This window comes from Punica granatum, chromosome 3, assembly GCF_007655135.1.
Source record: "Punica granatum isolate Tunisia-2019 chromosome 3, ASM765513v2, whole genome shotgun sequence".
NCBI classification, from domain to species: domain Eukaryota; kingdom Viridiplantae; phylum Streptophyta; class Magnoliopsida; order Myrtales; family Lythraceae; genus Punica; species Punica granatum.
This window is the reverse complement of record NC_045129.1, coordinates 36,933,409-37,173,256: the sequence shown is the minus strand read 5'-3', so window position 1 is coordinate 37,173,256 and position 239,848 is coordinate 36,933,409. Positions and strand designations below refer to the sequence as shown.

The 239,848-nt window shown below is 39.9% G+C and overlaps 40 protein-coding genes and 1 long non-coding RNA gene across 70 annotated transcripts; 26 read left to right on the top strand and 15 right to left on the bottom strand.

Moving 5' to 3' along the window:
- Nucleotides 1-10,775: 10,775 nt before the first annotated feature.
- On the bottom strand, nucleotides 10,776-16,823 carry LOC116200211 (alpha-1,4 glucan phosphorylase L-2 isozyme, chloroplastic/amyloplastic-like). Of its 3 annotated transcripts, none has more exons than XM_031530998.1 (15): nucleotides 16,384-16,818; nucleotides 15,850-16,079; nucleotides 15,646-15,747; nucleotides 15,283-15,459; nucleotides 14,865-15,140; nucleotides 14,437-14,708; nucleotides 14,225-14,342; nucleotides 13,477-13,947; nucleotides 13,160-13,312; nucleotides 12,614-12,742; nucleotides 12,270-12,506; nucleotides 12,061-12,137; nucleotides 11,780-11,966; nucleotides 11,495-11,695; nucleotides 10,776-11,389 (listed from the first exon to the last, which is right to left on the bottom strand). In XM_031530998.1, the coding sequence occupies exons 1-15, from the start codon at nucleotides 16,610-16,612 to the stop codon at nucleotides 11,273-11,275; spliced, it is 2,976 nt and encodes a 991-aa protein (XP_031386858.1). In that variant the 5' UTR covers nucleotides 16,613-16,818; the 3' UTR covers nucleotides 10,776-11,272. The 3 variants fall into 3 exon arrangements, 2 of the variants coding, with proteins under 2 accessions (XP_031386858.1, XP_031386859.1); XM_031530999.1 differs by having other exon boundaries at nucleotides 15,850-16,089; nucleotides 16,384-16,523; XR_004155691.1 differs by lacking the exon at nucleotides 10,776-11,389 and having other exon boundaries at nucleotides 11,504-11,695; nucleotides 12,061-12,100; nucleotides 16,384-16,823.
- A 3,571-nt stretch (nucleotides 16,824-20,394) lies between these two features.
- Nucleotides 20,395-22,820, top strand: LOC116198894 (putative SNAP25 homologous protein SNAP30). Of its 4 annotated transcripts, none has more exons than XM_031529162.1 (6): nucleotides 20,395-20,532; nucleotides 20,958-21,408; nucleotides 21,530-21,623; nucleotides 21,758-21,879; nucleotides 22,081-22,178; nucleotides 22,540-22,820. In XM_031529162.1, the coding sequence occupies exons 2-6, from the start codon at nucleotides 20,992-20,994 to the stop codon at nucleotides 22,637-22,639; spliced, it is 831 nt and encodes a 276-aa protein (XP_031385022.1). In that variant the 5' UTR covers nucleotides 20,395-20,532; nucleotides 20,958-20,991; the 3' UTR covers nucleotides 22,640-22,820. The 4 variants fall into 4 exon arrangements, with proteins under 4 accessions (XP_031385022.1, XP_031385019.1, XP_031385020.1 ...); XM_031529159.1 differs by having other exon boundaries at nucleotides 20,447-20,682; XM_031529160.1 differs by having other exon boundaries at nucleotides 20,447-20,682; nucleotides 20,913-21,408.
- Nucleotides 22,821-23,075: 255 nt separating this feature from the next.
- LOC116200019 (probable inactive purple acid phosphatase 2) lies at nucleotides 23,076-26,088 on the bottom strand. The gene is made up of 2 exons (XM_031530672.1): nucleotides 25,279-26,088; nucleotides 23,076-24,765 (listed from the first exon to the last, which is right to left on the bottom strand). Exons 1-2 carry the CDS (start codon nucleotides 25,981-25,983, stop codon nucleotides 23,515-23,517), a joined length of 1,956 nt encoding a protein of 651 aa, XP_031386532.1. The 5' UTR covers nucleotides 25,984-26,088; the 3' UTR covers nucleotides 23,076-23,514.
- An 8,717-nt stretch (nucleotides 26,089-34,805) lies between these two features.
- LOC116200604 (CLAVATA3/ESR (CLE)-related protein 10-like) lies at nucleotides 34,806-35,120 on the top strand. Its single transcript, XM_031531437.1, has one exon. The coding sequence runs from the start codon at nucleotides 34,806-34,808 to the stop codon at nucleotides 35,118-35,120; it is 315 nt and encodes a 104-aa protein (XP_031387297.1).
- Nucleotides 35,121-37,025: 1,905 nt separating this feature from the next.
- LOC116199895 (probable leucine-rich repeat receptor-like protein kinase At1g35710) lies at nucleotides 37,026-40,537 on the top strand. The gene is made up of 12 exons (XM_031530477.1): nucleotides 37,026-37,313; nucleotides 37,597-37,744; nucleotides 38,043-38,114; nucleotides 38,501-38,572; nucleotides 38,792-38,863; nucleotides 39,010-39,153; nucleotides 39,229-39,309; nucleotides 39,407-39,478; nucleotides 39,613-39,684; nucleotides 39,794-39,865; nucleotides 39,964-40,103; nucleotides 40,239-40,537. The coding sequence occupies exons 1-11, from the start codon at nucleotides 37,220-37,222 to the stop codon at nucleotides 40,052-40,054; spliced, it is 990 nt and encodes a 329-aa protein (XP_031386337.1). The 5' UTR covers nucleotides 37,026-37,219; the 3' UTR covers nucleotides 40,055-40,103; nucleotides 40,239-40,537.
- A 1,248-nt stretch (nucleotides 40,538-41,785) lies between these two features.
- LOC116199876 (heparanase-like protein 1) lies at nucleotides 41,786-43,878 on the top strand. Its single transcript, XM_031530446.1, has 6 exons — nucleotides 41,786-41,933; nucleotides 42,064-42,297; nucleotides 42,480-42,669; nucleotides 42,817-42,942; nucleotides 43,053-43,152; nucleotides 43,240-43,878. Exons 1-6 carry the CDS (start codon nucleotides 41,810-41,812, stop codon nucleotides 43,579-43,581), a joined length of 1,116 nt encoding a protein of 371 aa, XP_031386306.1. The 5' UTR covers nucleotides 41,786-41,809; the 3' UTR covers nucleotides 43,582-43,878.
- A 2,013-nt stretch (nucleotides 43,879-45,891) lies between these two features.
- LOC116199940 (nodulin-related protein 1-like) lies at nucleotides 45,892-46,646 on the bottom strand. The gene has a single exon (XM_031530531.1). It carries the CDS (start codon nucleotides 46,544-46,546, stop codon nucleotides 46,124-46,126), a length of 423 nt encoding a protein of 140 aa, XP_031386391.1. The 5' UTR covers nucleotides 46,547-46,646; the 3' UTR covers nucleotides 45,892-46,123.
- Nucleotides 46,647-48,682: 2,036 nt separating this feature from the next.
- On the top strand, nucleotides 48,683-50,800 carry LOC116199882 (remorin-like). Of its 3 annotated transcripts, none has more exons than XM_031530457.1 (6): nucleotides 48,683-48,842; nucleotides 49,198-49,295; nucleotides 49,465-49,740; nucleotides 49,880-50,252; nucleotides 50,334-50,415; nucleotides 50,493-50,800. In XM_031530457.1, the coding sequence occupies exons 1-6, from the start codon at nucleotides 48,817-48,819 to the stop codon at nucleotides 50,682-50,684; spliced, it is 1,047 nt and encodes a 348-aa protein (XP_031386317.1). In that variant the 5' UTR covers nucleotides 48,683-48,816; the 3' UTR covers nucleotides 50,685-50,800. The 3 variants fall into 3 exon arrangements, with proteins under 3 accessions (XP_031386317.1, XP_031386319.1, XP_031386318.1); XM_031530458.1 differs by lacking the exon at nucleotides 48,683-48,842 and adding an exon at nucleotides 48,963-49,066; XM_031530459.1 differs by lacking the exon at nucleotides 49,198-49,295 and having other exon boundaries at nucleotides 48,687-48,842.
- Nucleotides 50,713-52,719, bottom strand: LOC116199912. Of its 2 annotated transcripts, XR_004155614.1 has the most exons (3): nucleotides 52,566-52,719; nucleotides 50,990-52,135; nucleotides 50,713-50,867 (listed from the first exon to the last, which is right to left on the bottom strand). XR_004155614.1 is itself a non-coding variant. In XM_031530500.1 (2 exons), exon 2 carries the CDS (start codon nucleotides 51,968-51,970, stop codon nucleotides 51,179-51,181), a length of 792 nt encoding a protein of 263 aa, XP_031386360.1. In that variant the 5' UTR covers nucleotides 51,971-52,135; nucleotides 52,566-52,719; the 3' UTR covers nucleotides 50,846-51,178. The 2 variants fall into 2 exon arrangements, 1 of the variants encoding a protein (XP_031386360.1); XM_031530500.1 differs by having other exon boundaries at nucleotides 50,846-52,135.
- Nucleotides 52,720-55,484: 2,765 nt separating this feature from the next.
- LOC116199939 (nodulin-related protein 1-like) lies at nucleotides 55,485-56,245 on the bottom strand. Its single transcript, XM_031530530.1, has one exon. The coding sequence runs from the start codon at nucleotides 56,137-56,139 to the stop codon at nucleotides 55,717-55,719; it is 423 nt and encodes a 140-aa protein (XP_031386390.1). The 5' UTR covers nucleotides 56,140-56,245; the 3' UTR covers nucleotides 55,485-55,716.
- Nucleotides 56,246-59,372: 3,127 nt separating this feature from the next.
- On the top strand, nucleotides 59,373-61,181 carry LOC116200603 (polyadenylate-binding protein 8-like). Its single transcript, XM_031531436.1, has one exon. It carries the CDS (start codon nucleotides 59,373-59,375, stop codon nucleotides 61,179-61,181), a length of 1,809 nt encoding a protein of 602 aa, XP_031387296.1.
- A 724-nt stretch (nucleotides 61,182-61,905) lies between these two features.
- LOC116199934 (50S ribosomal protein L7/L12) lies at nucleotides 61,906-63,331 on the top strand. Its single transcript, XM_031530523.1, has 2 exons — nucleotides 61,906-62,071; nucleotides 62,309-63,331. The coding sequence occupies exon 2, from the start codon at nucleotides 62,406-62,408 to the stop codon at nucleotides 62,988-62,990; it is 585 nt and encodes a 194-aa protein (XP_031386383.1). The 5' UTR covers nucleotides 61,906-62,071; nucleotides 62,309-62,405; the 3' UTR covers nucleotides 62,991-63,331.
- Nucleotides 63,332-64,111: 780 nt separating this feature from the next.
- Nucleotides 64,112-70,732, top strand: LOC116199837 (protein GDAP2 homolog). Of its 2 annotated transcripts, XM_031530387.1 has the most exons (16): nucleotides 64,112-64,260; nucleotides 64,745-64,815; nucleotides 64,894-65,256; nucleotides 65,682-65,759; nucleotides 65,976-66,031; nucleotides 66,156-66,275; nucleotides 66,381-66,451; nucleotides 67,767-67,860; nucleotides 68,008-68,211; nucleotides 68,398-68,649; nucleotides 68,955-69,063; nucleotides 69,197-69,264; nucleotides 69,382-69,451; nucleotides 69,582-69,656; nucleotides 69,743-69,834; nucleotides 70,333-70,732. In XM_031530387.1, exons 3-16 carry the CDS (start codon nucleotides 64,939-64,941, stop codon nucleotides 70,406-70,408), a joined length of 1,683 nt encoding a protein of 560 aa, XP_031386247.1. In that variant the 5' UTR covers nucleotides 64,112-64,260; nucleotides 64,745-64,815; nucleotides 64,894-64,938; the 3' UTR covers nucleotides 70,409-70,732. The 2 variants fall into 2 exon arrangements, with proteins under 2 accessions (XP_031386247.1, XP_031386246.1); XM_031530386.1 differs by having other exon boundaries at nucleotides 64,745-65,256.
- A 373-nt stretch (nucleotides 70,733-71,105) lies between these two features.
- LOC116199813 (putative pentatricopeptide repeat-containing protein At1g69350, mitochondrial) lies at nucleotides 71,106-75,487 on the top strand. 11 transcript variants are annotated; one of them, XM_031530347.1, is made up of 4 exons: nucleotides 71,106-73,773; nucleotides 73,866-73,978; nucleotides 74,974-75,038; nucleotides 75,368-75,487. In XM_031530347.1, exons 1-2 carry the CDS (start codon nucleotides 72,007-72,009, stop codon nucleotides 73,959-73,961), a joined length of 1,863 nt encoding a protein of 620 aa, XP_031386207.1. In that variant the 5' UTR covers nucleotides 71,106-72,006; the 3' UTR covers nucleotides 73,962-73,978; nucleotides 74,974-75,038; nucleotides 75,368-75,487. The 11 variants fall into 11 exon arrangements, with proteins under 11 accessions (XP_031386207.1, XP_031386206.1, XP_031386204.1 ...); XM_031530346.1 differs by lacking the exon at nucleotides 75,368-75,487 and having other exon boundaries at nucleotides 74,974-75,155; XM_031530344.1 differs by having other exon boundaries at nucleotides 71,108-73,978.
- Nucleotides 74,669-78,141, bottom strand: LOC116199814 (pentatricopeptide repeat-containing protein At2g03380, mitochondrial). Its single transcript, XM_031530348.1, has 2 exons — nucleotides 75,119-78,141; nucleotides 74,669-74,845 (listed from the first exon to the last, which is right to left on the bottom strand). The coding sequence occupies exon 1, from the start codon at nucleotides 77,880-77,882 to the stop codon at nucleotides 75,639-75,641; it is 2,244 nt and encodes a 747-aa protein (XP_031386208.1). The 5' UTR covers nucleotides 77,883-78,141; the 3' UTR covers nucleotides 74,669-74,845; nucleotides 75,119-75,638.
- Nucleotides 78,142-88,733: 10,592 nt separating this feature from the next.
- LOC116199806 lies at nucleotides 88,734-94,013 on the bottom strand. Its single transcript, XM_031530328.1, has 4 exons — nucleotides 93,528-94,013; nucleotides 92,097-92,335; nucleotides 90,972-91,578; nucleotides 88,734-90,809 (listed from the first exon to the last, which is right to left on the bottom strand). The coding sequence occupies exons 2-4, from the start codon at nucleotides 92,331-92,333 to the stop codon at nucleotides 89,143-89,145; spliced, it is 2,511 nt and encodes an 836-aa protein (XP_031386188.1). The 5' UTR covers nucleotides 92,334-92,335; nucleotides 93,528-94,013; the 3' UTR covers nucleotides 88,734-89,142.
- A 9,963-nt stretch (nucleotides 94,014-103,976) lies between these two features.
- Nucleotides 103,977-107,579, top strand: LOC116199857 (alpha-1,3-arabinosyltransferase XAT3-like). Its single transcript, XM_031530416.1, has 3 exons — nucleotides 103,977-104,284; nucleotides 105,903-106,867; nucleotides 107,059-107,579. Exons 1-3 carry the CDS (start codon nucleotides 104,161-104,163, stop codon nucleotides 107,353-107,355), a joined length of 1,386 nt encoding a protein of 461 aa, XP_031386276.1. The 5' UTR covers nucleotides 103,977-104,160; the 3' UTR covers nucleotides 107,356-107,579.
- Nucleotides 107,580-108,172: 593 nt separating this feature from the next.
- On the top strand, nucleotides 108,173-113,783 carry LOC116199897 (chorismate mutase 3, chloroplastic). Its single transcript, XM_031530480.1, has 6 exons — nucleotides 108,173-108,434; nucleotides 111,764-111,986; nucleotides 112,076-112,162; nucleotides 112,636-112,779; nucleotides 113,114-113,206; nucleotides 113,308-113,783. The coding sequence occupies exons 1-6, from the start codon at nucleotides 108,265-108,267 to the stop codon at nucleotides 113,545-113,547; spliced, it is 957 nt and encodes a 318-aa protein (XP_031386340.1). The 5' UTR covers nucleotides 108,173-108,264; the 3' UTR covers nucleotides 113,548-113,783.
- A 3,218-nt stretch (nucleotides 113,784-117,001) lies between these two features.
- On the top strand, nucleotides 117,002-119,369 carry LOC116199938 (uncharacterized protein At5g01610). The gene is made up of 3 exons (XM_031530529.1): nucleotides 117,002-117,273; nucleotides 118,349-118,403; nucleotides 118,642-119,369. The coding sequence occupies exons 1-3, from the start codon at nucleotides 117,166-117,168 to the stop codon at nucleotides 119,019-119,021; spliced, it is 543 nt and encodes a 180-aa protein (XP_031386389.1). The 5' UTR covers nucleotides 117,002-117,165; the 3' UTR covers nucleotides 119,022-119,369.
- Nucleotides 119,370-119,656: 287 nt separating this feature from the next.
- On the bottom strand, nucleotides 119,657-121,836 carry LOC116199918 (cell division topological specificity factor homolog, chloroplastic). Its single transcript, XM_031530505.1, has 2 exons — nucleotides 121,621-121,836; nucleotides 119,657-120,518 (listed from the first exon to the last, which is right to left on the bottom strand). The coding sequence occupies exons 1-2, from the start codon at nucleotides 121,711-121,713 to the stop codon at nucleotides 119,907-119,909; spliced, it is 705 nt and encodes a 234-aa protein (XP_031386365.1). The 5' UTR covers nucleotides 121,714-121,836; the 3' UTR covers nucleotides 119,657-119,906.
- Nucleotides 121,837-122,559: 723 nt separating this feature from the next.
- On the top strand, nucleotides 122,560-125,834 carry LOC116199879. The gene is made up of 7 exons (XM_031530452.1): nucleotides 122,560-123,004; nucleotides 123,429-123,540; nucleotides 123,834-123,993; nucleotides 124,269-124,417; nucleotides 124,607-124,758; nucleotides 125,033-125,147; nucleotides 125,423-125,834. Exons 1-7 carry the CDS (start codon nucleotides 122,736-122,738, stop codon nucleotides 125,564-125,566), a joined length of 1,101 nt encoding a protein of 366 aa, XP_031386312.1. The 5' UTR covers nucleotides 122,560-122,735; the 3' UTR covers nucleotides 125,567-125,834.
- A 2,833-nt stretch (nucleotides 125,835-128,667) lies between these two features.
- LOC116199946 (eukaryotic translation initiation factor 5A) lies at nucleotides 128,668-131,048 on the top strand. Its single transcript, XM_031530541.1, has 5 exons — nucleotides 128,668-128,918; nucleotides 129,926-130,048; nucleotides 130,181-130,237; nucleotides 130,317-130,391; nucleotides 130,648-131,048. Exons 1-5 carry the CDS (start codon nucleotides 128,796-128,798, stop codon nucleotides 130,747-130,749), a joined length of 480 nt encoding a protein of 159 aa, XP_031386401.1. The 5' UTR covers nucleotides 128,668-128,795; the 3' UTR covers nucleotides 130,750-131,048.
- Nucleotides 131,049-131,253: 205 nt separating this feature from the next.
- LOC116199892 (isopentenyl phosphate kinase) lies at nucleotides 131,254-135,360 on the bottom strand. The gene is made up of 12 exons (XM_031530474.1): nucleotides 135,085-135,360; nucleotides 134,498-134,728; nucleotides 134,125-134,222; nucleotides 133,391-133,433; nucleotides 133,160-133,221; nucleotides 132,970-133,026; nucleotides 132,516-132,551; nucleotides 132,342-132,419; nucleotides 131,951-132,017; nucleotides 131,822-131,884; nucleotides 131,610-131,713; nucleotides 131,254-131,528 (listed from the first exon to the last, which is right to left on the bottom strand). The coding sequence occupies exons 1-12, from the start codon at nucleotides 135,146-135,148 to the stop codon at nucleotides 131,430-131,432; spliced, it is 1,002 nt and encodes a 333-aa protein (XP_031386334.1). The 5' UTR covers nucleotides 135,149-135,360; the 3' UTR covers nucleotides 131,254-131,429.
- Nucleotides 135,361-135,956: 596 nt separating this feature from the next.
- LOC116199849 lies at nucleotides 135,957-139,970 on the bottom strand. 4 transcript variants are annotated; one of them, XM_031530403.1, is made up of 11 exons: nucleotides 139,640-139,970; nucleotides 139,051-139,125; nucleotides 138,481-138,854; nucleotides 138,216-138,299; nucleotides 137,880-138,116; nucleotides 137,572-137,707; nucleotides 137,308-137,470; nucleotides 137,100-137,225; nucleotides 136,791-136,985; nucleotides 136,581-136,703; nucleotides 135,957-136,448 (listed from the first exon to the last, which is right to left on the bottom strand). In XM_031530403.1, exons 3-11 carry the CDS (start codon nucleotides 138,776-138,778, stop codon nucleotides 136,314-136,316), a joined length of 1,497 nt encoding a protein of 498 aa, XP_031386263.1. In that variant the 5' UTR covers nucleotides 138,779-138,854; nucleotides 139,051-139,125; nucleotides 139,640-139,970; the 3' UTR covers nucleotides 135,957-136,313. The 4 variants fall into 4 exon arrangements, with proteins under 4 accessions (XP_031386263.1, XP_031386262.1, XP_031386265.1 ...); XM_031530402.1 differs by having other exon boundaries at nucleotides 139,051-139,120; XM_031530405.1 differs by lacking the exon at nucleotides 139,640-139,970 and adding an exon at nucleotides 139,230-139,551.
- A 9,005-nt stretch (nucleotides 139,971-148,975) lies between these two features.
- LOC116199835 (probable protein S-acyltransferase 22) lies at nucleotides 148,976-152,934 on the top strand. Of its 2 annotated transcripts, none has more exons than XM_031530383.1 (9): nucleotides 148,976-149,356; nucleotides 149,455-149,568; nucleotides 149,957-150,337; nucleotides 150,669-150,737; nucleotides 150,809-150,880; nucleotides 151,090-151,218; nucleotides 151,359-151,439; nucleotides 151,660-151,854; nucleotides 152,018-152,861. In XM_031530383.1, exons 1-9 carry the CDS (start codon nucleotides 149,315-149,317, stop codon nucleotides 152,684-152,686), a joined length of 1,752 nt encoding a protein of 583 aa, XP_031386243.1. In that variant the 5' UTR covers nucleotides 148,976-149,314; the 3' UTR covers nucleotides 152,687-152,861. The 2 variants fall into 2 exon arrangements, with proteins under 2 accessions (XP_031386243.1, XP_031386245.1); XM_031530385.1 differs by lacking the exon at nucleotides 148,976-149,356 and having other exon boundaries at nucleotides 149,505-149,568; nucleotides 149,957-150,033; nucleotides 150,116-150,337; nucleotides 152,018-152,934.
- A 182-nt stretch (nucleotides 152,935-153,116) lies between these two features.
- Nucleotides 153,117-155,001, top strand: LOC116199884. The gene has a single exon (XM_031530465.1). It carries the CDS (start codon nucleotides 153,650-153,652, stop codon nucleotides 154,691-154,693), a length of 1,044 nt encoding a protein of 347 aa, XP_031386325.1. The 5' UTR covers nucleotides 153,117-153,649; the 3' UTR covers nucleotides 154,694-155,001.
- A 49-nt stretch (nucleotides 155,002-155,050) lies between these two features.
- On the bottom strand, nucleotides 155,051-160,076 carry LOC116199818 (CSC1-like protein At1g69450). Of its 2 annotated transcripts, XM_031530353.1 has the most exons (11): nucleotides 159,724-160,048; nucleotides 158,902-159,286; nucleotides 158,609-158,764; nucleotides 158,313-158,376; nucleotides 157,861-158,070; nucleotides 157,532-157,720; nucleotides 157,098-157,396; nucleotides 156,572-156,848; nucleotides 156,084-156,362; nucleotides 155,765-155,998; nucleotides 155,051-155,548 (listed from the first exon to the last, which is right to left on the bottom strand). In XM_031530353.1, exons 2-11 carry the CDS (start codon nucleotides 159,180-159,182, stop codon nucleotides 155,378-155,380), a joined length of 2,160 nt encoding a protein of 719 aa, XP_031386213.1. In that variant the 5' UTR covers nucleotides 159,183-159,286; nucleotides 159,724-160,048; the 3' UTR covers nucleotides 155,051-155,377. The 2 variants fall into 2 exon arrangements, with proteins under 2 accessions (XP_031386213.1, XP_031386215.1); XM_031530355.1 differs by lacking the exon at nucleotides 155,051-155,548 and having other exon boundaries at nucleotides 155,794-155,964; nucleotides 159,724-160,076.
- A 2,619-nt stretch (nucleotides 160,077-162,695) lies between these two features.
- On the top strand, nucleotides 162,696-163,893 carry LOC116199928. Its single transcript, XM_031530519.1, has 2 exons — nucleotides 162,696-163,333; nucleotides 163,615-163,893. Exons 1-2 carry the CDS (start codon nucleotides 162,779-162,781, stop codon nucleotides 163,699-163,701), a joined length of 642 nt encoding a protein of 213 aa, XP_031386379.1. The 5' UTR covers nucleotides 162,696-162,778; the 3' UTR covers nucleotides 163,702-163,893.
- Nucleotides 163,894-165,377: 1,484 nt separating this feature from the next.
- LOC116199866 (26S proteasome non-ATPase regulatory subunit 11 homolog) lies at nucleotides 165,378-168,267 on the top strand. The gene is made up of 2 exons (XM_031530431.1): nucleotides 165,378-165,562; nucleotides 166,709-168,267. The coding sequence occupies exon 2, from the start codon at nucleotides 166,734-166,736 to the stop codon at nucleotides 168,000-168,002; it is 1,269 nt and encodes a 422-aa protein (XP_031386291.1). The 5' UTR covers nucleotides 165,378-165,562; nucleotides 166,709-166,733; the 3' UTR covers nucleotides 168,003-168,267.
- A 900-nt stretch (nucleotides 168,268-169,167) lies between these two features.
- LOC116199793 (ARF guanine-nucleotide exchange factor GNOM) lies at nucleotides 169,168-175,543 on the top strand. Of its 4 annotated transcripts, none has more exons than XM_031530294.1 (4): nucleotides 169,168-169,457; nucleotides 169,721-169,834; nucleotides 170,469-171,275; nucleotides 171,432-175,543. In XM_031530294.1, exons 3-4 carry the CDS (start codon nucleotides 170,544-170,546, stop codon nucleotides 175,080-175,082), a joined length of 4,383 nt encoding a protein of 1,460 aa, XP_031386154.1. In that variant the 5' UTR covers nucleotides 169,168-169,457; nucleotides 169,721-169,834; nucleotides 170,469-170,543; the 3' UTR covers nucleotides 175,083-175,543. The 4 variants fall into 4 exon arrangements, with proteins under 4 accessions (XP_031386154.1, XP_031386155.1, XP_031386156.1 ...); XM_031530295.1 differs by having other exon boundaries at nucleotides 169,706-169,834; XM_031530296.1 differs by having other exon boundaries at nucleotides 169,168-169,461.
- Nucleotides 175,544-176,791: 1,248 nt separating this feature from the next.
- LOC116199923 (vesicle transport v-SNARE 12) lies at nucleotides 176,792-179,275 on the top strand. The gene is made up of 5 exons (XM_031530511.1): nucleotides 176,792-177,052; nucleotides 177,830-177,888; nucleotides 177,990-178,178; nucleotides 178,634-178,804; nucleotides 178,925-179,275. The coding sequence occupies exons 1-5, from the start codon at nucleotides 176,956-176,958 to the stop codon at nucleotides 179,075-179,077; spliced, it is 669 nt and encodes a 222-aa protein (XP_031386371.1). The 5' UTR covers nucleotides 176,792-176,955; the 3' UTR covers nucleotides 179,078-179,275.
- A 1,002-nt stretch (nucleotides 179,276-180,277) lies between these two features.
- LOC116199907 lies at nucleotides 180,278-183,064 on the top strand. The gene is made up of 5 exons (XM_031530491.1): nucleotides 180,278-180,854; nucleotides 181,349-181,448; nucleotides 181,537-181,672; nucleotides 182,579-182,674; nucleotides 182,756-183,064. The coding sequence occupies exons 1-5, from the start codon at nucleotides 180,458-180,460 to the stop codon at nucleotides 182,876-182,878; spliced, it is 852 nt and encodes a 283-aa protein (XP_031386351.1). The 5' UTR covers nucleotides 180,278-180,457; the 3' UTR covers nucleotides 182,879-183,064.
- Nucleotides 183,065-184,336: 1,272 nt separating this feature from the next.
- LOC116199862 (integrin-linked protein kinase 1) lies at nucleotides 184,337-189,772 on the top strand. Its single transcript, XM_031530425.1, has 11 exons — nucleotides 184,337-184,863; nucleotides 185,195-185,269; nucleotides 186,026-186,142; nucleotides 186,853-186,947; nucleotides 187,296-187,416; nucleotides 187,542-187,621; nucleotides 188,234-188,293; nucleotides 188,509-188,630; nucleotides 188,722-188,807; nucleotides 188,889-189,004; nucleotides 189,265-189,772. The coding sequence occupies exons 1-11, from the start codon at nucleotides 184,549-184,551 to the stop codon at nucleotides 189,389-189,391; spliced, it is 1,314 nt and encodes a 437-aa protein (XP_031386285.1). The 5' UTR covers nucleotides 184,337-184,548; the 3' UTR covers nucleotides 189,392-189,772.
- Nucleotides 189,773-189,925: 153 nt separating this feature from the next.
- LOC116199955 (transmembrane emp24 domain-containing protein p24delta9-like) lies at nucleotides 189,926-192,004 on the bottom strand. The gene is made up of 4 exons (XM_031530551.1): nucleotides 191,692-192,004; nucleotides 191,372-191,581; nucleotides 190,457-190,533; nucleotides 189,926-190,320 (listed from the first exon to the last, which is right to left on the bottom strand). The coding sequence occupies exons 1-4, from the start codon at nucleotides 191,893-191,895 to the stop codon at nucleotides 190,176-190,178; spliced, it is 636 nt and encodes a 211-aa protein (XP_031386411.1). The 5' UTR covers nucleotides 191,896-192,004; the 3' UTR covers nucleotides 189,926-190,175.
- A 936-nt stretch (nucleotides 192,005-192,940) lies between these two features.
- Nucleotides 192,941-197,214, bottom strand: LOC116200601 (phosphate transporter PHO1 homolog 10-like). Its single transcript, XM_031531435.1, has 13 exons — nucleotides 196,598-197,214; nucleotides 195,823-196,141; nucleotides 195,668-195,716; nucleotides 195,450-195,521; nucleotides 195,219-195,348; nucleotides 195,003-195,123; nucleotides 194,647-194,905; nucleotides 194,431-194,535; nucleotides 194,318-194,362; nucleotides 194,075-194,221; nucleotides 193,696-193,974; nucleotides 193,463-193,599; nucleotides 192,941-193,289 (listed from the first exon to the last, which is right to left on the bottom strand). Exons 1-13 carry the CDS (start codon nucleotides 197,151-197,153, stop codon nucleotides 193,145-193,147), a joined length of 2,364 nt encoding a protein of 787 aa, XP_031387295.1. The 5' UTR covers nucleotides 197,154-197,214; the 3' UTR covers nucleotides 192,941-193,144.
- A 2,053-nt stretch (nucleotides 197,215-199,267) lies between these two features.
- On the bottom strand, nucleotides 199,268-206,250 carry LOC116199808 (molybdenum cofactor sulfurase). The gene is made up of 22 exons (XM_031530330.1): nucleotides 205,933-206,250; nucleotides 205,735-205,833; nucleotides 205,383-205,441; nucleotides 204,975-205,135; nucleotides 204,619-204,752; nucleotides 204,178-204,304; nucleotides 203,876-203,978; nucleotides 203,747-203,792; nucleotides 203,574-203,612; nucleotides 203,340-203,496; nucleotides 203,040-203,142; nucleotides 202,853-202,957; nucleotides 202,676-202,753; nucleotides 202,464-202,565; nucleotides 202,255-202,315; nucleotides 201,894-202,004; nucleotides 201,401-201,465; nucleotides 200,840-200,991; nucleotides 200,414-200,646; nucleotides 200,157-200,296; nucleotides 199,826-199,936; nucleotides 199,268-199,710 (listed from the first exon to the last, which is right to left on the bottom strand). Exons 1-22 carry the CDS (start codon nucleotides 206,042-206,044, stop codon nucleotides 199,600-199,602), a joined length of 2,409 nt encoding a protein of 802 aa, XP_031386190.1. The 5' UTR covers nucleotides 206,045-206,250; the 3' UTR covers nucleotides 199,268-199,599.
- A 13,310-nt stretch (nucleotides 206,251-219,560) lies between these two features.
- Nucleotides 219,561-221,148, top strand: LOC116199848 (cytokinin dehydrogenase 7-like). Its single transcript, XM_031530401.1, has one exon. The coding sequence runs from the start codon at nucleotides 219,620-219,622 to the stop codon at nucleotides 221,120-221,122; it is 1,503 nt and encodes a 500-aa protein (XP_031386261.1). The 5' UTR covers nucleotides 219,561-219,619; the 3' UTR covers nucleotides 221,123-221,148.
- A 1,722-nt stretch (nucleotides 221,149-222,870) lies between these two features.
- Nucleotides 222,871-225,675, top strand: LOC116199834 (galactoside 2-alpha-L-fucosyltransferase-like). 2 transcript variants are annotated; one of them, XM_031530382.1, is made up of 3 exons: nucleotides 222,871-223,467; nucleotides 223,984-224,748; nucleotides 224,827-225,675. In XM_031530382.1, the coding sequence occupies exons 1-3, from the start codon at nucleotides 223,164-223,166 to the stop codon at nucleotides 225,447-225,449; spliced, it is 1,692 nt and encodes a 563-aa protein (XP_031386242.1). In that variant the 5' UTR covers nucleotides 222,871-223,163; the 3' UTR covers nucleotides 225,450-225,675. The 2 variants fall into 2 exon arrangements, with proteins under 2 accessions (XP_031386242.1, XP_031386241.1); XM_031530381.1 differs by having other exon boundaries at nucleotides 222,872-223,467; nucleotides 223,984-225,675.
- A 564-nt stretch (nucleotides 225,676-226,239) lies between these two features.
- On the top strand, nucleotides 226,240-228,282 carry LOC116199935. The gene is made up of 4 exons (XM_031530524.1): nucleotides 226,240-226,550; nucleotides 227,058-227,177; nucleotides 227,627-227,729; nucleotides 227,865-228,282. The coding sequence occupies exons 1-4, from the start codon at nucleotides 226,456-226,458 to the stop codon at nucleotides 228,108-228,110; spliced, it is 564 nt and encodes a 187-aa protein (XP_031386384.1). The 5' UTR covers nucleotides 226,240-226,455; the 3' UTR covers nucleotides 228,111-228,282.
- Nucleotides 228,283-231,451: 3,169 nt separating this feature from the next.
- LOC116199853 lies at nucleotides 231,452-233,610 on the top strand. The gene has a single exon (XM_031530409.1). It carries the CDS (start codon nucleotides 231,728-231,730, stop codon nucleotides 233,201-233,203), a length of 1,476 nt encoding a protein of 491 aa, XP_031386269.1. The 5' UTR covers nucleotides 231,452-231,727; the 3' UTR covers nucleotides 233,204-233,610.
- Nucleotides 233,611-238,216: 4,606 nt separating this feature from the next.
- On the bottom strand, nucleotides 238,217-239,224 carry LOC116199956. 2 transcript variants are annotated; one of them, XR_004155617.1, is made up of 3 exons: nucleotides 239,163-239,224; nucleotides 238,768-239,066; nucleotides 238,217-238,689 (listed from the first exon to the last, which is right to left on the bottom strand). It is a non-coding gene; the product is annotated as an uncharacterized LOC116199956 (long non-coding RNA). The 2 variants fall into 2 exon arrangements; XR_004155618.1 differs by having other exon boundaries at nucleotides 238,768-238,980.
- Between the last annotated feature and the right edge of the window lie 624 nt (nucleotides 239,225-239,848).

Below are 239,848 nucleotides of genomic sequence, written 5' to 3'. Positions count from 1 at the left end.
CGACGGGTTCGTGACACTTTTTGATAATAGAAAACTATCAAATATACCATGAAATATGGACTTTACATCAAGCGTGCCCTCCAATCACTTTTTACATCACATAAAATCTTAACCGTTGAAACGCATACCTCAAAAAACCTTTCGTTTGGCTTCCGACAAGAGTTTGACGGAATCGTCCAACTTGGCATTGTTTACTGTTTGTTCCTTTTTCTATCCTTTTTGTTTAAATTTTTTAGTTATAAAGTGAATCTCAAACTTTTTTTATTTTTAGAAAATGAATGTAATTCATCTCTCTTCTTCCTATACCATCTTTCTCATGCGTTTTTCCTTCCCTTCCGTTCCACTCCCTTCAACTCCACCCCACTGCCACCAATCCCAATTTCACCTCTTTAATTTTTTCTTTTTCAATTTCTGAGCAATGATGTTGTGAATCAAAGCACAAAGACTTCGATCGAAGACCGCCGCTCTTATTCGAGGCATAGAGGGCTTCGATCGAAGCTCGTGTGCTGCAAATTGTAGCAACAAACTCAGATCACAGGCTTCGCTCCCTAGGAGGGCTTCAATCGAACCAAATCCTCTTTGCCTCCTTCGCGCCCCTTCCCACATTCATCAGACCCTTACCTCCGTGCTATCCAGAAACCTGATGACTCTCAGTGTATTTGAACGTTTTTATTAGGGGTGATCGGTTCCGAGTACTCTGTATTTTTCACAATACCCGGACCCTACTATGTTGAACCCTAGAACCGAAACCTATCCGGAACCTGTATTATACCACAAGTTCCGAGTACCCTGTTGGAACCTATAAATTTTTTTCTCTGACTAAATAAAATAAAAAAATGTCACATATATAATCAGTAATCACGCCAAATATAATATTAATAAAGATTTATATTTATTCACAACAAAAAAAAATAATATGTCTCATCAATCCATCAATAAAATTAAATATCCATAATACGATCCCACACAATAAAGTGCTTATGTTTTGATTCATTAAAAGAGACAATGACTTTACTCTTTCCTTTTTTTTAATAAATAACCGGTTCCGAGTACCCTGTAGGCAGGAACCAGAGCTGGAACCGATTTTCACCGGTTTCTGATTTTAATACCCAGAACCTACCATATTTTCAATACGAGCTACTCAAACTTACCCTAACAGATAGAAATAAAAATTATAAAATAAAAGAATGAAATAAAAATTATAAATAGTTAATGATGGAGCACTGGTATCTCACCATAAATATTGAACTTGAAACTATTTTATTATCATATGAGAACGTACGTAACTGTATTGAAACTTTTTTAATATTATTAATTGATTATTAAATAATCAATTAATACTATATACTTTTTTTTTGGGGATTTCGAGGGTGTAACATTTCTTATCACCGGATGATGGATCGTGACACTTTTGATAATCGGACAATTCCGATTTCTTGATGAATCCCGCTCTTTTCAACTATGTTGCAATTAAAGTGGATATAAAACAAGTTCTGGAACTGTAACTACCACCGAATGCATTCATTTCCGATCACTAATTCACTGTGATTAGTTAACGAATGACAATTATTAATATTTTTATTGAGTCACGTCTAAGTCTTGCTTTTAGTTGCAGCTAGTTCTACTTTTGGGTTGCGTCTCTTCGATTGGGCGACGGATCCATCATCCATCCAGGAGCATACTAGCTAGCTAGGCCCATTGTGGAAAGATATATTACACGTTGCGTTTGAAATTCTCTTCAAGATATCACTTCCTCACATAAATGATTTCTGTGCAATCCTTTGCCCGATCGAAAGCTGAAATGCATACGTGACATTACGGATTTCTTATGTCTGTTATCTTCTGTAACTCATACTTCGTCTAATAATAGCATACTCTTATTCCAAATAGACAACTATTATGCAACGAAAACATGACAGCCAAAGGTTGCGATATAAAAAGGTATCATAGTGTAGTTCTAATATGTATGTATATGGAAAAGAGCTTCTAACGCTAACGTTATCCCATCAAAGCAATTTAACATTGCCAAAAAAAAAACAGAGAGAGAAAATCATATTCCCGATCATATAAATAAATCCGAAGAGTTCTTATACATGGCAGAAATTCAAATATGACTGGTTGACAAAAGTAGCCTGATTTCACTAGTATCTATACATTAACATCGTCCACAAGAACTATCTATACTATATTGACTCCTTTTTTTTTTTTTGGCAGTAAAATGGCGTCGGAAAATATTCTAGAACGAGTTTAATCCTTTGCTACATATTTTCATTTCTAGGTCTAATAGTGCATCACGCATGCGTAGAAGTACACGCGAGCCGTTGGATATATCTAATCCGTACGTACACGGGCAACTGGCTTATTTTTTGACATTATCTGTTTTTTATTATCATAAAACATCTGCGCGAATAAACTTCTTGTGTATATATATGTTCAAGCTATAATATTCTTAAAAAAATTGAAACATAATGCACTGATTAATTTATTACGCCAAATGAAGACCAGTAGTTATTTTGTCAATCCCAGATTTACTTTGGAGTAATGTAACAATCTTTTGGATATTGATATCTCTTCATAAACGATCCCGAGCTAAAGGATTGATTGACAATGGTGAAGTCACATGGCAGATCGGCAATTCAAAGATAGTTTTTTGGGGTAATAAGCCCTTTTTTTCCCCCCTTCTCATGTATACGGTGCTAACAAGTTGAAGAAATTTATAAAGTCATAGTAAATAATTCCTCGTCCCAACATTCAGAAATTAAGTGCAACAGATATTTCTTTTTCTGACATTACTTTTTATAGATTAAATGCATATTAATTTATATTTAAAAATTGTTCTATATTTTGTCCGAGCCTCAGTGGATTGGTCCATTGTCCATACTCCATAGGCAGTTCTTCAAGTACGTGGAAGTATTTGCACCCTTCATTTTATATTTAATCGCAGATTATTTTGGTATATGTTTCCCTAGAATACTATATGCCATTTATTTTTGTGAAAAATTAATATATACATATATATATATATATGCATATATTCATCCTTACTAATATTAGAGTGCGATTAATTAAATAAAAAAAGTTCTTCATTGACCCAAAGAAAAAACTCAAAAACTTCATTAATCTAATCCTCAAATATTTTAGAAAAAGGTCCTTTACATGCAGGAAATTTGCTTAATTAATAAGATCATGATAAATCTATTATTATAGATATTTAAAGTATACTCTCAAGTATTAAAATATGATGAGAGGCCTCCAATCATCGTACGAAAATATACCAGTTGAACAAGTTTAGGAACTTATGAATGATTTACTCTTCATTTCCTTGCATTAACCCATATATAAATATAAGCTGGAAAAAAAGTTTAGTCATAAATATATATAATTAATATAAATTAATTTTTATCAATAGTAAATTTATTAGTTTATAATATAATATATAACTTGTAAATATGGTCAATTACAACTATAAAATTTATATTAAAAATAACTATAGAAATAAAAATTAATTATGAGTCTGCGTGACGCGTTAGTATGTAGTGACTAATCCCTATATACAAAACCGTTTATGTTGATATGCACCATTAATTATTTGCTGAATAAAGAGGCTTTGGAATGACACCGGACACAAACTAGACGTAGTCGGTTTACCTAGAAAAATTGGCATCGTCGACCTTCCTTACCATGATGATGTCATTTGGATGATTGGATTGATAAAATTAATATAGAAATTGTAATAACAACTTTTTTTTTTCGATTATAAGGAAAAGTATATGAGTCAAATATAATGAAATAGAAATCGAATAGCTAATAAATGGACGCAAATAGTTCCACTATGAGGATCGACTTTGGAACCCCTTAGTTACAATGTGAAAGTGTGCGCTACTGCTCTATACTTTCTTTGATATCTTGACATCTACTTACGTATATCATGTAATTAGTGATTCATATAATTAATTGGCTAACGTTTGAAAATATATATCAGCTTTTTATACTTCGAAAAATTCGAATTCGTGGAATGTGATTGATAAAACTATGTTGAGGGAGAGGAGGGGAGGAAAAATAGAGTCACGAGAAGTAAGCAAAATATAGATTCTTTTTTTTTTTCTTGTAAGCAAAATATTTATCAATTAGTATAGTTGCTACATATCAAGCCATTTGATTTATTTATGTATTAAGTGTATATAGACATTGAAAATTTTGGTGTCGACCTGTCCTTGAATTTTTCTTTGCTATTCTCGTGCGCCCCGGCCCTTGGTCTAGATTTCTGTCTGACCGTCTGCACCTAGGATTATGACCCACGGCAAATGGTGGCTCCTTGTAACCCATCTCTTCCCGAGATGAGATTGCCGACACCGACCTCTCTGATACTTTCGACGATCTCGGTTAGGAATGGTGCTACTCGACCTTGATGAACTTATCGCATGATGTATGATATAAGACAACAAAGAGTTATTAATTAATAGAATCTATTCACATGATATATAATGATGTGTTTCAACTATTCGTGATCATTCATAGATCAAATAATATCTTACGTACACACAACCACACACACATCTTAATTAATTTTTTGAAATTCAAAATTATAGCATTTCGCTACATCAAACCTCTAGGACAAGAAAACAATGCATATATGATCGTTAGTTCATCCTTGTCATTGTCATGTCAAAATTATTATTATTTTTTTGGATGAACTCCAGTAGTCTCTTCATTGATAAATTAACTTCAGAGTACAAGCCCAAAATTAATCATTTATTTATTTCGAAAATAAAATAACAGCCCAACTGAAATATAACTTTTTAGTACTACTTTTGAACTCACCGCGTTTTAAACCAATCCCTAGAAAATCTCTCTATAAGCATTATTGGCGAGGCAAATAATACTACATAAAAACCAAATATAAAGATCGAATCCAAATATATATATATTATGGGCGATTATTCGGACATGTTAAGAAGTGTCTAAACTGTTACTTAGTTTAGGAATATCCTAAGTGCGTCAAATGATGCCGAGATTAACGCCATAACGTCCGACATGCATGAGACGAGTTCATGGTGAATTGAGAAAAAGATGGTATACATAAACCAACTTAGGTTGACCTCACAAACTAATCAAACCTAGCTATACATATAGGGCACTTATATATGTGTGTGTGTGTGTTAAAGCTTGACGAATATTGAGTGAAGTCGTGTTATGCAGTTAATTGATCATGATGAGACCATTGATGGAAGGATCAAGATCAACGGCCAAAATGGTCCGGCCGACACCAAAATATTATATAAATTACCGTTCATAGAGGTGAGAGTGACACTTTCATAGTGAAGGGGAGAGAGAGAGAGAGATGAATTTGGGGACCATAGGGTGAATAATACCTTAACAAGAAACATTGAACCTTGACATATATATAAAGATCATGTGCTTTATATCATAAATAGCATAGCACCAATATATATAGATTTCGTATGTTGTTAGTAAATCATCCATTATCATTACTGTCTAGGTAGGCGAATATCATGATTTTTTTTCTCTCTCTCTCTCTATTCTCTTTTAACAACCGCATCTCTTCGCATCTCCCGTATCATTTTTCTATTGATGTTAAAAAATCATGTTTCAACAATATACATGCATACGGGCAATGTTAAGATAATGTTTTCATTCATCTCACACGGTATTATGGTAATCTAAAATGCAGAAGTTACAATGAGCTTGTATGATTCGAAATTTAACTTTTGAGGCTCGTTTAAATTAGCTCTATAGGACCGGATTCCACACACACACACACACATATAATCAGATATATTCCTTTTTTTATCTTGAGGGATGTATGAAATAGGGGTGATCGGTTCCGGGTACCCTATATTTTTCATAATACCCGGACCCTACCCTGTAAGGGACAGGTTCCAAGATTTTGGAACCGGACCCTACCCTGTTGAATCATGGAACCGGACCCTACCCGGAACCTGTATTATACCACAGGTTCCGGGTACTCTGTTGGAACCTGTAAATTTTTTCCTTTCGCTAAATAAAATCGAAAATGTCACATACATAATCAGTATCATGCCAAATAGATTATCAACAAAATTTAGATTAATCCACAACAATGAAATAATAATATGTCTCATCAGTCCATCGACAAAATTGAACATCCATAATACGATCTCACATAACAAAGTGCCTATGTTTTGATTCATTAGAGGAGATAGTAATTTTACCCTTTCCTCTTTTTTTTTATTATAAATAATCGGTTTCGGGTACCCTGTAGGCAGGAACCGGAACCGGAACCGATTTTCACAGGTTCCTAATTTTAATATCCGGAACCTATCCGATTTTCAATACGAGCTACCCAGACCCTACCCGTTAGGGTAGGTTCCAACCGGTTCCGGGTATACCCGGTACCCGTGCACACCCCTAGTATGAAAGACGTATCCTTTAATTATATAGATTAATAATGTGGAAGGACATACAATATTGGCCCACCATTCAAAAAGTCTCGAGGACCTTTTCCGATGGGATAAGTTCCCATTGGCATTGGCAAATCCCACTTGTCCGAAAAGGGCACTGGGGACTTTTCGTAAAGAACCTGAAGATCATATCGATCATCTGTCGATATTCTAAGTACCCCACAAAGCTCTAATTATCTATTGCAGGCTTTGCTCGAACTTGCAAGCAATCGAAAAGGTGTTTCGTGGTTAAGATAATAATTACAAGAACTAGAATTTGGAATTGAAAGGGACCGACTTAGGCAAATTTTGATCGTGCAGCATACTATTAGTGATCGGCGATATATATCGTATAATTACTTTACCCCAGGAACTGACATTAAGTCGATTTCATCACCGAGAATTAATCATTTGCAATGTCCCTTTGCTCTAGCATACATACTTTCGAGCAGTTCTCCCGGCCACTCCTATAATTTTGTTAATGGATCAAGAATATATATGGTCGTGGGTGATGAAAGGCCTTGTTCAAGATGTTAAAAACTTAGTTAAGCGAAAAATATCCTCTGTTTTCTTTTTCTTGTTTTAATATGAACCACCTAATATCTGAAAATCCCATGAAATTCGACTAATTCGGGTTTAAATCGGGTCAACTTTGTAAGGAATTAATTTTTCTCAATAGTAATTTCTTTTTCATTCATAAAATTCGAGGACGACACCTTTACTTACCTAAACTACCTCGATTAATATTTAGATTCTCTCTCTCCTCCCACAATATTCATTTAAGAAATCATTATAATTTATTCCCAACAAAATCTAAAGCAAATTTAACTGACCAGCAATATCATTTTAGAAAGTCCGCAATCCGGATAATCAAGGAAGTCATTTATTAGAACCCGAGAACTCGATCTGGAACCAGAACCCTACCGTATTGGAGGCTGAAGGTAGCCGTCTGCGCTCTTGCGTGCTCCTCTTTCACTCCAGCCAGGTCGCAGAGATCAAGGCCGCCTTGTACCTAGCTTTGGATGACTCTGATACTACTTTTCTTCTCACATGTAATCCGGAAGATATGATAATAACCACAGTGCGCATTCTTGACGGGATCATCAGAGTTATCATCGCACGATCTCTATTGTTCATGTCGTCATCCAAGAGGGTTAATTACATTAGGGGCTGAGGAGGGAGACCAGCCGGTCACCGGCAGTACTGGAGAGAAGCTAGGCGGAGTTGAGGCGAGAGAGATATACAGATGGGAGAAGAGGGAGTGGGATGGGAATTATTTCAAATAGTAAACAAATTTCTCACAATAAAACATAATAATAAACAAAATTTGGGTCGTCTTTTTTGTACTATTTTAATAAAATTGAGAGCGAGCTGAGATATGTGAAATATCAGTGAGTAGGACCCCATACTCTAAATTATGAGCGAGTATTTTTTTTCCCTTTTTTTTGGGTAAAAGTACGGATTATTTAAAATTTTTTTTTTGAAACTCAATGCGTTCATACTTAAAGAAAAAGAAAATGATTATATAAGGTTTTGTTATTTTATTGCATCCCATTGGTCTCAGTCGCTATTGATCCCGTATATATTTTACATGTAATGAGTTTATCACGTGATATTGCATCACAAAACTCAATAAAATGCTTTATTTTCTTTTGAATAGTATTATGTCATAAATTCGCAATCACCTATGCTAAAGTATTGAATAATTATTAACTTATAACATAAGTCAGATGATATAACCGGTTACATAAAAAAACAATTTACAACCTTATAGCACCACTTCCTCCTGGAAACTACTAATTAACTAATCAATCTCAAAGCCTGGCTGGCTAAGCTAGCCAGGTGCAAGAGAGTTATGATGACTTCTTTCTTCGATAACTACATCAATTTAAAACATGTAATTCGTGAATTAATATAGGAAATACGTGTCTAGGAAATTCTTATTCGCATTACTATGGAAATGGTCATTAATGTCTTATGTGACGACTCTTTTATCTCAGACAAATTCTTCTATATTAATTGTTTGATAGGAATATATATATGTGTGTGTACATAGATCAAGTGTGCCTTGTTGGAAATTACAATCACATGATGTGTGTTATATGGGCAATAATATATATTGACTGCGCATGGGAGCTAATTAATATATATGTTGAAAGATGATACGAAATTATTATTCGCATTATATAAATAAACGTTTGTATAGAGCTAAACACTCATCAAAATGGTTAATATAGGTGGGATCGAACTAGTAAATATGGCTCCCCTAATGCACCAAAGCACTTAAATAGGCAGAACCCACGAGAAGACGTATGATGGCATGGAAACTGATTCATGACAGATCAAGGACCAGCAAGAAAATTAGCGAAACTGATCGATAACATGCCGGTTGTGAGTGAAACGGGAGTTGTTAAGAGCAGGATCCATTATGTATGGTGGCTCTAGATGGCAATCTAGTCGACCTGGTCTCCTCGCAGGCCAGACAGTGTCCATGCTCTTGGGAAGATTGTCATTCGAGAAGAGAGGGAGTAGCAAGTAGATCAAAAGCCTAGTTCAATGCATCCGCCTCCCGGTCCTCAACACCCCCCCCCCCCCCATGTGTACTTTTCGTTATCTTATAAACCCGAGTATGGTTGTTCTTCTGGTGCAGAGATGTGCATGAACGTCCTAGTACAGAGATGCTACTAATCCTAATCATAATCTCATCTGTCCTAGTGATCGACGTCGGCTTGGGCCAGAACTCCAACAAAGCGTCCAAGAGGAAATATGTGATGATCGGATTTGTCTGCAGATAGCTTCTTCAGCAGCGCACACTCACACGCACGCACATATATATATGGGTCGATTTTCAACAGGATGCAATTTTGCTTCCGGAAATTCCTTGAAGGCAAACATTAAAAGTGATCTTCGAACTGGTAATCACTTTTTCACTGTTCCGAGATAATTACTACATATATTGTACATGTTATTAATATTGCACATAATGCTGATAAAAGAAACATAATATACATTCTACGTGTTATCAATATGGTACACCCAAAAATGATCTCATTATATCACTTATCCAAAAAAAAAAAAGATCTCGTTATGTACTACTGTTTGTGATAAATATTTCTACCCTTTCTTATCATTTTAACAAATGCTTTATCTGGCTCTTCTAATTTCAACAGCAAATATGCAACTCAGCCGGGGCGAGTTGTCTATACATGGTGGGCTCTTTCAGGAGGGGGGACTCAAGGCATTTGCAAAAGGGAGAAGCGCCGGGGTTTGCATTAGGGGAGGTTTCATATATAGTGAACTTGGTCTGGACAGCTATAACTTGGCAACTCAGTGCGGTTGGCATGGCAGGGCTAATCATCGAGTCTACGGCAACGTGATCAGCATTAGGGGTGTGCACGGGTACCGGGTATACCCGGAACCGGTTGGAACCTACCCTAACGGGTAGGGTCTGGGTAGCTCGTATTGAAAATAGGATAGGTTCCGGGTATTAAAATTAGGAACCTGTGAAAATCGGTTCCGGTTCCGGTTCCTGCCTACAGGGTACCCGGAACCGGTTATTTATAAAAAAAAAAAAAAAAAGAGGAAAGGGTAAAGTTACTATCTCCTCTAATGAATCAAAACATAGGCACTTTGTTATGTGATATCGTATTATGGATGTTCAATTTTGTCGATGGATTGATGAGACATATTATTATTTCATTGTTGTGGATTAATCTAAATTTTGTTGATAATCTATTTGGCATGATTACTGATTATATATGTGACATTTTCGATTTTATTTAGCGAAAGGAAAAAATTTACAAGTTCCAACAGAGTACCCGGAACCTGTGGTATAATACAGGTTCCGGGTAGGGTCCGATTCCATGATTCAACAGGGTAGGGGTCCGGTTCCAAAATCTTGGAACCTGTCCCTTACAGGGTAGGGTCCGGGTATTATGAAAAATATAGGGTACCCGGAACCGATCACCCCTAATCAGCATGGTGGGCTTACTTATCGCTCCGATAATTGCTGTTTTTCTCTTCAACGAAAAGATGGATGCACTGAAGGCAATTGCTATTATGGGGGTTCATTTCCTATATATATCAGCACTGTCTAGATGATCAGAGTTTGAGGATGAAGATACAAGAAGAAGATACGAGCAGCAAGGAGCGAGAGTAATCCTGAAACCGAAAAACAAAGATCGAAGAAGCCAAAACTAGGATTTTTCAGACTACGAGCCTCCAAAATATACACCGCTCAAATAGTTCCCCTTTTGCTTATATAAATACCGTTCCCAAAACCAAAGGTTTGGTCCCTGCAGGCTTCAAGTTGAAGATCTTTCTTTTTCATTCCCATGGAAAATCTTCGTTTTAATATATAGCATATAGTTGCTCATACCGCAACTCTACCGGCTGTAAGAAAAATCTGTATTATTCGATCTCTGATCATTTAAAGATGATCAGCAAGAGACACAAAACTAAATTAAAATTGATATGAACATTATTTTCTGGGGCGCAGGACTCTGGTTTCAGTTTGGAGTTCGGAATTCCTCGAATCTTTCATCAGGAAGGAGAAAGCTACCAATCAAGCTAGACTTTTGATTCAGAGAGTCGAGCGCCACTTTTTCTCCTCCAAGAGTAACCTTTCCCAACGTAAACTCGCGCCTTACACGCATAACTTGAATACCTCTTTTATGGCCTGCCATGTTGTACGAATCAGATCCATCATTATGTAGCAACTGATCGCACTCTAGTAGGTGACATTGTCAGTGGATCAACTGAATTACATTAAGTTACAACTTGGTACACATTTAGTTGTTTTTCCCTTCCTCTGTCTCCTGGATCAGTACCCTTTATGGAAGTAACACGGGCTCAATTCCCCATATGTCTCTTGCATACTCGTGAATCGTTCGGTCACTGCTGAACTTATATGAGCCTGCCGTGTTCAGTATCGACATTGTCGTCCATCTCTGCCCCCACACAGTCAATGTTAATCAAAACATTAGTATGAAAAGGTACACACTTGAATATATAGAGAATCAATGTTAACCAAAGAAGTGATTATATGTACTCACTTTCTGGTCTCTGTATGCCTCATCGACCTTTTCTTGGCACTCAAGGTAACCCGGGAAATCTTTGCCTACGAGAAAATAGTCAGCACGACCGTACCCCTCATTCCCTTCCAAGGACCCCATCAATTCCTCATAGTTGTAAGGACCGAAAACACCACTCCGCACAAAAGCTTTCACTTCCTCAAACCTCGGATCTGCCACAAACTGTTAATTTGCAAACAGTAACACAAATCAGAGACCATAAATTGATGTTGTCCAAGCAACACCGTACATGGCATGTTATGTTACCTTTCCTTCAGCCCGCTCCTTCCTTAGACCGGCAACTTCATGGGCTTTCGCACCAAAGAGGAAAAAGTTATCTTCCCCAACCTCTTCTCTTATCTCGACGTTTGCACCATCCAAGGTTCCAATGAGGAGGCACCCATTCATCGCAAACTTCATATTGCTGGTTCCACTTGCCTCCATCCCAGCAGTACTGAGTACATTTTGTGTCGAGAATGTCAAAATGCAATGTCTGCAAAAGAGACCGGCAACAAGACGTCTAAAAATTGCAGAAATGCAGTTGATACCTGATGTGCTGCGACAGTTCACTTCCGGGAATAAGAAATTCTGCAACACTGACATTGTAATCAGGGACAAAGACAACCTGATGAACGTGGACGCATTAGACAATTTATGAAGTTTACCTCGAAGTAAAACAATATGGTATATCACAAACCATAGGTTATAAAAATTTCAGAAATCAACTAGTACTTATATGCAGCAAAATCATTTATACCTTCAGAAGATCGCCAATTTCGGAATCATTGTTCACGGTGGCCCCAACATCCGTGATGAACTTCACAATTCTCTTCGCTTGGACATACGTGGCAAATGCTTTTCCTCCAAATATACAGACCCGAGGGACAAAGCTCCTTTGCCTCTCCTCGGGACTCATTTCTTTCATTTTCTTGTAGCGGTATACAATCCCCAATATGTTCAGCAACTGCCGCTTGTACTCATGAATGCGCTTAATCTGAAAAGGCATCAAGCACAATACTCTCAATTTGGATCAAGAAGACTAATGATCGACTTTGGGGCGAAAAGAAAGAAGTGGAAAAAGATTATGGTGAAGCAAACAACCTGGACATCGAACATGGCATCAGGAATGACGCTGTAGCCAGTCTTTTCCTTCAGAAAGGCCGCGACTTTCATTTTGTTCTTTCTCTTTGCTTCCCTCCATTCCAATTGGAGATCGTCATTATAAGCAAACTGTGGACAATGCACATTAACCTTGTAACTGTTAAGTGATTTATTGTCCTATGAACATTGTACATCAAAAATGGTTTGTCATAATGCTCCCACTTATCTTTAAGCCTGACATGGCATTTTGAGGTGTAAGCAGGAACTACGTGGAAGGTGGGCAGATGCAACAGTCGACAGAAATAGGATATTATCTGGACTGATGAATCAAAACTATATTAAGTCTGTGATACCATGTTAGCTTACTGATAACGTCTAGAAGAGTGCAACAACAATGTATATCATGTAAGGCTTTTAGTAATGCCAAGCACGTATGTCCTTCAGAAATGATGTCGTGATGTGAATCAACATTCATTTTTCTCTTGCAGCGAAATCAACATCTGAAGTTTAAGTCATTGCATTAAGTGGGACAAATGACTCCTTTACCTTTCGAAGCAGGCTCAATTTCTCCATGTTAATGGTCCAGTCATCTGTCCCGATCCACTTGGTCAAGATTTTGCTGAGATCAGGATTGCAAAACCTGATCCATCTTCGTGGTGTCACACCATTCGTTTTGTTTTGGAACTTCTCAGGCCATAGCTGTTATCCGAACATGCCAAGGGAAAAAAGGAAAAGAAAAAAGAGAGAAAAAAAAAAAGGAACCGTGAATTTGTTAATGCTACTCTTACAGGAATTAAATGGGTACCAGTTCACATGGAAATCACAAACAGTACCGTAATGTTTCCAATTTACTGAATCCATACCTTGTAAAATTCATTAAAGACTTCCTCCTTTACGATCTCACTGTGTATCTCCGCGACCCCATTTACTGCGAACCCTCCAGCGACACATAAATTGGCCATTCTAACAAGCTTTGGTTGTTTCGGGTCGGGATCAAATGAGACCTTGTCTATCGCGGTAACTGCCTCTATAACCTGATCATTTTCTTCATCAGTCGGTTTATCTTCTCCTTCTCCTTCTCCTTCTTCTTCTCCCTCTTCTTGATCCTCCTCCTCCTCTTCTTCTTCTCCCTCTTCTTGATCCTCCTCCTCTTCTTCTTCTTCTTCTAGAGCAACGATAACTTCCTCGTCAGGACTGGTGTCTTCCTCTTTTACCACTAACTCCAAAACCGAAGCTGGCAATTCAACGTTGTCACATATCCTCATTTCCTTCAACTTCTGTTTCAACAAGCCAAGATCCTCTACACCGTATTCCGCAATAATCGTGTGAATCAGCTGGTTTATTGTCATTAATCAGAACAGAAAGAAGAAACAAGTCAGAATTAGGCCACAAGAAGACGTCTACTCGGTTATGCACTATGCACAATCCATGTTCTGTTCCAAGAAACAACTCTAGGATTCTATTTTCTTATGTTATAAGTAGTTCAAGTTCCTCTAAATCTTACGGTCTTTCAAAGGGTAATCCTACACTTGTGACCTATTTTTTGGTGTTTCCAAGAAAGAGCAAAGGAGAACTAGGACAATCTCCAGAGCCACGACTCTCTAGTGTTACCTCCTCATCTATCATTTTTATGATCTCCACATGTCGAGGAAGCAACTCTTGAATAAGATCCAGGCTCCATTTCTCAAGCGCCTCAGGCAGCACTGTATGGTTTGTGTATGCAACAGTTCTGGAAAAAAGTTCAACAGGACATGGAAAAGAAACTTAAGAGTTTGAATGGATTTTTGCTTGTTAAGCAAAGAGATGTAAATAAAAATAAGCACCTTTGTGTGATCTTCCAAGCTTCCTCCCAGCTCAGATTCTTCACATCAACTAGTATTCGTATCAGCTCGGGGATGCATAATGTTGGGTGAGTGTCATTCATCTGCACAGCAACCTTCTCAGGCAACTTCTCCCAGCCCACTTGATCGCCGGATCTCCTTTCAAATCGTGCAATGATATCTTGGAGGGAAGCAGAACACAGTGTGTACTGTTGCTTCAGTCGGAGAGTCTTTCCCTCAACTGATTCATCCCCGGGGTATAAAATGTAGCAAATCTGATCCAAGAAATGATCGATCATCATTCATCATGAAACATTGACTATTGTTAAATAATAAACATACCGACAAGCTTGACAATCTTGGATTAGTATGTAGTGGTCTTGACGATTTTCAGGATTACAAAGAATTAATGTCAGAGTATCCATATGAACCTTCTCGGCATTCTTTAAAGCTGAAGATGCTTTGGTGTGATCTCCAGCATTGAAGGCACGCAGATCGAATTCTTCTGCTGCAACTTTTGTGGACCACAATCTCAGGTTTATCGTGGTCTTAGTCTTATATCCTGGAATTGGGACGTCATATGCAACGGCCATTATATCTTCACCCCCGATCCATTGTTTTCTACCGTCAGGCCCTGTGACAACCTCGCCGAAGAACTTCACCGGATAAGAGACATCATTCCTCACTATTTCCCATGGATTTCCCATCTGCAAAGTGACTTCAGATCAATGAGCAAGTATTTCAAACTTTGACAGTAGAAAGAAAAAATTATCATTCTTAATTTATGTTATATGTGACCACAGACATTTTTAAGTTGATATAGGACAAATAAATTGAGCATGAGAATACCTCGAGCCAGTTCTCTGCAACCTCCTCCTGCCCATCCTCTGTGATCCGCTGTTTGAACAAACCGTACTTGTATCGGAGCCCATATCCCCAAGCCGGGTAGTTAAGTGTCGCGAGGGAGTCCAAGAAGCAAGAAGCCAGTCGGCCTAATCCCCCATTTCCCAGTGCAGCATCTGATTCCTGCTCGGGACGGCCAAATATGAACTTTCAGATCATGTAAGCTACAACATAAACAAAAGGTACTCTGACTGGAATCGTCATTGAAAATTGGAACATTTTCATAGTTAGAAGGCAATTGCATTCCAGTCCCTTTCGGCTCACTCATACCAAATGTGGCCTTGAGATGAAAGAAATCTGAAACCCGACCTGACTAGCCACATCCTCTAAGTTGTGTCCCAACTTCTTCAGAGCCTCTGCATATGCGCCCGTAAGCTCTAAATTACCGATCGCATTTAGCAGCGCCCTCCCCTGGAAACATTACAACATAACTTTGACATTTATAGCAAATACAGAACAGAGCTCAAGAAAAGTTATCGTTAGTCTATATCATATAGTTTCACCCTGATTGACCTGTAGATACTCCATGGATAGATAGTAAGCCTGCTTTACATCCATCTTCTCGTGAAAGTCATAAGTGGCATTCCACTTTATAATGAGAGCGTCACGGACGCTTTCAGCTGTCGCGTAATATGCCTTTGGCAGCTCAAACTTCTCTGGAGAGAAAGAAGGGGTGAACTCGGCGTGGTACTTGATGCTCGAGGCAATTGACACGGGGTCAGGAATGAACACATCAGGAGCATCTGATGCAAACTCCAAGGAAAAAAAGAAACCCACGGCAGTTAATTAGTCAATTTTCCGTTAAAGAACATTGCCAGAATGATAAATTTCCATTCAATGGAAACTCAATATATAATCTTTAACTATGCAGCATTAATCTATGACTATCCGATTTAAATTTTACATATGAGCTTAAACATGTGCCATATCGAGCCATTTCTTGAATACGAAGCACGCAAGTAAGCCAAAATTCCGGCACGCCCCGAGCAACTTTGAAGCCTAAACCAGTGAAAATTCAAAAACTGTAAACGGGAGATTTCGTTTTACCATCTTCTTGGTTGAAGGGTTCTTTCAGATCTTGCTTCTGGTTGCTGGCAACATTGGTGATGACACACAGGTTCCTGCTCCTCCTCGCCGAACATCCCAAACGCGGGGCCCTCAGAAACGCGAGCTTAGAGGTTCTGCCATCGTAGGGTGAGCGTGCAGAGCTCTTGGGACGAGACTGAGCGACCCACCTGGGCTCTGTGCATTTCGCTGAGAATGTAGAAGCTGCCATGGCCGTTCAGTTCCACAGCTCTCTCCCTTATCTCTCAGCCTCTTGAGCAATGAAATGAAGGGGGGAGAGAGAGAGAGAGAGCTGAAGGTGTGCTCTGTTCTTGCTCACTCTTTGAATGGATGACAGAGCCAGCAGCTTCTTCCTCCTTCAACTTCTCATCGCTCGCTCGCTCGCATGGCAAACGAACCCGCCCGCCCGACAAAGCAGATCGGTCGTTAACAGGACAACATGTACGGACAAGAAGGCTCTTCGATTTTACTAGAATGCCCCCCGACAGATATTTTCTTGTTCACCCATTGCTATTTTGGACCAGCCATAGTTTTCCTTGGTTGCCACCAACAAAACATAATCAAATGAATGATTTTCAATTGTTTTGACTGATAAATACACCAAACGCTTCATGCTTGCAATGGACACCAGAAATTAATTCCGGGGATGCGATTTTAGTTTGGCTGACCAGACCTATCCGATCCTCACCTTGAAGTTTACATTTTACATTCTTTTTTTTTCCCGATGTGAACGTTGATATTCGAAAGCTCAATTAAGTCCCAACTAATTAAGTTGAGCCGGATCGGCCTACTAAGGGATAAAGTTCTCCAAACGTGAATTTTTCACATTGACAAGAACTTGAATTCGAGATTTTATTTAAAGAAAATAAAGATCAAATCGCTTGAACCAATTCATGTTGATTTTTACTTTCACTTTTTACTGAGGGATTATTCTAATTTTAAGAATTATGAAAAAGTTGCCACAGTCGAAAGAGGAATAACTAAACTTGCTAACCCGAGGTGTTCGGGCGATTGAACCAATTCATGTTGATTTTTACTTTCACTTTTTACTGAGGGATTATTCTAATTTTAAGAATTATGAAAAAGTTGCCACGGTCGAAAGAGGAATAATTAAACTTGCTAACCCGGAGTGTCCGAGCTTAGCCCGACTAATTCTCGGGGTTCCGTAAACCCCCGGCGGCGCACTGAACGGTAATTACGTCAAAGGCATTCCGGTGGCCTCAAGAAGATTTGAATCCAGGTCTCAGTACAAACTTTGATGTACATTAATCACTAGGCAAAAAAAATGTTAAAGTATTATAAGATGATTTTTTTATATTTTATTTTTTGCAGAGATTTGTGGTATAGCAAATGAGTTGCAAGTAATGGGATTGGAGGGGAGAGGGGGACCAAATTGAGCCATAGAAATGGAAATGTGGCCTAAAGGAAGATATTTTTCCATGATGGAGAAGAGCTAAAGAGAAGACTCCAAATGGACAATTATTTGGGGCCCTCCAAGGACTTTGTCCGTTTCAGCCCACCATGACAGTTAGTAGGAAAAAACGTGCCAGATTAAGTGAAATGAAAAACCTCTAATTCATACATATATAGATAGATTTTTGTACAATTTTATAACACAAGATGCGTAGCTGTACTATTCATGGATTATCGTTTTTCTTTTTTCTTTTTGTATTTCTAAAATCTCCAAAAGAATTACAATTAATTTTTATAAATTATAATATATTTGTAGGTTGTTTGTAATGATTAATCAATGAAATTAATTTAAAAAAAAACGAAATCGCGAGATCGGGAAAGGGTAAAGGGAGAGTAGGAGTTTTTTTTTTTTGCTCCACAAGATTAGGAGCTTAAGAACACATTATTGAAAAATGTTCAATGTGAAAAAAATACCTTCACTCAGATGTGCGTCAATGAGAAAGAGTTATTAATATTTGTGTGCATGGGGAGAATGAAAATGGTGATGACCGAATAAAAGTGAATCGAAAATGATAAACAATATGTGTTTCAAAGATTATTAAAAATCAATGTGAGTTGATTCAAACTGTTCGGCGCTTGTTTGCTTTGAGTAATGTCTCGAATTCGAGTATTGTAAATGAAAAAAATCTATATTTGGAGAGTTTTACCCTTTAGTGGGCCGATTTGGCTCGACTGGATTAGTCGGAACCTAATTGGGTTTTCGGATGCCATAGTCCAAACCGAAAAACATATATTTAAAATCTTCCGAAAAAGAATACTTTTAAAAGATTTCATTACATACATGATTAAATAACTTAAAAACTCTTCGTATATTTAAAAAAAATTATCATTTCTCAAAAAAAACTTTAAATTTCTTTGATATTATACAAATAACCTGGACTCTTGAACGATTATACATCGAATGAACAATAAGAAAAATGAGGTATAATTCATGTAATAAAAATGAAAATTTCATTTGAATCAAGAGTTGAGGGTTCACCAAAAGTGAAAAATGCCATTTAGATGAGGAGCTGATAATTCTTATTTTCGATTGTGTGGAACCTCCACAATGTTAGCCATAGCTTTTATACATTATAATATAATATGAGGAGATAGAGAGACGGGGAAGTAAGCAAAAGATAAAATTGTGGAAATAATATTTAATTAGCTATCCCACCTGCGTGTTGCGCGGAATTATCATTCATTAAAAAAAACATATTTTATTATATAATCATACCTTTAAAAATATTTATTAGTTTTTGACGATTGGATGAAATGAATAAAATTACTTTTAATCAAAATTAAGTACTTTATTTACATAAATAAGTACTTTATTAACTCAAAAAAGAATCATTTATATATTTTTATTGATAATATTAACAAAATCAAATTAATAAAATTATTTTAATCAAAATTAAGTTAATTAGTTTATATTGCAATATAAATTTAAACTGACAAAACTGAAATATATATATCAAAAGTCATAGGGGTTAATATTGACCTGTTGCAAGAAGCTTGGACAAATCTAACCTTGGTCCCCTTAGATTCGATTTGCATGAGTATGAAAAAAAAGTTTTACATAAATAAGTAATAATTTTTTTTTAAGTATGAAAAAATATTTTACGTAAATAAGTACTTTACATAAATTTAAACTCTTCGTTGTATTAGCAATAAAGTATTTTTAAAAGTAATAAGCATAACATATTGCCATTCTATGCCCGATATATTTCTTGATGCTACTAGAGCTTCAGTTAACACAGTATAGTTAAAGAACCTTTAACTAATCTACATCTCTTTATATATGTATCTATATACTAAGTAATTCAAACTACTCTGATGAAACTTCCGTTCGTGCTATAAGCTGCCACGTAAGTATTATCGTGCAAGGATTAACCGTCACGTATACATTGACCATCTCTTATTATATATATTCTTACTTCCTTTTAATCATATTTGACTATCTTCTTCCTTATAGGTGAAGCAATGCAATAAAGAGTTAAAAGCTTGACACATGACACAGTCTAATTAATCTTGAGATGACACATGGCACAACCTCATTTAATATATTTTTTCGTTTCGCTATTATATATTATATATAGATTAGTGGTTAAAAAGTATATGAATTTGCTAATTTATCCTTAACGATATCCTAATCTAACAAATTTACTAATTAATCATGTTATTTTGATATGGGCAAATTAATTAAGAGAATTTTACGGCGAGTTCTATTCTTTTCTCATTTGTAATACGGATAGATACGGTAAATAATAAAAGTGAAAGATGTGAAAATGTTGTTTACAAATTGTATAGGACGACCCTCAATATCACGTTTTCATATACTTTTTCAATAATTTGTAGATATCGACATGGAATAATATTATTCGCGATAAAAGAAGGATCGACTCAATAATTTTTTAATAAAGTTATAAAAAAAATAACATAAGATTATTCGGATGTGGGGCCTCGTCACTTAGGCCCAAACACAACCAAGCCCAATTCGAAGCCCAGAATGTTCCCCTGCACCGGGAGCACGGAAGAGTCCATCCTCAAAATAGACCGTGCCAGCAGCTGCCATGGAAGATGGCGTCTCCGGAGATCCCTCCGCTGGTTGACGATTTGCTATTTCCCATCCTCTCGAACGGCCCCCATTTCTTCATCCTTTTTTTTTTTCCCCTTTTGGTAAATATTTCTTCCTTCACTTTCGCCCGTTACGAAATCTCTCCTCTTCCTCCCCGGACAGACCTATAAACGGTTTCTTGGTTTGTGTTTGGAGCTCTCTTCCTCCCTCTGAAGCTTCCTGTTTCTGAAGATTTCCTCAGGAATATTAAGGTCACACGCAGTTCTTGGTTTCTTGCTCTGTTTCTGGTGTGTTTCTCAGAAAACAGAGCATGGCAGTACTTGATTTCTTGCTCTGTTTCTGGTGCTCATCGGAAAAACAGGCATGAGCTTGTGCTGCCGGCCGCTGCTATAGATGTTTAATTTGAATGCATTTCCATTTACAGTGATTGTCTAGAGCAAATGATTGTGGCGTTTTTTTTTTTTTTGGGTTTGTTGGTCAGTCCGCTCTGCTTGCATCGATTTTGAGGAGGCGAAACTTTGTGCAGTTGACAAGAGCATTGTTGGGAGTCCATCTTCAAGATGTTCGGGTTTATGAAGGGCTTCAACAAGCCCTCTTCGGATTCTAATACTCAGCCTGCAAAAAGAGCTGCTTCGGAACCAAACCTCGTCGTACCGAACGACCTCGATAACGGACACAGGGGAGGAGGCTTGTCGTCGTCAGCTTCTTCATCGCCTTACAACTCTGCTGCAGCTAAAGACAGGTACAAGAATGACTTCAGGGACTCGGGCGGGCTCGAGAATCAAACCACGCAGGAGCTGGAGAATTATGCCGTCTACAAGTCCGAGGAAACCACGAGTACCGTGAACAACTGTCTGAGGATTGCCGAGGATATCAGAGACGACGCCACGAGGACGCTTGATATGCTGCACGTGCAGGGAGAGCAGATCAATAGGACCCATAATATGGTTGCTGATACCGAAAAGGATTTGAGCCGGGTAATGCTTTTAGTTGTTTGCCTGCCAAAGAATAGCTAGAAAATATTTGCTTCTCGTGCTAGCTTTTCGCTCCAATACTGAAGCTTTTCGTCATATCGGGTTCTGCTGCTGCTAATATCAGGGCGAGAAGATTCTTGGCAATCTCGGGGGCATGTTCTCGAAGACATGGAAGCCGAAGAAGGGAAAAGAAATCACAGGGCCTGAAGTGACCATAGGTTTTACCTTTCAATGCCGTGATTCTGTTTACACTTTTTCGACTGCGACTTTCTTGGGACTATGCAGATGATCAGAATGCAGTTTCCGGTGAAATGGATTCCCTTATCGGTCTTTTTTCTCATATGCGTTGCAGATACTTCGTCGAAGAAAGCCGATAAGCATCAGCGAGAGAAATTGGGCCTGGCTTCTCTTCCCAAAGGGCAGGCAGCTTCCAAGCATTCTCAGGATCAGACCACCGCTATGCAGAAAGTCGAGGTTTGTGCTCCTATAAAATCTCTTGTACTCGTAACGACAATCGAAGGATTGAAAGTTCCTATCCCATCAAGGGAAGAAAAAGTTTTACTTCTAGCCGAAGTCAATGCCCGAGAATGAGTGGCTGAACTCATCGATCCGTTCCCCAGACACATTTATTCAGTTTGGAAAAGCACTACTAATTCGAGTTTTTCTGCGGGGCAGATGGAGAAAGCAAAACAAGACGATGCTTTATCGGATCTGAGCAATATACTAGGGGACCTGAAGAACATGGCTGTCGACATGGGATCTGAACTCGAAAGGTCACTCCTTCTGTTCTTATCAAATCCGAATTCCGCTGTATTTGCAAATGAACTCACCAAATTTTCTGCATTTGTAGCTGAAGTTCGAAACAACATTTTGACTAGGTTCCCGCTTTGTTTCGCATTTTCCAGAAAACTACTTTGGGCTAATAACGAAGTCTTTTGCTTGTTCGATTGGATTGAAAACTAACACGGCATGTTCTTTTATCTGTCGACTTCTTGGCGTTCATCAAATAGTTGATATGATTACTTGAACGTTATAGGATTGAACGTTCCTTACCCTCTTTCTGGTTTTGCACCAAGAAAATCATGTTTCATGCTAAAAGTTCCGCAAGGATTCTAAAGCATACTTGTTCTGCAGGCAAAATAAATCCCTTGATCATCTCAATGACGATGTGGATGAGCTCAATTCTCGCGTGAAGGGAGCCAATCAACGCGCTCGTCGCCTCGTCGGCAAATAAAATGGCAGAATGGAGCTGTCTTCTTCACTTGTCGTCTCTGCTTGCGCTTGGCTTCTTACTCATAATCTTGTAATTGCTCGTGTCTAGGGCCATTGCTTCCATTTTTGTAATCTCATCCAATGAATAAACTGATGATCAATTTTCCTGCAATAACATTCCAGCTTGGCAGCTTTCTCTCTCACTTGCTTGAATCGACAGTCTGGTTACGGAAAACTGAAAAAAAATTAACAATAATGGCGATTTTCTCTCTCACGTGTTTAAATCGACGGTCCCGATACGAAAAACTGAAAAAAATTAACGATAATGAATCTGTGAGAACACTTCGATTCTTTTAGTATGAAGATTTTTTTATGGTATATGAAGTATGAAGATGCAATATCCATTAAGGGCAACAAACAAATTAGAACTAACTTAAGGAAGAAAAAATATCTTAATATACGAGAAACAATTGCTTGTTCTGAAATATAGCCAGTTCAACTGAACAAGAAGGTGTCAAATACTATGTTGATTGACTTAACAGTACAGGCAACATATGTTCTTTTATTTTGAAGCTATTAGTCCATAGCCGTCGAGAAGATTTGACGGGTACCATTCACAAGGCCGAACTAATTAACACACTATTGTTTAAACTTCTTAAGGGACATATTTACAAGAGACTGTCCTGTCCCAACAAGTCATTCTTCACCAAGTTCTCTGAACTTCCGGTCGTTGCACAAACTCTTAAGGGACCATCCGGATCATTGCCAGCTGCCTAAGAACATAATATCTCGACATCAGATTATATCGTAGTTTGTGTTCTGACTTAAGTGGAAGTCACAAGTCTTTCTTCTTCAATGAAACCCAGACAGCAACAGTTTCAAAGAATTCTGGGACTCTCACACATCTTCATTCTTCAAGGGGGACCACCTCCATTTCATTGCACCCTCCCTCTGGGCATGCGAGACGTAACCGAGAATGTACCCAATAAAAGCCCCGAGAATCAGCACACTGGCTACCTTCATAAACCATGAAAAGGATGACTCGACCACCCCGCCATTCTTCATCCCCTCAGCATCATCAATACCGCTGCTCACTACCAGCCCTGATGCCAGAATCTCCACCTTATCATGCACTTCGCCGTCATGATTCCCCACATAAGAAAGGGTCAGCTTCTCCCTCGTAGCAACTAATCTTGTGTACCCAAACTCCCCACCTCGGTACAAAGATCTTGCCGGCTGTGGATAGATTGGGTCTTTCAGATGGTCCGATCTCGGCTGCCAGACAGGTTGCCAGTCCTGACCTGCCATCCCGATCACAATGTGAATCGGGTATCCTTCGGTCGTCCTGCATGTAAAGTTCCTCAATGGGCAGAATCTTTCATATCGATGAACATGGCCCCACAGAGCAAGGGTCACCCCATTCTCCACAAATAAAGGCTCGATGTGCTCAAGCATTTGTGCCCTTATTGGAGCATCTCGGGCCTCATAGCTCGTCGTGTACATTGGTCTATGCCCCTGAACCACCACGAACGGGGTCTTCTCCCTGTCAACCGATTCCAGATCATTCCTCAAGAAGTCGTACTGGGCGCTCCCAGGGAGGAAATTTGTCTCCGTTGACATGTAGACAAAGTGGACTGGCCCCACATCAAATGAGTAGTAGAGGTTACGGGTTGCCGGGGCCCTTGTCCCTGTTGGCTCGGAAGAGTTGCCGGGCATTTTGAACCTTAGACTGTAGGGTACCCCACACTCACCTCCTCCGTCCTTCCCGTAAATCGTCTTTGCCCAATCAGGCTTCCAAGGCTGCGCGGGCCAGTCGTACTCATGGTTCCCGATGCAGACATGGTAAGGCACACGGGCAGCAACAGGCTCTATCTGGGTGAAGAAGTGGTCCCAAAGCCACAAGTAGCCCCTCGCATAGCTGATGTCTCCAATGTGGGACACAAAGCTGGGCTTGCTGGGCCCTAGCGCTTCAAGGTCTCGGAGGATCCATTTCATAGTTGATATGCTCTCGTCTTGGGTTCTGTAGAAAGTCGTGTAGGGAGTTGCAGTTCCCATGTCCCCGAAGAGGAAAGCATATGCCTCATCAGAGTGTGTGTCCCGTGATACAAAGCTGTACATTGGACTCCAACCCCCAGAATCGCTACCAACCTACCACCCGAAATGCCAGGAACTCGAGATAAGTTGCTATTTGTGATGAATATAACCAATATTGTAAGAAAGCTTTAGAAATGGAAGGATCACGCCCCGCCCTCCCCTCCTTTTCAATTTCAAATATCAACTTCCTGAACAAGAGTGAACTTTTCCTCAGAGAGGAACATTCATCAGCAAGTGACATTATATCGAGGACTGAATCTTTCCCCTTTAAACCAACAACTCCAGGACCCATATATTCGCTAGCCTCAAAGAAGAAAACGACGATTGATCTATCATTCACAAACGGTATATAGACAAATACAAACTAAAAATTCAATCTTCAGGCTCATCAAAGTAATCCCTATATAACAGCAAATGCACTAACATCTGAAGAGTGCCAACAATCAAGAATGAAACTTTTTAAGGTAATTGCCAAACAAATTTCCTTAACCCGAGACTTCGAATCTCACGTTAGAGCAATCGGCTGGAAAACAAGAAGGAAGAGCTGGGCATGAAATATTGATTTACCTGATAATAGTACCTCAAGCCCTTCTTCAAATCCTTCATGACTGCGCTGTGAATCCACCCGGGGTCCCTCCACCCGGCGGTCTCGTTCGCAGGCTCATCGCACATGTCCTCCCTCTCGTACCTCTCCACCAAAGCCGCCGCCGAGGACCCAAGCTCCCCCTCGCTCTCCCCGTACCTCACGAGCCTCTCCTCCTTGTCCCCCGTCATGAACATGACCCTCATCTCGTCCTCCCGGTCCGTGAACGCCAGGTGGACCTGCTCCGGCCGGCGGCCCGTCGAGAAGCCGACAGCATCCGAGGTCGCGAGCTGGTGGCGGGTTCCCGGCAGCGGGTTGTGGTCGTGGTCGAGCCGGGTCGGGTCGATCTCGGACTTGGACCATCGGAAGATCCGGAAGGTGTAGTTGGCCCGGAGGTTGGGGAGGGGGAGGGAGACGGAGCCAGACCCGGAGGTCAGGTGAGCCGGGTCGGTCGAGAGGAAGACGTAGCCGATGAAGAGGTCATCCGGGGAGTCCGGTGGGGAGTAGATCCCGAGCCAGTCGAGGTCGGAGGGAGAGTCAACGCCGGTCCATTGGATCCGGACCGTGTCGCCGGACTTGGAGAGGACGGTGGGGGATACGGAGATGGATACTTGGGAAGATTGAGAAGATGGATCGATGAGGGAAAGCAAAGTGAGGAGAAGGAGGAGGAGATGTGGAAGAAGATCCATGGTGGGCAAGCGGCCGGCTACGACGGATGAGGTGGTGGTGGTTGACCGGCGGTTGTGGATATAAAGAGAAGATGTGATGATGGAAATTGTGTATTATATATTACATTAGGAATATTCTTTTTCGTTCCCAAGGCATATATTATCATAAGAATTTTATATGTATACTTTCACCATATTAACCAATTTACCTTCGCACCGGTTCGGCCCGGTCGTTAAGTGGACAATTATTCATAGAAGTCATCGAAGTTTCGATCCTCTTCGACTAAGGTTGTCTTTGATAATTTAAATTAAGTATTGAATTTAATCATTCAACACTTAATTGAGTTAAATTTGTTCGGTAACACAATATGAAAATTAACTTAATTAATGAGTAAGTAATCCAAAACCTATTAAATCATTGAGCACTTTTTAACTAATTCGCTCGGCTATGACCATTTTCTCATTTATTGTACCGGTGCCCTCAAACTTTTTATTTTTGCAAACCAATCCACCTTTCCTCCCCATAGCCGAGAGAGAGAGAGAGAGAGAGAAGAGATAGAGAAGAGAGGCAAAGAGTTGCCCCCTATGCCGCCGTTGATTCTCGGTCCCGTGACCTTAGCTGAGGGGTGCGGCCAACGATGAGGTCATCGCCGCCATAAATTTTTCCCAACTTCTCTTTCTCTCAAGAGAGAAGGGAGGAGATTTGGGTTGCGATGGCTCGTCACAGGCCACTGTAGCTTAGGCGACATCATCACACGACCACTGATGATGCCGACGACATTGAATGGGCTGCAGTGGCCCACAACGAGCCACCGCAGCCCAAATCTCCTTCTTGCTCTTTCTCAAGACAGGAGGGAGAGGAGATCATGAAAAATTCCCTGCGGTGCTAGCCCCATCGCCGGTCATTACCCCTCCGGCGAGGTCGCTAGACCCAAGGGACCTCACTAGAAGGGTTGTGGCCGGCGACGGGGCCACCATTGCTGGGAATCAACAATAGTGAAGAGAGGGGCCACTAGTCGCCCCTCCCCTCTCTCTCTTGGGGTGTAGGGAGCAATGGTGGATTGATTTGCAAAAAGCAAAAAAAGTTTAAGGATACCGATGTAATAAATTAAAATCTACCCCAACTCAGTGAAATAAGTCAAAAATTCACCATTAACCAAACAAGATTGACTTATTCTATTAAGCACTTATTCCATTAATTACTTAAAATTTCAACACTTAATTTTAAGTCCAAACAAACACGCATTAAGCTTAAATGGTTTGCTTTAATTTACTCGACGAGATGGCAAAATGTTACAGATGTCGTACATTAGTTTTGACCTTGCTAGAATCTCTATTTGTGACGTGTAGAACACCGGCATTGTAAAATTCTCATTTGGACCTATACGGACTTGAACTCATCTGCAACTCAAAAATTTAAGCCAATAAGTTGTTGGATCCAAGCGTTATATAAGCCTGTGGTTTCTTTATCAATTTTTCCATATATGACAAGATATTTCAATACCTGCCTTCGTGTGATAGCGTGTGATCCAGCATGTACCACGTGTCCTTAAATACCTGTCCTCCACAACTAACCATGAGCCCAGCATCTTTTTCCGTGCTCGGGCTAGGAGGACAAATACAAAATTAGCCTCGAGCTCCACACTCGAGCCTCACTAGAGGTGCACCTTTAGTTACCTCATAACTAGAATAAGTCACTTTCGAGTCTAATTAATATGAAGCGCACTCTTGGCAACCTCGAAACCGAATCTAGCGTGGTGTGAGCCCACACATGCTCGCGAAAACGTAACCCGCTCTGATATCTTATAAAATTCTCACTTGAGCCACACAAACTTGAGCCATATGCAACCCCAAATTTTAAACTCATAGGTTGTTGGATACAAATCTCATATAAGTTTGTGGTTTCTTTCTTAATTTTTTCTCGTGGGACAAGATATTTCAACGAACATTACTCTGAAAGGGCGGGTTACAATAAGACTTATTTAACGACGATGTTTGGAAGTTAGATGTTCCATGCAATAACATGATCATATAAAGGTCCAGTAGCATAAGAACATGTCGAATTTACCCATATGTGGATACGACAGCTCACAGCAAAGCTACAATCCTTATATGAACAAATGATTCCGGTTATGATCGATCTAAATCGGTCCATATGTTATGTATACGATTCAACATGCCAACTATTAAACAACTTATTAGAAACACAAGACAACCAATCATAAATGTCACGAAATCCCTTGCTCTCCAGGGATGTCCTCAACGCCGAGGAACATGTACTAGGGTGTATGTGCAACTCGTTCAAATCCTCATTGGTACAAACTGAAAGAAACTAATTTTCCGGTATTAATGATAAGGACCAATGAATAGGATAAAATGTAAGGAAAAAGGCAATTCACTATCTAAAAAAAAAGATTCATTATATCATTTTATTGTGTTGAAATTTATGATTTCTACTTGTGCAAATCCAATCATTTCAATTTGAAATTGAAGACGAAAAAATTCGTCATTGGTAACAAATGGTTATCCATCAGTTGAGGGAAAATGACGTGAAGATGAAAATGAAATCAGTGCATCCACTACTCATGCATCTTCATTCATATACAAATTCTTACAGTCTTTAATGCATTGCCTTTGGGGCCTATGTAATTGCACTAGAAATGGGCCACTTTTCAACTTTGGCTGCAAAAGCCCAAACTTTCCCCCCAAGTTACAAGGCATATACACACCCAAAAAGATGTTCCTCGGGTCATTTTTATCCCATAATAATAATAATAATAATAATAATTTTATGTGCATTGTATCCTTTCTTTTAAAAACAAAATCATTATATCTGAAAACTTTCCCCTCATAATTTTTAAAAAATGCAGTGCATATTAGAAATTACATGATCATATCACGTAATATAGGGCCGGCAATATTTGACACGACACGATTACACAACACGGATACGACACGGAGTTAAACGGGTATGGGTTGGGGTTTTTTGATAATCGGTCTAAACGGGTTGACACGGTTAATAATCGTGTCTAAACGGCTTGAATCTGTATAACCCGATTATACACGATTAAACCTGTTTATTTAGACGTGTTCAATCGTGTTATTTAATCGTGTAACCTGTTAACCCGTTTATCTAACTGAATTTACCAAAATATCCTTACAATAACCCTAACCTAATTTCGAAATTTCCTCTTTCGGTCTTTCTCTTCCAAACTTCCAGTTGCAGACTTGCAGTCACTGCTTCAGCCAGCCGCGGCGTTCAGAACTAGGAGTCTTCAATTCGATCTTCCTAATCCTGCTTCAGAAGATCATATTCATCTTCAGTCTTCACCATCACCGGATTCAAAATTTCCAGATTCATCTTCAGTCTTCAATCTTCATCTTTCGGCTTCTTGCTTCCAGCTTCCACTCGATCTAGATCCAGCATCCACTTGAGTCGAAGACGACCTCGACTGTCCTCTCAGAGCAAGCCTCCACTTGAATCCTTCCGCCGTTCCGGTCGACAGTACCCAGACGAAACCTCGACCGCACGACCTCGACCTCGACTCGACCCCGCGACCTCGGCCCCGCAACCACAACCCCGCGACCGCGACTGCCATCCCACGACCCTCGAGCCCTCTACCGTTGAGCCCTTGACCTCGAGCCCTCTCTCCGACGAGTCCGACCTCAGACGAAGACGACGTTAGGTCGACCTCCACCCTGACTTGACCATGCGACCTCGACATTGGGTATCCCTTGCTCTGCAGACCGCAAGGCACTCCCCTTCCCCCGACTTTGATGCTTGTTCAGTTGTTCTGTCTATCTCTGTATGCTTAGGCACCTATTATGCTTTCTGTTGAAGATTGAAGATGAATATTGTGTTGGAATTTCTGCTGGCACCTCTAATATTGTGTTTCCTATATTTGTTGGTTTCCTGATTGTTGTTGGAGGCTATAAACATTACGTTGTTCTTAACTACTAACTCCAGTTTACTTATTTTGATAGTGTAAATGTGTACGGGTAAACGTGTCCGGATAAACGGATCGTGTAAACGTGTTCGAATAAACGGGTTGATCGGATAAACATGTCGTGTTAACGTGTCCAAGTACCGGTTATAATTGTGTCTTGTATACGTGTACCTATTATGACACGTTTCAATAAACGGGTTTAAACGTGTCGTGTACGGGTTGACATGGATATAACCGTGTCGTGTACATACCTGACCCGTTTATTAATCGTGTCGTGTACGGGTTATAACTTCGATTACACGAATTCGTTTAGACACGACACGTATAAATACGACACGATACGAATTGCCTCCCCTAACGTAATATGTAAGTTAAAAAATATGTTATATTAGACTCAGAAAATCCCTTTGTAATTGAAAAAAGAAAGTGCTTTACTGAGCGTATTGTAGGTAGGGTCGGCAATTCGTATCGTGTCGTGTTTATACGTGTCGTGTCTAAACGGGTTCGTGTTATCGAAGTCATAACCCTTACACAACACGATTATTAAACGGGTCAGGTTTTGGAAACCCGTACACGACACGGTTATATTTGTGTCAACCCGTACACGACACGTTTAAATCTGTTTATCGAAACGTGTCATAATAGATACACGAATACACAACACGATTATAATCGGTACCCGGACACGTTTACACGACCCGTTTATCCGATAAACCCGATTACCCGTATACGTTTACACGACCCGTTTATCCGATAAACCCATTTATCCGGACACGTTTACACGACCCATTTACCCGTTCAATCCGGTTACCCGGACACGTTATACGACCCGTTTATCCGTTTATTTCCTCCATGCATTGCACAGTTGCACTGCAGCTCAACAAAATTTCAAACACCATCCAAATTATACTGAAAGCCAAACACAAGTCTCATCCATCAAAGACAAGTCCCAGTTCTCAATTATACTCATCCAAATTATACTGAAAGCCAAACACAAATCTTCTCCATCAAAGACAAGTCTCAGTTCTCAATCAACAAAATTTCAAACATTCATCCAAATTATATTGAAAGCCAAACACAAGTCTTCTCCATCAAAGACAAGTCCCAGTTCTCAATTTCTGACTTGTAATCCTCCATCAAAGACACAAGTCTCCATATATCATAATGTTTTCCTACAGAACTGAGAAAAACACGATCCATCAGATACAGATTACATCAAATTATATCTAATAAGAAACTTTGATAACATAATCCAACCCAAGCCAAACAACTGCAAAGAGCTTGAACACCTCAAAAGACAGAAACTTCCATTGACAAATGGACCAACTGCTTCACGAGTGAAAAAGGAGAGCTGAAAGAGCCATGACTATTATATATATGCAAGACTATATATAGTAAGCCATCCTGCATATACTCAAAATAAGTCCACACTCAGATTCCTACCGAAGCCGTGTTCCTTAGTTCCTGAATTGAGCTCAATCCTATGACCTAAAGTACCTACTCTTACACAGTTCAGATAGAACTGAAAAGTTCCAGCGAGAATATCATACAGAGCATTGCTGCTGATTCAGTTAACTCAAGCACATTTTTTGATATCCAACCGTCCTCAAACAAGTTCGGACATTATCCCATTTCAAACCTCCAACTCCAACATCTGACAAAACATCCCTCTGTTTTCAAGTATCTTATGATGTTTCAAATCAGTAACAGCCAAATTACACAAAAAACCGATCACACAATTTTTCAAGTATGTGTGCCTGCCATAACAGATCGAGTGCGTTGATGATGATCAATTGTTGGAGAAGAAATGCAAAGGACGGTGATATCGAACCTGCTTCAGAGAGGGAGGTTGCGAAGTCGACTCGAGATCGAGGTGGCGTGGTGAGGTCTCCTTCATCTGGGTTCCGTCGACCGAACGACGGAAGGACTCAGGTGGAGGCTTCGTCTGAGCAGACGATCGAAGTCGTCCTTGACTCAGGTGGAGGCTGGATCTGCAAGAATTCAACTCAAGGATCCAAATTTCGAAGGAAATCGGGTGGAACCGTGGAAGCAGGAGGGAAATCGGATGAATGAATTGGGAGATTCGGGATGGAAACAGGACTCTTACTAAGTATTGGAGCAGAACAGTAGTGTCAACAGAGAGAAGCAGAGACCTCGAGGTCGACGGCTCGAGGATCGAGGGCTCGAGGGTCGCGAGGTCGAGTCGAGGTCGCAGTCGAGGGCCCGAGGGTCACAGCTCGCGGGTTCGTCTTTGTCTGGTCAGCTGGTCTGAGTAGAGAGCTTCGACTCGTGAAGATGAAGGATGAAGGGGGGCGTGTGAAAGTTGAAACCGGGTGGAAGCTCAAGCCTACTGCCTCCGAAATTTCAAAATTAGGGTTAATTTAAGGATATTTTCGTATATTCAGTTAGATAAACGGGTTAATGGGTTACACGATTACAGTAACACGATTAAATACGGTTAAATAAACAGGTTTAATCGTGTATAATCGGGTTACACGGGTTCAACCCGCTAAAACACTTTTATTAATCGTGTCTAAACGGGTTGGACCCGTTTAACCCGAATATCAAAAATACCCAACCCAAACCCGTTTAACTCCGTGTCGTGTCCGCGTCGTGTAATCGCGTCGTGTAATCGCGTCGTATCAAATATTGCCGGCCCTAATTGTAGGCAACAATTCTAATAGTTTTATATACTTAGACTCCATTTGTTACAATCAAATCACTTTTCAGGAAAATGATTTTAGCAATTTCTGGTGTTTGGAAACACAATAAAGTTTGGTCAATTGGAAAATATTTTCCATCAAGTACAAACAAAGAACAATTTTAAGAAAAATGAATTCATCTCAAAATTTTAGGAATTCTTTTTTTGCATAGGTAAAATGGTAGGCAGCAATAGTGATGATCTTGCCCTCCCTCACTACGCAATGTTTGAACTTTCATATTTAATCGCGAACATATCAGACGAACTAAACAATCAGTATAAGCACTGACTCCGTCTGTATAATACCACAAAGAACCTAATATAATTTACAAAAATCGGTGTCTTCCAAATCCAAGTTAAAGAGCACACAATTAGTAATTATTTTTTACAAATGCACTAAAAAAATTTAAACGTGGGAATTTAGAATTATCATACACTATGAAAGTAAACTTTTTAGAAATTCATTTTCCCCTCTTTCTTCTCTATACCCTTACGATCTCTCTCATCATCAGTTCACGCCTCCTCTTCTCTCTTTCCTACTTTTCACCAGAGGTAACATTTTTTTAATAAGATATCTTTCTTTCTAAGGTTAATTGTATTTTTTATTATTTTTGTAAAGATTAAAAATTTTTCGATATGAACTATGGTATTCGTAAGTCCAATTGGATTCCGACTAATGCAGTCGAACCGGATCGGCCCACTAAAAGGTAAGGTTTTTCCAACGTGAATTTTATCCATTTACAAAACTCGAATTCGAAATTTTATTTAAAAAGAACAAGTGTCGAATCATTTAAACTAACACATATTGGTTTAAAGGTTGAGAATTTATTTTCGGTGGTCTAATCAAACAGATGGAATTCATTTTCATAATATGATTTCAAACACTTGAAAGCAAATTATTTTCCCTGAAAATACTTTCCAAGTAAATGATTTTCTCACGAAAAATTATTTTCAAACACTTAAAAAAACTTTTTAGCTCTACTCCACCCTATTCCATTTACCTCCAATCACTATTATTACTTTTATATTTTTCTTCAATTTTTTTAACTATTAAATTCAATTTTTAATACTAAATTCTCTCAATTATTTATTATTTTTTCCACAATTCAACAACACAATCATTATTTTTTCTTAACTATGTATTACTTGTTCACACTTTTTTCATAATTCAACAACACAATCATTACAAGCCAATTAAAACTAAAATTCAACTCTACTTAACTTTAAAATCAAACGCTACCTTAATATTTATGGAGACAATCATAACCTCAAACATTTATTAAATCAGTGACAGAATATTATACTCTGTTTGGTTTCGCAGTTAAAATCACAAAAATTTTAACTTTAACTTTAACTCAATACACTACACAATAAAAATACACATTTCTCAAATCAAAAATTTTAACTTTAATTTTAACTCAACACGCTATACAATCATTTGTCCTTTTCCACAATCAAAATAAAAGTTATTTTAACTCTGAAACCAAACGCACCATTAAAAATACCGAGAGTGATTTGTAGAAACTCACCTTATGAGTACATTATTAATGAAATAAATTCATACTTGCTATATATATATATATATATATATATATATCATGGAGGTTCACAACCAACTATATGTTCTATTGTGATTCTGACTAGACGAGGTTGGTGAACAATCTTGAATTCTCGATGTGCCTCGCTAATATGGACAGTCATATGTAGCGATATATATCGAACCCGGCAAAGTCATCTACATCATCATCAGGAGAAGAACCCCAATGTATTTCGTCATCATTAATTCATATAACTTTTTATCGGAACGAAACAAGAAATTATTCACCACCCCATATAGATATATACAATGTTCTACGTATGATTGTGTACGAATACACAGTCGGGTGGCCTGAATATAATATATCTCTGAATCGATGGACATTCTAATTATCGACATAATTCAAACTTCGAACTCTTAATAAATATATCGTACTAGCAGTCCTCCATGCCCCACACAAACCTATGTACGTGACTAATATTATGGGATGCCTCAAGTGCCCATTGGGTCTTTGATACCTTTATTCATTCATGTGTCTCTCGCTCTGCGCATTTATAACCTCTCCCCAACCTTCTATCACTATCTTCCCCAATGTCTTTCCCTTTCTCCCCATCTTTTCAAACCTTCCCTCCCTGAGAGAAAACCCAAAGCACACACCATGAAGAAGAATAGGCCATCTCCCCCGCCGCCCCTCGCTGCAAGAAGGCCCTTCTTGATCTTGGCCGTCCTCCTCCTCCTCGTCTCTGCCTCTTCCTGCACCCGTCACGCCCTCCCCTATCGCCACTCCCACAGTTCTTGCGATTCTTTGGTCCAACAACAGCCCCGCTCTCTGTGCTTCCACATCCAGAGCATCCACCGCCACCGGCCTCTCCTGCCTTTGCCACCGCCTCCACCACCAGACAACGAGATCGATCCGAGGTACGGAGTCGAGAAGAGACTCGTCCCCTCAGGGCCCAACCCCCTTCACAACTGAAGAAGAAATATTGCATGTACATTTCCTCTCCTGCACACATGCCTGGGCACCAGTTATATAATCTCTATACTATTCAGTCGAGTCGACATTATCGTCTAACATTTAGAATCATATGTGTTTTCTCCGCTTAGCCCGATCAGTGTCCTATAGCTTTATATAGAAAACGTCATGGATGTGTTCCTGCTTCTGGATATATATATATAGATATATATATATATACACACTCGTTTACTGTAAGTTCATTAGTTGGAGTTGGAGAGATTATATACGTAAGTAGTACGGGCAAACACCATGATACTACATATGGGCTTTGATTGGATGCATTCGCAAAACCATCGGCAGCAGTATGATGACTTTTTGGGTGTCGGAAGGAAATTGAGAGGCTAAACAGCGCTCTCGAATGGAGACATTTTGCATTTGTTGCTGGAGGGGGGAAGAGCAAGAACTTAATTGCTAATTAGCTAGCTTAAGATAAGCTTTTGGTCTGTTTCATTGTTTTAGGGTTTTGGCCCTATGTATTTTTCTGGTCGAACTATGATGCTATTTCCATGCTTGTTTCTATATCTATAACCCAAACTTTTTTTTTAAAAAAAAAAGATAAAATAAATAAAATAAAAGAGGCCATGTCTAGTTTATTAATTGGTTGGCTAGAGATGGAAACAAGCATGGAAATGGATGGATTTTCAGGTGGGGGCCAATCATCAAGAGACGAGAGAGATATTGGTAGGGTTCAAGAGAAGCGCATGAGTGCCATTAATTTTTATAAAGAGATGTATGTAGCTATGGGGAATGATAACTTGTTAGGGTTTCTGTGGGGAAGAAGTACTCTTGTTTGGGTAGAAAGTTGAGTTTTCACTGTGGAATTTTCAATTTTGCAATTAATGTATCTCCTTTTCTCACGTATAGCACGGGATCGGTACTAGTGAATATGACTTGCAACTTTATTACCCACTCTAAAATAGTTTTTACGATCAAGTTCATCATGCTTCTTTAAATGCAGTATGCTTTTCGTTCATGCGGGCGGTTTACAGGTTGTTCGATGTATATATTTTGTTATGCAGATCGCTGCATTATTCGTGAAGCATGTGGTGGCCCTAATCTCTCATTTGCCCGTCTCGACCAATACCATGGCGAATGATCAACAAAGTAGTTGGGTCAAATAATTCAAAATTTTATTCGTCAGGTGTGTTATAATCAATGGCGCCAATGTTTATTCTTATCATGAGAATGAAATATATTTATAGCTTCATTGATGAATATTAACTAATAAATCGGGCTGGCTTTAGAGGCCAGGCCACGACTCCCGTGATCTCATGAAGCTGCACCGCTACTATTGAATGCCAAACAACATATACAGGAGGCCAAGCCAACTAACTCCATTGATTCAATTGTCTACTTTTCCTTTAGTTAGGAAAACCCGGTCTACGCAAACTGGTCGAGTTCCGTTGATTTGAAATTAGCTACTTTCAGCTGGCAAGCGGAGGAACTGAAACTAGTCATTGTAACGCATTTGTTATTCGCGAGTACCCATCGGATGGAACTAATTAGTGAAATTCACGCAATGTGAAGTAACTTAACCTTGAAAATATCCAAATTTAATGTACAACAATTTGTAACACAAATCTTGTTATTGAGCAAGCCGCTCCTGCGACTGATAAATGGAAAGGAGAATATGATAATGTGATAATCTTTCCATCTAAAAGATGAGTTGAAATCCCATATATCGTTCCATCGAACTTATTACGGTATAAAGTGCAATGGAAATCGAAACTGCCGGTTGTATTCCGTAGTGATATCAACCTCAGGGACTAAATACAAAATTTAAAAATTTCAGGGGGCAAAATGAAGTTTCCAAAAAAAGGATACATCAACGCGCCGGCTGGGACGGACGACGCGCTTGTTGAATCTCATTAGAGTGCGAGAGGGAGTGAGACAGAGCGACAAACGTCCCGCTGATTCCCAATCATCATTACACTCTGAAGAAGAAGAAGAGAAGAGGGGAGATCTCTTTGATAGCTTTCGTTCAGCGTTCGATCCAATTGAACTTTTTCTTCTTCATCTGCTGGTGAGATCTAAGCAGCTTCGAGCTATCTTCAGTGATGGGGCGGTTGCCGCTCTCGCTCTGGCTGATCCTCATCATCCTCCCCCTACTCTTCCCGGATGTCGCTCTCGGCAAGACCCTCAAGCGCGACGGTAATGGCCTCCCGCTAGTAGCTCGATTCCGTCTCTAGTTGGGTTCTCTGTTCTGTTTCCAAGTTCAGATTTTTGCCTGTGCTTGGGCTCGTTCCCAGGACCGGCCATTCTTGATTCAACTCATTGGTTGGAACATTGAAAGCAGGAGTCATAGTAAATCGAAAGATGTATGCTTTTTCGATTATGTCGTTTGGACTTTATCAGCTGGGGAAATGTGGTTTATTCAGCTAATGCCCATCAAATCTTTGTAGTGAATTTACTGGGAAAATTCTGTTGGATGCAGTTAAGGCGTTGAATGAGATCAAGGCGTCGCTTGGATGGAGGGTGGTTTACTCGTGGGTCGGGGACGACCCGTGCGGAGAGGGTGATCTGCCCCCTTGGTCTGGTGTTACTTGCTCCACGCAAGGAGATTATCGGGTCGTGACTGAATTGTAATCCATCATTTGCCCTCTCTACCTGTTGCGGTTCCTTCTCCAATTTCAGCTCACGTTGCTAAGTTTGCTTTGTTCTTTGCCAGTAAATGTAGAAACTTGATCTGAGATAGTTTCCATCATAGTTGTTTCAATGAAATTTGATCCCAAAATGGGAGCTAATTATCGGTGTGAGCATTGACATGATATCAAATTTAAATGTTGCCACTCGCCAGAACATCTAGACGCTCATAGAGATAGGTTTACGTGTTTGTTTTACTTATGTAGATTCTGAATCCTCTTTTTTTTTTTTGGGCAGGGAGGTTTATGCTGTCTCGATAGTTGGGCCTTTTCCCACTGCTGTTACTAATTTATTAGATCTGACAAGGCTGTAAGTCTTCATCCTGATGCTCAACGTTAATTCTATAGCTTATTCTTCTTGCCGTAATGTGACACCCTGAGCCCTCCGGCTAAGTAGATTATGCAATTTTTTGATTGCCTGTGAAAAACTAGAAATACAATGTAATTATACTATCTCAAAGACCTCTGGCTTCGTGAAAAGCAAATAAAGCTGAAGTGAGGCCAGAAAGGTTTGGCTTCTATTGCATAGTGTAAATGAAGGGAGGTTCCCCTATTCAGCTTTATTAGGCCAAAAAGTGATAGATTTGAGTCATACTTACCTTCAGTTACTTAAACCCATTTCTTAAGTCCAACAGCTGAATGAAGGTTGTTTCCACGATTTTTCTTAAGTTCTACCAACTGACGTCGTTTATGCAGGGATCTCCATAATAACAAGTTGACTGGGCCAATTCCTCCTCAGATTGGACGATTGAAGCGTCTTAAGATACTGTATGCCTCTTGCCTCCTTCACATATATTCCTCCGTTCTAAATTCTCTATAGTAGATATCTTTGATATACCTGGGATAAATATATTTGGTTGAGAACTCTCGCCAACTCTTTTAGAATATGGGATTCTACTGAGTATAATGATAGTTCCCCTTTGGAAGGTTATTTGCTTTTCATTACCTTGAAATTATTGTTTGATGGAAAGTCTGCTGTGTTACCAGTAACTTGAGATGGAATAAGCTACAAGATGTCATTCCTCCAGAGATTGGTGAGCTGAAGAGTCTTACGCATCTGTAAGTTGATTATCATTCTCTCTCTTTGCTTTAATTGATTAAACAGAATGACCAATGTTCAAATAAATCTTTACCTTTATTTTTCGCCGATCCTTTTTGCGTATCAGTCGAGTACTCTAATGGATCGTGTGCTAAAAATTCTGCAGATATCTGAGCTTCAATAACTTTAAAGGTGAAATTCCTGCGGAACTTGCTAATCTTCCAGAACTTCGCTATCTTTATCTACAAGAAAATCGTTTGACTGGGAGGATACCACCGGGACTGTGCTTCCTGCCAAATCTTCAGCATCTGTAATTTTCTGATCAACTGACAACATCTTGGATTACCTTGATTATGGTCCTAATCATTATTGGGTTTTCTTGTAGGGATGTAGGCAACAACCACTTAGTTGGTACTCTGAGGGAGCTGACACGGAATGAAGGCTGCTTTCCAGCTCTAAGGAACTTGTGAGTCACTTGTGCGGGAGAAGTCCTGCCCATTTGAAGTTTATTATAAAGTAAATGCTCACAGGGAATAATATTACCTCTGAAATTAAATATGCAGTTACCTGAACAATAATTACTTGACTGGAGGAATCCCCTCGCAACTTGCCAATATGACCAACTTGGAAATTCTGTGAGTTTCTTTTCCAAAAACCTTTGTTTATTTGTTAACTATCTTTATGTACATTACTGACATTTCTGGATTACATGCCTGTTTCTGTTTTGACATAATTATCCATGACGTTTGATACTGATTGTCTGTTTCAGGTACCTATCACACAACAAAATGTCTGGAGCAATACCTGCTGAGCTCGCTCGTATTCCCAAATTGACATTTCTGTGAGTCTTTTTTGAATTTTTTGTTTTTATGTTAGATTGACGAATAGATGCATTTGAAGTGTATTCTGTTTCTGTTGTTAATATCGCGATTTTGTGTGCTGCACCTCAGGTACTTGGATCACAATCAGTTTTCTGGAAGGATTCCTGATGCTTTCTACAAGCACCCTTTCTTGAAAGAAATGTGGGTCCTTTCTCGGCATTTATGGCTGAATATTGTCGGTTTCTGTAACTCTTTAATTCGTGATTTGCAACTTATAATTTGATGACATACGCTTATAGGTACATCGAGGGGAATTCATTCAGACCAGGCGTGAAACCGATAGGTTTCCACCGGGTCCTTGAACTTTCTGATTCGGAATTTATATTTTAGCCAGAGTCTGGGACACTATATGTGGTTTGTGACCTGTAGGGTAATTGAGGTAAATAGCACGATTCATGAATTCCCGCTTTCTCTCTGCAGTCTTCGTCTCTTCTTTCCATTTCATAATTTTTCACCTCTGGATTCAATACCCATGTCTTCATATTACTCATTGGATTTTTTTTTATATAATCAGGTAATCCGAGCTTTCTGGTCGCGTATGTTTGCAGCAGCAATGGAATGCCCGTTGGGGGAACCAGTATAATACTCCGAAGGAGTCCGTCAATCGATTCTTGCTTAATTTTGTCAGCAAAGCCTCTTATGAAGTAGCTGGTTCTGAGGTCCATGTAACTTATGTTAAAAGACCGATATGTACACAGTTTATACCCAAGCTGCTGAGTAAAACAGAAGAGTGTCAAAACACATAAAATATATTTTGTTCATTCTATTTTGTCGAACCAACAGTTGCAATTATTCATAGTGCCACGTTAATTATGCCTTGCAATTCCCGTCGTCATTTGGCCCTCTTTATATGTAAATCCGTAAACGGGATCGGTATTCATAAGATGAAAAATGATGATTCATTGTAAACAATAATGAAATGAAAATTATGAAGTCCGACCGCCGCGATCTTTTTCTGATAAAACACGTTTCTGATTAAACAAGTTCAACAACGATACCGAAATTTAAGGTATACATTAAAACAGAATCCCGTGACATTTCAGATTCTGTTTGAAAAACTTATCCCAACAGAAATTATTTACCTTCCATGCCCTTCACTTGAAAAGTTATTTAAGCGTTGGCCGAGAGATTTTCTTTATTAGGAAAACAGAAATGGCGACACTGACGGAGCAGCTGAGATCAGTTCTTCCACTGAGCTTCCTTCTTCTACTCTCCCTATGGACTTCGGTGAGCTGCTCCGGAGAAGCAGAAGAGGTGAAGGTGAGGGTGAGAGGGGTCACGTCCATCGCAACCACTGATGACAACTTCGTGTGCGCCACCCTCGACTGGTGGCCCGCCAACAAGTGCGACTACGGGCAGTGTCCCTGGGGCCAAGCAGGACTCTTCAATCTGGTATGTGAAAATGCCGCTTATGTGGGACATGACACGGTCTCACTAAACGAGTCATGTCTGTCGAGCCGTCTTTGGAGCATTGATCAGTAATGTTGTCCATGGAAGCTTGACTTATATACTTGGTTTCTGCGTCATTTTCAGGATTTGAACAATAAAATCCTGACAAATGCTATAAAGGGTAAGTCTTATATTTGTACTGAATGTTTGTATGCATATATATATATATATATATATATATTATTACAAAATTAATGTGGTGGAGATTGAAAATTTTTCGCAGCATTTAAGCCACTTAGAATAAGAGTTGGAGGGTCACTGCAAGACCTGCTGCTGTACAATGTGGGCAAGAACCCACCAAAGAAGTGCCCCCACTTCAAGAGGAGATCTTGGGGCATGTTTGGATTCAGCAAAGGCTGTCTTCACATGGACCGTTGGGATGAACTCAACCAATTCTTCAATCAAACAGGGTATAGTGAATTCTTTATCGGTAGTCTTCTCAACTATAAGTCATAAAAAAATATGACAGCGTGGGTTTTAAAGGTAAAAAGAATTATATATACTGATAGATCACTTTCTGTTTCTAAAAATCTTTTATAATTGCTTGAGAAATTGAGTTTGGAGATATTCTTTTCATAACAATCAACTCTTTTTTTTTTTTCTAGAGCGAAAATAACATTTGGGTTGAACGCCCTCATGGGGAGGAGAAGATCCAAGGACGATCGCGAGCATTTTGTAGGTAACTGGGACCCGCAGAATGCTCGTGATTTTATGAGCTACACCATCTCGAAAGGATACGAGATCGACTCCTATGAGCTCGGTAATTAATCAGATCAACATTAAAATAAACTAATCTAATTTTGTCAGCATGTACAGTTTTCTTAATTATATAAATATAAATGGTGTCATATTGATTATTGATATATTTTCATAAATATATTATGTATCAGGAAATGAGCTGTGTGGGTCCGGGGTTTCGGGAAGAATAGATGCGGACCAGTACGGAAAGGACATGATTACCCTCAATGAGCTGGTGAAGGAACTGTACCCAAATGGGTCCCAAAGGCCCAAGGTGCTGGGCCCAGCTGGGTTCTTCGATCGGAAGTGGTTCGAGACCTTCCTTCAGATCTCGGGCCCAAATGTTGTTCATGGGCTCACCCACCACATCTACAACCTTGGTGCAGGTCAAAAATCAAATTAAATCAAAATTAATTTTCTTATTTAATTAACTTTAGTATGTATGGGCTCGACTGGTCCTAGCTCAAAGATGCCGAGTTCGAGGATCTCATGGTATTGGCTTGTCCGAACAAGAAATCTTAGTCCATCTTGATAATATCTAATTATGGATATGTCGGTCGATTCTCAGGCGTTGACTTGGCTCTTATAGACAAAATCCAGGATCCGTATTTCCTGGACCAGGTAGCCCAAACATATAGGAACATATGGATGACGACGAAGACGTTTGGGCCATGGGCTGGGGCTTGGGTCGGAGAGTCTGGTGGAGCCTACAACAGCGGCGGCAAAGATGTTTCCCACACTTTTGTGGATGGCTTCTGGTAAGATTTTGAGGCTTATAGAATAATTATATAATTAGAGAAAACGAGACAAAAGGTTACTGCTTATGAGAATTGAATCTAGAACCATTTGGTTTAGGTCGTGGACATTTGTCGATCGTTTTCTAAGAAACAAAAGTGTGAAAACAGGTACTTGGATCAACTCGGCATGACCTCAACCTTCGATCATAAGGTTTTTTGTAGGCAGGCGCTGATCGGAGGCAACTACGGTCTCCTCAACACCACCACCTTCATTCCAAATCCCGATTACTATGGGTCTGCATCGAAATTTGATCACAATAAAATCGGTCACTTAAACGAGCGAATCGGTTTGATTATTCGACTAATGTACACATAATTAAACCTATTATTTCAATATGTGGTAGTGCACTCTTATGGCATCGGCTAATGGGAAAAGAAGTCCTCTCCACCACTCACGATGGCTCTCCATACTTGCGGGCCTATTCTCATTGCTCAAAGAATAAGGTTTGCTCCAACGATTAATAGTTTCCATATATCTTTATAATAAGTTGAGATGGTTTAATTATTTTTAATCTAATTTTTGTTTCGTAGGATGGCGGCGTCAGCATGATTCTGATCAACATGTCGAACTCAACTTCCTTCGATGTCTCGATCATCAATGACATGAACTTCTACCTAGACTCTCACAATAAGGAGGCTGATTCAGGCCCGGAGCCAAGGGAGGAGTACCACTTGACCCCAGAGGGCGGCAACATCCAGAGCGATGTGGTCCTCTTGAATGGAACTCCACTAAAGCTCACGGAATCCCAAGACATCCCCGAGATGAACCCGAAGCTCGCCAACCCTTCGTATCCGATCCACATCGCACCTGATTCCATTGTCTTCGTGACCCTGAAAGGCTTCAGGGCCCCCGCTTGTGTTGAAGACCAGTAATTCCAGTTGTGTCTTTGGCTGCTGTGTTTAGGAATTAGGGTAGGTGAATGCAAGTTTATGTGCAGTTGCAAATTGTTAATGAGTACTTTTAGTATGTTTTTTAGATTTACTAGAGAATAATGGAGGGCTAGCCCCACAATTCCATAAATTGAGTAGTGACCGAGCCACCAAAGGCATAAAAATGGTTAAGCGTGTTCTGGTTTTACAAATTCTGATGTATTTAGTCTTATTCTATAAGTCAACTATGCTTGGTTAGGCATGTACAGAGATGAACATAATGACAACAGTCATATAAGAATAATTCTAGGATAGTCCGCTGTATATATCTTGGCCTGACATTTCCCACAGGCCAAATGAATCATATAAAAATAATGTTTGTATAGTCCGACATATTCGGTCCAGTATATGTTTTGGTCATTATAATTTTGTCGAACCAACAATTAGAATTATTTATAGTGACATGTCAATTATGACTTGCAATTCCCATATTAGTGGTAAGATCAGAACATATGATTTGTTATAAGCAACAATGACATGAAAATTACCAAATCCAACGACTGTGATCCTTTCTAATAAAACACGTTTCTTTTTTTTTTTTCGTTACATTAGGAGGCTCATCGCCTAATACAAGAAAATGGAAAAAAATCTAAATAAAGGGTCACCAGTAGTCCCACTGATGAGAATTGAACCTGGAACCTCTAGGTTATCAAGCGAGGGTATTAGCCACTGTACTACACCCCTTTTCTCAATAAAACACGTTTCTGATCAAACAAATTGAACAACAATATCGAGTTCTAAGGTATATATTCCAACAAAATCCTCACTTGACATTTCAGATTCTGTTTTAAAAATCTTTTCCCCAACAGAAATTAGGTATCTTTTCATGCTTTTCACTTGAAAAGATACATAAGTTGGTAATCAGAGGACTAACGGTATTAAAAATAGGGTTAAGCATGTTCTGGTTCCACATATTCCAACATATTCAGAGTGCGTTTGAATTTAGAATTGAGTTGAGTTGAGTTTTAGTTTTAATTAGTTTGTAATGATTATATTGTTGAATTATGAGAAAAAGTGTGAAAAAATAATAAATAATTGAGAGAAAGTAAAGATTAAGTAATGATTGTATTGTTGAATTGTGAAAAAGTAATGAATAGTTGAGAGAATTTAATATTAAAAATTGAATTGAATTGTTAAAAAAAATTTAAAAATGAAAAAAGTAATGATTGTGATGTTGAATTGAAGGTAAGTGGAGTTGAGTTGAAAATTTTTTAAAAAACAAACGCAACCTCAGTCTTTATTCTATGAGCCGACTATGCTTGTTAGGCATGGATAGAGTCACAGACATGAACATAATGAAATCAGTCATACAAGAATAATGTTAGTATAGTCTGATATATATCCAAACAAGCCATAATAGATTTGAGTGGGCTACTGGCGGTGCATGTAGGCTTTAATGGGCATGTATTAGTTTATTATTTGAAGAAAGATGTAAAAATCTTATAATATTATTATTATTTAAGCGAGAGTCTTGTGCTGTAATCACTTTAATTTGATCTACAGTTTAACCCACTAGTATTTATTCTCCTTTTACTATGGAACAAAAAAAAATCTAAAAATTTGAATGTCTTCTTTCCATTAAAAAAAACTCCACTATTACTTAATTAGTTACAATACAATTATACAAATACCAAATCTCCACAAAAATAAATCATAATTCTCTTAAATTTAACAATTTTTTTCGTGAAAATCAAAGTCCGAGATTGGATAACAATACAAAAGCAATCGCGCACACGTATAAACAGTTAATAAGATTACATAATACCATCCTCAAATTTCATACAGATAAAAATTTGACAAATTAAAGTCATGTTTACTAATTTGTTCACCCTCTTCCCATTTTCTCATTAGCAACGCAGTCTTCTGGGTGATCTTTTGTGCAGAATCGCGACTCGGGGAGCTCCGGAAGAGAATGATCTAGCCAGCTCTACTATTATTCGACACTCAATATTGCAAAATCTGAAACTGCTCATGATTTTGGGGTAGACTTTCGGGACTTTTCAGTTTATTTGCATTGCATAGGTGTAAATGGCACTGGTTTCTTATGTAAATTCAGTATTATCATTTATCCAAAAAAAAAAAATCGCAAAATCCCTGCAAATGATATGGTGCAATCAGAAGTAGGATCGAGACGTGATTCAGGGAAGTGATATTCGAAATCGGCTGTCCGATTAGTCATCTGGCTGGCTGATTGCAAAACTCAAAGTCAACTCTCGAGTTCATCCAATCAATCAAACATTTGCTACCAAGATGTCAACAGAAACGGATCAAATGCTCAGTTCGATTCATCAGATCAGAAATTTGAAAACCCACCGACAAACTCGATTAATTAATTAATTACATCATAATTATTCGCAGACAGAGCCCGCAAATCACCAAACTTCATCAACCACAGTTCTGATGTACGAGGATCGAGCTAATACAAATAACCATACATATTATTCGATAGGTCGGACCGGCGCTCCGCCTATATAGATCTACGCTACTAGTGCTTCTTGAGGAAACCTTGAGCCATCTTCAAGTAATCCCCGTACCCGCCTTCGCTGCCGGATGACTCCGACGGCTTGTGGGAGGCCGCGGGGGCAGAGTGGCCGTGTTCTCCGGCAGCAGCGGGGGTGGACGAGTGGGAGGAGTGGGAAGAGTGGTACTGGTGGAGGTACGTCTCAGCCTTGTCAACGTACTTCCCGAAGCTCTTCTCCTCGAGCTTGCCGTAGTGAGAGGCGGCCCCGAGGAGGTCTGCGGCAGCGTCGGCGACCCTGGCCTTGTCGACCGCGTCGGACTTGTGGGCGAACGTGGACTGAGCCGCCCCCGCCACCAGCTTGGCGCTGGAGAGGAGCTCGCTGGAGGACTTGGGGGGGTGGTGCTGGTGCTTGCTGGGGTCGCCACCGTGGGGAAAGGAAGGCTCCATTGATTGCTTTAGAAGTTCAGACGAAGAAGATGAAGGAAGAAGAAAAGAAGCCAAGACATGCAATAATGAAATGGGTGGTGGTGGTGGGGGTGACGATGATGATGTGCGATTGGGCATTGGCTGAATGATTTATACTGTAGATCTCTTTTTTTTTTCTTTTTTTTTTTCAAGTGACATGGAAACTTCTCCATCGGTGTTTAACCGCGGTTGTTGGCCGTTGATCGGACGTGTGAGGACTGATGCGTTGGTCCCGTGTTAGGATAGTCCCCTGTATATATCTTGGCCTGACGTTTCCCACAGGCCAAATGAATCATATAAAAATAATGTTTGTATAGTCCGACATATTTGGTCCAGTAACAGATAGAATTATTTATAGTGACATGTCAATTATGCCTTGCAATTCCCATATTAGTGGTAAGATCAGAACAGAAATTACCAAATCCAACGACTGTGATCCTTACAAATAAAACACGTTTCTGATCAAACAAATTGAACAACAATATCGAGTTCTAAGGTATATATTCTGACAAAATCCTCACTTGACATTTCAGATTCTGTTTTAAAAATCTTTTCCCCAATGGAAATTAGGTATCTTTTCATGCTTTTCACTTGAAAAGATATATAAGTTGGTAATCAGAGGACTAACCGTATCAAAAATGGGGTTAAGCATGTTCTGGTTTCACATATTCCAACGTATTCAGTCTTTATTCTATAAGCCGACTATGCTTGGTTAGGCATGGATAGAGTCACAGACATGAACATAATGAAATCAGTCATACAAGAATAATGTTAGTATAGTCTGACATATTCTAGCCTGACATTTCCTACAAATAACTAAATGAATCATGTAAGAATAATGCTAGTATAATCGACATATTCGATCCAGTAGGTATGCTTGAAAAAGCTTCTGCCATATAAAATGCAACTATCTTTTGCATGGTGGATTTCAATTATTTTAATTTAAGCTGATCAAGTATGCACTAAGACAATATTGGTCCTTACATTTAGAATGGGAGAAATAATAATATAACATAAGCCCTATAAATTTTGAATTTTTTAAACTTCAATCCTATAAATTTTATTTTGAATTTTTCAGTTCTAAAACATATGTTCATCAGACATCCCGATCATTATAGATATGCGGGCATGCATTTCACACTGTCAAATTTGTCGTAACTGATCATTAATTGTTCACGTGATAATTTTTTAATTGTTGCAAATTAATAACATTAGAAAATTAAAAGATTTTTAAAGAGAGAGAGAGTAAGAGAGAGAAAATGGAGGATACTATTGGGATTGGACTCCCCTTTCCACTCTCCGTTGGTTAAGAAAAAGAAAAAAGAGTCGCGGATCTTATGCCTCATGACCTGGGGAGAGACGGTTGAAAGGGGAGCCCTCATCTGGGCTCCGACTCTCTTTGTTCCTTTTTTAGTTTTTAATGTTCAACCATAAAAAATTACCACATGAAAAATTAATAGTCAATTATGACAAATTTGACGGTATGAAATGACCGAGTAAAAATATGACCAAAAGTGTGATAGAACAAACGTTATAGAACTAAAAAATCTAAAGTAAAATTATTTATGGTACTAATTTTTTTTAAAAAAAATCCAAACTTATAAAATTCCATCGTACTTCTTCCAATTAAGAATGGAAAATGTAACATTTCCTTCCAACTTACACTTGATTAAGTTGGTTCGCCGCTCGTTTTCATCAAGTAATATTTTGAGTTCAATTCTTGTGAATAAAAAAAAATTCATAATTGAGATAACTTTATCTCTTTATTGAGCCGATCCTATTCAGACATAAATGAATTGAGTTCCATTGAGATTCCGAATATCACATATTGCACACATGAAATCAACATTCCTTACTTTCAAAATATAAAACTTTTAAGGATGTTTGGGAATCAAAATTCTCTGTAAGCCAAAAGACAAGTAAGGGAATGAGTATATGGAACACATGACCCGACAGAAAAGAAATACTTTTCTTGACTTGAGCAGCCTTTCCAAAGAATCCAACCATTCAAGAGCTTAATTTGCATGCAAATTAAAGCATAACCAAATTTAGCAAACACCTTTGCTTGCAGCAACACTCAAAACCTAATAATAAATTAATCTCTAATTAATTAATCAGATGCAGACTTTAGTTACAGTTATATCATCCTCTAGGGCTTCTTCCCCCTTCATATAAGACGTGCCATGAAAGCAGAATTCTTGCTCAGGAAGGGGAAACTTCAAGGTCCTGTCACAGTTGCTAGCTGACGGACAATGGAGGACCTGATTAATCAGATGAGGTAAATTACAATCATCGGAACCTTTTGGTATGTGTTTTTCTTCATTCAGGGTGGGACATAAATAATTTTTCGTATGAGAAAACATATAATCGGATAAGTTCTTGATATCATCGTGGGGGTCTATCGAGTACTCACCCTCCTCAAACATTTTGTCATAGACCCCTCGAACCGTTGGACTCATAAACCAGTCTGAGTTTCCCATTGGAGGTCTCATGTACCTCAAGGTTGCCATATATAGGATGTGTCTCGCAATTTAATGAGAGTCCGTGGGAGGTTCTTGCATGTAGGGTTATCAAAATGCATATTAGATGGCATGATTGAATATTAATGAAATATTTTATTGTTCCTATTTTAGGTTTAAGTTTTCTGGGGTAAGACAAGGAAAGGCAGAAGGGGGCAGCAGCCATAGAGAAAGAAGAATACCAATCCAAAGAACCCAATCCTCTAAAGGAGGTACATTTAATCCAATAGCTCGGACTAGGTGACATGATAAATCAAGCATCAAATGGCACCTGATATATAGTTCGATGCGGTCCAGTATTAGCCGTGTATATGGTAAATTCAATCTGGGATGCATTCTATGCGATGTAATGATCCATTTCATGTACGTGTGCTTTTGCAGAAAAGAGAGGCCAGAGCTGGTTTGAAAGACAGCTCTTGAGGCAAATGAGCAGAAGCAGTAGCCGGCCACAACGCCCAGTGGACGAATTAGAAGCAACTGCGGTAGCAGCAGCGGCTTTTGCTGTCAACGCCACCCTTGAGGACTCGATAGGCCCGACCAGTCAGAAATCATCAACAACCGTAAGCCCTGAGGCCTCATCCTTGGCTAAGGCAAAGTCCAGGAAGGATAAGGGGAGACCACCACCAGAACACGGTGCATCTCCGTCCCGATCATCAGGTATCAAATGTCGGTCATATACCACGGTACGAGGATATGCAATATAGTCTTTCCATAAAAAAACCATCGATGGCTGTCCAAAAATTTTAAAAGGGTCCTTATTGCTTCTACCAGTCGGTTAAAAATTTTGTGGGAACAGGTGAAGGGTCTAAACTAAGGAGTCAAGGGAGTCCAGAAACTAAGCCCCCATCGTCACACTTGCAGAGACGCCCGACTTTTGCCGATCATCTCGCTGACAGATCTGATAGCAGAAGCCCTAAAATCCCAACACCACCTTCTCCCCCTCCCCCTCCTCCTCCTCCTCCTCCAAGACCCTCACAATCCATTAAAAAAACTGCCACTCCTTCAGCTCCTGTAACTTCCAGGCCAATAAAACCAGAACCTTCATTCCCAAAACCCAGTAAACCTCCAACTTCTCAGGCCCAACCAAAGGCTGCCTCAAGGCCAGCTTCAAGAGGAGGAACGAAGGCAGACGTGTGGGAGGCAACAGAGATGGAGAAGATCAGAGAACGGTATGAAGTTTATTTTCAAGTTTATCGTATGAGTGCGTTGAACCTTAATAGTAGGGAATAACGCATTAGGGGTATTTTCAGGTACGAGAAGTTGAATGCAACCATAGCTTCCTGGGAGGAGGGCAAGAAAAAGAAAGCCAAGGCCAAGTTGGATAAAACAGAGGTTTGGTTGTTATTCATATATATGATTAACCTTCTAAGTTGTCATCAGTATAGTGAAATTCGCGAATGAAACTGCAGAGTGAGGTGGCACGAAGGAGAGCAAAAGCGATGGAGAAGTTCAGGGAAGAGATGGAGAGCATCAATCAGATCGCAGGCGGAGCACGAGCAGAGGCACAGAAGAGACAGAAGAACGAGGAGTTAAAGGCTAAAGAGAAGGCAAATAAGTACAGGAGAACCGGGAAATTTCCCAGGACTTGTTTCTGCTTCTAAGATGTCACTGGCTTCACAGGGAATGTAATTACTCGTCGAAGTTATGTTTCAGTGAGTTTAACCCAAGCGGTCTTTGTACAGTTTGCAAGATAATCAATATCACGAATTGCTCTATACATTTCACGTAAGTTCAACTGGAAACACTCTCTAAGGGGAGAACATGGTTAAAAACATTGCAGCAACCTGTTTGTCATGACGTAAGAAGCATGTGTCATAACAGATCAGAGCAGCATATTCAAGAAAGCAGTGGCATTATATCCAGCAAGATTCTTTAATGACAGACTTTCGAGCGTAGAGAAACTTACAGATGAATCCAAACACTGTCATCTGCAAAAAGCTAAATCCATTTCCCTTTTCTTCTGTACTTCATCATACGATCTAAGCAGAGAGGGAAAGAATGTCAAGAGAAATCCACCATGATCACTGGATCTTGATCATCCGAAATGTCGTCAGATTAAGCAGTTTCCCGGGCTTCCAGATCTGGCACTGACATCTTAAGAAGTTATCTCTTTCACCAGCCATCCTAACACAGGGTATGCAAAGTATAACACCAAGAATGACGGGATTGCAAATAGAACTGTCAGCAAAACATAGATGACCAGGATGAGAGCACATCCAGGAACTGCAAAGAATAGAATAAGGAGGAATATGATAACCATTGGGAACTTTGACATGAAATTAATGAATAAATCAATGGATTTCGTCAAAGAAGCTTGGCGGGCCACCACATTGCTGGGAACAAGTTCAATGTGCGGCCAGGGTTGTCCCGAACTTCGCGGGGTTGGAAGCCTCCTGGGGCTTCCCACGCCTGCCTGGCTTCCAAGAGCTAAATGATTTCTTGGAGACGAAACCAATTGAGTGTCCTGACATGAGGCAGAGAGAAACCTCTCCCTTTCTCCATTCAAGCTCTCGACCATCCAGAGAAGGAAGAAGTTCTTCCTGGGAAACCTCAGGTTGCCACCATAAACAAGTCGAAGTGACAATAAGTGGCACCACGGGCAGGAAATGAGGAAGGGGATCTTGATCTGCTTAGATGGGAAATTCAAGACGGCCATCTGAAGGCCGAGGACGCAGTTTTTACAGAGCGTGTGCCCACACCATAACACGTAAGGAACGTTCTCGACAATGTTGAAAGATTCCCAGCAGATTGGGCATTCCAAGCCTTCCTCCCGGCTAAGACTTGAGGAATTCTCATCATCTGAGCACTCCGAACACGCACGACTGGGTTTGCCGGAGTTTTTCTTCAGTCTGATGCTTGAGATGACATTGGAAGTGAACTTCCACATAGCCACAGCCGTAAGGTACTGATCAAGGGATGAAGGCTATAGAGGATATAACTGCAGATCTCGTGCCATGATTTTACAGGATGGTCTCTGCGGATATGTCAAGCTAATCCTGCTAAAAGTCCATCACTCCCTCACAGTACCGATCAGCAGATCATGTCGAACTACCTGAAGGAATCCACAGAAGCAAGTCATCAACTTTATCCCAAATAGCTAATCAAAATGCATTCCGATTCAATATATTATAAATGGCTCCATGAGGGAATCAGCAACAGGTACGGCTATTGCTCAGCAATGTCAATCCCTCTGAAAACAAACCATCAACCGGAACTACAGCAGAAATCACAATTGGAATATTCAAAGAAATCGATAAATTATGACTTTTGAAGCATGTAAAATGCTCCAGAACGATAATTTCAACCAAATTACAGCTGAATCTCTGCGAAGCACGCGAACGGCTATTGAAATTCATGAGCATTTGACATTACATTATTATCCCGTAAAAGAAACAGAATGATTGCACCAGCAGGCATTGCATGGGTGCGATTTTGGACGACCCAACCGACGATTCGATACGCAGAGATTGGAATGTATGTACCTTGAGAGTTGATCGGCGAGACGACGGAGAGGCGATGGAGCAGAGATCGAAGGAGACGGTCGAAAGGTGCGTCTATTCTCTCCCTTTCTCTGTGCCTCTCGACCGTATCTACTCATCCTCCCCTTTACAACGAATAACTGCAACTCGGGCGAATGCGTCCAAGCCGAAACGGCGTCGGTTTAAGCTGTTTAATGACGTCCCTCTGATTTGTCACCATGATAATGTGAGCGGAGCGGGAGGAATCATCGGGTGTGTCCGGACCCGCCACTTCTCAATAATTGGAGATATTTCATTATGTATTATGATATTCGAAAATTCAATAGATCCTGACTAAATAATTTGATCTGAGTCGATATACTAAGGCTATATTTGGTAGGCTGGATAAAAGGCCGAATGAGATTTCTAAAATCCAAATCCTACATTTGATGCCGAATGAATTATGATTGAAATTACGATATACAGGATAAAAGTATTAAGCCGCTAATCCCAACCAGGGTGAGTTAAGGGTAGATTGGGTCCAAAATAGGGTTTAATAGACATCCAATGGGGCCAAAATACCACTCACAAGCCAATCTGAGTTGGCATTAGTTAGGGCACTTGGGTGAGAGTGGGTCTTTAAGGAGCCTGATTGGGCCTACAATGGGCTGCTATCGCTCTGCTCACGAGTATGAGCAGGCAAAAAAGGACTAAGCAAGAAACCAAGGGACCGTTTGGATTCAGAGTTAAAGTTACTTTGATTTTGATTTTGATTTTGATCGTGGAAAAAGACAAATGAGATGTGATTATAAATTTGACTTGGAAAACGTGTTTTTTTGTTTTGTAGTGTGTTGAGTTAAAGTTAAAGTTAAAATTTTTGAATTGGGAAATGTATATATTTATTGTGTAGTGTGTTGAGCTAAAGTTAAAGTTAAAGTTAAAATCAATAAGTTATGAATCCAAACGAAGCCTAAGGGCTTTTGGATTCAGAGTTAAAGTAACTTTAATTGTGATTTTGATTTTGATTGTGGAAAATGACAAATGAGATGTGATTATAAATTTGACTTGGGAAACGTGTGTTTTTGTTGTGTAGTGTGTTGAGTTAAAGTTAAAGTTAAAATTTTTTACTTGGAAAATGTGTGTTTTTGTTGTATAGTGTATTGAGTTAAAGTTAAAGTTAAAATTAAAATTAAGTGTTTGGAAATCCAAACATGACATTATTGGCTTCAATAGGCCACTAACGAGACTGAATGAGACAATATTGAACATGATTGGGCCACTAGCACGGCTGAGTTATCCACTAATCTTATATAGGCTACTCATGAGCCTCGGCGGACCACCAAAGGGTCACTTGCAATCATGAGTAAGCCGGCGAAAGGCCTATTGTGGGTTTAAGTGAATTTATAGTAAGGCCTATAGCGGGATTGACTGGACACTAATGCTGTGTTTAGTTTCAAAATATTATTATAAAATCAGATTTTGATTTTGAAAAAGAGTAATATAAATGAGACTCACCATTTGACTTTGTGTGAATTATATTATTTTATTATGGAAAAAATGGTATAAATAGGATCCACCATTTGACTTTGTATAAATTATTTTATTTTGTTATGAGTAGAATTAAGTTAAAGTAGGATTTTAAAACTCTACTATAAAATCAAACAAGCCATAATAGATTTGAGTGGGCTACTGGCGGTGCATGTAGGCCATTAATGGGCATGTATTAGTTTATTATTTGAAGAAAGATGTAAAAATCTTATAATATTATTATTATTTAAGCGAGAATCTCGTGTTGTAATCAATTTAATTTGATCTACAGTTTGACCCACTAGTATTTATTCTACTTTTTCTATGGAACAAAAAAAAATCTAAAAATTTGTTTGTTTTCTTTCCATTAAAAAAAATTCAGTATTACTTAATTAGTTACAATACAAATACCAACAAATCTCCACAAAAATAAATCATAATTCTCTTAAATTTAACAATTTTTTTTCGTGAAAATCAAAGTCCGAGATTGGATAACAATATAAAAGCAATCGCGCACACGCAAAAACAGTTAATAAGATTACACAATACGATCCTTAAATTTCATACAAATAAAATTTTGATAAATTAAAGTCATGTTTGTTTCGTGCATAGTGAGGGGTCACATACTCTAGTAATATTAGAAGATTGAAGTACGTTTTAGAATTTCCATATTATATAACCCAATCAAGTATCAAGTAGTCCATATAAATTTTGCGCATTGCGATTGAAAAGCTTCCTATGGACGGTCTCCCCCTTATAAAAGCCGGTGCAACACCACTGCCTAGAGGAAGTATACAACCACCGGGGGGAGGCGATTAAGCTAACTCCGGTAACATAGGCACAACATCAGACGTGCCTCCTCGAAAGGACAAAATTTTAAAGTACATGTTTGATATGGGAAAATAGAAATAAAAGTGGAACAAAACTGCTATGCATGGAACTAATTTGTGCTAAAAATAGAATGAACTAGTTTGTTCACTCTCTTCCCATTTTCTCATTAGCAACGCAGCCTTCTGGTGATCTTTTGTGCAGAATCGCGACTCGGGGAGCTCCGGAAGAGAATGATCTAGCCAGCTCTACTATTATTCGACACTCAATATTTTAAAATCTGAAGCTGCTCATGATTTTGGGTAGACTTTTGGGACTTTTCAGTTTTTCGCATTGCACAAGTGTAAATGGTACTGATTCCTGATGTAAATTCATTTTGTTATCGAAGAAGTATTACCATTTATCCCAAAAAAAAAATATTGCAAAATCCCCGCAAATGATATGTTGCAATCAGAAGTAGGATCGAGACGTGATTCAGGGAAGTGATATTCGAATCGGCTGTCCGATTAGTCATGTGGCTGGCTGATTGCAAAACTCAAAGTCAACTCTCGAGTTCATCCAATCAATCAAACATTTGCTACCAAGATGTCAACAGAAACGGATCAAATGCTCAGTTCGATTCATCAGATCAGAAATTTGAAAACCCACCGACAAACTCGATTAATTAATTAATTACATCATAATTATTCGCAGACAGAGCCCGCAAATCACCAAACTTCATCAACCACAGTTCTGATGTACGAGGATCGAGCTAATACAAATAACCATACATATTATTCGATAGGTCGGACCGGCGCTCCGCCTATATAGATCTACGCTACTAGTGCTTCTTGAGGAAACCTTGAGCCATCTTCAAGTAATCCCCGTACCCGCCTTCGCTGCCGGATGACTCCGACGGCTTGTGGGAGGCCGCGGGGGCAGAGTGGCCGTGTTCTCCGGCAGCAGCGGGGGTGGACGAGTGGGAGGAGTGGGAAGAGTGGTACTGGTGGAGGTACGTCTCAGCCTTGTCAACGTACTTCCCGAAGCTCTTCTCCTCGAGCTTGCCGTAGTGAGAGGCGGCCCCGAGGAGGTCTGCGGCAGCGTCGGCGACCCTGGCCTTGTCGACCGCGTCGGACTTGTGGGCGAACGTGGACTGAGCCGCCCCCGCCACCAGCTTGGCGCTGGAGAGGAGCTCGCTGGAGGACTTGGGGGGGTGGTGCTGGTGCTTGCTGGGGTCGCCACCGTGGGGAAAGGAAGGCTCCATTGATTGCTTCAGAAGTTCAGACGAAGAAGATGAAGGAAGAAGAAAAGAAGCCAAGACATGCAATAATGAAATGGGTGGTGGGGGTGGGGGTGATGATGATGATGTGCGATTGGGCATTGGCTGAATGATTTATATTATAGATCTTTTTTTTTTTTTTTCAAGTGACATGGAAACTTCTCCATCGGTGTTTAACCGCGGTTGTTGGCCGTTGATCGGACGTGTGAGGACTGATGCGTTGGTCCCGTGTTAAAGTTTCCGTTGACTTTTCAAAGCGGCCACTAAAAAAAACAAAATCTTCGGATTGGTGGGTGGCTCAAATAAATTTCAATTCAAAATATATTTTGAGCAAATTTTACCAACATGATTGCTTCGGTGATTCACTGCATGTTCCGTTTAACAAAAATCTCATATTCGAATCTTGAAAATAAAAAAAATCCACAATTAAAATCAATAAAATGTTGATTGAGTGGTAAGTAATTTAAATTCTTATAATTCATAAAGAGAATAACATAAGTTCAAATCCCGACAAGTATGAGGAAGAATAACCTATAAAATATAAATACTAGATTTTTCGAAATTACGAGAGCAATATCTCTCATAATTTCAAACTCATCGAAAAAATTCACGAGTAAAGGAATTTTATTCTTTAGTTGATTAACTCGCCTCGAACTAACTTAGTCGAAGCCATAAACTATCAAATATCAAGTTACACCCTAAAAAAATAAAATAACTATCATTTAGAGCTCCCCATTGTGGGGATAATAGCGCCATATAGCCTAACGTTTGAAAGAATTCTTAGTTCTAGCCCAAACTTAATTTTTTACCTGAGATATCCCAACGTTGACGTGTTGGTTTCAAATCTATCTCGACGCTAATTTTCCGTCTAAAATTGACGGAATTGCACACGTGGCACGTTAAGTTTATAACAAGTGTCGGGATAGATGTGAAATTAACGTGCCACGTATGCAATTCCGTCAATTTTGGACGGAAAGTTAGCGTCGGGATAGATTTGAAACCAACACGTCAACGTTGGGATATTTCAGGTAAAAAATTAAGTTTTGGCTAAAATTAAGAATTTTTTCAAACGTTAGGCTATATGACGCTATTAATTCTCCATTGTGTGTGCTCTAATTGGTCCCTCTTGCTGCCACATCAACAGCCGGGACGACCACAATTTTCTAGGGAAAATGAGCCAGGCCGATCCTTGTGCGTGGCAGTGGTGACAGCCTTTATAGCCACAACTACCACATTAATTTTTTATTTTTCCTTTTAAGAGAAGGGATAAGAGCCCATGGGGCCTGCTCCTGCCAGCGACATTTTTGGTACGTTTAATTGAGAAGTTATAGTAATTTTAATTTTAATTGTGAAAAATGACAAATGAATATATAATGTGTTGAGTTAAAGTTAAAATTTTTGACATGAAAAATGTATATTTTTATTGTGTAGTATGTTGAGTTAAAATTAAAATTAAATTTTTTTATAATTTTAATTGCGAAATCAAATATAGCATATATATTTAATTTGTTTTTAAGGGGATGGGAGTCACCATCGTGGAGTGAGTCCCCCATTTAATCTGAGTCCCAATTTTTGCTTATATGGCTCATAGGTCGGTCCCAAAAATGGGAGTAGGGACTTGTCCATTGTGAATGCTCTTAACCTCTCACAGAAATCAGTCAAGATCTAGCCAAATGTTGGCAAGATCAGGTCGGATCTCGGCTAGATCTTGTTGGATCTGCCTTGTTCCCCTCCTTCGGCGCTCGACCCTAGCTCGAGCGATTTGAGGGATCAGCATCCCTTGGCCAGTCATCGAGCTAACTGGTGCACCCTCCATCAGCCTCACCACTTGCCTGTTATGTGGAAGACCTTTGCGATCAAGTTACGCTCAAGACCCCTCATATTTTGCTCTTCTCAGGAGATTTGACCAAAATTTCGGCACAGAATGAATTGAGATCTATGGATTTTGTCCGAGGACCCTCTTTCTCGATTTCGACTAAAGTCCATGTAAATTAATGGGCAGGTCGTGATCACAACTTTCAATGACTAGCGGGTTGACTACAATTTATATTGTTCTTATCTTATATAATAGTGTCACATGTATTATTATAGCGAAAAAACTATCTTTACAGTAAATACTTTCGCTAAATGCTCTAATTATACTTTAAATTTTCTGAATAATAAATAATCTAATTTAATAAACAAATATAATTATTATAATAATTTATGCTAAAATATTACTAGCTAAGCGCATATGTCGCAAGAATACTAACTAATGAATACGATCATTCTTTTTTAATGAATATGCTATTTTTAAATAATCAAATGACATCTATCTACAAAAAAAAAAAAAAACTAAGTCGGATCATGGTGTATGTCGCAAGAATACTAACTAATTTTGAAAGATTTGATTTTCTAATCATAAAATATCTCTTACACTGAAGACTAAAGAGGTGCATGCAATCCGCTTTTAACTTTTGAGACTCGAGTAGTTGCGAGGAAATTTTATGGTGTAATTAATTGCATCATCATACAATCAAGTATTTCACTGCAATTCAGATAAAAATCACTATATTATTAAAAAACTAAGTATACATTTTTTTAAATTTTTGTAATTTATTACGAAACTTGTATAATTTACTTCTAAATATACTATAAATCCAAGTAATACAGCAAATTAGATTAATTTACTTTCATCGTTTATACACCACATACTTTAAAAGTAATTACACCACATACTTTCCCTTTATTGCCGGATGAATCAGATTTTCTGCTCTTTATCTTTTACAATATCAGTTAATGAATCAATATTAGATATTTTCTAAATGGTTGATATAGATTTTTCTTTGGGAGGATATAGAATCCTTTTTCCAATTAGAGGATATAGAATCCTTTTAGTTTTCAAAATTTTCAACTGATAATCGTATACAATTCTTCAATCTTCAAATGATATTCTTATCATCATATATATATCTACATAATATATTTTTTTAAAAGAACTTCTAGTCACGCAAAAAAAAAAAAGGAATTTTTATAAATAGAAGATCATATATCACAGTATTCCTATTAGATATCGAACTTGTGACTTTCAAATTAACAGGCGAGAGCGTGCGCACTGCACTACACCCTCTTTTGTATTTTCTGCTACCATCTTCGATAGCCTAAGCAAAGCCCTCGCCTTCTTTTCCCTCTAATATCACGTTTCTATATCCCGGCTCCCTCCTGCCACCGGCGCACCTATGGCCCAAGTTCAGGTTCCAGCTCGGTCTCTGAATGGTGGAGCCAACCAGTTCGCTAAGACATCGCTCTACGTCGGTGACCTCAACTTCGACGTCACCGACACCCATCTGTTCCTTCTGTTCAATCGGGTCGGCCAGGTGGCCTCAGCTAGGGTCTGCATGGATTGGGCCAGTCGCAGTTCGCTTGGTTATGGATTTGTTAACTACAAATACCCGGGCGATGCTGCTAGGGCACTGAAGATGCTGAACTACACTCCTATCAATGGGAAGCCGATTAGGATTATGTACTCTCAGTGCGACCCGAGCATCCGCAAGAGTAGTGCTGGCAACATATTCATTAAGAATCTCGATGAGTCAATCGACAACAAATCATTGCATGAGATTTTTTCGACTTTCGGGACTATTCTGTCATGCAAAGTCGCCATGGATCCCTCTGGTCGGTCTAAGGGCCATGGTTTTGTCCGCTATGATAATGAAGAATCAGCACAGAAGGCCATAGAGAAGCTGAATGGAATGTTAATCAATGATGAGCAAGTCTTTGTGGGACCTTTCCTCCGCATCGAGGAAAGAGAATCTGCCTTGAACGAGACAACGTCATTCAACAAAGTCTATGTGAAGAATCTCTCCGAGGCAACAACAGAGGATGGCTTGAAAAAGATTTTTGGGCAGTTTGGGCCGACCACTAGTTTGGTCGTGATGAGAGATGCTAATGGGAAATCAAAATGCTTTGGATTTGTCAATTTTAAGCAAGCAGATGATGCTGCTAGAGCTGTGGAGGCTCTTAATGGGAAGAAGTTTGATGATAAGGAATGGTACGTAGGCAAAGCTCAGAAAAAATCAGAACGAGTGATCGAGCTGAGACGCAAATTTGAGCAGAGTCGGAAGGAGGCAGCCGACGAATTCCAAGGAGCTAACTTATATGTCAAGAATTTAGATGATAGTATAGATGATGAAAAGCTTAAGGAGCTGTTCTCTCCTTTTGGTACCATCAAAGCTTGCAAGGTTCTGCGACTGCCTGACGGGGTAAGCAGAGGATCAGGTTTTGTTGCATTCTCAACTCCTGAGGAGGCGTCGAAAGCTCTCTCGGAGATGCTGAATAAAATGGTGTTGAGCAAGCCAATATATGTTGCACATGCACAGAGTAAGGAAGATAGGAAAGCCAAATTATTAGAGGCTCAAATTTCTCAAATGAGGCCCGTTTCAATGGCTTCAGTTGGTCCTCGCGTTCCGATGTATCCTCCTAGGCTTGATTATCAGCGGCAACTTGTTGCCAGTATAAGGCCCAGTGCTGCTTTCATGCCGAACTTCAACGTGCCAATGGTCCAACAGGGGCGGCAAGGTGGAAGATGCGCTGGGATACCGCAGCAAACCCAGCAACCTATGCCAGTGATGCCGCAGATGATGTTTCCTAGGGACCTGGTATACCGACACCCACCACCGCGTGGAATGCCTCATCTTCCGGATGTAGGTGGCAGAATGATGTCCATGCCGATGCAGGAGCCATCTCTATCTCAGCCTGCTCCTGTTGGCACTCTGGGAAGTGCACTTGCGAATGCTTCTAGAGATAAGCAGCGGACGACGCTGGGTAACAGTCTCTACCCACTTGTCGAACAACTCCAGCCTAATGCGGCCGCCATGGTCACAGGAATGCTCCTTGAGATGGATCAGGTTGAGGTCCTGCACTCGCTCGAGTCTCTGGAAGCGCTCAAAGAAAAGGTTGCTGAGGCCATAGAGGTCCTGAGGATCGCCGCACAGCAGCAGGCTAGTGATGATGCTGCCGATCAGCTCGGCTCGCTGTCTCTAGAGTAATGACTTTCGCGCCATTTCTCCGAGTTTTTTTTTTATTAGCATTGATATATGTACATAGTGACAAGTTTTGATTAATCTTGTTAGATACAGTTTTAATATGTTTAAGTCTAACTGCTACTCCTATTATAGGGAGATTATTTGATTTACAATGATATCTGTAGGATGAGCAATGAATTTTTATTATTCCTCTAATTCTTATATTATCGTTCATTGTTCTAACTCGATCTTCGTTTATAGAATATATAAAGACCTGTTTTTAGATTTGCAATTTTGCATAATAAAAAAAAATCATATTCTTTACATGGTACTTACTTAAGTGAGTTATTTTTTCAATTTTTTTTTATGATTTTTCATATATACATATCATTTAATGTATTATCTCATACAATATCACTAATAAAAGTTTATGCGTAGATTTTCTATCTAGTTTAAGGTTACATAAATAACACCTAGTTAACGAAAAATGACAATCACTAATGACCATGAGTAAGAAAAGGCAAAGAAAGCCGGCTAAAAATTATGAGTATTCGATATGTCTTATACTTGTACAAGGTGATAAGCCTCTCTTATTATTTTTTTTAAAAAAAGTGGATTTTAAAAAATAGCAAATATAAATTATTTCCTGGGCCTGGGCCTGGCCCTGGGTGCAGGTCATTCTTCTCCCCAATTTAACATTTTCTAGGCCCATATTAGCCCATCTTCGTCTCCCCTAAACCCTCCCAGTCCCTCTCGTCTCCGCTGCCGTCGTCGTTCTGCCGGAAGTATCTCTCCCTTAGTCTTCCGCTGCCTATCTTCTGTCTCCTCTAAACCTCGGCGACACTCTCCGGTCACCTGCCAACTTCTTCCGTCTTCTCCAGCCACTCTGTCGCCGCCCAGCTAAAGCGAAACAGGTGACAGTCTTCTTCTCCTGTTCATGTAATATTTCGTATAATTTTATTTCATTGCCCTAATTAGCTACTGAATTACTCGATCGATTTGCGATTGATTGATTGTTCCTCTGGAATGGTGACTGTTCTCCTTCAACCTCGAGAAAGGAATTTGTATTGTGCTCGTCCTTGATTGAATTTGTCTGATGGATTTGGTGTGTCTGCTTTGACATGTGAGTTTTGATTCTCTTTTCATTTCAGATTTGTTGGGAAAGTTCAAAGACTCAACGCCGGTTGGGGTGTGATTTCATGATTTGAATTGGATGAATTCTCGTTCTCGATATTGTTCGGAAAGACGATGAAGTTTGGTCTCCTTGTGCGGTCAAACCGCGCTCTGCTAGGTCTCAGAGGCTTAACCGGACCTCTGCAGCTTCGTACATTCCAACCTGATTTCGTCCCACGAGATCCCAAGGCCACGCCCAAGAAGTACAAATACCCTGCCTTTTATGATCCCTACGGCCCCAGGCCGCCGCCATCCGAAAAAATCGTTCAGCTTGCGCAACGAATAGCTGCCTTGCCCACCGAGGAACGGGTCCAGATAGGGCCCGCACTGAGGGAACAGCTGAGGCACCCGAAGATGGAGTCCGTCTCAGGGGAAGGCATGGATCTGGGCCCACAGGGAGGAGGAGGAGCCGGAGCTGCAAAGACTGAGGAAAAGAAAGCGGAGAAAACAGCATTCGATGTGAAGCTGGAGAAGTTCGATGCAGCTGCGAAGATCAAGGTGTTTAAGGAAGTCAGGGCTTTCACTAATCTCGGGTTGAAGGAGGCCAAGGACCTCGTCGAGAAGGCGCCTGTCTTGCTCAAACAGGGTGTCACGAAGGAGGAGGCGAATGAGATAATTGAGAAGATAAAGGCCGCCGGTGGAGTTGCAGTTATGGAATGATTACTCCAATTTGGTTTTGCATTGACGGGTCTCTATCTTGCTTGTAGGAGATTGTAGGGCCACTTAACATGTAAGATCATGAGGAATAATGTAGCTTCTAAAGCCGCTGCCTCAATGCTCCGAGGTGCTGTAATGGATTTATCTCACTCTGTTAGGTCTGCGCAAACATATCAATTGAGTTGGTTTGTGTCGGTGTCTCGTCATTTTTGAGAGGAACATGATTGAGCTTTTTGGTTCTTGTTCTTGTTCTTGTGGCATTGTATGTATGTTACCATGTCGCTTGGCGTCGTTCAAACGGCAGTTAGCTGAAAGGAATTATCAGATTTGCCACTTGCTCCCCAGACTTGTGAGTATATTTTCATATCGGTCCAAAGCACAACCGAGACTGAGTTGGAAAAATTAATCCACATGTGGACTCCCACATGAAGTCTATTCTAACTTCTTTTCAAATATTATTTGCAATCAGGGTATGTATGAGTTACGAAATTGCAAATCGCACCTTGAGTTTATTTATAATTCCAATTAAGAAGTATCAAGCACATTTTTACTCTTCTTCCGTTTTGTTTGGATTGAGGGAAATTAAGGAAAGTGAAGGAAATGAGGAAGCCTGTATAGAATTTCGAGTATTGCATATTAAAGTATGTTTTGTCTATCAACTCGGTGGTTTTGTATAGACGAGCTCAAAGTGTGCTTATTCATGCCACGGCTATGCTCTAACCAAACATCTTCTAGCAGATAAACCCTCGTGAGCGGTGTCTCGGTATGCAGAATTGATAGAGTAAAAGAAGCGGGGCTTGAAAGGAATATGCAGAAATTTGAAGGACACAATTGGATGAACAAGAGTCAAACGAACAAAAAAGGACAAGAAACAAATAATGAGAATCGTTAATAACAAAAAAAAAACAATATATATATATATATGAACTTTTTACATTTCAATATAAACTTTTTTTTTCCTTTTAACTTTAAAATGTATAAACTTTTAATTTAATAATAATCTTAAAACCACGTCAATTTTTTAGGGTTAATTCGGGTTAAAATTGTTAAAATATGGAAAATTTATGCTTTTTTTAATAATAATTTCTCATTTTCTTTTGAAGATGATTATTATTATTTATTTATTTATTTTATTATTATTATTATTTTTCCGCCATAGCCGAAACTCAGGCTCTCTGTAAATTTGCAAAGGTGCAAGCTCATCTCCTCGCCAGAAATAGTTGGCCGATTCCATCTCCCTCCGCGCCCCCTCGAACCTCCGTAATTCCCACAGGTATGTCTACTATCCCTTTCTCTACCCCTGCTGGGTTTTGATTCCAATTCATCTTCTGTCTTTTTCCCAATTTTTGATCGAAAATGTCAGCACTTTAGGGCTCGAATCACGATGAATTGAAAAACAGGTTGGGATAGAACCCAGGAATGAACGTAATTTTTCATTGAATTTTCCCAGCCGTCCTAAATTTTGCTATCTGCTTGAGTTTTAATGCACTAAACCTTTTCTCCCCCCTGCAATTGAGCTGTGGTGGCTGTGGAAATGTTAGAATTGATTGAAATTCGATAGATTGTAGGGGGTTTGTTCCTGTATCTTTAATCAGGTTCTGAATTGGGATGGCTTGTAACTTTTCCTTGTTAGTGATCACTGAAGGGTAGTTTCTGCCTCGGTTGAATTTGATCTTATTATGATGAGAAGTTTGATCTTATTGGGTCCAACTGTTTTTTCTTTCCCGTGGTTGATATCTGCTTTTTATTCTGATCAGGCAGATAAAATTATCTTGCTGGGACTGTGGGTGGACGAGGAAGGATGGTGTTGGCCTGTTGAGCTTATGAGGAATGTCCTTGTTTACTATTTTGTCTTAATAAAAAGTTGAGAAAGCTTAAATAGTCATTCATAGTTATTCGAGTGCAGAATATCGGCTTTCAAGAGTAGGAACACACTCTTGGGCTTCTGGATATGTACCGTACTGTGGCTACGGCCGCATCTGTTGGCGGATTGCCAACTGAGAGTGGGGATTATGTCGTGAGTCTCGATCAAGTCCCGAGGTGGAGCGATGCAGAATATCGATCGTCTTTGCCGTATGAAAATGAAGATCCCTCATTTTCTAATGCATACTTTGCTGATCCTCTGATGTCGTACTCTGGAGCTGAAAGTTCTAGCAATGGGATGGTTTCAAGGTTTCCAGTTAACCGTGAAATTAACTCAAAGATATACCTCTGGAGGGGAAACCCATGGAACCTAGAGGTTGATGCAGTTGTCAATTCTACAAATGAGGTAATTTACATTTAATGTTCCATCCTCATGCATAACAATATAAAGTGACCAGAAAGATTTGGCTTCACTCTCGACAACTGAGGATGCAGTTTCAAGATTAATCATTTTCAATGAGATAAAAAGGAACTGCGAATTTAAACTCTGATGCAGGTCAGGAAGTTTAGATATAATAGTAGGCAGCTCTTAGCCTCTTACGATTGGAATGATGAAACTGACCTTCTTATAGTTTTTGCAAGAATTTGATGCCACTTTTTTATGTCGATACTGGCAAAACATGCCTTAAGACTGCCACTTATCTTTTTCTAACATTCTATGACAATTGTCAATAACTTATAACTGATATCTGGAATCTGGATCCGCTTCCTTTATTTTGTCAGTATGTTATAATAAGGAAGTCTAAAGTGTTGTTTACTGGGGATTGATAGAATCTGGATGAAGCGCATAGTAGTCCTGGTTTGCATGCAGCCACTGGACCTGGCCTTGCTGAAGAATGTGCTTCGCTGGTAAGCTGATAATTCACTCTCATAAGTCATAGCAGCTAAATATCTTGTAATGCCTCTTAAGTACAGTGGATTGCCTTACAATGCAATTTTAAAATTCTCCAACTTAATGGATATTATTGGTTACTGAAATATGACTATTGTTTAACTTTCTTATATAAAAACCTGTGTTGATTCAAGAATTATCCTGTTTATTAAATGGGTAATTGTTTTGGATAGGGTGGATGTCGGACAGGAATGGCAAAAGTTACAAATGCATATGATCTTCCTGCCAGGTTGGTATGATGCTACATATACTGTGTTCAAAGGGCATATACAAATCAGTTAGAACGTTTTCTATGCTTTTGTACTCATCTTGTCAATGGCTAAGAAACGCAACGTTTTCTTGAATCTCCTTAGGAGGGTGATTCATACTGTGGGTCCTAAGTATGCAGTGAAATACCATACAGCTGCAGAGAATGCATTGAGTCATTGCTACCGGTCTTGCCTTGAACTTCTTATTGAAAATGGGCTTCAGAGGTCAGCTCAAATCAATGCTAGTTGTTTTGTGTCCAAAACTTTCATTCTTTTTATTGAATTCACTTGAAACTGAATTTATTTTGCCTGAATACATTGAAATTGCAGCATTGCCATGGGTTGTATATACACAGAGGCGAAGAATTATCCACGTGAACCGGCTGCACATGTAGCAATCAGTAAGATACTTCTCCTGCATGTTATAATTTGGGTTATGCTAGTTGCTAGTTTTACTAGATCTTAAGGCTTGGTTTTGGTTTGAATAAAATGTGACTGCTTATATTAGCAAAATATTAATTAATCCTTGTATACTCGTGACAAAATTGGCATTTGACTGGCCGTGGAGCCCATGCATTGCATGGGATAGAACGTGATCCATTTTTTTCTTTTTATCAATTTTATTATATATTTTATGTGTAATTTTTTGGATCAGTGATGATTATGTGTGTGTTTTAAGCTATTATATTAGTTATAGATGACAGGTGATAATTGAATTAGACGAATAAACTAAGTAAAACAATATTAAAGATCATCTACGGGCCTACGGCAACAATATATTGTTAGAAGAAATATACATATATATATATATATTTATTTATTTTAATATATTTTTATTTCAATATTAATATTGATGGGATTAGATATTATTTTTATCTTAAATATAAAATTCAACATTATTAAATATTACATAGATAATAGAAACTTTTCAAAAAGTTTCACAAATATTCTATGATATCGATATCTTATACAAAAATATTCTTTAAAAGTTCAAAATTTTGTGATTTATTAAATATTATGTAACTAACAATATCTCGTCAGAAAATTAGCAAAATATTATGTTTTATTCAAATCCCATCATAAAATATCTATTAAAAATTTAAAAAATGTTAAACATTATTAAAAAATTTAAGAAAAACTCAAAAAATAAAGAAAATTTTAAATCAGCAATGGAGCGTTCTGAGACTATTAGACCCACCATGTTTCTGCTTTCATATATATAGATAGATATGCAAATATATGTTCTGTCACTAAGATATGGTTCTTTATTGCTCCACAACAATTTTGATTGTCAACTGATGGGTCTGTAATATCATTATAGTAGTGCTATTCAGTTGGAATGAAGTTCCATGCAGGATTATTTCTTTTGCCATTGGACTGTTGACATTGTCGATTGTGCTAGCAGAATATTATATATTGGTGCAGTGAAATTGAGAATCAGTAAATGTCAACCAACATCACTTGCCTTAGTTTGAATAATGGTGTCTTTCTCGTAATTTATTGCTCTTCACCAAGAAGCGACTTGTGTTGATGAGAGATGACATTTGATGGATTCTGTATTTATTTAAGATTACCTGTTTGCATGGACCTCAATAACTTTAAAGAGCTTATTGTATAGTCATATTTGTTTTCTTGGTGAGTAAATACTGATCAAGATTTTTATTGTTGTTTCTCTATTCACCACTTGTCACTTATATTTCTGTGTGTTTTCATTAGGGACTGTTCGTCGATTTCTTGAGAAGCAGAAGGATAAAATCAAAGCTGTTGTCTTTTGCACCACCACTGCAAATGACACAGAGATCTACAAGAGGTACTAATAGGCTGAACCATAATTAGATGGAGAAATAAAGAGGAGAGAGTCTATGTACAGCATGTTTTCGCTACTAAAAGAATCATCTTTCTTTTATATTGTAGATTCTCGCTTGTGATACTCAGTGTATATCTCATCCAACTGTAGGTTGCTTCCTCTTTACTTTCCTCGAGACAAGCATGAGGAGGAAATAGCCATTTCAAAGCTTCCTGCAGATGTGGGGGACGAAAATGGCGAGACTGTTATAGATGAACGTAAAATTCGAATAAAGCCTTTGCCAAAAAAATATATTCCTAAACCTCCTCAAGCCCCTGATGATCCTCCTGTTAGCGATGTTGGCTTGGTAAGAAGGTTAGTGAACTAAATGAGTAAGTAGGGGTAAGTTATGTTAAAACTGAGAAGACTGTTGCGTATGCCTGGTTTTGCTTGTCTCAATAAGACCTATGCATCGTTTTCTGAGATGGCGACAGTTACATGTTAGTAACTTGGAATATTAGTGAAGATGAGTCTGAACTTATCTTTGTCCTTTCTTGTCAGGAACTCATCGCACTTGGATTCATTATTGGATCCTGCTTTCATGTCACTGATCAAAGATCCTGATCAAAGACACAAGGAACAATGGGAAAAGACTGCCCAAGCTAAAAGTGGATTTAATTGTGCCAAATTGCTTGGATTTGGGGACCTTGGAGGGCCCCCATTATCCGCTGCAGAAGAATACACACTTCATTCTAGATACCTTGCCAAAGCAAACTCCCTTAGTCTCTCTGAAATTGCAGAGATGAAAATTGTGTAAGATCTATTCATCCTCAACCTTTCAGCCATTTATCTCCTTGTCTGCCCCCTTATTATTTTAGAAGTCAAGAAAGCTTGTTGTATATGGTCTGCAAAATCAGTGCTTTTCATGTGCTGAATTGGCAGGAAGACTTCATGAATTTCTTGCAGGAAGTTTAGTTGGATGGACAGTTCCTCCATTATGATTGTTTCAACAGTGATATTAATTAATATCTGCAATACCCCAAAAGAAATAGCATGTCTGGCGGCATGAAGTTGGATTTCGTTATTGACAAGAAAGTTCAATCTTCTCTTTGCTGCAGCTACCGAGGTGGTGTAGACAGCGAGGGTCGGCCCGTCATGGTTGTTGTTGGGGCACATTTTCTCTTGCGCTGCCTTGAGCTAGAGCGGTTTGTACTCTATGTTGTAAAGGTACTTCATCAGTATTTAGTTGCCTTCCCCCCCCCCCCCCCCCCCCCCCCCCCCCCCTTTCTTTTCTTTAAAAACACATTTACATACTAATTTGTGTGAGAACTATTGTAACTCCTCTGGTTTGTGATGACAGGAGTTTGAACCTTTGATAAAGAAACCTTACACCATCGTTTATTTTCACTCGGCAGCATCCCTGGAGCTGTAAGTACTGCACAAAGTTTTGTATTGCCTTTATCTCTGTATAATTTCTTTTTCCTTTTTCCCTGAGGAAACTAATCCAATTTTTCTCCCCATGTATCGTATTCCACCGATATGCAGACAACCAAATTTGGGATGGATGAGGAGATTACAACAAATCCTTGGTCGCAAACATCAGCGCAATTTGCATGTATGCAAAAATCGTTCTGTTTTGCTGAATGTGCTTGTATAAGTGTTATGTTATATGATCTCGCCTTCTCTCTTGTGTAGGCTTTTCATGTTATTTGACGTAATCCAATCTCTCTTCCTCCCTTGTGTAGGCAATATATGTTCTCCACCCGACTTTTCACCTAAAGGCCACAATTTTCACTCTCCAGTTGTTTGTAGACGACGTGGTACGCTTGTATGTTTTGTTTCGTCCTAGTTTGGCAATACTTCCTCTTCTTGGTAAACCTCAAATAGTTGACAATTTTGTGTATAGGTGTGGAAGAAAGTGGTCTATGTTGATCGACTTCTTCAATTGTTCAGATACGTTCCTCGTGAGCAGTTGACCATTCCCGACTTTGTGTTCCAGTTAAGTTTTCTGTTCCCTTCAGTAAACCTTCTAAATAAAGCCATTGCTGAGTGACTGATATGTTCCCATCAAAACTCCAAGGGGTTTGGCCTAGTAGTTAAGAAGGAGCTCATGTATCCACCCGATCTTGGGTTCGAAACCCCTTGGAGCCACCGGAGCACCTTTGGCGTGATTATCCGCTCCGTGCGTCGCCGGGGTTTCACGGAACCCTAGGGATTAGTCAGGCAAAGCCTAGACACCCCGGGCTAGCCAAAAAAAAAAAAAAGGAAAGAAATGTTCCCTTCAAAATCGGAATGAAAAAGGCTTGTTCCAGGATTCTCATAACCTCTTAAATTTTCGTGAAATTTTCTAATTACCAATCCGAGATATGCAATGTCTAGGAACATCCTCAGCTATTTGACCCTTTCTAGATTCATCCTCGGTCCATAGTCACTGCTTTTACGGACAGTAAGTGGGGATTAAAATTCCTAATGTTTTGATTCCCCTTAACTATACAGGCACGATTTAGAAGTGAATGGTGGGAAAGGTCTCATCGTGGATCCCCGAACGAAGTACGTATATCACCGACCGTAAGTTCGATGATGAGTGGTGCCCCGGGTCAAGATTCAAGATGGCCCTTTCATCTCCTTTTACGTGTTGTTTAGAGAATGCGACGTGATTTGATTTGTTTGGAAGAGGTGCTTTGTGTACAATAATCTTTTCTCCATTCTGCCTCTTTCTTTGATTCTTTCCTCCTCCTCCTCCTGCCCAGGTTATTTTTCTTTGGTTGTATTGCTTCTATTTTTTTTCAAAGAATTGTGTAATTGAAGATATATAATATGTAAAGATATATTGTCCTCTGGAAGTGATTGGGTCTTTAGGTAGCTCTCAATAAAAGTTAGCCCTTGGTTTGAACCATTGAATACATCTCCATTACTTTAACTTTACCAAAAACCCGGGCAAACCGAGTCCGGACTCGACCAATGAGCACATTTTGAGATCTCACCAAAAAGGATTTCAATCCAAAGAATCGATTTTTGTGTATGATAAACCAATGCAATTGTTGTCTTGGGTTGATCCTATCTCTTTGGGGAATTGTTCTTAAGTTGGCCCGCAATTGGTACGAGGAATAAATTTTCTGATTTGATTATATTTCCTTGATAAGGATAACACCACACGATACAAAAAAATATCAGAAATCACACTGTAGCATAAAACAAAATCATTTCATGAGATAACATAAAAAATTTTATTTTTATCACAGTGTAGCTCGCCGTTGGTATTCCGTTGAATGGAATTTTGATGGGATAATCTTTTTTAGGGTACTTTCCCACAAAATGAAACTTGAGGGACTAAATTACATTAAAAATATATATAACTAAAAAAATTTAAAAAGTGAGAAAATGTTGACTGGAATCAAGGTATCCCCATCGACCACTCAACTCCGATTGGAGTCGCCGACCTGCTTAGACAAGGCCAACGATCCCAATCAAGGGGTTGGTGGCCACGGGAGGAGCCCCCGTCACCTCTAATTTGGGGGATCCCAGCCACCGAGTCCCCCAAATTAGGGGGTCGAGGGCTCCAACCCCGACCACCCTACACCCTGACAAGGTTCGTTGGCTTGGTTTGTGTCGGTGACCTCAATCGGAGGATTGGTGGTCGGTGAAGAGCCTGTCCACCTCTCGATCGGCCATCACCTCTCTTCTTTTTTAATAATTTTATATTTTATTTAATGTAATTCAGTTCATCAAGTTTTTTTTTGCGCAAAAGTATTCTTAAAAAAAAGGTTGTCATCTCATAATTTCGTCCAATCTTGACGGAATACTAAGGGGTGCTGCATGACGATGGAAATAAAAATTTATGTATTATCTCATGGAATGATTTTATTTTGTGTTGCCCTGTGATTTTCGGAAAAATTTTCCCAATAATAATGATCACTAGAGACGGGAAGGGCAGGGAATCCAATTTTTGGTCGGAGAGTCTTCCGACGTCCGGCCACACGTTGCCTAGAGTGTAGCCGAGAGTCCGCCGGTTGACGGTAGAATCAACTCCAACGTTGTAGCAGATGACCGTTTACATGCCCTTCTTCAGGGCATGCACCACCGTCCGTTCTCTCACTCAGCTCCACGCCCACCTCCTGGTCACCGGCCTCCGCGGGGACCCACTCCCCTCCAACTCCAACGTTTTAGCAGATGACCCTTTACATGCCCTTCTTCAGGGCATGCACCACCCTCCGTTCTCTCACTCAGCTCCACGCCCACCTCCTGGTCACCGGCCACCACGGGGACCCACTCCCTTCCACGAAGCTCATCGAGTCCTACGCCCAGCTTGGCTGCCTCGGCTCCTCGAGGCTCGTCTTCGAGACCTTCCCCTCTCCCGCCGACTCCTTCATGTGGGGCGTCCTCATCAAGTGCCACGTCTGGAGCCGCTTCTTCGAGGACGCCGTTGAACTCTACCACAGGATGGTCTCCGGCGGAGGGGCTGAGGTCAGCAGGTTCATTTACCCTTCTGTTCTCAGGGCCTGCTCTTGCTGCCGGGCCCACCTCGGCACCGGCGAGAATGTCCACGGGAGGGTAATCAAATGTGGGTTGGACTGCGATGATGTTATCCGGACTTGCCTGCTCTCTTTGTACGGCGAAATGGGGTCCACCTCTAGTGCTAAGAAGGTGTTCGATGAAATGTCTGAAAGAGATGTGGTTTGTTGGAGTTCGATTATTTCGACGTATATTGACAATGGGGATGCGCTTGGCGGGTTGGGCATGTTCCGTTTGATGGTATCAGGAGGTGTGGCCCCAGACTCTGTCACCATGATTAGTTTGGCTGAGGCCTGTGCCCAGTTGGGGTCGTTGTGTCTAGCCCGATCGGTCCACGGCCAAGTACTGACCTGGAATATTGAGAGCAATGATGATGGGTCGTTGAACAACAGTCTCATCACAATGTATAGCAAATGTGGTGATCTGGCGAGTGCAGAGAGGCTCTTTTATAACTCATTTTACAGGAACACTGCTTCTTGGACTGCGATGATCTCGAGCTACAACCAAGGGGGTCGATTTCACGATGCAATCAGTGTGTTCCTTGAGATGCAGCGGTCAGGTGTGGGGCCCAATTCGGTGACCTTGATGGCTCTGCTGTTCTCTTGCAGTGGACTAGGGTGGGTCAGAGGAGGAAAGTCAGTCCACTGTTTTATCATTAGAAATTCGGCGGACCCTGAATATGATTTCCTGGGTCCACCATTGATTGAGTTTTACGCTGACTGTGGGAGACTTCGAGATAGCGAGAAGGTCTTTGGTATGATTCAAGGGAGAGATGTGGTCTCGTGGAATATGCTCATTTCGCTTTATGCAAGAAAAGGGTTGTTGGATCGTGCCTTATCAACTTTGGGGCAAATGCTGACAAATGGAGTAATGCCCGACTCATTTAGCTTAGCGACTTCACTTTCAGCGTGTGGAAATTTGGGCCTTCTTCAAGTGGGCCGTGAAATACACGGACATGTTGTCAGGACAGGCTTCTCGAATGAGTACGTTCAGAATGCCCTGATCGATATGTACTCCAAATGCAGTCGTGTCGACTGGGCCCACAATCTTTTCATCAATGCCCAGCAGAGAAGTGTCGTGACGTGGAACTCGATGATCTGTGGATTCTCTCAGAACGGTTATTCACAAGAAGCAATCAAACTTTTCACTCAGATGTACACAAGAAGATTATATATGGATGAAGTCACGTTCCTAGCGGCGATTCAAGCTTGTACCGACTTAGTTTACATAGAGAAGGGAAGATGGCTCCACCACAAGCTGATTACTTGCGGCATCAGCAACAGCATTTATGTTGATACGGCTTTACTCAACATGTACTCCAAATGCGGAGATCAAAGAACTGCCCAAATGATCTTCGACAGAATGACTGAAAAGAGCGTAGTTTCATGGAGTGCTATGATTGCTGGGTATGGAATTCACGGCCAGGTCACTTCAGCTCTCTCAGTTTTCAATCAAATGATTGAATCGGGAATAAAGCCAAACGAAATTACCTTCATGAATATCCTTTCTACGTGTAGCCACGCGGGATATTTGGAGGAAGGGAAGTTCTGTTTCAAGTTGATGAAGGAGTATGGGGTCGAACCACAAATGGAACACTTTGCTTGTTTGGTTGACCTTCTGAGCCGATCAGGTAATCTTGACGATGCATATTCAGTGATTCGTTCGATGTCATTGCCTGCTGATGCGGGCATATGGAGTTCTTTCCTCAGTGGTTGTAGGGTCCACAGGAGGTTTGATTTGATCTTGACAGTTAAGAGGAATCTTGTTAATGTCGAGACAAGGGATACGGGATATTTTTCATTATTATCCAATATTTATGCTGAAGAAGGGAACTGGGGTGAATCAGGCAAGTTGAGATCAGTGATGGAAAGCACGGGATTGAAGAAAGTCCGAGGATACAGTATGATCGAGCTAGGCTAAAACTTAATTTTCAGTTGGAGGACAATCATCTAATATCGCACTTTTCTCTACTTGGAGGGACACAAGGAGAAACATGGAGAAGAAGATTATTGGATTGCGCTCAAGAAGATACGGTTAGATGATTAACTCGTCTTCTGAGGTGCAATTCGGTATGTTATTCATTTGTTCTCCAAGAACCGAAAACTAGAAAGCTGGAAGATCTTTGCCAGGTATCCTGGAAAACTGAAAACTTTTGAAAGATTTGTCGAGTTCCGTCACCTGAACCGAAATTTTGTTGAAGATGGTTAGTCTCTGACCAATATACCTTGACACTGTTAAAAGCAAATTCTGGCCACGGAAGGAATGAAGTAAAAAGGAGTGTCCCCGGCATCATCTGGAATACGAGAAAAATGAGTACTTCTATGATGAATGGACCTTGTTGATCGAGGTTCAAATCGTTTCGGAGTCCATTACAGCTGAAGCGAAACAGAGGAGAGAAAAGCATGCTTGACCTGATTTTGACCTGTCTCGTGTCTCATGTCATGTACAGGCTGCTGTATACTCTCACTTCTGTAGATGATTTAGGATGAGATTCTAACTGCAAAAAATCAAATAAATAAAAAAATTCCTTGTCATCGCAATATCAATTCGATCGCATGATAGATATATTTCTTTTGTTGAGTGCACATAATAGATATACTGATCAAGTTCGTGGCATTGCTGCAGGTAATTGAGTCTGCACGAATGTAAGAGTTTACTGGATCGACATGGTATCCTTATTTCATCAACATGTAAGAGTTCATGTCTGCGATTTGTTTCTATACAAGGTTTACAATGAGAATTCGTCCCGAGAGAATGTATTATATCTTACATGGAACACCGGGAAATCATTTGAAATTTCGATCTTCTCCTCGACGATTAATTTCACCAATGAAAAACATCTGCTGCGACCTCTTCTTCCACAATTTACGGAAGAAGAGATGTGAAATCAGTTCATTCAGTACTGATCTGCTCCAATCCCAAGAGAGTTAAAAATGTGCATCTCTGCGAGTAAACCATTGCCTTTGTTCAATCAATGGAACTTCTCTTCATAAACTGAATCTTCAATTTTCGTTCTCAGCACCTACGTTCAGTTATTTTATATCTCCTGCTCAACGGTGCCACAAGAACCTGCTATCTCGAGAGTTTGCGGATCCGGGAATCGCACGGAGCCTGCTTCCGTGATGTTTATCTCAAGTCTATCCCGTGAAACAGCTCCGACGGTTTTTGTTTAGACGCTTCATTGGGATAAGATTGCTTGACCGTTGAAGACTCAGTCCTCCTCGATGAAGATTAAATCAACCGAAGATCTTCAAGCGAACCCAGTTGCCAGCTGCATATGGGACTAGTAACTAAACAACAGTTGCTGCTCTAGGAAGGGAAGAACAACTCCATGCATCGATCTCCACTGCACTGCAGCCTGGGAATTTTCTCAGCCCCCATCGCTCCATCAACTTCCTTATCTGGTTAGCCTGAGTCCACCTTCCGTCGGAAGCATACAAGTTTGACATGAGAACATAATAACAAGCTTCATCAGGGTGATGCAACTTTAGCATCTTCTCTATTGCTCTCTCCCCAAGATCAAACCTCGAGTAAAGCCCACACCCGTGAAGAAAAGCCCCGAACAGGCCAACATCGGGTTCTACAGGCATCTGCTCCATAAACTCCAAGGCATCCTCCAGCCTCCCAGCCCGCGACAACAGATCCACCATGGAAGCATAATGCTTCATTGAGGGCACAAACTTGTAGTCTTCGCACATTCGCCTGAAATATCTCAACCCTTCTTCGACCATTCCCGTGTGACGACAGGCAGATAAAATAGTCGTGAAGATAACCTCAGAAGGCTCCACTTCTTCCTTCAACATATCGCCAAAGAGAGCAAGGGACTCAGGTCCACTCCCTTGAATCCCATAGCCACCAATCATTGCACTCCATGTGATTGTGTTCTTGAAATTTATCCCATCGAAGATCATACGAGCAGATTTTGTATCCCCGCACTTGGCGTAGAAGTTCAAGAGTGCTGTCTCGACATAGACGTTATTAGACAAAAGTCCCTCTTTGATGCCATAGGCATGAATAGAGGACCCAACTTGAAAGGCACCAAGGGAAGCAGAGGCAGAAAGGACGATGACCAAAGTGACTGAATCGGGAGTGGTAGATTCATCTAATCTCAGGTGGTGAAACAATTCCAGGGCTTTGTCCGGGGAACCATTCTGCAAAAGCCCGGAAATCATAGAGTTCCAGGAAACTATATCATCTTTGTCAGATAGGGATTCGAAGATCAAACAAGCGTCCTCCATGATTCGGCACTTTGCATACATGCCAAGGAGAGCATTTTTCACCTCGGGCCCATCGATTCCGAGCTTAATTCCGAGTCCATGGACTGATTTGCCGATCTTCAGATCACCCAACTGAGCACAGGCAGAAAGACAGCTTGCAATGGTGACGGAGTTAGGCGAGAGAGAGGTCCATCTCTTGTCTCTGAACAGCTTCAGAGCCATGTCTGAAAAGCCGTTTTGAGCATACCCGACAATCATAGCAGTCCATGCGACGAGATCGACAGAAGGAAGCTCATCGAAAACATTCCTGGCATCTCTAACTTTCCCGCATTTCATGTACAAATCTAAAAGAGACGTGGCCAAGAAAGAATTGAGCCCGACCCCCTTCTTGATCAGATAGCCATGCACCCACTTCCCCTGATGCAGAGCTCCTAACTTTGTGCAACCCGACATTAAGCTTCCGAGAGTGAATTCGTTGCCCTCTATCAGCTCTTCCCTCATTCGGTTAAACAGAACCAACCCTTCCTCAGCATGATCATTCTGCACATACCCTGCAATCATCGAAGTCCATAAAACCACATTCCTCTCGGGAACTTTGTCGAACACATCCCGGGAGCTCTCTATCTCCCCGCATTTCGCGTACATATCAACAAGACCATTAAACACAAAACTATCAGGAGAGCTCTCCTTAAGGATATGGCAGTGGACTTTCCTCCCTTCATCAACATCACACATTTCACTGCACGCCTTCAACGCAATTGACAAAACAACATTGTCATGCCCCGTCCCGCGAGCTCTCATGAGTTTATAGAACCCGATGACTTCAGAGTAACGCTCCTCCAAGAAATAGAGCCTCAGCATCACTTTCCAAGAATACAAATCCGAGCTGGGCATTCGATCGAACACTTTGCGGGCAGAGGAAACGTGCCCGCCACCAATGGAGCCGTACAAGCTGACCAGTTTTGTGTCGAGCAGGAGATTGCCCGTCAGCCCGTTAACGATCAGCAAGCAATGGACTTTCTTGAGGGAATCGACGTCGTTGCAATAGCCAAGAAGGGAATAGCAAGACCTTGAGGAGGTGGGCTTCGCGGAGGGCAGGATGCCGGGACGGTCATCCTCCGCCGGGAAGGTACCGCGGGATCGTTGTTGGTGGGAGGTAAATGCGCGAGGAGCGGAGTTACAGTAGCGACGAAGAGATCGTTTGTTAGTGAAAAATTGGCGTCTCCGGATGAGAGAGAAGAGGAGTTTCATGTGTTTGCATTTGCTCGTCATTTCAGAGTTCTCTGAATTTTGCCGGCGAGTTACCGTCCCGACCATTGCCGTCGGCAACGCTTTCCCATGGACAGGAAGAGCTTTGTTTGGATTGGAAGAAAAAAGAAGGGGAAATAAACGCAAATTTAAAGAATTGATTTAATCATAATTGATAAAAAGACACGACAATGTCATGCATTGTCTTGTCTGAAAATAAAAGGTTCCTAATTCGATGTTCATCATCATTACATTAACGAAGAAAAGTAAATTGGGTCCCCCGTTAACTAGATGAACACCAAATCCCATCACACTTGACGACGTAGCAATTTCTGACGATGCCATAAAAGGGTGAAAATGGATCGAATGATTCTTGAGATTCATGTTAGAGTGAAACAAAAAATATTGCACATCAAAATTTGAGTTTCTTCTTCTTTTTTTTTTTTTTCAATTGGTAATTCTCACTAGATCAAAGCTTCAAACGTATTTATAAATATCCTTCTACCCAAGAACAACCCTAAAAACAAAGAGCACTAAAAATCAAAACTTTATGATATGTTAATGAAACAACCAATTTAGATTAAGCAATCTTAAAAGAGAGATTAGCCAATGTGATAATCCTCAACTTGACATCTTCAAATGTCCTCTTTATAATTCCTGCAACCGGTGAGACATCCCTATGGAAACTCCTTATATTCCTCTGAAGCCAAATGCGGTAGACATAGTTAGACCACATCAACTTGAGAATGGTGACATCCAAAGTTCCGCCTTTCAGATTTTCAAACCATCCAACTTCAAAGGACCAATCCACGTCTAATTTTTAAATACCAATCCTGTTGAGCAAGCTTAACCGGATGGCCCTTACAACAATACTTGTGAAAAGGAGATGATCCCTTGTCTTTGTTTCGTGACTGTAAAACTCACACTCCATCGAACTAGCATAGATTCCCTAACGAGCCAATCTATTCTTCGTATTCAACCTATCTCCTAGTGCCAGCCAGCAAATAAACGAGGCTCTCGGTACATATCTGACAAACCATATGGATTTACTCCATGATACCTTGGCACTTTTAGGTCTGATGTGCTCCCGAGTACTATAAGAGGTGAACTTACCATGCTTATGGGTCACCCGAACCACCTGATCCTGTTTAGAAAGCTGCAAAGGCTCGACCATGTTCTTTACTTCAATAGCTTAAGGGTCAAAGGTTCGAGGCCACACCCAACCCCCATTTCTCAACACATGGCTGGCTGTAGCATTCGATGGTATAGAGGGGAAACACCGAAAACCTTTTTCACTGTAACTTACCGGTGAACCCACAGGAACCTAAGGGTCAGCCCAAAATGAAGTCTTCTCTCCTAAGCCTATTTGATATTGGAGAAGAGACATCATTTGTTGTCTGAGTTGCAATATCTTCCTCCAGCTCCAAGAACTGTTGGGTATCCCTCCAATTTGGAGGAAGTTTGGCTCAAATTGTATTGGGCTTTTATCGGGCCTTAATAAGCCCAAGAACCCATTTTATTAGGGTTTTTGTTTCAGCAAATCAGCTGAGGTATAAAAGCAGCAGCAAACTGCAGTAGCAGCACAAGGTAGACAGCAGCGGCAGAGGAGCTGCAAGCAGCAGAACAGCACAGCAGAACAGAGGAAGAGCAGAGGAGAATTCTGCTCAACAGGGGCAGCGCGCAGCTGGAGATCAAACCTCGATCGGGACGTCAAACGAACTCCGATTGGGACGAAATTTTGACAGCAGCTTCACAACACGTGGGGCTAACTTCTGAACGGTCAGAATTTCTATTCGAGCTCTGTAGGTGCTGTTTCAGCTGATTTTGTGAACCACCCGGTGTGGGTGACGAATTTAGTATTTGGGTGATCCAAGAGAGTGTTTCTCTTGAGTTTGGTGATCCAAGGGTTTACCCTTGATGAAAGACATTCTATAACCTTCATAGTGGATCGTTGATTCGGAGTTGGTCCCGTGGTTTTTCCCCACATTGGGGTTTTCCACGTAAAATTCTTGGTGTTGTTTTACTTTACTGCTTGTTGGTTGATTTGATTAGTTCCTATCTCGATTACACCAGTAGGGGAGGAAGATTAATTGCTGCGTTATTGTTTGGTTGAGTACATTCCTAACCCCAACAAGTGGTATCAGAGCTTCGGGTTAGAGAAGTTTGAGTTTTTTCGGTGTTTTCGAGATGGAGGAGTCTACTGGATCTATGTTCAAGTTGAATGCAACCAACTACTCTATATGGAAGTCTCGGATGGAGGATCTTCTATTTTGCAGGGATTTGTACGATCCTATTGAAGGGGATTCCGCGAAACCCAAAGATAAGGATGACAAGGCTTGGGAACGCACAAATCGGAAGACTATTGGTTTGATTCGGCAGTGGATAGACAATAGTATTTATCATCATGTTGCTCAGGAGACAAATGCAAAAGCTTTGTGGGATAAATTGACAAATCTCTATGCGAGGAAGACACCGCAAAATAAAGCATTCCTCGTGAAGAAGCTGGTTCATCTTCGTTTTCAGGATGGAGGTGATATGGCTGCGCACATGAGTAATTTCCAGGATATTATTAATCAGTTGACGAACCTGGAGATAATATTACCCGATGAGTTGCAGGCTTGTCTACTTTTAGGGACTCTACCGGATAATTGGGACACACTTGTGGTTGCATTAAGCAATTCTGCGCCAAACGGGAAGCTATCGTTGGCTACGGTGACAGACAGTTTATTTAATGAGGAGACTAGAAGGAAAGGCACGGGAATTTCCATTCAGTCTGAAGCTTTGGTTACTGAACAACGGGGGAGAAGTCAAAGCAGAAATTTCTCTTCCAAGCATAGTAACTCACGTGGCAAATCGAGGGGCAGATCAAAGTCGAAGACGAGGAAAGTGGTCACTTGCTATCACTGTGGAAAAGAGGGACACTACAAAAGGGAGTGTAGAGCTCTGAAGAAAAATCAGAATGGCAACGGTGAGAGCAAGAAGGAAGAAGGCACTACAGCAGTGGCATGTGATGGAGAGACCTACATCATTTGTGATGAAGCTTATGTGAATTTCACATGTCAGGACGCTACCTGGGTTGCAGATACAGGTGCCTCGTTTCATGTCACTCCTCATCGGGATTTCTTTTCATCTTACACTACCGGGGACTATGGTTATGTGAGAATGGGGAATGGACAATCATGCAAGATTGTCGGTATTGGTGATGTCTGTCTAGAGACCGAGCTTGGCTGCAAGTTGTTTTTGAAGAAGGTGAGGCATGTTCCAGAAATTCGCCTTAACCTAATCTCGACGGGTCAACTTGATGATGAAGGCTACAGTAATGAATTCAGCAATGGGATATGGAAGCTCTCCAAGGGTTCGTTGATTGTGGCACGGGGTCAGAAGACCGACACTCTCTACAGGCTGCGTGCCAGACACAACTCCGGTCAGGTTAATGTTGTTGAGGATTATCCTATCGAGCTATGGCATAGGAGACTTGGGCATATCAGCGAGAAAGGTATTCAAATTCTTGCTAGAAAGCAGTCTTTGCCCGTTAAAGGTATGCACTTGAGCACTTGTGATCACTGTTTAGCTGGTAAGCAGAGGAGAGTTTCTTTTGTTAGAAGTCGTCCCTCTAGATGCCATCATATACTTGATCTTGTGCATACAGATGTTTGTTTTATGTCGGATAGATCTCTTGGTGGTGCTCTCTATTTTGTGACATTTATAGATGATCACACCAGGAAAGTTTGGGCTTACCCTATGAGAACTAAAGATCAGGTGACTGAGATTTTCAAGAACTTCCATGTAGCAGTGGAAAGAGAAACAGGCATGAAGCTGAAATGTGTCAGAGCTGATAATGGTGGTGAGTATAGAGGTCCTTTCGAGAACTATTGCAGGACTCACGGTATCAAACTTGAGAAGACGGTACCGAAGACACCACAACAGAACGGGCTTGCAGAGAGGATGAACCGCACAATTGTTGAGAGAGTTCGTTGTATGCTTTCTCAAGCGAAACTGTCTAAGCCTTTCTGGGGCGAGGCAATGAGGTCAGCGGTTGATCTTATTAATCTTACACCGTCAGTTGCACTTGATGGAGATGTACCCCAGCAGGTGTGGACCGGCAAGAAAGTATCATACAAGCATCTCAGAGTATTCGGGTGCAGGGCATCTGTTCACATTCCTCGAGATGAAAGATCAAAACTTGATGCCAAGGCAAAACAGTGCATCTTCTTGGGTTATGCACATGAAGAGTTCGGGTACAGGCTTTGGGACCCTGATAGCAAGAAGATCATCAGGAGCAGGGATGTTGTCTTCTTTGAGGACCAGACAATCGAGGATTTGCAAAAGTTAGAGAAGGCCAGTGTAGGCAATCCTCACGAGATCTCTATTCCTGTACCGGTTGATGTAGAGCATCCAGTGGAAGAGGTACCTGGTGAGTATGAAGAAACCACGACTGGGGGTGAGATTCCTCAGGTAGATGATGATGTGACTACGGATGATACAGGCTCGCAGTTACAGTTAGAGCCTGCAGATCTACCTAGACAATCTGATAGAATAAGACGATCATCTACAAGATATCCGCCTCATGAATATGTGCTACTGACTGACGGGGGAGAACCTGAGTGCTATGATGAAGCTGTGGCACATGAGTACAAGGAGCACTGGTTGAAGGCGATGAATGAGGAGATGAACTCCATGTCTGAAAATCACACGTATGACCTAGTGAAGCTACCGCAAGGTAAGAGAGCATTGAAGAACAAATGGGTCTACAGGTTGAAGACAGAGAACTCGCGACCTCGATACAAAGCTCGGCTGGTAGTGAAAGGTTTCAACCAGAAGAAAGGAGTTGACTTCGAGGAGATCTTCTCGCCTGTTGTCAAGATGTCATCGATCCGAGTTGTTCTCGCACTGGCAGCTAGTCTAAATTTGGAGATCGAGCAGCTCGATGTAAAAACAGCTTTCCTACATGGTGACTTGGAGGAAGAAATATATATGGAGCAGCCTGAAGGATTCCGAGTTAAAGGTAAGGAGCATTTGGTGTGCAGGCTGAGGAAGAGCTTGTATGGGCTTAAGCAAGCACCTCGGCAGTGGTACAAAAAGTTTGACTCTTTCATGTTGAGCCATGGCTACACACGGACAACTTCAGATCATTGTGTGTTCGTGAAACAATTCTCGAATGGTGATTTTATCATTTTACTGTTATATGTGGATGATATGCTACTTGTTGGTCATGATATGAGCAAGATTACAGAGTTGAAGAAGGAGCTCAACAAGTCCTTTGCCATGAAGGATTTGGGACCGGCAAAGCAGATCCTTGGGATGCATATTTCTCGTGACAGATCAAGTGGAAAACTTTGGCTTTCTCAAGAGAAGTACATCGAGAAGATTTTGGATCGGATCAACATGGGTAATGCTAAACCAGTTTCATCACCACTTGCTTCTCATTTCAAACTTAGCTCGAAGCAATGTCCTACAAGTGAGAAGGAGAAAGAAGAGATGAAGAAAGTTCCTTACTCATCAGCTGTAGGAAGTTTGATGTATGCCATGGTCTGTACAAGACCAGATATCGCTCATTCTGTTGGTGTGGTTAGTCGTTTTCTCTCCAATCCGGGGAAAGAGCATTGGAATGCAGTTAAGTGGATTCTGAGGTATCTCAGAGGAACATCCAAGGTGTGTTTACACTTTGGCACTGGTAAGTCGGAGTTAGTGGGCTACACGGATGCGGATATGGCAGGAGATATTGATTCCCGGAAATCCACTTCGGGATACTTGATGACTTTTGCAGGGGGAGCTATCTCATGGCAGTCAAGGCTTCAAAAGTGCATCGCTTTGTCTACAACGGAAGCCGAATACATTGCGGTGACCGAAGGTTGCAAGGAGATGTTGTGGTTGCAAAAGTTTTTGCAGGAGTTGAGCTTGAAGCAAGAAAGGTATGTTCTACACTGTGATAGTCAAAGCGCAATTCATCTTTGCAAGAATCCCACTTTCCATTCGAGGTCGAAGCATATCGATATCAAGTTTCATTGGATTAGAGATGTGTTGGAGTCCAAGCTGGTGAAGCTAGACAAAGTGCACACTGATGAGAATGGAGCTGATATGATGACAAAACCTCTCGCTAGGGAGAAACTTCATGTTTGCCGAAGTATAGCCGGTATGCTTGAAGCCTCCAAATAGTCGGGAGGGGGAGTTTGTTGGGTATCCCTCCAATTTGGAGGAAGTTGGGCTCAAATTGTATTGGGCTTTTATCGGGCCTTAATAAGCCCAAGAACCCATTTTATTAGGGTTTTTGTTTCAGCAAATCAGCTGAGGTATAAAAGCAGCAGCAGACTGCAGTAGCAGCACAAGGTAGACAGCAGCGGCAGAGGAGCTGCAAGCAGCAGAACAGCACAGCAGAACAGAGGAAGAGCAGAGGAGAATTCTGCTCAACAGGGGCAGCGCGCAGCTGGAGATCAAACCTCGATCGGGACGTCAAACGAACTCCGATTGGGACGAAATTTTGACAGCAGCTTCACAACACGTGGGGCTAACTTCTGAACGGTCAGAATTTCTATTCGAGCTCTGTAGGTGCTGTTTCAGCTGATTTTGTGAACCACCCGGTGTGGGTGACGAATTTAGTATTTGGGTGATCCAAGAGAGTGTTTCTCTTGAGTTTGGTGATCCAAGGGTTTACCCTTGATGAAAGACATTGTATAACCTTCATAGTGGATCGTTGATTCGGAGTTGGTCCCGTGGTTTTTCCCCACATTGGGGTTTTCCACGTAAAATTCTTGGTGTTGTTTTACTTTACTGCTTGTTGGTTGATTTGATTAGTTCCTATCTCGATTACACCAGTAGGGGAGGAAGATTAATTGCTGCGTTATTGTTTGGTTGAGTACATTCCTAACCCCAACAAGAACAATCTCTGGGAATCTTCAATGAGCAAAAACACCTCCCTTTTATTAAATATCTCCGGATCCATGCGACCATATAGATCTTGCATTTAGTAAGAGAAACCATAAATTTTTCATGATGCACACCTTGTTCCAGAGAGAAAGATCCCCAATACCGAAGCCACCCTCTCCTCTAGGTAAACAAACTTCAGCCCATCGAACTTTATTGCCTCCACTTTTCTGATAAGACCCCTTCCAAAGAAAGGACCTGCATTTCTGATAAACCAGCTTAATTACACTCTTGGGAAGGATAAAATGAGAGCATCAATAATTGGTCATACCGAAGATAACCGAATTAATTAGTTGAACTCTACCAGCATAAGTGAGATGGTTCGCTGTCCAGCCTTGAATTTTCTGGGCAATTTTATCGGATAGTGCAGTACACTCCTTATATGATAGTTTACCCAAGGTCAGAGGAAGGCCCAGATAACGAATAGGCAGTTTCCCTCTAAATCTCGTGCATTGCAACAGCTCCATAACCTTCCCATTAGGAATACCACCACAAGATAACTCTATTTTTTCTGCATTCATTCTCAGACCTGAGCCTTTATAAAGATATCCAATACCTCTTTTACGGAGAGAAAAGAATTAATAGACCCATTTGTGAAAATAAAGAGACCATCCAAAAAAAATAAATGTGTAATGCCCAATGCTTTGCATCTCCAATGATAACAAATAGTTGAGAGAGAACCTCGATCCCGATAACAAACAAATAAGGCGAGAGAGGATCTCCTTGCCTAATACCTCTCTTCCCTGGAAAATATCCGCTAAATCTGCATTAACATCAATAGAGAAATAGGGGGTCGTAATACACTCCCTAATCCAGCTAATCATGCGAGGAGGGAAACCCATAGCAATAATAACATTAAATTTTGGATGATATGTCCAATAATTGAAAATTTTAAATGGTTCTGCCCTTGAGGTTCTCACTCTTGCAAAATTTCAAAAGAGCACGACTATGGTCTGAAACACCTGGAGACAAGAACTCTACCTTAGAAGAAATTCCACTATGCAACCAATCTTCATTGACTAAAATTCCATCCAGCTTTCTGGCTTGAAAACCATCTAATCTTTTATTGCTCCAAGTAAAAAGACAACTAGCAAATGAGTTATCAAATACATTAAGTGAAGAAAGACATTCCTCAAACTCACACATGCTAGAATCTTTCGTGACAGTTTTCCCATCCCTTTTCACCTCCTCAAGAGAAAGAACTGCATTGAGATCCCCGAGTAAGAACCAAGCCCCTCCGACCCCAGTAGCATGGGACTTCAGATCATCCCAGAGCAGCTTCCTTTCAAGTTGAGAGTTGGAGGCATACACAAAGGTCAAGCTCAACTTTATTGAAGTACCCAACAAGATTACTTCACAATGTATTAACTGGTTAGATCTCTGCAATTCAGAGACCCTTCTCTCACTACTAGCCAACAACCATATTCTTCCATTATCAGAGAATTCATAATTATTCTCAAACTTCCAACCTTTCCAGCCCTTAACAACTTGCTTAACATTATTAAGCCTGACCCCAGTTTCAATAAAAAATAACAGCTTTATTTGATTTTCTTTAACCACTTTCATGACCTCCCTTTGTTTTAGGGGATCATTCAGCCCGCTAACATTCCAAGCAAGAGTATTCATGAGGAAGAAGAGGTAGATTATGAACCTCCCTTATCGTTCTTATTTCTTCAAGATCTTCTTGTCCCTTGCACCTTTAATACAACTTGTGCCACCCCAGATGTTGCTACACGAACTTTCCTTGAATCGACTTTTCCAGCATGCTCATCATCTTTATTACTTGCCTCGCTCTGAAAGCTCGGGTTCCCCTCTTCGCTTATATCGATTGAAGGGAGCACTTCAACCAGTGGACCTGACTCCTCCACAGGTTTAGGAGCTGACTCTTCCTTAATGTTTGTAGCTGATTCCTCCATAGGTTTAAGAGCTTTTATCACCCGATCAACCTCACTTTTCTCTGCATTTCCAATTCCATCGGGAGTCTTCTATGCAACCCTTATTTCCTCCACCCTTTCATCCACTCCTTCCTCACCTTTTTCCTCACAAATATGTCCAAATCTCTTACATCTTCCACACTTCTCAGGCACCTATGGGAAATCCACACTAATCTCAACCATGTAATCGTGCCCTAAATAGTTTAAGAACCTCAAGTAGCTCCTTCTCAGCCTCTACTTCAGCACAAACTTTTGCATAATCCAACCTTGATTTCAGAGCAGTATCTCTGTCCATGTAAAGTGATTTACCAACAATGCTGGCAATATAGCCCATACCCTTCTTATGAAAGAATTGCAATGGAATATTTCGCAGCTTCATCCACAAAGGCATCTTCCTAAGACTAAGCTGCTCCACAGAAAAATCTGAATTCCACTTTTGAAAAATTTAGAAACTCTTGTCGATGTGCCAAGGACCCGATTCTACAACCCAGTCCAAAGCTTCCATACAAGCAAACTGAAATACAAAGAGATTGCCCAATGTGTTGAATTGAACTCGTCCACCTTTACTCCACAAATTATTCACCATTCCAACTACTCGACCAAATTCTGGGTGCTTACCAACAAACAGACCCATCAAGCAATTTAGCAATCTCTGGAGGTGGCATGGCAACCTCTTCTCCATCGACCAGCTCCGTCTCAAAATACTCGAGCCCTGATCAACTCTGGGGAAAACCTTTTTTCAGTTCAATGGAGCCTTGCGAACTCCCACTTTGTCTTGAACCTCCTTCAGATAAGACTCGATACCATTTTCCTTCTACATCTGGGGCCTTGCCGATGAATTTCCAACCACTTTCAACAAGTTATCCCCCTTTCCGAGGTTGCCAGAGCCCTTGCTAGGCTGCATTCTACAGTTATCAAAAGTATAGCTAACTCTCCAACGAGGATCAATCTCAGCCACGGACGAAGCCACGTCTATCCCAAAAGGGGCATTTTATATTATTTTGCTCCCCTAAAGATGTTCTTTACGCATTATATACATCATGTCATTATTTTTGTTCCCACTGGAAAAATAAAATAAAAAATTTCATGGCTATGTCCCTGATCTCAGCCTATAGTATTTTACTTATAATAAATGATTTACGAATATTTATAAATAAAGAAATTGAGAAATTAAGTTTATTCGCTAAATTGATGAATAAAATAAAAAAAATAAAAATAAAATAGCTTGATGGCTTGTCCCTCAGGTAAGAACATCGAGTTTAAGGACGAAATTGGGAAAATACACAAAAGTCGAGGACCAAAAGTGGACTTGTTTCAAAAAAATAAATGTGAGAGGACCAAATTGGAAAGGAGATAAAATAGAGGAAAGCGGAAAAGGACAGAAAGTCGGCCATCTTCGCGATGATTGGCGGAGACAATATCTAAAAGTGGACTTCTTTTCTTTCCTATAAAACAAACAAACTGTCACCGTAGGAAACTGTCCCGATGCTCGGACGCATTCGGTAGTACCCAAAAGCAAAAGATTTCCTCATTCTCCTCCCCCACGCGCTCTCCCTCTCGCGTGCACTGCACTTCTCTTTCCTTTTCCTCTTAATACTCTCATCTCATCTTGTTTAAAACTAATAAAATTACAAATTTTCACGGTTATTTCCAAAAGGAAAAATAATTAGAATAAATAGAGAAATCAGTCGAATTAGTAACATATCTGAGCAATGGTTTTAGGAGAAATAAAAGGTCGGGGACGGAGCTCGATCGGACGCCCAATCTAATAAAGACTTCCGAGCTTTTAAATGGAGGTAGACATTTTCCATTATTTAGGTAAGTTATTGATAGGGATGGACCAAAAGTTATGGCTTTCTTAGGAAATTTCAATATTATTGTTTAATTTTTGATGAATTTTATTTAATTCACCTCCTAATTTGGAATTGCTTCGTCTTTCCCTGCACTGGACACCACCGGTAAGTCGTTTGATAACATATGGTGCAATATGTAACGAATGCTCGCATAATTACTCGACTGACTCGAACAGACATTTGAAAGGAAATACCCATAAAGAAACAGAGAAAGAAGGAAAGTGCATGACTGTATCTCCCTTCACATAGATGGAATCAAAGCTGTCGTTTACATTTGAGATCAGAGACAACATTGATCAGAAAGGAGGACTGGCATTCTACTGAGCGATTGCCAGATCAGAAACATGTCAAATTTGAAAAACCCAGAAGACAAGTGAATTGTTTGATTGCGTTTGGTGAATCCAAACCCGAAACTGAAGAAATGGCGGTATACTCTAAACAAATTCGAGCAGCTGCAAGAGCACTATTCACAGCTGAGGAGCCGACTTTTGCCCAGATTCAAATTTGACAAAGGTTGATCGGTCCCCATTTGCCTTGATAACCCTCCAAGCCATAGAAAATACTTCCTCCCCTGGCTCAAGTAATCAGAGACTAATTCATAAGCCTAAATGGTAATGTTACTCATGTTAATTGGATGACCGGTGCATTCCCTGCGGGCGCAGGGCACCTCTGCCTTCGAGGCCGCCTCGTCTTGCCCCACCCTGTCAGGTTCACCGGTGAAGTGTAAGCGGGGCTCGGGACTGGCGGAGAAGGACAGCTCGTTGTCTTCCTCTTCCTCCTTGGTCTTGCTGGCCTGTTACGAGCTGATCCTCGTCTCGTTGGCCCGCAGTTCCAAGCGTGGCCTGTGGCCCGCATAAGCCCACCAAATGTCTGCATATCCTCCATCACCTCGTGCCTTGAGAGTGATGTGAGCCCAGGGAGGATATCCCTCTGGAAGTCCCTCTTCTGCCTCCCTCTCCTCTGGGGCCTGACTGCTGATGTGGCAACAGCGGAGACTTCTCCTCCGACTTTCAGAATTTCCGGTGGGACCAGAGGCTGGGGAAGGTGCTCTTCGTCCTTCATCTCACTTAGTTTCAGAGTCATGGACTCAAAGTAATCGATCCCTTCAGAAGAAGAACTGAAATTCCGAACTTGTCTTTCTTGGAGAACTATGCTTGCAAACCACTGAAGGTTTTCTGCTGAAGAAGGTTCAGGCAAATCAGGAACAGCTGATGAAATCGCGACTATGGCTTCAGCTGCTATTTTGATGGTCTCATCAGGTACATGTTCAATTTTCCTGTGGATAGATTGAATGTGCTTTTCATCCTCAGTAGAAATCTCCTCCTCCATCTCCGGACATGCAGGGGCTTCCAAGTCTATTACGACCAAAGTCTTTCTCTCACTGGCTTCATGAGCAATTACTAGAGAAGTTTCGCCTTCATCTGCACAGGAATTCAAATCAATCTCACATTTCAAACCGGAAATTTTGATGCTCGGTTCTTTGTTCTCCACGACTGGGAGTTCTTCAGGAACCTGATCGCAAGGCAAGTTGATATCGAGCATTCTCCTCTTCTTTCCACCCTCTGCAGCTTCGCATTCAGATTTTCCAGTGAGGGAAGATGACTCTTTCTTTGGTGTAGCTGGCTCTCCGAAAATTGGAATTCCAAGAATTTTTGTATTTCTTGAACATTCATCCAATTCACTTCTGCCAGTCAACTGATTAGTCGGTGGCTGATACAGATTTTTCTCCTTAAAATCAAAAGCACTTTTTGCAGTCGCCTCATCCTTTCGGGACGTGTCAGCTCTAAGCCAAGGCAGAACAGCAACATGGTCTTCCTGCTTTTGTCCTCCATCTGAAAGAACTCTACTAAGATCCATAGCGGCTGAACGCTTTATATCAATGCTATTCTGCTCATTATGCCGACATGATATTCCTTTTGGTCCTGCTGAGGAAGCCATGGGGTAAAAGCCATTCCGATCATATAATGACTTGTTTCCCAAACGCGATTCAGGTCTTCCATTACTTTGATGCCACCTTTCACTGAACACTCCATGACCCAACGGTGGGGGCTCAAAGTTTGTATGGTGGATAGAGTACGAGTCCAGACTTGGTCCCACTTCGACTGATACTGCCTTCTGGGTCAGACTAGCACTGGGCCTCTGCCAAGGTGAAAGCAGGTGTGAGTGCGATTTAGCCCAATCAGTCGAAAGAGAAACTTTGTGCTGATTCACAGTATGAGCAGGGAGATGCATCGGTACTTCATGTATTCTGCTTTGCGGAGCATGTTCAGGAACACCATTGTCATGCCCTGATAAATGGTGAGAAGTGAAAACAAAACCTTTAAACAAAAACGAGAAAAGCGCGAACAATTTTCTCTCTTTTCCAGATAAGATGGGTATTATTGACCCTCTTAGGAACGTCAGCATTTCTCCTTCATGGATATATACAAAAATCAGACAAAGATACTTACCTGCATTGATAGCATAGGAAACCCAACCACTTCCACCTCCATTACTCTCTGTATGACGATTGCTAGAAGTCCCATTACTGCTCCCACACTGAGACTTACAGGACAGTTCCTTGCCCAGAATCTTCCCGTCAAACAACGCGCGGGATCGAGGATGAGCAGGCATGTTAGTATCCTCAATCTGAATAGGTTGGTTCAGGTCAGTTACAGCTCTACGAGCTGGATCGTAGGGATCATTCTTAAATGGCTCAGACTCTTCGGGATCGATGTAGTTGTCCGCGGGAAGGGTCAAATCAATCATTCTTCTCCTGACTTTTGAGGGCCTAGACTCCAACCACTCAGGCACCTTGGAAGTACAGCCATTTTGTGGTGGGAAAGGAGATGCTTGCGGACTATTGTTTCCCGTTAGAGACTTCATTGGAGAATAGCTGGCTTCAGACCCTGAAATAGATGGCCTCCTGCAATTCGAGAGGAAGCCTGGAGACTGCCATTTCTGAGCATCTTCGGGGAGGAAACTTGAAGAAGCTAAAGGGCTCGATGCTAGTTCCTTCCTTCTAATTTCATCCATAAGATCTTTCTGTATTCTGTACAAACGGTGAAGTTCATACACCTGCAAAGCAAAAGAAGAAAAACCATATATTTCTATCATTTCCTTTATGGGAAGAGTTCACGAGAAAATGATCAAACCAACCCCTGCAGGATGAAAAGCAGCAGTGTCGACCCCCTTTGAACCGAGAGTGGACCCACATGCCTTCATGAAATGTAACTTTGTGGGGTATTCAAAGACACAAAGTTGGCCGCAGAGAAAGTCACGTGTCAACAACAAAAGGGCAAGAGAAGAATTCACTACTACACCATATTCAACTGAAAATCAGATAATACAGATAACACCTTGCTCACATTTAAAGAAGGCCATACTCAACTTAAAATCATGGGTACACGGGGTATACGGTGCTTAGTATTAACACAACCAAATCAAGTACCTTCTTTTGCATTTAAAGAACAATTTTCTGCTTTACAGACCAGAATATTTACTATTGAGGCCAAGAAAAAATAAAAGATAATGTGAGCCTTAAACAAGCTGATTCAGTTCATTGGACTAGGCACGAAAAATGAATTAGTTTGTACCTGTTTCTTGAAAATGGCCTCATGCTCAAGCATTTTCTGCTTCACTGCATCTTTGTCATAGTCAACGTATGTATCTGCAGTAGCACTCGGACGGGAATAGTTGTAAAACTGTCCATTAGGCAATGGTCCATCTCTATAATGTAGAGGCCAATTATTGTAACTGTTTGCATCTTCATTTAGATCCCTCATGGAATAATATCCCGGCATGTGGCTCTTAAACTGCACTTCTGTTCCCATCCCTGGAAGTTCCCGAAACCGTAATATCAGAACAGACATCGGAAACATGAGAAAGCATCAGAAGTTCCACATTCAATATCTTCTCCTCATTTCTCCAGTTGTTATGAACAGACTATGTATACAAATTCCAGTGATTGGATGAACCGAACTCCAAATTTCTCACCCAAGGCAATTATTTCTCATGCTCAAATCTTTGAACAGTTTTGAGCTTCAGATAATTCACAGATAATCTCATTGATTTTTTCCAAGGTGTGTTAAGGAGTTTGCAATCTAAAGAAGCTAATAACTACAACCTTCTCCTAGTAATTCAAGCTGCTTAATTCATAGTTTCCTGAGAACAGCAGTTACATACTTTCTTAAAGGACAATTGACTAGCAATACGATACCAACCCAAAAACATCAACTACTAATCCAAAACCAAATTGAAAATACAAATCGTCGATTTTGCTAGAAGAACTTGTCCCAAATTAATCGTAAGAGACAAGACAAATTCCAGAGTCCAGACATTGGAATGTAGTGGCACTAATCTCAAACCGCTAATAAACCTCATTTCAAACTAAAGCATATGAATAATGAAATGACAGGGACGGGACATATTTCATCAAGCCAAAAAGTTATGCATACATTCTCAACCAAAATGCTGTTGAGCAGATTTATTGGATTTGATATGCAGTACCCTTCTTCTGAAGGACACCAGGAGATGCTGGGAACTCGGGTCCAAATTCGAGTGGTCGGTTGAACAGACAACCTGAATCTGATCAGCCCTTAAACACAACCGAAGGACGAAATGAAAACAATCCCCAGAACTAGAAGGGTCAAATTTTTGGACTTCTGGGAAGAATGCCAGCACATAGGAGTAGAAAGAAGCTCCATTGACAAAGAAATTCGCTCGAGAAAATGAGTACACCCAGAGAAATTCTCAGCAAAGAAAGGAACCAGATTGATGAGCTGAGCTATCCCAATTTAGTTACCACATCACATTCAGCACTATAACATCAAGGAAGAAAGCTCAAATTCCAAAATAATAGAAACCCACAGCTAAATAAGCTGGAAAAATAGTTCCCTGAGCACAAAGGAGAAATTTTTCTTTCTGGGTTAACCTAAGGAATGGTAAAAGACATCAGCAAACAACTGTTGGAACGATAAATTTTCCCAAACAACACAAAGATGAAAAGAAAAGAAAGGACTTTTTACCTCAACACAGAATCCTCGTCCTCTCAATTCTGAAACCCCTGTGCTCGAAACATCCCTCTCCAAGAACTAGAAACACCCAAAAGAACCTCTACATCTGGAAAAAGATTTTTCCAGTCTATGGTGGAAGGGAACCCAACAAACAAGACGGAGCAATAAGTGAATAAAGCAACAACAACAAAAAATCACAGAGGAGGAGCGCTGGAGTGGGTTTCACAGTGACGCCATTAATGAGCTTGAATCCTCATCAGAGTGCAGAAAAGCGGGCGATTTCGATCCCCTCAGAGCTAAGAAGACGGGGAGAGAGAGAGAGAGAGAGAGAGAGAAGTTTTAGAAAGAGAGAGACTTTAGATAGAGAGAGAGAGAGAGAGAGAGATCCCAGATAAGAAATCTTCACACAAACAAACGACCTTCTAAGAACAGTGACATGAAATTTGTCAACATCCGGTCTCTTTTTATTCTCTGCTTTTTCCTCACTTCTACCCACATAGACTCGCATCTCTGCAATCTCTTCTTCATCTCATCTCTCTCTCTCTCTCTCTCTCTCTCTCTCTCTCTCTCTCTCTCTCTTCTTGTGAACATCTTCCGGTGAATAATATTAATTTTCTGGGTCTTTTTTTTTAATTACCGGGAAAAAGGAACAGAAAAATCAGAGCTTTTTCTAGATTCTCTCCCCCACCATTGTTACTTGCCTTTATTTTTATTTTTCTTCTTCTTCTTTCTGTTCTCTCCCGTGATATATTATGCAGAGATTCGAATTATCACATTTATTACAGGAAAAAAATGTGTAAATTTGTGGGAATTATTTTATTTTCGATAACCGCAAGGTCGGCATGAGAGACAATAGGGCGTGAATTTAACGGGTTGAAAATAAGACGAGAGCGTTACACACATAAATGAAGTAAAATATTTATTATTCGGCTCACTCACTCGTTAAGTTCGTAATAAGTAATTGGATTCAGTTAGGTAATTCTGAAAAGTTTATTTTATATAGAGATAAGCGAAAAACTAAAAAAAAATTCGAAAATTGTATGGTCCCGCGAAAGTCCCGTACCAATTGGAAAAAACCAGATTAATTGATTCCGATAAAGTTTTGATTTGTAAAAATATTCGATTTTAGAATTGTTTGATGATTTTTTCTTTTATATAAGAAAAATTGTGTTCACTACCACCCATGTTTTTATATATATATATATTACTTTTATAGATCTCATCATTTGAAAAATTCCCAATTTGTTTAACGTAATGACAATGAGAGCTTAGTTGAATGTCAAACGTTGTCCCATTTGGATTTTATTTTCTCCTTGCTCCGTATTGAAATATGTTATAAAAAAGTTCTGAATACATAATGGAACGATTATCCAAACAGAAAAATGGGAATTTTTTGATCTATTTTTCTCATCTAATTAGATTTTGATTACAATTATGATTCATTAAATTTCGATTCCTGAAAATAGGTCAGGTTTAAGCTTTTTTTTTAAAAAAAAAACCTTGTTTTATATAGCAATAGTACAATCAGAAAGGTCTTTTAGAAAGGGCGCTGTAGGAAATAAATGTACTCCGGAGTCTAATGAAACTGTTGATTTGCTTCATCATCTTCTTATGAAAGTAATTTAAAATATATTTTAAAAATCTAAAAAATAGCATGAAAGGAATTTACGGTTTTTCCTCGCCTGAAGAAATATATATGTTTTGAAAATTAACTGTATTTTTCTGATCTTACAGCATTCCTATTAAGATAACAAAATTAATAAAGCCCTTGACTGGGGGCTCTACGAAATGAAGGATTCCTAACCAATTGAATTCTCAAAATTGAGAACTAACTAACAATATGCTTAACTGTGGGTAAAGGGACTTTGATTGCGATCATAATTTGAAAACCACAATGCAGCATGTCATAATTCAAGACACATCAAAATAAGCGGACATCATTTCCCATGCGATGCTACCACTAACGCACGTACCTTTTCTTAACCTTATAAATAACATTATCATAATGGGAGAATATGAAAATCAGAATAAGGCGAAAGAACATATTTCTTTATATCTCGTGAAGACTTTGTAATCTTCTTAAAACAATCGGGATGAGAGAACAGACCCAACAATATTTGTGACAGGACAGTCAGACAGGCAAAGCTTTCTAAGATAAGGTACTTCGATCTCCAAATAACAAAGCTGCATTACCACCAGTATGGTGATCTAGTGGTTAAGTATCAAGCGTTCCACTTGAATATCACGAATTCGAACCTCACTGAGGACGTAGAGTTCGTCATTATGTAGGTGTATTATGGAATGGCAGTGACCGGCCCATAATATTTTATCCGACAGGCCTTAAACTTAATTCACTTGTGTGTTTATGTGACTGCGGTAATCAAATTGGGCTAAAGTCTCGGCGAGCTATGGCGAAATAAATATTTCATGACGATTAGATTCCCTTAATTGGGATAACTAAAGCGAACTAATAACTGACCTAATCTTTCATTCATAAAAACAAAACAAAAAAAGCTGCATTAACAGAAACACAAATGACACTGTCTTTTTCTTTTTCTTTTTTTGATTTTTAATTTCCACTCTGAGAAGAATTTTTTTTTTGGGTAAGAAAATTTTGTTTGTTTTTTATATGCACCAAGCAAGTGGTTGGCCCCAGTGGAGGATAATTGAAGGCATTAAATTAAAGCGGCAGTTAAAGAAAAGCCCCTGGGGACGGGGTTATCTACAAAAATGGGATCGCAAGGCTTCTGCTGGAATCTGATTGGCTGGTACTCTGATTCTGCGAGTTTGACGGTCTTCCCGCTTTACTTACTTTTTTTTCTAATTTTTTTGCCCTTTTCTTAGACAAGTAATGAGAATTTTATTGACTATCATGAAATTGGGTATAGCTCAATAAAAAATTACAGGAAAAAAAAAGACATTAGAAATATCCCCCGAGGATAACTATGCCTTTACATAGAGGGGATAAAAACATCGAACAATAGATATACGATGATAGCTAAGTTTGCGTTTGGTTTTCGAGTTGAATTAGTAATTAAACTCGACTTGATTTTATATAAAGATTGCAAGTGTTGATAAATATATTAATATATGATGATATAGATGTGTATATATATATATATATAGTAAATGAAAATTTTATTATTAAAAGTTGATTATAGATAATTCATATGAAATTTATTATTAAAAAATTAATTATAAAAATGAATAAAAAAATATGAGTGATAAATTATTATTATTATTATTATTATATGATAAAAAATGTAAAATAATAATTATTATATTATTAAATTTGAAAAAGAATAGAGTTAAATTGAATCGGCTAAAATTTTGATTTGAAAAATAAACGGAACCTGAGCAGTTAATACCTCAATGGAACTCTCCTTAGTTACCTCGGTGGGAGCATATGGACATATATATATATATATATATATATATATATACATAAATAAATAAAATAATCAATCCAAAACCTTTCTGCAAGCCCAACCAGCATCTATCCCTGACCGTACATGGGGCGCGTGCTTCAAATTCTTAGGAGTTAGAATGTTTTATCAAGAAATTTTTGGTCTCGCTTGCACGGGGACTAACCCGATTATTTCTTTTGCGCGATGCTGATTCGAGATCAATAACATTATTACTGCAGTTCGACGTATGATGTTCTTAAAGTACCGATTGTGGATTAATGTCTGAAAAGCTTTACGGCCAATTAGAGGTTTGATCAGCACCACAGGCAGATTGAACTGAATGTGTCGGTAAAGCCTCGTGCTGCCTTTTATAAGGCCATAAAAACGGAAAAAGAAATCTAAGATGGTTCGGCTCAGGAAACGGATGGGTTGGTAAGTAGTAGTAATGCTAGTATTGCTGGAGGACTGGGATGACATCAATCTAGGTAGAGTGTCAAAATCCATAGATACACATCATACGGACTTTTATTTTTCATATAATAAAATCTTTCTTTTATTGATGAAATAATAAAATCTTTCTTAGTTATGATTATCAAGTACAGATACTGGAAAGTTGGAAACACGTGATTGGTTGATATTTCTATGGGCATATCGGGTTCTATATTTTCTAATAATAAGAAGAAGTTTCGAGTTTATTGACTTAATTCATACGGCCCACATAAATATCGCGTGAGTCCGTGGAACATATCAATTTGGACGGACCATGCATGTGGATGATTTTGAAATCAGAACTTTCTCAAAGAACTCACTTGCTTTGACTATTAAAGCAATTTTAATGAGTTTTCTATGAGTATATTGGTTATTTCATACGATGTAAAAATGCATTACGACATCGTTATATTACGATAAATTGAACATTTAACAAACCCAAAGGGGAAATTGTGACATTTCATGGAGAAACAATGCGATTTTTTGTGACCATAAGATGTTAATTAATCGAACTTTACAAAGCTAAATTAGACTCTCGACTTATCCGATTATATTTTATTTTCATTTTCAATAATATTTTTATGTGTACAAATATAGAGAGATTTTTCTAATATATAACAATTATATGATTGTGAAAGTGTAGACCCTACCAACTCCTAGATCTCCTTAAGTTCTAGATTTCCAATCTGTATCAAAGATATTATATCAAAAATAAATTCTAAATAATTAATTAAGCCATATGGGTCACAAATTTGCGGATCTGTCCTCGTTTTTCATTTGTTTCACCGTCGATAGTTTTATGTATGACTGTCATTCTATTTTTACGGCAAATAGAAGAAAATAGCCCATGTTTATTCAGCAATTCTTCGAACACGTAAAGTAGTATACGTCTTTTTTTTTTCTCCCTCTCTGAAACACGTCCGTCTAGTAATATATATAATATTATTATACATATGTGATATTAATGCTGGAATTTTAAATTATTAATATATAATTTGTCAACGTTGAGAAAATACATATAATATTAGGGGAGAAAACAATTGCAATACCCCAACATCGTAAAGAATATATTCATCCCACGCAAATCTAGATGTGATGTAAGCACTTGATATTCGTCCAACGGTCGTCTAGATAAGTCTCAATATCATAAAACTAAACCCTATGATTTTAGAAACTCGCCGCAATAGCAATGTGAAGACCACCTATGACTACATATTTTATGAGTCGTGACGACAAAAGTTTTAAGTGAATCTCTTATGCTTGATGGACAAACAATACTTCAAAGTCTGCTTTGTTAGATATATATCACGAGATATTTTCGTTCTTTCTTTTTATCAATTTGTAACTAAGTGAGGATAATACAAGTGAATAAGAACAAATCATTGGAACATTATTTATGATTAATTGCAAGAGAAGAATCTTACGTGAAACGTAAGACGTCAATGTGGTCCCCCATCGATCGGCTTTCTTCTTCTTGTTTTTTTTTATTGGAAAGGATATATTTTATTGAATTTCCATAGGCTCATACTAACTTAGTTTCATTTCCACTTAAAGGTTCAAACTAGTAAGTGGTAGTACTTCATCCTCATATAAACCCATATATATTTACTTATTTGATCGATGTGGGATTTCTCCATTCTTTTTATATCTCAACAACCACCTTCACGTGTAAGGTATGGCTTTTTCTCTTTCACTTGCATACACGTTGTCACGTGCCCTTATACACCCGTCCTTAATAACAGACCTCAAGCCGAGCTTATTTTCCATGCTTGGGTGAGGGGAACTAACATGAGACGCTTTTTCGGCTGCTTTCCGACATACTGGGCTTAGCGTGGTGTTGAGACGTATGCGCACGTAGACAAGCACACATGTAACGTGGGCTCTGATACCATATTGAATTTCAATGAGCTCATATAGGCTTAAGTCCATTTCCACTTAAAAACTCAAGCTAGTGAGTGGTAGTATCTCATTCTTGGTAGTATCTCATTCTCATAATAAACCTACCTATATTTGCTTATTTGATCGATGTGGGATTTCTCCCTTCTTTTTATATTTTACCAAATTGACCACATGATACTACTGTCACATAACCCAGCCACGATGCTGCCGAAGTCTATCCCGGCCAATAAGGAAAACTGACCGCATATCATACCGATCACAACCACATGATAACAAACAAATCAGACCCGATAACAGATCTTTCAAGATTAATCAAACACATACATAATCTGAACAAATCAGAAGCTCCTCTAAACGAACACCTAGGGGAAAATAGACTCAAACACAACTACGGTATCGGACTATGTCGGTAAATCGTCGACGGTGAACATCCGAGACGCCAAAGTTTTTAACATGGGGCAAGGAAGAGAAATTGGTGACCATCAAGGACTCCAAAAGAGTCTCGCTTGAGTTAGCCCGGTACGTTAAGGGGTGGATTGAATTGATACTGAGTTGCGAGGGAATCTTACGGCAGAAGATCGGGATGGGCTGCACTTCTGCGCGGTGGTGGAAGAGCGGCGGTGGAGGAGCAGTAGCGGAGATGTTGGTTGACGGATAAAGAAGAGGGGAAATGATATTTAAGAGCACGAGAGAGACGATCACCGTCGGACGCATCTAGCCGGAGCTGGACGCGCCAATGGTAGCTATTTGATGGGGCGGGGGTTATTGGGTTAGGGTTTGGAGAGAGAAAGCGAGAAGAGGAAAACAGGGTCCATCGATCGGCTTTCATTTGTCACAATCATGTGAGTAGAGAGATAAGTTAATAATAATTCAAGCTCATCTCACCTATTTCCCAACTGGTTCAAGATTTTGCCAACTATATTTTCTGGGTCCCCCTGTTCCACCAGGCTTTCGTTAATAAATTCTCATTATACCTTTGATCCTTAATTTACGTTAAAAAAATTGGGTCGATCCTGCTAATTATGACGATTGTTTTCGTTACTTGGATGGGTACCATATGAGTTTCAAATAAAGAATCGTAAGATCGAATCGCATATAGATTACGAATCACAAGAGGAAAATATAAGGTGAGTAAAAAATTGAGAACAAGCAAGTACAACAATCAACTGTCAGTAATTAAACTTAGAAAATATCAGCTTATACGCGAACCGTCACCGTCACTGATGCATAATTTCTCCGACCCTACCTATTTCGGGAACCCTACACCCGAATGGGACTGGTAAGTTAGTATTTGATATAAGTTTTATGCCCATTTTCTCTAATTTTTGTACATCTGGATTTGTTATCTGTTTACTTTGGTACTAATATATTTCCATTAGGAAAAAAAAAGGAAGAAGAAGAAGAAAGAGATGGCTCATTTTGATGCAGACTAATGATTTCCAAGTGCAGTCTATATCAGAAAAAGAAACATTTTGCCAAGGAAAAGAAAGAAAAGAAGAGAGGTAGGTCTGATGGTTTTATTGAACAGACACAAGTCTTCATCATCAATGGTGGCAATGTCAATTATTATTCCTCTTGACTCTCTCTCCCTCTCTCTCTCTCACCCCCTCACACTGATAATCAATCTGTCATACGTGGGAGCATTTGAAGCATGCTTGCTCTTTACATCTTTAATTTGGGGGCCCCTTTTTATGTTTCCTTCGGGCATTAAAGAAGTGTGTCCGTATATTTTACACGGTCGATCGATCTTACGTATCTGTCGGCATAGCATACGTGATAAGATCAGTGCGGCCCCCCCCCCATTCGAGAAAGTGGTATTGCATATATGTTGACATCTGACCGTCTCATTTTTTAGTCGAACTTGCTTCATAGTTTCCCATTAAAAGATAGATGACCTTATATATTTGGAAATTGAGAAATTCGTAGTATCGGGTAAGGATGGGTCGAATATGGCAAGAGAAGACATTGGAGTAGTTATTCACGCATATAGGGAAAATTTGTCACAATCTGATTAATGGAGGCTATGTGTGATTTTCCATTTATGAAACATGAACCATATGATAGAATTAGGTGCGTTATGCTTGAATTCTATGCAATGCCCATATAAAGTTGTCTCATCAAGAAAATGAATTTAATGTTACTTCATATGATACACCAAACACATCGACATCCTTAATTAATAATTGTCCCCTGTCAATTATGTACTTCAACAAAGTGGGGTTTCTGAAGATTTTCCCATCATAGGTATCACTCGGATCCCCTATACACATTTATATATATATTGTATCCATGTAGAGAAACTAACTTTATAAAAATTTCGGATTCTGATGGCTTCGGCGTGCAGAACACATTTTAAATGAGCGAATCCTTCAAGGCCTAGCAGCACGACACATAGAGACAGATCTAGAAATTTTGTTCAAGGGAGATAAAGTTCAAAGAAATTTTTTATCGTAAAGTCAAAGGGTACGAAAGAGGATAATTTCATTTAAAAATTGATAAACTCGACAATTTCAAATAGAGATTTCATAATTTTTCTCGAATCCAGGGCGGACAAGTGCCCCCCAAGTCCATCCCTGATGACACTTTCAAAGAGGCAATCTTTTCTCCGTACAAAAAGCCCATGTGCAATTTCTATGCGTTGATTTCGAGCTTTGGTTCCTTTGCTATTATTACTTCCAAGACGAATTTTACCAGATCGATGAGTAAGTGGGGACATGATCAGTCGAGACAGCGATCTCAAATACATGGTTTGACCTAATGTTTAAATGTACACACACTTGAGCCTCGTGTGATCGCCGCGCCTTCTTATAAGATGTCGAATTCGTGGTTATCCCTAGCAGGTTATGGAGAACGTGTTAAAGAGTTGTAATTGGGAACAGTTGTCTTCTCATGTTCCCTCCTGTACCCGGAGCCTTTGTGAAGGCATGCCAGTCCATGATTGATTGGGATGTTACCAGTAAGATGAGCCCAGGACCGTAGTTCTGGGCTCAGGCCCATACTTTTGGAAAATGGGCTTACCACCATGAGGCCCAAAAACTCTTGGGAGCAAATGAATGGGGCGCGTTGCATATGCATGATGCATCCCAAGAACTACCTCTAAGGTCGCGTTTGGTGCGGCAATAATCATGCTTGCCAGAAAATCCTACACGGCGACGGACCCACAAACATCAGTTTCCACGTTCATCAGCTGACACTAGAAATCACTGTCCCAACTAGTTCGGGTGGTGCAGACCGGAAAAAAATCACTGTCGCAATATTTCCTAGGATTACGCAAGCAGGGGCGGAGCCAATGTAATATCAGGGGGGTAATTGCCCCCCTGAACTTTGACTTTTTTATAATTTTATCCCAAAATTATGTTAATTTATGAAATTTTTTATGTAAAATTTGCACTTTGCCCCCCTGAAAAAAAATTTATGTACTATTTATATCAAGCAATATTTTTGCCCTCCCGAACGAAAATCCTGAATTCGTCCCTGTACGCAAGGAAGTGTCGCCTTGGGCATGTCGCCCTAGGCCTATGCTATTTAGATAGCCCTATGAAAGACGCCTACCAAGTATCAAGTGCAATAGGGAGCTTTTATAGTACTTGAGGAGTACGATACCCTGAAACCTCCATTTCCGATCCAATGATTAGGAGACCTAAGATACCGTACACAATGAGATAGTACAATTTTGCATAGTATCTGCGGCATCTTGTTTGTGCAATGTATATGCTTATATACGGATAATTATTGTAACTAACATTATTATAGTCCAATGACTAGCTGTTTTGAAAGTTGAAAGGAAATATTAGATCTGATTTTTTCAAAGCCAAAATCGACGGGAGCCAGACTCGACATCTTTTAGGTTACTTCAATTTGGACGGCTGGACTTTTCAAATATTCCGCCTGTTCTTTCCAAGTTACTTTCAAACAGATAGAATCACGACCTTATTGTTCGGTATTTTATTCGACTCTGCTGTGTGCTCTCGTGCGAAGCATAATGCCGAGTGATCGGAAACTTGATTCGCACACACACCATGCAACACCAACGATCGATAGAGAGCTAAAGTGAGACAGAATTGTCATAGTAGAGGTTCATCACGGAAACGCGCCCAGAATCAAAGTATATAGATGGCATGCATCGCCATCAAATAGTGCATACGTATTTAATATTTTCATGCACTAATTTCTTCCCAGAATTAAAGGTCCTCCAGATGAGTCATTCATACTTATTTTTGGGAAGATAATAGTGCATACATATAGGTTCGAGGGGTTTCTTTTTCGGTTATATACGAATAAGGTTTATATGAATAAAATATAAATATATAGAAAATCAAAAGATGGTGTAGCGCAGTGGCACACACACCCGTCTATTGATCTAGAGGTCGCAAATTCGATACCTAATGAAATTACCCGCGCCCATTTATTAATTATTTAGAATTTTTCTTTCATTGTACTAAGCATTTTGCCTCATTTGTAACAAAATAAATATATAAATATATAAAAACCTAATTAAAAAATAACGTGTAATTTACTAAATAAAAACGCATGACAGTGCACTATACTTCTTTTCTATATAAAATTGAGAGTTTAAGGCCATCATATGTTCAGTCATTAGGAATCGCCATCTGTGCCTATCTCTTTCCCTCATTTTAAACCGCAGACCGTACCGGACTGACCTGCCGCTTCCTCCGAGTCCGAGCCAACAAACAAACATGCCTTAACGTATAAGCCCCGTCTCTCTCTCTCCACACACTTTCCTTTGAGAAACCTGAGTGTAGGACGTACGTACGAAGAATAAATTGCCGAGCCAGAGTGATCGAGATCTTCTACTTGTGCATTCAAACTCTCTCTCAACACACACGACGATGAAGAAGAACTCGACGGCGTTGCTGTGGCTGTACGTGGTATTGGTTGTGGCACTGCTTGTGTTTCAGGTCAACATCTCCGCGACCTTGTGGAAGCTCGTACTGATTCAGCGTGACCCTCATGGTATGTTAATGTCTAGCTAATTGATGCCTTACCGCTGCTTTCATTATAATTGAAGAACATGAATAGAAAAAAGTCGAGCGTTACACTTTCACTGCTGAAAACGTTGATGAGAGTTTGAGATCCAACGGGCTTTGATCAGTTTCTCACTCAGGTGCCATTGGCTCGATAACATGAATTAGCAATCTGTGTTGTAAGGTCTGATCCGGCACCAGCCTTTATATATTATGTATGACTTGTCTGAACATAATGTTTCTTGGCCAGTCTTATAAAAGTTCGTACCTAGGATCTGCCAGTGTTATGAAAATGTGTTACCAGTAGCTGTCGATATAAAGAAATTTTATCGGAATGTTATATAAGCCTATGTAGATTTTTTTTTTCTCGATAATAACTAGGATCTTATCATCATTATCTAAACAATGATAGAGAATGCTCAGCGAATAATACGAGATCGAGAATATATTAATTAGAAGGATCTTTCAAGACAAACTATTAAAAAAAAAGGTTACAATATAAGTAAGCGATAACAACGTTGCAGTCAGCCACCATAATCTCGACCTCGATCTCCTGCCAATTGCAAAGATCCTAGTAAAAATCGGTTATTCTTCGAAATTCCTACATAGATATGTACGCGAGAACAGAACCAACCGATGGAGGTCGCTTAGATTGTCTTTTATTAGGACCTACTACTTCAAAATTTCAATACTCGAATGGTGATTTTTGAGCATGCCCCTTTAGGTAATTGATGGAAAGTGTATTATGGTAGAAAAAAATTGCCTATACACAGAAATGGGAAAAACTTACAGGCGATGACGAATGATTCCGAGCAACAGCTGAGTAGTCAGATGCCAAATGAAAAATGATTCAAAATGGTATATACAGCTCAGGTATTTATGTCTTGGAGTTGACTCATCACTTGAATTCCAAATTGAGAACCGTCTCTGCATTAAATACAATTAGGGAGTGACTTCAATTTGGGTAATTAATTAATTAATTAATAATATATATGCCATAAAAAATATTTATATGTACCAAACAAAAGTATTAATTAAACAGACTAATCATGTGTGAAATTTTCACCCATCTTATCCTGGTTCGAGTATAATTAAATCTGGAATGCTTTAACTCATAAGCGATATTAAACAAAATATCCAAAAATCTTGTTACGAAAAAAAAAATACAAAATATATTCCAGTTGACAAACTTCCAATCGATGGAATTTATTTTCAGGGTAGAGGTTTGAAATGAAACCCATTGGAAGCAGCATCCTCTAGTTAGGAGCAACTAGATAACCGAGTACGGATTAGTACTGATTAATTGGTTAATAACATTTCGGGAATTCATCAAGAACAAAAAGAGAAAAAATTTTAGATTAGGTTCTTCCTAGGAAGAAAAAATTTGGACGTCAAAAGCTATTTTGAGCCTGCGTCTGAAACATAATGCACGGTAAAACGTGAATGGAATGTTCAATTCCATGTGTAGGACCCCATGAGAAATATTAGTAAAGTTGATGGACTTAATTGGATATGAAAAAAACACATGGACCACTTTAAAAATCCAGATAAAGTCGAGGGCCAAATTATCAATCAATCATCAATCATGCTCTTGGTTCTGACAACAGGTACCAAAAGCGGGACCCAGAGACCGATCTTCAGGCGGGGCCCACTTATTCAGTTAAAGCCACGGCCCAATGCCACGTCATCCATTACCTGCGACCGGTCCCACCAATCCTACGACATCTGCTCCATCGACGCCCCGACCGTACTGGACCCCACAAACGCCACCTTCTTCCTCTTCCACCACTCCTCGGCCGCCGCCCCATATCCTCCGCCAGAGAAGATCCGACCTCACCCCCGGAAATGGGAAGACGCTCTCATGTCCCGGATCAGAGAATTCACCCTCACTGCCGCCAAGTCACCGGCGCCGTGCGACGTCGTCCACCCTGTCCCAGCCGTCGTGTTCAGTGCCGGTGGCTACGTTGGTAACGTGTTCCATGAATTCAATGACATTTTGATCCCCCTGTTCATCACCGTCCATACGATCTACTCGGGCAGCCGGGATTTCATCCCCGTCGTGGACGATGCAACCGATCGGTGGGCCCACAAGTATGCCGATCTGTTTCTGAGTCTTAGCAAATACCCCATCTTGATCATCAACAGAACCGCCGGCGCCAGCCGCCACTGCTTCCCCTCCGCCTCCGTGGGCCTCATCTCACATGGGTTCATGACCATAAACCCGGAACTGATCTCGACCTCCAGTAATCTCTCCCATTTTCGTGAACTCCTCGACAGGGCTTACACTGGAGGAGATATCCGTAATGCTGCCACGATGACTACGGGTGAAAGGCGGCCACGACTGGTCTTTGTCGTCAGAGGCCGTGGGGTGGGAAGGGTGTTGCTGAACCAGGAGAAGGTCAGGAAGGCTGCGGAGGCGGCGGGGTTTGAGGTGGTTATGTTCAAGCCGAGGGGTACGACGCCATTGAAGGAGGCGTACGTGCTGATCAACTCGAGCCACGCTTTGATCGGCGTGCATGGGGCGGCGCTCACCCACATGTTCTTCCTGCGTCCTGGAGCGGTGTTTGTGCAGGTGAGAGCCGCCGCACCCCACAAGGATTGCACCTTTGGATTTTCCTATTTTGGATAATTTGCAAAAATAGGTCTAAACTTTTGGGTAGGATTCAAATATATCCAAGAAAGGAAATTTTTTTTTTATGTTTTTATCAACAAAGTTTTATCGAATACGCATATCTAATTACTATATCGATTACATACGTATAGGTGGTGCCGCTAGGTGCAGACTGGGCTGCGGATATCTGCTACGGCAGAGCTGCAAAAGTTCTAGGGTTGAATTACTTGGAGTACACGATAGAAGCGGAGGAGAGTAGCTTGACGGAAAAATACGGAAGAGAAAGCAGGTTGATTAAGGACCCGACCGCATCCAGAGGAGAACAATGGGGTGAAGTCATGGCCATCTATTTGAAGGAGCAAAATGTGACGTTGGATTTGATTAGGTTTGGCGGGACCTTGAAGGAAGCGTATTTAAGGGCCAAGAAGTTCATGGAGGATGAAGGTTAATCGATAGAAGTAAATGGAAATCCAACTTTTTCGGTAGATAATGAAAATCCAACTTTTGGTTCTTTATATTTTTAAAAATCAAGTTCAAATGCGATTTTTTAATGAAATTTTGGAAACAATTTAGGATTTTGATTTATTTGCTGCATTTTTTTTGGGTGAATTAGCGGGTCCAAACCCAATTCATTAATAGAAAATATCAAGTAGTACTATAATGGGATACGACGGTTCTTACAACATCCCCAAACAAAAGAGAAGCAAAGCTCCGAAGGGATAGAGATTGATTTTCTGCAATTTGGTACGATAAGCAAGAATTATGATCAGTTTGCAAAACTCGTGATTGATAATAAGTTATCTGCTTACTGTAGGATAATCGAAAACTTATTTTTTCGGTGTGAATCTGATATCCGGAAATCCAATTGTGCCCCGACTAATCCAATCAAGTCTAGTCGGCTCACTAAGGGATAAAACTCTCACAGTATGGATTTTCTACATTTACAAGGATTTGAACTCGAGACTTTACTTAAGCGGAACAAGTACCGAATCGCTTGAACCAATGGTGGTAATCGAAAGGATAATCGAAAACTTCCTTATTAGACCTCAAAAAAATTCCTTATAAGACGCTTACAACTTGCAAAAGAGAGCCGTATTTAAAATAGAATCAATAATACCGCTTTAGATTCTTTTTACAGGTGTTTTTTAACAAATGAAAGAAGCTGATACATATTCTCAAAATTGGAAAGTGATTAACGATGCAAAATTCAAAAAACAATTTGAAAAAAAAATGAATCCATAAATTGAATAATTGTTAGCTTGTCGTTTTCGTCGAAAGTCCAGAGACATTTCTTGCATCTCCTTCTAGCTCCTGAGCTGACACTCTCTCCTGTCTTTGCTTTCACGCACACAGAAAAAATGGAGGCAAAGGTGATGGAGGGAGCTCTGTCCTCATCGACTACTTCCCTCTCGGCCTTCAAATCTTCAAGACCCGTTTCGCCTTTCGCTTCAAAAACAACTCTCAGGTCCGGTTTTGGAACAAAAGGGTGTCGTCCAATTCAAGCTTCTTCTTCAAATTCCCTCCTCAGGTATGTATGAGAATGACATTTCAGTATTGCTGGTTATCTCGTTGAATGCGTTTAGATTGTTGATTGATTAATTTGATGGGGTTTGCCTTCCTTAACGACGACCCTTCGCGGAGATAAGACTTCCCCTTTTTGAGTCAGTTCCAATCTAAAATACTGATTTCAATGTGAGTAATATTCTGCAACCGTGGACGCTAGATGGCAGAATGAATCCCTAGTCAAAGTATCAACACAAAGATGGTTGATTTGCTTATAGCTTGTGACTTGTCAGATATATTAGGTCAGGGAGGTGACTGTGATCAATTTGGATAGGCATCGGTGATCTTTAATTTATTGTCTTGAATATAACTTTATCACCGCAAAAATCAGTCTTATGTATGCATCTCGTGGTTATTCTTAGATGCTGTCAAGGTGTGATTAGATACCTTTTAGAAAGATGAATTCATTCTAGTCTTCGTAGTACAGATCCTCGAGGAAGAGCAGGGTGGATCAGAGTGATAACCTGACTCTAGAAAGCCTGCGAAAGTCATTAATCAGACAAGAGGACACCATAATATTCAGCTTACTAGCGAGGGCAAAATAGGATTAGTTTCGAATGAAAAAGGGAGAGCATTATCAGGGATGATGCACGATTTAGATGGGGGAGGTCTTTGGAGGATAACAAGAACATAAACTTTTCGATTTAGCGAAGAGAATGCAAGTAATCTTATAAGAAAAATTGAATGACGATATACAAATTTTTGTAGATTATTGAAAATTTAAGGAGCGACTGCCCCTACCCTCCTCTCAGTCCATCCCTGAGCATTGGTGACCTTGAAAAAAAATGAAAATGAAGATCGCATTTTCAACTTTCTTGCGATTTTGTCTTGAAAAAAATTGCATTTTTAATTTTTCATCAAGAGCACTAATGACCCAATCTATCTATCTATATCTATATATCTGTATATATGGTTAAAGAAGACTTGCAATCTATAACAATGATAGTAATAAATGCTCATGTTTAATTTTTAAAATGTCCATAATCAATACTTTCAAATTCGAGCGGAATATATTTAAGCCAACAAGATTGCAGCGAGGCCTACCAAGCAAAAGAACTCGCAAGCCCACCAAGCAAACAATCTAATACGTCATATTTAAGACTTCCCTTTCATATTATTATTGAACATAGAGTATATATGATATAATATATACATATATATTATCTAATCTAATCTATAAGTACATCAAACAGTCCGTGCAACACATGGATAATATCTTTGGTATCTTAATAACGAATAATATGGTCAATTATCTGATCAATTTACTAACAAGACATTTTCCTTATGTAAAACTCACTTGGTAGCATTAAATAGAAATAATCTTAATTATCTCCCTTGACAAAGTGAAAATAAATTAATTTAAATTTTTGGAATTAAAACAATTACTTAATATAGATCTATACATAAATTAAAATTCACTTGAAGACCATTAGTTGTGCTTAAATTCATGCATTGAAAAATAGAAAAAGAAAATTATTTTATTTTTTCAAATTAGAAAATTACTTAGGAGATAAAAACTATACCATATGTCCATCTATAAAAAATATACATAGGCATCTGACAAGGAAAAAGAAAATGTAAACTTAAAAGTAATTCTCGAAATTAAAAGTTATACAAAAACTTGAGTAGGATTAAATGAGCTCAAATTAATGCACTTAAAAAATTTTAAAAGTTATTTTAATTTTCCAAAATTAAGCTAGTGCACTTTTTTTGGTCAGAAGTTGATGCACTTCAAAATTTGAAAAAGAAGTTAACCTCAATTTTCAAAATAAAAAATTAGTTAAATTGATGCTCTTAAAAAATTAAAAATTATTTTAATTTTCCAAATAACTTCAATAGGATTAGATGAGCTCAAATTAATACATTTTAAAAAATTTAAAAATCATTTTAATTTCCCAAACTGAAGTTGATGCACTTTTCTTGGTCGGAAGTTGATGCACTTCAAAAATAGGAAAAGAAGTTTTACCTAAAATTTCCAAATTAATGATATTATTTTCAAAAAGATTGAAAATATTATGGAATTACAATGAAGTACGTGGGAACTGAAGAATTAAAAGTAAAAATCAACCTCACAAGATAATATATTTTCATAAAACTCAGGATTCAACAAAGTTTTTAATCTCTTCATATTACACGCATTTTTAATTTCAGAAAAAACGTTGCGATTCATAAAAATACTCTTAAGTATAAATTTTGAAAATCTTGAGGATCTTATAATTACCCTCTCATTTGGTGATAATTATTAATTTATTTTAACAAGATTATATTAATGAAACGATTTAAGTCAATTATCATAAGCAATAAAGTCACTCAATAATACTTGAAACAAAACTATGCCATCATTGATCGCACTAGTAGAATTGGTACCCGTGCATGTAAAGTAGAATTGGTACATTAATTATGTAAAGAATACATTTTTATCATTTAATCATATAATCTATATATAACTAAAATTTACTTGGGTGTATAATAAATAAGATTGAATGCATAATAAATGCTTTAAATAAAACTAAAAAATATGAAAAAAGAAAATTAAAAAAATTATATAATAATTAATATTTTTAGTAAATGCAATTAATGTATCTAAATCTCCTACTCACTAATTAAAAGAAAATTTAAAGAATATGAGAAAAAATTAAAAATAAAGAATAATAATTAAAAATATTTAATAAATGTAATTAGATGCACCTAAATATCTTACTAAATGCAATTAAGAGAAAAAAGTTATGGTAATTTCTTAATTATATATAAGTGATAAATGTATATAAACAATTAACTTAATGTGACATCATAAATATTGAGCCTAGCTTATAGAAATTGACATAAAAATTTTGATATTATTACGAAAATTAATTAAGCATATATATAATTTATCATAAAAACTAAACATATATATGTACAAGAATATTCAAAAGTAATATTTAACATGTTAAAAATAAGAATAAGGAATTATAAAAATGATTACCTTTAAATAAATTCTAAAATACCAATTTCAATGCGAGTAATTTTCTACAATCGTGGACACTAGATGGCAGAATGAATCCTAGTCAAAGTATCAACACAAAGATGATTGATTTGCTTATAGCTTGTGACTTGTCAGATATATTAGGTCAGGGAGGTGACTCTGATCAATTTGGATAGGCATCGGTGGTCTTTAATTTATTGTCTCGAATATAACTTTATTACTGCAAAAATCAGTGTTATGTATGCATCTCGTGGAACTTCTTAGATGCTGTCAAGGTGTGACTAGATACATTTTAGAAAGATGAATTGATTCTAGTCTTTGTATTACAGATACTCGAGGAAGAGCAGGATGGATCAGAGTGATACCCTGACTCTAGAAAGCCTGCGAAAGTCATTAATCAGACAAGAGGACAGCATAATATTCTGCTTACTCGGGAGGGCAAGATACTGTTACAATGCAGATACATATGACCACGATGCTTTTGCCATGGAAGGGTTTCATGGGTCATTGGTCGAGTTCATGGTCAGAGAAACAGAAAAGCTTCATGCACAGGTAACCTTGATTGTTTATTATAGCAAACAAGTAGAACTGTAGAACTTATTCAGAGTACTTAGATTGGTTCTTCTCGTTATGTTAATTAGGTGGGGAGGTACAAAAGCCCCGATGAGCATCCTTTCTTCCAAGAGCATCTGCCCGAGCCGAGGCTTCCATCCCTTCAATTCCCTCGGGTAAAATCCAATGGGTTTTCAACTCCCATAGAGTAACTGGCTCAATATTAGTCTACTTAGGATTGCTTTGTGATTACCATTGTACTTTTACTTTGTTCATTAATTACCCCTTTGGCTTATCAGTAGTCATGTTATAAGTAGAACAATTTGCAAATTTGTTTTACCGTTTTCTTGCTTTACAAGGAATAATATAGCTAAATACCTAGGAGACCTCTCTTAGAATTTGGGCTGGAGCTGACCTGTTGACTGTACGAGGAGAAGGTTTTTTCTGTTGTATTGATTAATTCCGGGTTAAATTCAACTCCGGGGATTGGGTAGGAGATTATAGATTCTTTTCTTCCACGGACCGTGAATTCTAAAGAAGTTTGAATTCGATCTTGAGATTGCTGAGGCTCGTATAGGCCAGAATTTCTCCTATTGATCATGTCTGACACCCCATTCTGATCTGGCCATTTCATATGATACTCGGATAGGTTTTGCATGCCAGTGCACATTTGATCAACATAAATAACAAGGTCTGGAATGTGTACTTCAGTAACCTCCTCCCTAGATTGGTCAAATCAGGTGATGATGGTAACTATGGTTCAGCTGCTATTTGCGACACAATTTGTCTGCAGGTATTCTGTGATCCTATCCCTCTCCATGAATCTCTCTGAATCCCTTCTGAAAATTTTACATGATTTCATGCTGAAGTATCTTGTTTGCCGACTTCAAATTCTTGCTAAGTTATGCAAATGGTACTCAAATTTTCTTCGGTTCTTTGGAATCTTCATTTCTTGATTGACACATAGTTGTTACTCTATAGGGGCCTCCGCTGAGACTTGCGGATGTATTGAGGCATTTTTGTCATAATTTTCTTTCTTTCCCTGTTATTACACACTATAGTATGCTTGAAGCATTGATTTCATTCGCAATCTTGAAGCTTGTACTGTGCCGATAACTTTCTTGCAGGCACTTTCAAAGAGAATACACTATGGTAAATTTGTCGCTGAAGCAAAGTTTCGCGATTCTCCATCTGTCTATGAGGCTGCAATTAAAGTTAAAGTATGTCCGTATCTTTCCTTTTATTTTCGTCTTTGATATGTGACACATATTGATTAAAAATTTGTTGTATTTAAACCATGTTCTGAAACTGGTTCTTGTAGGACTGGGCCAGGCTGATGGAGCTGCTCACGTATCCGGAGGTTGAAGAAGCCATTAAGAAAAGAGTCGAGACCAAGGCCAAAAAATTTGCTCAGGAGCTAAACATCGATGATGACGCAGAGGACCCAGCCGATCCTGTGTACAAAATAGAGCCGAGCTTAGTTGCGAATCTTTACAGTGATTGGATCATGCCCCTAACGAAGGAAATTCAAGTCCAGTACTTGCTGAGAAGGTTGGATTGATAAGTCAAAAAGTGCTCATATTGTTGCTCGACGATTTCTTTTCTGGTTTCCAATGGCTACGGACTGTGACAAAGTGGCCAGGTTTCAATTGATTTGATTTCAAATAAAACATGGGTAACCTCAAACTGTGAGGTGGGATAGGAAGTGACACAATTATGGTACCCACCTACATGTGACTATGGTATCCCCTTTTTCATCATCGGCCCATGATAGAATAAAAGCTTCACTTTCAAGCATTTTTGTCAAAGAAGGATTCTTCTTTTTCATTCTTTCTCGTCGAGAAATTGTCTTTTTCATTCCTTTTCCGCTTATCGAAAACTTTTCCATATCGATAATGATAAGTTTCAATCAATTAGAATTGAATGCAAATACGAGTCATCTTGAGTTTTTCATTACAAAAAAAGTAATGCAGTTGGCAAGTTGAAGATTTTTCCTTTTTTAAAACGAATGGGCAGATTTCATCTCAACTACACGGTTAAAAACCAATTAGAAGCACTTTGTGATCAGAATATCGTGGAAAGCGGAGAGCATTGGTGACCTTGAAAAAAAGAAAAAAAAAGAAAAGAAAAGGAAGGTCGCATTTTGCCAAAATAGGATTAGTTTTGAATGAAAAACGGAGAGCATTATCAGGGATGGATGCACGATTTAGATGGGGGAGGTCTTTGGAGGGACAGTAAGAACATAAACTTTTGGACTTAGCGAAGCCAATGCAACTAATCTTATAAAAATAATTGAATGACAATATAAAAATTTTCTTAGATCATCGAAAATTTAAGGAGCGATTGCCCCCTACCCTTCTCTCAGTCCATCCCTGAGCATTGGTGACCTTGAAAAAAGAAGATCGCATTTTCAACTTTCTTGCGATTTTGTTAGGAAAAAAATTGCATTTTTAATTTTTCATCTAGATCACTAATGACCCAATCTAGCTATCTATATCTATATATATAGTAAAAGAAGACTTGCAATCTACAATAATGATAGTAATAAATGCTCATGTTTAATTTTTAAAATCTCCATAATCAACGCTTTCAAACTCAAGCGAAACATATTTAAGCCCAACAAGATTGCAGCAAGGCCTTCCAAGCAGAAGAACTCGCAGGCCTACCAAGCAAACAATCTAATACTTCATATTTCAGAATTTCCTTTCTTATTATTATTGATCATAGAGTATATATGATGTAATATATACATGTATATTATCTAATGTAGTCTAATCTAATCTATAAGTACATCAAAGAGTCCGTGTAACACATGGATAATATCTTTGGTATCTTAATAACGAATAGTATGGTCAATTATCTGATCAATTTACTAACAAGACATTTTCCTTATATATTAATTTACAAATACCTATACATTATGTAAAACTCACTTGGTAGCATTAAATAATCTTAATTAACTCCCTTGACAAAGTGAAAATAAATTAATTTAAATTTTTTGAATTAAAAAATTACTTAATATAGATCTATACATAGATTAAAATTCACTTGAAGACCATTAGATGAGCTTAAATTGATGCATTCAACGATAGAAAAAGAAAATTATTTTATTTTTTCACGTTAGAGAATTACCTAAGAGTTAAAAACTATACTATATGTCCATCTATAAATATATATGGGCATCTGACAAGAAAAAAAAAATTAAATGTGAACTTAAAAGTAATCCTCAAAATTATAAGTAATACAAAAACTTGAGCAGGACTAAATGAGCTCAAATTAGTGCACTTTTCTTGGTCAAAAGTTGATGTACTTCAAAAATAGAAAAAGAAGTATACCTTAATTTTCCAAATTAAAAATTAGTTAATTTGATGCTCTTAAAAATTTAAAAATAATTTAATTTTCCAAATAACTTGAATAGGATTAGATGAGCTCAAATTAATACACTTAAAAAATTTTTAAAAATCATTTTAATTTTCCAAACTTAAGTTGATGCACTTTTCTTGGTCGGAAGTTGATGCACTTCAAAAATAGGAAAATAAGTTTTACCTCAAATTTCCAAATTAATGGTATTATTTTCAAAAAGATTGAAAATATTATGGACTTACAATGAAGTACATGGGAACCAAAGAATTCAAAGTAAAAATCAACCTCACAAGATGATGTACTTTCATAAAACTCAGGATTCAATAAAGTTTTTAATCTCTTCATATTATATGCATTTTTTATTTCAGAGAAAATGTTGCAATTCATAAAAATATTCTTAAGTATAAATTTTGAAAATCTTGAGGATCTTATAATCACCCTCTCATTTGGTGCTAATTATTAATTTATTTTAACAAGATTATATTAATGAAACAATTTAATTAAATTATCATAAGCAATAAAGTTACTCAATAATACTTAAAACAAAACCGTGCAGTCATTGATCACGGGAGTAGAATTGGTGACCGTGCTTGTAAAGTAGAATTGGTACATTAATTATGAAAAGTAGAATTGGTACATTAATTATGTAAATAATACAATATTATCATTTAATCGATAATCTATATATAACTAGAATTTACTTGGGTTATAATAAATGAGATTGTGTACATTATTACATGATGTAAAGTAGAATTGGTACATTAATTATGCATGCATTAAATGTGATAAAATATAAATATAATTTCTATATAAATTTAATCAATTTAAATTTATCATCTACAAAATATTTTGTAATAAAAGAATCTTGATATTTTATTCACCATATATATATATATATTTATAAAATTTGATGCTCTAAAATATTTTTGAGGGACTTTATATATAAGTTTTTGCTATTATTAATATTATATCAATTTAAGTATATGCAGATTTTATATCAATAATGAGATAATGAAGAAATTCATATATGAAATAATTTAGTTAATTTTTCTTTTAATTTTGTTATAGAAAATATAAAATTAATAATTTTAGTAGCTAATTTACGTGTGGAAGACTATTTCAATATCAATAATATTTTCGTTATAATTTCGTATAGGTATCTATGGTTTCATGACAATTACATACCTATAAACATTATTAAAATTTAAAAGTTGATAGAAAGAGGTTAATTTCGGAATAGTTTATTATGGATATCTATATTTATTTTATTTATTTGTGCTATATAATTAGAAAAATTAAACTAAATAATTTATATTATAATTGATTTAGTTATACCAACATGTTTGATTTTTAATTGAAAGTATTGGATGTACATTAGAAAAATCACTTGGTAACGTGATATTTTAATTTGTGTTCTTAACACGTTAATTTTATAGCTTTAAATAATTTAAAAATTTTATTAACATTACCGAATAATAAAAATTTATCAAAATGTAATGCTTCAATTATAATATCTTCATTTAAAGTATTTTAATATAAATTTTAATAATTTTTTCCACGGGTTACAAATTTGAATAAATCACGGGTAGTATTCTAGTTTGTAAATGAAATTTGGCAGTTTACATATGCATTTAATATTGATTTCTATTCTGGTTGGGTGGAGAGAGAGAGAGAGAGAGAGAGGACAGCAGCAGCAGCTGCATTTTTCTGTCTGCGCACACTGTCAGTCACTTACTCACTCCCCCATCCCCATATTTTCAGATTTGGTGAGTGACCCAGAGAGCGCGTCACGAGCTTCCGAGAGAGAGACGCAGCAATGGAGAAGGCTCTGACGAAAGTGAGCAGCTTGAAGGTGGGGATTGGGAGCTCCTGGATTTCCAAGAAGGCCAAGGAGGAGATCTCCAACATCACCGAAGACATCACCGTGAGTCCGCATTTCCCCTTTCCTAGTAAACTAGTGGGATTTTCGTCTTGGGCTGTATGGATTTCTGCGGTTTGTGTAATTGGTAAATGTGCCACATTGTTTCATTGCCGCTCTGCATTTCCTTGTTTCTCGGCTTCTTGAGTTGTTTTGATATGTCGGCTTGGTGTGTTTTGTTATGTTCTTCCTGGCTTGTCTGTCTTTTGGTTTGGACTGGCTCTGTGGGTTTTGTCTTGTGAATATATGGGTCTTCTGGAATCATTGGTAGGACTTGAGATCTGTACATTCAGATGAGATTTCTGCACAATTGTGTGAAGTTCATGTCGGACTAAGTAGCATTCTGTTAGGACACTTGCTGGGACTGTTTTCTTTCTCATTGTCTTGAAAGGTCCTCAAAGATGGATCTTTTATCAGGGAGAGTTTTTGGAGTAGAGTCTGATAATCGAAAGGGAGGAGGAAAACCAAGAAATCAGGAGACACTGGGGGTTTAACTTAGTATCTTCACAAATGGAATCCAAAGAGATGATAGATTGATAGTGACTATCCACGCAAACTCAATTTCGAAAAATTTCACTTCATTAGATGTGCGAGCAATCAAGCAATGTCATTGTGCAACGGACATAAGTGAGTTAATGAAACCCATGTAAACAGTTTCAGCTCTCTACATCATGCTAAGGTCTTATTGTTTCTTTCTGTGCATGGTATGACTCTCTCAAACGAAAATGGTGTAGGTTATGAACTTGAAGTTGCTTGGATTGCACGATGATTACAGAATCCATAACCATTATTGATAGCCCGCACTCTTGTGCACCGCTGTCCATCCTAAAGAATGAAATACAATTTCTATATCTAATGCCAATCCATCCAATTTCTGACTCTTTTCTCGTGTAAGTAATTACTAACCGCTGATAAAGAAAGTGATCGGCACTTAACTGGAGGCTTTTGGAACCATCCAAAGGAACATCTCTGTGTCCACTAATGCATTCCAATCAAGCGTTTTATCTAATCAAATAGTTCCATTGTTCCTTATGATGCTTGAGAAGTACTAAAAGTTAGTTGCCTTGTTTTACTGTTCCAGTATCTATCAAATACTGTCGAGGAAAAGGCGAAATGGATCTTCAACAAGCTAAAAGGTAAGCAACTTGTGTCCATGACCTCTTATTTGTAAAGTGAAAACATATGAACAGATAAATACGTGATGGGAGATATAGCCGGTAAGATGAGATGTTTTGTCTTCTGTCTTGAATTATCTTTATGGTGGTCTGCCATTAATGGGTTTATGAATTTTATACATCGGAATATTCCGCATCTGTGAATACTAATAGCTTATTCAAACTTTATATCTGTTTCGACGAATGTCTTCCCCCTCAGGGAAGCCGCTGAAGACCTTGTCTGAACTTCTTCGGGACTACAACTTACCCCCAGGACTCTTCCCCCAGAATATCACTTGCTACGAGTTCGATGAATCGAAGGGCAAGCTCATCGTATACATGCCTTCTGCCAGCGAGGTCAGCTTCAAGGACTCTTCCGTAATTCGCTATGCCCCTCGAGTGAAAGCGATTCTTCTCAGAGGGAAGCTCATGGGCATAGAGGGAATGAAGACTAAGGTCCTTGTCTGGGTTAAGGTGACGAGCGTGACAGTCGAGGGCTACAAGTCTGATAAAGTTTGGTTCATGGCGGGCGTGAAGAAGTCAAGACCTAAGGATGCCTACGAGACTCCTATAGATGGAATCAGAGTCGGAGAATTTTAAGACGGCTGTGTTGCCATGTTTGATGCTAAAGAGTGGAAGCAAAATCGAAGGAAATCAGCAATACCATATTGGAATATTTCTTACTGCAAATTCATCTTACTCGGCTCCCATTCCATTGTATCAGACCTGAACTGTGACTTGTTAAGTAGTGATGCTTCGGTCCAGGGTAGGTGTCGATATTTTATTACAATTCTTCAAAGATGAAAGCGCTCTCTTATGTGGGGTGACTATTATTATTCATTTTGCCATTTGATGCGGTATTGCTGTTAGTGATGTTATAGACAGACAGAACAGAAGGGCTTAATGCCAATTTCTTGAAACTCATTCTTCACCAATTTTCTGCACTTCCAGAAGTTTGGGATTGCATTTGTTTGATAGAAATAATATCCTAATTAACCGTCTAGGCTTCCAGATGATGCCACTTTATTTCAAGATCATGTCTGGGTTAGATAATATATGGTACGTACAAGTTACGTTTTGACAGGATGATGATACTCTATGATAGGCAATATTGACTCCCCAGAACTTGAGTCATAATATTTCTGATCGAGCACATGCCTGCTCATAGTTGCTTATTCGACGACAAGGGGACTATAACAGCTAATGATTGTGATAGATTTGATTTAGAAGAATAATTTCACCGGACGATCTTGTGGATCATAATCTTCTCATGTTAACCCGCATTGTCAAGGGACACAGTATGCATCCTTAGAACAAAATCTGTAATTGCCTTACACAATAATTCATTGGCATATATACAGAAGCTCAGAAGTGAAAAACCCTCTTACTGATCTAGAAAGGGGGGGAAAAGCGCAAATACTTTAGAGCAGCAGAAATAAATTGAAACCGTGCAGGGCACATTTTTCTACTATACCTCTACCGAACTTAGAAAGCTGGAGTGTTATCATCGGGGACGAAGAAATCGAATCTCACATCAACAGATCCTGAGCGCTCCCCATTGTCCAGGTACTCTATGTTTGTTATGGACCCGATCTCCTCGGAATCTAGATAGGCAGGCTTCACCCTTCTCACTGGAACCGTGACTGAGTAGATAGTCCCGAGGTCTGTGTCAGTGCAAACAGTCAACTGAACCTTATCCTGCGACTCGATCTCCACAAAATCCGATAGAGCATGGACTATATTGGTCACAATCTTCTGCTTCGCCTCATCGCTTACGGCGCACCTGTCGGAGAAGAGGATCATTTTGAGCCGCTGCTTTGCGATCCTTGCGTTTGAGTTCTTCCTCGTGGTGCGAGATGGGAAGATTATCTTCCACGCCAAGTTGAGACGCTCGAGGAAACTCATGTTGATTGCGTTCAGAAGGAAGGTCTCTGCTTCTTGGGTGACGGATTTAGGGGATAGGTTGAAGTCTGATGTGAGGCCCGAGTATAGTTTTGGTGGGCCCCGCGTATGGTGAATCTCAAGCGCCACAGAGGGCCATTTAGCTGCACAATCAGAAGGTTTAGGTCCTCCAATCTGGAAACTTGATAAGTTCACCTGGAAAGTGACAGAGTCAGAATCTATGAATTCAATGTCTCAACTCTCAAAAGGTTATTAATCTTTAAAACATTTCTTAATCAACACAAGGTCCATGCCACTCAAAGAGACTTTGACAATCAAATCATAGTAGTTGTGAGTACCAGATATGACCAACAAAAAAGAGCAGCGGATCCATCATCGCTCTTCTCAAATCTAATCTGTTGTGAGTTTCACTTGTCTATCCTCCGGGATTAAGATTGTCAATTTATATGATGACTTTCTTCAACCATCAAATCCTATGGTTTGTTGAAAAAATTTAGGTTAATGATATTGAGAAAAGAGAAGAGTAACTTGCAGGGTAAGGAAGGGGAAATGCAACTGAGCTCACTTTAAATCCCTCCGATAAGAAGAAAGATCAAAAGCGCATTTTAATAGGTTACAAAGCACACCCACAATATATTCACATGAAACATACTTCAAGAAAAATTATTCGTAGATAGATAGATATGAGGTGTACGGAAGGGACATAAAGCATGAATAGCTATGGTTGCCCATGAGAGACAATATGTCATTCCATCAGAATGCAACTCAAAGCATGCACCTCCTTTGACACAAAAACACCCTTCAAGAAAGGGAAAGCCAGAAAACAGGAGGGAGACATATCCATAGAGCAAGTATTCCCATTGTAACCCCGTACTAAAGCCTATTGGTTCAGCTCCCAATTGCCAGGTACAGAGCACCCACTAAGAATGGACAAATTCATACTGACAGAAAGAAGACCCTGAAGCCGCATAAACCCCATTTCTTAGCACAAACAGCTTATACAATCCCGCTGTGCTCGAACATCGTACTCGTCGACCACCAGTAGAAACAAGCACTCAATTCCATTCTCCAAGTAGTTGGATTCCTCGAATTCTCCGCCAAACCCTCCACTGATTCCCCCTTACCCGGCGCCCCATCACCTCAAAAGCATCATCCCACATCCTAAAGGGTAGCATTGAGTACTATAAAAGAATCTAGCAAAAACCCAGATCACAAAATGGAATTTTCTAACCAGATTAACAGTTCCAAATCAGTTTGCAATGTGTGGCAAATGGGTTACTTGGATACGCATACGGACCTTCGAGGAGGGCGAGGGCAGAGACCTCCGAAGAGGATGGGTGTGGTAAGGGCCGAGAGTCGCAGAGACCTTCAGATCCCCAGCAATCGCCATTTCTTGCTCTGCTTCTTCGTCTTCTTATTCGCTCGCACTGGGTCTGCCCCAATTGCTTTGCTTCCCACTTCACTCGAGTCCACTCTCACTTTGCTCGTTCTCGGCTCTGTGAATCAAGTGAGAGAGAAGGAGGAGGGGCCTTTGGTTGGCACAGCGGCGTTGGGCACAAACGACGTCGTCCGCCATCCAAAAGACTACTGGGCCTTGAGGATTTTCTAAAGGCCCATTATCCTTTTATGGGTTGGGTTCAAAGCACTCCACCAAAGATCAGGATTGGGGATGAATTCAGTGTTGATCTGACAGTTCAAAAAATTCAAGAAATCGTTTGAAGAAGGTATAGTACAATTTGTGTTTCGATGACAATGTGACATCGGGCATTGTGCAACAGACAAGGCTCGATTGAGTTATAAGTTCCCTGCAAAGGCGAGAATTGATTATGTTCATTTCATGCCAAGCAGATCTCAACACCGCAATAAAACAATAACCACAACTATAACACCTCGTTTACGCGATTTCATCCGTTTAATATATTAAACAACCCGGATGTCGTGATCTAAAAAATACCCATCGAGTAATAAGCCGGACAAACCTGACAATTGAAAGCACGACCTGCCGTCGAGCTGGAATGCCTTCATTTCTTTTTTGAGTATGTTCATTTCAAGAGCAGAACCCACCAAAAGATCCCGGTTTTTGAAGCTTTGGCCGCACCAAACATGCTCTAAGTATGAGTCATTTTTCCTTCATCAATGTCTTCATTTTTATTTTACCCAAAAAAATGTTTTTTTTTTTTTAAAAAAATTATTTTTATTCATTTTTCATGGCCATGGCTATGGCTTTCATTTCTAGCACGAGGGACAAACGCGTGGAAGCCGGAAAGCGGAGAGGGATAGAGGGAAGGCGAAACAGAAAAGACCACACCATCTGAGGTGCTCAACTCAAAGAGCAGGAGCTGCCTCCAGACAGGGCAGTCTTAAAAAACAGAGATTTCGATTGCAAAGAGGGGGGAGAGGTTGATTCCGTGAATGGGGAGATGGAGAGCTGCTTCCCTTCTCCTCAATCACATCATCTCCCATAAGCTCCGGCGCCGCCCACCAGTCTCCCCTCTCCCCTTCTTCAATCATTTACCCCGCCAGCCCATCTTTCCATGGTTCAGACCCTTCTCTGCAATCCCATCCCGGGTGCCTGAATTGGATCCCGAGTTCCATGACTTTGAGCTCGAGGACGTCTCACAGCTCGGGGAAGACCAAGAAACCGGGAACATACCCATCAAAGCCTTCTTCGTCTCGACCGGGTTCGTCCGTTTATGCTCCCTATGATTGTCGTTTGATGTTGGATTGTTTTTAAAGTTTGTGCTTTTGTTTTGTTCTACGAGTATTGTGTCTACTTGGGTTGAAGTCCGGCTAGAGACTTCAGGGTCTTGGTTGGGATCTTCACCTTTGCCCCAATTGAATTGCCTGCGGGGATGAATTAAAAGGGCTTAAATTTGCTTGTATAAGCTCATTTTGACCTACTAGTTCCTACTTTGGTCCCTTGGTATTCATGCCGAATTCGTAATTTACAGAGCTTCAGACGCCTCCGTAAAGAATGTTTCTTGTTCCATGACTATGTTGGTTTGCTTGTGTCTGATTTGTTCGACTATAGATGATGTTCTTTAGTATCTGTTTGGCGATCTCTTTGTTTCAGCTGGCATAGTCTGAGATTTATGGTTTTCGCAGTATTGATTTGAAGAGCTTGCAAGCCGAGAATTTAGGCAATGTTCTTCCTGCCACCTCTCGATCATCGAATTATATTGCCCTCAAATATTGCGATTTCCCTTCAGATAATACTGTAAGATGGCTCAAGAATCGTCTTTTCGGTCCTTTAGTTTGATTAATTGCTAGAACTTCGTTCCAAGGGCATGTGGTTTTTAAACAAATGTTTTCCGAAGTTTTCATGTAATTGAATCAGAATTACAGCTGGTTTTGCGAACAATACAGGCATTGTACTAGTACTTGGTTTCGACTTTATGAACCATTTTCAAATAGAACAGTGTTGTCAAAATTCATTGGAGCATTGAAAATTTTACTTCAACTTCGTCTATGTGGTCATAGTCCTTTTTATGAGGGAGTTTGGTTGTGTAGGAAATTGGAGCCAAGGCAAAAGTGAGCAGCTGCCGTTACATGGTTGTGTGCCAATATGGGTCTGCTGTTCTGTTTAATATTGAGGATCATGAAGTTGAGAGTTACCTTGGAACAGTTCGAAGGCATGCTACTGGGTTGCTTAGAGAGACAAAAAAAGATGGTAAAATTTTTTCTTCCGAGGATGAATATGCTTCAGTTCATCTTGATGATCTCAAATACTCATTTTCCCCCCCTCTTTCTTAAGTTGAATAGAGCTGAAATGCTACAGTACTTATTGCTTTGGCCTTTGTCATTAGTTCATGTCTGCCCTCTCAACAGAAATATGTTCAGAAACATATGCATTGCCACGTCTTAAAAGTAATGATGGTCCACGTCTTGTAGAGGTGCGATGGATTTGCAAGTTTAACTTTTTCTTTCAACATGTTTTCACATTAGATTATGCGGTTAAGGAGAAGTCCCAGTTGATTGAGGACATGCAAGGAGGCCCTGATTACATAGTTCTTAGAGCTTTGGATACTGATAGTATACGCCTTATCGGTAGCCTTCTTGGTCAAAGTATTGCATTGGATTACTTTGTTTCCCAGGTAAAATATTTCTTCCAAAAAGGGAAAGTAAGATAACCTACATTAGTGCAAGTAAAAGCGATTTTATTACTTTTTGTTCCCGTTCCTTTGTACCATAACTGAAAGCAATCCAAGTTTGACATTGACATTTTGTTTCTTATAAAGCTGATTGGTTCCTTAACTTTTGAGAACTGTGTTCGTCTCTCTTAGGTTGACGATATGGTCGAAGAGTTTGCTGACATTAACCGGATAATGGAAAAAACCGGAACTTTTACGATGGACCGGAGGAAGCTCCTTCAACTTGTCGGGAAGGCTAATTCTAGTCTAGCTGATGTAATTCTTAAAGTTGGCCTTTTTGAACGGTAAAAACAACCCACCTAGTCATACAATTTCTGTTTCCTAATACATTTCATATTTCTGGTAGATATGCTTTCTTACTATAAATTGTATCACTTTCTCGCTCTTTGCGATGTCCTGTGAAGATGCAAGAAATTCTATCAATTGAATGAGTGACATCGAATTGTGTTTGATGAATCAGATTCATAGTACAGTGATTTATGCCTCATACCCATGAATGTCAGGCAGTTTAGTTTGGTCTTCGCTAACAGTCGTAATTTTTGGTGTTTCTATATTCAGATCAGAAATTGCTTGGAGGGAGGCAAAATACGCCCAAATATATGAGTACCTGCGAGAGGAGTTCGAGGTTACTCAACGATTCGGCAATTTGAATTTCAAACTGAAATTCGTTGAGGTAATACTATTTCTACCCTTTCTCCAAAGTTAACCATTATTTCATTTAGGTCACCCATTGACAAGATAAACATTCACATAGTGCTCTATCTGCACAAGTCCCCTTGGAGGATATGTATATAACAATTAGAACTTTAAATGTCAGTTGCGGATCTAACCTAGTGGAAGTACAAAAAAGTTTCACATGATAGTGAACAAATAATGAGTATGTTCTTATTCAAATTTTCCTTAGGAATGCATCTAACATTCGATTGTTGGGACTTCTTCTGATTGCAGCACAACATTCATTTCCTTCAAGAAGTCCTACAGAACAAGAGGTCAAACCTTTTGGAATGGTGCATTATCTTCTTGCTGAGTATTGAGAACGTTATATCGGTCTGTGAGATCATTCGAGAATCGAACCAAGTCCCGCTGCCGTGATATTTACGACATGCAGCCAAGGAGTTCGTTTCAGGACAAGCTTGGACAGAGATCATTCTTTATTTTGTAGTGTTGGTGAAATAATACATTGAAGGTAGCCGACAATAGGATAAGGGTCTAACCATTTGCAATTCATCATTTTTCTATTCTTTTATAATCTAAGTTTTGTCATAAGGGGAAAAAAACATCGATACATTTTTCTGTAATTTGTAGTTTTCATAAATAAATAAATAAAAGAAGTAATAATCTTAGTTTGATTAATTTTGAATCTATTCTCCGAGTACATTATGTAAATTCTTGTGAATAAGAATCTCTTTCATGGGTCATGAACTATGTAAAATCTAATCTACACAATATATTATCAATAATTTATAAGTGTTTTCACTGAACAATCGACATTAATTTAATGAAAAACTTTTGCTTGAATAAAAGAAATCAAGTAAAAATATTAGTAAATGAAAATACAAAAAAATATATTGCAAAAGAATGTACGAATGAAAATATAATTTGAGCCCTCGAAACAAAATGCATTAATTAAAATGTTAGGTAAACTGCACGGTACATAGAATAAATTTATATTAAATTTTTAACCAAATGCCTTAATTTTATTTAAGATAATTTTATGCATTTAGTTTTATTAATTAATCTTATTAATAATATATATAAATTCATGCTTTTTTTGCGTGAATAAAAGTATTGTTTCTTATGTAAAAAATATTTAATGCAACAAACTCAATAGGGTTTGAAAATCCATAGTCATATCATATATGAAACTAGTCATAGAGCTTGTGTAATGCACGGGATCATGGGTGTTCAATTTTTATGCTTTTCTCAATTTTATTATATAGTATATGCATGGCTCGAAAGTTTTGTAAATTGTAATTTACCATCACTAAATATATATATATATATATTCATATATATATTTTAAGAACGTTTTCATTTTTATAGTTATAATAACAAATCATACATATTAATAAAAAAATGTGAGCTTTTAATTTATTTTTTTTGAAAACAAATGAGACAATAAACTTTTGGAAATACAAATATGATATATTTTATGAAAGGGTCTTACTCAATTTTAATATACATAATTGATAATCCTTTATGTGACCTTCGTGCTAATGAAAACATACAAAAAAAAAATATAACACCTCATATCTAGACGTTTTATATCTATATCTATATATATTTAAAAAAAATTGAAATTTGTTTTCTAAAAGTTGTTGAAAAATCGAGAAAATAACGAATGATCCACAAATTATGTTGTTTAAAAAAATGAAAAGATTATTTTTTAAAGAAAGTTAAAAAAAATGAAGAAAATAATGATCAATTATCCAAACTCATATCTGTTTATTTTAAAAATATTAAAAATTTTAAAAGAATCTTTTTTTAAAGAAATTTAAAATAATCAACAAAATAATAATGGATCCCACAAATTTATATCTATATATATTTTTAAAAAATTAAAAATCAAAAGTTCATTTTCAAAAATTACTGAAAAAATCAAGAAAATAATAATTAGATCTACAATTATATTGTTTTAAAATTTAAAAATTTAAAAATATTTTTTAAAAAGAAATTTAAAAAATCAAAAAAATAATGATTGGTCCCAAAAAATATATTTATATATTTTATAGAATTTTATTTTAATATATTATGTTTAAGAAAATTCAAAAAATCAAGAAACTCCACTCACCACCACATCCGCTTTATATTATATATAGCTAGGTATAGATATATAAAATTATAAATAGATATAGATATAGATAAAATTTATGGTAAATTATACTGGTGGTCCAAAAATTTTTAATAATGTATCAGGTTGGTCCAAAAAGTTTTTTTTGCTACTTGATGGTACAAAATGTTTTAAAGTTGTAACATGATAGTACAAACCGTTATCTCACCATTGACGCAGTCAAGCGAAGCTGACGTGGCCGAAACGTGGCTCTGATATGTTTTTAGGAGTTGGTGGAACATTACATGATGGTTCAAACTCTTTTGAAGTTGTCACTTAATGATCTAAAATGTTTTACAGATTTAACATAATAGTACAAAATATTTATTTAATTAACTTAAAGGTCCATCTATATCGATGGCGAGATGACGATGTCAATAACGAGATAACGGTTTGTACTATTATGTTACAACTTTGAAATATTTTGTACCATCAATTAGCAAAAAAAAAATCTTTGGACCAACCTAATACATTATTAAAATTTTTTGGACCACCAGTATAATTTACCCTAAATTTAAGTGAAAAGAAAAAAGCAAATGCATGTTTTTATTAAAAAAATTAGAGTAAATTGCACTGGTGGTCCAAAATGTTTTACAAATATTTCATTATGGTTCAAAATGTTTTTTTTTCGCTACATGATGGTACAAAATGTTTCAAAGTTGTTTCATGATAGTACAAACCGTGAATTGGCCCTAACACCGTTAACATTTTGCTGATGTGGCACGTCCTATGTGTCATTTTTATTACGTGGAACCAATTATAGTGCGCCACATCATTTAAGAGAAAATAAAATTTTAAAAAGTCCAAAAAAATACAAAAAATAATTAAAAAATACAAAAAAAGAGTAAAAATTTAGAAAAAAATATTTTAAAATTTTGAAAATTATTTTTAAAAATTTTTAAATTTGTAATTATTTTTTAAATTTTAAAAGATAATGTTAAAAAAATTTTATAAAAATTTTATATTTAATATTATATTTTTAAAATTTAATGTTAAAATTACTTTTAATTTAAAATAATAAAAATTATTTTAAATTTAAATTTAAATTTTAAATTAAAAGTTTAAAATTATTGTATAAGTTTTAAAAATTTAAAATTATTTTTAGAATTTTTTTTAAAAGTTTTAAAATTTTTAAATTTTTAGAATTATTTAAAATTTTTCGACCACGTCAGCGTTAACTTGACGGCGTCAAGCTCGAGTTGACGGTTTGTACCATCATAAAACAATTTTGAAACATTTTGTACTATCATGTAATAAAAAAAACTTTTTAAACCATAATAAAATATTTATAAAATATTTTGGATTACCAGTACAATTTATCTAAAAAATTAACCAGAAAAATCAGAAGATAACAATATTCTAGGGGGATCAAATTTACTCACCCCATCATCTCCTTCCAGTTTTTCCTCTGACTGTCTCTGTCTGTCTGTTGGGAGATATATCTCTGTGTGTTCTCGACGACTTCGATCAGTTCGAGCTTTCCCAGAAGCCATGTCGGACGAGGAGCACCACTTCGAGTCGAAGGCCGACGCCGGAGCCTCCAAGACCTACCCCCAGCAGGCCGGCACCATCCGCAAAAACGGTTACATTGTCATCAAAAACCGACCTTGCAAGGTCCATCTCTCTGTCTCTTACAACATTTGTCGTTCAGATTACTGGTCAATTTTGAGCGGCCTGGTCTCTATATATACTGTGCGTGCGATTGCTCTGCCGCCCGGTTTTGATTTCGGGGCGCTTGTTCGTGTTGTTTACATTATCTTCTAGCTTGGAATTGTTGACCCATGTTGTGAACTGCTGTCTTGTGTGGCCATTCAAGCAAACAAGATTCGTCTGTGATAGTTTTGCTTATAATGGACGGATTCAATGGATTCCGAATTCGAAACAATGGACTTTATTTTCCTACACTCTGCCAAAAAAAAAAAAACAAGAAGCTTTTTTCTTTTTTTCTTCTTCCGATCATCACGTCAATTGCTTTGCTTCTCGGCTTTTCTTCCGGGTGCTTGTTGATGGTGTTCCATCATCATCTAGCTTGGCACTGTAGACCCGTGTTGTGAACTGCTGCCTTGCGTAGCCATTTGAGCCAACAAGATTCGTTTTTGATGCTTTTGCTTATAATGCGCGGATTAAACTGATTTAAGAAACCGAAACAATAAACTTTATGCTCATCCACTCGGCAAATAAGGCTGTATCTTCTGGGGAGAAAATGATCCCATTGATCTATTGATTTGGTGGAAAGAATTACGTAAAGATGTGACTTTATCCGGCAATATGAATTAACTGTCAGTTCACAATAGCGAAAACTATTTTTTAAGATGTGTTTCACAATGTGTGCTACACGAGTATGTTCGGGCTGGTCAGTTGTTGTCGATTACGTGCTATTAGATAAATGAGTTCGTGGCGGTTGCATCTTTCAGAATTCATCATTTGCTCTGGTGGAACTGATCAGCTGACTTATCTCTTAATCTCCTACGGCTGTCTCACCAAGCTCTTGATAGTCCATGTTGAGTTTGTCTTTCAGTAATAGCTTATCAAGGAGCTTTCCTTGTATGCTTGAAGAAATTGACAAGATGTGCTTTATTCCTGTAAGGAAGTTTGTGAGGAGATCTCTCTGTTTCATACAGGTTGTAGAGGTTTCAACTTCCAAGACTGGCAAGCACGGCCACGCTAAGTGTCACTTTGTCGGGATTGATATTTTCAATGGCAAGAAGCTCGAAGATATTGTTCCATCATCTCACAACTGTGATGTAATATTTTGCACTTATAATCTCATGATTAAGTATTGTAATATGATTAAAGAAAAGAAGGGAAGAAACCCCTAATTTATGCAGAATTTGCTTGTGTGTTGGTTTTAACATAGTTCAATTGGATTGTTGTAGGTTCCACATGTTACCCGTACTGACTACCAGCTGATTGATATAGCTGAGGATGGATTTGTAAGACCATGGTTTCTTTCTCTTCCTATCTACATTTTGAAAATTTTGAATACTCTGGGTGATGCAATACTGTTTGCAGGTGAGTTTACTGACTGAGAATGGCAATACCAAGGATGACCTGAGGCTTCCAACCGATGAGAATCTGCTTGCACAGGTAATCCGAAGAGTAGCGTTCCATTCTATTGTCTTTACTGTCTCCCATTCCATTGTCCTGCCTAGTCATGTTCTCGCTGCTATTACATGCATTAACCTGTAACCATGAAGACAATTGGCAATCGGTTTCAATGTTATTTAATGCAGCCTTTTCTTTTCCTGGCAAATTTATGTGTTTTCCTATTATTTTGGTATTCTCTGTTGTATTCTACCGAACTTCTAGCATAATTTTGATAATGATTTGATGAACTGTGTAGATCAAGGATGGATTTGCTGAGGGTAAGGATCTCGTTGTCTCTGTGATGTCTTCAATGGGAGAGGAGCAGATTTGTGCTCTCAAGGACATCGGCCCCAAGTAATTCTCCTCTTTGTATTCAGGATCCATTTGCGATGATCCTCTTTGTTATGTTGCAACACTGTCAAAGATGGACAACAGTTGCTCATTTCTTTATCATGTTAAGAGAACCTAGAGGTCATCATCCTGGGTGTATGGATTACATGTTCTTTCCCAACATGAGATGAATTTCCAATGTTGGAATGTTTCTTTTAATTCTATTATGTGGTTCGGTTTCAATAGGCATCTTTTATGATTCTTGTGTTTGAAATTTGCATCATGCAGTTAATATAGCAATCGCTAAGTGAAGGGTTTTAGTTTTGGGAATTGTTGGCGGAACATTCTTTTTCCTAGTAACTGTTCTTGCTGCACTTTTTACATGGTATGGAATGTTCCTGAGTTCGACGTTGCCGAACCATCTGAATACGAGCAGAATATGTGCTTGCTCAAGTGTGCTGTTGGTGCTGATTATAATTGGAACAGATATACCAATGCACAACCAGAGTAGCTCTGAAGGAAGAAACCAATCTTTGAGCCAAAAGCGAGAATATTTGTTATTAAACTTGACCATCCCAAATCCTCTTGTATTACAACTCCACATTTTGATATGTTGTCTGTAAAATTGACACTCCTTAAGCATCTGTCAAGCTTGATTTCAAAATGAATTTGATTCACCGATTGTATTGAGTTGATCATCTCAAGGTGCTATCTGGAAAAACGAACGAGTGTACCAAGCCAGTCGTCGGGAATAACATCTCCTCTCAGCTCCCCTCTTAGGGCCCTTACAGAGTGGTTCGTTGTTGCCTGTAATAGCACGAGAGTCTCTAAGGGGAGAATTTCAAAGTAGCAAAGAGAGAGAGAGAGAAGGGATGTGAAATTTTTTGCCTTGACAATGTAAACATCAATTCCAAGTTTTGCGATCATTGCAGCTTCTGATATCTTAGTCATCATCCCCCCAGTTGTGTCATGGGCTGCCACTGTTATCTCAACTGTCCAATGAAAATTTGGATATTATCAACTAATTTCCTCGCCTATAAAAATTTGCATCTGTGGCATAGGTACGACTGTAGAGAAGCACAGAGTATGGATCTACTGACCTTGCCTGCTCGAGTCTTTGAGTCTAGGTTTCAGGACGGACCAGCTCCCATCTTCATTCACAGCTGTTGAAACCACAAAATGAATACTCCAATTCAAAAATATAAGCGGTAAATTATATGGATGCTCACCAATCTCTCTCAGGAGCACAGCACCAGGTTCGGTTGGCGGACGATCATATACCCCCAGAACATCTGTCTTGATGTTAATAGGATAACGTGGTATAGTTTGGTGAACTTAAACATCCGGCATATCCATTCAGATGATTCACAAAGAAACGAGAATGAACTAGCCCTATGCTAAAAACAAGAAACTAAATCCATTCAGTTGCATTTCCAGTTTCTACGAGATCGGGACCAGTCAGAGGTCCAGTTACTTGTGGGATTGGTCCATCCCGATGTATCGGCTCTTAGAGCTAGCTATGATCAGGGTGAGCTGCAAATAGTCGTGGAGTTCAATGTTAGGAATTATTTTAGCAGGTCAATGCAATGGTAATGCAAATCTTTTCACGCATAAGGATACGAGAAAAACCACATAATCGGGTTTCAAATGTTCTGCCAGGTAACGAATGATGACATCTCCGCTTAATATGGTACAGCCCTAATTTGGAAAAAAGGACAAGTAATGCAGTTAAATAATGAGAAGAGAGTTGAAAAATTAACTATCTTCTACTAAGAAAGTCACAAGGCTAGAAACCTGTGCCTCATCGAGCACAGCATCTCCATGCAGGACCTGGAAAGGAAATAACAACTTCGACAAATTAGATCAACTTTGAATCATAAGCAACTGCATATATGAACATGGAAATGCAAATAATTCAGATGAAAAACTTGAAAATTGCAGGAAGATGAAACTAGCAGAACTAATCATATAGGACCATTTTCTATTCTATACAAATGAAGGTGCTCTTGGCTCGACATCCTTTGTTCTGTTTATATATGGCCGTGCCTAAGGGCATATTGGTCAAAGGAAGGGCATTTCCCATTTTTATACAAAACATAAAATTCTCTTTTGATCCAATCAAGAAGGTAAAAAGGACAAAAATATTCCAAGAAGATAACCCGCATCCCATAATACAGAGAAAAAGGATAAGAGTAAGTTTTTACAGCATTATCACATCATATAGAAAATAATAAGAATTCATACTTACAGGCACAAAACCAGAATCAAGAGCCTTTGTAACAGTGGACAAATTTGCTGAGCCAAACTGGAAGAAAAAATATGCATAAGAATTAGAAGGGGAAAACACAACAATATCACTTATCCGAAAAAGGAAGGGAAAAAAAACACAATGATATCGAAGAAGCAAAGGGTGAGTTTCCAGGTGGATGGGATCAAACATTTCTTTGACAGGTTGACCATCCGCATGAAAAAGGAGACATTCCGATGGCAGGAAGGCTCTCTGCAGGAGAAGTGGACAAGAAAGCGGCATTGAAGTGTGCTCATTTAATGACAAATGGGGTGCAACATGTTAATAATCCAATAGATAGGGACAAGAAACATTATAAAACTGCTGCAACATAGAATCGTATGCTGGTGTAGCAATTATAGAGTAAACATAAGATGAGTACCTCTAGCGAGGGCTCTAACAATTTCAAGATTCAGTTTGGTTACCTGAAAATGAGTAAAACAGAACACAGTTCAGAAATTTGAAGGATTCACTTCCATAAAGAAAGAGGAGCTGACAACAATCTCAAAGCATGAGAAACAGGTGTACATGCAAGAAAAGGGGCAGAAAAAATCATGAATTATTATAAACGGTAAAGATGAGAACCATGAAGGGAATAATGGAATGAATAATATGAACAAATGGTTGCAGAGAAGACACCACAGAACTCGTCGAAACTGTAGTGCTATAAGTTGACAAACCACATAATGAGTCAACATTTTTCCGCAAGATATTCTCATAAGGTATATAGGATAGTATAAGTAACTCCAGCAATCAGAAAATAGAAAGGACACAAAATATTTTTATATTATATTATTTATTATACAGAAAAATTGCGCTTAGGATGTATAAGACATTTTCAGCTGTTCCTCTATGAGAACGAACACGCAACACGTAAACTGCAACTTGCAAGAACACACCAAAATGTCAGGTCCAAAAATACTAAATATGAAAATTAGAAGATAATCTGAGTGATAAGATAGTCACAGCATCAGTGAAATGGAGAAAGAAGGCCATTCGACTTTACATGGACCCATTACAGAAGATAAACACCAGAAAAAGCAAACTGCTTGACACGGACAATCAACATGAAAAGGAAACAGTAAGCAAATTAATCGAAGCTTCGTAGATTTTTACTGATATTCGTGTGGCAACAAAACCCGCTTTCACTAGGGGGCGCTCCAGTCCTCCTTTGTGAACCCCAGATTTGCTAGCCTGGAAATGCCCAAAAGAACCTGCAGCCACATTGATATATTCTCAGAATATAAGCTGGGAGAAGCCAAAGCCTCAGGCATCACCTTGAAGGATGTACTCTAAGAAGCAACTACAGGTGGATTTTCTCCATGAAAGGAGTCCAAAGATTATATCAGAACTCTAATTGACCTGGCTCGTTCATGTTAAAAGTTTCCAACGATAAATATCCAGATGAGAACATTTAATAAAAAGTGCAGCTTGACGAACATTAGGCAATAAAATGCCAGCAATGCAGATAGTCCACTGTCTCAATAACCTGCTCCATGCACCACAATGAAGTTGCTTAGCTCCATCAACTCTTGATCTCCAAAATCATCGACGTTGAGGGATATTTCTGAACATTCAGCTCTCTTACTCCAGTCCATTCCAACACCCTTTGGTAAAGATGAACCCGACACCATTGCCTCCCTCAGCTGTGAAGCAACTATCTCGAGACCTTCTTCATTAGTTTTCTCTATCTCATTTTTGCAGGTAATTGCTGCTCCTCCTGCATCATAAACATCACATACGAATCCATAGAATCAAACACGCTTGGCTAAAAAGACACTTCTCGGTTTAATGCCAGCACTTGTACACTACAACCAACTATGAAACTGCACGCAGTAATCGTTATTCAGAGTTGAATCCAACTTATTCCCTCGATTTGATTCACACTAGCTCTTATGCATATCAGTCAGTTCCGAGAAGCAGATTGCCAAGTCTGGTTCTCGGCTGAACATGCGGCCAATCTTTGATGGATTCTAGATGAAATTCCAGCTCACTTCAGTATACTAATGCATCCAACCCGCAACAGAACATGAAACAAAACCACTTGGGAAGATGAAAATGAAAGAAAACACAAACCCAGTTTCACGATGCAACGGATTGGTCTGCTGAGGCGGTGGTGGTTGGTTTCGCTGAAATCCATGCTGCCCTTTATTGGTCTTTCGAGCTATCGCTCGGTTGAGCAGAAAAGTTCCGATCTTTACTCGTCTGAGCTGCAGTCGAACAGAAATGATTCATGGGTCAATTTCTTGAGTCTTTGCTCTTTCCCTGAATGCCCCCAACCTTTTTGTTAATTGCGATTAGCACCCTGATTTTGCTGAAATTTCCTTCAATTAGTCATCGACAGAACCTCCCAGTATGTCTGTTCTATCTTGTTTCTCACGCACGTAGCAGGGGCGAGCTGAATTTCAGGTTCTGCTTGATTAATCCAATGCCTGGAGATGGACAGCCGACTTCCTCGGTCGTGAGTGCCCGCTGAGTAGTTTGTTATAGTACTAATGCTAGAAAAATGTAAGGATGACAGTTGTTTTTCCTAACGAACAATAGTAAGGAATTCAAGCTTACTGAGGGATCAGAAGGGTCGACAATCGGAATATTTCAAAATGTTCTTCTTCCTGAAAATCTGAACCTTCACCGTGTAGTGGCGAATGCAGGTTTTAAGGATGCTGCTAGTACATTGAGATGAGTTTCATGTCCACCACATTGATATTCACCTTATTATCAGAGCGCCGGCAGAGATCACTGCTCAGGCACTGGCCTCGCAAGCCTGCTCACGCTCTCAAAACTAACCGGGAAACACCATTAACAAGAACAGACCAGCTCTTTTTACAATGTCTTGCTGACAGAGGTAAGTCATCCCCAAGTCTTCAATTGCGATTACTTCTGTCACAAGTTCGTTGCGGTTTAAGTCCATCTAATAATTTTCATGTTTTAGATTTTAAAACAGGCAATTATCGAGAACATAAATATACCATTAGATGGATTCTTTCACACCAAGTGGAATGAATTAGAAGTTGCCGTGATTTCCTCAATGCAATAATCAACATTAAACTCATACTTGAGCATAATCTACAGTAAACAATGAATGGAATCGACTATCTGTAAAATGTGCTGAAGGCAACTCGATTGTGCTTGCAGGGTCTCAAATGCATTGTTTCGCAAATGCAGACCCCTCCATTTGTGCCTTCTACGCTGAAAATAGGCCAGAACAGTCTGTGCAGATAAAACACCGCGGGGGGGGGGGGGGGGGGGGGGGGGGGGTGGTGTGTTACTTCCTTTCTGGGGATCCGTCCACTGCTGCTTCATCGTCAGTCATGTCTTTCGAGGAATAAGTATTCATCAGCAGTTACAATTCTCGGTATCTGACCATGATTGATGAAATCGATCTTGTTCAGGCGTACACAGCAGAGGACTTGTTCAGGCAATTCCTCTGGCTTTTGGGCCTGTTGAAACCGAAAAAAAAAAAAAAAACACCCAGATTTCAGTTTCAACCAAACAGCTCGATTACACTATCAAATGATAAGCACAGCACCATGCCTTCATCTCACTAACTTTCTGATCGAGTGTTGGTTTACCTGGATAGTCAAACTAAGATGGATAATTCCATTTGTTAACCGTTCCCTGAAAGCCTCTAGGCCTTTTCTTGATATGAAGCTAAACCGATGTACATCAAGATCGATCTCGAAATAATTAGGTCCCTGCAGTAAACATCGACAGGGTGTTATGTTCACTCCAGAGTTGTCCAGAAGTTTGGTTATCATCATTAGCAGGATTTCTTTCGTTACCCGATAGAAACTGTGCTGGGGACGTGAAAGAACTGGTTTTTCGTTGTAAGCTTGCAAGAGCTTCCTCTCAGTTGAGCCCAGCTGAAGGTCCTCAGGATTTATGACGCCCGCCAAAATCTTAAGCCTCTCCCTGAATGGAACTAAGCTTTCCTTCGCAAATCCTTTGACCTTTTCCATATCATCCTTGACCAATCTCTGAGAAGTGCACTTTCAGTTACTACTTCAAAGCATATACCAGAGATGAAGGCCGGTTCGTGAAAATGTTCCTAGAACAGTAGAAGGTAAGCAGGAACGAATATTTGTGTATACCTTGATACTGTCCTGGAAACCAGGAGAAATCTCAGCATCAAAGTTCTCGTTTAATCTGAAATACAAAACGAGGCTCATTCCTTCCCCATCGTTCTCACCAAACATGGTGGCAGGGTAGGTCGGAACCTGCGACAATAAACGGCTTCAGCTAATTTCATAATCAAACAGGAAAAAGAAAATGAGGGTCATGAAGAGTGTTGAACAGGACCTGTATATTAACGATCAAAAGAGGAGGCACTTTCTCGTGTGGTTTTACAGAAGGAAGATCGAGTTTCTGTGCAATGTGATGCATTTTCTGCAGGCAGACAAATAAATCGACTCCTATCGGGATATAAGGGCTGCAACCTGGAGCCGGGTATTTCCTTTTATCCCTGCATCATAAATTTTAATAAGATCATTTAGCCATTTAACTGAACAAAACTTGAGTTGTGTTGGAAGACCAATTCAGATAATGTAAATATGCATGGCATGCCTGAAGTAGTTCTCGCCACGGAGTTTAAAAACCGAAGGTGAAACCTCGGACCAGCTCCCTGGTGTTGGCTTCTCCCCCTTAAAACGTGGTATTTGGAGCCCTCCTCGGGGCCGATACACAATTCTCTCTGATGTACCTGAATAACACCTTAACTGCAACATCAATGACTGCAGACATTTTCCTGGAATTGTAAGAACCAAACCGACCCTACAACATTGTGATCTGAACATTTGACACGCCTTATTTCTGTCATTCAAAGAAGTATAATTATAGATTTGGACAACGTATCCTGTTCGTTGAGGACTTACAATACTCAGTTGATTCCTCTCCGCCGTAGGATTTCCTCTTCACCGGTAATAAAATAACCGTAGATTTCTTCTTCTGAGCTGGATGCATGGGACTTGCGGTTCGATTTTTTTCCCGAGGTTCTTGAACAGGTTCGTCTATTGTTTTGCAACTCTCATGGTATCCATCACACTTATTACTTCCATTAATATCTACAGTGTGAGATGTGTTCTCAAATTGAGCGGCCTGGATAAAACTATCTGCAGGAATTTGAACAAGCTCCCAATTCAGAAAATTTCAAATTGATCAGTTTAACTGCATGGGTGATTAATAGCACAGGTACGAGGACTATCTGTTACCTCCATGTATGCTAATGAAGTCATCGTCAGACTCGGATTCCAGGATGCTGACTGAGTCGAACCATGCTTCATCTTGGCAAATTCCTTCACAAGTACCAACCGAAACCCAAATGTATATTGAGTCTTCATCCAAAATACAAGACTGCTTATTCAAAGGAAAACGACCAAAGCAAACCAGTACTCTCCATTGCTCGATTTAGATTCAAACACAAACAAAAAAGGCAAAACTGATTCGTGAGTTATGATTAACGCAGAGGGAAATTACCATTTTCATCAATTTGGTTTTGACTATGATTCCACTGTAGTTGGGTCAGATGAAACTTCCGGTTTGAGACCTCATGCCTCTTGCTGGCAGGATCTGCAGGGCGTGTATTAAAGTCAAGATGGACGAACTCACTAACGGAGAAGTCACTCACACGGTTCCCAGCACTAGTCCGACGCCTTATCGGCACAATGGAAGAGCATATCTTCCTACGCCATTTCTTGCCCGATGACAGTTTCTTCAATCGGTTCTTTCGTGTTACCAGAACGTGTTTACTTGTAGAAGAGACGCAGCCTCCCATTGTTATGACTTCTGGTCCCTACGAAATTCCATTGCACGTGGAAAAAGAAACTCGAACGACGAATGAAGCCCTGCAACTGCAGTATATTCCAGAAAACATAAACTGAAAATCATCAGTTTCGCAAAGTTCCTGATTAGCCTTAGACGAATCATCAGTCAGATGAAGTTTTTTTGGCAATCTTACACCTCGAGATAATCCTAACTAGGACGCCAAAGTAAACATAGATATATGACTGTCCCTTTGGAACAATCTGAATCAGTATAACCAATTACCCAGACTTGAGCTTTCTCCAGAGAGTCTGCAAATCCTAGCGAAATTGTTGTACCAATCTTCGATCAACCTCTTCTCTCCAAAAAGAAACAAAAAACAAGAGTATAAGAACACTGATCAAATATATGCAAAAGGGTACGCGAACGATGCCGAATCAAAAGAAACGATCGCCGACTCCTACCTGGAGAAAACGAATCAATAACGGGGAAGAAAGAAGGAATATTTGCACTTAGGAAAACGGTTTTAAAGCACAGCAGTGTCATGCAAGGGGCGGTCTCAATCATGGAGAGATTAGAAGGACAAAGAGAATGGAAATGAAGCTGAAAACCAAATTTAATACTAAATAAACCGAACGGTGAGGAGCCACTTTCACAGGTACAACAAAGACAAATGGGCACAGTTCCATGTCTCATGAGAACTCTTCCAATATCCAAACAGGAAGAGAAACAACAACAAAAGCCAAAAATCAAAGACAGAACAATTTCTTTGATGACAGGCAAAACTCTTGACTTCGCCTTCTGCTGCTGTTTGTATTGCTGCAGATGAAACGCGAAAACAAGGGAAGCATAAGCATGGGAAGGTGGAACATACCTCAGGTGCTTGCGCTTTCCTCTCTGAAACTGCAGCAACTCAACAGCTATAGCAGCAGAAGAGAGGAGACGGAGAGAGAATTAAATCTTCTGTCTCTTTCTGCTGCTTCTCCTATCCTTCTTCTTCTTCTTCCTCTTCTTCAGATGAATCTCTTCTTCCCTCCCATCCCACGTGTATTCATGTCTCCATGAACTCGAACATTACATTATATACATATATATGGCCATGTATTATGTATTGTTATAAAATAGGACACACACACACATATATATATGCTATATGTATATGTGAAAATAAACTTGTGCGTTTTCTTAAAGAGCAGAGCAGGTCCTGAGCTTTTGAATGCCTTCTGATTACGAGGACTCCGTAAATATCTTTTATTGGAGGAGAGACAGATAATTGCCATTTGAACTGTATTTTAATTCATCACGGTTAATGGTCCAAAAAATCATGAATTTTGATCACTTTTTTTTTAAAATTTTGACACGAATTTTATTTTTTGGTAGAACATGAACTATGATTTTCTTGTCAAGTTAGGCATCTATGTCATTTCTCATCCATTTTGCTGACACGATAGAAAATGATGCCTACATAGCAAACGGCGTTATCCCATATTAGCAAAAATAATAAAAATTTAAAGAAAAAGAAAAAAGAAAAAGAGAGATGTTTTAATTGGAGAAAAAGTGAGGGGCCCAACTAGGCACCATTACTTCGATTGGAGCCATCGGTGACCTCAGAGAGCATCAACTAGGGAGTGGTGATCAGGATCGATGCCCTACCTGCTGAAATCGGGATAATCCCCAAAGGTAGTGCTTGGGATCGAGACTCCACCCGTCAGAATCAAGAGAACTCCTATTTGATGATTCTCCCGATTCCGGTGGGTAGATCCTTGATTTCATCCACCACTCCCCTGACTAAGCTAGTCGGTGCCTTTGAGGGTCACCGGTGACTCCAATTGGGAGGAGGTGGCCTATCCTTTCTCCGATCAATGACTTTCTTTCTATTTTCCTTTAAGTTTTAAAATTTTTGCTGAGGTGATATAATACCATTTACCACGTAAACACCGTTCTATGCCAAATCCGCAAAATGAATAAAAAATAATACGGATGCCTAACGTGACCAGACAATCAAGTTCATGTCTTTTTTTGCCAAAAAATAAAGTTAGTGTCAAAATTAAAAATTGAGCTAAAATTCATGTTTTATTAGGTCATTAACTCGATAAATAAATAAATATAAATGAATATAGTTTTCTTTTCTCAGTTTCCACACGTAGTAATTAATGAGCCATAAATTTTTGGGACCATCCAGTACATGCAGGCCTCGTCGTGACGTGAATTCAGAATGTGAAGTATAATAAGTCAATTGGAAATTGGAGAAAATATTTCTTGTAGTTATCAAGTTTAATTTGATTTAGACCGAATTTCAGATCTAAGCTTGAATTATTGCAGCCGTTTTGTTTTAATTATTCTCGTTTATGCCAAAATTAGGTGAAGTTAACCAAAGAGTTTAGGTGAAGGGCACTCTTTCGTTTGATGCATTTTGACTGACCCCACACGCGTCGTAATAATAGCGCTAGCTTTCTTCGGTTGATCAATAAAATTTCTTCAAAAATTTTAAGGATTCATACAATCAATCGATTTTGTCAACTAATTGTTTACTGAAATTTATTATCATTCCTTGCTCAAGCATCGATCAATTTGATCTGCCTTGACAACATGACATTTATAAAAGATCTCGAACTCAATTTTATAATTATTTTAAAAATTTTGAAAAAAGATGTTTTTTGACACCAATATCTAGAGAAGAAGTAATTAAATGCTAATAATAGTAATAACATGGGGAAGACAGAGAAAGTGCTGACAACCATTAATTGGATAAGAGCAGTAGCTTTACTTCATGTCTCATCTCAAATACAAAAATAAAAATAAAAATAAAAAAGTAAAAAGATATTTCCTCTCATTTAATTATAATACAGTTAACCAAAAGGAAACCCAAAAAAAAAGAGAGAGAGAAAAAAAAAACAGACGGTCGATGAGGCTTTTGCTCACGTAATTTCCTAAAAGAAAAAAAAATAAAAAATTTCAACTATGATTAGTGTTATTCATTTTCTTGATAAATTGTATTGTTATTATTATTCTTCTTTTTACATGTGTTTTGTTATTATTATGAACTGTATGCATAAGGTAATAGGATCTTTAATAATTAATTAAGACTATAAAAAAATAGTTGTTTTTTCAAAGCGCAAAATGGCCAGAAAAGTCTGTATATGTTGCGCGTTCATCCGTGTTTGATAGTTGACTATGTCTTTTGACGATAGACTCTATTAAATTTTAATGATCTAATGATTAGTTTTTCTTATATTGGTTAGATATTACGGCACCTCATTGTGAACCCCTATTACACAATACATTAAGCTAAGGCAACGTATCGACGTACATAGTTACCGCGGTACGTGTCATCCGGTCGAGCCAAGTATTCTTCTTAATAAGTTTACGATCACCCATTACTCAATAGGTTGATACGTTGGGTTTACATATTATGGGCATTTTAGTTATTCAAACTAGTGTTTCGACTTACACAAAAAAATGAAAAGGAATTTTAAATTGAGTGAGTTGCCCAAGTCCATGTGAATAAAAACCTAAAATTCTCTTCATGTCAGCATATGTTATACTATAACGTTGACGATGAAATACTGATGGCAGATTTAATTCATTTGAACTTCGGTGTTGTTAGATGAGTTACCAAACAGAATTGACTTATTTCAGTTAACTCTCAAATTTCGTTCACAAAAAGTCTTCGTCAAAAAAAATTGCGAGCATCACGCATATATTATGGTAATGCAAAACACTTTCCATGCTTGGATATTTATTTTTCAAATGATTCAAAAAGTTGCCACATTATTGTTTGGTTAATGTTTGAATTTCGAACATCTCTGAGTTTCTCCATTTTAGGTAATTTCTATTTTTCTACATTCTTTTTACAATTATTTTTTAATTATAAAGGACGTCTAAAGCCTAATACAATAAAAGAGAAATCATAAATAACTAATAAAGGGGTACGGATAGTCCCACTAAATATCGAACATGTGACCTCTATGCACCATTACGTTATACTCTCTTTTGATTTTATTTTATTTTTTTACGGTTATTCCGTTCTCATCAATTTTCTCAAAAGTCCGAGTTAACCGGCTTTACGTTAGCTATAGAATTCTCGAGGTTGACTCCGAGGTGATTCGCGGTATAGTTGTCGAAATTAAAGCTTGATATTATTATATCCTTAAGGTTTTTTAGGGTTTTAAGGTACAGAGAGACCGGCATACTTTCGTCAAATACCTATTGTGCGATGGATGGAAACTCGTGTTCAAATTTGCTAGCGACAAGAGTTTTTCTCCTTCTCTTATGAGTCCATTTTATAGTGTCCCAATATTCGGTATTCCAAATGAATTGGACTTCACGTTGTTAAAAGACTTCTGCATTGCTATTAACTTCTTCATAATTGGATTTCGACCCATACCCTAGAACAAATCTAAGAAAAACGCCAACATGGGAGAACGAGTTTCTTTAATATATTTTTCAGTAATTTCTGTCACCTGATAAAATTCCAATGTTTAAAAGAAAATTAAAATGAAAAGGCGAAAAAGTATATCTTCCCATTTTTTTGGCAGGTACGTGTTCCCAATCAGAAACTAAATCGATTATTAGATTATTATATTAATTATCTAATTAAAAAATAATGATGTGCGTAGCCCACGGATGTGTTTTTCTTTTGTTTGTCAGGCTTTTCATATTAGTGCAGTTCCTTTGGCAGCTATATATATCTTGCAAACCTTTTTCCTCTTTATTTAGAAAAAGCAGAACCAACGAATTAATTAATGGGTACACTTGCACATCAATTTCATCGTCAACATACTTTCGATGAAAGCATATTATGATTCACGTGTAAGTGCATAGTCAGTATTTAAGATTATTCATTTTTATCTGATTCAACGTCCTTTTTTTTTTAAACGAGTGTCATATCATTTCAAGCCATAAATAAATATGTACAGTATCTAAAAAATTACAGCAACCGATCATCGGTGATAAACATAAATCAGTACTACTATTACGACTATAATAATATACGCATATATTAGTATCTATGCTTTAGCAGGTCCATAAATATCTTATCATTTCCGTATATATACGCATATATTAGTATCCATGTATAAGTGGCCTAACTTTCATTAATTGAAGCTATTATGGCCGCAAAGGGGGGAGATGTTGCGAGTCAAGGACTGTCAACATCACACCAAACCACTCGATGGAGGAAAAAGGAATCAAACCAAGAAACTCACTTTCATGTATATAATACATACATTCAAATAATAAAAATTTCTCTATGTAGACACAAAAACGATTGCTTTCAACCAATTTATACTCAACACGCTTCCCTTATCACTTTCGAAGTTGTTAGCCACAAAGCATAATGTATATTCATATCTAGTATCTAGGTGCGTGTACATATATATATATATATATATATATCTAACGTATGGGAGGAAAGTAGTCTCATTTAAGTAATTAATTGAATTTAGATATATGAGATTATTCAGACGTCGACATCTCCACTCTCGAAAAGACATGATGCATATATATATATATATATATCATGTGTATTTTCCGGTGTGCTAGCTCTATTCGTTTATCTGACACTTGTTTGCTCGTATGCATGGGATAGAGATTCTGGCGTGTTTGGTATTAGAGTTAAGTAGAGTTAAATTTTGATTTTAATTAGGTTGTAATAATTATGTTATTGAATAATGAGAAAAAGTAATGAATAGTTAAGAGAGAGTAATTATTATGTTGTTGAATTGAAGATAAGTGAAGTAGTGTTAAAACTAAAGTTAAAATCGATTTGTGAAATCAAACAAAGAACTCGCGCGAGAGAGAGAGCTTCTATATTATCGACTTAAGAAATGATGTATTAGGTATAATTAAGTAATATATAAGCTTAAATGATCGTTTGGGGTAACTTATATATAAAACAAAATTAGAAATTTTTTGAGTTCGTGAGAAGAATCTCGAATGATGCTTCATGGTATAGCTTTTCTTTCTAGGGTTTGGACAAAATCCAACAACTCTGATGGAAGTCTGTCCGTGAAAGGGTCACAAATATGAGTAAGTGGAGAGTCATCTAATTGAGAGCTAAGCCCATTAGTTTATTTGTCAATTATATTCAATTGAGGACACGAAATTGGACCTAACATAAATTAAGATATGCCCATAAAAAATAAAAAAAGTGCTTCCTTTTTTTAATTAATTAAAGGAAAAATTACACATTTAGTTCTCTAACTTTGGACGTTTTTCTATTTTAGTCCATTTTCTATTTTTTTATCATTTAGATTAGGGGTGATCGGTTCCGGGTACCCTTTACTTTTCACGATATTCGGACCCTACCCTATAAGGGACAAGTTCCAAAATTTTGGAACCGGACCCTATCCTGTTGAATCTTGAAACTGAAACTTACCCGGAACTTGTATTATATCACAGGTTATGAGTACCCTATCGGAATCTGTAAATTTTTTTCTTTCTCTAAATAAAACCGAAAATGTCACATATATAATTAGTAATCACGCCAAATGGAATATCAACAAAATTTAGATTAATCCACAAAAAAAATATGTCTCATCAATCCAATAACAAAATTAAACATCCATAATACGATCTCATACAACAAAGTGTCTCTATTCTGATTTATTAGAGGAGACAGTAACTTTCTCTATATTTTAATAAATAACCGGTTCCGGGTACCTTGTAGGCAGGAATTGGAATCGGAACTGGTTTTCACCGATTCCTGATTTTAATACCCAGAACCTACCATATTTTCAATACGAACTACCCGGATCCTATGCTAACGGGTAGGTTCTGACCGGTTCTGGGTATACCCGGTACCCATGCACACCCCTAAAATTTAGATCATATACCTTTAAATACTTTTATGTTTCAGTCCTTTTTCTTTTTTCTTTGTTCGTTTTCATCAAATACAGCTGATCACTTTTCTATTTTCATCCTTTTATCATATTTTTTATTAGAGAATATTTTAAATTTGATCATCGACCTTTTAAAGATATCCTAATTCTTTTTTTGGTTCAATCTTTTTTTAGTATTAAATATTTTGTTTCTTATACTTCTATAGTTCTACTCCTCAAATTCCTATAAAATACCCACACGACATTTTTTAAATTTATAAAAAATATTATTTTAATTTCAAAAATAAAATCAAAATCTATCATAATATATTTTGAGAGGGCAGATGATAAATTGAGAGGGAAAGAGTCAGTGATAGCCAGTAAGGGACAAAGTCAGACACCACCACCATAAGGGAGGTCACCTTAAGCTTATACCTTCATCTACGATTACACTTTGCAACATTATTCCTTGCATCAAGGTGTATCATGTCCTTACTTAGTATGTCACTACTAGTCTCATAGTTATAGGTGTGATTTGTGGCTATTGAACCACAATCGCCTTTAATTTTTTAATATTTTTTTCATTTCTTTACTAGCAAATTTGGATATCGATTCTCCTAACACAAATCGCTATTGCTTATGGCAACATTGCATGTGACCTAAACGCTCGCCCCAGCTCACTCTCTCGAGTAGGTTCACGATTTTTCTTTTATTATTTTAACATATATATATATATATTTTTATTTTGAAATTAAAATAATAATCTTTTTTAATTTAAAAATATTGTGTGGGCATTTATGGGAATTTGAGGGGTGGAGTATAAGAAAAAAAAACGTTTAATACTAAGTAAAATTTAACAAAATAAAAGAATCATGATAAAAATAATTTTTAAAAGTCGAGGACCAAAGTTAAAATTTTTTTAATAAGAAATTTGATGAAATGACCAAAATATAAAAGTAATCAAAGGTGTTGGATAAAAAAAGAATCAAGAAAAAGGAAAAGGACTGAAAGAGAAAAGTATTTGTAAGTATAGGATCTAAATGATAAAAAAATTAAAAAGGACGAAAATAAAAACGTATTCAAAACTAGATGATGAATTGTATAATTTTCCGTTGATTAAATTAACAAACCAATAATTATTGTGTATTGGGGAACAGCTACAAACACCCACTGCCACTACCAATTTTACTCCTTTGCAAGCCTAACCCCTTCTTCCCCCACCAACCCCACGATTAATTGCTTCTTTCCATACATTTTCTGCTAGCCACGGCTCATGATCAGTTCTCATGACCTCTCTCTCCTTTTCTTCGTATTTAATTATTAGATACTCATATAATTTAACGAGTAATGCCAATACTTTGTCTGAAAATGGAAACAACAAATTGAGCTGGTTGAACCTTATATATATATATATATATATATATTGAGAATTAATGCAACTTTATTCCACAAAGATAACCTGATAATTTTCGTCAGTACAACAACCAACTAATGCCAATACATATTGTGTTTAGATCCAAGAAGGGCCGGAGGGGTAATTCATCGAACTTTGAATTATTATTGAGGTTGATTGGGAGGTGGAGTTCAATTCTTAATTGGCATCATATTAGAATGATCCGAGCTGGAATTCTGCGATCTTGAGGGACATTAAAGATATCATCAACCAGTACTAGTCGATAACGTGGCGTCACACCTATCATGAACCTTCTTTAGCTCAATTCGGTTTTTCCTTTCCATTAGATCTCATAGGCTGGATCGCACCCTCCTAGGAATATGATGGATTTTTTTCCTTTGAATATGATAATTGAACATGGAATGAAGATTTAACAATTCCAAAATGGCTGCTGTAATGTAAAGTTAAGAAACTCTTTTTTTTTTTAACTCACAGGAAAAAAGAGACCTTATTTTATTGTATTTATTTGCATGATTTATTATTATTTATATATGTTTCACGGATATAAAGTAATTCCGAAACCCATTGGCCTGCAGCTTTATTTCTGCATCCGTTCTTCAAAGCCCACAAAAGCCTGGGGTAATTTTCGTATAAAATCACCAACTTTCAATTCGTTTTCAAATATATCGTGAACTTAAAACACCAATCTTAAATCCCGTCTCAAATCTACATAAGGTCAATTTTATTTTTTTTCCTAATTGGTTTTCCGGGCATTTGCTGACATGGTGGATGCGGGAATGGCCCCTTGGACAATCGGCCTAGAAGGGCCCAACAACAATGGAGTCCAAATTAATCTGATCGGTTCCGGCCCCTAAATAAATTAATACTATTTTCAATTGTCCTCTTTGGTTACTAATTTACCACCTTACGTTCAAATCAAAGGTTGGACACCATCAATATTCTATGTGAAGTAAGTTGTAATTAATTAAGAATTTAAATATATAGATCAATAAATTAAGAAAGGGAAAATTGAATATATTATATTTTGATAGATGGACTCAGTTTCAGAAGGCCCAGAGTTCAACAGCAGGCCCAGTTAGAGAAGGATGGGCGTGGTGGCTACAACAGGCCCATACTGCGGCAAATGAGCCTTCGAGGGAGGCCCATTGGGCTCGTTTTTTCATGCTCTGCTCCTGACCCGAGAGCGAAATGGACCCAATTGATCACGTGAGAGGATGAGTAATTCGTCCACGTAAGCAACTAGGGAACGACCACTAACGGTGGTTGTCAATTGATTCCCGACTTATTCCTACGTTATTTCTGTGTTTTTACAATCAAATTTTTCATATGTATTTGTGTCGACATATTTATTGGAAATATGCTTTTTAATTTGGACTTCTATGAATTATACTGCGGATTTGGTGGTGTACTACTGAACGAAGCTACTGTCCCTTAATTTTCTTTTTAGATTATAAAGGATGCTTATGAGTATAGTGCAATGAATTTCTCAATTTCTATTATGTTAAACAAATAAGCTAAATCCAATTAAATATTGAAAAATTAATCTAAGTATTTTTTTTTCGATTACAAGAGAGACATGTTGACCAGTATAATGGATTAGAAATGCTATTAGTTAATAAATGGATGCGAATAATCCCACTGGGTATCGAATCTGAAATCTTTTGGTTATTAAGCGAGAATGTGCGCTACTGCGCTGCACCTTTTCGATTAGTTTAATTTAAGCACTTAATTTGAGTAAATATACACTACATTAGATACCTTGATAAATTACCGCATGAAGCATAACCAACTTTTATTTCCTGATGAAATAACCAACTTTTTCTTTTTATATGGTGGAAACATAACAACCCCTTTAAACAGACTCCAAATGATTTACCATAATTAAAGTAAATTATATAAAATATATTACCAGAAAAAAGTAAATTATATAAAATAAATAAATATTTACCTAAAATTGTATCCGTTTCTTTCTCTCTCTGACTCTCAGCCCTCTCACACACTCTTGCCTTTACTCTTCACTCGTGAAATCCTTCCTGGTCTTCTTCACCAACCTCGACGAGACCCGCGACCAAATGGCAATGCAACCTCCTTGTTCGTCCTTTCCGGTTGTTTGTCGGGTCGTTCGGTTCCACAGTAATGTCTTCCTTCTCCCACCTAAGTGAGGGAATGCGAGGCGGAGCCAGCATAAAGGGACATAGCTAAACTAACATCGGGGTCGGTCAGATTTCAACATAAAGTTAGCTCCTTTCCTCATTCCTGGCCGCATTGCTCTGTTTCTCCTCTGGTTCGCAGCTTAAAGCTCACGATCTTGAAAATGAGGAAGCACGGGTGGCAACTTCCTTACCATCCCCTTCAGGTTATTCTCTCCTTTTCCCATTCTTCCTTCTTGTGGGCCAAATCTGTTAGCTTTGGAATCTGACAGTTTCCTTGGATTTTTGTTGTTTTCATTTTAAGGTGGTTGCTGTTTCTGTGTTTCTGGCTCTGGGGTTCGCTTTCTATGTGTTCTTTTTGCCGTTTGTGGGGAAGAAGCCGTTTCAGTATGCTGTGATGGGCATCTACACTCTTCTTGTAAGCCATCTCAGGTTCCCAATTACCGTGCATTGTCGTTTATGGAGTCGTTCTGATCGGTATGCATTGAGATCTACGATGTCTGCGCTAGTTATTCAGCTGAATGCATTTCGTGAATGTGTTTGATAAATTGCCGGGATGTACGGAACACATGACGAGATTTCAGTTTGGCATTGATACTATCTCTTAGTCTGACTCCTAAGATTTGTTTCTTAGTTTGAGTTTGCTAACTATGAGGCTGTCCAGAAATAAGTTTCGCAATTCTAAGTGCAAGTTCGTTTGACTTTCCGAGCATAAATTTCTGGAAGAGCTTTGTCTGCTTTATTCGTGATCCAAGCAAGCGCGTCTGTGATTGGTTGAAACTGAGGAGTTTATTTTCTCTTCCCAGATAACATGTGCCTTCAGCCTATACATATGGGCTGCCGGATCCGACCCTGCTGACCGAGGGGTGTTCAGGTCCAAAAGGTATCTCGAGATTCCAGACAGCGGGAAGCTTGCGCGACAAAAGGATTCTAAACTTGATGGGGAACCGATTTCGTCCATGCAGGAAGCATCTGAAAGCGAACCTGTGGATATGAAGTTAGAGGACTCAGAAGCTAAGCAGCCTGCTTCTCAAAGGACCGGTTCTCCTTCGAAGCGCGGGCATTGCTTCTCCTGGGCTTTCCTCCCTTGTGGTCTTCTCTTTGAGTGTTGTAGTTCAAGAGAAAAATCAAGTGCACGCCATTCAATTGAAGATGAGATGTTCTACTGCAGCTTGTGTGAAGTTGAGGTCCGTGGGTGTGTTAAAAGTTTTCTTTTTGGTCACATCTTGATCATTTTGCGCAATCATGGTGAGAAAATCCGAAGGTTTCACGACGAATGTTGAATTATCTGCAGAATATGTATTCTTCATAAAAGTATGAGAACTTGCCTTTTGTTTCCAATACTTTGGTATAGAAAAGGACTTTGAAATTTGAACGTATTTATTCAGAAGTGAAAAGAGAGAACTGGACATGTTTTCTACAATCAAACAAGTTCGACAAAGGGGAGGAAACATAGCAAGCCTACGTTTATCTTACGCATCTATTGTATCAAAGTTCTTATCATCACTCCTAATGCAGGTTTCCAAGTTCAGTAAGCACTGTAGAGTTTGTGACAAATGTGTCGACAACTTTGATCACCATTGCAGGGTAAAGTGCTCAGTGATTGCGAATGCTTTTGCACTTAATATTTTTCTGATAGAACTCTCCTGTTGTTTCAGTGGCTGAACAACTGTATAGGTAAGAAGAACTACCGGCAATTTTTCACTCTCATGGTCTCTGCTCTCCTCCTGGTAAGTATAAAACTAATAAAAATCTATGTAATAAGAGAACTCGAGTCTCCTCATTTTACCCGAATGGTTCTGCTAAACCAAATATGGACGGACTGGAGAATTGCTTTTACTGACCATAGGACTCTTAATTTTTGAATTATTATCTTCATAGAGAATAATTTTTATCAAGTTTATATTTGTTGACTTTGCACCTTGGATCTGAATTGCAGCTTATTCTACAATGGTGTATGGGTATTCTAGTGCTCATTCGCTGTTTTCTCGAGAGAAAACTGTTTTCTGTTAATATTGCTGTGAAGCTGGGAAGCAGTTTCTCTTTGGCACCATTCGCAGTTGTGGTGGTAAAATATCCTATTCTTGTCCAAATTTCAATTAGTATAAGTCTTCAAGCCCCAAGTACTTGAAATTTGATGAGGACTTCACCGAATATCAGTTGAATTCGTCCCACTATCGAACTAAGGAAAGTCAATCCTTGTCACAGGCAATGTGCACCGTTCTAGCAATGATTGCAACTTTGCCGCTTGCTCAGCTTTTCCTCTTTCACTTACTTCTCATTAAAAAGGTAAGCTTAAAGTGTGCCACTTCACAGACGATTAACATGGGCATACTTTTAGTTTTGGTCGTCAGCTCAATTCCACATCTCTAGTTTAACTTCACTTATAGTACATATGGAAACTCATATATGAACATTATTCCAATTGATATTTCTTGGTTTGAGACCGCTAACTGTTATCACTTGCGCATTGAAATCTTGATTTCACTGTCCTTATAATTCACAACAGGGGATCAGCACTTATGACTACATTGTAGCATTGAGGGATCAGGAACAAGACCAACAAGGAATTGGAGGACAGCAAAGTCAACAGATGTCTCCGATGAGCTCTCTTACTGGACTAAGCAGCACGAGCTCTTTCGCTGCATTCCATCGCGGCGGTGGTGCATGGTGTACTCCTCCACGCTTATTTGTAGAAGATCAAGTAAGTGATTAACTTTCTATTGCGGAGTCGCTGAGGTATTATAGGAGGAAAATATATTGCATTTTTGAAAAAAGGAACATTGTTTAAAAATATAAAATCAAATGAGATGTCTATCTGCTTGCTCATCTGTTTAAATACGGCTGATGTCTCTTCTTTGTTTCAGTACGATGTTGTCCCTCCTGAAAATGCATCAGTTAGCTCTTTCGGCAAAAAGACACTGCAAGAGGAGACGATGAAGAAAAAAAGCTCTGGAGCAGTGAGGATCAGTCCGTGGGCCCTGGCCCGACTGAATGCAGAAGAGGTGTCTAGGATGGCTGCAGAAGCTCGGAAGAGATCCAAAATCCTGCAACCCGTGGTGAGACGAGAAGCCCCATTAGAGCCCGAAAGGCCCGGGAGTAAAAGCAAGCAAACTGTTCCTATGGAGCCTTCAACGAACATTTCTTCTAGAGGCTTCGGCCAAGATTTAGTTGGGCTTCATCTCAACGCGAGGAGTGCTTTCCAAACAAGCCGAGCAACATATAATCCAACCGGGCCAATCGGTTCATCGCCAGAGAGCAGCTTGGACTCTCCCGATATCCGCCCCTTCCATCAACCCTTACCTTCTGTTATAACGGCTGCAAACAGAGGAATTCCAATTCCACTCCCTAGGAATTCAGCCAGTGACGGGTACGAAGCCTCGGGTGGGGAAGACAGCGACAGGGTTCCTTCTAGGTTTACCGAGAGACCGATGAACCGGAGCAGCCGGTTATTCTCCTCTTCGGGTCAGGATGAGAGAGTTGTGAGATTAAAAGGATCGTCTTCTTCCAGTCAGATCATCAGCAGAAAGTTCTAACACCGGCGACATTTCTGTTTCCTCGGGAAGAAACTTTCCTTCCTCTACTGATTGTCCACTACAACTAATTCGATATCTGAAAGAGTGATAACCTTCGAGTTGAAGTTTCAGGATTCGGTTTTCCAGCGAGGTGCCACTCGTTAGTGTTATGATCTTGGTTTAATTCGTAGTTTTATTCGTGTTTCCTAATTATAAATCGAGCGCTTAACACCCATTCGGTAAATCTTATATCTGAACAGCTTGTAATCGACCTTTAAGCACGTCACGATCGGTTAAATCTCGATCTAACTGTGGATAAAATGTGATAACTACCCGACTAATTTAGAAAAAAAGGAAACCTGAAAACTGTGAAAACTGTTTTCCAGGAATGAAATCAGAAGGGCCCCATGAAAACAGGAGCTTGTTTTCTTCGGCAAACAACAAACCAAATGCTGCCATGGCGGCAGATCAGCGCAAAAGCTTCTGCTCCTCTTCCTCCTCTGCAATGGCGGCTCCAGCACCGAGGCACTTCGGCGGTAGCCCCGTGGGAAAGTAACGGTAGCAACGAAACCGCGCGTCTGCCAACGGCAAGGGCTCTATCGGCGAGCAGGGAAGAAGCGCCATTGCGGATCACGAAGCAGCCTCACCCTCACATCTCGCGCAACGCAATCTCGCGTTATAAACCCTAGTTTGAAACTGATCCCCCTCGCATCCGCTCCAACCTCGTGAATCGCCCCATCTTCCAACCTCGATCTCCTCATGAATCGGGCTCTCAGCTCAGATGTAAGCGTATAACCCCAAATTGGTGCACCAGTCTCGTGTCACTCAGGCATTTCATCCTCGTGAGATCTGACGATACTTCGCTTGCCGTGATCCACACTGCTGCTATAAAGCTCGATTCTGGAGTTGTTTCAGATCCGAGGGATCAAAATTGAGCTGGGTTGAGCACTGTGGAACTCCTTGCAGCGTCGAATATTGCCGGAAATGGAGAAATCGGATGCTTCAGTGCAGAACTTCGAGGTCGAGTCGACGAATCACCACGAGTTCCATCGCATGAATGCCCTGGAGATTCTGAGAGAAACTGTTCGGATTCTTCGGTACAACCTCTCGAGTTTCATGGCGATTGCTGCATTCCTCATTTGTCCTGTTTGTGCTGTATTACTATCCAATTTGTTTGTCGATCAGACCTTACTGAAGAGATTGAGTGTTAGGCTGATGTTGCTTGCGAGGTCGAGCGGCCTCCCACTGAGGCCTTTCATCAAACAATCGTGCCAGAAATTCTCCGAAACGGCCATTTCTTCGGCCGTGTGCTTCCCTCTGTATGCCACCTTGTTGCTGTTGTCAAAGGCTGCTGTTGTTTACTCTGTAGACTGTACTTATTCGAGGAAGAAGGTCGACTCCTCGAAATTTTATGTGATAGCATTGAAGATATGGAGGCGGGTTCTATCGACTTATCTGTGGGTCTGTATGGTTATTGTCGGTTGCCTCACGTTGTTCCTGGTCTTTCTTGTTGCTGTCTCGAGTACATTCTCCATTCTCGGGTTCTCGGATGATTTCATCGTTTATATGGCGATCTTTGAGGGGTTGGTTTTCTCGGTTGTTTTTGCGAATGCCGTGATTATCTGCAACGTTGCTGTCGTAATATCTGTGTTGGAGGATGTCTCGGGACCGCAGGCTCTGCTTCGGTCGAGTGTCCTGATTAAGGGGCAGACCCAAGTGGGTCTGCTGATATTCCTCGGATCAACAATCGGGATGGCATTCATCGAGGGACTGTTCGAGCACAGGGTGAAGACCTTGAGCTATGGAGATGGGTCTTCAAGGATTTGGGAGGGCCCCCTCCTCGTGGTCATGTACTCGTTCGTCGTGCTCATCGATTTCATGATGAGTGCTGTGTTCTACTTCAGCTGCAAATCTTACAGTATGGAAGCCTCGGGCGGTGAGCTTCACTCGATTTTGGAAAACATGGTGGTCGCCGACGAAGCAATCCTGCTTCAATCACAGCCCGAGGAGTCGATGCACCAACAATAGATGTATCATCGTTTTTTCAGTGGCGACCCGAAGATGAGATTCGGCAGCACAGAGGAGGATTTGAAAGAACGTACATTCCTCTCCTCCTACAAATGTTGAAGTCCCTTTGCTGTGACATAAGAAGACGGGGGCCTTATAGTTGAGTTAAATTACTTGTAACTGATTCTTTGCAAGGGATTTTCATCAATTGATGGTGCAATAATTCTTCGAGTTGTTCAAAGGTTTTGGTTGTGTTGGAAGGACTTCCGATGATGTGCGATATCACTGTCTAAATATTGAATCTGAGATTCCGGAGAATGATTATCGAATGAAGAATGATGTAAAGGTTTGATCGCTGAAGTACATACTATCTTGTTCTCGGTGAATTACTACGTAATCGACTCAATTCAAAGTATGGAAATTTATGAGAAATCCCGTTGCATCCCCAAACACATACACTAATGATACAAAATGAAACAACCTGATGGGCAGAAAGGACCCAACCTATTACTATAGTCAGAAATGAAGTGATAAAAAAATCGGTATTTTAAAGAAAGAACATGATTTTCTGGTCTGAATTGTGCGGCGAGCACGCCGTAGTTACTAGATGGATCAAAGCAAAACGATTGAGCCGCACAAGGTAGAAAATGCAAGGAACCTGCAGCAACGGCAACGGGTATTTCTAAAGCCACCAACTAGCAGCTCCTAAACCTCAGCTCGAGAGGAGGAAGAGATGAGCGGACTGTTCAAGCTGTCAGAGTTTGTGGAGTATTGGATAGGCATCAGTGCCGGGTCCTGATATGCAGTCGCTAGTCTGTCAAAGAATTCGGACATGGAAGGGTCGTCCCGATCTTCCCGATCCTTTAATATCAAACTCTGGAAACACAGTGAGGCAAATAAAATTATCAGCTGGAAGAGGGAAATTGAATGGCTCAATAGGTAACCTGGTTTGTTAGGATCTCAGCTTTTCAAAGAAACCAGACGAGACATTGGATCAGCGTGAGCTATAGATCCAGCCAGGGATAAATCACAGTCTAAGAGATTATTTCATATGTGCATGAGTCACAACTCCGAAGAAATGTACAGAATTACCTCGGCAGAGTATGTGATGAACATGGGCAGGAAGCGTTTTCTGCAGTACTCGTTAAACAGAAGCGTAAGGATCGGTAGAGGGATCAGCAAACTGGATGCTAAGGAGAGCTTCTTCAGTGTGAAGATCCCGATAGCGATGGCGTGCATCAGCACGAGGGAGAAGATCATCGAGTTGTGCACGATGGGCCAAAATTTCCCACCTGTTTCATACTTTGGTGCATAAACATTCAAGAACTGCAGAGTGCAGAGTACTTGTGGTTAATCGGATATTGCTGCAGCTAAAGGTTTAATAGCAAGAATGAGCTAGAGTCTAACTCACCTGGTTCCGGAAGACAATGTATGCTAGGCAGAGGTAAATCAAAAGGAATGGAAGAATCAGAGGAGCGAGAAAGAAATACGTAATCCCGAGTAGACTGAAGAAGAGAATCCTTGGGATGTCCTGGTGGAAGGGCATGGATGGAACTTCAAGTTCATCGTCTGGGTTGGTTTTCACAAAAGGCCTCTTTACTAAACTACAGATGAAAGGAATTATTCGAAAGAGTTCCGATGAGGTGCTTGTCCACCCAGAAGTGACAACATAGGCTATGAAGAACGAGGACTGTATCCGAAAGAAAGAAAAAACGAACATCAGAAGACAGGAATTCATGAATGTCAACAGAAGTTAGGTAGCGAACAAAATTTTGATCGTGCATGATGTTATGTAGTTCACGATGGAAGGAAAATGAAAATATTATGTCTGCAACTTCTATTCCATGCTATAGAGAAAAATTTATGAAGTTTAAATGTCGGTATTGGAGAGACAATCACCTGTGCTGGAACGGAAACAGCAAGCTTGGAGGGGATGTTCTTTGGATCGAGGAATATGGAGACTTGATACAGAACGGACCCAGAAAACACAGTCGCGAAGAAAATGTTCCATATTGTGAACCAAAGCACTTTGTTGCAGGCGCTCTTCTGTATCGCACTCTGGGAGATGTACCCTTGAATAGATGAGAGGAACTCCATTATCGGAGGCACAATTTTCAGGAACAATTGAAGTATGAGACTGGGAAGGTAGCCTGTTACCACTTGACTGACAACTGTTCTGCAAAAGCCGGATAAAGAGAAAAGGTTGAGGACTAGGCAAGTGAGCAGCCGGGTTTAGCATGCACAGATACAGATTGTCATAACATAGAATTGAAATGTTTATCAAGATTGGAAACCAGATTTTCCGCCTTGGTGTCCTGTTGAGTTATGGATTTGCTCAGAAGCTTAAGCCGCCAGGAAAATGCATCAACAGGGTAAATGACGCATAGTTTGACACTAACAGCAATTGTGAAATCAAAGGACTTACATTGTTAGGACGCTCTTAAGGAAGGGGAACCAAACCTCCAACTGACTTAGGTTGGTGAGACCTTGTACGACCAGAACAGGAATGAGGAATAGAATCGTCAGGAGGATACAGGATACTATCACGACCAGCTTGGATATCCATCTCTTCATGAAGGATGAGGAAAAGAACGGCCAATAAACATCATGAGGTTCAGGAGCTTCCTCGGTGAGCCAGTGCGTGGGATTGATCGACTGTTGCATGTGGAAAGCAGTAGCAGTGGCGTAGCGAGAGTTGAAGGAAACAAAGGCTGCTCGAACTTCCTACACCGATAATGGACAAAAAGGAGTATGAAAGACCAAACAATAGTTTTCAGTATTATCAGAACTGGAACAAACATCTAATCATCCAAGCTATGGGCTCAACCAAGAGTTTAGAGTGAAAGAGATGGAACATACTTCGGTTGCCAATGAGACATCGGACTGCTGCAACCGCAAGTTTTCCTCCAAGTCTTCGAGCTTCTTTTCATAGTGATCCACAAGATCGACTTTGCGCCCAAACAGACCGAAACAATCGCATTGCCGGTGCGTCTGATCGGAATCTGACTGCAGATGGATGATCCTTCTATACAATTTATTTGCATTGTTCTAGAGAAAGATTTGAGATTGACAAGTTGAAGATTTGATCAGAATGAAGATATACCAGTGATCAGCATAATTTCGAATTGCACAAATATGAACAGAGAAAAAAAAGCGCAGTATACAAACAGGCAGCCAAAAGTACTTACAATAAGATTCCTTAACTTGTTTGTTCGACGAACAACCACATGTGACAGATACGTAGAGGGATGGTATTCTCGAAAGAACTTGTCCACGCTATCACTGACACTGCTCCCTCGGGACACAGGGATACTGCGAACTAAGATGGTGAACTGTTCCGGCTGAGGCTTCGACGCATAAAAGTAAGCAACCCTCTTCGACGAAATATAGTTATATTCCTGCAGATTTTTTTCAAACACCAGTTTTACTCCACTCGATCACAAAGAAAAGAATTTGGCTGATCAGTGAGAATTCATATACTTTGTTTTCCGACAGTATAGAAGGATTAAAAACAAGAACATAAAGCTTTCTCGGAATTGAGTATCAGAAAGATTAATCTCTCATCAATATAGGGAATGATAGTATTGAATACCAGATTCCAAAGGAAAAAAAAGAAGATGATAAAGCAAAAAGTACTCACATAATAAAGAAGGTAGCAGACGAATGCGGTGACAAGATACACAGCACCAAAGTGAACCCACAACCTACCGAAGAATTGCAAAGAAAGCATTTTCTTTCGTCATATCACGGACAGAATAGAACTACGAGAACCTCACTGCTTAAAGAACCTATGTTTGGTAATAAGATTACTTAAATTTGTTCGTTCGATCAATCAAAACACGGCGCTTTGCTCAGCTGACAAAGTAACCGCAGCTGAAGCATACAGGAGCCATGAATAGTGGTTATATGGCAATAAATCGAGAAGCAGCAACTCACTTGGATGAGCCGTTATTTACATTTGAGATGGTAAATACGTCCAATGAGTTGTTCGATAGATCAGAAAAGTCCACATTAGTCAGCTGATCCCCGCTGGTATTTACTGGAAGAAGAATAAAGAGTCCAATGATCCCCGCGAATCCAAATACTCTCAAGCTGCAAAATTTCATTTCGAAATGGAAGTTCGGAAAGGAGATTATATTATTCGATGAAATTTACACCCTTGATACCAAAGTAATTGGACAAGGATGATATTTAGGAAGACAGTTGTATAGAACGAGATCTTGAGTTACCTGAAAATTATAATTCGCATAAAAACTACAGCGTCCAAACCCGACATAGACAAGAGTTCATCTTCAGTGAGCTGCCATGCCTTCTTTACCCAACCAGGAGAAGGTATTAGCCTCTCAAGGTTAAAACGGCTTCTCCTCCTAGACTTGCCTTCAGCAAGCAAGCGGGGCACATAGACCTCATAGTTAATCGGCTGCTTCCTTAGTACCGAATATAACGTGAAGAATAAGCAACAGAGGCCTGTGTTTATCCCGACCGAGGTTAAGAGAGCAGATACGAGCATTTCTTTGGCAGAACTCCAATGACTTTCCCGAGATTAACCGCTAGCTTAATCCAACCTCCAAATAAAGCCCCCGAGATCGCCGAACACGTGAGAGGAATTCCAAACTACAGCCAAAAATAAAAGAAAGTTTGACAAAATGATAGGTTCCCTGGTAAATCTCCAAAACAGAGCCGAAAATCGAAAAACGCAAACAGGCAGAGCTGGAAACTTTTCCATGGCCGCGATACGTTTGGCGTGAATTTTCAATAGAATATGTGTTCGAGCACTAAGAAAAACAGTTCCCGTGATGACCTCTCGCAAGCAACAATCGAATATCAGTAAACACCGATCTCATGGTACCTGGTAAGAGTAGCAGAGCTAAGATATTGATCAGAAGATTACACGATCGACTCGGCCGCCTTTCCTATTGATTTTAGTCATCTACTATCCTCGAAGGGTCAAATATAAATCACCCAGGAACGAAATCACGAACCCAGATGGGGTCAAATCAACCCGTCAGTTGATCAAATGAGATCAAGAACCAAGGACAAGTGAATCAGACCTCGTACTTTGTCCGGTGCTGATAGCTCTAGCTGCTGCTGAATTGAATGCGACCTCCAGCTAGCTCACTGTGGAAGAGACTCGTCCCTCTGCTATCAAAGCTTCTTACTTCCCAGCAACCCAAACGCGAAACAGAGCCAAGACCAGAGAACAGAACACGGTACGGAAGAAATTGCTCAGTGAAGCGGGTACAGGGCGAAGTTTCCGGTTACGGCTTCCGGACCACTTTCCCCGTTTCTCGTCTGTCTTGTCGTTTTCTTTTACTGTTGTGGAACGAAAGAGATCTGTCATCATTTATAAGAAACATCCGGAATTCGCTGACATAAGAGATTTGTGCTGTGGGGCTGACTTTCCATATTAAAATGGGGCCGAATCAACGAGAGAACAAGATTCAAATGATTCGATATTTATTTAAAAATTTTTATCACGTTAAATTGATCTGGCTAGCTTGAACTAGATTGATCGTGCTTATTAAACTTTCGGATTTCAGCAGCATATCGAAAGCCAAAAAAAGAAAAAAATGGAGGATCGGGAGATGGGGAAATGGCAATCACAGATTGGTGGCGGCGGTGGGCAAAGTTTTTTATTCGAATTTCGAGGTGATTGATGAGGGAGAGGGGGGGATCTGCTTTTCGAGTCAAACGGCTGAGAGGTCGGTGGGCGGTCGGCCCGGCCAACTACTAGTCAAAAGGACTAAGCGAGCGTCCATGATCATGTGTGCGAGACAGAGGAGAAAACTGATTGCTGCTTATGATATGGAGTGAAGCATATATACACTTCCCTTTGATTCGACGTGATGCAGTTTCGAACCTATAAAAAAAAAAAAAGATGCAATTTCGTACTTTAGATTTCTGAAATCTCCACTCGGTAATATTCCATATAGTTTTTTCTCCCCTTTCATCCATTTTATCTTTCATTTTTCTCGTATTCGAGCAAATCATCAGTTTCATTCTCCATTTAGGTTTTCCAACGATCCCGGATTGAGAATCCCGGAATCAACAATACTATTGTAGAACTCGCTTCGCTATTCTGGTAATGCAATCCCACTATCTCGAAGAATCAATGGAGGCAGAAGGAAGGAAGGAGTGGTTGCCCGTCGACCTGACAAAACGACCCTTTAAACCAAAATATAAAGAGGCAAGGGAGAAAAAATACCTCGAAATTTAAGAAATATTGAATTCAAATCGAGTCATTAGAAAAAAAAAGGCCAAAAAGAATTGGCCCAGTGGATAATATGAGCCCATGGGCTTGGCCTGGATTAGTCTAGCCCGAGTACGTGCAGTGACCGACTGACAGCTCCCTTTAGATATTTTTTTGCTGTACAAATATCTCATTCTAATAACAACAAATAGATGATTGATATTTCTTTAAATTTCCAGAAAAAAATAATAATAAAAGGTTGATATTTCTTTCGATACCAGAAACGTCAAAACCATTATCCCCTTTACTAGGTTCGCCGCGCCCCGCCGTCCAACTAATCTTTACCCAGTCGATTTTCGATTTTCAATTTTCGATTCACTATATACGTAAATGATGACCGTTCTATAATATGAGCCGAGTAATCAGTCGCTCAAGTTACAACTTCACTTGTTTCCCCAATTAATTTAATATAACTCCCGTAAAGGAGGTACACTGTACAATTTTTCTCGCATCTATAGAATAGACTCATTCGTCGAACAAGTTTTAAGAGAAGTTATGAGCTATGATCACGATACCCAACTTATTGCGGAACAATGACATGATTCCGAGCAATAATATCACAGTTGGAGAATAAAAAGGCTACATTTTAACTATATTCGGATTTTAGTTTCAATTCAGAGCTCTTACAAAGTTCTTATTCACGAATTTATAATGGTTTGTTTGATTTCAAAGTAGAATTTTAAAATTCTATTTTAATTTAATTCTACCCACAACAGAACGAAATAACTTATACAAATTCAAAGGGTGGATCCCATTTATGCCACTCTTTTTCCACAAAAAAACAAAATAACCTATACAAAGTCAAAGGGTGGGCCACATTTATACCACTCTTTTTCAAAATCAAAATCTGATTTTAAAATCCTATTTTAAAACCAAACGCAGCATTAGACTTATAAATGCCATGTTACTTGTAATCAAACCGGTTCATTGACGTAACTTATTAATCAATTTGATAACTTATATAACAAAATTTTAAAAGAGGAACGGTAGTTTTAATCCTGTAAGTTTAAATATATATTTTTTTTCCGTTTTTTTTTGTTTTTGTCTAATACATTAACATGCTTTTCTATTTGCGCTTTTCCGTTACTAATACCATTAACTATCGTTGAATTGGAGCCGCATAACCGCCATGTAAGATACCTATGCCACATTAATAATGGAAAAGGGCAAGTCAATAGGGAAAAATAAAATTAGTGGTAAAAAAAGGATGAAAGAAAAAACAATCGGCTATCGAATATTTCGTTTGGCAATGACGAGTGAAGTGTCGAGAATGGACCTGAATGGGAGGACAATCAAGTCAACTACTATTTTTATGATCTGAGCAAGTGGGTGATTTGATTATGAGTCTTGCATTTTCTAGAACTTTCGGAGCTGGCTTGATGATTTTGCATCTTCATCTTCTGTTTTTCTCCTTTTCAATTCTTGAACACTTGATTTTTTTTAAATTTTTTCATCGGTAATTTTTTTTTCCGAGTTGACATTCCATTTTCTAATATTAATGTGGCACGGGTATTCTACGTGGCAGCTATGTGGCTCCAATTCAGGAATAGTTAACGGGATTAGTAATGAAATGACACAAACATAAAAGCATGTAAACGTATAAAACGAAAGTAGAAAAAAAAAAAGAAAAGGAAAATGGTAAAAATGTAAAAGTGTCCACACTTACAGGATTAAAATTATAATTTTTTTCAAAAAAAAAGAAAAATGGCTTAATTAATTATTACAATCGACAAGGTAATGATTTCATGTTTGACTTATACAAAACATGTTATCCATAACCAACAATATCTCCCGCCCGACCAAGAAAAGCAGCGGCTTAAGCCTCTTCTTCTACCTCTCTTCACAAAACCTCTCCAATGGCCGAACCAAAGGAAGCCATGAACGAATGGGAGCACGTTGAATCCCCGATCAATCACCACGACCCGCTGCCTCCCGCTGCCCAGCTAGCCCCCGCCGCTCCTGTCATCATCAGAGACAACTACCTCCGGGTGAGCGACGCCTCTGCTGTTTTCCCTCCCGCCGCCCATTATGGCCTGGATTTCAACGACCCCCCCAGCAACCTGATTCCCCCGCATCCCAGTTCCCCTTTATCATCCGATTCGTCCTCTTCCAATACAGTTCTTTCGGGAAATTGGCGGAGCAGCGAGTCTGCGGCGGCGTTGGTTTCTCCGGGGGACGGAACCGGCCGGTACAGTGGTGTCTGGGGCATTTTGTTGAGGGCTTGGGGTCGGGTGGGGTTCGGGGTCAGCGTGTGGAAGCTTGTGTCAGCGGCTGGATTTGTGGGAGTTTTGGCAGCAGCAGCTATTGTTTACGTAAAGATGGTGGCGCGGCGGCGCCGGCTGCAGAGGAGTGTGGCCATACGGGACGAGAACAAGAACCGTCTGATTCTCCTCATCAAGGAGAAAGACCGGGTAATCAACTATTACGATTCCTTCTCTGATCTCAGATTTAAAATTCTATCCACTGGCGTTGATTACTTACCTTAGACTTATATCTGGCACGAATAATCCGCATTATATTGCGATGATTGTCCCGAAAATGGTAATAATCACATCGAAAATGCATTCAGTTCGGTATGCACTGATCCTTTTTGTTTACAAGTGAAACTACAAGGGAATGTCACTCTTGGAGAACATGAATGTATGTGTATATCACACACAGCTTGCTAAGAATGAAATCTGATTCTTTGCAGAGAATTGATCAACTGCTGCTCCAAATTGCGCAAATGAATGAGGCGAGATTGGCACGTCGACAGGTTCCGGTGGTTCGGGTCAGTTAATCGTTCTCGCCCTCAATGTTATACACATTGCACCTAAGTGCATATATTTCTATATATACTTTTTCCTTCTAGCAGGTCTATTATGATTAGATAGCCACATACAAGATAGATATAGAAACCTTATATGTTGAGTGTTTGTGAATGACTGTCAAGGAAGATAGCCAGAGCAATGATATCTATTTTAGTAGCATATATCTGCTGTATACTAAGTTCATTTCTTATGTTACCGTTCCCGTTAGATATTTGTCCCATAGGCCGGAAGTGTACTTAACTCTCATGAGGGGCGACGACTTGAGTTCGGATAGGGACCCTAAAATAGCACACGACTTCTTCTACCGGTTCTGTGTACCGATCCAACGGCTCTCGACTCTTGCGGAATGATAGATTTTTTTTTAATCAAAATACTGCATTAGTCAGTGTTGAGATGGGAATAACCCCTATTGTTGCGATTGCAAGGAATACATCTATGCCCTCACGTCACTGCTACGACGACTAGAGCTCACTTCGCGCCGTTAATTGGCAATATCGGGTTACCGCTCCCAACTTGACAAGGGCAATAATGTCCCAATCCAACGTTTTCAAACAAAACGATGAGCCATTTCTGCGATAGGTGGCATGGCAAGGAGAGTAGGGGACTATGCTACGTGGACTAAGAGAATGGATTCGACGGGTTGATGCCTGCCGAAACGAGGTGATAGATATCTTAACTGGGCGGAATTGGGACAAAAAAAAATGAAATTAATTTAATTTTGGACTAAAAATTCGACAGAGAACTGAAAAGGAAATCTCTTAAAAAGAGTCAATGAACAACGAATTGATGAAAAGATCAGTTGTTCCCAGGATCAACAACTGTAATTGACAAATTAATTGGTAGTAGGAGAGTGTCGTCGATCAACAATTCAACACACAACAAATTCAAGATATGCTATACGAATATTGAGCCGCATGATCAATCAAATATTGAAATTTAACAACTAAAAACCCATATGCCATGGTGTGTGGATGCCCCTTTTTTTTTTTTTTTTTTTCACGATACTCGGATCATATCTTGTAATAGACGCGTTACAAGATTTTGGAACTGGATCTTACCATGTTAAGTCATGAAATCAAAACCTATTTGGAACATGTATTATACCACAAGTTTCAGGTACTATGTTGGAACCTGTAAATTTTTCAGTCCCGCGAAAAAACCGAAAATGTCTCATTTATAATCAGTAATTACGCATAATAGAATGTCGACATGGATTTATATTTTTTTTTTCAAATTAGTGACTATATTTTCTAAATATAGGAATACCTGACTATATACATATATATATATATATATATATATATAATGAGAGAAATTATTATCCGGGTTCGGGTATCGGTTCCGGTTCCGATTTTGGATACTCTATATGCAAGAACTAGAACCGGTTTTCACCAGTTTCATATTTTAATACCTGGACCCTACCATATTTTTAATACGAGTTACTCGGACTCAACCCTAATGGGTAGATTCCGACGGGTTCTGAGTATACCCGGTATCCGTGCATGCCCATTATGCATGACTTACCGGGCCTCTAGCAATTCTTTGGCCCATAGTTTTTTGGATGTCATCGGCCCATAATTTGTTTTGAAGGCCCAGCCCAATTTTGTCTCTCCTTCTCCTGTCTTCCCCCTCAAGTTAAGAATCTACTATAGTCCAAGCTTTGCTCCGACTCCCTTCCCCCACTGTTGTGTTGATCGGCGGATGAAGCTGAAGCTGATACCTTCCATCTCCAAGCCTTGATTGCTTCAGCTGCGACTCCTTCTGATCTTGGACTGCAGCTTCTTCCGCCTCTGCTGCCCCTCTGGTACTCCCCAGCTGCAGTGAAAAGAGGTGACCATACTCGTTCTAGGGTTTTGCGAATTTGTACATTCCTGTGACCTAATTAGCTTGTGGATTCGTCCGCGATTCGTGCCGAGGTGTTTCGGGCAGTAGAAAAAATGATTGGTGTAGTTCGAATTTAGCTCCAGGAATTGTGACGATGGATCTGGTTTCAGATAGCTCTCTGCCATTTGATTGTTGCACTTTCTTTGATTGTTGTGGTTTATATTAGCCAATCTTTGTTAGCGATTGGCTTTGAAATGGAGGAAAAAAGTTTTAGCTTTGGATCCTTAGTGATGTTGGGTGAGTGGTGTCTACTGGTTCAGTTTTAGTGGCTAAACTCATGAGCCTGTAAAAGCGATACGGAATTGAACATTTGTGTCATATGCATCTTTACCGACTTTCCAGTACTCCGGTGCTGCTGATTCTTTTCTTGGGTTATTGCGTTGATTGAGCGAATGGTTTCAGTATGATTTGGGTTTTTGATCAGATTCGGGATACCTGAGATGGTTATCTTGCTATATTGCTGTCTTTTAGCAGCAATGTTGGCATGATATGCTGATATCATCATACTGCCACCATATGAGTTGAGTTCTATATATAATGTCAGTCTTAGTATATATTGGAGGAAGTCGGTTGCTGGGACTAGGTGCCTATGCATATTCCTGGCGATGTTGCTCAGTTATTGGTGAAATTGCTTCTTGCGGATTTCGGCTTTGCCTTAGGAAAGAAGAGGAGGCATATGTGACATTTAGCAGGGCTTTTTCCATATTATCTGTGCATATGTTGCGTCTAGAGACAGCTATGCCTTTCTTACGTAACTTGACACATTTCTAGGAGTGTGAATTGCTTCTCTTATTGTAGTTTGAGTTGCATTTATGTATTTGTGCACTTAAAATAATAAGAGATGAAATGCTGCGCCCAGCTACCCGATTTATATAAGCAGCTAATGCATAGGATAAAAATTGTACATTCATTCTGACATTTTCCTAGGCTTTTACCTAGCTAATAATTTTAGTGTAGCAATTGAAAATATCTGTGCAGCTTGTAACAGTTCTTATAACTGCATTGTGAGCATGGTAGGCATATGTTGATATCTTCGCATGAGCCAATCTTATAATGTTCCTATTTTTAAATAATTTAATATTGGTTTTCCAGGATTTGGAATTTTCAAGTATCACAAATGTCGACATCTTATCTCCCAGCAACAACTGAATCGATTACCCAGGCTGCAGAAGCCAAAACTCCATCCGAGGCCATCTCTATCCTATATCGAGTTCTGGAAAACCCCTCTTCATCGCCTGAAGCCTTGAGGATAAAAGAGCAGGCCATCACTAATCTGTCAGATCTTCTAAGACAGGAGAACAGGGCAGAGGATCTCCGTACCCTCCTTACCCAGCTAAGGCCCTACTTTTCCTTGATTCCTAAAGCGAAAACTGCAAAGATCGTCCGAGGAATAATCGATGCTGTGGCTAAGATACCAGGGACATCCGATCTACAGATTTCTCTATGCAAGGAGATGGTTCAATGGACCCGAGCCGAGAAGCGGACTTTTCTCCGGCAGAGGGTGGAAGCAAGGCTTGCCGCTCTTCTGATGGAGAGCAAGGAGTATGCAGAAGCATTGAATCTTCTTTCAGGCCTGATCAAGGAAGTGAGAAGGCTGGACGATAAGCTTCTCCTTGTGGACATAAACTTGCTGGAGAGTAAGCTTCATTTCTCTCTGAGGAATCTCCCCAAAGCTAAGGCTGCTCTCACAGCAGCAAGAACTGCTGCCAATGCGATTTATGTGCCTCCTGCTCAGCAGGGCACCATAGATTTGCAGAGTGGGATCCTCCATGCTGAGGAGAAGGATTACAAGACAGCTTACAGTTACTTCTTTGAGGCATTTGAGGCTTTCAATGCCCTCGAAGATCCGAGGGCAGTGTTCAGCCTCAAGTACATGCTGCTGTGCAAGATTATGGTGAATCAGGCCGATGACGTGGCAAGTGTGATATCATCCAAGGCTGGGTTACAATATGTAGGGCCTGATCTTGATGCAATGAAAGCTGTAGCCGATGCTCACGCGAAACGCTCCCTGAAGCTCTTTGAGACCGCTCTTCGGGATTTCAAAGCCCAACTGGAGGATGACCCTATTGTCCATAGGCACCTCTCTGCCCTTTATGATACTTTACTGGAGCAGAACCTTTGCAGGTTGATTGAGCCTTTCTCTCGGGTTGAGATCTCTCATATTGCAGAGCTGATTGAGCTCCCGGTAGATCACGTCGAGAAGAAGCTCTCCCAGATGATTCTCGACAAGAAGTTTGCGGGGACTCTTGATCAGGGAGCTGGGTGCCTCATCATCTTCGATGATCCCAAGACCGACACTCTCTACCCGGCGACACTGGAAACGATCTCTAATATTGGTAAGGTGGTGGACAGCCTCTATGTGCGATCTGCCAAGATAATGGTATGAGGTCCTTAAGTGGAGGAGCAGGCTGGTCACCAGAGCATCAGGCCTTGTTTGTTCTCGGGCTAGTATTAAGTGCACATTTCGCAGTTTGTTGATGTGTTTCTGTTGAAGTTGCGATAATCACACACAGTTTGCTCTTCTTTTGTTGGCTTTTGACTTGGCTGAATACTAATTATTGGACCAGAGTAGGTCAGTCTTCGTCCGGGTTAAACTGTCATAGAACTTACATTTTCGTTCATTTTAAAAGAGTTGTCGTTTTATGAGTTTTGATGCGCTTGGCTTCTAAATTTCGTGTATTTATTGACCCCTCGACCACATGGAGGTCCCTAGCCCTCGAGCCGAGGGATGATGATAGAGATTCAAGGTTAAGGAGCTTTTAACTCGGAGTATGCCAAGATTTATGGCAATTTGGATTTCCGAGATAGAGGTTTAGGGGTTCGAATTAGGTTGCGAAGGGTGGTAACCTCGATCTAAGGTCACCTGCGATTTGATAACAATGCAGGCTATCTTGATGAAATCATGGTCCATTGTCGGGGCACGTGGACGTTAAAATGAGGTCTTAACGTTTCATGAGGCAGATAGACTGACCTTATTCAAAAACTCAAGCAAAAAAATCCAATTAAGTCTAGGCTAAGTTTTTGCTAGCTGCCAGAAAATTTATTTTCTGATGTATATGGGTTTTGAAGGTTTTCTAGGATAACTTGTACCTTCTCTCATAGTTGGTGAAATTCGTCACTAATTTTTTTTTTTTTTAAAAAGCTGGTTGGTCCAAAATGAATTACAATGGGCTTCTAGCCCATTTTAGCCCCACTTAATTAAGCTCCCAAAAGAAGAAAAGCAAAGGTCCGTATTATTCATTTATTTTTCGGCGAAATTATAAGGTGTTATATTTTAGATCTCAATAAGACTTTGTACTCGTATTAATAAAAGTTGAGATGAGATTACAAGATGGTATTAGTGTATTGGTTAAGAATAATATTACTCATGCTCGGCTTAGCCCTATCTCCTTGGTTTCGACTGGGACTTCAACTTGTTTACTTTAGAAAAAAGAGCACGGGTACGAGTTTATCAACTGCATCACATCTCATGTCATATGCCAATCAGTCTTTTTCTGGTTAAGTTCTCAATCAATTATTTTCGTTTATGGTTGCCTTATATCTTTGGAATTATTAGTAAAGAGAAAAAGGAAGAAAAACAAAAGGGGAAAAGCGAAAAGAAAGCTGGAAGAAATCAAGGGGAAATAACTAAAAATACAGTCTTGGAGTCATCTCCTCCGCCGTCGTCGTCGCGGACAATCTGAGGATTCTCAGTCGCATTGCCATGAAATGATATTTGGAATGTGGGTTTCTTCCCAGATTCTCGTCTGGGGAGTTGAAACTCGACCGGAATCTCACTGACCGGACGGAGCGCCAGCCACCCGCCTCTGGTTCTGACCTCCCGGAGGTTCGTCGTTACCCCGTGAGTACGCTTTCCTTCCCTCCCCCCTCTTCTCTCTTGCTTCTCTGTGCTGCTTCTGTTCAATTGGGGTTGGATCTCTGAACGTGGCGATCCGACGTGATGATCCGAAAGCTGAGGCCCCGGATCGGGACTTTAACGTCGCCGGTGGCCAATTTCGTTTGATCAGATTGTTTCCTGCCATTTCTCGTTTGGATAGAACGGTCTACGTGCACTTTTTGTCGTTGGTCTGCGTCGCTGATTCCGCTCAGCTTTTACATTTTCAGGGTTCAGTCGATTTTATTATTCGCTGTGTTCTTACTCGGCGATCTCTGATCTGTAACGCCGCCATTTCCGCCCCTGCTGAGCTGCTGGTGTTACTGCCTACTGAAGTGAAGGAGGTGAATATTCTCATTAGGGTTTCGTGACGTTTTGATTTCTGGCATAATCATTAAGTGGATTGATTTGCAATTCTCCCCTAGTCCGACTCGGTCCAGTTGTCCCTACTTTCTCTCATTCCCTTTGGGCTCAAGTAGTCAGATGGGCGACAGTACCTGCTGCTTCGAGATGAGTCCCCGTCTAATTATCTTGCAGGGTGTACTGCTTTGTATATCCGGAGTTCCTAGCAATTTTCAGGATATAATTTCAATTGTGCTGCTGGTTTAGTTACTTGGTGATCATTTTTAAGAAGTGGCTGCATTTAGTGATGGATTCTGTGGAATATCTTGATTCGTGATAGGAAAGGCTTTATAGAGATTGTTGCTGATGCTTGTGCTGCACTTGCTTCCGTGGGGCTGGTTTTTGCAGCTTACTGTTAATGACATTTCAGTGAATTGACTGATCTTGGTTAAATTGGAAGTTTGGGTGTTGGTGGGGAGACTGAGCATAGGGTGCTAGTGAACTTTTTAGGATGCCGGATTGGATATGTTTTCTGAAGTACCATTTTTTGCTTCTCATATTGTATTCTTAGTTTGATCATGTCCGTGTATTGGACTAGGGCCCATCTTTATTAATTACCCTTTTGTGATTGTGAAGGTGAAGTTTCTCTCTAGTTGCCGAGGCTTCCCTGCCATCACCCTGTGACTTGGTTCTTGCACAAACTCATTCAGCATGGGGCGTCTGAAGATGCCTCCTGGAATTAAAGCAATTGAGGAAGAACCCGAGGACTATGAATCCTGCTCTGAAAAAGCTACGTTAGCATGCATGATCAATTCGGAAGTTGCTGCTGTTTTAGCAGTCATGAGAAGAAATGTTAGGTGGGGTGGTCGTTACATGTCAGGTGATGATCAGCTAGAGCACTCACTAATTCAGTCTCTGAAGGCGCTGAGGAAGCAGATCTTTTCATGGCAGAACCAGTGGGAGACTGTTAACCCCACTTTGTATCTCCAGCCATTTTTGGATGTCATTCGATCAGATGAAACGGGTGCGCCAATCACCGGTGTTGCCCTGTCCTCTGTTTACAGGATTTTGACCCTTGACGTGATCGATCAGAACAATGCCAATGTTGAAGAAGCAATGCACTCTGTGGTTGATGCTGTAAATAGCTGTCGATTTGAGGTAACAGATCCTGCATCAGAGGAAGTGGTATTGATGAAAATACTCCAGGTTCTTCTGGCTTGTATGAAAAGTAAAGCATCGGTTATGTTGAGCAACCAGCATGTTTGCAATATAGTGAACACTTGCTTCCGCATCGTCCATCAAGCAGGTAGCAAAGGAGAGTTGCTACAGAGGATAGCTCGTCACACAATGCATGAATTGGTAAGGTGCATCTTTTCACACCTCCCAGAGGTTGACAACACAGAGCGTGCATTGGTTAATGGTGGAAATAAGGTTAAGCAAGAGGTATGGCTACAATTACCCTTTTCTTTTGTAAGTTGGCATATTTTCTCATTCAAATTATTGAGGTGTATAATTTCAATGGGATCAAAAAGAGTAGGTTGTGAAAACATCTTAGAAGTATCTTTGTAGCTATCCTAATAGCTTTGATTTCCTCTGCAGGTTACTGGACCAGACAATGAATATGCATTTAATAGTAGACAATTAGAGAATGGCAACAGCGGTTCAGAATATGACGGTCAACTTTCCTCAGGAAGTTTTGCCTCTAATGCATCTGGGGTTCCAATGGCAGGAATGATGGATGATAGTGCAATTGGAGCCGGTAAGGATGCAGTTCCACTTGATCTGCATCTTATGAACGAACCCTATGGAGTTCCCTGCATGGTGGAGATATTTCACTTTTTCTGTACCTTATTGAATGCTCTTGAGCATATTGGAGTGGGTCCTCGATCAAATACCATAGCATTTGATGAAGATGTGCCTCTTTTTGCCTTGGGTTTGATCAATTCAGCAATTGAATTGGGTGGGCCATCAATACGCAGTCACCCCAGGTTATTGGGTTTGATACAGGACGAATTGTTTCGAAACCTAATGCAGTTTGGCTTGTCAGCGAGTCCTCTTATTCTTTCGATGGTCTGCAGCATTGTTCTAAACCTGTATCAGCATCTACGAACTGAACTCAAACTGCAACTTGAGGCTTTTTTCTCCTGTGTGATTTTAAGACTTGCACAGAGCAAATACGGGGCTTCTTACCAGCAACAGGAGGTTGCAATGGAGGCCCTTGTTGACTTTTGCAGGCAGAAAACATTTATGGTGGAAATGTATGCCAACCTGGACTGCGACATAACTTGCAGCAATGTCTTTGAGGATCTTGCTAATTTGTTATCAAAAAGTGCTTTTCCGGTGAACTGTCCTCTGTCTTCAATGCACATTCTTGCTTTGGATGGTTTAATTGCTGTTATTCAGGGAATGGCTGAAAGGATAGGCAATGGATCTGGAAGTTCAGAGCAAGCTCCCGTTAAACTTGATGAGTACACCCCTTTTTGGATGGTCAAGTGCGATAATTACGGTGACCCTAATCATTGGGTACCCTTTGTCCGTCGGAGGAAGTATATTAAAAGGAGGTTGATGATTGGAGCTGATCACTTCAATCGCGATCCCAAGAAAGGGCTGGAATTTCTTCAAGGAACACACCTTTTGCCCGACAAACTTGACCCTCAAAGTGTTGCCTGCTTTTTTAGGTATACAGCAGGGTTGGACAAGAATCTTGTGGGGGATTTCCTGGGAAATCATGATGAATTTTGTGTTCAGGTTCTTCATGAATTTGCTGGGACCTTTGATTTTCAAGACATGAATCTGGATACTGCACTTCGCCTATTTCTGGAAACTTTTCGGCTGCCTGGGGAGTCGCAGAAAATACAAAGAGTGCTAGAGGCTTTCTCAGAGAGATACTACGAGCAGTCACCGCAGATATTGGCCAACAAAGACGCTGCTTTGCTGTTATCCTACTCACTTATAATGCTGAACACAGATCAGCACAATGTTCAGGTAAAAAAGAAGATGACCGAAGAGGATTTCATCCGAAACAATAGACATATCAATGGAGGCAATGACTTGCCTCGTGAGTTCCTCTCAGAGCTATACCACTCCATCTGTAAGAATGAAATCCGCACGACCCCAGAGCAAGGTGCTGGTTTTCCTGAGATGACACCCAGCCGATGGATTGATCTGATGCACAAATCGAAGAAAACTGCTCCATTCATCGTATCTGATTCGAGGGCCTACCTCGACCACGACATGTTTGCTATAATGTCTGGTCCTACCATTGCTGCGATCTCTGTGGTCTTCGATCACGCAGAACATGAAGATGTTTATCAGACATGTATCGACGGGTTCTTAGCTGTTGCAAAGATCTCGGCGTGCCATCACCTTGAAGATGTGCTCGATGATCTGGTCGTTTCTCTCTGCAAGTTCACTACTCTCTTGAACCCATCATCTGTTGAGGAACCAGTACTAGCATTTGGCGATGACTCAAAGGCAAGAATGGCTACTGTAACGGTTTTCACCATTGCAAATAGATATGGTGATTACATACGGACGGGTTGGAGGAACATTCTGGATTGCATATTGAGATTGCACAAGCTCGGTCTTCTTCCAGCTCGTGTGGCAAGTGATGCAGCTGATGAATCTGAGCTTTCACCTGCTGACCCAGGCCATGGGAAGCCCATTGCAAATCCTTCATCTGCTGCTCATATGCCCTCCATGGGAACACCTAGGAGGTCCTCGGGGTTGATGGGCCGGTTCAGTCAGCTCTTATCTCTTGACACAGAGGAGCCGAGATCACAGCCCACTGAACAGCAGCTTGCTGCTCACCAGCGGACCCTACAGACGATCCAAAAGTGCCACATTGACAGCATCTTCACGGAGAGTAAGTTCCTGCAGGCCGAGTCTCTGTTACAGCTGGCACGAGCACTTATTTGGGCTGGAGGGAGACCCCAGAAAGGAAGCAGCTCACCTGAGGACGAAGACACTGCAGTCTTCTGCCTTGAGTTGTTAATTGCAATCACCCTTAACAATAGGGACAGAATCGTGCTCCTTTGGCAGGGAGTTTATGAGCACATTGCTAATATCGTTCAGTCCACGGTCATGCCCTGTGCATTGGTAGAGAAGGCAGTGTTTGGACTCCTAAGAATCTGTCAAAGGCTGCTTCCATATAAGGAGAACCTTGCCGATGAACTCTTGAGATCTATGCAGCTGGTCTTGAAGCTTGATGCTCGTGTGGCTGATGCCTACTGCGAGCAGATCACTCAGGAAGTGAGCCGCCTTGTGAAGGCCAATGCAGCCCATATCAGGTCACAGATGGGGTGGAGAACAATCACTTCCCTTCTTTCTATCACTGCTCGCCACCCTGAAGCTTCAGAAGCAGGGTTTGATGCACTACTATTCATCATGTCTGATGGGGCCCACTTGCTGCCTGCAAACTATGTCCTGTGTGCGGAAGCATCAAGGCAGTTTGCTGAGTCTCGTGTAGGCCAGGCGGAACGATCAGTGCAGTCCCTTGATCTCATGGCAGGTTCAGTTGACTGCTTGGCTCGCTGGGCCCGCGAAGCCAAGGAAGCAATGGCAGAGGAAGATGTGGCAAAGATGTCTCTGGATATTGGGGAAATGTGGCTAAAGCTCGTGCAGGGACTGAGAAAAGTCTGCTTGGACCAGAGAGAAGAAGTTCGAAATCATGCTCTCTTATCATTGCAGAGGTGCTTGACAGGAGTAGATGAGATCCAGCAGTCCCACAGTCTATGTTTGCAGTGCTTCGATCCGGTCATCTTCACAATGCTCGATGACTTGCTCGAGATCTCCCAGGGGCAGTCGCAGAAGGACTACAGAAACATGGAGAGCACACTCATCCTTGCAATGAAGCTTCTCTCTAAAGTGTTCCTGCAACTGCTTCATGAACTCTCGCAGCTCACGAACTTCTGCAAGCTCTGGTTGGGGGTTCTGAGCCGAATGGAGAAGTACACGAAGGTGAAGGTTCGAGGGAAGAAGAGTGAGAAACTTCAGGAGCTCGTGCCAGAGCTACTAAAGAACACCCTGCTTGTGATGAAGACGAAGGGAGTCCTCATGCAGAGAAGTGCCCTCGGGGGAGACAGTCTCTGGGAGCTGACGTGGCTCCACGTGAACAACATCGCCCCATCTCTGCAGTCCGAGGTGTTCCCTGATCAGGAGCAAGAGCAGTTGAAGCAGGCAGATGAGAAGACCGGCACTTCCATTCCGAGCGAAGCAGTAGTTGCTAAAGTTGCAGGCACAGCGGGTTAGAAGGTACTTTCGCGATCTGTCTCGTTGGTTGGAAGGTGGAGGTGCTATATTGGGAGCAGGTCCTTAAAAAGAAACCTGAGATTATTCGTTCTGATTCTTGGATATCTGCCTAGCAGTCATTTTTGAAGAGAAGCCTGTTCGGTTCGGTTTTTCTCACTGATTTTCTCCATAAACTTTTGCCATACAGTAGCTCCACATGAAGTAGTGCCGTTAGTTTTGTGAGTAACATAGTTCTGCGAAGGGGTGGTTCAATCGCCCATCTATTTCTATTGTATCGAGAATCTAGTGGGAAGGAAAGGGCTTTCATTTTCAGTCCTGAAATATGTGTAAAGCTTATGTCTCTCTATAACCCTTTTATTGACTCTGCTGGAACGGGGATCCATTCTACAATGTCGAATCGATTCTTGAAACCGAGCAGGGGCTATGATATCTTCAGCGTGATTGAGAATTTTTTAGTTCAATTTCGTTCGTTTCCATTATGATTCACATCTATTTTTGTTACTGCATTTCACGGCGTGGATCGAACTGTTGTTAGCTTCATTATTGCTGCCAAGGCCATAGACCCGACCAGGATAGTTCGGGGTGGCCCCCGCCACCCCCTCCTCGGCTCCAGCGGATTTGGTGGTCCCCAACCGCACCCAAAAAACCCGTCCCTCTCTGTGATGGTAAGCATTTCATTTCCTACTAGGGGCAACTCACGTTATGCGTAGAAATCGTATATGAAAACTTAAAATTAAATAAGTATCAAACTATTATATTTTTTCAGCATTTTTTTCGTTATATATGCGTAGAAATCGTATATGAAAACTTAAAATTAAATAAGTATCAAATTATTATATTTTTTCAGCATTTTTTTCGTTATATATTTACAGTAGTCAAGAAAAGTATGGAAGAAGGAAAAAAAAAAAAAGGAACAAAAAAGGCTTCCATTAGTTTAGATGCGAGGAGACGTTTTAAGCGGAAGGGGAGAGTTTAGAGAAAAAATGGGGGACGAGAGAGTGGGTTAGGAGTTAGTGGGTAGTTATGCTCATGAAATTTGTCATTTTAACCTCAATTTTATGGCTATTATTAATGGAATTATATGCAATATGGGCAATTTGAAAAAATAAATGTTAGACCAAATGTGTCTTCTCCATTGAAAATAGAACAGCTACAACCAATTTTTCTTTTCTTCGTGACCGAAAAAAAGAAAAAAAAGAAAAAAAACCGATTGTTCTTTTCAAGATTCCGACTCCTTGTTGATATTAAACTGAAAATTACTAGTATTTAGTCAGAGTAAATAATTGACTTGTTTAGTTTTACGGTCGATTTTTAAAATTTTAACTCTACTCACTACACAATAAAAATCAACAATATAATTATTACTTTTTCATTCTTCTTCAATTTTTTTAACCATTCAATTCAATTTTTAATACCAAATTCTCTCAACTATTCATTACTTTTTTACACTTTTTTCTCATAATTCAACAATACAATCATTACAACCCAATTAAAATCAAAACTCAACTTTACTTAACTCCAAAACCAAACACACCAATAATTACTGAAAGATTCGGAAACCGGGTACCGGCCACTGAGCCAGATCGATTAGCCACCCCAACATAGATCCTCCACAAAATCCAAACAGGCCTGAAAAGTGAAAACTCTCAATCCAATTACCGGTTCAACCGGTTTCAAGTCACCAGCAGTCGTCTCTCTTCGCCATCGCAGATTCCTTGCAGTTGCAGGAGACCTCTCTCTCTCTCTCTCTCTCTCTCTCCCTTCCACCTCAACCAACAAGGACACCAACTGCTTGGCTGGCTGTGAATTACTAGGGTTCCGAGATCGAGTCCGAGAATTCTGATCGAGGGCGAATTGATCCAGCGGGAGAAAGATGAGTGAGGTGTTCGATGGGTACGAGCGCCGTTACTGCGAGCTCTCCGCCAATCTCACCAGAAAATGCAACTCTGCTTCTCTCCTTGCTGACGGAGGTTTTTCGATCCCCCCCCCCCCCTCTCCTTTCATCCACCTTCTCTTTTCCAGTTTCCTGCTGCTTATTCGTCCTTACAGCTTCTTTGCTCGAAGAAATTGGTTATATGCGAGCTTGGGATGATCGACGAATTCTAGTTTGATAGCTCACATATGCTTGATTGGATCATGTTATAGTAGATGGAAGTCAAACAAACAATGTCTGATTTCTGTACGATGTGGTCTTAACTGGAATCGTGATTGCACGAGGAATTTCCTATAATAATCTCTAAAGTCACTGCACTGATGTTCGCTGGACTATGGAGACTTTCGATGTTTGCTCTGTCACCACCTTGAACACGAGTTGGGAAGTATCGCCTGCTGCATTATGGCAGAGTGTGAGTCGATAATTTGCACTTTGTGATGAAGAAAAACTGAGATGATCAACTTTTTGAGTAAGCTTACGATGAAATATGAACTCTTCGAGAGTAGCTTCCAAGACTTACCTTCAGATTAATAACTTATCTGGCTTTTACAGCATTTTACGTGGTTGATTTTAGTAAAGGCATTCAGTTTTATGACCGTTTTGATAGAAATTGAGGCACGTTCGAGGAGCATCCATTTCCTCGCCTTTTCAATGAAACATAGATTATCTCCGGTTCATGAGGCTGCAACGCTTTGAAGCATTAGCTGTTGCACAATGGGTTTAGGCTTTCTACTTTCTTGTTTTTCAAAGTAGTTGGAACTTCTTGGACCCTACCTGATGTGAATATGCTCTGCGTTGCCAATATGAATTGCAGACAAAAAGACTGAACAGATCTCTGAGATCAAAGCAGCACTTGATGAAGCTGATGTTTTGGTAATACTTTATATGATTTTGGTTTTAGTTCGAGGTGCTCTTGCTCCATGCTGTAATGCAATTCTTTATTGAACTAATATAGGTCACCTTATGTCTCCCAGATACGAAAAATGGATCTTGAGGCTAGAAGTTTGCAGCCAAGCGTCAAAGCAATGCTTCTTGCTAAGCTTAGAGAATACAAATCCGATCTGAATAATTTGAAGAAGGAATTCAAAAGGGTTTCTTCACCTGATGCTAACCTGGCTTCACGCGAAGAGCTGTTGGAGTCGGGAATGGTAGATCCTCATATGGTATGTCGTGAGCTTCTGATAGTTTAAGTTCTATGATTCTCCAATAACCTCATGGCTGTGTCTCCTGAAAACTGAAGTTCTTATCAATTTTATCTTTTCATTTCAAACCTGGCTTGATTAATGCACCTACTCTTCAGTTGTTAAATGGTGGTCCTATTGAGATTGGTTCCACTCTTGAGAGGTTGGAGGTTTGATGTAGTAGTTCATTGTGTTACATGAGTTGAACTGTTAGTTGATTCACTCCTCTAAAACTTAACACCTCGTACCGCCTCTGTTGGGGCATCTGATATAAACCTAAACATTAGAATGCAGTGGCAACATCAGGTTGGCTGAATACAATACGTAGCCTTAATCACTATCCCTTTGTTTGGGTGCAGACTTTCCTGGTATAGGTAGCCCTGTGATGTCTTTTTTACGTTGGTTCTATTACCCTCCGATATGTTTATGTACTGCAGGCTTCTGCAAATCAAAGAGAAAGGCTTGCTTTTTCAACCGAGAGATTGAATGATTCCAGTGACAGAATTAAAGAGAGCAGAAGAACCATACTCGAGACGGAGGAAATCGGGGCGTCAATCCTCCAGGATCTTCATCAGCAGCGCCAGACTCTCCTTCATGCCCATGAAAAGGTAAGTCTTTTTCAATAATCTGTGCAAAAACATGTGCTTTATTATTCGGACCAGTTTAGGCATTAGTTCTATTTTCGACTCATGAGTTTCGTCATGTCTGTTCCTCTAATGTTCTGACAGCTGCATTGGGTGGACGATGCGATAGATAAGAGTAAAAGGGTATTGACTGCCATGTCAAGGAGGATGACGAGGAACAAGTGGATCATCGGGTTGATAATTGGAGCTCTCATTCTCGCTATTGTCCTCATTCTCTACTTCAAGCTCTCTCATTAACCATACCTTGTAAGTGGAATACTTGGAGAATTCTAGTCCATGCTTTTCCGATATTGTATTGTACATAAAGATTACTTGAAAGACTTGTGTGTCATAAGACTTCATATATGTGGCTCCACTCGCAGTGAACCTGCGGACTGAATACTGATGCAATGCCCAATTATCTTTGTATTACAAATAACGCGAGTGCTTTTCGTATGTGCGTGCCGATCTCTCTGTTGGCTGTCTGTCGTTTCCTAAATTACTATTCGGGACTCCTTCGGCCTTTTATCTTCTTGGCAAAGAACTATCAGAAAAGAGCACGCAAAATTTGCGATTCACGAATTAAGTTTTGCATTTTGGGCTTAATAATAACTGAAAAGGGAGATGAGGTGTAACGCAATGACGTAGGTCATCGCCTGTCAACCAATTAAGAGGTTATAGGTTCGATCATCATAATGAGATTACCTGTGTGCTTTATTAACTATTAGAATTTTTGTTTTATTGTATTAGTTTCATAAACCTCATTGTAAAATGAAAAAAAAAGAAAAGAAAAAGGAAGCGATCTGAGGTACCACTCGACTCTCTCGATCCTTTCTAACTGTATCCATCTTGATCCTGTACAAGAAAGGCATATGTGCCACCCGTTGCGCTACTGGGAATCACATCTCATAAACTCCCCCGACCTTCCTGATAAGATCATCGAACTCTCTTACTATTTGAATCAATCTCTAATTGATCGGTTTCGAACTTCGTATTTGCGTGTGGAGACCATTGGGCTGAGAAACCCGTGTAGGAGAAACGGGCCTTAAGGGCCGCGAATTGGGCCTTTTGTAGTATTTTTAAATTCATTTTTTAATGAAAAATAAATTTATATGCATTGCAAATATTAACATGCAACCAAACGTGGGCCGTGAGAAATGGATGTAGTGCAGTGACTATATTCTCATCTAGTAATTTAGAAGTTTCAATTTCGAAATTTCAAATTCGATTCTCATCTATGGAATTACCTGTGTTCTTTTATTTAGATTTCATTTTCATTTTTTTATATCCTTATATTAGGTCATCGTGTTCCTATTGTAATTGGAAAAAAAAAAAAAAAACGTGGGCCGCCGGAGATCTCCGATCTGACCAACCATTGACGAGGCGCCCTGTTTTGAGCCGTCGGATTGATTCACAACTCGGGCCCACACCGAGGTTGTCAGAGGAAAAAATCCGCCGGACAGATCCAAGCCAACTCCTTCTCCTCCTCCTCCTCCTCCTTCCCGACGACGAGCCTTTCACGCAGAGAACTCCTCCGCCTGTATTCTTCCCCTACAAGAGGCAATAAGCTCGTCGGCCAAATCCCAGCGTGCAGAAGGAGCCCGAGATATCCACGCACTTACTGATCTCCCACCGGCCATGGAGTCTCTATCCCCAGTCTCCTCCTCCTCCTCCATCGTCCTTCCTCCGAGCAATCCTCCTCTCCATCTTCCTCGCCCTCGAGTGTCCCTCTCTACTTCGGCCATGCACAGCAGCTTCATCCCTCGGCTGGCCTCTTCTCTCTTCAGCGTGCCGCTCGCTCCGGATTCTCCTAGGAAGAGGCTGCCGGAAGTCTGCTGTAAATCTAGCCGCAGAAGTGTCGGAGGCGAGGAAGACGACGGGAGGGAGGAGGAGGAGGAAGAGGAGGTGGAGAGGGCGCTGCACCTGGACGGGAGCATCCCAGGGACCTCCGACGAGTTCGTGAAGAGAGTTTCCTCCCGTGCTTATGACATGCGGAGGCACCTCGAGCAGTCCTTTGACAGCAGCAGCTACGACGGTATGTGCTTCTTCTCACACTTGCATTCCATTCTGTTAGCTCCTTCGGACACTTCTAATTTGTCCCCTTGCTAGCTGTATATAATGCTTCATATACTTGAGTATTGGATGGCGTGTGACTGTCATCCGCTGTTCGGCTGTTCATTTGGGACTTCGATTTTGTAGAAGATGATTGTGCCTGCAGTTGCAATTTCCCTCTGATTTAGATAGTGATTCGTCAGTGTATGTGGTTGCTCGCATTTCTCATTTGGCTGAGGCACGAAGCCATGCTTTGCAGAATGATTTCTCTGTTCGGGCCATTGCAGGTGCTACCTAATATTCCAGGGGGCAATAGTTTTACCTTCGAAGTGCTACTTTCGAAGGCAATGTTCGGTTGCATATGTTGTATCCATGGATATGTGCAGTTGTGCGCACGTAATGTTGTTCGAGCTTGTCTTGTCTTACGTTGTCATAAGTTTTTCACCTTTTTTCTGCTTTTTCTCTGTTTCGGTCCAGTATTGGAGGCCAATCCATGGCGAGATTCTTCGAAACCAGTATACGTGTTGACTCATGGGCAGAACCAACTGTGCACGATGAAAACTCGAAGAAATCGGAGGTTTAATATTGTATTGTTGTACTCTATTGTACAAGTATTTTTTTTTTTTTTTGGTTATTGCTTTTCCTCATTTACTAGCTTTCTGCAGTGAAGTGGAGAGAGAGCTTGGGATGCTGTTCTCCAAAGCCAGGAAATGGAGTTCTGGTACTGGAAACCAGAATAAACAGTCGAGAAGTGGGACCAAATTCCAGATGCTTGTTGAGGATATCAGGGAGGGGGTTCTTGTAAGTTTCTCTTTGTCACTTACAATTCTGTATCATTTGTTTAGTTTTGCTTTTTCCTCTTCAGCAATGCTTAGACTTCGAGTCAGAGTGCGATGCTGGAAGATTTTCATACTCTCTCTCATATTCTCTCTCTCTCATTTGGGCAGCTCACTGCTGACACAAGGCATCCTTAAGTAACTATTATCATTTGATAGCTTTTGAAATAGATTATGTTTACTGTTCATCGATAAGTCTCCGAAGATTATGCTCTATGCACTTTCATAAGTGAAAGCTGGCTTGGAATCTGCACCATTTACTGGAATTTTTTTACATTGTTGCGCCGAAAGCTACGATTTGATTCCAGCTTGGTTGTAAATGCTGGAATATTGAGACTTTTCTACTAAATTTTCATATTATTCCTATATATTTATTTCTTGATTTGAAGCGGAAATGATCTTTACAGGACACTATCTGTCCTACTTTTGTGAGGAACTTAATGATTATGAATTTGAAATTGATCCTTCACTCTTTCTTTTCTAGAAATATGACGTTGTGATACTGACAGAACTTTGAACAACTCTTTTTCCTCCATATCAGTGAAAAATGTTGAATCAAGACGTGACTTGTATAAGTTATATTTTCTAAGGAAACGTCATTCTTCTAAAGTGTTCGAGAGTGTAAATATTCCCTGCAAATTTGCATCATTATTTGTCATCTCAATGTGAAAGTTAACTTTGCCCTTATAACAGTCTATGAATGTTGGAGATCGACAATGACTTAGCTTGTCCACAACTTTTTCAGTGCCATTCATTAATTCAGCCAGCAGAATTTATGCTTTGACATCTTGTAATAATTCCAGGGTCGTGAATTATGTAGTCCTTTGGTTCTTATATTTTCTTTTCATATTTTGACTTTTTGGGGGGGAAGGTTTTTGAAGATGAGAACGAAGCCGCTAAATATTGTGACTTGCTGCAAGGAGGAGGTCAGGGCTGTGAAGGTGTCGCAGAGATTGAAGCCTCATCAGTAAGATGATTTGCAATTCCAAAAGTTCAATATAACTGCCGAAGATTCTGTGGCTAACCTCTCTAGTATTTGGCTCTACAGGTCTTCGATCTTTGCAGTAAGATGAGGGCTCTTGCGGTTCTGTTTCGTAGGGGTAGGACACCGCCTCTACCTCAAAGCCTCGAGCTTAACCTCAGAGCCAAGAAGCGGTCGCTTGAAGATTGAAGCTCTTTAAGGGAGTTGAGGAATATTGATAACTTATACGGTAACATGAATTTGTATATGTTGTATAGTATACACATGCCGACCCACAGTTATAATCATTATATAGGTATATATCCACGCACAGTCCGTCCTCCTGTTCTCTTCAATTTTTTTTTAACTGGTGCAGTAAATGAATAGCTAACTTTAGTCCATGGCGTGAATATATGACATGGTGGACGTGCAACTACATATCCTCGAGGAGGTCAAGAAAGGTAAGAACATAATTTTGATTCTGTCATGGGACGCCTTGTCCGACATGGGTATTAGGGAGAGATGTTCAGCCAACTACTGCTGCTGCATATGTGAGCGGCATGAAGGTCGGGAATGCAGTTCATGCCTCTTTGTCCATCCAGGGAGTTGTTATTCCACCCTTCAAAGTCTCATGTGGGATTTTCCGCCTGACCGGTCGATCCGACTCCTTGCTCACTCATTTCTGACTACATTGTTTCGAGATGGTCCAAGGAATCAGGTAGCTTATTGATTGAAGAAAATGGAAAAAATGACCAATCAGAGAAGTGCCGATGCTGTATATAGCAAGTCAAAAGATTTTTGTGGCATGGAACCACTCAAAATCGCATAAAAAGTCAGAAACCCATGGGACGACTATTCCGGAAGTTTAACTAATTTTTGAATATTGAGGTCAACTCATCAGCATGTACACTAAAATAGAAAGAAGAAGTAACCGTTGGTATTGCACATGGCAGGCAGATCCATGCAGATTTTCCGTCTATGTAAACCTTACTATAAAACCGAATTGGCCGAAGTGACGCGATTACGGTAGGCGACAGTGACATCAATCATAAATCTACTAACAAACCTAAAATTACCTCACTAGAAAGATGTAATCAATGTCCAAACTTAACCTTAATACGAGCGCAAGGATCTAGATTAGTCTTTCATGTTGCGATAGATAAGAGACTCGAAAATGGTCAAATTACGCGTTTCAAAACAATATAATTCAGGGGAGATCGTCTCCTGTATAGTTGCTTTTTTTGGGATTGTGAGATCAATACGTGAAAGCTGAGAAGTTATTGGGTGATCCTACCACGTCACGTGGTATGAGGAAGCACCAATTAAATTGTATGAAACTAGGAACTTGGTACTAATCACTCCAATAATTATCATAATTATTTTTCATTAAGGAATTCTTATTGGTTCTTCCTCGTTACGTTATTTGAAGTAGGATCATTTAAAATTTTCTCGTCAAAGCTTGGTAATCAATGCTAATTTGACGATCTAGAGAGACGAATTTTCCCGATCAAGGAGGGCGTATATACATACATGTTGCATGTTACATTTCCAGGAAAGGAAGGAAAAAAAAGTCAATCCATCTATTTTAAACTTATTGATTTATTTTTATTTCAATTACTTATTATCCTTTTTTCTCACCATTGTCCCGACGCAGAGCTTTGCTTTTTCCATCAATGGCGCCTCTATTAAAGGAAAGAAAGCCCCGTAGGGAGAGGAGAGAGAGAATCCGATCCCCGTTTGAGCTGAAAAGATAAAAGAGAGAGAAATATAGCAACCGACACCTGTCACCTTCTCTTCTCCTTCCTGTGATCCCTCCCGTCTCTTCCTCCCCCGATCAGCAGGAGGCTCAACGCCTCGATCCCTCCCTTCCTCTCGCCACCATGGCCAGCGGCGGAAGCAGCCCCTCCGACACCCCCGGCGCCTCCTCCCCACCGCCCCCCGCCCAGCAGCACAAGGAGAAGCAGAAGGAGAAGGCCCGGGTCAGCCGCACCTCCCTCATACTCTGGCACGCCCACCAGAACGACGCCGCTGCCGTCCGCAAGCTCCTTGAGGAGGATCAGTCCCTCGTCCACGCCCGGGACTACGACAACCGGACCCCCCTCCACGTCGCCTCCCTCCACGGCTGGATCGACGTCGCCAAGTGCTTGATCGAGTACGGCGCCGATGTCAACGCCCAGGATCGCTGGAAGAACACGGTAATTAAATTCATCTTTATGCAATTCATACGCTGTGCATCGATTGATCGTCATTCGTCACTGTTGCTCGGCTTTGGCTTTTGGCTTTGACTTTCTCGGCGTCAATTGTTACGCCGAGAACGAGGCGATTGACGAGACGACTTCAACAGTGTGACGTCGAGATGAAGTGTAATATCTATCTGTATTCATTTCTAACTCGCTGAGAGCGTGATATCATATTGTCATGATTGATACGTCACGAGGGTCCATGAAAGCTGACATTGGTTTACGAAATAAGCAATGCACCTGTCCTTCAACGTGAATCTAAAGCCTGAAATCTCTGCCATGGCAGCCTCTAGCCGATGCAGAAGGAGCAAAGAAATACAGCATGATCGAGCTGTTAAAGTCATACGGTGGCTTATCTTACGTAAGTCTATTGTCTCCTTTGATGTCATCCTTCATTAGCTCTGCAATCTGCGATCGTTTTCATTCTGTTGTTCACGCACTAATGGCCCTTAGAGTGCATCGTAAGTAACGCTTGAGACTGTCTTTTCGTACAGTTTATATGAACCAGTTGACCTTTTATCCTTCCAAATAATCCATCTTGGTGAAATTGCTGTTTAGTTGGTTCAGCTCTTGATTATAGAATATAGTTATGGATGTGTTTGTTTTTTAAAAAATTTTCAACTCCACTCAATTCAACTCCACTTATCTTCAATTTAACAACATAATCATTGCTTTTTTTAATTTTTAAATTTTTTTTAATCATTCAATTCAATTTTTAATATTAAATTATCTCAGCTATTCATTATTTTTTCACAATTCAACAACACAATCATTACTTAATCATTACTTTCTCTCAACTATTCATTACTTTTTCACACTTTTTCTCTTAATTCAGCAATACAATCATTACAAACCAATTAAAATCAAAACTCAAGTCAACTCATCTCTAAATCCAAACGTACTCTATGTTTGGTGAATTTTCGTTTTTGTACACTACTTGTGCATGCAGTAGTACTGGATTGTCTAGTAAAGACCACAAAGCTTCAATGTGCAGTTATTCTCTATTCTTCTGCATTGCCTGATTAATGATGGATCTGGACGAGCTTTTTTTGCCTCATTGATTCTTTCAGGATTTTTAACTCTATTTCCAGACAATAATTATGAGTTTATGCTGCAGGGGCAAAACGGGAGCCATTTTGAACCAAAGCCTGTGCCACCTCCATTGCCAAATAAGTGTGATTGGGAAATTGATCCTTCTGAGTTGAATTTCTCAAATTCGAATGTTATAGGAAAGGTAAAGTTTGATATTGGTGAGAGTAGGTGGCATATTCCTGCATATTTTTATGCCCAATTATGCATGTGTTGTGAGCAGCGTTCTTGATATTGGAACTAGTTGGGTTGGTTTGGTTCAAAAGGTGAAAGAGACTTGGCTGCATGTTTCCACTTTGTCTCATTGCACCCTTGTTTAATGTGGTGTAGCCAACCTCATGGGTTTCCTAAATGCTATACTTACATGGTTCCATGGGTTTGTGAGCTGTTCATGGGCCTAGATATTGTAAAAAGGACACCCTCTTAGAAAACTAGTGCATTATTAGATTGTGCAATTAGGATTTGATTGTTCAATGGGATTGGGGACGTAGTATCTTATGATTCACGTAAAGTAACAAGTTTCATTGAAATATCTATTTAAATGTTATACTATGCGCTGATTCATTTCATATATATAATGAATGGATTTAACATTTCTCATTTCATTTGTAGCAAGCCTCTTTCATATAGATCATGACTTGACTGAGATCAATTGGTTTTTTTAATTTCCACATGTACATTCCCATTTTTGAGTAATAATACCATGGGGTTCTGCTAACATAGTTTGTGTTCTTTCACATATGGTGTATTAATTAACATTTCACTCCGGAAAGATAGGTGCTAAATTATATTGTCATGTTACTTTTCTTGATCTAAGTTCTGAACGGGGCTGACTACTAGTTCCTACACTGGCAGGGTTCTTTTGGAGAAATTCTTAAAGCAGGTTGGCGAGGTACACCAGTAGCAGTGAAACGAATTCTTCCTTCTCTTTCAGATGATAGATTGGTTATGTAAGCGTTATTTTTATATCATGTTTTTTGTGTAGTTAATTTTCTGATTTCAAGTGTCACGGGAGTGCAATATGGAGTGTGTACCTGGAGTTGGGATGATTTGCTTTCTTGCTTCTGTCGTGGTCATGCTTAATTTATTTCATTTGTCATTGTATGTGGAATCTTTCTAGCCTACAATTGGAATTGAGCATTCTCCAATCATTTCCCTGCAGAGTTTTGTGGAGATTATTTTCATGACATTCCAGGGTGATATGATTTATTAGGTCCTGTTGATGCATTGTAAAATTAGATTAATTAGCATGGTTCATGGTGCAGTGGAATTCATCACATTTTTTTTCCCCTTCTCAGTCAAGACTTCAGGCACGAGGTAAATCTACTTGTGAAGCTCCGCCACCCCAATATAGTGCAATTTCTGGGAGCTGTCACTGAGAGGAAGCCTCTTATGTTAATCACTGAGTATCTACGAGGGGTATATATACTAACGCCACTTTTAGATTTTGACTTCTTTTGTATTCTTTATAAGAAACTCATAACTATGAGGAAATGATGAGCTGCCAATTTACTTCCAAATTCTAATTTTACATTACTTTACAGGGTGACCTTCATCAGTATCTAAAGGAGAAAGGTGCTCTCAGCCCTTCAACCGCTGTTAACTTTGCACTGGATATTGCCAGGTATATCTATGATTTATATGAGGTTCAAATCTAGTGCCTTAAGGTCACTACAAATTGGAGCATTATGTCTAGGAGTAGTAAATTATTGTGTGTTGGGTAAATGCAACTCCAGGAAATAGTGAAAAGTGGAAATATTGCTTGAAAGGTCGAATTGTAACCAAATGAAAGTGGAATGTGGATGTGTGAGGCAATCCTGGGCACAGCATATAAGAAACTTCGAATGGTTAAATGTTAGGAGAGTTCTTGAGCTAAAGTGATGTTTGACTAAAAGTTTCCCCAGGATGGGATGCTAGGATTGCTCTACCATTGCAAGACTTATCCAACCTTTTCCCTAGAAAGAGAGTATGAACATTATGCTTATATGATCCTTCTTTAGTGAAGGAAAAGTGGGATGAGGGTTGTGATTACCGCCCCTAAACTCTAATCTATACTGTAATTATACTCTTTAAGACGTGTTATAAATTCCAAATATTATTTGCTAAAAATTGTTGGTGGTGTTGAAGTGTTCCACCATTCTCTTACTGAAGGCATTGCATATAATTTATGTTGTGAGTTGTCTGCTGCGTGAGTTTAATATTTGCTATGATAGATTTGCAAAACTCATTTTGGCAGGGGCATGGCTTATCTACACAATGAGCCGAATGTCATCATTCACCGGGACCTAAAACCAAGGTAAGCACAGGTCTTTTTTCAGTTTGTTATTACATTTAATCCTCAGACTGACTCAACTGTGTGGCTTGCTCCACTTGGAATGTCTCTTGCATCAATAACAAAGCTGTCGTTACTTTTCGTTTTCCAGTTTATTTTGTTCCCTTTTCTTTTGCTGGCATTTGAAAGTATGTAGCCGATGTCAATGCTCAATTTTTCACAATATTTTGTTGCTTTAGGAATGTACTTTTGGTAAACTCCAATGCTGACCACTTGAAAGTAGGAGATTTTGGACTGAGCAAACTCATTAGGGTTCAGAATTCTCATGATGTCTACAAAATGACGGGCGAAACAGGGAGCTGTAAGTGTTTAATTATTGCATAAATAATTGCAAATATATTGTCCTTAGTATTTCGTCCTACTACCTTACTTTTTGTGGGGTGAAACAACAGACCGCTATATGGCTCCAGAAGTTTTTAAGCATCGGAAGTATGACAAAAAGGTTGATGTATTCTCCTTTGCAATGATACTGTATGAGGTAATTATCCATTTTACGCAGGTTGAATAAGAAACCCCGAGTCTTTTAAATGTTTTACTTATGGGATTCGGAAATGTGCAGATGCTCGAAGGGGATCCACCCCTATCAAATTATGAGCCATATGAAGCTGCTAAGTACGTGGCAGAAGGTCATCGACCTATATTCCGAGCAAAAGGATACGTTCCTGAATTGAGAGAGTGAGTCCATTGAAAATTTCAATCCTAAAGGACAAGCTTGCTTTAAGAATGATACACTTCCCCCCCGAAAAAAAAAAAATGATTTCACTTTGATTGGTTGATGACACTTTTTATTGCAATGAGATTTGTGAGTAAATTATACTGAAAATTGATAGATAGACGTAAGATTTGTTGTAAAGAGCTCAAAATGTCTACCAAGAGTTGCATTCTTATGAATTTTGGGAGCAATCGATTGTCTGACTTTTGAATACTACTTTTAGATTGACAGAGCAATGTTGGTCTGCTGACATGAACAAGAGACCGCCATTCTTGGATATTCTCAAGAGGCTCGAGAAAGTCAAAGAAAATCTGCCTTCGGATCATCACTGGAACATATTCACTGGATAGTGACTGTATGGACAAAACCATTACGTTTTTGGATCTGTAAGTCCCACACTGCATACTCCATCAAAGGCTTGTGAAAAGGCAGCACTTGAAGCTTGCGGGGAATGCATTTGCCTTTGACAGAGATGATATGGAAGCCAGACGTTTAAGTCCCTTGAATCTTGCGAGTTCTTTTTTATGGTTCAACTGTAACTTAGCTATTCAACTGTCGCTGCAGGCCACCTAGAAGTTTGTATTGAATGGGAATATACTTTTACTCGCTCCGCCGATTGTTTTTCCTCTCGTTTCTCTTTGTACTTCCTCTTCTGAGACGATTGGTTGTCTTATCTTTTGTAAAGGACGAAGTAGACTCATTATATATACCATTTGTGCGTGTTTCATTAAGAAGTTCCTACGTGCACAATATTAATATTTGGTCACTCGAAAGTTCGTGAAACAGTCAGTCCAACTACGATTATGTCATTGCCTATTCGATTAAAACTTAATTCAAATATGTTCTTGGAATTAGCTGCATCTTTGTTGTGGAAGAAAATGAAAGGATAAAATAGATATTTATGAGAATCACAATATACCAATCAAGCCTATCAAACTTTTCAAGACGGGATCGGGACAAATAAACCTCCCTTGAAAGTAAATGCTTGTCTAGAAAATTAAGATTGAGCAATCTCTGCGAGATTACGTCCACCCAAATGTACATTCTCATCGCTGCATTGTTAGAGTACATCGTCGTGTGAGTAGTTCTCAAAGAATATAGAGGAAACGGAATGAACCTGTATGAGAGAAAACATTAGATGAGCTTCTTTTTCTCAAAGAAGCTCTTCAAGTGCCACAGCTGCAACCCAGCCACTGATAAGCAGACGACGAGCGAAAGGAAGCTCAGCCGCGCCATGTTGGCATTAGTAGCTCGATTAAGATCCTGCATCTCCTCTTCTCTGTAGCAGAATGCCGTGAATTTTCAGAATTGCTTGAGTTTAAAAACCTCAAAAAATCGAAAAATAATAATAATAATAATAATAATAATAAAGATAATAAGACAGCCTGCTCATGGATGATAGAGTTGGCCTTTACCTTTCCCGAAGATAAAACATCTCATCGTGGATGGAACTGATTGTCTCCTGCAACCTCTTCAGCTCTAATTCCATTGCCTGGCATTCACAGATAATACCAAACACATCAACAACAAACACCAAACTTTCCAACGAATTATATACTCAGGCAGTCACTGCCCTTCTCATCTCGTTTAAACAGATATTAGACTCTGATCGAAGCGAGAAGTACACCAGAAAGGTGCCATTAAGACCCAACATAAGCAAATCGTTAAGCTATCAGTGATGTGCGAGTCTGAGAGGATAATGCTGAAACCTTTTCATTCTCTAGAGAGTTATCGGCATACGTTAAAAGGTTGAATTAACATAACTAATAGACCGATGGGAAAGACAGAAGCTTGAAGGGTTTTTTATCTGAAAGCGAACGCATCTTGCAGCAAATTGCTGCGTGGATGAGTAAACACTATGAGGCTTTGAGCTTAAAATCCAATTCCCAAAATTACATCTCTTCAGAATTTTTATCCTTCGATTTCTTCAATCAACATAAAGTCATCAAAACTACAAAGCTAGTACCACATGCTCGTAACTAGACATTTCAAAACAATAGATCGATATATGCTCTTACTGCAGTTCGTTCAATGAAAGAAAATCTACAAGGATCATTACGGATCATCCGATAAAGACAATTTGCGAAAAGAAATCCTTTTCTGACATGAATTGATGCACCATAACCATCATATCAAACCACAATCCTAGAACTCCACTAAAAGGACAATTTCCCTATGGGGTTACTAACTTACCATTACTAGCAGCATGCTAAATTTTTACATGAACTCACATCAGACATCAATTCAGCGGCCATGTTCCAATCCCCATTTATCAACAATTCGTTATCACGAAAATATTAAGCAAAAGTTAAAATCCCAGATTGACTCACATCGACTTGGTTCTTCTTGGCAACATTGGACCAGTCCTTGGCGGCGACACCAGTCTTCCACTCGAACTCGATGGACACCGTCGTCTCGGGCTTGTGTTCGGGAGCCCAGAAGCAAGCCATATAGTCTCCCGCCTCAGCGGTCGTGAAGGCGAACTGACCCGATTCGACCTTCTCAGCGTTGTGGTAGCTGTTCCCATACGCTGAAGTGACCTAGGGTTCCAGATCAAGGCAAACGGTTCAGATTCTTGGTAAAAACCCTCGACCGATATCGAGCACAGCGGAAAGGGGTTTAGGTTGGGGGAGCAAGAGAAGAGATTTACCCTGACGGTGAGCTTATGGGATTCGGGAAGGGGATGGCCTTCGTTGGGGTTGACGATGCTGTACTTGCCGACGGTCATGGCGTTGCTCTTGATGTCCTCCGCGATGCATTTCGTGTGGCCCGACGACAGGTCGAATCGGAGCGCATTTGATGCAGGGAGCAGCACCGCTATGGCTACGAGGACAGAGAGCCACGACCTGATCATCGTGAGAGAGAGAGAGAGAGAGAGAGAGAGAGACAGAGAGATTTGCAGAAATGGGAGAGAGCGGGGCGATAGAAGAAAGAAGAAGATCGGAGCATCGGGAGACTGGTCCACCGTCCACGGCTCACGGGACGTTTGCGTACACCAGGCGCATAAGCCCACTGCAATATCTGCTTAATGTCACCTAGCACTCCAGAGTTCATAGTTGTGAAATTTGTAATCAATCAATTTTTTACTATTTTTGAAAAAGAAAAAACAACCATTTCCGTTATAGTTAAGAGTCCTGTTAATTTAATGAGCAAAAAATGACACCAGTTACAAGTTTTCAATGGGCAAAATGATATATTTTAAAATTGCCACCAGACAATTCAACGAGAATAAGAAAAGAAATTTTTCGAGAAACAAAAGGGGTATGATTCAAATTTTAATGGGCAAATTGAAATTACATAAATGCATCCCTCTATCGTGACCGTGAATCATGATAAACTCGTGTGAGAGCACGATGAAGTATTTAATATTTTATATAATTCATCACAAATATCAAAAAATATTAAATACTTGAATTGAAAAATTAAACGTTTAAAGTAAAATACAAACCGTATCATCGTAGAAATTCTTTTTCTCCCGCTCTTAAAATGGGTCAAATCCACCCTGGCTTGGCTTATGGTGCACCTGATTCACCATTTATTAGAATGAATTTCTGCGTCCTGGCCTACCAAAGCTGGACACGTGGCAGAGCCGTAAGACGTGTTAAAAAAGGGTTCCTGAGTTGACTTTCTTCTTCCACAAGCTACTCAGTTAGGCCGCTACTGTAACGGGGCCAGGGCCAAACTACATTCCCGACTCACCAGTTGAATTTTGCACTTCCCTTTCACATTAATTAATTAATTAATTTTTAATTTAGAGGTGTAATCGAGCCGATACGAGCCCTAATGCAGCCAGGCTGGACCTCGGCTCGGTTATGTCTTTGGACCTTTGGTGTGTGCTCGAGCCCTACCAAGCTTCAATACCTCGAGCTCAAGCTCTAAAAGTATCACCCATTACTATTAATACATACGGACATGTCAGGATTTTACCTCACGTGTCTTAGTCCCCGGAGTATAAATTTTTACAATTTACTTTCTCCCAAGCAGAGAAAACTCACCGGTAAGAATCTAACTCATGATCTTGGTTCAAGTCAAGCGTGATGCTACTGCACCAAACCCGTTTTCTCAATGTTTACCTTCTTGTTGATCTTTGATCTGGTGTCAAACTATTTCTCCTTGTCAGGATGATCATCATCAGCATCATCATTGTCGTCGCCGTCGTCGTCGTCGTCATCGCAATAGCTAAAGGGGTGGGGGACCGACTTGAATGCCCGATACTGGCCCACGTTGTTCACTTGTTCATTCTCCAACCTGAGGAGCAAAGCCACCTGCGCCACAAATCTCAACCACACGAATCATGGAATTATCACTGATGGTTATTGAACATTGATATCCTCGAAACATTTGCATTCATCGCCACACTGGTCAAAGTTATACATGATAGAATCTCGAATACATGAGCCCGTGATTGAATTAGTAGGTACCTGAAAAAGTTCCAGATTCCGCGGCGGACTATTTCGAGACAGGAGAGAGTGGTTGATGCTGCCATTTCTTGTAGAGCAGGCAAACTAAACTCGAGCACCAGCTGCATCCATGCGATCCTCAAAACTATGTCCAATACCTGCAGTGACGTTTGCGATAATAAAAGAGGTTATCTCCAGGAACATCGGATGGAACACGAGTCATTTTTCACGAGCCAACTCCACAAAACGCATACCAAAGCTGCGAAGTAGACGCTTTTGTGCGGGACCAGAAGTCTGTCTCTCAGATAGGAATTCCTTGAATGCCTCCGCAGGAGTCCCCAATCTACTACGACATCCCAGAACGTGTTCATGATTACAACCAGAGAGGAGCTGACCAGCCCGAGCACGATCCACACTTCTCTGCTCCTTAGTTCGGAAACGGTTCTCATTAGAACAGCAACGATCGTCACAAAGTACTTAAGACAGTTAAAAGCATGCTTCGCATCCCTGTCTTCCCACAGCGAACGAAGGCACTGTACATAATGATACGCCATCATCCGTGTCTTTCAGATATAATCAAGTGCAACAACAGGAGATCAAATTATTCGGAAGGACTCTAAAGAAATCCTATACCTGCAGAAAGATCATCCAGAAAGGTATAACGCCAGCAACGAAGTAAAAAACATCATAGGCACCGTGACTGTGGCACCTCTGCCTTTCAGAATACTCCCCTAAGCAGTAGTAGCAAATGTATAGCTCGATACATCTAAAGGCAGACACCTAGCAAAGATCACAACGGAAGGTATGGTGATATTACGACTGTGAAGTCGTCTTTAACGTATTGGAGCCAATCAGATGCAAATTCCGGTGGCTTACCTGGCTTGTAAGGTTGTCCGCTAAAATAGAGTTAGGCATTGTAACCTGTGAGGAAAGGAGAAATGAAACTCTAGTCTACTTTCTAGTCGGAATCTCTGAATAGGTTAATTTACCTTGTAGAGTGGAGCACAAATACAGCGAAAAATGCATCTGAGGAAGAAAAACCGACTCAAACGGTATATGATGTCAAACGGGCAGAAAATTATGAAAAGAACAACCTGCATGGAGAAAGATAACTCGTTACAGACATCAGGTAACTGAGAAACGGTTCCGTAGAATAATCACTTGCATAAGATATTAGAAGAGCATATTTCACCGGGTTCTCTCACCGTGACTACAACCAGAGGAACTAGTTGAGTAAATGTCTTGTAATGGTGAATTCTGGAGCCCAAGTCCAAGCTCAGGTTTGCCAGGAAACCAACCAGGGCAAGTACTGCTAGCCCAGTGGCGAGGAGGAAAACATCACGGTACCCAAGCTCGGTGCCTTTCTTAAAGCCAAAAAGGAATGGATAGTTGATCTTGTAACGCCTCCAAAAGTATATGTTTGCAGCGTACATTAGCATGTGTAGGATAACATAACCGAAGAAACTGCAGGCAAGAGATTGAACTGTTATTACAAACAGGATATTGGTATATGTAGTTTTAAGATCATTAATCAGAAATGTATGAGGGATTTCTTCTTTGCCTGTACAATGGGAAAACATTATCCATGTATATGGCGCCCTCCGGTTTCTCCATCAGATTTCTGGTTTGTATTCTTAAAACCACTGCAGCAACAAGGGCAACCGAGCAACCAGAAAAGAAGCCTGAGAGTACGTGTTATTAGAGAAATATCTAATCCTAAGACCTGCTCTCAATCTCGTAGATGTATGAAGCAATACATCCTGCACGATGTACCCACCTGAAAAAAAGGTTACCCTGTGCTTCTCCTTTTTAGTCTTCGGCCTTAATGATTTTATACCTTTCTTCCGGTCTGAATTCGCAAAATACTTGACAAATATAGCCTCCACCCTCTCCATCAGAGCAGAAATCTAAGGAACGAACAAATCATATGATGTACAACTTTGCAAACTATAAGGCCAGTCCCAGATGTCTTTAGAGATTTCAGTGGAGAAAGTACTGAAAGATAAACCTCATCAGAATTGCCGATGTGAGAGCTTTCCACTGTTTCCATGTATGACCTCAATACTCTCCTTGAAGTTATCTATGCACGAGACAACAACATTCTAAAAAACGTATGAATTCTCAGCAGAAGGGTGCCTTGTCAAAACCATGAAAGGGTATATAACAGATTGTGCAGCTTATAAATCCGACACATCAGGTCATAGATTTAACAATATGAGCACTCACCTTTTCGTACTTCTTCAAGATCTTGGCAAATGCCGAGAGGTTCATGAAACTGGTCCAATGATTCGAACAAAGACAACAGTGTTATTCAAACGGTAAAGGAAAAACATGTCATAAGCATGTAAAAGATTTATATCTGCAAGTCTAAAGCTATTCACCTGTAATGCTTCAGGAGATGAAGCTTCTGGTAGAATTCGATGAATACACGCCTTAATCTGTTCTCTACTTCCCTCAACTCCGCCTTGTTGAAGCTCAAGTGAACATCTTTGGAATCTTTTAGAACACCTCTCAGCATGGACATTGGAGATTCACGTGCATTATAGATCTTCACATTTTCGAGTATGTTAAGTGGATCTTCTCTGCATTCGTTCACCTTCCGACTACGATTCTTATTTGAAGAGGTGATATCAATAGGACTAAATTCTGGATCAGCAACAAGTTCTTCTACAAATTTCCCCATGAAACTGTTAGCATCTTCTGTGATTTGTTTGCAGAGAACATCCTAGCGACGAAGAATTGGAACTACATCACCACCCAAAGTATTGGTGGATTCCTGCCCATATGGCATGCTGTACTTTTGCTCGGGGCAGTCGTAGCTACTGATCCACTGTTAGTTTATTCATGTATACTGAAAAAAACCGATTGGTTCACTTGAAGCTGAACAAGTCCGAGTGTTAACCTTAGTAAGTTAAGTTTTGAGATTGACATCGACAGTTATTAAAGACCAATGATGGACTACCACAACCCCGGTTTCACTGTTCTCTCACAAGAGACAATAATTCATCTAAATAAATAAATAAAAAAAAATTCACCATAGTATCGCATCATCTAAAATTATCTCCATAAGTAAGCCAATCTCGTGTTAGAACATACTGACGAGGAAAAATTACAGCTACTGAAATTAAAGAGGTAGCAAGACAGACCTGTAATTACCTGCGTTATTGGCCCGAGTTGAGTCATTGCTTGTCGAGGGCTCCTTGTTGGTGACAGATATGCCATCTGTGTTCAATTTTGACCCATCAAGATGAGGCTTTCGCACCTTGATTCTCAATGCAATAAGGGCATCCATCAGTTTGTTTAGCAAGTCCCTTTCGTTCATCACTTCGTCCACCTTAGCCTTATAAAAGGCATTGACCTTGTTGAGGTCATCGTCGAGTTTCTCAAAGAATTTGGTCTCGATGTCGCCTCCTTCTTCAGACTGCCTCAGGAAGTCAGTTCTGTAATGTGGGCGGGAACCTTCATGCCGCGACAAGTTAACATCAATCACTTGATCCTCGATGTCCCCATTGCTCGTGGGGCCACGAGGCAGTTTGATTAGGCCACTGAAGGACCTGTACAGTGACAAGGCTCTCGAGGGCGGCGCTGTTTGCTTGCTCTGCTGCTTATACCTCACTATCTCCCGTAATATCCCCATGAGGCCATTGTAGTCAACATTGGCCTCCGTCCACTCAGGCACCTTCTGCCTCTCAAAATGTTTTCCAAACTTCATCCCGATGTTTCTTTCTCTACTGGTAGAATGCTAATACAAATTGGTATGTATAATGCATCGTCCATGTCTGCAATCAGCAGTAATCTTATCGGTTAGGATGACTTTCTTTGGCAGCATAACACCAACAAAACGATTCCCGATAGGTGTAAACACATCGAAAATGGACTCCATGTCACGAAATAAAAATAAAAATGGCTCCGGTATCAACTTAACTCTAAAAGCACAGAATCATGCAAGAAAGATGTTAACTCTGAACAGAAAACCTACTGAAGATGTTCCAGAATCGGGCTTACATGAGAAACCTTAGGAAAACCCAGAAGGCATATAAGAGAAGAGAACATAAACTGACTCCGGGTTCCACCGCAACGTTCAGGGAATCACTTTGAAGTACTTCTCCACTGACGACTCAAAAACGGCGGGAAGGATATGGAGAAAGGTCGCGGTAAGCACTTCATTAACTGCTGTGCTGCTCTGCTCTGCTTTGAAGTGCTGAACGAAGTTAGTTGACATTGAGGATCCAGTGAGGTCGACACCACCGGAAAGACTTTGCTAGCTCCAATCATTTCCAGCCACTCTCCTGCCTAGGACGCAACCACTCCGCGCCTAACGCCACGTGTCGTTTAACCATAGATCTGACGTGGCAGTATTCCCGTAAGGAAATTTTACCCTTTTCTATGGGCCCCGCTTTCTTGACCGGAAATATCACACGGTGAATTTAAATGAACATAGGCGGCAGTCTGTTGGCCAAGCTCAGGTCTTCAGCAAGGATGGGTGAAGAACACTCTGATATACCGGAATGGCTCGCCGCCAGCTTCATGGGCACTTGCCAGTGGCTTGAATGGGAAGTAGATGAATGTGTTCAAATTTTAATATTTACTTGATGTCGGGGGGAAAGGCCGAACCTGCACGAGAATGGCCATCATTGATGGGAGAGAAGCTACTGGCTTGCACCGTTGGGTGGCGACGGTCCCTCTATGGCGTGGACCAAATGATGCGATTTTACGAGTGTTGCGGTGACTTTACGAGTGTTGAGCCATATCCATCCGATTTCTTCATATGGCACATAAGTCATCCATGGCAGAGACTTAGGAGTTCTTCCTATCATCTCGGGGTTCTTCATTGCAGTAGTAGGAATGCCCCATGGGCGATACCGATACGTACTCTCTCCAGCCCATTGTGGTGAAAGTTTCAGGAGCCTATTCCATCCATCCTGCAGATGTCATTGGTGGCAGATTCCAATATATCAACCCTCCCATCAACGGTTTATCGGAAGACATCGAGCTTTGCTCGTTTGGCATCACTTACTCAAGGATTCACGGGCACGTGGTCTCTGAAAACTGGCTTTTCTCTGATGATGAGCTAATGACACTGCTGGCGTACCCCTATTATTGCTCCAGTATTGAAGGATGCTCTTCAGCTTCTCCAGCTGGATTTATCGAGCGGGGGCCGAGCTTATTGTAAACAGTTAATCAATTGTCATTGGCAAATGTGTGTATCTAGCTCCTTAACCGAACACGCCTTGTTAGTTGTTACTGAGGTTACTTGAAAGGCTTGCACAGCACCAAGATTTGAACACCTTCCGTTCGGCATGTCCCGGAGGTTTTTAAAATTCTGCACTATCCCGGGCTCCTTCCGACTCCAACAAGATAGTGATGCAGTTTATATCTAGGAAGAGCCTGTCCATGCCCTTTCTGTCTTTGCTAATACTTGCTAGGCATATGCCATCGGGTCATAGGAGAGACTCATGGATGTTCTGAAGCCGTCCCAACAATCCTCTGGCGAGGGAAGAGTAGCATGCCTCGGCCCTGGAGGTTGCTATTAGGAAGAAAAACAAGGTCCAGCTCGGTGGGGTCGACTTGGATGAGCTTGCTAGAACGGATTTGAGTGTAAGCAGATTTTTGGGCAATGTACGTGAGTTTAATCACACGATTTGGCCTCAGATCAAACTAGTGAAGATTTATCTTCTTTCCTCCTGAAATTGTTTGTTTCGGGGTATGTTCAAATGACAATAGCAGATCGAGTGGTATCGTCCACATAAGTTGGAGTGGCATCCAACGACTTCATTAATTTCGAAAAAAGAATAGACGAAAGTTCCGCGTGGAAGAACAAAGAGATCAGAAGCAGTGAAAGATGTGAAGTTTGTTATTTCTGGAATGAGTCTTCACATTAGTGACAGCATTTTGGTGGTTATATACAACTTCTACTTGCAGAGCTGGTAATTTTGAATCCCAGAACAGATCCAGCTCGAGTTGTGATCTCTACCGGTTTCCTTAGGTTTCCATTACTATCGAGGACATCAAAACTTCCTGATCAATTCCCTGCTGTAATTGTCGATTGCTGTGATCATAGAATCACCTTCCTCAGTGCAGTTCGTTCAGGGCAGGTCAGGGAACTCGACACTAATTTACTCCACTCTCTGAAGCCCACACCAGTTTTCAGCAGATGATTATATGCTGGGATGCACTTCATCTCCCACTTTAATCCGTGAATACTTCCTGTCTTGCTCTTCTTCAGCGACAGCCTCGTATCTTAGCAGAATGCCGAATAAAATCTTTCCCTGCAAATCATATAGGAAGGAGAAGAAAAGGAAAGTAATTACAAATGCACCAAAAAGTCTTTTCAAGTACAAAGAAGAGCACTATAATTCGATAGAGAGATTATTGATGCCTAACCTTTTGTCTCCTGTATGACGCTAAGGTGGCCAGAGGTTCCTTCGACTTGATGACTTCACCTCCTTCACTCGTCATATTGATCATCTGGCAACGGTTGCACCCACCTATCGACTGTGCAAGCAAGCATAAATGTATGAATCCCCAATGGCCTATAAATCTACAAATATGAACTTCAGATTTGCCTGTTAAGACCATTCCGTACACAAGTCCGAACTCTCGCTACAATCGGAAATAATTCTGGATTAATTATCATTTAGTAACAACTCATTATTAGTTGTTGTTTACAAACCACAAGAGTCGCCGATGATGAGAGGACCAGCAGATAACTTACTGTGAATAAGTTTCCTCCAATTTTAAGGGTACGCAAACTATCCTCTGCATACGGTTCCCCTCCAGATATGATGAGATTCGGCCTGAATCTGTTTGGACTGATTCGGATTGGTGATTGTTGAGCACCCTCTTCCACATGAGCTGATAACAATAAATAATAAAAGAGCATACTTTCAGAAATAATCGTAGAAAGGAAATTCTCCATTTAAACAACTTCATTTTATTACTTACAGTAGAAATTCGAAATAGCAGGATTACCTAATTTAATCCGGCTATCTAGATCAGACAAGCTCTCCTCAGATATCAACAAGAACTGAGCTTCATTAGCAAAGTTTAACTGGCTCTTTACATCTCGGCAGCCTTCAGCACTGCCGTTCTCTTTGGAGTGGTCAAAGTTTCTGTTGATAGCACATCGTAACAACAAGCAGGGTCGACCAACAGCATTACTGAACCACACATTGACGTCGTCACTGTAGACCTGCACGTCATATCTACAGAAGAAAAAAAAATCCGTCTGTAAGCTACACTAAAGGACCATGAAATAAGCAACTGAAAGTACACAATCTGGTAAATTTGTTCCTAAGATATCATCAGATCCATTGAAGCAGCAGCTGGCATTGTCATTCTGGTCAGTCGTTTATCCCTTCAGTTACTTTGAAGTAGCAATCGGAAATGGAATGATACCTCCGAGCATGCAAATTGATTTGATCTCTTGCATGTTTCTGTGAATCTGGGCCAATATCGATCTCTAGCTTGTCCTTGCAACGTGGTGTCTTGACAACCAATATACCACGGCTGAGGTCAATGAAAGTGCTTATGAGGCCCAGGCTAGGAACCTGCAAAATGAAGATATTTTCTAGGTCCCTCCCATTTCTCAGAAACGAATGCATGCATATACGAGGGTGCATACGAATATTGCTTACACAAGAAATATTACGAGGCATGTCTAAGAGAAGTTCCAATTATTTCCATCCAACTCAGCCATTCCTAATTCATACTCTGGCCTCTGAAATCTATGATTTGGAAAGGACAGAAGCACTTTACCACTGGTATAACGTGTTTAATCAAGGGAAAGAGATAGTTATTCACATTTAACAGAAGCAAGGCCACCAATTAGTTTCTGCAAACTAAAGGCAAACAATATAGATTTCAAGGTTTCATCTGTACTGCTTTACTTCAGATAATATTCTAAATGATATGCATTATTACTGAGTACGGACTATAGTTCAAAGTGGATGCTCGAACCTTCTTCTGTGTAAGAATTTCACCAGTTAGACTTTTCAGAACCCATCCCCGATCATGTAGAAAGCCTGAACAAACGAGAAGCAACAGGTCCATCAATTCATTTCATAAGAAAACTTCAATTCAGAGAAATGGATAATAAATTATAAAAAAAAAGTTCCAGTTTTGAGCGTATCAAAGGTATCAACTTGGAAGGCCCAAAAGACCTACTGATGCAAAATAATGGAACAAAGGCCAAGGTTATTTGAAGTAGAGTCAAGGAAAGACTTAAGATTATCCTCGTTAACAGAAACCAAATTCCAGAGACTTGGCAGTGTTCAAAATTTGCACAAATCAAGGTGAATTAATTTCCAATGAGAAAGCAAAATATAATTGATAATAGTATCTATCATTTAACATCCACGACAGCCAATTGGAGGGAGGGAAAAGAGAACATATTTTTAATATCAATTACATTACTAAGAAGATGCTTACTGAGGAACAAACAAGCAATTACCAGTATAGCTAAGAGGCCAACTCTCAACACTAAATCCTCCACATGATTTAATTGGGTAGATATATATAGACTTAACACAAATCCCCCGATCTAATGAGAATCTTTCAGGACCTGAAATGTTGCAAAATGCAGAAGTCACAAACAGCATGAATTCACTACTTTGAGCATACAGAAATGTGAAACAACTATAAACTTTACAAAAATATAAAAGAGCAAATGTACAAGATTCTGAAACAGGAATCATTCACTTCGAACAATTTAGATCATGATGATGCAAATCATAAATTTCATCTTATACACATAGGATACAAAGCTACCTTAACTATATACTGGTTCTAATAATTCGTTGTTCACAACTTACATGGACGTGTACAATGATTGCCAGATGTTACAAACGATCTGTGGAGGAAATCAAGGAATTTCTGCAGAAAAAGAGAGAAAGACATGATTAAAAGGTTCAGTTGTAAGACAAATGATTGACATGCAATACAAGAAACACTTGCTCACTTGCACATCATTATTCATCATAAGAAGATATAATGGAAAACTGAAATTGCAAGGGAAGTCTACCTTTGCATCTTCATAAGTTGAAATATAGCTGAAAGACACTCTCACAGCTCCAGTTGGTTTCCCATTTACAATGTCGTTATCATCCCAACATACATGACCAGCCTGAATCAACATTTGACTTTCAGGACATGTATGAACTCTAGAAAAGAAAGTCTGTATAATGATGCAAGAAAAGAGTGAAAGAAAAGAAATGCAAGAATATAGAAAAGTACCTCAAGATTGGATAGAAGATCCCGGTGAGACAAACCAAGATACTTTGCACATGCTCCAGGATTGCAAAAACATCCCGTCTATGCATAATGGATAAAAATGCTATACAGTAAGTATTTTATAGAATGCTAAATTCCAGATATTACTCGCTTCTCTGAAGTCCATCATAATTGGATTACCCGTAATTGAATTCCAGAAAGAGAAGCCAACTTTTCAACTTCACGATAGCCAAACCAAGAGCCATCTGGCCTCTTCAGGTTGAATGCAATAGTGGGACCCATATCCTAACAAACCACGGGGACACATATAATAGAAAGTTTCTACATATTAATGCAAGATATCAAGCATCTCTAGCAAAGAAACTACCATTGAAGCTTGACCTCTATAAAGTGAGCAAACTTCAGCTCCATTTTCATGCCTTAAGTCCAAAAGCATCTTTCTTAAGTATGTGGCAAGAGAGGCTGTGTGTCTGCACAAAATGGAAAGTCTAAATTTAGACTAAAAGAAAAACATAAATTCAAAGTTAAAATTCTTGCATTTTCTACAATTTAAATTACCGTGGTAATTGGGGTGTAACAGAATTTGTGTGGCACTTATATGTCTTGGGAGTTGTGACACATGATATTGCAGATTATCCAGATTATTGTTTAGAGAAAATATACCCACCGTGATATTGCTGTTACCGTTAAAGAATTCAGCAAGTTAAACCCGTGACGGATAGAAGCAATGCTTAGAAATGAAGTGGTTCCATCCTCGAATGACTCTTCAACATCTTCCCTTCGTTTAACAAAGTCTATGTCAGCAATTGAAGCTGCAACAGTTCCTGTAAAAAGGTAGGAGTCAATCTATGAGACTATCAACTAAAACATTTTATGAACAATTAAATATCAAACAAAATACCTCCACTAAAGTATTTCTTCCTCAGCAAGTTGGCAGATTCTGCAGTTTAATATAGGTAGTACGAAGATTAGAAAAAAGTTAAACTTAGCACACTCTTGTAAAGAGAATTTATTCCACTAATTAAATTATGAGTCCTCTTTAAGATGTAATTTCACTTGTGAAAAGTAGTTTACCCTTTTGGACGATGAGAGCCCCTAATCCTGTTGGATAGCCAAATAACTGAAAACAACAAAGAGTGAAATTTTCAGGACAAGATGGCAGAAGTCTTTTCCTGAATTGCTCTCATGAATGCAGACACTTGCCTTATAAAACGATATGGCCACAAAATCAGCAGGATATCTAGATAAGTCCACTTTCTGTGTTGCACATCCTTTGGCAGCATCAATCAAGACCATCCATTTGTTTCTGTGAAACAAAATATTAGCACTACGAATGTTCCAGCCATTTCATGGTTAGAGAGATGAGGTGTATTCCAGTCGGCATAAAATATTTCTAAATCCAAAAGGACACAATAACAGGGATGGCAAGTTTATAGTAGTAAGTAAATCCTCATACAGATTGACCAAAAGGCTAAATAAAACCACTGTGGTTTAAAAATGTAAACCTGTGAAAACCAGAGCCTCCCAGTACATTTTCGGAATCTTCTTTAATCATTTTAACTAAGTCGAGGTTGAATCTCACCCCTGAGAAATTACATTCTGAGGGAAGGGCGAATAAACTGTATGTGTCCCCTGCAAAGGAACCAAGTAGTCGGCAAATTTGAGAGACCAATATACAGGGAAATTTTTTTTTCCAACAATAAATTTTTGAGGCGTAAGTATAAAGCAACAAGACGTCAAAACATAATGCTGCCATCATTTAACTCCAGGAAGTTCCTATAAAGATGCGACACTTACAGATCCATAGCAACTTGGTTTTCCTGATAAATGCATTCTATTAAAGTGAATTCCACCTCTAAATGCACCACTCTTGATCCTCTTCCAAAAAAATAAAATGGAATAGGGGGCAAAAAGATGCTTTCAGAAATCACAGCCTTCGAAATTACCAGCAGCTTTGTAATCTTGGCACTCATGTCTTCTCTGGCTTGAATGCTGAAAAACCTTGATTAAACTTTTGCCACAATGCACAGATTCTTCAATATCTACTGCGCATGCAGTAGCTCCTTGGTCCAAAGCGTACCTCAGATAAGGTTAAGGGCAAACACATAAAGGGTTGAGGCAAAGGCTCCAAAAGAAAGAGAAGAGAATAAGAAAGTGAACCCTGTACATTTAGTAAGGCATTTTACGAACTCTTTGGAACTACTACTGTTAGAAGAGTAAGAAAAGATCCTTATGGATTCAAACAAGGTCTTAAATCCCATATTGCTACCATGATAAAGGAACATGCTACTGATAAGGATACTCCCTAATGCCAAGGACACTGTTATGGTTCTCAATTGTGTACATAAAACGGCTTTGGGAGCTCCATGGAAATGCTTCTCCCACCAGTTTCAGTGCTGCTGTGGCCCCTGAAGTGAAAATGCACCTATACTCTCCTGGGGATGCATTGCAGTATTCAAGGACCTGTGCATCATCAGAGACCAGCCGTTACAAACTTAACCAGGGAAAGCCAAAGGGTACAAGAAACATTAAAAACACAACAGTCACTACGAGATCAAAATGAACATTTGAATTGGGGCATTATGCACTGATACATGCTCCTATTAAGAAGCATACAAATGAGTGATAGGCCCAAGCAATTCCATGTAATGCACTATCAATCTATCTTTTAGGAATAAAATCAAACAGCTTAAAGCACAAATTAAAGTACCTGCTGCCGCGCTTCCCTCACAATGTCAGAAGTCGCCATGCTTGTGTCACTCTGGCTATCTTTCTCTTAGTCAAAGAATTCATCGATCTTCAGTGCTTGCACATGAGTTGATGTAAACAACTGAGAAAAGCTAGACTTAAGAGGGTACTTGAAACTCTCAGCAAGAGAAAGTATATCTTCAAATAAGCCAAAGTTCTAGGATCGTTGGAAACGAATGGAAATTGTGGGTTCCGTTTTCTCATGATTATCCATCCAAAGTTCGAAAAGACCAAATCTTTCTTGAGCTACTAATTGGACCAAAGGAAAATGAACCACAAGGCCAGAGAGACGAGTTTGGCAAAGAACAGGATACGAGGATTTCCATAGACAGTGGTAGTCAGCTCCTTAAAAATAGCTTCCATCTGCAGCTCAGAATACAAGGTTGCTCCAGCGTGATCCAAGTAGACAAGACCTGGAAGTAAAATTCGCCCAAGAACAAAACCGAAACCAATACCAAATTATTCAGGTGGCCGGCAAAAGAGGCATGGAGAATGAGAGAAAGGAAGCAGACCCTCCAATCGCTTGAACTCAGTGGCTCGGATTTCATCAATCGATTTGGGACCATCGGGGTATCCGTAGCCGTCGCCGAACTCCTTCAAGAACTCCGCCTTGTCTTTGTCCATCACTTCTCCTCCTCCGCTTCCTCAACAGAGGAATTGGAATGAACAAGAAAATGGGAACTTCCTGATTCTGGCTGCTGGCTGCGGGCCGACAACCTTATCTGCCGTTCGAAATTCGCGCGATGCTTCTTGAATCAGCTGTGAGTGTCAGCTAAACGAACAACGAGAGATTGATTTCGGACAGGCGCCTAAGATTCAGAGTCGACCAATAACAAAAGACGGAATCTTTATAGTAGCGATTGCTCCTAGGGAAAATGCCACCCAAAAAATTTGACAAAACATGCAAATTGATCCCCAGAAAAGACCTCAATATTGAAATTCATCCATGAAAAATTTATGTTATACAAATTAGTCCTTGCCATTTGAAGAAATTCACCATGGAAGATTTTAAGTTATACAAATTAATCTTACCGTTTGAACATTGACTTACGAGTTCTCTCTCTCTCTCTCTCTACCGCGTTGGTCTAGGCTTCCCGATGCCACTGCACTCGGCCGTTCCTTGGCGACATGCCCATAGTATGCCACCTCATCATCGTTATTCCTAGATGACAAGGAGTCCAGTCCAAAGTGACGGCCCATATTTTAGAAGACTCCTGCTGCTACTGAAGGAGAATATTGCTATAATATAGTTTCCTTTAATTAGATGTTATTTTCTATAATAGCTTGAGACAGGAGTTAGAAGTTTTCTATTTCAGATTATTTCCTTGTTGCATTTTAGGAAAGTAATCTAGAAGAATTAGATGTCAGTTTCCTATTTTATAATCAACGGAGGTGTCTTCCCTCTATATATTGGCTATTCACCTCATTGTAAAAGGATACCTCAAAAACACCTATTGATGAATGATATTTTGAGTTTGCCATAACTCTTTGTTTTCAGCATATCGTTAGGGTTTAGCCGTGTTCTATTCCCTTCGAGTCTAAATTCAGATTTAGACGCCAGAAACCGTGATTCGCGCTGTGTCAATTGGTATCAAAGCGGGAGTTGCCTAAATCTGATCATGACGGACGAGGCGATTCACAACCACCCTAATGCCGAAGAGCAGGAGGTGGGCGCGATTCAAGCACTGGAGCAGAGGATCGAAAGGATGGAGTGGACTCTCGAGCGGAGGTTTAAGCAAAGACTAGACTAGAAGTTCGAGGAGCTACGTTCCATGCTTGGTGCTCTAAACTTGCGTGCTGACTAGAATGCAGTAGACGACGGTCAGGCACATCGAGTTTTTCCTTGTGAGCCACCTGTTGTTCAACATGTTCCCCGTAGGATCCAATATTATGAAGATTCAGATGAGGAGAGTGGAGTTGCATACAATCGATTTGCTCATCAACGAAGGAATCAAGGAAATCGCCAGGATGCTGGAGACTTTCGTTTGAAGGCCGATATTCCCGTTTTCAACGGATGCTTAAACATCGAGGAATTCTTGGATTGGCTATCAGAAGTTGACCGGTTCTTCGAATACGCCGAGGTTCCCGAGGAGAAGCGTGTGAAGCTGGTGGCGTACTGATTGAAGGGACGAGCATCTGCTTGGCAAGATTGTGTGCAAGAGAACAGAGGACGTGTAGGAAAGCAGCCCATCCAAACTTGGGAACGCATGAGGCGAATGTTGAGGGCTAGATTTCTTCTTCCAGATTATGAGCAATATTTGTTCATGAAGTACCAGAGATGTGTGCAAGGGTCGAGGTCCGTCCATGACTACACGGCGGAATTCTTAAAGTTGGCGGAGCGTAATGCATTAAATGAGTCAGAGAGCCAACAAGTTGCCCGGTATATGAAAGGTTTAAAGCCAACTATTCGGGACAAGATTGGCATGCATATGGTAGCAACAGTGGATGATGCTCGAAGCTTAGTTCTCAAGGCTGAGAGGATGGCGCAAAACAAGGGAAATCCATACCGTAAGAATTTTGCAGAATCGTCACAAACCTCTGCAGAAAGAAGCCGTGTTACTAAACCACCCGGATTAAACAAGCAAGGTCAAGGGAATTCCGATAAATCAGCTGGCAAGAAGCTGGTGACAGAGACTGGAGCTTCAAGGAACCAAAATTCTCATGCCAAATAATTCACAGCAAAGTGCTTCAAGTACAACCGGCCGAGTCATTGATCGAGTGATTGTCCTCGGCGAAAGGCTATTGCTTTGGTGGAGCATGAGGAAGATGTTGAAGATGTGTTTTGCGATCCTGAGGAAGAGGAAGAAGGAGAGGAAGAATATAGCGGTGAGGATGATTATGAGCAGGCATACATGGTTCGGAAGTTGATGCTCGCACCTAAGCAAGAAGACCAATCCCAGATAAACAAACTATTTCGTGCTAGGTGCAACATTCATTCACGCACTTTCAACTTGATTATTGACAGCGGAAGTCAAGAGAATATCATAGGAAGAACTGTGGTTGAGAAGCTAGAGTTGCCAGTTGAGAAGCACCCAAATCCTTATTCGATTGGCTGGATAAAGTCAATGGGTGATATCCGAGTGACCGAACGATGCAAGGTTCCTTTCTCCATTGGCAAATATCGAGATGAGGTGTACTATGACGTTATGGATATGGAAGCTTGCCACCTATTGTTTGGGAGACCTTGGCAGTATGACACTGATGCAAAACACCATGGCAAAGAGAATGTGTATCAACTCGTAAAGGAAGAGGTACGCTACACCCTAGTGCCCTTATCAGAAAAACCTAAGCCCAAAGTTGTCCCAAAAGTGGAGGGTAAAACATTTTTGATAGAGACTCATTCGGAGCGGGAGATTGAAGTTGATTTTAAAGAGTCAAAGGAAATGCATGTGTTAATTGTGAAGGATTTACCATCAGAGAAGCAAATCGTGGAGGTGCCAGAGGAAGTGAAGCCCCTACTTGCTGAATTTGAAGAGATCATCCCTGAGGAGTTACCAGATGGGTTACTTCCAATGAGAGATATTCAGCACCAAATCGACTTGATGCTTGGAGCAAGCTTACCTAATCTGCCCCGTTATCGCATGAGTCCACACGAGAGTGCAATACTCCAGAAGAAAGTAAAGGAACTGCTAAGAAAATGTCATATTCGGGAGAGTTTGAGTCCATGTGCCGTGCCTGCATTATTGACTCCGAAGAAAGATGAGAGCTGGCGTATGTGTGTCGATAGCAGGGTCATTAACAAGATTACGATGGGATACAAGTTTCCCATTCCAAGGCTTGATGATATGCTGGATCAATTACACGGAGCGGTGGTGTTCTCCAAGATTGACCTTCGGAGCGGGTACCACCAAATCCGAATTCGTCCAGCAGATGAGTGGAAGAGCGCATTTAAAACTAGGGGTGGGCTTTATGAGTAGTTGGTAATGCCATTCGGGTTGTCAAATGCCCCAAGTACTTTTATGCGATTGATGAATCAGGTACTCAAACCTTTTATCGACAGGTTTGTAGTTGTCTATTTCGATGATATTTTGATTTATAGCAGGTCGACTGATGACCACCTCAAGCATCTATATGAGGTGTTGACTGTGCTGCAGAAGAATAAGTTGATTATCAACCTTAAGAAGTGTAATTTTATGACGGCACGCTTGCTTTTCCTTGGGTATATAGTAAGCTCGGAAGGCATTCGGGTTGATGATGAAAAGGTTCGTGCAATTAGAGACTTGCCTACTCCAAAAACGGTTGGAGAAATCAGAAGTTTCCATGGCCTAGCCACATTCTATAGGCGGTTCATACGCGACTTCAGCACGATCATGGCCCCAATCACCGAGTGCTTGAAGAAGGGAAGGTTTAATTAGGGAGAAGAAGCAGAAGCTGGTTTCGCATTGATCAAGGAAAAGTTATGCTCCGCCCCAGTTCTAGCTTTGCCCAGTTTTGAGAAACTATTTGAGGTGGAATGCGATGCAAGTGGTGTTGGTGTTGGAGTTGTACTTTCACAAGAGAAGCGGCCGGTGGCATATTTCAGTGAGAAGCTTAATGATGCCCGTCGGAGCTGGTCTGCCTATGATAAGGAGTTCTATGCTGTTTTCCGCGCGTTGAAGTATTGGGAGCATTATCTTATAGGCAAGGAGTTCATTTTGTACTCTGATCACCAAGCACTTAAGTATTTGAATAGTCAGAAACGGATCAGCAGTAATATGCATGCTCGGTGGACTACGTTTCTTCAAAAGTTCCCTTTTAAACTAGTACACAAATCGGGTGTGCAAAACAAGGTTGCCGATGCATTAAGCAGGTGTGCAGCACTGCTGACAATGTTGAGAAGCGAGCTTATTGGGTTCGAAGAATTGAAGGAGCAGTACGCGGATGATGAGGATTTTGCCGAAACTTGGTCCAAGGTGCAAAATTGCCAAGCAGCTGGAGAGTTTCACGACCATGAGGGGTTTCTAATGAGAGGTAACCAGCTTTGCATTCCTCGTTCATCCCTCCGAGAGAAACTGATTAGGGATTTACATGGTAGAGGACTAGTTGCACATCTTGGACGTGACAAGACCATAGCTACTATTTCGGAGAGGTTTTATTGGCCTAAATTGCATCGTGATGTGGAGAAGTTCGTGCGGAGGTGCCATACGTGTCAGACTTCTAAATGACAGAAGCAAAACACCGATCTCTATCTACCGTTGCCAGTACCTGAAAATATATGGGAGGATTTGTCCATGGATTTCATATTGGGGTTGCCTCATACTCAACGGGGTATGGATTCCATCTTTGTTGTTGTTGATAGATTCTCGAAGATGGCACACTTCATACTATGCCGAAAAACTACAGATGCTTCGAGTGTGGCTCGATTGTTTTCCAAAGAGGTGGTTTATTTGCACGGTGTACCAAAGTCCATCGTTTCAGATCGTGACACTAGGTTCCTTAGCCATTTTTGGCTTACCTTATGGAGAATGTTTGATGCCACATTAAAGTTTAGTAGTACAGCTCACCCACAGACAGATGGTCAAACGGAATCGATGAATAGGACCTTGGCAAATATGGTTCGTAGCATTTGTGGAGAAAAACCAAAGCAATGGGACTTCGCTCTTGCTTAAGCCGAATTTGCCTACAATAGTGCAGTTCATAGTGTTACTGGGAGATCTCCATTCTCCATAATTTATCAAAAGGTTCCAAGGCATGCTATCGATTTGATCAAGCCACCAAAGACCTACAAAGGCAATGCTGCAGCTGAAAGCATGGCAAAGGAGGTGCAATCAATGCAGCAACAAGTTCATCAAAGGTTGGAAGCTACGAATGCGAAGTATAAGAAGGCCGCTGACAAGCATCGCAAGGAGCGACTCTTTTCAGAAGGGGATATGGTGATGATGTTCCTTAGGAAAGAAAGATTTCCTGTTGGAAGTTATAACAAGCTGAAACCGAAGAAGTATGGTCCATACAAGGTGTTGAAAAAGATAAATGACAATGCGTATGTCATAGATCTTCCCGAGTCCATGGGTATTTCATGTACATTCAATGTGGCGGACATTTACCCCTAGCATGATTCGAAGGAGCCATTATATCCTGAATTCAACACAAGCTCGCGGACAAGCTTTCCACAAGTGGGGGAGACTGACGAGGAGTCCAGTCCAAAGTGATGGCCCATATTTTAGAAGACTCTGGCTACTACTAAAGGAGAATATTGCTATAATATAGTTTCTCTTAATTAGATGTTATTTCCTATAATAGCTTGAGACAGGAGTTAGAAGTTTCTTATTTCAGATTATTTCCTTGTTTCATTTTAGGAAAGTATTCTAGAAGAATTATATGTCAGTTTCCTATTTTATAGTTAAGGGAAGTGTCTTCCCTCTATATATTGGCTATTCACCTCATTGAAAAAAGGATACCTCAGAAACACCTATTGATGAATGATACATTGAGTTTGTCATAACTCTTTGTTTTTAGCATATCGTTAGGGTTTAACCATGTTCTATTCCCTTCGAGTCTAAATTCAGATTTAGGCGCGAGAAACTGTGATCCGCGTTGCGTCATTAGAGCTGACCTCTATAAGAAACGATTAATTAAACTTGATCCAAATTAGAAAATGTGGCAAAATCCATTAAATGAAACTATAAGAACACTCATTGTGAAGTAACTAGAGTTAAGAGCTTCAAAATCGAGTTTAGATGGAGCATTCACTTCGCGCTTTTCAATTTTGATATATTATAATAATTATAATGATAATCATTTTGACATTTTCCTTCTATACTTCATGAATATATATTTACTACCAATTATATTTTCTCTAAAATTTCAATAAATCTTTAATTGGATGTCATGTCACTCTAAATGATTATAGTCTCCTCAAATTCTAATAAGGAATTAGAAAACGAAGCATCTTTTATCATCATCACGGTTAATTAAAGAAATTGTGTAATTTTTAAGCGGTCATTATAATTTTTTAACTAGTCAGTTACCATCGCATTGAGCGGAATTAATTATTATCAAATAGTTATTTTGATATATATATATATATATATATATATAGTATATTATATATTAGAGATTCTACAGCGGTTGACACTAAAAAATAATCATGACGATTGTTTTATTCCTAACCATCAGATCTCCTTATTTAAAATTATAAGTATACACGTGTTTTGAATTCTTTTGGTTTAAGATTTACCTCTCATAACTCGATTATTTTAGGCCACAAATCTTCTCATCGACATTCAATATCATGCGTGAACGAACTGGATCCAATTCGCTATTAAATTGAACTAAATTGCATTGGATCAACCAAATAAAAAATAATTTAAGAAAAATAATAAAGAAACACAGCACAACATCTCTCTTCTGGATCCAAGACATGTTTTTGGCACTGAAAAACAATCATCACGGTTGTTTTATTACCAGCCATCAGATCTTTTTACTTAAAATCCAGATGATACACATGCCTTGGATTCTTTTGGTTTAAGATCCACTTCTCATAACTTGGCAATCCATATTTTAGGCCACACATCTTCTCATCGACATTCGATCTCATCTGTGAACGAACTGGATCCAATTCGCTATTAATTGAACCGAATTGCACACGATTAACCCTCTAAAAAATAATTAAGAAAAACAATAAATGTGCATCTTCTCCAATCAAATAAAAAACAATTGAAAGTAGCATACAATCTAGAAGAATCCATGGACGGTCGTCACCTCCCCGAGGCCGCTCACCCTTCCCGGCTCTGCCTCCAGCTCCCAGCCCGACTCCTTCCCTTCCTCCCCCTTCCCTCCCGGCTCTGCCTCGTAACTCGATAAAGATCTCCCGTTCTCTCTCCCTCTCTTTAACGGTCTGTCTGGTTTTGCCAATGGCTTCGTTACCAGAGGTGCTGTTGCGTTACTGGATGTTAGATTATTTGTATCGGGGTTGTGTGTGCATATTTGTGTTTTATCAAGATTGCATCTAATTGCTTTATTTCAATTCTTTTGCTGCCGGTCGAGGAATTTGAAAATATAGACAGGGACTGGTTGTTTTGACTAATAGAGAATAGTTATTGTTATTGTACTATAACCTGTTAATTAATCTTCTCATGGGTGAAAAGCACATCTGTGTTCTTCTGTCTTGTTTTGGGACATAAATTCAGCATCAAATTTAAAAACTCAACTGAACAAAGAAATGATCGGCAAAAGAAAGTGTTTTGGATTATGGTTTGCGGTGCATTTTTGACATCATCTCACAAGCAAAAATTAAAATGAAAAAAGGAAAAGGAAAAAAAAAACAGTGAAACAAAGGATCATCAACTGATTTTTCGAGATTGTATACTACCTTCGATTGTTTTTTTTTTTGATTGGAAAAGATAAACAGAAGATAACGTTGTATTACATTTCTTTATTATTATTTTTTAAAAGTAATCAAATTATTTTTTATTTGGTTGAATTGGTGCAATTTGATTGATTTAATAGCGAACTGAATCTAGTTCGTTCACGGACGAGATCAATCATCGTTGAGAAGATGCGTGGCCGAAAATATGAATTTTCAAACTATGAGAGGTGAATATTAAATCAAAAGAATCTAAAACTCGTGTATGGTCAAGATTTTAAGTGATGAGATCTAATGTCTATGAATAAAATAACTGTGGTGGTTGTTTTTGGATGTCAGCCACTGTAGCATCACCTTATTATATATATGCAACTTGTTGCCTAAAATTTAAAAATATCAGTTAGTTTATGTTGACGGAATACTTTTAAACAACGTCCAAATTTTTCTATTTGCATTAACTTAATACAAGCCATATTAAAAGAATATTAAATTCATCATATTGAGTTAGTTCTATTGAAATAAAATTTTGAAGAGGTTTGTTCAACATGATGCCTAGCGTGCAAGGGAGAAAGAGAGAACGGGAAATATGAAAGAAGCTATACTCCAATCACATTGGTCACTTTTGGTGTAGATCAACAAAGTATTAGAAACAAAAAGCAAGAAAAACTCATTGTAGTTTGTGAATTATTAATTTATAGGCCTATCTAATAATTATTCATGTTGATTTAATCCTAGGTGCAAGTATGTGAGGAATGGAATAATGAGGAACTGGAGATTTGAGATTTTTAAAATATGTGATGATTAATAGAGAATAGTTTCGCCTATTATATATTGTAAAATTTAAAATATGTCGAAAAGCAAGGTTAGTTTTAATGTCGAGTTTTTAAAATTTTTTGTATTATTTAATTTTTATGTAGATTTGATTTTAATTTAATATGTTTTGGAAAATTTTTAATTAAATAATAAAATTAATTAATTGCATGAGCAATAAAATATAATTTTCAACCAATTGGAAGGATCAGCAAGTGCTCTAGGCATTTTTTTTTCCCGCAAGATTTCTTACATAGCAAGTGCTCTAGGCAAACCATTATACATGGATGGAGCCACCACCATCGGATCTCGTTATGACTGTGCTAAGGTGTGCGTGGAAATTGGGGTTGAGGCTGATTTACCGTCAACAATCAATGTAGATATTGGTAACAATTTTATTGTGGGTGTCAAAGTCGAAATCCCGTGGCCCCAGATAAGTGGGACAAGTGTAAGCAGTTTGGGCACCAATGTGAAGTAGAGTCTGCTCAAGTTGTTGAAAAGGCCTCTTCTTCAAGTCTTACTATAGATGAAAAGAGTCAAACTTCAGCTGTAATAGATGAGGAGGGAGAAGATTGGGAGGCTGTCAAAAGAAAAGGGAAAGGAACGAAAGGAGTTGATGTGGAGGCTGCTGTAATTGATGCGATTACTCAGTCAGATGAAGGGAATGAGTCAAGTAAAGGAGCTAAAGAGCAGGAAGAAGCCGAGGTGAAATAAGGAGTTGATGTACAAAATAATGCAAATGGAGATAATCTTGAAAAGGAGGCTGACGATATCCAAGTTTCCAGCCCCAAAAAAGTTCGAGCTGCAGCATCTGGTGTGGCTCAGGCAGTGCAAATGGCTAAAGGAGGGAGGAAGAGTAAAAAAGGGGGTACGGGACCTACTTTGGCCTCTTCCCAATGATCGTTTCGGCATGGAATATTAGGGGGCTTAACGACCCCCTCAAGCAGAATGTGATCCATAAGCACATCAAGGATCACAAAGTTGATGTTATGTGTATAATCGAGACTAGTGTTAAAGGTAACAATGCACGCAGTATCGTACAAAGGTGGAATGGTTGGAATTTTATTAATAATTACGAGGATGCAGGAAATGGCAGACTTTGGTTACTGGTTTAAAGTGCGGTTCATGTCTCTGTTATCAAGAAATCAGGGCAGTTCAGCCACTGCTCCCTTGATCTTCCTGAAGGTAGAGGTGTAATCAATATCACCTTGATATATGCTTCCAACACTCGCATGGAAAGAAGAGAGCTTTGGAGGGATCTTGATAACCTTTCTACTACGGTTGCTGGGGTTTGGTTTCTTCTTGGTGATTTCAACGCCGTAAGGAATATCTCCGAAGTACAACCTTCTGGCAGGGAGGTCCAAACTGATTCTATTATAAATGAGTTTGATCGCTGTTTGAACTCTCTAAGCTGGATCACGCTTATGTGGGTTGCCACTAGGAGCAATAAGAGAGGAGTTGATTTCCAAGCCCGGAAGCTAGACAGAGTTTTAATGAATGAGCAGTGGTTGCTCCTGAAATTTTCTTCTATGGTCGAATTCTTGCCGCCACGTATCTCGGACCATAGCCCCTCCTTATTGAAGTTCTGTGATTTGGAAAATCCAGGTCCTAAGCCTTATAAGTTCTTTAATCATTGGACAAAACATGTTGAATTCAAAGGGATTGTGGAGGAGGTGTGGAAGAAGCAGATGGACTGGAATCCAATCTCAGTTTTATACGAGAAGCTGAGGTTGCTGAAAGTAGAATTGAAGAAGTTTAACAAGAGAGCCTACGGTGATTTGCAGCACGTGGTGGAAACCCTGAAGGCGGAATTATTCTCAGTTCAAGAAGTTATTCTAGCTGGTAATTCCTCTGCAGATTTGCTGGCAAAGAAGCTGAGTTGAGCTTGAAGTATGCAGCAGCTATTTGAGACGAAGGATCATTCTATAAGCAAAAGTTGAGAATACAGTGGATTAAGGAAGGTGATCAAAAGACTTCCTTTTTTCACAAATCTGTTCAAGCTCATAATGCGAGAGACTCCATTAGAGTTCTGTACTCAACTGATGGAACAAAGCTGGGACAAATGAATGATATCCACAATGAAGCTGTACAGTTCTTCAAGAATCTTATCGGTTGCCCTGATTGTGCCGTAAAAAGCTCGTTAGTTGAGATCTCTTGCTATGTAAACAAGAAAGTTGCTCCCTCAATGAGCGAAAGACTGAATGCAGAGATCACTGAACTCGAGATTAAAGATGCACTTTTCTCGATGGGGAATAATGAGGCCCCGGCCCCTGATGGATCTCAGCTTTTTTCTTCAAAGATTGTTGGAGCATTGTCAGTCAGGACTTCCTCTCTGCTGTGAAATACTTTTATAGTTCTGGGAGACTCAACCGGGAGACAAATTCAACTATAATTACTCCGGTACCAAAGAAACCAAATGCCGAATTACTCATGTTGCAACACCAAATACCAAATAATTACTCATGTTGCAACACCTCTTATAAATGCATCACAAAGGTAACTGCCAACAGGCTTAAACAAATTCTTCCGGATCTGATTAGCAACAGCCAATGTGCTTTCATTAAAGGAAGGAAAATTTCAGACGATGTGCTACTAGCTCATGAGCTTGTGCAATAAAAGTTCTATTACTCCTAGAAGTGCAATAAAAGTTGATCTAATGAAGGCCTTCGACTCCTTAAGTTGGGACTTTATCTTAAACACTTTACGGCTATGGAGTTTCCTGCCCTGTTTGTGAGAGGGATGAAGACTTGCGTCACATCCTCTTATTTCTCTATCTCTGTTAATGATTCACTCGCTGGCTATTTCCCTGGAGGCAGAGGCTTGAGGCAAGCAGATCCGCTCTCCCCCTATCTCTTTGTTACTGCGATGGAGGTCCTCTCTCAATTCCTAAATGATGCAGCTGCAAGTGGGTGAATTCTCTACCATCTGAGATGTAAGTCTATCCGCCTCACACACTTATGTTTTGCCAATGACTTATTCATGTTCACAAATGGCTCTAGAGATTCCATTCTCAACGTTGTTGATATTCTTGATGCTTATTACAAAAAATCTGGTCTGAGACTCAACCCTGAGAAGACGGAAATTTTTGTTGGGGGAATGGAGCAGTCAAAGATTGAGGATATACTGCAGCTTACTGGTTTTATGAGAGGCAATCTACCTGTAAGGTACTTAGGGCTTCCATTAACATCTGGGAAATTGTCGGAAAAGAATTGCTTGGCCTTGACAGAAAGAATTACGCAGAGAATAAAGAGCTGGATGTTTGTGGGACATGGCCGTGTCCGATGTTAGGCATTAACTTTTTTATGATGAATCGGCATTTTTGGACTTTCACTAAAAAGTTATCTGTATTCAGAAAATTACTCTGTATAGAGCGGATCATCTGTAAAATATATTTGAAGACATTTTTCATTTGTTTGGCATTGCAAGGAATTTTTTGAGTCTAATATTGACTATTTTATGTTGGTCGAGTGAACCATAAAAAAATAGTGTCGTCGGCGTTGTATTCTGCGAAATGCTGGTTTGGGGACTGTGCAGGTTTTTTGGTTGCTCTGTTAGCTCTTGATGAGAAAGGAAATTCTTATGTTGTTTGCCTATGTCATTTACTTGTCTCTGCTGACTTGAGAATGAATAGTGATTCGTTGCTCTGTTGAGCCCTCTTTTGTGTTAATGCTCAAGTCATGGCCTGATTCGCTACTGATGTTGTTGTTTGGACTGATGAGTCAAAATGGGGTGCTGACAATACTTATCAATTATCATTATTAATCATAATTTTATTAATAATATATTATTATATAATTTTTAATTAAACGTGCGGTTCGACCCACTGAATCCCAATTGGACCCATCGAACCCATGAACCTATACCTCGACCGGTTCAACATCTCGTCCGGTTCTAATAACACTGCTCGAAACAGTCTATTTCAAGCAAAAAAAAAAGGGGGGGACAAAAAGGTCAAATAATATTTGCAATAATTACTGAAAACCTTATTTAATTAAAATAGAATATTCAAATATTATTATCTTATTGATTATTGACATCCTCGGCGGAAAAAAGAAAAGCGATTTTCTCTTTTAGGAAACTTGTCTTCTTCACCTAAGAAAAAGAATCTTTTTCACAATTTGGTGTTGGATATTAAAAAATTATTTGGCATTTTACCACGCCATCTTATGAACAGACCATTCTTATTTTGCATTTTGGTTCAGTCATGTTAGAACCAACGTACTTATATCAAATAAAATGACCGAATTAACTTTAGTTAAGACAAGTGTTCATCGGCAATGGCATGACTTGCCTCATTGAGCTCGTAACTCCTCGCGGAGTAAAGTAGCAAGAAATAGAGGGTAAGTAAGATGGTATTTGACACTTGATTCACAAATATGCCCCGATTTGGAGAAATCTTGAAAATTACTACATTAGTCAGATTTTCTTTTATATAAAAATGTTCATATTGATATTATTCTTCGACCACATCCGCATACATATCCACTAATGTCGATGATGTGATGAAAATATTGAATCATCATCTTCGTCCATAATGTAGTCGGGAAAGATAATAAAATTTTCCATCGTGCAGATTCATAATCCACCATATTATAGTAGTATTGGTTAATGATTCTCACGTCACATGTATGGTCGATGATTTCTCTTTTGTTATTTTTAATATATATATATATATATATATATACACAGATATTGACACAAATGGGACTGTTGATCATTAAATATAACATTTATTGTTGCTTTTAAATGAGTTTTATATAATATATAGATATAGGTACATGCATATATTCTTTTGGCATAGTCGCCTAGGGTAAAATTAGAAGTTGGATATTTAGATTGTCATCCTCCCTACAATTCCTTCCAATCAACTGAAACCATGGAAATTAGAGGAGGAACATTGATCGTCATTATATACATAGATATTGACATAAATGGGACTATCGATCATTAAATATAACATTTATTATTGCTTGTAAATGAGTTTTATATAATATATAGATATAGGTTCATGCATATATTCTTTTGGCATAGTCGCCTAGTGTAAAAATTGAAGTTGGATATTAGATTGTCATCCTCCCTACAATTCCTTCCAATCAACTGAAACCATGGCAATTAGAGTAGGAACATTGATCGTAATTATGTGTATAATTGCGGCCATAGATGTCCAAGGAATAGGTGCCAGCAGCACGTACTACGACTTAGCCGCTAAGGATTTCGGTGGCATTGTCTCTGTGAGACCATTGGCTTTCCTAGCAATTTCAAAGTCTGATGACTTAGCCAGGATCGTTAGGTTGGCTTACATTTCAGATGACTTGACTGTGGCGGCCAGAGGCAACGGCCACTCGATCAATGGCCAGGCCATGGCCGAAGGTGGCCTCGTCATAGACATGCGTTCCGTGGAGTCGGGCCACTTCGGGCTAGTCAAAGCCAATGGGTCTACTTACTATGCGGACGTACCGGGAGGGGCATTATGGGAGGATGTCCTCGACTGGTGCCTTGCGCAAGGCCTGTCCCCGAGGTCGAATACGGACTACCTTAGGCTCACGGTTGGTGGGACACTGTCCAATGCGGGGGTCGGCGGTCACACTTTTAGGTTTGGCCCGCAAACGTCGAACGTGGCGGAGTTGGAAGTCATCACGGGGAAAGGACAGCGGGTCGTCTGCTCCGAGAAGGAGAACGCGGAATTGTTCTTCGGAGCCCTTGGCGGGCTTGGCCAGTTTGGCATCATCACTCGGGCCCAGATACTGCTTCAACCGGCCCCCGACATGGTGAGGTGGATAAGGCTGGTCTATACCGATTTTGATGAGTTCACTCAGGACGCCGAATCGCTGGTCACTGCCCCGGAAGGACAATCTTTTGATTATATTGAAGGGATCGTAGTAGTGAACGGTGACGACCCGTTCAACGGATGGCCCTCGGTGCCCTTGCACCCGAATCAAACATTTAACTCGGATTTGATACCTCAAAGTGCAGGCCCGATGCTATACTGCTTAGAAGTTACGCTCCACTACAAGAAGTACGACAGCCGAACAGCAATCGATGTGACGGTGGACAGTTTGCTACGTCAGCTGAGATACGTCGAGGGGTTGGACTTCCAAGCGGACGTAAGTTATAGGGACTTCTTGCTGCGGGTGAAGTGGGAAGAACAAGCGGCGAGGGCCGAAGGCGCATGGGACAAGCCCCACCGTTGGTTGAACATCTTCTTGTCGAGGACGGACATTGCCGAATTCGACCACGCCGCGTTCAAGACAATACTAAAGGACGGCATTGGTGGGAGGCTGTTGGTATACCCGGTTTTACGTCGCAATTTCGACAATCGGACGTCCCTGGTGTTGCCCGAGGCAGAAATCTTCTACATAGTGTCCATTCTTCGGTTAGGTCTTCCAATACCTAACGAACCATCGGTCGGGAGAATGATCTCGCAGGATAAGGAGATCATCAAGGTATGCGAAGATAATGCATTCGATTACAAGCTGTATCTCTGGAATTTCGAGACGCAAGAGGAGTGGAAGAGGCATTTTGGGAAGAAATGGGGGATGTTTGCGAGGAGGAAGATGATGTTTGATCCGAAGGCGATCCTATCGCCGGGCCAAAACATTTTTACATAATTTTAGATTGGGTTTAACCGATGAAATTTTAAGCAATAAAACCCTAAAACCCCACCCAGACGAGGTGGAGTATATATAAGTAGAATTGAAATTCTATGATGATGTATTTTACGTGATTGAATTATGTTTTGCCTGATTCTATTTTAATCATCCTTTTATAATTTATTTTCTAAATTAAAGATGAAAAAAAGATTACAATGCAAGGACCTCTAAAGGGAGAAAATATTGAATTAATATTACTCATCCACTTTAGATGAGTAAGAACCAATCTAAATGTTTGTAAATGGAAATTTGTGAGCTTATTATGGGGTCAGTTTTTAACTTTCAGACATTTTTATTGAATGTTACACAGCTAATTGAATAAGTAATACTTATCGAATATTTACTCCGCTAAATGTGAAGAGATTATAACAAAATTACTGAAGGATGCTAAATGTGGTTAAAAAAAAGACAGCTTTTTTATTATATTAGCCAAAAAAAAAAGGTGGTCATGGTAATGGATGAAAAAGTGAGCAACATTAATGATTAATGATTAATTGTGTTATGAACTCTATCCTAATACTTTTTTTTAGTTATTGATATATATATATATATATATATATATTAGTAGTTCTCGCGATAAAAGTTACCATAAAGTTATACATATTTACAACTTATAGAATATATTAATTTGAATTTAGTTTTGTTCATATTTTAATTTATTTTGAGTTATCAAAAATGATGTATAAACTATAAAGTATGAAACATTTATGTGTTTGGTTTTAGAGTTGAGTTGAGTTGAATTTTGATTTTAATTGGGTTGTAATGATTGTTTTGTTGAATTATGAGAAAAAATGTAAAAAAGTAATGAATAGTTGAGAGAATTTAATATTAAAAATTGAATTGAGTATAATGGAGGTGTATGATAATTTATGTATGAACTCCACTTTTTTTTATTTTGAAGGGTTGATTTTTGTTGTGTAATGAGTAGAGTTATTAGAGTTAAAATTTTAAAATTCGATTGCGAAACCAAACGGAGTAAATGTTTGAAATATCCAAACAATTATTCCTGAGTTCTTTAACCAATTTTAGTCTTGATAGTTTTTGTTCTCATTTTGATGGAATATATTAAAAGATAACAATAACAGAAATTCAGCTTATAATTGATTTAGATGGAAAAAAAATAACTTCAAATAAATCACATATCAAAATCAGCGGAAAAAAACGCCATTTAGTAACTTCTGGTGGATTACCATTTAAAAATATTGATAACTTGAATTTTCACTGAGATAGATTTTCATTTTTAAAATTACGGGTAATATTCTTTAGGGTTAATAGCGCCATATAGCCTAACATTTGAAGGAATTTTTAGTTTTAGCCCAAACTTGATTTTTTACCTGAGATATCCCAACGTTGACGTGTTGGTTTTAAATCTATCCCAACGCTAACTTTCCGTTCAAAATTGACGGAATTGCACACGTGACACGTTAATTTTACATCTATCCCGACACTTGTTACAAAATTAACGTGTTACGTGTGCAATTCCGTCAATTTTGGACGGAAAGTTAGCGTCGGGATAGATTTGAAACCAACACGTCAACGTTGAGATATCTCAGGTAAAAAATCAAGTTTGGGTTAGAACTAAAAATTCCTTCAAACGTTAGGCTATATGGCGCTATTATCCTATTCTTTAAACATATTTGTTATGAACCGGTAATATTTGTACTCCTGACAACCTGAGGCCTCAGGAAAACTGACCATATGAAGATGCATTTAATGGCGGTCGGGCTTCTTCTTCGTCTTCTTCTTCGATGCAGACCGCTGTTCTTTTCCGTTTTCAGATTTTATTTAATGCGCAAAATGGAAATGCTGAAACCGATGATTAGTCACCCACGTTGAGTGTTTGACTGGAAGCAGCCAGTCGCAGCCCAAAACCAAAGGCACCGACTTTTCTGCTCTGCTTCCCGCATTTCTCTCTACCAGACTCGTTGATTCGACCTCCGGATCAGAAGGGCAGCTGCTGGTGTTTGTGCATAAGTTTCCCGATGAAGGCTCCTCTGCCATGGATTTGAGCGCTTTCAGGAGGCGGCCGTCGCCCCCGCCGTCAATGGCCACTGACCCCCGCTCCACCGCCTTGCTAAAGGCCCAGCCCCGCGGGGGCCGGGCCGTTAATGTGAGCCGGATCCTGGCCACCGCTCTGATCATCCTCCCGGTCCTGGTGCTGCTTTCCATCTTTTTCCGCGATAATAGGCCCTCCGATCGAGCTTCCCTGTTCGCGGACGCTGGGGTGTTGGAGAAGAAAGACGCGCAGAATGCTGAGGTCTCTGCTTCGGGAAGTGCTCAGAATACTTCCCTCTCCGATTCAGGTCGAACCGCACTGACTTTCGAATTCTGCATCGAGAGATCGTCCCTTATGGTAATTGCATTGGGTGCTTAGATTCGATTCGAGATTCGGGAATAGTTTCTTCCTTGACCGATGATTCCAATCCAACCGCAGTACATTTCTTCTCGCTTGATTCGGTCGATAGCTTAGAGTTTCCTATTGGAGCTGTTATTGTTATTCTCAGTTAGATCAGTTGGCATCGGTTTCCCGGAATTCATCAGTGATGTGATTCTCTTTTTTGTGCGGTTTATCGAGCCTTTTTTCACATTATGCTACCATCCGATTCGTTTACGTGTCCCTGGTAAATGCAACCTGCAGAAGGAAAATCACATTTTATCCGACTTTTGTCGACCATTTTCTTTGCGCGTATGATAGTCGGGACTAAGGCCGATAAGAAGTTACATTATGATTTGTGTTATCGAAAGGGGTGGCTTTTTACTCTATGCCGTTTAACTCCAGCTTTTCTGTTTATAACCTCTCTTTGGGTTCTTTTGATCAGATGATGTTTCCTCTAAATCTGCTGGCAGAGGCGCAGGACAGCCTCGGGACGAGTTGCTTGGCGGGCTTCTTGCTTCTGGTTTTGATGAGGGCTCGTGCTTGAGCAGATACCAATCTTCATCCTACCGCAGACCATCACCCCACAAGCCATCATCGTACCTCATTTCCCGACTGAGAAACTACGAGAGTCTCCACAAGCGATGCGGGCCCCATTCCGAGCCCTACAAGAAGGCCCTGGAGGATCTTAAGTCCGACCGCGCGGTTGGGTCCACGGAATGCAAATACGTTGTCTGGATATCCTTCAGTGGATTGGGTAATAGGATCCTGACTCTCTCTTCTTCATTCCTCTATGCCCTCCTCACAAACCGAGTCCTGCTCATCGACCAAGGGAAAGACATGGTGGATCTCTTCTGCGAGCCCTTTCCAGAAGCATCATGGTTACTCCCAAAGGACTTCCCGATTGCAAATCAGTTCAACAGCTTCGGTCAGAGCTCCCCCAATTGTCACGGTAACTTGCTAAAGAATAATATGATCTACCATCCAGAAAAGCCGCTACCTGCATACCTATACCTCCACTTGGTTCATGATTATAATGATCACGACAAGCTTTTCTTCTGCGATGAGGACCAACGAGCAATCGAGAAGGTTCCTTGGTTGATCATCAAGTCTGATAACTACTTCATTCCGTCTCTCTTCTTGATGCCATCCTTCGAGCGAGAGCTGTTCAATCTTTTCCCCGAGAAAGAAACCATTTTCCACCATTTAGGTAGGTACCTCTTCCACCCTTCAAATCACGTGTGGGGTCTGATCGCTAGGTACTTCAACTCTTACTTGGCTCGAGCAGACGAAAGGGTCGGCATTCAAGTAAGAACCTTTGACTCCGGCGATGGGCCTTTCCCCTATGTGATGGATCAGATAATAGCCTGCACCCAGAAGGAGAAGCTCCTTCCTGAAGTGAACGTGCGTGGGACAGTTTCAGCTCCTTCTGGGAGCTCAAAGCTGAAAGCTGTTCTAGTTACCTCCTTAAATTTGGGATACGCTGAGAATCTGAAAAGCATGTACTGGATGCACCCGACAGTTACAGGGGAGATGGTTGGGATTTACCAGCCGAGCCACGAGGGTCACCAGCAGACAGAGAAACCTCTGCACAATCGAAAAGCCTGGGCAGAAATGTACCTCCTTAGCCTCTCCGATGTTCTGGTCACAAGCTCCTGGTCGACCTTCGGGTATGTGGCACAAGGCCTCGGTGGCCTGAAGCCATGGATCCTCGTGAAGCCCGAGAACCGAACGACTCCGAACCCGCCATGTGGGCGGGCTATGTCGATGGAGCCGTGTTTCCATGCTCCTCCATTTTATGACTGCAAGGCCAAGAGGGGGATTGACACGGGAGCGGTTGTTCCTCATGTGAGGCATTGCGAGGACATAAGCTGGGGGCTTAAGGTTGTTGAGGGCCATCAGGAATTGTAGGCTCGGGGCGAATTCTTGACAGGTCTAGAATGCGACATTAAATCTGATCCGATATATTATTTGTTAGATTGTTTGATTCGAGAAGTTTGGTTTAGATCGAAATTAAGTGCGGGTAAAATTCTTTTTCTTTCAGATTGTTGTAGGTTCCGATCCTCTTCACCTTAAATTACCAATTGATAAAGTAATTTCATCAGCGAATTCAGTGTTATGGTTCTTGATTCATTAACTGAACAAAGGTTCATTCTTCTTCTGGTTTAATACTGAATTTACTCTCCAATTCCGTCACTCTAAGATAAATTATCGGCTACAGGTACGGGTATGGCTAACTATCAAAAGATAAATTGAGGAGCATAATGAGATCAATGTTGTATAGCGATCTTCTTAATCGAGCAAACTTGATGAAGCAATGACTCATACGAACCTGATGAGGTAGACCTTTCCTACGCATGTATAGGCTACCTTACAGCATTTTCCGATCAAGGCGTGGACTATGTGCTCTCATATCATGTGCGCTTATGTACTTAAGGTTAGCGGGCGCTGGGCAGAGTCATCGGTCAAGCAATGTGATTGAACTCCAGAAGCAACACTTTCAGAAGAAGTCGAAACCAGTTGCGCGGAATGAAGATGCTGCACAAGATGACCCGTACATCCATGAACTTTACTTGTATACCTGATTAAACTATCATGCCAAACTTGGAAATGCCGGCAAAACATTTAACTGGTAATCGAACGCCAAAAGACTTGCATGACTATCAATTACAGTCCGTTGTGTGATCGCAGTGTTGGGCTCTACTAAAAATGGGTCAAACTGCAATGAAGCCCATAAATCAATTAAGCCCGGCCCATAAGTCAAGATGTCGAGCCCAATAACCAAAACAACAGCAACAGCAGCAGCCTCGGCGGCGGAAGAAGAACTGACGAAGACGACGACGGCGACGGTGGTGGCCAAGAGGAAGAGTTGAGAGAGTAGGAAGGAGGAGGAGGAAACCAAGAGGAAGAGCAAGCGATGTCGTTCATGAAAGGGGATCTGCTCACTCGGACGAGGAATCTCGTCAAGGGCTTGGCCAAGACCGAGCCCGTCTGGCTCAAAGCTATGCAGCAGTCAGTTCCCTCTCTCCCCCTCAATCTCCAGTGCTCGTTTGGATTTGCTCATCTTCCTGTATCCACAGATTTTCTATTGTGTTAGCTGATTTTCTTGGTTGAGTGTGATTTCTTGCGAGATTGGATTTCCATTTCCGAGCTTGCCCATGTAAAAGTTCAGTCTTTGTTCTTGAAATTGCAGAAGGACTGGAGCTATGGTGAAGCTGAAAGTTATGCTTTTTTATGCGACCCTTTGTTTAGCCATGTGCATTCTCAGAGTTCATATTTTCTGGTTCGAATTTTGTAAAGATTATGTGCTCATGACCCTCTGTTTGTCCCTCCATGAGGATTTGTGTGAGACCTGCTGCCGGTATTTGTTGTATAGCGTATCGTTAAGCATCGAAATCGGGTTTGTGAACATGATTTTCGAGCAGGGGCGTGCCATTACTACTGAACCTTGTTAGCAGCATAGTTGCAGGCTCTAAAAAAGAATATTTCTGATGCACTGCTCGTCTGATTGTCTCCCAGGTCACCACCCGCGACATTTCCTCGGGTTGGCAAAGTTTCGACGATCACGCTCCCCGAGGATGTTTACGTCAAGAAGTTCTTCCAGAGGCACCCTGATTCGAAGCATGAGGATGCCATCAAGTATGTAAATCTTCTTTTAAATGTGTTGTCTATGGCGATTCTTTCATTTCTCTCGCAGTTGCTTGTTCGTGACTTGCTTTACCGCTCGGAGCCTTTGAGTGTCTGTATGACTGGAACATGTAATTGTATTGAGAATTTTTAATCTTTGTCCATTTTAATTCTTTGAGGATCTATATGATTGAAGCATGCAATTGTCTGCCCTTCATTGTTATGTGCCTGTCTAAGCATTGGATCAGATAGACGGATCATGAACGTTTTCTGTCACTATTTTCGGTGTTCTATTTCATTGTTTGCTCCGGTCAGTTTCCTTCATCAATGTGATTCCTATTTGTGATGTGCATCAGAGTTGAAGTACTAAGAGACTTTAGATACTGCCTACAGCCAACACACTATGTAGTTCCACTTAGTTAAAGAAATGCTTACTTCGTTATTGCCTTATGTCTGAACAGGTTTGTTGGCTTTAATCCCCCTCCAGCTCGTGTTTTCGGCCAGCGGGTTCTTGAACTGAAGGAACAAGGAGTTCATGAAGAGGAAGCTATGGCCGTAGCCGATGTAAGCTGTTTATTCTGTTTAGGTTACCCCAAGGTTAAAGGGAAAAAAGGAAAAGAAGATTGAAAGCTCTTCCATATTGATCTTATTTCTCATGCTATTTGCCGACTATAATTGCTTGCGCTTCCATTTATTTAGATGGAATATCGTCTTGAGAAGAAGGGGAGGAAGAAGGCATATTCTCGGCTGAAACAAATCTCCAAGCTTCTAGGAAAGAAGCCGCCTCCTAATCCGTACCCGAGTGCCATCAAAGAGATACAGGCCGAGGAAAGGAAGTATGTCCGAGACCGTTTCTACAATCCCGAGATCCGCCAAATTCTCATTAAGATGAAACAGGAGCAAGCGGCAGAGAGGATGGAGAGAATGCGAGGAAGTGACCACTAAATACTCTTCTTTCATTGAAGTTGGGATGCTCGTGATAATAAAGTTTTGTAGCTATTTGCTATTATATGCTAGAAAATTTGCAGTGTACAAGATGGTACTTTCTGTAACCGAACAAAATATTAGAATTTCTATGTGTTTGCTGATGATCTGATACCTTATGATTGGTTCATTCCGGAGCATCTAATCTTTATCTTTATTGAGTTATTATAACACTGATAGATCAGAATCACGCTGTGCTGCTGTCTTCAGGAGATCATTATCCGAAGGCGCTGAATGCTTCCGTGAAGACGATGGTGCTCTGAAACTAGAAAAAAACACTAATGCCTGCTATGTCTTCTGGTGGAATTTATTCGCATACAGTGCCAAGCATTTCACTTTTCGTCATCTCATCGGAAATGAAACCTCCGCCGACATTTTACTGCAGAAGTGAGCAAATTCTAGCGGAATTAATCTCTGCTGAGCAGGCAAGAACGAGAAAAGAAAGAAAGAAAGAAAGAACTCAACAAGCTACTTTCCTTCAGGGGCAAGCAAGGTAGTCTCTTTATGTCTCCAAAGTGAGAAAAAAGATAACCTTCGGTTCGCATTTCACTATTTCTGCGGAGAGAGCGAGACTAACTAGGGAAAAAAAAAAAGCACGAACAAAAAAATGAATTAAGGAAAAAGTAACGATAGAACGGTTCTCTAATCGGACTGGGTAATTTTACAGCTGTGACACAAGAAAAGAGTCTCTCAGCAGTAAACTTCGGTTTATAGTACATCAATGTCAAATTCAAAGTAGGATAAAGTCATTGAATGGAAATTCTTTTCTTGGCATTTGTACGCAAAGAACCTGACAGAGAGAAAGTACGAAGAGCAGTTCCAATAAGGTAGTTCTTCCTCGTGCTTTTTCCCTTTTTCTCCTGTCAATTAAGGTAGCCTAAGTTTCTCAGCAAGGAACCTCTATATTTTCGATTTTTCTTATGCCTAAGATGGCACAGGTTTAATAGTTATCAGTTCTAGGCGATCGAACATCCTTTAGGTTAATGAATTTGGGTACTATGCTTGTATTGATGAGGAAAAAAGCCTTGGATTGGATCCTCCTGTAAAATACCCACTTGGACCTACATGAACTTGAACCCATTTGCAACCCAAAAACTTAGCTTATAAGTTACTGGACCCAAGTCTCATATAAACTTGTGATTTCTTTATCAATTTTTCGATGTGGGATAACATATCTCAACACCCGCCCTCACGTGACAACGTGTGGTCCAACACGTGCCTTAAATACCCGCCCTTAACAACTGACCCGAGCCGGGCATCCTCTTCCGTGCTCGGGCAAGGGGGACAAATACCAAACTAGTATCAAGCTCCACACTCGGGCCTAACTAGAGGTTCACCTTTAGTTATCTCGGAACTGGACCGGACCACTCTTGGGTCTGATTAACATGAGGTGCATTCTTGGCTACCTCGAAATCGAATCTGGCGTGGTGTGAGCCCACATGAGGGCGTGGAAGCATAACCCGCTCTGATACCATGTAAAATACCCACTTGAGCCTACACGAACTTGAGCCTATCTGCAACCCAAAAGCTTAACCTTATAGGTTACTGGACTCAAACCTCATATAAGCTTGTGGTTTCTTTATCAATTTTTCGATGTGGGACAACATATCTCAACGCCTCCCACCACGAACAAACTTTCTTTATTTTCGAGCTGGGTGACCCAATCTTGTAATCTGTGACTTCCTTTAGCTTCCTAGACCACTAAACACAAGGTCAACTCGGGGTTCGGGAGGTGCTCCCCGAGGAACCCTTTCGACGCCCAAGTCAAAGTTATAGGGGAAGAGATAGATAGTGAGAGCAGCAGTGCTTGAGAGAAAATAAAAAGAGTATGAGTTTACCAAATATATGATGAGTGAAACTATATATATTCCAAGAGAATATACTTGATGATATCTGAGCTGTCACCTCAACTTTTAGACTTCAATCTCCATGGGTTAAGTGGGGCCTGTGCTCGTCTAACTTGGTGGAGCACACCATTAAGTTCGGGGCTTGACAATTCCTTTTCTAGAAAGGGCTTGTTGAGTCTTTTCCTGAGAGGGGCTCGTCGATCCCTTTTGGGGGAAAAGGCTGGTCAGGCCTCAGGGAGGGGTTCGTCAAGCCCCCCTTGCCGAGCCTCTTTGAAAGAAAAAGGGATTGTCGAGCCCTATCGAGGAGAAGGGCTTGTCGGGCCCTTTTGGGGGAAGGGGCTCGTAGAGCTGTTTTAAGGAGTGGCTCATCGAGCCCTTTCAAGAGGAATAGCTCGTCGAGCCCTTTCAAGGGAAAGGGCTAGTCGAGTGCCTTTGAGAAAGAGAGGGGCTTGTCGAGCCCTTTAAAGGGAAAGGGCTTGTTGAGCCCTTTTAGGGGGAAAGGGCTCGTCGAACCCCTTTGAGAGGAAACCCTTTCGGGGAGTTTCTTGTTGAGTACTTTCCAGCAAAGGGCTCGTCAAGCCTTTTGCTTGTGGGGTAGGCGTTCGCGCCTATGCGCGTGCCTTTCTATGTGTCCGTGCCTATGCGCGTTCGCTTCTATGCGTCCTTGTCTACACGTCTTTGCGCCTACTCCTCCGCACCTATGTGCCTTATGCCTCCGCACCTACACCTCCCACGCCATTTCGAGGGAAGGGCTTGTCGACCCCTTTTGGAGGAAAGGGTTCATCTATCCCCTTTGAGCCCTTTTGGGAGGAAAGGGCTTGTCGAGCCCTTCTCGAGGGGGGGGAGAGGGCTCGTCAAGCCCCTTTGAGAGGGAAAGGGTTTGTTAAACCCTTTCAGGGAGTGGCTTGTTGGGTCCTTTCCCGGGAAGGGCTCGTGAAGCCTTTTGCTTATGGGGTAAGCACTCGTGCCTACATGCCTCCGCCTCCGCGCCTATGCGCCTTCGCACCTACGTGACTCCGCGCGTCCATGCCTCTGCGCTTACAAGCGTCCGCGCGCCTATGCTCCGTTCTTTGGAGGGCTTGACAAGCCCTCCGTGGTGGGGAGGCTCGTTCGGTCTTCTTCATAGGGTAGGCTCGTCGAGCCCCCCCGAGCAAGGAGTGGGGGAGATCGGTGAGTCATTCCCTTTTGTGTGGCAAGCGGAGGTCACGCCAAGTCCTCATGTGGTTGGAGCGTACTAGGTCTACATTAGGGTCGTTCAAATAGGTGCGGAGTCGTGGTCCTTGTCGGATGCTTCAGTTTTGGGTTGATGCAACTTGATCCCAGCCGACTACGCTATACCCTATCAAGTATAACTCTGGATAGATGACATCGTCCAATAACAAGATGGAAGCAAATTCTATAATGTGCTAGAAAACCTTGGGATTAAAAGGTACCACATATGCACAGAAAATTCTATCGTCCCGGTATAGGCGTCCCAACTGTTGGATTCGGAATGGAATCACTCCCCGCGCCGCGAACAAACCATCGCCCCCATTTATCCACTGTTGAGCACCTGATTCCCAGAATTTGAGTTCAAAAGAATTTGAGGCTAGAAATGCTCTACAGTCCCATAGTACAGCCAAGATATATGACTCTATTATCAGACCACATCATCATCGCCACGCCACCAGCTATTATAATAAGTTCCACTGGCTTCTCAGCCTCTCGTTTGACACTGCAGAGAGACCAGACATGGAAGCAGCAGCCTCTTGCACTGCCATGAACAGACTGAACTTCCCCTCGACCTCCCTTCCTCACAGGTTGTCTCATCACCTTCACCCTCCTTCCTCCTTTCCTCCTCCATGGAAGCAGGTCAACCCCAAAGTTGCCATTTTTCTCACCTTCAGACACAACACAAGAACCAGCACCCTTCTCTCCATCGCCACTCATTGCTCCCCAAAACCCAACACAAACGCCAACAGCAGCAGCAACAGTGAGCAGGACCAGAACCCACCTGGTAATGAACCCAATCCTAGTACAGAATTCCAATCCTTAACCGACAAATGCCGGTCTTTTTCCCCGCCATCATCATCATCACCTTCGTCTTCTTCTCAAATAGTGTCCTGCTCTAGAGGGTTGGTCCTTGATTTGGGCCCGGAAAGTTCTTGGGACTCGGCCGAGGTCGGGAGCCCCGTGGTGAAGCGGTTCCTGAGCGATGATGAGGAGAGGTGGTACATGTGGTACCATGGGAGTTCCGGCGGGGAACTTGATGGTTTGGACTCGATCGGGCTGGCGGTATCGAGCAATGGGGCCCACTGGGAGCGGGAGGTCCGATCGCCCGAGCACGCCGGCCTTGTGATGAGGTGTAGCAAGGACTGGTGGGCTTTCGATACGGCTGGCATTAGGCCGTGTGAGGTAGTGGTCATGTCTAGCAGCAAGGTCAGGGCTGCCGGTGCTGTTTATTGGATGTACTACACGGGGTATAGCTCCGAGAAGGTTAATTATTTGGAGAATTCATTGGATTTCGATCTTGAGAACCCGGAGAGGGTCTGTGGTCGTTCTGATAATGGCAACATTTTCCAGTCCCTGCCTGGGCTAGCAATTAGTCAGGACGGGAGGCACTGGGCTAGGATCGAAGGGGAACACCACAGCGGGGCCCTTTTCGATGTTGGGGTCGAGAATGAGTGGGATTCTTTATTCGTGTCCAGCCCCACTGTAGTATTCCACAGCAATGGAGATTTGAGGATGTACTACCACTCCTTTGACAAGGAGATGGGAGAACTCTGCATTGGGATCGCGAGATCACGGGATGGGATCAAGTGGGTGAAGCTTGGGAAGATCTTGGGAGGGAGGAGAGGGTGCTTTGACGAGTGTGGGGCAGTGAATGCCCATGTGGTGAGGGACCGGAAGGACGGGAAGTACTTTATGGTATATGAAGGAGTGGACTCGAACGGAGAAAGAAGCATCGGGTTTGCAGTATCGAATGATGGGTTGAAGGAATGGAGGAGGCCGGGAGAAGAGCCGGTTTTGAGGCCATCAGAGGGGGAAGGTTGGTGGGACAACCGGAGGGTGGGGTCCCCATATTTGGTGCAGCTGGAAGGGAAGGAGAGTGAATGGAGACTGTATTACAGAGGTGTTGGGAATGAAGGGAGGACTGGGATTGGTATGGCAGTTTCTGAAGGGAGTGACATTGGATGTTTTAGAAGATGGACTTGTTTTCATATATAGAGGATCTCGATGGTAAAGAAGATGGCTTTGCCATATCGGAAGCTCGGGTTATATGCAGTTTGGTTGAGAGAGAACCTCGATTCCTTCTCTTCCACAGCGAATGTGGCCTTGACTTGACCCGTCGTGGTCTTGCCCCAGGAAGCAGAAGGCATTCTGAAAGAAGCTGTTTGGGGAACGTTGCTCGTCGGGGAACGGGAACTATAGATCAGTTTGAGTCGGTCGATGAGTTCCCAAGGGATGCATCCGTTCTTCCACTGGTTCAGGATGATAAGTCAGGCGGGGCCAAATGCTGTTTGCATTTTGATTAAGGGGATTCACTCATTTATTTTTTCTAGCATACTTGAGATTCGACATAATGGAAAGAAATCTGTAGCATCTGTTTTATGAAAGAAAGGGTGATTCATTACTGTCTTTTTTGGTGAGACCAGATGATTATCTTCTTACTTTCAGGACGTGATATTTGCCTGAATTCGCATCGTATAGGTGACGAAACACGATCCGATAGAAATGTACTTCCATAGCAACCGACCACACTCTGGCAGGAGGAGATTCTTCTTTATCAATCTTCCGACGACAATGATGGTAGTATCAGTGGCGAAAGAATGAAACATTGGGCTTCGACTCGTATTTTTCACCAAGAAATATATGTACGAAACATCGAAAGCAATTCGTAACATTTGTTTTATGAAAGGGAAGGTGTTCCATTGTCGTCTCGCTAGGGAACTTTCTGACCTCGTCTCGTTATACTTTCAGGATGTCCGCAATCCATATAGGCAAGGGTCCAGCCAATAACACGAGGAAGCCCGGCCCATAAAACAAGGACAAATGCACGCAGGCACAATTCAATAGCAATGCAGGCCCAACCAGTTGGCCCACAGTTCCAAATAATTTAAGGGGCGAGCCCAGCAGGAGAAGAAAATAATTAGTGGCTCGGCCCATAAGTCAAACGAGATATCCAGCCCAATATACAAACGTTAATTAATAACTGAACATTAAAAGTTATGTTCCATTTCCACTTGAGTTTTATTTTCTTGGCTCGATTCTTAACGGCTTAGGCCATCTCTTATTAGAAGATATCGTTAGGGTCTCCATACCCCGTTTCCGTTTGATTTAATTTATGTTTCTTTTTTCCGGTAAGCATTACTTGATATTGGGTAGCTCAATGTGTTTGACTAATTTAGATTTGAATCGAGCCGGCCCACTAAAGAGTAAAATTTTCCCAACAATAGATTTTATTCATTCATAATAATCGAAACAAAATCTTACTAAATGAAAAGAGGTGCTCAGCCACTCCGACTGAATGACATTGGTAAAAGTTATGAATTTCTTACTCCTAATTAACTTACACGCCCCTTGATAATTTCGAATCTCTGTTTCATTTGAAGCCTCCAAAAAAGCTGCTTCTTCAGATTTCTTTTTTGATAAATTTCCTTCAGATTTCTTACGTGCATCAATTGGAAATAACGCACCAAATTATTAACTAAGTAGATTATAAAAGAAAAACACACCAAATGATTATTAACAGTGTTGTTCTAATCAAAATTTCAGTATATGTATGCATACATATATATGTATATATAGTCATGACAAGAAAAGCAAAATTTGATTAAGTGAGAGCTAGGTAGGGATCTAATATATACCTCATCATTCTCCAATGACCTCCGGTCGGGACTTGAGGCTTGAGTTCTTCTTGTCGGGGGTCTTATTTTTCCGCTTCATTTGCTAGTTCTGGAACCAGATGACACTTTGTTTCGATGTCCAATTACTCTATTCTCATTAGATGGTTTAAAGCGAATGTATAAAGTTGAGCATTCCCCAATTCTTGGTTTTAAGTGATGTCATCTTTAAGTAGCTAGTAAATATATGTTAACTCTATATCGTGTAATTCTGACCCTCCACCCCATCCATATATACATACATATGAGAAGTGAACTTGCATTAGATTTACAGATAGAGAGATAAATTTTCAAGAAGAAAGAGAGTGATAACTATGGAAGGAATTCGCATTGAGGATTCAATACAAAGAGAATGCATGCATGCAGGCACACTAATTAATAATCAAGTTTGGGTATTTTATTTATTTATTTGTTTGTTTGTTTCGTTCTAATTGGAACCAAAGCCGAGGAGTAGCAAGAAGAGTGACCAACGAGGAAAGGTAGCCAAGCAGCTTCACGGGCTGGCGAGGACGAGGATGAGCACTGTGGAAGAATCAGTTGGCTGTGGAGCTCGGGCTTGACCGAAAATAAGAAGCTCGAGGAGGAGAACTCGAGCATCAAGTCTCGAAACAAGGAATTGGAGACCGAGGTATGTACTGCCAGCTCCTAGCTAGCTCGCTCTCATTTAATCAAATTTCATATTGTTCTTTCATGAACATATATATAATATGCTCAAAATTCAATTTGATTTCAAACTTACAATACATCATAACAAAATCAAGAGTTTGAACCAAATATTATCTCAGGAGAAGAAAAAGACGCGTAATATAATAAAAGGCAATTTCAAAGCAAATATATATATATATATATATATATAAAGGCAATTATTGGGAACTTTTGATGGGCAAATAAAATGGAGATACTGATCAAGGATTCCATCAGCTTCATCGTCCTAACTTCACTTTGGAGAATGATGAGGTATATATTAGATCCATAACTAATTATTGGGAACTTTTGATGGGCAAATAAAACGAAGATACTGATGTCTGCTGAATGGTGTCCAAGCACCTTCATAGCAATCTGGTCTGCTCCACCAGATTGGGAACTTTTGGTATGCTTCACCAAATTTCATGTACAATGAAGCAGGGCAATTATTGGGAACTTTTGATGGGCAAATAAAACGGAGATACTGATCAAGGATTCCATCAGCTTCATCGTACTAACTTCACTTTGGATTTCATGTTGGTTTGCATGGTGTTCACGTGGACAAGAAGATTAGTTGGGCGAACTTCGGACACCTCCGTTATAAAAAAAAAAATGAAAAAGTGGTGCGGTTAAAAAATTAGTTTTGTGTAAAATATAAAATGTAAAATATGATATACACGTATTACGTTTGTGTGTGTGTCCACGAAGAAACGTCCCGTTTAATAAAAAATAATACGAATAGTGCATTCAGATTTTGATTCGACGTTTAAAGCATGCACATATATACCTCAAAACATGTGATCTAGAAACTGTGAATTGCAGATGTAATGTACTTTCTTGTAACTTTCCAATTGGTCAAAATCCTAAAAAAAATTAGCTGAAGGTCAAGAACATTTATTAATTATATAAATATCTACACATACAAACACATCACATATATACATATAAATATATATAAATAATATACCATTGCCACAATTTCTGACAGTTGATTGTCAGCTCCATATTCCATTGAAGATGAAGCATTAATTCTCAAGAGTCAAAATGGGAAAAAATAAAGTTTAGTGCCAACTAATTAACACGAGGAGCAGCATAGTATAGACTTAAAATACAGAAAATGAGATCTAATATAGTGGCATTTGCTTAGCCAGCTACGTTCTAAAATCAAGTGATTTTCAGTTCGATTTTTATAGGTGAGACTTTTCTTACCCTTTTAGATTCGATCCCTCTCCTTTTACATCTACAAGTCTCCCTTAGAATCAAAATATATTATTTATTGGATTAGAATTGTAAGTGGTTATACTTAATTAGACAATTTGGGACATATAGGATAGTCTATTTGTCATGTCATTTGAAACCTTTTTGTTATATCATTAGTTAATTATATATCTTTAGAAGAATATTCAATAAATTGGTATAGTTACTAGATATACAGAATATCAAATTCGTGACCCCTCTTTCCATATAGTATAAATAAGATAAATATCCATACAATCGATTGGATTACAGTGTGTTTTTAAGAACACTACTATTCCACTCCATTAACATAAACTTAAGCATATAGAGAACCAGATCACGTTAATCGCGTTGCACCAAATCATTGGTCCATACAGTATATGATATTAAAATGTGTTTTCCTATCGAGATTATATTATGGGATATATGCATGTTCGTTGTATGTTCCTTGTGTATATATTTGGAAAATACAAGGAATGCACATGTATCCCGCAATATATTATTTTCATTTCATTTACTCATAGATGCTAATTAACGTGCACGTGGTTTCGGTGGACAATAAGTTTTGCTTCTTGCGGCCCATATGAACGCCCATATTGTAAATTTCCTTTGGTTGTAAAGGAAAAACTAACCAAGAAAGGTCAGATTTGCCTACCAGCAAATGGTTGAGCGGAAGCAACAGTAATCTGTTTAAGAAGGACAATACAAATTCGAATTCCGAACTAAAAATGCATATATTGTTCTGTGGGGTATTTTATTCCCTAAAATTTCGAGAATAACATCTCTCGCAATTTTATTTCAATAGAAAAGAGAAAAGGGCAAACATATACATATATATACATTTTAATGGGGATTGGCTGGTAGCCGCATGGAGCATGGGAATGTCTGTGCCGAATGATTGGCAAATTATGCGATCACTGTTCCGCTTGTGACTCGTAGATTATTGAACTTATGTCCTCCTACGCTCTTTTTTTCATTGTTTGTGGGATATTATAGAGGTTGTCATGCCTTACTTGTATATCACTTATTTTATTTTTTTAATAAAACTGGGCTATAGCCCCCGAATTCCCCAAAGGAAGGGGATAAAAAATCCTTTGAAACTTACCTTGTACGGGTCATACATCAATTGTAAGTCATTTTCGGTGGGACAGAATGAATGGTCTGTATCTAACGATCTAATTAAAGAAATTTTCGTCCACCGAAACTTCTTGCGTAAATTTGAAAAGGAAATTCTTGGGCTTCTGTTTAAAGATTACTAACAAAAAAGGAATTATATATTGAGACCTTTTTCACATCATGACGCGCATTTTTGTTCTTTCATTTTATTTTCTTGAAAGTCCGAGTTTTGTCGTGTCTTTGAAGAAAAAGAAGGGAAAGGACGTACAGATTCATTTGCTAATCCATGTATCTCGTGAGATTTACGCCTTAATGCTATGCATTTATAACATATCTCTAATTAATATTTTTTTCTCTTAAAAAGGAGACATAATACTTAGTACAATGAAAGAAAGATCATAAATAACTAATAAAGAGGCACGGGTAATTTCACTAGGTATCGAACCTGTAATCTCTAGATCGACGAATGAGTGTGTACGCTATTACTCTACACCTTCTTTTAATTCTAATTAGCATATTTTTGATGAGCTAGGACTCTGCAGAGCATGTATATATATATATATATATAACAAATCATGGTTCACTTCGTGGTCCAATTAAGTTATTTTAGTTATTATTCGAGTCTTACATGCATGTGTCACGGGCACAGAGTTTGATGCTCGTGCGGGCGTTCGGGGATACGAGCACCGAGGCTCCCCGGACCAGCCTTCCTCAAGATTGACAAGCTAATATAGATATCCAACCGATATGATGTACAATACCCGGAGCATGTACCTGTAATATAACAGCTCATATTAGCCCACGTATAATGAAGGCAACCAGTACATAGTCATCAGAACTCTATTATCGCACTTGGGGAGGGATCGGAATACCGGCCCGTGACAATCTCCCTCACCCAATTAGCAAACGTCCTCGTTGCGGGCTTGTCCATGGAGCGGTCCCAACGCCTTATGTCGCCTTCACCCCACACCACATCCCCTTGTGGTGTCAGTACCTCAGCAACAACAATGCCTTCAACCCACACCACGCCCTAGTGGTGTCAATCCCTGAGTAGTTCGGCGCCCACTACACAAAATCCCACACGAACAAAGGACACACAAGCTCCGTGACTTTTTACACCTTCTCTGGTTGTTGTTGCTAGTTCCACGGGGCTAACGGAAGCGTAAAAGGAACAGAAATTCAAAATTTCCTACCCGTGAAACTAATTCCAAGACCTACTAGAAGAATAAGAGTAAATAAAAGCGTACCTGGAATATTTAAAATTGTCGACCAAGCGTCCCACGCGTGACGCCTCTACCGGTGTCCACACCGACTTTGTCGACGAGTTTTCGAGATCGGCGGTGCTAGCGACCAACACTCGAAAGAAACACCGATGCAACACCCGAAATTTTTAAGACTAATAGACCTAATTTGAGTTGAACAATTCAACCCAAATTATATATATACTTTATATGCATATATATGCACGCACACATATATCAGCACATATAAATATGTGTTGCTTTTATATATAAAAAGTATATACATATACACACATTATATATATCATATATAAAAGTAATCTGCCCCCTTTTTATAAGCAACAGGGGAAGGAAGAAAACCAATTCTAGCCGATGTGGGACAAGGAAAATCAAGGCTCCAAGTGACATGTGTCCAAGTAAATGTCATTAAACCATTGGCCCATGTGTCACCGTATTAATCGTGCATCAATTAGTCCATTTAATCTAATAAATCGGGTCTAATTAATCGACAAATTTAATCTCATTAAATATCCGATTAATTAGTCACATCCTAAATCATCTAATCTCTATTAGACGATTTTATTATTTCAAAATATCTCGTCAATTTAGTCGTCGTGTGTGACCCTGTAGGTTCCCAATTACGTTGATAGTAATATCGAAATCTCTATTTCAATATTACAAACAGTGAGCGG

Bases quoted from the DNA above. Each gene is read 5' to 3' on its own strand.
- LOC116200211 (XM_031530998.1), bottom strand. From the start codon at position 16,612: ATGGCAGCTTCTACATTCTCAGCGAAATGCACAGAGCCCAGGTGGGTC. The intron at 15,460-15,645 runs GTCGGGTTTCAG...CGTCCCGAGCAG, and splicing joins TAGAGGATGTGGCTAGTCAG to GAATCAGATGCTGCACTGGG. The intron at 11,390-11,494 runs GTGAGTACATAT...GTGTGGGGGCAG, and splicing joins AGGCATACAGAGACCAGAAA to AGATGGACGACAATGTCGAT.
- LOC116198894 (XM_031529162.1), top strand. From the start codon at position 20,992: ATGTTCGGGTTTATGAAGGGCTTCAACAAGCCCTCTTCGGATTCTAAT. The intron at 21,624-21,757 runs GTTTTACCTTTC...TATGCGTTGCAG, and splicing joins AGGGCCTGAAGTGACCATAG to ATACTTCGTCGAAGAAAGCC. The intron at 21,880-22,080 runs GTTTGTGCTCCT...TCTGCGGGGCAG, and splicing joins CCGCTATGCAGAAAGTCGAG to ATGGAGAAAGCAAAACAAGA.
- LOC116200019 (XM_031530672.1), bottom strand. From the start codon at position 25,983: ATGGATCTTCTTCCACATCTCCTCCTCCTTCTCCTCACTTTGCTTTCC. The intron at 24,766-25,278 runs GTAAATCAATAT...TTCGGGTGGTAG, and splicing joins GCTTGAGGTACTATTATCAG to GTTGGTAGCGATTCTGGGGG.
- LOC116200604 (XM_031531437.1), top strand. From the start codon at position 34,806: ATGAAGAAGAATAGGCCATCTCCCCCGCCGCCCCTCGCTGCAAGAAGG.
- LOC116199895 (XM_031530477.1), top strand. From the start codon at position 37,220: ATGGGGCGGTTGCCGCTCTCGCTCTGGCTGATCCTCATCATCCTCCCC. The intron at 38,864-39,009 runs GTAAGTTGATTA...AAAATTCTGCAG, and splicing joins CTGAAGAGTCTTACGCATCT to ATATCTGAGCTTCAATAACT. The intron at 39,310-39,406 runs GTGAGTCACTTG...TTAAATATGCAG, and splicing joins TTTCCAGCTCTAAGGAACTT to TTACCTGAACAATAATTACT.
- LOC116199876 (XM_031530446.1), top strand. From the start codon at position 41,810: ATGGGGAGGAGAAGATCCAAGGACGATCGCGAGCATTTTGTAGGTAAC. The intron at 42,943-43,052 runs GTCTGCATCGAA...AATATGTGGTAG, and splicing joins CCAAATCCCGATTACTATGG to TGCACTCTTATGGCATCGGC. The intron at 43,153-43,239 runs GTTTGCTCCAAC...TTTGTTTCGTAG, and splicing joins CTCATTGCTCAAAGAATAAG to GATGGCGGCGTCAGCATGAT.
- LOC116199940 (XM_031530531.1), bottom strand. From the start codon at position 46,546: ATGGAGCCTTCCTTTCCCCACGGTGGCGACCCCAGCAAGCACCAGCAC.
- LOC116199882 (XM_031530457.1), top strand. From the start codon at position 48,817: ATGGAGGACCTGATTAATCAGATGAG. The intron at 49,296-49,464 runs GTACATTTAATC...GTGCTTTTGCAG, and splicing joins AACCCAATCCTCTAAAGGAG to AAAAGAGAGGCCAGAGCTGG. The intron at 50,416-50,492 runs GTTTGGTTGTTA...ATGAAACTGCAG, and splicing joins CCAAGTTGGATAAAACAGAG to AGTGAGGTGGCACGAAGGAG.
- LOC116199912 (XM_031530500.1), bottom strand. From the start codon at position 51,970: ATGTGGAAGTTCACTTCCAATGTCATCTCAAGCATCAGACTGAAGAAA.
- LOC116199939 (XM_031530530.1), bottom strand. From the start codon at position 56,139: ATGGAGCCTTCCTTTCCCCACGGTGGCGACCCCAGCAAGCACCAGCAC.
- LOC116200603 (XM_031531436.1), top strand. From the start codon at position 59,373: ATGGCCCAAGTTCAGGTTCCAGCTCGGTCTCTGAATGGTGGAGCCAAC.
- LOC116199934 (XM_031530523.1), top strand. From the start codon at position 62,406: ATGAAGTTTGGTCTCCTTGTGCGGTCAAACCGCGCTCTGCTAGGTCTC.
- LOC116199837 (XM_031530387.1), top strand. From the start codon at position 64,939: ATGTACCGTACTGTGGCTACGGCCGCATCTGTTGGCGGATTGCCAACT. The intron at 67,861-68,007 runs GTACTAATAGGC...ATCCAACTGTAG, and splicing joins GACACAGAGATCTACAAGAG to GTTGCTTCCTCTTTACTTTC. The intron at 68,212-68,397 runs GTTAGTGAACTA...CTTTCTTGTCAG, and splicing joins GATGTTGGCTTGGTAAGAAG to GAACTCATCGCACTTGGATT.
- LOC116199813 (XM_031530341.1), top strand. From the start codon at position 72,007: ATGACCCTTTACATGCCCTTCTTCAGGGCATGCACCACCCTCCGTTCT.
- LOC116199814 (XM_031530348.1), bottom strand. From the start codon at position 77,882: ATGGTCGGGACGGTAACTCGCCGGCAAAATTCAGAGAACTCTGAAATG.
- LOC116199806 (XM_031530328.1), bottom strand. From the start codon at position 92,333: ATGGGAACAGAAGTGCAGTTTAAGAGCCACATGCCGGGATATTATTCC. The intron at 91,579-92,096 runs GTACAAACTAAT...TTTGCTTTGCAG, and splicing joins AGGCCATTTTCAAGAAACAG to GTGTATGAACTTCACCGTTT. The intron at 90,810-90,971 runs GTAAGTATCTTT...ACCATTTATCAG, and splicing joins TTCCTATGCTATCAATGCAG to GGCATGACAATGGTGTTCCT.
- LOC116199857 (XM_031530416.1), top strand. From the start codon at position 104,161: ATGAAGAAGAACTCGACGGCGTTGCTGTGGCTGTACGTGGTATTGGTT. The intron at 104,285-105,902 runs GTATGTTAATGT...TTCTGACAACAG, and splicing joins GATTCAGCGTGACCCTCATG to GTACCAAAAGCGGGACCCAG. The intron at 106,868-107,058 runs GTGAGAGCCGCC...ACATACGTATAG, and splicing joins CTGGAGCGGTGTTTGTGCAG to GTGGTGCCGCTAGGTGCAGA.
- LOC116199897 (XM_031530480.1), top strand. From the start codon at position 108,265: ATGGAGGCAAAGGTGATGGAGGGAGCTCTGTCCTCATCGACTACTTCC. The intron at 111,987-112,075 runs GTAACCTTGATT...TATGTTAATTAG, and splicing joins CAGAAAAGCTTCATGCACAG to GTGGGGAGGTACAAAAGCCC. The intron at 112,163-112,635 runs GTAAAATCCAAT...ATACTCGGATAG, and splicing joins CATCCCTTCAATTCCCTCGG to GTTTTGCATGCCAGTGCACA.
- LOC116199938 (XM_031530529.1), top strand. From the start codon at position 117,166: ATGGAGAAGGCTCTGACGAAAGTGAGCAGCTTGAAGGTGGGGATTGGG. The intron at 117,274-118,348 runs GTGAGTCCGCAT...TTACTGTTCCAG, and splicing joins ACATCACCGAAGACATCACC to TATCTATCAAATACTGTCGA. The intron at 118,404-118,641 runs GTAAGCAACTTG...CTTCCCCCTCAG, and splicing joins GATCTTCAACAAGCTAAAAG to GGAAGCCGCTGAAGACCTTG.
- LOC116199918 (XM_031530505.1), bottom strand. From the start codon at position 121,713: ATGGCGATTGCTGGGGATCTGAAGGTCTCTGCGACTCTCGGCCCTTAC. The intron at 120,519-121,620 runs GTCCGTATGCGT...GTCACTTTCCAG, and splicing joins TGCCCTCGCCCTCCTCGAAG to GTGAACTTATCAAGTTTCCA.
- LOC116199879 (XM_031530452.1), top strand. From the start codon at position 122,736: ATGGGGAGATGGAGAGCTGCTTCCCTTCTCCTCAATCACATCATCTCC. The intron at 123,005-123,428 runs GTTCGTCCGTTT...TGGTTTTCGCAG, and splicing joins GCCTTCTTCGTCTCGACCGG to TATTGATTTGAAGAGCTTGC. The intron at 123,994-124,268 runs GTAAAATTTTTT...TTTTCACATTAG, and splicing joins TAGAGAGACAAAAAAAGATG to ATTATGCGGTTAAGGAGAAG.
- LOC116199946 (XM_031530541.1), top strand. From the start codon at position 128,796: ATGTCGGACGAGGAGCACCACTTCGAGTCGAAGGCCGACGCCGGAGCC. The intron at 130,049-130,180 runs GTAATATTTTGC...GGATTGTTGTAG, and splicing joins CATCATCTCACAACTGTGAT to GTTCCACATGTTACCCGTAC. The intron at 130,392-130,647 runs GTAATCCGAAGA...TGAACTGTGTAG, and splicing joins ATGAGAATCTGCTTGCACAG to ATCAAGGATGGATTTGCTGA.
- LOC116199892 (XM_031530474.1), bottom strand. From the start codon at position 135,148: ATGGATTTCAGCGAAACCAACCACCACCGCCTCAGCAGACCAATCCGT. The intron at 134,729-135,084 runs GTTTGTGTTTTC...TTTATGATGCAG, and splicing joins CCGTTGCATCGTGAAACTGG to GAGGAGCAGCAATTACCTGC. The intron at 132,552-132,969 runs GTAAGTATGAAT...TTTCCTTTCCAG, and splicing joins TTGATTCTGGTTTTGTGCCT to GTCCTGCATGGAGATGCTGT.
- LOC116199849 (XM_031530403.1), bottom strand. From the start codon at position 138,778: ATGGGAGGCTGCGTCTCTTCTACAAGTAAACACGTTCTGGTAACACGA. The intron at 138,117-138,215 runs GTAACAGATAGT...AAATTCCTGCAG, and splicing joins CTTCATTAGCATACATGGAG to ATAGTTTTATCCAGGCCGCT. The intron at 137,471-137,571 runs GCATGCCATGCA...TTTATGATGCAG, and splicing joins CGTGGCGAGAACTACTTCAG to GGATAAAAGGAAATACCCGG.
- LOC116199835 (XM_031530383.1), top strand. From the start codon at position 149,315: ATGAGGAAGCACGGGTGGCAACTTCCTTACCATCCCCTTCAG. The intron at 149,569-149,956 runs GTAAGCCATCTC...TTCTCTTCCCAG, and splicing joins TGGGCATCTACACTCTTCTT to ATAACATGTGCCTTCAGCCT. The intron at 150,881-151,089 runs GTAAGTATAAAA...TCTGAATTGCAG, and splicing joins TGGTCTCTGCTCTCCTCCTG to CTTATTCTACAATGGTGTAT.
- LOC116199884 (XM_031530465.1), top strand. From the start codon at position 153,650: ATGGAGAAATCGGATGCTTCAGTGCAGAACTTCGAGGTCGAGTCGACG.
- LOC116199818 (XM_031530353.1), bottom strand. From the start codon at position 159,182: ATGCTCGTATCTGCTCTCTTAACCTCGGTCGGGATAAACACAGGCCTC. The intron at 158,071-158,312 runs GTGAGTACTTTT...AAAAATCTGCAG, and splicing joins TCTGCTACCTTCTTTATTAT to GAATATAACTATATTTCGTC. The intron at 156,363-156,571 runs GTGATTGTCTCT...TTTCGGATACAG, and splicing joins CTGTTTCCGTTCCAGCACAG to TCCTCGTTCTTCATAGCCTA.
- LOC116199928 (XM_031530519.1), top strand. From the start codon at position 162,779: ATGGCCGAACCAAAGGAAGCCATGAACGAATGGGAGCACGTTGAATCC. The intron at 163,334-163,614 runs GTAATCAACTAT...GATTCTTTGCAG, and splicing joins TCATCAAGGAGAAAGACCGG to AGAATTGATCAACTGCTGCT.
- LOC116199866 (XM_031530431.1), top strand. From the start codon at position 166,734: ATGTCGACATCTTATCTCCCAGCAACAACTGAATCGATTACCCAGGCT.
- LOC116199793 (XM_031530297.1), top strand. From the start codon at position 170,544: ATGGGGCGTCTGAAGATGCCTCCTGGAATTAAAGCAATTGAGGAAGAA. The intron at 171,276-171,431 runs GTATGGCTACAA...TTTCCTCTGCAG, and splicing joins GAAATAAGGTTAAGCAAGAG to GTTACTGGACCAGACAATGA.
- LOC116199923 (XM_031530511.1), top strand. From the start codon at position 176,956: ATGAGTGAGGTGTTCGATGGGTACGAGCGCCGTTACTGCGAGCTCTCC. The intron at 177,889-177,989 runs GTAATACTTTAT...TATGTCTCCCAG, and splicing joins TTGATGAAGCTGATGTTTTG to ATACGAAAAATGGATCTTGA. The intron at 178,805-178,924 runs GTAAGTCTTTTT...ATGTTCTGACAG, and splicing joins TCCTTCATGCCCATGAAAAG to CTGCATTGGGTGGACGATGC.
- LOC116199907 (XM_031530491.1), top strand. From the start codon at position 180,458: ATGGAGTCTCTATCCCCAGTCTCCTCCTCCTCCTCCATCGTCCTTCCT. The intron at 181,449-181,536 runs GTTTAATATTGT...AGCTTTCTGCAG, and splicing joins AAAACTCGAAGAAATCGGAG to TGAAGTGGAGAGAGAGCTTG. The intron at 182,675-182,755 runs GTAAGATGATTT...TTGGCTCTACAG, and splicing joins CAGAGATTGAAGCCTCATCA to GTCTTCGATCTTTGCAGTAA.
- LOC116199862 (XM_031530425.1), top strand. From the start codon at position 184,549: ATGGCCAGCGGCGGAAGCAGCCCCTCCGACACCCCCGGCGCCTCCTCC. The intron at 186,143-186,852 runs GTAAAGTTTGAT...CTACACTGGCAG, and splicing joins ATTCGAATGTTATAGGAAAG to GGTTCTTTTGGAGAAATTCT. The intron at 187,622-188,233 runs GTATATCTATGA...TCATTTTGGCAG, and splicing joins TTTGCACTGGATATTGCCAG to GGGCATGGCTTATCTACACA.
- LOC116199955 (XM_031530551.1), bottom strand. From the start codon at position 191,895: ATGATCAGGTCGTGGCTCTCTGTCCTCGTAGCCATAGCGGTGCTGCTC. The intron at 190,534-191,371 runs GTGAGTCAATCT...TGTGAATGCCAG, and splicing joins CCAAGAAGAACCAAGTCGAT to GCAATGGAATTAGAGCTGAA. The intron at 190,321-190,456 runs GTAAAGGCCAAC...ATTCTGCTACAG, and splicing joins ATGTTTTATCTTCGGGAAAG to AGAAGAGGAGATGCAGGATC.
- LOC116200601 (XM_031531435.1), bottom strand. From the start codon at position 197,153: ATGAAGTTTGGAAAACATTTTGAGAGGCAGAAGGTGCCTGAGTGGACG. The intron at 195,717-195,822 runs GTGAATAGCTTT...TCATTGGACCAG, and splicing joins CATCTCCTGAAGCATTACAG to TTTCATGAACCTCTCGGCAT. The intron at 194,363-194,430 runs GTAAATTAACCT...CTTTCCTCACAG, and splicing joins TTTGTGCTCCACTCTACAAG to GTTACAATGCCTAACTCTAT.
- LOC116199808 (XM_031530330.1), bottom strand. From the start codon at position 206,044: ATGGACAAAGACAAGGCGGAGTTCTTGAAGGAGTTCGGCGACGGCTAC. The intron at 204,305-204,618 runs GTAATTTCGAAG...GTTCCTTTGCAG, and splicing joins CCAAGATTACAAAGCTGCTG to GGGACACATACAGTTTATTC. The intron at 203,979-204,177 runs GTTTACATTTTT...TTTGTTTCACAG, and splicing joins GGAGGCTCTGGTTTTCACAG to AAACAAATGGATGGTCTTGA.
- LOC116199848 (XM_031530401.1), top strand. From the start codon at position 219,620: ATGGCAATTAGAGTAGGAACATTGATCGTAATTATGTGTATAATTGCG.
- LOC116199834 (XM_031530381.1), top strand. From the start codon at position 223,164: ATGGATTTGAGCGCTTTCAGGAGGCGGCCGTCGCCCCCGCCGTCAATG. The intron at 223,468-223,983 runs GTCGAACCGCAC...TCTTTTGATCAG, and splicing joins TACTTCCCTCTCCGATTCAG to ATGATGTTTCCTCTAAATCT.
- LOC116199935 (XM_031530524.1), top strand. From the start codon at position 226,456: ATGTCGTTCATGAAAGGGGATCTGCTCACTCGGACGAGGAATCTCGTC. The intron at 226,551-227,057 runs GTCAGTTCCCTC...ATTGTCTCCCAG, and splicing joins TGGCTCAAAGCTATGCAGCA to GTCACCACCCGCGACATTTC. The intron at 227,730-227,864 runs GTAAGCTGTTTA...CCATTTATTTAG, and splicing joins AAGCTATGGCCGTAGCCGAT to ATGGAATATCGTCTTGAGAA.
- LOC116199853 (XM_031530409.1), top strand. From the start codon at position 231,728: ATGGAAGCAGCAGCCTCTTGCACTGCCATGAACAGACTGAACTTCCCC.